The 228,438-nt window shown below is 41.7% G+C and overlaps 2 protein-coding genes and 1 long non-coding RNA gene across 3 annotated transcripts; 1 reads left to right on the forward strand and 2 right to left on the reverse strand.

The window, feature by feature from the left end:
• Positions 1–11,936: 11,936 nt before the first annotated feature.
• LOC110074959 (fatty acyl-CoA reductase 1) lies at positions 11,937–102,940 on the reverse strand. Its single transcript, XM_073000922.2, has 13 exons — positions 102,834–102,940; positions 102,252–102,476; positions 74,870–75,093; positions 39,655–39,830; positions 39,149–39,328; positions 30,414–30,591; positions 27,641–27,685; positions 25,780–25,898; positions 21,714–21,781; positions 19,845–20,016; positions 15,441–15,570; positions 14,721–14,848; positions 11,937–12,434 (listed from the first exon to the last, which is right to left on the reverse strand). The coding sequence occupies exons 3-13, from the start codon at positions 75,089–75,091 to the stop codon at positions 12,272–12,274; spliced, it is 1,581 nt and encodes a 526-aa protein (XP_072857023.2). The 5' UTR covers positions 75,092–75,093; positions 102,252–102,476; positions 102,834–102,940; the 3' UTR covers positions 11,937–12,271.
• A 3,710-nt stretch (positions 102,941–106,650) lies between these two features.
• LOC144589469 (uncharacterized) lies at positions 106,651–118,787 on the forward strand. Its single transcript, XR_013545591.1, has 3 exons — positions 106,651–106,747; positions 116,258–116,324; positions 118,711–118,787. It is a non-coding gene; the product is annotated as an uncharacterized LOC144589469 (long non-coding RNA).
• A 10,167-nt stretch (positions 118,788–128,954) lies between these two features.
• Positions 128,955–170,154, reverse strand: LOC110075000 (fatty acyl-CoA reductase 1-like). The gene is made up of 12 exons (XM_078394142.1): positions 168,451–170,154; positions 167,224–167,399; positions 165,416–165,595; positions 163,341–163,518; positions 161,258–161,302; positions 156,889–157,007; positions 154,018–154,026; positions 153,366–153,433; positions 149,395–149,566; positions 147,398–147,527; positions 142,663–142,790; positions 128,955–140,285 (listed from the first exon to the last, which is right to left on the reverse strand). Exons 1-12 carry the CDS (start codon positions 168,637–168,639, stop codon positions 140,123–140,125), a joined length of 1,557 nt encoding a protein of 518 aa, XP_078250268.1. The 5' UTR covers positions 168,640–170,154; the 3' UTR covers positions 128,955–140,122.
• Positions 170,155–228,438: the final 58,284 nt, after the last annotated feature.

Here is a 228,438-nt window from a genome sequence, read left to right on the forward strand (position 1 = left end):
AGAAGCCATGAAATCTCACAGACCTGGCTGGGAGGAGGCTCCTCCTGCTGCTTCTGTCCCAGCTGTGCCAACTGAAGAGAGCTAAACCCTGGCTGCTTGCTCAAAAAACCCCATCATATTAGGAGCAAAACTCTCAGAAGAGCCTGTTGGATAGGAATTCTAGGCTTTAGATAAAGTGGATATCAACATGTATAACAATATGAGTGACACACACAGTAAAATTACATAGAAATCATCATCACCATCTTAGAACTGCAGGGCTGGAAGAGATGCTATGCTGACCCCATTGGATCATCAAGGCCAGCCCTTGTCAAGGAGACAGAGTGGGGAATTGTACTCCCCCACTGCCAGCTCTAGAGCCAGATGCTTAAACCCAACAGCCCTATAATGATGCTTGCATGAAGAGAATTTATTTTTTTCTTTGTGGCCTGAAGTTACATATTGTTATCTCCTCTTTCCCCAGGCTCCACAGAGCATTATAAGGAACTGTTTCACAGCCAGGCTAATGAATTCAGGATATAACACCTTACCATTACTTCCACTGCTCCCAAGAGCCTATTATTTCATCTTAAGTGTTCCTTGGAAGTTACTATTACCCTAATGGTTGCTTTTGATATTCCTGTAACTTTGCTCTCTCACCTAACTTCAGCCTGGTTTTTGCATTCTTGTATTGCTTGGAGAAGTCAAAGGAATATTAGAGAAAATAACAAATGTTATTTAAGAAGTAATATTGGCAATAACAACTGACGGTCAAGTGATTTGCAAGCAGATGCGTTGCACTGAACTGTAGAACATGATGGAAATAAACTGGAACAAGGCCATGGTTTCCCAGGGCCTTTTGTTCTTGTAATGTTGCTAGTGCTCTTGGTGAACTCGAGCCTCAGTCCAGGTAAGTCTATTTGTGAATAAGTCCATTGAAAGCAGTGGAACAAGCTACTTGATTCACACAAGTACTGTTTTATTTATTGAAATACTCTTAAGCCACCCTGTATCAACCAGCTTCAGGGTGGAGTACAAACAGTAAAAACACTTTAAAGGACTTTGACACACAGTCTGATAGATTAGGAACAAAGCAACGGTCTCTTTAGATGCCAAATGCTCAACTGAACAGCCAGGTTTTAAGATGCTGTTGAAATACACATTAAGCGAGTGTTAGTCGAGCTTCCACATTCAGGGCACTGTAGTGGGGAAAGTCCTTTCTTGAGTCTCCACATGGTGTTCTGCTCTGAATGGTGGAACAGAGAAACTCCTTATCTGCCAGCAGATTTCAATGCTCAGCCAGGTATCGTGAAGGCACGTTAGTCAATAGTAGATGGTAGTTGTACATGTGGACATCATGAGATGGTCAATATTGAAACCAAATAGACTATGTAATTGTAAGCAGGAGATGGAGAAGCTGTAGTTTCAGCCAAAACAAGACCAGGAGTGGATTGTGGTATTGACCATGAAGTGTTAATATCTAACATTAAAGCTGAAGAAGAATACTAAAACAATTGTAGTGCAATATATAGCTCAAGCAACATTCCTTATGAATTTAAAGTCCATATAAGGAACAGATCTAAACTCAATTGACCACAAACTAGAACAACTGTAGACTGAAACTAAAGATATTATTAAGGAAGAATGGAAAAAAGCAATTCCTGTAGTAAAAAGGAAAACCTAGATGGATAATGGAAGAAACACTTAAGATGGTGAAGGACAGATGAGAAGCAAAACTGAAAGGAGAAGGTGGAACCAATATACCGAAGACCTCTGCAGAAGAGATTAAAAGATTACAGATGCCTTTGAAGAGGAGTCCTGTCACAAGTAATCTGCTGTTCAGGAAAGTGAAGTGAAAGAGATGCCAAGGAGTACAGTAACTGTAGGACCATTGCTTCAATTTTCCGTGCAAGCAAAGTGATGCTCAAGGTGTTCTAATGAAGGCTTTTATCTTATATGAAGTGAGAAATCCTGATGTTCAAGCTGGATTTCTAAAAGGAACAGTCACTTGAGATTGTATTGCAAATATTTGCTGGCTACTGGAGCACATCAAAGAGTTTCAGATCAGTTTCAAGCCTTTGACGGTATGGATCATGAGAAACTATGGATTACTCTGAAGGAAATGGGTGTGCCTTGGAACTTGATTGTCCTGATGCGTAACCTGTATTATTGTGTTTGTCAGGACAGAAACAGAATGTGTCAGACAAGTATGCATTTTATCCCCTTATCTGTTCATTTTGCATGCAGAACATATTATGCGGAAAGCCTGCTTCACTGCTGCTGGAATTGCTTTAAACACAACGGCTACAAACCCCTCCACATTGACTCAAGTGATTGCACTGCCTGAAACAACACAAAGGCACTTGTTCCCAAAAAAGTAGAAGTCCCCAGTGGCGGAGGAAAAAAATGAAGGAACGGAGAATTCTGGAGTGATTTGCATGGCCTTTTTTGTCATGTAGTCAATGGAAAATAATGCAAATCAGACCATTCCAGTCCTGGAGCAATTCCCACATTACTTGTCAATAGAACTGTATTATTTGCTAGTGCATTCTACCTAATGGTGAAATTGGCCTTGCAGGAAGAAATGAGGGTGAGGATATGGATTTTGTAGTACTTATTTCCCAGGACTTGCAGGTCTTCATCATGCCTAGAGGCTGTTCCTGTGAAGATGAGCCAAGGTCGTATCTCCGGACTGATAACCCAGACATTCATTACTAATGGCGTACTAGCCTGGGATGAGGAGGAGCTGTGGAAAGTTAGGAGTTGGGTGTGGAGTTGCGGACAAAGGACTGTATGCTGATTGAATAACATCATGGGACAGAGACTTTGATTTAAGTTATGGAAGAGGGGGATTAAGTAAGTTGTTGGTGTGTGCGTACATTGGAGAAGGAGAAGACGGAGGACAGGTTTACAGCCTTTGTTGATAGATTGGAGACTTAGTCATGGTAACTTAGAATAGCCTAGCAATGAAGTAGTAAAGCTATTTGTATTTTATTGTTTTATGGGAAAGGCTTGCAGAAGCCTTAAGACCTAGATGCTTTGCATTTAACCAGTAGAATTGTATCTTTTGTATTTTCTTTGTTTTACAACTTTTAACTCTTTTTGAATAAATATTCTACATTTTACCCCAGTGTAATTCTTGGGGGCAAGGATGAGAGTCCCTAAAGAAAGTGCCTTGTCCACAAGGGCTTTATTTGCTATTTTTGGTTATTTGGGTGTCCTACCTGATAAGGCTGGCATGCAAGGGCCAAAGGACACAGCTAAAGAGTCTTAAGCTCAAATAAGTAATTGGAAATCTAGGGACAGAAGCTTGCCCATAATTGCCCACCCATGTACCTACTAGATCTCACCCAGTCTAGACTGAAAAGGTGGTGGATGCTGGGACCTACAGCTGGCTCCTTCCCCTAGTGGAATGACCTCCCTAAGGAGACGTGTTCCTGACAGATGTGGGAGGAGTACCAAAGGAGATAATGGAAATTTCTAAGGGGACCAGATGGATGGGGAGAGATTATTTGTCACTTTCATCAGTTTCAATGAAGCTCAGTTTTTTCAGTAGTGATTCACAGTTCCCATAGTTTCCTATAAAGCTTCAAATAATTCTTATTTTTGCTATTGGCTGTTTCTGTCCATTTTAGCACATTCTTGAGCTATGAATGTCTAAGGTCCTATGGCAATCTTTCATTTTCTCTGTTTTTCTCTCCCTACTCTGGAAAAATGCAGCACCATATACATAGTAATATGATAATAAATACCACTTAGTTATACGGCAATGACTTCCAGGTAATATTCCTAAATGTGCATGTCGGGTTCAAACTAATCAGAAGGGTGCTTTCAGCACTTAGAAGCCAAGTTCCCTCAACAGTTAAAAGAGACCCGCTTGTCCTACCAAGAGCTTTTCTCTGCATTTTACCAGTCCACCTATTTTCTGACCCATCAGTAGGAGACAAGCACAGCTTTTGTTTGCAAATGTGATTACTCAGGCACAAAACTCTGAAGAATCTTCTTGCCAGCTGATGTGTTGCTTCTGTTACAACCAGACCACCTCACTTAGATCTTTTGCCACTGAAGTCCAGGAGTGGTTGCTTCTGCTGCATCAGCAGCAGAGAACCTCAACCTGAATTTGAGCAATTCCGAGTCCAAATCATTAAGGACAAGGATCCTGGGACTTAAACCAATTATTTAGAGAGAACAAATACCAAAGCCCTGGGGCTCTGGACCCTGCCTGATTTAAGCACTCTGTACATTTCTTTTGAGAATGAGAAACCGGACACTTCAGAGAGAAACTAGGAACCTTGATCCTATATCTCATGCCCGTATCCCAGTTAGATGCGAAGATTTGACCTGCAAAAAGCCCATACTGTACTGTCTTATAAGAATGTATTTGATTTTCATTATATAGTATTTCTATCGTGCCATTCCATGAGAGGAAGAGCTTCTTCTGCAGCTGTATCCTGCAAAATACTTCACTTCATATCCAAAGGTGACTCTGAAAGTTGGCAGGAGTCGGGGAAATCACTCAACGCAGCTGTGATTAAAAGGGATAATTAAGAACCAGTGAAGGTCCTTCATGCACTGTATTGTAAATCCAGGCTTGCTTGGCTTCACTGAACTCAGTGGGTGCAGCAGTTCTACCACATTGGCAAGCTGTGCTCCTTCAGTGGTTCTTACTCTATTCGTATCAGAGCATCACACGATTTAAAGACATGAGCATTTTAAAGTCGTACGCAATTTAAAGTCATGAGCATATATGAAATATAGGCACACATGGTGGGGCATAGATTATATTCAAAGAAGTGCTGCACTGACTGAATTTCTCCACAGTCACAGAAAATTTGTCCTATTACAAGTGGCTCTATTTTACTAAGTTATTCTTTGATTTTCCTACTTCACTTCAAAGTCTATTGACTTTCAGATGATCCAGCTAGAGTCCTGTCCTGGTGGGAGGCACTCTTCAGCGTTCATCCATTTGGCAAGGTGTGGTGGTTTGTTGTTGTTTTTCTTTCTATAGATTTAGCCTAAGCTCTTCTGGTTTAATATTTAGAGTTTGAGATGTGTGCAGAAAACTTTACCTCAATTTTAGCTGTCTTAGGGGTGTTAGTTTCCATGATGTAGGTACGTAGACTTGGTGCTGTATTACCTTATTCCGTTCATTATTTGCTAGCACATCTCAATGTCCTTCTGGAAGGGCAATGCCAGCCAAATAATAGACTTTATGTGCAGGTAGGTTTCAGGCAAACAGCAATAATCCTGCACGATTCATTAAAAGCTCCGTCCACCTGCTTGGCGTGTGCTGATTTATACCATACGGCACTGTCATATTCTGCTGTTGAATAGTATAAGGACAGTGCTGTTGTTGCTATTGTTTGTGAGTGCACGCCCCACTCTGACCCAAGCAGTTTCCTCAGTGGTGCATCTACAAATAACATTATTTCCCATACTTCCCTCTTCCTCACTACTGAGAGGCACATAGTTTTATTTAAAATTAACATGTTTGAAAAATATGGTCTAAGGTTATCCAGCCTCTCTAAAGTGCTATCGCTACTGGAGACTGGAACAGCTTTTGTAGCTCTCCCTACCCTTGTACTTTGTGACAAATGGAATCCATCAGCTTGCATGCCCAACAACAAATAACAAAGTAAAGCTCATTATTGGCTACTAAAAATACTTGCGTTTAAAACCCAATTCTCTTTAACCTGAAAATGACGTTGTGACCTTATTCTGCAGATTTTTACATTTTGTTCCTTTTCCTCTTTTTTTGCATTAAATAAAACATGTTAAATCCAAGTGATGATTTTGTGGTTGCACAATAGAAGCCTCATCTAGAAGCACCACAGTCTTACAGAAAAGCTGTGGAATTTGTTTCTAAGAACACATGGTTAGAATTATGCTGCAAGGCTGAAGATTCCATACACACTTACTTTCATATAAATCCAGCTGAACTCAACAGAACTTACCTCTAAGTCTTAGTCCAAGAACTCCTGGGAACCACTGCTCTAGCTTGTTGTATCCAAACATGGCCAATGTCTCCAAATGAAGTGTGGAAACAACAGCAGATAGAAACCATTCATTGTTCATGGTTAGGTCCATTGATGGTGCCCTTATCCATCAGTGACCTCTGAAAGCTCTTTTCATTAAGGGCCCTGCTCAGATCTTGCAGACTCAAGGCTATGGCTTTTTTTTTTTTTTGAGTTGATCCTGTCTCCTAGTCTGTTTTGCTCCTTTTCAGATGATGCCAATGTTTCCCAGTTTCTGAAAAGTCTTGTCTTTTCATAATGTGCCCAAAGTACAGTAGCCTCAATGTAGTCATTTTGCTTCTGGAGAGAGCTCAGGCTCGATTTGATCTAGAACACCCTAGTTTATCTTTCTGGCACTCCAGGATATCCACAAAGCTCTCCTCCAGCACTATATTTCAAATGAATTTTTTTTCCCCTGTCAATTTTCTTTGCTGTCCACTTTTCACATCCATACACAGCAATAGCACAGATGATCTTGACCTTAGGTCTTCAGCAGCACATCCTTACACTTGAGTAGTCTTTATTATAAAGAAGATTATAAAAATGGTGTACCACTGTAGTTAGAGATAATCCTGTTCCTGGTAACTCCAGCCATCAAAATTACCGTACTTTTCCCATGTATAAGATGCCCCCATGTATAAGATGCCCCCCACTTTTCTAACCCAAAATTAAGAAATCTAAGTAGGGCTTAGCAAATGAAGGGGGAAAGAGATCAAAGCACTGCAGGATCGCTTTGCTCCCTTTCCCCTCCACTTGTTTTTTCTCTCCTCAGCTTACTTCCATGTATAAGAGGACCCTTAATTTTTAATCTAAAGATTTTAGACAAAAATATAGTCTTATACATGGAAAAATATGGTAGTTGTTGCTCCTATTTGCAAAACATTAGGCTAGCTTCTGTCTCTTGATTATACTAACATTTTCCAAGACTATGCTGTGTACTAGCTTTGATAACTGTGTTGAAAGGAAAATCTTTGTGGACTGAATGACTTGCTCATTACTGCTTGGTAAATGTAAAGCTGAGCTACTGTTTGAACGCATGCTTCTTGTACCATCATCTGAATAGTTTGAAGCTGAGTCTAGATTCCCTCTATCTGTAATTTTTCTTCCCACCATGGGTCCTGAGTGGACCACAGCAAACACATTGAGTGAGGTGTGTCCCTCAGTAAAAATAGCACAGTAACATTTTGGAGCAATGTTTTAAAAATATTGTTTATTAAATGTTAAAAATAACATTAATTCCAGGTTAATAGGTTTGCTGAGCTCCTCTCACACATCCTTTTGTGTTTTTTAACGAATAATTTAAAGATTATGAGGGCTCACAGACAGAACACTAAAATCACAAACCTGATTTGTAGATTTAATAGCAGTGAATTACCCTATACACAACAAATTTATTACATGTATAGAAAGACAGACCTTACAAATGTCAGGCAGTGGGAAAACAATTATTCTGCTATGAAGTGGATTAATTTTACGAAGCGGACTCATTTTACCATGATTACGCATCCGTGATGAAACTGATTCTAAACATTGTTTTTCACACTGAATTTAGACAAATGTGAACACAACATTTGTCAATAGGAAATGGCATAGGATATCATGATTTGGTTAAATTTCATCAGCTAGTATAAAGGTATATATATTGTCCTAAGTAAGGATCTGGATTATTCCTACCAATATTTAGCACCACATGGAAGGATGGCTACTCATGTTTTCTCTGCCAGGAACTTCTTTCTCATGCGATCAAGCTTTGACTCATCTTTTTCTCCAAGTTTTAGGCCAACATCACATTGAATGAGCATTTCTAACTACTCCATATCTGGCAGGCTGCCAGCTGTACCAGTTGCATGACTGCTTGCATAACTTGTGGGAAAACAGCCCCTTGAACAGGAAGCCTGCTAATGGGGTGTGTGTGTGTGTGTGTTTGTGTGTGTGTGTGTGTTTTAAGCAACTGCCCTTCCACTTTAGGCCTTAGTGTAGAAGGGCAAGCAAAAGCATACTTTTATTTGGTGATTTCCAAACTGTGCTAAAGCTCCTTGGCATTTGCTGAATGAGGCAATCAACACAGAAAAGCCTTCTTCAGAGGTTGAGTGCCTGCTGTAGCCAACATTCCCTTCCAAGATTTAGTTATAGTGGAGTGTTGGATGTGCACTGTTGGATCACACAAAGTGACAGGGAGGCCCAAGGGGCCTCGTCAACATCCTGCATGAACTGAATGTGAACTGTAGGACATACTCTGAAACTCACTGGAGTGGAAAGCTTTCTTTAGAATTAGCAAATGTGAAAGGTACTGCTATAAATAAATGAAAATGTTGCTTAAAATTCCTTGCTCCAGCATCTTTGAAATGCATATGCAATTTGGGACTGCTTGGTGCCAATACCTGGCACTGGGTACTTTAGCTGAGCAGGTGCAGTTTTGGTCTCACCACTGATACTAGACATCTGAAAAAATTAGATGGGCTCAGTAGGAATTAGTGAACTCACTGTTTTTTTCTGTGAACACCACTCCCCAAGCAGCTAACCCTGATTCACCCAAATTTGTTAGGGATCCCCACTCACACACAACCTGCCATGTAGGTATTTTTAACCCACAAGTTGGCAACCTCAACAGATGAGATCTGAAAGACAAGCTCCGCAACCAGGAAGGCAGACCACAAATGGATGGAGGGGTGGAGAGTCAGGAAAGTAAGTGCCACCTGGAAGCCTGACCAAACAGCAAAGACTTTGATTTGGTGGTTTGGTCTCAGCCTGCACCTGATTCCAACATGTGCTAACACTCTAAGGTTCTGCTGCCAAGGAGAAGGGGGGGGGGGAGAGAGAGAGACAAGGAAGGACAGCTTGAAGTCTCAGGTTTTGCTGCCACCAACAGCCTCAAATTCTGTGCTGCATTAACACCGCATAGTGAGCTGCATGCAAGATGGCCGGCCATTGAAACTTTCAGCAGCACTTGGATCTAGCCCATGTTTCATTTGGTCATGCATTTACCAAGGAATGAGCCTTATTAAACTCAATGGTCCTAACGTCCATACGAAATACATACAGCTTTCAGCTGTATCCCTCTCTTGATGAATTCAGTAAGTCTAGAACACTGTTGAGTTTTGGCTGTGAGTTCTCCCAATCATTTAGTGGTTTAGGGTTTTTGTTGTTGTTGTTGTTGTTTTAATGAAAGGGATCCCTCCACCCTCCACTTCATCTGACAGTGTATGCATAAATACTCATGCATTGAAATAGTATCCTGTGATGTGGTACTTTTGTGATGTGGTACTTTTGCCAGCAGCTCTAAATACTGAAACAAGTAATACGTGCACTAGTAGCTAAAATAATAATAAGACATTGTGATTATCAGAATGACTGTTATGGTGCTGCATTTTCTATACTGAATGCAAATGTTGACACACAATTATCCTATTCTAGTAGTTTGGGAGAAAAAGTAAAAACCCCTTGTTTCAGCCCTATTTTACTATGCTGAAATCTTCTGTGCTTCATAAATATGACAATGACACAAAATGTCAGGCCAGGCCACTTAGTTTATCCTTGGGACGCAATAATGCTTAATATTTAAATATAAAATATGTTCTTTAAAAAGTGCACAAAGTGCTGCTTATACAAATATGGAAATCAACAATCTATTATCCTTATAATAACCCTCAAAAGTAAGTAGCCAGAGACAAAAATGCAAAGGTAGCATTTAGAGGACTGAGATCTTCATATCTCAAGTCATTTCCTTCCCAATTCCCATCACCATCTGCAAGACTGCAGGGGTCCCCAGAGACTCTAGAATTCCAACACCAAACTTGAGTTATCTTCCATGATTGCAGCACTACTGCTTAAGAAAGATTCTGGCAGCCAGAAAAATGAGGCCAGTATAGAGGTGCAGCTTTGGTATACGCTAGGCAACTGTACACCACTCAGATTTATTAGTGCTTATTGGCCTTTGAAACAGAGTAGTTGTTTCTAACTGATCAATTTAGGAGGGGGCATTCCCCAGGGACTAGAGCCTTGGTTGTACTTGGGTAACCTTTTCATCCCACCCCTTCAGATGGAGAAGAAATACCATAGATACCACATATAGAAAAGTAGTGTTAAGCTTTAACGTCACATTGTTCTTGGCAAATTGGCATTTCTGAGTAGAAATTAGCTTCTGATTTGAACTTGTAGAGTGAATAATTTATCTTGTCAAAGAAAATGAGGTTGATTTATTTAAGAAAATGAGGTTGATTTATTTAAGAATGAAAAGTACGCATTCCCTGACAACTGCCCCCTTCTTCCTCTCATATACAATGCTGAATAGGAAGTGTGTTTACAATATATCATAGGAATTCTGTCTGTAAAACGTGTGTGTGCTCTTTACAAAGGGCTGCCCATAGGCTGCAATAGAAACTTCAACAGGTCTAGAATAGGATGGCCAGATTACTGTGTGGAATAAACAGATACCACTAAACCTCCCCCATTCTGGACACCTTACATTGGATAGCTTTTTGTTTTTGTGCCAGTTTCAAGGTGTTGACACTGACATACAATGTCCTAAATGCTTTGGGACCTTGATATTTGGAAGAATGCTTTCTTCCAAAGAGATCTGCTTAACGGCCTTAAACTATTTGATCATCCCTGACTGGACAGTTGAGGGAGGTCTGGAGGGAGAGGATCAGGAACTGGGCCTTCTTCACAGTTGCTCCATATCTTTGGAACAAACTCCTGCCCATAATTTGCCTGGCATCTTCACTAGGGATCTTCAAGAGAGCTCTTAAAACATGGCTGTTTAGATAGCCATTTCAAGACATTACATCAACAAAGCACAAAGGTTCCTTCCATATTTAAGTTATCAATTCTGCCATCTTATTTTTATTGACTGTCTTTATTGTTTTTAAACTATCATTCTTTTTCATTTAATTGACTGGTATATCTATTTGATTTTTTGTATTGTTAGTATGGCTCTCTGGTTATTATTCAATTTGTCTATAACAACAATAGCTAGCCAGGCAAACAGATATTGTAATGAAGTGCTTAAAATGGGAGGAAGAAGGGGCAGTTGCCAGGGAATGAATACTTGCCATTCTTAAATAAATCAACCTCTTTTTCTTTGGGAAGATAATTTATTCACTTTACAAGTTCAAATCAGCAGCTAATTTCTACTCAGAAATGCCAATTTGCCAAGGACAATGTGATGCTATATACACCCTAAAGCTTAACTCTACTAGTAGCAAGCAGATTCACAGCATTTTCAGAGCTGTTTTTATGCCATCAGAGATATCCATCAAGAAAATATTGTTGATCACCAGAGCCAATCTTGGAGCATGGAAGGGAAGGGACCGATGAGGCATAAGATAGCAAGAGCAGATCAGATCACATGAAACAGTTGGAAAGCAACAGCATCCGTGGAATAAAAGGTGCAAAGCAGCACTGAAACAAGGTGCATGCTCAGTAAGTTCAACAGTGTTGTCTATGGCTTTGCCAAATGTATAAATTTTGAAGTGAATATTCAAATGGAAGAACACATAGTGCAGCTGTACTGAAATCTAATGTAACTCAGAACAACTTCTGAAAAATCTTTCTTTTTTTCCCCCGTCGCAAAAAACTCTGATCTAATGGAATATAAGCATTCCAGGAATGGGAACTTGCACTTTTGTCTCTCAACAAAATTCAATTTTCAGGGTTCACTGGAAGAGGAAATAACCAGAACTTCAGTTTAAGCCCTTATCCCATCGGTCTTCTGTGAATTTCATTTTGTTTGTTTCAGCTTCATTCTTGGTGAGGCAGACCCCTAAACAAACCATAAGGACAACAAAATATTCTACCCCCCACTTAGTCACAATTCAGCAGTAGAATGTCTTTAAAAATACACCTCCAGTTAAGTCTGTCTGTCATTTCTTCTTGCATTGTGTCCCATGACAATTGTAATGCTTCATTTGTGGCATACAAAGAAAAAAGACTGGCAGTGAGGAGAATGTTAGGTTACTCTTTATACAGAAATATGGCAGCTTTGGTAATACACAGCCCTTCACTGGAGAAGTGGGCACAGGGACAATGTTCCAAAATCACTTGTGTCCTAATTTTAACTTATGGCTTTGATATTCATACTGGTGGATACAGAGAGGGAAGACAGTGATTTGTCAAAGCATTACTAAAAATATGCAATTATTGTGATGTGCCTCAAATACTCATTGAATTCTGTAGCAACTGAAAGATACCCTGCAACTGTCAACCCAAACATCCACAGTTGTTGCTTGAGGAGACGAAGGTCCTTCCATGAATAGGTAGTCAATAGCTTGGTAGAGATTTCAATGCCTGAGTGAGCTGGAAGCTCTGAAGTAGTTAAGGAACTTATAGCAGAGGTTCACCACAAAGTACCACACGTTTTGAGCCATTTGTGACCTTGCAATGAACACACGCCAGATGATCACAAGAAAAATCGTATTGAGTGCATATTGAATATTCCTTAGCCTAGTAAGAAAGAGAGAAAAAAAGTCTAGATAAGCCATCCATTTGGTGACAGATCTCACAAAAAATGCACAAAACAGATCAACAACACTCTCCAGTGGCAAACAGCTTATAGCTCCACTTTATATTTTGTACTTGATTCTTATATTATGGTCCTGGTGTGGTGATTGCTACCTACAGGAGTCCCATAATGTGATGGAATGCTGAGAATGACCTGGGAAGAGTTATACCAGAATCATACAGCAGATTCCATTGATTGCTGAACTCAAAAGCAGGGTGAGAGGGAATCAGAAGAAAAAGTGACCACACCTCTCCTATTATAAAAGATCCTTACTGCTTTAGCTGGCCTCATTCGGAGTGGCTCACATACAGCCCTCAGTCTAGCTTTGATGACACCAAGGGCCCTATGCTACCACTAAAATTTGCATTACAGCAGCGAGTAAATGATGTTTTCACTGTGAAGGAGCAATTTTTGTTGAAAACAAGGTGGTCCTTATACATCCTGTTTACAAGAGACCCATGTTCCCAAAGGTGTTCCAACAGTGTTAATCCATGTGTAAACAAAGTGTGTGGGGAGAGAGTGCCTTGTTTTAAGGGGGGGAACCTAACTTACAATGGAAACACTAGTAACGCCCCCCTTAGAATTAATGCTATCTGTTCTGATGCTGTAAATTTTAAAAATCGGTATTTCTTATTGTGATTTGACTAGCTGATAGAGTTTTCTGTAAGCAATATTTGAAAGATCTGCATCCAGAAAGACAGGAAGCAAATAACTGTAGTAGATAAATAATGGCAGAGAAGTTTTTGCCTGAAAGAGGATGTGTTTACCATTGCTGATCTCAACTGAAAAAAACAACAGACATATATGTAGGTATTATTTGGTAAACAAGCTGATAAATAAAGGCTTTACTGAAGGTAAAGGTAAAGGTTCCCCTTGACAATTTTTGTCCAGTCGTGTTCAACTCTAGGGAGCAGTGCTCATCCCCGTTTCCAAGTTTCCGAAGACAATCTTCTGTGGTCACATGGCCAGTGCGACTTAGACACAGAACGCTGCTACCTTCCCACCGAGGTGGTCCCTATTTATCTACTTGTATTTGCATGCTTTAGAACTGCTAGGTTGGCGGGAGCTGGGACATGTGACGGGCGCTCACTCCGTCACGTGGATTCGATCTTACGACTGCTTGGTCTTCTGACCCTGCAGCAGAGGCTTCTGCGGTTTAGCCTGCAGCGCCTCCACGTCCCATCTGAAGAGAGAGGTCTAATTTTTTTTTTAAACTAATCTCAATGCTGGGTCCTCGGATTTTGCTGAACTACAGCCTACAGAATCCCTGACTTCTGACCATGCTAGCTGAAGCTTCCAGGAAATGAAGTTCAATGAAGTTCAACTGAATTAGACTGTTGTTTGCAACTCATGTTTTTTTTCACTCATTTGCTGAAATCCTGTTGAGTGAACTTTGTCTGGGCAATGGGAATGACGGTGTTGTCAGATTGCTTCTGATTAAAGATTTCCTTTTTCAGTTTCAGGGTACATCTGACTTAATCTTATCACTGTTTGCACTATGTACATACAGTGGTGCCTCGCTTAGCGAGTGCACCGTATAGCGATGTTTCCATATAGTGATCCCTTTTTCGGGATCGCTATACGGAAACATACCCGATCTTCGCAATGGGGAAAACCCTCATTGCGAAGATCAGGTATTGCGGCGGCCATTTTGGAGCCACCGAACAGCTGTTCGGCGGCTCCAAAATGGCCGCCGGAAGCCCGGAAATGGCTGCCGGCAGCCGTTTTCACGCCCTGCCCTCGCTTAGTGAGGGCGCGAAAATGGCTGCCGGCAAGGGGAATCCTCACTGAACGGGTAAGTAAGCAAGGTATTGGAACACATTAAACTAAGTTTAATGCGTTTCAATACGTTTTCCCTACCCGTTTAGCGACGATTCCGCATAGCGAGGGTTAATCCGGAACGGATTAACCTCGCTATGCGGGGCACCACTGTATTTTATATATTGCACCAGTCATAGACTAGGCAAGATAAAACAGTTACAATCAATCAGGTTATTATAAAATAACAGTAAAAACAGTTAAGACTAGGGAGAGAGACATAATAAATCATACTCTGATTTCTCGTCAGATCATGTGCACTACAAGACTGGAAAAGGAACACTTTAATCAATAGCAATCTGCTACTGATTATGACGTCACTCCTGTTGGACAAGCCGAGGTGTGCAACGTGATTCTTCTTCTGGTCACTGAGAATGTTCTCTTCACAGACAAGTTTATGTATGCCTTACTTTCTTAAGTGCTGCTTTGCGGCAGGAATTCCAGCCATATCTTCATTCAGCAGGTATTTCTTAGTTCCAACGCAGTAATTTTCGATGTATTCTGACCAATGCAGTTGACGGACATCAAAGCAGAATAACTGAAATGGGGGGGGAGGGAGAAGAAAAAACAGGAGGAATGATGGAACTACCCATTCCTGAAATTAAATGCACCTTCGTATCAAACAAGGCCACAAAATACAGGAAAATGGTCTGATGTTGCTGCACAATATTGTGCCCACATTGCCAGCAGGAAATCAGATTTCCATATATCATTATCTAGAAATGCCATACCTCCAACATGACAGATTGTGCCAACTAGCTGAATCTGTGGGAAAGAAATTGTGATGAAGCGTCTCCACTTTAGCAGCAGACACTCTCATCGTGCAACACACATCCATGATATAGATAATATATAGTGCAGAGGCATGCTTTCATGCAGAAACTATACACCAGTCCCCATCAAACGGTCCACACAAAACCACAGAACTCACCTGCTCTCAAACATGCTGCAAATGCCACATTTATTATTATTTACATTTCTAGTCTGTCCATCCTCCAACCCATGCAACGATTCTAGTAAATTCCTGAAGCCTCTGAACTCAGCCTGGCCTGACAATTCTGGCACTTCACAGGATATGGCAAGCTACCCATATTATTCAGTGATAATAGACTCTATCAGAAAATACTTACTTTCTTGTCTTTGGGACTGAGCTGGCTCATTAACATACTCATATTGTCTGAATTCCATTCCCAGGTACGGCTGGTGAAGTATTCAAAGAATGCCATGGTCTTGTGCAGGCGATGGAAGAGCTTCATCATCCTGAAAGTCAGAACAGAAAGATCTGAAACAGGTACAACTCCTGTGCTGCAGGGATGTTTCTAACAAAGAGGTAAGCATAAGATGGGCGTTGTGGGCTTTTCCGTCTCTTTGGCCGTGTTCTGAAGGTTGTTCTTCCTAACGTTTCGCCAGTCTCTGTGGCCGGCATCTTCAGAGGACAGCACTCTGTGCTCACGAGCCTTCGCAAATACATAAGATGGGCCTTTAGACAAACCAACCATCCAACCAAACAGGCAGTTTACAATGTTTGATCAATGCAAAAATTCAAATTAGAAAAAAAAACCTGTATTATATTAGTTGATATAAAAATGTGTGGATAACCATATGAAAAGAAGCCTGTCCAGTTCACCTTCCCAGCAATACTTACCACTGATTCTACAGTCATTTCATATAAAACATTTCCACATATTTCTAGTTTGAACACAAAAATCCTTTTCCTGACAAGTCATGTGAAAGTGTCGACGTCATGGCAGGGCCAGCAATGCTAAAGATATCCAGTGTGGCATTCTTAATGGGGACCTTACTGAGATAAAGTAAAGTATCATCACAACTCCAAATGATTACATTTGAGCTTTGAAAAGAGAGGAGTTATCTTCACCACTCTAAAGAGAACTGGCCATATACTGACCTCCAAAAAGTACTTAAGAATGATGAGTTCTCAACTCCTCCAAGAACCCTCTTTAGTTCAGATGGAAACAAATCCTTTACACTATTCAAAGGAAATCTGTGTCCTAAAGATTTTCCCCGCACCCCCTGATCACGTAGGTAGCTCTCATGCTTAGGGATATTCAGGCAAAACATACGAAGCCATGGTGTATGAGTCAGCTTGCTGGTTTTCTACAGACACTGGTAGCAAGCCCTTCAAGTTTCCAGTCTAGAGCTTCTTTCAGCAGTACTTGGCCCGGAGGTTTTTCTGCATGCAAAGTATGTGCCCTGCAACTGAGCTATGCCCTTTCCTCTATAGTATATGCACAAACTAGACATTTCTTCCTAACGAAACTAAGGGAAAATTGATTCACTGCCAGAATCTCTCTCTCTCTCTCACATACATACACAAACAGCAGCAGCAGCAGAGAGAAAAATAGTGTGAGTCCAGGAAAGAACACAGACAAAACTGGCTACCTCAGGATGAGTGCTGTTTTTTTTTCACTGCATTAAAATCCCTGCTGATGTATTTGAGAAAGAGTGAGGGAGGAAGAAAGGATTTCGAAAAGAACTTGGAATCACATCATCATCCCACAAAGAATGAATATCTGAAACACTTCTAGCTGCTACATAACAGGCTGCTTGCCTGTAACTGTGGTTCTTTGAATAGTCATCTGTGAATTCACACATCAGTCTCGTGCTCACATAGAGCCAGCTTTGAAATCTTTTAGCACTGAGTAGATTTTAGCGAGAACCCCATCACCCCAATGAACTGCACATATGCAATCTTCACTCTACCCTCCGCCTGCAGTTTCCATTCTGCTAAGAAAGTGAAGGGGTATGTTGAGGGGAGATAGGTAGGATATGGGAGTTTACAGATGATCAATGGGATTTTGGCAGCCCATGAAAGGATATAGCTGGATGATTAGAGGAGTGAATATATCTGCGAGGTATATTCAAAGGGCAGTAAGCCCTGATTTTTAAGGTGGAGTGGGAAACGTAGGACTTGTGAGTAAGACGTTGGGGGATGCAGCAATTCTGGACCCTGTAGGAGCTGTTTGTGAAAGCCTCGCTGTCAGTCCCCAAACTGGTATTGAAACAGGAGTTGTAGTTAGTTTCAAAGGCAATCTGGAAGCTGGCAAGCCAGTACAACAAATATGAGAACAGTCCTAAGGTAGAAACCAGGGGCTGATTCTGATCAAGTCGGTGAACAATTCTGGATAAATGGTGTTGATCAAGAGCTCTTGCTTGTTTGGGAACAGCAGGTGGTGGTTGAAAGTCCTGTCTCTGGTGATGATATGCAGAGTTGTGATCCTGTCAGTAACCATGGTAGTTTGGGAGCTCCTAAGGAATTTGTTGCTGACAAGTGTGAGTGTGGTTGTTTCTCTGAGTACCCAAATTATGTCCATAGGACATGAAGGACCAATATGTGGGAATGGGGCTAGACTGATGGTAATGGCGTTGATAGTGAAGCATTCTATTATCTCTTTAGGAAGGGAACAGAGACTGACAAGAAGGGGTATGAGATTGGGACTGTCAGTGAGTACTGTGAGGTGACTGGGACAGAGGCTAGAGAGATTGTCTGTAAGTACTCTGAAGAGACTGTGAGTGAGAGTGATGGTCAGAGTAGGGAGATCCTGAGAGAGCAGAGGAACCTGGTGAAAGCAAATATTCAAAAAGCAAAATATCTCATCAAATGTGTGTTGGAGAGGTTCAGTATCACAGGCAAGCAAAATTTCCAGCAGGCATGATGATGTTAATGGGAAGAGAATGCTAACACCTGCTCTGTAACACAGGGCAAGACCCAAGCCAGTGCTCCGGTTGCAGCTGGTAATGACTAGTATTGCCATCACAGTCAGTAAGAGAACTGAAGCTGGCAAAAGGGGCAAAGTTGGTAAAAGTACAAAAATTTCTGGATCAAGTAAGAGCTTAAGTGTCTTGTATTTTTTTCTTGGGAAGATCTATGGTGTTGAAGGCCACACTTCCTTGCTACCGATGGATATTCTTGTCCTTTTGCTTATGAAGACCAGTCAGAAGGGATGTAGATGACACTGTAGCTGTAAGTGGCATTTTGACACTCGATATGGAAGAGCTCAGTACCAACACAATCAAGCCCTAGGCTGGAACTGAAGTGAGCTGAATATAAGACACCAACAGAGTTGACCCTACTTGATTAGTAATGGAGACTAAAGAGGTCAGAGGCACTGAAGATACAACTGGCCTCTTATAAATCAGCAGAAAAGTGGTGGGCATTACTTTGTTCTTGGCCATTAGCACTGCTACCAGGATGAAAGGCGGATTTTAGACAGCTAAGTTTTCAAGCCTTGATTAGCAAAGCCTCTGCAGAATTTACAGAAATGGATAAGATGGGTCTCTCCTAGGCAGAAAAGACTTTTGAATTTTTGGTCATCTGGAACAAGCTTGACTCCATATGGCATGTTCTTCCTTGAAGGGGACTTAGAAGACATAAACTGGAATGCAACAAAACAGCACAGTAGGATGAAGACTAGGAACAGATGATGAAGAATGAGGCAGGTAACAAGATGACAACAAAGGGAAAGATTATTTCTCTTTTTTAAATGTAGGACAAAAGAAAAAAAACTACTCAGTCTTTGAACTATTAGGAGCAACTCCTTTTGTGGTGGAAAAGAAGGAACCGAAGGAGGTCATTAGAGTGAGGCTACATACGTGCAGTAGGTACAGGAAGCAGAGCTGCTACCAAAAACTACTCACTGGAAGAAGTTGGCTCTGTTTGGGCATGAAACCCAAACGTGTGAGTCAAAGAAACCATAAAGAAGAGCAGTACAATAACAAAAGGATCAAAAAGAACCCATATGAAACTCACATCCTCTCCCAAAACACAGCAAATGGAGAAGTCCTTGGAAAATGTACCACAGGATAAGAAGTGGACTAATCAGTTACTCAGCTCTACTCCTTTCATCACTCTGCATACTTCCACAGAAACAAAACCCAAAAAGACCCACCCTTTTGTCCTGTCTTTCCATCTAAACCCTGAATAAGGCTTTATTTGGGATCCAGTTTTGGTTCAGGTTGTTTGGTTCACCTGAAGGAAAACCCAGTCCATGGAAGCCCAATTTGATTTGAGGCTTAGGCTTCACATCCCTCTGAGCCATTATCTGAAACCTTGAGCATATTTATGTTTAAGTCCTGCTAAAATCCAATGGGACTTCAGCACATGTTACTGTGAACCACAATGGAGTCAAAGAAGTTAATTGTGTTCAAATACAGGGCACCTTAAGGTTTCTTCTGTGTTTTAAAAACAGTCTTCACTCTAATCAATATTACCCATTTGTTTTAAATATTTGTGATTAATAAAATGTTACTCTTCCAAGAGCACATCTAGTCATAAATTTGTATAACCTGGTAGAATCTTTTGTTGTTACAAAGCCTGTAGTGCCCATATACTCTAATAACACTGTATTCATCAAAGCAATTATCTCCCTCTCTCTTCCTCAGTAAGATGCTTCGGTGTTAAATTTGGTAATGGCAGTAAAGAAGGAAGGTCACAACAAGCCTGATTTGCTTATGTACATAGCAGGTTGTTCCCAGTGCTTCCATCACAGGAACATAGCAGTGATGCCTTCTCTCACCTTGGCTTTCTTCCGGTTAACCGCAGATACAAATCATAGAGAAAGGCTGGGAACTTGTGACTGACAGCTGTCCAATACTGATGCATCAAATAGTTTGAGGTCATGTTGGCATTAGGTATTCTGAAGGCTTTCTCCAAGGGATTCCTCTTGTATGTAGATATGACATGATACTCTGCATGCGAAAGGAGAACAGATATTTTCATCAGAAGACTAAGTGTGCTAATCCCATGCTTTCAGAAGCATATAATTATGGCAGAATTCAGCATTGCCAGTTGTGAAAAGAATGAAGATTTATTTTATTTATTGTACTCTATCAGAAATCCAACTGGATTTAAAAACATTTAGAAGCATTGCTTTTTAGATAAGCATTTCAGGATATCCTCCATCTATAATTGCTGTAAGGTATATGTTGGGTTTTTCTGCATTGTTGTTTTGGGTTTGGTAGAGGTTGTTTTTTGTATTTCCATGGTTTGGATGGGGTGGGTGGGTTGTTATTTTTTATGTCCTACTATGCTGGAAACCGCGCATAGTGATGGCATGCCACTAGACAGCATGGTATACAAATGTAAGAAAGAAAGAAAGAAAGAAAGAAAGAAAGAAAGAAAGAAAGAAAGAAAGAAAGAAAGAAAGAAAGAAAGAAAGAAAGAAAGAAAGAAAGAAAGAAAGTATAACGCTAAAAACTGAGATGCATTTATTCAAAAGAATTTAAAGAGATCTGATATTAACAAAATTAAATACTGCTTCATCGAATCTCTAATTGTCTCACTATCTTCTCGTACCCACTGTCATGCAATCAGATAGAAAAGAGAACCTCAGGGGTTGGCAAGGATAAATCGTCCCAAACCAATCGCTGTGCCTCCTGTGAAGCATACATCATGAGAAGGCAGAAAACATGCCCATAGGCCCCACAGCCCATGGTTTCACTCCCTCCAGAATATGTGCAGATTTGACAGCTCCAAGACACTGCTTGTCGCTTCTATGTATCACATTGTAAGTCTATGTCTAAGCCCAAAAAGGGCAAATGCTATTTAAGGTTGCATTAACAGAAGTATTGTCTTCAAACTCTGTGAGGTTCCCCTCTATTTGGCACTGGTTCGGCTTCATCTTGAGTACTGTTCTGGACACAACACATTGAGGAGGATTCAGACAAACTGCAACAGGTTCAGAGGAGGGCAACAAGGATGATCAGGGGACTGGAAATCAAGCCCAATGAAAAAAGACTGAAAGAACTGGGCATGTTTGGACTTGAGAAAAGAAGACTGAGGGGTGATATGATAGCATTCTTTAAATACAGTACTGTACTTGAAAAACTGCTATACAGAGAAGGGGCAGGATCTGTTCTTGATCATCCCAGAGTGCAGGACATGTAATAATGGGCTCAAGTTACAGGAAGCCAGATTTTGGTTGAATATCAGGAAAAATGTTGTAATTGTTAGAGCAGCAAGACAATGGAACCAATTATCTTGGGAGGCTGTGAGTGCTTCAATGCTAGATGCATTCAAGAGAAAATTAGATAACCATCCGTCAGATATATTTTAGATTCCTACATTGAGCAGCAATTTGGACTTAATTGCCTTATAGGACCCTTCCAACCCCATTATTTTATTTTGAGACATGCAAATCTGAGCACTTTTGCTAGCACACTAATAAAGTTAACATAATGCCAAGTGAGCCTGCACAAACATTATATTATCATATATTCATTTCATGCTGCCTCATCCCTGCATGAAAATAGAAGATACTGAAATGGAATAGAAGTCTGATGCTCTGAATGGACCAGGTGAGTTTTCACAGACCTGGAACTCACCAGGTCTCTCCCCTATCTGAAACTATATTCTCCCTCAGGTCAGCAGAACAGTAAGAACTTACCCATCTCTCCCCAACAAAATGGGTTCAAGCCACCCGTCGTACAATTATATATCAACATTGATTTTGGTCTGAAAAATAAGCAAGGACAGGAAGAAACCATTTAAAGTTTCCTTCAATGTTCAGAAATGCTCACTGCATCCATCATCATAGGAATGTAATCTTACACAGTATTCTTTTAAAGAAATGCAATATTTTCATGAAGTATTTCCATAAATATAATTACAAAGCGTGCCCAGATAAAAGGGAAAAATTGTTTATTTTCCAAGTGTGTTGGTATTATGGCACATTAAATATAATTGGCAGCCAAAGGTTTTCATCAGCTTTACTTACTTGATAAACTACATTCTAGGCTATTCGGTCAGTGATATTGCAAAACTATCAGCTAAGGCCATAATCAGCTTACTTGTTCCAACCAGAGTAGTGGTTCCCAGAAATCCTGGCCAGCATGGCTAGCAGTGAAGGTTTCTGGGAGCTGTAGTCTAAGAACATCTGGGGACCCAAGATTGGGAACCACTGAACTAGAGTAAACCTACCGAACCTACAAAAGCTTTATCAGCCAATTTACCATTCAAGAGCTGGTTTAATCAATCTACTTTAGTTCAGCAACATGTTCTTTAATACGAAGCTTCAACAAAAAGTTTCCTGGAGACACCCAAGATTGAAGCATTGGCATCAGCTTGATTTGATCCTCACTAGACGTTCTAGCCTTCCTAGTATTACGATCCAACGTAGTTACCAGAGTGCTGATTGCGATACTGACCACTCCCTGGTGTGTAGTAGAGTAAAACTGCAAGCAAAGAGATTGTATCACACGAAAAAAGAAGACCACGTATTGACATCAGCAAGACTCGCGATCAAAGAAAAGTGGAGGAATTTGCCCAAGCACTGTACTAGTGAGTACAACTTGCAGGCTCTTTGACTTGCTCATAGCAAAGTCCAACAGGCTGCCAGATGTTCCAATGATTATTGGCTTCAGCTCGGCTCTCAGATACAGATAGCAGTGGACACAGGTAACGTCAAGGGAATGTATGACGGTATCAAGCAGGCTTTAGGTCCAATACAGAAGAAATATGCTCCCTTGAAGTATGCTTGATCATCCAGGACCGGGCACAGCAGATGGAACGCTGGGTGCGACACTACTCTTGAGCTATATTCTAGAGGGAACACAGTAACCAAAGAGGCATTAAATAACACTGAGTGCCTTCCTATCTTGGAAGAGTTGGATAGTGAACCAACTTTAGCAGAAATAAAACTGGCCTTGGATTCCCAAGGCACCTGGGAAGGATAACATCCCTGCTGAAGTGCTGTAAAGAGATCATCACCACCGAGCTGTATTAAATCTTTTGTCATTGCTAGAAGGAAAGTGGAATACCACAAGACATGAAGGATGCAAACATAGTCACAATGTATAAGAACAAAGGAGACGGGGGGGGGGGACTGCAATAACTACCGTGGCATCTCTCTTCTCAGCGTTGTAGGGAAGCTGCTTGCCTGTGTTGTGCTGAAGAGACTCCAGGTGCTTGCAGACAGAGTCTATCCAGAATCACAGTGTGGATTTTAAGCTAATAGATCCACCACTGACATGGTATTCTCCCTCCAACAATTGCAGGAGAAATGTAGGGAACAACAACAGCCACTCTTTGTGGCCTTCATAGATCTCACAAAGGCCTTTGATTTGGTTAGTAGGTATGGCCTTTTTAAAATCCTTCCCAAGACTGGATATCTACCTTGACTCCTTAACATAATCAGGTCTTTTCATGAGGAAATGAAGGGCACTGTAGGTTTTGATGGCTCAACATCAGATCCCTTTGACATCTGAAGCGGAGTGAAACAGGGCTGTGTCCTTGCGCCGACCCTGTTTGGGATCTTCTTTGCTGTCATGCTGAAGCAGGCCTTTGGAACTGCAACAGAAGGTGTCTATCTCCGGACTAGATCAGTTGGAAAGCTCTTTAATCTCTCTAGACTGAGAGCGAAGACCACAGTCCAGCTGAAATGCATGCAGGACTTCCTCTTCGCCGATGATGCAGCTGTTGTTGCCCACTCTGCTGAAGACCTCCAACAGCTTGTGAATCGTTTTTGTAAGGCCTGCCAAGACTTTGTATTAACAATCAGCCTGAAGAAAACACAAGTCATGGGCCAGGGCGTGGACTCACCTCCCTCTATTACCATCTCCATACAAGAATTGGAAGTTGTTCATGACTTTGTGTACCTCGGCTCAATGATCTCTGACATTCTCTCCCTAGATGTCTAGCTGGATAAATGCACTGGCAAAGCAGCTACCATGTTCTCTAGACTCACAAAGAGAGCATGGCTTAATAAGAAGTTGAAGGCATATACCACACTCCTGTACTACAGTGAATCCTGAACCCTTCATGCACAGCAGGAGAGGAGCTGAACATGTTCCATATACATTGCCTCTGACGCATTTTTGGTATCACCTGGCAGGACAAAGTTCCAAACAGAGTAGTCCTAGAACGAGCTGGAATTTTTAGCAAGTATACATTACTGAAACAGTGATGTCTACATTGGCTTGGGCATGTCATGAGAATGGCTGATGGTCAGATTCCAAAAGATCTCCTGTATGGAGAATTAATGCAGGGAAATCGCTACAGAGCGAGACCACAGCTGCAATACAAGTATATCTGCAAGCGGGATCTGAAGGCCTTAGGAATAGACCTCAAGCGATGGAAAACCTTGACATCTGAGCGTTCAGCATGGAGGCAGGCATCATGGTCTCTGTCATTTTGGAGAGACCCTTGTCCAGCAGGTGGAGGCAAAGAGGCACCCCTGAAACCAGCAAAATCAGGGAGAAGGACAGGGGACAGATTGGATTTGTCCTCAGTGTGGAAGGGATTATCACTCTCAAAGTGGCCTTCTCAGCCACACTAGATGCTGTTCCAAGTCTTCCATACAGAGCACATTACCATAGTCTCTCAAGACTGAAGGATGCCTAATCAGCCATGACTAGCAAGTGGGTTTAGACACGTGTTCAGATACATCTCTTACGCTGTAATGTCTAGGATAATAACTCTAACTCTAACATTCTCTGTATTCCAGTCAATCTTTCCCCACATGTCTCTCAGCAAACTATGGAATAATGTGATGCTAAAATAGTGGTAAGCCCCTTCAGTATGTTTTCTGAAAGGAAGGGGAAGCTAAGTACCAATCTACCATTTTGGGGAGCAGCCACGAATGTAATCTATCACCTAGTTCATTTTACAGCCCTCTTAGCAGTCAAAGGATGTAATAATTAACTGGTTGATCCACTCTCCGTATACTTGAGTTTCGAAGGAATAGTTGGGCAATATCATGCAAATGAAAGGTCTTTCTGCCCCCTCTCTGATTACAGATCTAAGTCACATCCAGTAGAAGTTCCACTCTGGATTTTTTTTCCTCTTCAATTTTGAGTCACCTAAATCTAAATTATATTCAGGAAGTCATTTAATTGCCTTTTCAGGTCAGAAGATCTAAAATAGAGGCTACTCAATGACATAACATCTTGTAAACAATCTCTGCCAATTTTATTTACAAGGCCTGAAAGATACCTGAGGGGTGGCAAGGCATTCTTGTTTGAGCCACAGTGAACAGCACAGCTAACATAACGGAACAGAGTACAAGACATCCACGGAAGGGAATATCTGCTGTATGTGATTCACTGCTCTGATCTGGCCACTTTTCAGTCTGTCTCCACTGGGCATAGCTAATGCATCCATGACTGTCCACTGTCTCTCTTCATGTGTCATGGCTCTAGGCTTCCTTCCTTCCTTCCAAGGAAACAGCACATCCCAACCCATGCAGAGAACATAAAAGATCAACTCCAATGAGGGCAGGCAATTCTGAGTCTCAGGAAACCCCGTGTAGGAGGGAAGTATGCCTCTAACTGTATTTTAGAAAGGGGAGTGATCAAAATTTGGGAAACCCTTCCCCACATCCTGGAACATGTTGCAACATTTTTAGCTTTTGTCTATCTGGGTTTGAAAATGAGGTCTCCTGAAGTACAAAAAACTGTCCCAGTTTAACAAAGTATTCTTGATAAGAAAGTACAGAAAACAACGTGCAGTCGTACCTGTGAACTGCAGTGTACCATCCAGCAGCAAGGCTTAAATTGATAGCCACATCTACAGGAACAATATCTGCTACTGCCTCTGTGTTGCATTTTACTGTTCGTATAATCCCTTTTCCAGCCTGCCGGAGACAGGGGGTGGGGGAAAACTAGTCAGTCTATTCAATGGCAAAATTTCATTCTCTAACAAAAATACAACCTAAGTATGATTTATTTTATTTGATTTATTTTTATTTTTCCCATCTTATAGAATCATTTAATTAATTAATTGTTATAAAATTTTTAAGAACTTGTTATCCTTATGTTGTAAGCCGCCTAAAGCGGTCGAAATGACTAGATAGGCGGGGTATAAATACAATAAATAAATAGATAAAAATGATCTTCAGAGTCCCCTGCACTGCAAGGAGAACAAACCTATCAATTCTAAAGGAAATCAACCCTGAGTGCTCACTGGAAGGACAGATCCTGAAGCTGAGGCTCCTATACTTTGGCCATCTCATGAGAAGAGAAGACTCCCTGGCAAAGACCTTGATGTTAGGAAAGTGTGAAGGCAAGAGGAGAAGGGGACGACAGAGGATGAGATGGTTGGACAGTGTCATCAAAGCGACCAACATGAATTTGACCCAACCTCGGGAAGCAGTGGAAGACAGGAGGGCCTGGCGTGCTCTGGTCCAAGGGGTCACGAAGAGTCGGACATGACTGAACGACTAAATGATGATGATGATATATTAATTTATTAAATTTATAACCTGCCCATCTAGACCAAAATCTACTCTGGGCGGCTAACAATAAAAGATAAAATAAAACCAATACAATAAAAACATTTTAAAAAAAAACAGTAATAGTATAGTTCAAGGTGGGAAAAATAATCAGGTGATGACTGGAGGGAAAGCCTGCCTAAAGAGCCAGGTCTTAAGTTTGCTCTTAAAAACACCCAGCAAGGGAGCCAGACATATCTCTGGGGGCAGACTGTTCCAAAGGCAAGAGGCCACTGCTGAGAAGGCCTGGTTTCTTGTTCTTTCTCTCCGGGCCTCCCTCGGCATTAGGCCCTTCAGACACCCTTCCTGCTAGAACGAGTGATTCAGGTAGATCTAGGTGGGAGGAGGCGTTCCACTAGATACTGAGGTCGTAACATATACCAATACAGTAAGCAATTACAGTAGCTAAAATCAGTAAGAAATGTCATCTCCTGGTGAAAATGGATTACAGTGGCACCTCGCTAGACAACTGCCTTGCAGGATGAAAAACCTGCAAGACGATTATTTTTTGCGATCACTATGGTGCCTTGCAAGATGTTTTTTTTTTCTATGACCGTGCTTTGCAGGACATTTTTTTAGACCGATGCTTCACAAGACTTTTTTTTTAAGACCGATGCTTCACAAGACTTTTTTTTTTAGACTGATGCATAGGGAACCTCACAAGATGATTTTTTTTCACAAGACGATGATTTTCGTGAAACAAATTAAAATCATCTTGTGAGGCACCAATGTACTTTACAAACTAACGTATTAGTTTGAAAGCGGGAGCCTTTGCCATCAATAAAGGCTCCCTAAAATCTGGAAGCCTGAAAAACCGAAGTTTCTGGTTGCATGGACAGTATAGACCTCTGGACGATGCTCTCCTCTTCAGTCTACTGCTCTGCCAACAAAGAAAGTGATAATAGGGAGGCAGGGCTATCCTGTAACCTTTTTATTCAGGAGCTCACATTGTCCCTACCCTCAAGCATGAATAGGGCTTAGATTCTATTTTTATCCCAGCAGATTCGACCCCTTCAGCTGCCCAGTGTAGCAGTTTTGCTCCTAGGTTCTGGCCCTGCTTTTTGAGTCTGAGAAAACCAAGTAATTTTACCAGTAACCATACGTACAGCAGTAAGGAGACCACTTGTTCCATTAAAGTTGTCAATCCAACCCTGAAAAGAATACACAATAAAGGAAAATAAATGTGTGAGAGGCAGTTGGATTAGACATTGGTCATTCCAGTCAGTACACTATGCAAGCCACCTGCCAGTCTGTAAATCTGGGTTTTAGTATTGGCTTTTGCTGACCAAGAATCCCAAGTATACTAAGACAAGCTTGAAAAATATTATACTAAAGCATGCCTAAAAGCAAACAAAATAGAAAGGTTATGTTGAAGTGGCATCCAGGACTGGGTCAAGATATTGTGCTGCTTGAAGTGAGTAACGAATGCTACCCCTTTCCCCTCCATGCAAGTCAAGCTGTGTCTTATGCAAGCTCAATCAAGTTATTTTGGCACCTCAAGCAGAAAACCCTACAAGCTCCCCTTCCTCACCTGTGTGAAAAAAAAAATACAGTAATAGGAAACTCAATAACTCATGTTGTGACACACACAAACAAAATTTGCTACCTGAGGCAACTTCCCCAGGAAGGGCTAGCCCAGTTTATGTAACACAAAATTTGCCTCTGGAAGTAGTGTACAAATATACACGGGAAGTATGATTACATCCAATTAGTGCAAAGCACACAATACCAACATGGTTGTTCTAATAAAAGTACTGTTTTATATTTGTAAACAATCTTTCTTTTGATACCTATTTTGAAAACTTCAATCTAGAAGTATAGCTAACACTGAATAATGGTTTTTTGTATTGTATGATTTCCTTCTTTTACTTGCACAACACAGGAATTCATTTTTAAAAACAGTTTTTTCTAAAAACTTAAAAACTTCAGTCACATTTCTATAGAAGGCAAACATTGAACTAAAGCCCAGAAAAAGAAAATTGATTTTAAAAGGGGTAAAGTGGTTTGTTAGAAGCTTTGAACACCTTCATGTACACATGACATCTACCTTGTGGCGCAGTGGTTAAACTGCTGTACTGCAGCCAAAACTGTGCTCACGACCTGGGGTTCAATCCCAGGTAGCCAGCTCAAGGTTGACTCAGCCTTCTATCCTTCCAAGGCCGGTAAAATGAGTACCCAGCTCGCTTGGGGGAGGGGCAATGTGTAGCCTGCATAATTAATGTGTAAACCGCCCAGAGAGTGCTTGAAGCACGCTTTGCTATATTTGTCATCCGGTGACCCTACCCTGACCAAAAAGGTTTTCAGAACAATACAAAAACATGACAAATCTATTTACTGGGGTGAAAATAGAATGAGTGGACACATTATGATCTGAGATAACAAAAAACTAGTAAATTTATAAATAACACATTTTATTTGGTATAAGTTTCCCTTGACTAAAGTTCATTTCATCAGATCCCTGCAAAGTCTATGAAACTCACTCCACATAAAACATGTTAGTCTCTAACCATCACAGATGGACACTTGTTTTGACACTTCAGAGTTCCATTTTGTTTCAGAGTTCATAGAAAATTAGGCCTGTAATGTAGACATTCTACAGTACTGTCACCTCAGCAATTCTAAAGAAAGCCTTCAATTTCAACTCTCTATCACAAGTTGGGTTCCCCCCTCCCCAAGAAAATATTGCAGTAAATATCCCGCTGGGGTACTTTGTAGAGATACACTTGGTGAGGATGCAAGAGAGGACCTTTTCAGGACCTACCCTCAAATTTTAGAATTCCATACCTGGGAAGATTAGGTTAGCCACATCCAAGATGCCCTTCTGACACTACATGAAATTTTTCCTATCTAATCAGCATTTTGACAGCAAACAAATTGCTAAGGGCAGGATTTTCTGAGGAGGTGCTGCACTTTTCTGTTGTTAAATCATATTTACTTTAACTAAGTAGCTGAGTTTTTAACTTTTTTCTCTTTTTAATATTAAAAACTGAATTAATTATATTTTAATATTTAGAACTTTTTTTAAACTTGGACTTAAAAAAACACTATACTTGGGTTTCAACTTCGGAGAGAAAGAAAGGGCAGAACTCAAATAAATAAATGAGAAACAAATAAGGTATTAAGACAAAAGTAGTGTTGCATGCCATTTGGCGTCAAACCAAACAGAGTAGTAGGAGTGATATAGTCTTGTTGTCAATAGTTGGGTCCCATTTGGGATTAGGCCACTGGAATTCTTAGTGAGGTCAAGAAAAATGAGAAATGCACATAAAACTTTATTTCTAGATATTCTAATAGTTCACCTTCTGTACGAACCCTCAAGGTGAACTTCTCAAAATGGTTAGAATATACTCCACATTGCTGTCACTACCTTTTTAAAAATCCAGGTGCCTGAGAGCTAAGGTGCCTCTCTTAGTTGGTTTTGCTTGCAATAGACTAACAAGGAAATGAGCAGAGCTCCCTGTTTACTGTATATCTATTATCTGCATTTAGTCTCAAATAATCTTTTAAGATATACAATATGCAAAAAACTATACACTGTTTAAATGTTTTCCAGCATGTTTGCAGAGGTAGTGTATATAAATGAGTAATACAAAATGACTGTCAACATCACAGATCTTAAAAGATGCTATCAAGGCATATTCAACATCAGAGGCATTAATTCTCATAAAAGACAGAGAACGAAATTCCGTAACATGAAAATGGGAAACGTGATCTTTGGATCGTGTTGTTTGGCCTCCTTTCTCTCACTGTTCTCAAGAGCACAAATGTTCCAAGGATTCCACTCCATTAATATTTTCAGATAAGCTTTGAGCAAAGTAACTGCTGCTGTCAGCATTTATTCAGGGAACTGAGCAAGAATGGAGGAGCAATCATGCTTACGGGAAAAGGCTCACGCCAGCTGGCACCCACAATAGATGGTCTAATGATAGCGACGTTTAAGTTCCCTTTCTCTTGCTGAATAAGGTACTCTGTCAAGGCTTTGGTGAACGTATAGGTGTTGGGCCAATCCCCGATGAGTTTGGGGGTGATGTCTTCGAGAAGGGACTCATCCATCCACCTAAGAGGATACATTGGAACATATTTATAAAAACAGAAGAGAGAAAATGTATACATTTGTGTCTGTGTTGGGGGAGAATCAAACCAGCAACACGGTCGTCAAAATTAAATAAACTGCCAGAGTCTTACTAGTTAGCTATGCTAGTGTTAAGTGTAGGGGTGTAAACTGCAATGATGATTGTCACTGTTTAAAGAGTTGCCACTTCATTCCTCATGGCACTCATGCAACTGGTGCACCAAGAGTGATGTACAAGCAGCAACTTAGCAGTACTTTGCCACGCAGTTTACTCCACTGCACTTACAGCAGCATACCGACCTTATAGTATTCTGGCCATAACATTTCAGCATGCTCCCCTGAAAATGAAGATAACACCTTTTAAAATTTTCAGCATGATAATTTTTTAAACAAACTGTCTGGTAATACAGAGAAAGAAATGTTCAAATGCAAAGAAGGGCAGCAAACCTACTTTACCTCCAATAATGAATGCAGAACAGCATGTTTTAATAGATGTACCTTCTCTCACCCTTTTCATACAAAGGCCAAATACTAAAATATTCTTCCATATAATATTAAAATATTTAAGTTTTGTTCCTTAATGTGTCTAGTCAACAATAACAGTTATTTTAACATTGTATTTCATAATGGATCATTATTTTTAAGGGCTTCAGGTGTTACTCTGGAATACTAAATCTGGGAATACTCATTTGTTACTTTGTTGATTTCTAAAACAAGCTATTTAGTATGACACATTATTGAAAGTGTTAAGCCATGAACAGCTCCTCTATGGATTTCATAGCCCTATGTTCAGTCTTTTTTTTCCAGTGGCACATCTGTCCCAGTTCCTGAGCACCCCATGGAGCTGTGGTGCACCGTTTGGGAACCCCTGATCTACGGACTAATATCCTGAAAAAAAATATTATAAGCTCGCACTGGCAACAGCACAAACATGTAGCACATTTAAAAAAAAAACATGAGAGGCATCACATGATACTTATATTTTGTGCATCACTATGCAAGTTTTCCTCTGGATTATCTGCAAAGACCCCTTGTCCATTTGATTAAAATAAGGAATCTGTGGTGCATAGTACTGGCTCTGAGTGCTGACTGAAGCTCGGGAATTATGTACTTCTGTCAACGATGTCTTACTCCTGGTGGTTCAGAGTTATAAACAAGGACAATTTCTCAGGATACTGGAGCGTGTGTATATACTGTATGTAACAGTGTATATGCCTGGGCTTTTCCCACTCACACTGTTCTCAACACAGCAGTATAACAATCGATCCAGTTACCTCAGGAAGTGGTGAGCACTCCAGCACTGGAGGCATTGAAGAGAAATTTACAAAACCACCTGACAGATCTGCTTTCATTTGTATTGAGCAGGGGGTTGGACTTGATGGCCTTGTAGAGCCCTTGCAACTCAGTTGTTCTATGATTCTATGAGATTTAGTGACTCGGAGAAATGCATACATATACCATGTAATGAACTGAAGGATCCTGGGAATTGTAGTCATATGAAGACGGAGTCTGTTAAGTTCTGTGTCAGATGAGTAAAAAGCAATGGAATGTGTGAGACTGTTTTTGCAGAGTTACTTGCCTGGTGCAGAGATATGAAGGCAAGGCCGAAGGGGACTGGAAGAAAAGAAGACCAAACAAGAATACCGCTTAATTGGAAGCGAGATAAGACACCTGTGGATCTCATGTGGAATATGGGTGGAGAGTTGTGTTAAGCTTTCTTGCAATTAATTGGTTGATAGATAGACAAGGTCAGGAAGAAGGAGGTCCTAGACATGTAGAAAAATGATTGTGTATGTGAAATGTTGGTTCGTGGCATGTTGAGGAATGTTTGCAGAATGTAAGAGAAAAAAGGTTTGCCTTTTGAAAAGAGGAGAAGGGGGAGTGAATAGCCCAGCTTAGAAGTCAGAATGATTACTTGGCTTAGATTTTAGTTGTATATATCAAGTGCATTTTTTTCACTATGTGAAAGTGCAGTGAGGGACATCTTGACATACCATTAGCTAAACAATAGTTATTTCCCGGAGGCAAATTGTATACCAGCTGGAACACTTTTCTGATGAGAAAGCAGGACAATTAATTGCTCTATGGCGCTTATTTTTTTGGGGAGGGTTCCTCTTGTGGTGTTCTCATAAGCCAGCACATAGTGATGTAATTTCTATTGCTGATTTGTCATGTTGTGTTTTCTATCATATAAAAGCAGAGCATGCATCTGTTCCTACATATCTTTGTGGGTGACCTTCAATTTCTTTAAACCTTTCATTCATTATATACCGTGGAGGAAAAGGCAGGAACAAGCTTGATCTCTCTTAAGCTTTGCCTACCTGGATTTTCTGTGCAGCAGCAGGCAAGATCTAGGGAACAACAGAGAGGCCTTCTATTCCCTAAACAAGGTAGCTCATTATGCAGTCTAGTTTTAAGTATGTGTAGAAGATTTGAGATAGAGATACTGATGCTATATTCTGAACTGTTAAATCTTCCTTCTTGGGCAAGCTGAGGCAGTCTCGGACGTTGACCTGGACCCTCCAAGGCTTTTGGGTGGGATTCAATATACATGTTACAGTCACCTTGTCTGGAATACCTTGGGTTGTCATGGCTTCCACAGCACATTAGATTTTACTGAGTAGGACACTCAGGATTTTGGGGGTTTTTTGTTTGTTTGTTTGTGTGTCAGATGGAATGACAGTGGTCTGGAGATGAAGGAACATTGTCACGAACAGATTACTACCTGGTAGGTTTCAAACTTACTGGGACTTGAAGACCCTGTAATGATAAGGAATGAGTAGGATGATCTAACCAGAAGACTGATTAATGCAAGTAGTTTCTTGACAGAACCTGGGAATATTCCTCCTGCCTTGTTAGAGATCCCTGTTGAAGCCACAGTGGCCCTCTGGAACAGGGAGTGATCCCAATGGCTGATACAATGGGCCCCATGTGTGCTCTTCCATTGAACAGTGTAAATTTTTTAAAAAATCCTTGGTCTTCAGAGCAACTGAATTTGATGAAATGCATACAAAGACTGCTAGACTCACTCTCTGATAGAAAACACAGAGCAAATCCAATTCAATATAGCCAGGAACGACATGTCTGCAGATACATTGCTTGTGAAGAGCCTCGTGGCGCAGTGGTTAAAACGCTGTACTGCAGCTAAAACTGTGCTCACGACTTGGGGTTCAAATCCCAGGTAGCCGGCTCAAGGTTGACTCAGCCTTCCATCCTTCCGAGGTCGGTAAAATGAGTACCCAGCTTGTTCGGGGGAGCAATGTGTAGCCTGCATAATTAAAAATTGTAAACTGCCCGGAGAGTGCTTGTAGCGCTATGGGGCGGTATATAAGTCCAATAAATAAATATAAATAAATAAATAAATTGACACATGGATCCCATTTTAAGGCAATTCATAGAATCACAAAATCATGGAATAGTGAAGTTGGAAGGGGCTGCAAGGCCATCAAATCCAACCCCCTGCTCGATGCAGGAATACAAATCAAAGGATCTCTGCTAGGTGGTTCTCTTGAATGCCTCCAGGGTTGGAGCACTCACTACCTTTTGAGGTACTTGTAATTGGTTCCACCATCTTACTGCTCTAACAGTTAGGACGTTTTTCCTCATTTCTCGTATTCAACTGAAATCTGGCTTCCTGTAAGTTGAGTCCATTGTTGCATGTCCTGTACTCTGGGATGATTAAGAACATATCCCACCCCTCCTCTGTATGACAGCTTTTCAAGTATTTGAAAAGTGTTATTATATCTCCCCTCTGTCTTCTTTATATAAGGCTAAATATGCCTGATTCTTTCAGTCTTTCCTCCTAGAGCTTGGTTTCCAGCCCCATGACCATCTTTGTTGCCCTCCTCTGAACTTGTTCCAATTTGTTAGCATCCTTCTTGAAGTGTGGTGTCCAGAACTGGACACAATCCTCAAGTTGAAGCCTAACCAGTGCTGAATAGAGGGGGGACTAACACCTCGCGGAATTTAGAAACTATACTTCTATTAATGCAGTCTAAAACAGCATTTGCCTTTTTGGTAGCCACATCACACTTTTGGCTCATATTCATCTCGTGATCTATGACAATTCCAAGATCCTTCTCACTTGTAGTTTAATTCCTTCCATTAAAGTAGGATATGTAGTTCTTATTGCTGGCTGGTCAGTGCTGAGAGTCTTCCAGGTTACTAACAGTACTGATGTTGAAGCAGCAGCTGGGAGTCTTCACTGGCATGACATGTGGCAAAAGCATAATTGCTCCCTTCCACTGGTCAGAACTAGACATGGGATACTCGTATTTGTATCCTTGACAAATATGAATATTGTCAGCACAGGTGCCTGGGATGTCCAGTTCCTCCTCTCTGAAACCAGCAGGTCCAATTACTGATCGCCACGTGGCGTGTGCAGCCAGTGTCATTATCGTCTTGCCAATCACAGAAGTAGTTCAGCCACCACTTCCCTACCTCCCTGAGCAGCCAACCACTAAACAGCTGAGCAAGGAGACTCATCATCCTGCTTCCTCACCAGAATGGTCAACTGCATGGGGAGGCAGGGAAGTGCTGGCCACGCTACTTCTGTGATTGGTGCGATGAAAACTACGCCAGTCGTGTGTTCTGCATGGCAACTCATAATTGGAGTTGCCAGTTGGGGGGGGGGGAATAGACCTCCCAGGAATACAAATACAATATTTGTATTTGTATTCCCAGGGATACGAATACAAATGCCCCATGTCTAGTAAGAACGATGGCCTATGCTGAGGTAGCTTGGAAGCCTCCCAGCACTAGCAGGCCAGAATGGAAGCACTAATATGGTTTTTAACTGTGCATTGGTGCCATTTTAAAACCGCAGTAGGGTTTGTGTCATGCCTAGGAACAGTAGTTGGGGCCAATTCCATTCATTCTGTGCCCCTCCCAGCCTGTGGTTATGGCCATAGTGGTTATGGCCATAGTGTAAACCAGTGGTTCCCAACACTGGGTATCTCAGGTGTTCTGGGATAGCAACTCTCAGAAATGCTTGCCAGTACAGCTGGTGGTAAAAGCTTCTGGGAGTTGCAGTCCAGGAACACCTGAGTTACCCAAGGTTAGGAACCACTGCTCTAGAACATAGGTGAACACCTACTCCAAGTTGGATATGATAGTAAGAAAATATTTTTTTCTTCACCATCACTTCATTTACATGATTGCTCAAATGAAATTTCTTGGGTAGTCAAAAGCCTATCACATTCTGACCTATAAACAAAAAATGGATATTACTGAATAGAATTATATGACACGTTGAAGATTATATTACTTGCCAACAAGGATTGGTCACAACTGGTTATCACCTCTGGTCCTGTCAGAAGCAATCTAAGGGTGAAGGATAAGCCAACAGGGAGGTGGCATTGCCCAGGGGATGCCCAAATGTGTTCACGGTCCTTATGTTTTTGGGGAGGCTACTTCCCTGTTCTTTGTCATAGTTGGTACAGGTCTGTTTGATTTAACTTTGCTCTTTCCTTGTCTAGCTGTAATGGCTGGTCAGCTGGACAGCTCAAGGATGTAGGTCAAGTGCTTTGGAAGATGATTCATACCACATATGTTTAGAATATGATTTAGACATATTTCAGTGTGACTTCAGGCCTGGTTATGAGACATCACCTGAAATCCTGTTGCTTTAGCATAGTAAGTCAAAGGTGCAGTGAAGATGACTCAGCAAATCCCCAGTGATTCAGTGGACCTACTCTAGTGGACCTTACTACACTAAAGAACAGGATTTTGGCCACTGACTAATTTGGCAGCAGCTGCAGATGATCTGCTCTGAACCAACCATGGGTAGTGTGTCCCTGTTGGTTCTCCTAGCCATTTTGGCACCTTTAATGACATGAACAAAAGGTTATTCTTCCAAACTGCCTGGCTGGGATAATATCTAACAGAACCATTCCATGATGGTTCATACTCTCCTTAGAAGGGTAATTTCATATGAAGATGCTCTGGCCTTTAACCTCTGATGTCTCTCAGGATTCCATCTTGAATTACACATACAACCCCAAGAATCAGCACTCCAAAGTTTTGTTATTTGCCACTAGTATGTGGATGACATCCAACTTTTAGTCTATATCCAAGGCAACTGTTTTCATTCTGATTAAGTATCTGGTGTCAATAATGAACTAGATGAGAGCAAATTAAAGACAGAGGTATCCCTGCTTCACCTAAAAGACAAATCAGGGAACCGTAATTCAACCTGTCTTGGACACATTCCCAATCCCATTGAAAACTCAAATATCCCTTCAGGTGCACTCCTAAATTCATACCAGAAATCTGGAATCTCCCATTCCAATGGTGGTCAGAAATATATTTGCAGAACTAAGGTGCCCATTGCTAGAGATGTCAAATCTGTTCACAATGAAATATGCCTTAGTTACAGCCTGTTGAACTACTGTACTATATACTCTAAGCACTGCTGCCTCCGAAAAGTATCTGGAACTGTCAGTTAATTTAGCATACTGCATCCAGGCTTATGCTGGGGAGCATTTCACTTCCTTTCCCCACAATTCAAAATGCTTGCATGACTTGGGACCAACTATGTGGAAGATCATTTGGAAAATTATGTTATTTCAGACAAGACTGCCCAGACTTTAAGCTCCTCCAGACAAACCCTTCCCTTTGTTCTACCGCTTGCATACACACATGTGTGACTGAAACACAAAGCAGAGAGCTCTCACATTCTGGAACTCCCTGCCAACAAAGGCTAGGAGAGCTCCATCTTCTTATACTTCTGTTGGCCGGCAAAAACGTTTATTTTAATTGAGACTTTTAATTTTTTTTTAGGTTCAGAGATGAAGCAAATTTTCATTTGGTGGTGCTAGTCATTTACTGCTCAATGCATTTGAACTGAACTGCTTTAAAAAGCAATTTTCTATTAATGTGTTTTTTGTTTCTATACATAGTTACATTTATACTCTATTGACAAGTGTCTTTAGCATTATTTTTAGTATAGAGGCAGAGCATTTATTATTATTATTATTATTATTATTATGATTATGATTATGATTATGATTATGATTATGATTATTGATGATGATGATGATGATGATGATGATGATGATGATGCCTAAATGTGAAGTAACATTTTGCCCATTTTATTCATTGTAGAAATCAGCACTGACTGATTCAGCGTGGATAATATGCCTAGAGTATTTTTTAAGCCATTCCCTCATTGCTGTTTCCCTTCTTTCTACTTATACATTATAATCTCTTCAAATCAGAAGCTACCCACCCAGGTGCCTACAGAACAGCCAATCTTCCATACCCAAAATGGTTTTCCTTAATCTAATGCTCAAGGCAATCAGCTTTGGAGGGCATGCTGAGGTAAGAAAGTGCAGTGCAGGGCACGAAGACAGCCTGTAGGAGCTTGAGAGTGTGTCACTGATTTAAAAATTGCAGACAGTATAAAAGGATGTTTTTTTTAATTATTTTCTCCTTACTACACTGCAGCAAACTAACACATATATAGCACCAGTTGTTCTTCATCATCAACATACCACCAATCTGAGACTTAGCCACATACATGCAACTTTCCCACAGTCTCCTCTCCACCACTAAATCCCATCCACTTTCCTCAGTGCTCAATCCCTTTTTCATCTTCCGTATCTCATTACAACTTGATTTTCTCAAGCTCACGTCTGTCACACTATCTCAAAAATCACCCCCCGCACCTTTTCCACTGACTTTCTACCCACACGTAAATACACTCTCTACCTCAGATTCCACACTTGTCAGATTCTCTGGACACATAACGATACATTACTATATTTAAACACATTACACAGTCATGGGGGATTGGGGCCACCAGAACTGATCATGCAATGTTTTCTTTAAAAACTTTTAAAGTTTCCCATCCCCTGTTCTGAAGCTCCTAACAGCTTCCCCAGGAAACAGAAACTCTAGGGAGCCTCAGAAGCTAAAACAGTGGGTCAGGAATCTTTAAATTAGTTTTAATTAATTATTTCTGGCACCCTAATCAGATTTATTATGACATGGTGGTGCTGCGGGCTAAATCGCAGAAGCCTGTGCTGCAGGGTCAGAAGACCAGCAGTCGTAAGATCGAATCCACGCAACGGGGTGAGCTCCCGTCACTTGTCCCAGCTCCCGCCAACCTAGCGGTTCGAAAACATGCAAATGCAAGTAGATCAATAGGGACCACCTCGGTGGGAAGGTAACAGCGTTCCGTGTCTAAGTCGCACTGGCCATGTGACCACGGAAGATTGTCTTCGGACAATACGCTGCCTCTACAGCTTGGAAATGGGGATGAGCACCGCCCCCTAGAGTCAAACACGTCTGGACAAAAATTGTCAAGGGGAACCTTTACCTAATCAGGTTTATACCATGCAAAGTTATGCAATAGAATTATGCCCATTAAAGATCATCATAAAAGGCCTGTATATTTTGTGTGACTGCATTCACAAGAACATTTCAGTCTGAGACTGAAGCAATGCAACATTCACGCAGCAGTAATCATATACAAGGGAGGGCGTAGTAGTCCTCTATCTAAAACCACACAACAGCAGAAAGGAAGACCGTTTCCACTTACTCCACAAGGTCAAAAAGTTTCTTGGGCTCCACAGGTGGTGGGTAGATGACTTCTTCTATGTACCTCCGATTACAGTTTGCATAGGCTGTTGAAAAGTGGATGAAGGCCTCAAGATGCTGCATCCGGTGGGCCAATACCAGGAGCTGCTGGGTGCCCCTGGCATTGAGCAAAAGAGCAAGCCTGGTCAAAAAACACACAGAAAGGTTGTGAAAATAGCCACTCCACACGGACATTTAGAGCCAAATGTCTTTGCTCTACTAAACATTAACACAGCAACTTCAGATGTTTAAGAGAAATTTACTGAAAGAAAATCCGGGTAACTTGCACTCTCCCCCCCCCCCCCCCACAATTCTGGATCTTGCCAAATGAAGGCACAAAATACCCCTAAAATGGAAGGACATGCACTTTCCTAGCCACACTTGCCGCACCAAATGTAATGATTTCCAGATAAACTTGATTAGAACTGTGGTATAATAAACACAAAGGAGAAAGCACATAGAACATACTTCAGTGGCTCATCAAAGCGAACGGTTGCAGCACAATGGAAGACAACGTTGACTTCTGATAGCAGCTCTGCAGCATCCTCGGGAGCAATCGCCAGATTTGGCTGGGTGAGTTCAGCATTGATCGGCTTGATCTTCTCATGGAAGTTGGGCCACTCTTCCCGGACTCTATCAAACAACTTGAAAACATAAACATAATTCCAGGGTAAACAAAGAGGAAACTGGACAAAAAAAGAAGCACCAAGTTCTTCCATTTATAGTTGTAGTGCAACATTTATATTACACTTAAGCAACAATAGGCCTGTAAACACTGGGGAAGCACCACCTAGGAGAAAACACGCTAAGCAAGGACAACCATACAAAGCTGAAGGTCAGTATGCCCACTTCTTCCAGTCAATGAATCAGAGATAAGTCCTTTTCAGCTTCAAGAAAGCCAGTGAAATGATTTGAGAGACAGTAAATGTTCCTTGTTTGGATTACAACTCTCACAATCCCACACAGTCATGGGGCATGCTGGTTATGAGATTATGGGAGTTATGATCCAGAAAAGTAACTTTTCCCTATACATCAGTAGCTTCGAATCACTTATGAACATTCTGGTTCAGAGGACAGGCGTCTGTTTTCCCAACATTATAGACTGTTGAATTCTGAATAATTGGTGCTAGCAATGGGTTAACAAACAAGGCTGTATATGGGGTTCTGGTATCATTCCTTATTCTGTGATGCACCACTCTTTGACTCAATGCAGTTACCATTCTTTGGAAATAGTGGTCAGTCCCTCCACTCCCACAGTTTGGGCAAGGGCTGAGAAGGAATGTGGGTGGTAAAATTACTGCAAATATCTTGTGCACATCCTCATGCTGCAGCCACCAGAACTGATTCTAAAGGACAGGACAGTGTATTGGATATACCACTAGGCCATGGTATTATTAGCAGAAGAAAAATCATTCTGAAAATGGGTCATTTTATCCTTCAAACACCTTGTAAACTATGATTTCATCCCATCAGAGAAAGCAAATTCCCTAAATTAATTATAAGCGGTGTAAAGAAGTACTATCTTTTGTCTGTACTATATTTAATGCCAATTAATTTCACTGAGTGACCCCAATTCCCAGTATTATTTTTAAAAAATTACTTCTGTTCTATGATATGCACCTCTTCCTGATTTGTCCTTTGATTTTTAAATAAAAAACTCCTGAAACTTTACTTTTTTCCTTGATCCAACTTTGTGCTTCTTTGGACTTCTTTCCCCGCATCTCTTCTAGATTTAATCAACATTTGATTAAGTCATTTGAGTTTTGAAAAATCCATCTAAACATCAAATATTCAGCTCTGCAGACAAACAATCCAAACGCTTCATGAAGGAAGCCTCTGTGAAGTTCGCAAATTTGGTATATTCACATAACAGATCATTCTGCATAATTTAGCTTTTTTTTTTGGACTAGTTTGCATAATTTATTTCGTTTTGCTGGTCACTGAGGGAGGGCAACTAGCTGAGCAAATAGATATGCATTGTCCTGAAGCTACGAGCCTTGGAAAGATTATTCAATCACTTCACTGCATTCTGACATTTCAGCAGGCATGACCCACACAGTTTTAAGCTGATTTTTTTACCACAGTAACAGCTAAAACCAGCTTTCTTTTAAAAATAAACACAGAGGAAGCAGAGTTTCATCTGATATTGCAGGCAGAAGCAACCTCAATTTAGGGTTGTGACTGTGAGGAAAATCAGCTTCACCACTCTTATTCAGGCAGCTATGCAAAGGTTTGTTTTATCTTCTGCTGCTTTTTGGTGCTGCTTTCTTCTCTTAGGATTTATTTCTAAGCCATCAGGCAGGCAGGCAGGCAGGCAGATACTCAATTGCCTTCTCTCATAAACCAACAAAGCGTACATTTATTATGGCTACTCAAAAAGAATTCGTTGAAGCTTTGCCAACACTGAGTAAGAAACGGCGTGTAATCAAACCTGGTCTTCATGTGTGCTGTCTTTAAAAAGCGGAGATCCTACTTCCGTGCATGACGGGCAGTAAACAAGAAGCTGATTATCCTATGGCAGAGAGAAGAGCAGCACAGAGGGCAAGGCGATGATACCGTTTTAGTGCTGCCTGGGGTCAACTACAGAGGTTATCCCACACAGACGGCCACTTAGGCTCTGCTTTTAAAAGGATACGATTGTAGTGGTGTCCCTTGTAAGCCAATTTCCTTGAACCTCAGCAGCTGCCAGTGTTCAGATGGCTAAGCTGCCGAGCTCTGATTTGGAAATGCACACCATTGCCCCTTTAACCACTGCTAAGGCCCTTCTAAATATCCGTCTGTCAAGCAGATATTAAAAGCTCTGATGCTAGTAAAACCTTTTGTGGTATTTTAAACTGTCTGAAATTTCCTCTGGGCTTAGATGAACTAATTCGGAGCTTGTTACAGGCTGAATATTCTTCAAGTACTTCCTAGATTCAGGGGATCCTGCTGTTTTTCCTGATGGAGAAAAGCACTGAGGTACAATCATGTAATCACATTCATGGTTGCAGCAATTCCTGCAAGTGTCAGATGCAGGGACAGGCTTGAAAGACTGTCAGCATTAGACTGTGGGTAACTAATGTGGGTAACATTAGACTGTGGGTAATTATTTACTGCCGGTAAATAGAGGAAAATAAGAGAAAAACCAGAGACCTGTTCAAAAAAATTGGAGATGAGGAACATTTTGTGCAAAGATGGACATGACAAAGGACAAAAATGGTAGGAACCTCACAGAAACAGAAGACATCAATAAGAAGTGGCAAGAATTATACCAGAAAGATCTGGACGTCCTGGACAACCCAAATAGTGTGGTTGCTGACCTTGAGCCAGACATTCTGGAGAGTGAAGTCAAGTGGGCCTTAGAAAGCATGGCTAACAACAAGGCCAGTGGAGGTGATGGCACTCCAGTTGAACTACAGTGGACCCTTGACTTACAGACGGCTTGACTTACAGACTTTTTGAGTTACAGACTTCTCTGGCCACAAAATTTAGGTTTGACTTGCAGCCTGAGATTTGACTTACAGACCAGAAAAAAAACCAAAATGGAACAAAAACGGCCTGTTACGGGATTAATCGGTTTTCAATGCACTGTAGGTAAATGGAGACTTGACCTACAGACTTTTTGACTTGAGAACCGCCTTCCAATACGGATTAAGTTCTCAAGTCATGACCCCACTGTATTTAAAATCTTAAAAGATGACGCTGTTAAGGTGCTACACTCAATATGCCAGCAAGTTTGGAAAACTCAACAGTGGCCAGAGGACTGGAAAAGATCAGTCTACATCCCAGTCCCAAAGAAGGGCAGTGCCAAAGAATGTTCCAACTCCCGTACAATTGCACTCATTTCCCACGCCAGCAAGGTTATGCTCAAAATCCTCCAAGGTAGGCTTCAGCAGTGTGTGGTTCAAGAACTCCCAGAAGTACAAACTGGATTTTGAAGGGGCAGAGGAATTCCAGAAAAAACATCTACTTCTGCTTCATTGACTATGCAAAAGCCTTTGACTGTGTGGACCACAGCAAACTATGGCAAGTTTTTAAAGAAATGGGAGTGCCTGACCACCTTATCTATCTCCCAAGAACTCTATACGTGGGACAGGAAGCAACAGTTAGAACTGGATATGGAACAACTGATTGGTTCAAAATTGGGAAAGAACAAGGCTGTATATTGTCCCCCTGCTTATTTAACTTATATGCAGAATACATCACGCGAAAGGCAGGACTGGAGGAATCCCAAACCAGAATTAAGATTGCCGGAAGAAATATCAACAACCTCTGATATGCAGATGATACCACTTCTGATGGCAGAAAGTGAAGAGGAATTAAAGAACCTTGTAATGAGGGTGAAAGAGGAGAGTGCAAAAAACGGCATGAAACTCAACATCAAAGAAACTAAGATCATGGCCACCGATCCCATCACCTCCTGGGAAATAGAAGGGAGAGATATGGAGCCAGTGACAGATGTTACTTTCTTGGGCTCCATGATCACTGCAGATGGGAACAGCAGCCACAAAATTAATAGACGCCTGCTTCTTGGGAGGAAAGCGATGGCAAACCTTGACAGCATCTTAAAAAGCAGAGACATCACCTTGCTGACAAAAGTCCGAATAGTCAAAGCTATGGTTTTTCCAGTAGCAATGTATGGAAGTGAGAGCTGGACCATAAAGAAGGCTGACCACCGAAGATTTGGGGCTTTTGAAGTATGGTGCTGGAGGAGACTCTTGAGAGTCCCCTGGACTGCAAGGAGAACAACCCTATCCATTCTAAAGAAATCACCCCTCAATGCTCACTGGACAGATCCTGAAGCTGAGGCTCCAGCACTTTTACCATCTGATGAGAAGAAAAGACTCTCTGGAAAGGACCCTGATGTTGGGAAAGTGTGAAGGCAAGAGGAGAAGGGGACGACAGAGGATGAGATGGTTGGACAATGTCACCAAAGCTACCAACATGAATTTGACCCAACTCTGTAAGGCAGTGGAAGACAGGATGGCCTGGCGTGCTCTGGTCCATGGGGTCACAAAGAGTTGGACATGACTTAATGACTAAACAACAACAACAACAACTAACACTCACGTTGCAAGGGAAGGAACTGAAGCCAACAAAAATGTTGTAGCAGATTAACAAGGCTAAAATGGGAGGCTTCCTAGTTGCAAGAGTGGGGGTCTCTAACAGTGTAAACTGTCATGGAAAATTATAGCAACTGGGACTTCTTGCCTATCAAATCCAATATTGTCTGTATTAACTGGCAATGCCATTCTAGGAAGGGTCTCAGAAAGGGTCTTTCCCTTTGATGCTACCTAAGATCTTTTAACTGCAGATGCCAGGGCCTGAATCTGGTGTTTTCTTCTTGGAAAACATATGTTCTCCTATTGAGTCACAGCTTTACTCAGTATAGGCAATGAATATACTGTAAGAGGAAAAAGAAGTCACACCATTAGGTGAGACTGCAGCAAGTCTGAACACGGAAGTACCAGGAAAAACTTGAGCAAGGACAGGAGCTGGGTCAACCATTCTGAATCAGGAGTGCCATACTCTCCATTTATCAACATTTCACACAGAAGCACATAGGAGAAAATCAAGTTCCTATGCAGATACTTATTTAGAATGCCTTTGCCTCCTGCCTGTAAAATCTCTGGCAGCAGCGGTTTCTCACTCTTGATCTTCATTCGCAGAGATTGTATTTTTCAAGCATTCTCCAGAAGATGGAAATGTCATCACAGCTCTTCAGTTTTCCAAATAAGGTAAATGAATAAATCTTTGTGAAGTCCGTGGAAGAAAATCTATATTGCCATGTGAGAAAGAGTAAAAAGAGTGGAAATGAAGTATGTGTAGTGGTGATGCCCCCATTCTTTTTGGGGTGTCTGTGCATGACTCTAGTTCCCAGAAATCTCTAAAGCTTCTACAAGCCGAATTTGGGGAGCTCCAGGTGACAGACCCACAGCTACAGACACCTACATTTTGCTCATCTGGAGGAGGACCTCCTCTGAGGCTGTATGGCCTCTTCCAGCCTGTACTTCCTGTTGTTAATGTATAAGATGAAAGGGAAGCTGCCATGGTGCAGATGAACTGACCAGGAAAAGGGAGCCATGGCCTTTTGTTTGCAAGGCTTCAGCTGAGCTATTAATAACCATTCACTTTCTGAGGTCATTAATCATAAGCATCACCATAACAGGAAAGCTATTTGATGGCACATAACCACAATGGAAACAAGCAATAGGCTCACTGAAATATTAAGTGTTGTGCTGCACAATAAAGGAAGTTGCAACTGTCTTCTTTCTTACCTAATGTGAGAGTGCATAACGTTGCACCAGGATGAAAAGGCTGAATTTACTATGTCCACCATCTGCATAAATTCTAATATTCAGTGAAATTTTCTACATAGATTCCTCTGGACAAAATTCAGCTCCACTTTGACATTCCTCCTGGGGGAAATACAGTAATTGGTGCTGATGCAAGAGGGATATGTATCTAATTGCAAGAGGGACAACTACCTAATGACTTTCTGGAGTAAATTTAAAAGTTGGTTAGAGACATATACAGTAGTTTGTGGAAGAGAGGTTTGCCTCCCATGTGCAAAACATTGATTCATCTTTAAACTTGCACATGCCCTCCCATATTTTGCTCTTGGGGGCACAGAATATTCTATCAGTCAAATCATTAATAGGCATACCCCAAACAAAACATTCCAGCTACAAAACTGGACCTTGGATCAGCACCAAATTCTGCTCTTGCTCAGTGCCAAATTTGGGACATTTGGGCAAATGACTTTTGAGTTCTGATTTTTGAATGGTAGTGGTGCTGGGGGACTCCTGTACCTTGGTCATTAGACTGTGGAGTGTCTCAGGATTCCATGATTCCCCATACTATTTCACATCTACATGAAAAACCTGAAAGAGGCTGTCCAGAATTTTGTGGTCTGGTACCACCATTGTGCCCAACTCCTTCTGCTTTTTAAGATCTTCAGGGAAGCCTTTCTCTCAGTCTTTCGGGGCCCATCCAGAAAGTGACACCATGAAAGGAAAATTCCAGAAGATTTTTTTTCATCAGTTAATCATTTCTCACACAAACACAAAGCAATTCTCAAGGCTTTTTTAAAATAAGTGTGAATGGTAGTGAGCAGAAAAGGGTATCCTGTAGACCATATTGACTGCTGCCATTGGTGTCATCAACATTCAGATAGCCCTTTGCTATGTAAAAGCTTGACATCCTCTTTTTCCTGCTGGCAATGTGGGCATGATATTTTGCAGCAATATTGGGCCATTTCCTGGCTTTTTGAATCTTGAGTACAGAAGCACAATATCACACATTCATAAACAAGGAATTTCTTAAGAATTGAATTATGTTATTCATAGTTACTTGGAACAATAAACTAAAACCTATTGAAGTCTGCCTGAATATGATAATGGTGAATCTTACTAAGTTTGGATAAAGAGTAGTTTAGGAAATCAGATGTGTCTGTCAGCCTTTCAAGGACCAAATCTTACCACAGCCTACTCTCCAAAGTGGAATATAACTAGCCAATAAGGAAGAGATGAAACAATAAGGTTTTGGTCTTAGTGCTCTTTGTGCACATGGTATATGCAATCCTTCTGAATGCAGTGCAAGGTGAGACAGTTTTATGATCTCTCTAAGATAGGAGAGAGTGCAGACTGAGAGCACCCTGAATCTCCCTGCCAGTAGTAGTCATAAAGAAAGCTGACCGCCAAAGAATTGATGCTTTTGAATTGTGGTACTGGAGAAGACTCTTGAGAGTCCTCTGGACTGCAAAGAGAACAAACCTATCAATTCTGAGGGAAATCAACCCTGAATGTTCACTGGAAGGACAGATCCTGAAGCTGAGGCTCCAATACTTTGGCCATCTCATGAGAAGAGAAATCTCCCTGGAAAAGACCCTGATGTTGGGAAAGTGTGGAGGCAGGAGGAGAATGGGATGTCAGAGGACGAGATGGTTGGGCAGTGTCACTGAAGCTACCAACATGAATTTGACCAAACTCCGGGAGGCAGTGGAAGACAGGAGGACCTAGTGTGCCCTGGTCCATGGGGTCACAAAGAGTCGGACACGACTAAACGACTAAACAACAACAACAACAATGTTTCTACATTGTATGTGTTGCACTTAATCACACATTTGCTTCACTCTTTCATTAAGCCTGAAGGCAGCTGTTCAAAATATTTTGGCACAGAGAGACTACAGCCACACCCCAGCTGTTCTTGCTTCTGTCCTCTCCCAACAACCATCATACAGATCAGGTACTCATGCTCTAGCACTGAGTAATCCTGTATGAGGGAAGTTTCTGTTGGAACTTGTATGTAATGTATGTATACTTAAACTTCCATTTTAAAAAGCTAGGAAAATCAATTCTTTAAAAAACCTTTCATTTCATGAATGTGAGATCTTGTGCTTTTGTATCCAGGAAATGGTCTGATATTGCTGCAGAATATCATGGCCCGGTTGCCAACACAAAAAAGGATACCATGTAGTCAACATGGTCTACAGTAAAGGATACCCTCTTGTACTCACTACCATTCACATGTGTTGAAAAACAGCCCTTTGGCTGTTTTGTGTTTGGGTGTGAAGTGGTTAACTAATGAAAAAAATGAATCAGCTTCTTGGATTTTCCCTTGCTTGGTGTCTCTTTGTGAATGGTAGTGAGCACACGAGGTTTGAAGGATACTGACTGTGAAAATCACACCTTTTTTTGTTAAGTAACTACGAACATGGTAAAAGTCTAAAGAATGATTAATTCCCTAAATTTTCCAGCACACATCTAGGGAAAGCTCTATCTTGTTCTCTGTACTCTTAAAGAGCCTGCCATAGGTGCAGATTGTGGAGGTATTAGCACTGTATGCTTCTTGAGACTTATTGTCAGCATTTTGGATGAAAAGTCCTTGATTTATCAAGAAATCTTTCTTGTATTTGTGTGTTAAGAGAATGCAGAAGGCTGCCAGGAGAGAAATGTTCCACATAAAATTTAATCTTGTAGTCCTCAAGGACATAATGAGGAGCTCTAGGGCCTTGAAAGTATTGTAATCATTATTTAAAAACATAATAAACATGTGGCTGTACTGAAAGCTTGTCAGTCTTTTGCCCCTTTACCTAATCTTTGATCCGAATTCAACAAGGAAAAAATAAATACAAAAAAACTTGAATGCTGTATCCCCTTGGTAGTTGTGCTAAATACGGAATTTAGAAATTCTGTGAATGGAACAGATTTTGGGGTTCTTGACTAGTAGGTGGTTCTTCATTTCTTCTTGGTACTTCAAGAACCTGATTAAAAAGAAGCCCCCTCAGAAGCTTAAGGTGCTATGTTGAAGTTTCCTCCCACTTTTTCCTGAAGAATTTGATCTAAAAGTATGACTTTCACAGACCCTTTTGAGTAAGGGGAAAGGAAGTGAGTCTAAATGACATCCTTGCTTGTTTATCTGGATCTGTGGCTTTTGTGTGCATGACCAGAAGCAGCAAGCACAGATAATTAAAGTCAGCTAATAATGTAATACTTTGTTTTCCATAAGAAATTCAAATAAGCTACTTTTTTCATGAATGTGCCCATTTATCAAGAGTCTCTGCTGATGATCTTGGAAACCAAAAGGCCTACTCTCCAATTTGGTGAAATGATTAAATGGGTCAGAGCATGAAAATTATTCTAAAAAAGTAAGGAGCCACTGTTGGAAAGCCACAGCTTCAACAAGAGTTAGTTATCATTATAGCTACAATTTTTAAAAGTTAAACTTCGCTTCCCGTTTCTCCAAGTGAATGTAAACTTTATGATGTTTTCTGCTATTTAACGATCTTGTTGCCACAGCTGCATGTTTGTAAATTATGCCATCATTAGCCAATGTTAATCTTGAACTTCAAGTTTTCTATCTCAAATCAAATCCCCACTCAGTCATGGAAACTCGCTGGAGGTATGGAACTGGTACAGACACTCCTTAAGTATATCACTTACCTTGAAAGTCCTATTAGGGTCACTATATGTTGGTTTTGGCACATAACAACAACCATTTTCTCCCAGATACCAAGGCTTCCTATCGCTGATCCAGGTGGCAAGACCTGAGGTGGCAATTTTCAGTTCTCTAGCCACTGATGCAGAAAAGCTACTAACAAGGGTTAATCCTCAGGGATGGGGACTCACTGTCAAACTGGACTTAAATCATGACTTGACTCAGTTCCCCACCCCTAATGACTCGAACTCCACTTGTGACTCAGAACCCACCCATCCTCTCCCTTTTTTCTGGGGAACAGAGCTTGTTTTTAATAGGGATTAAGACTTGGGACTTGGTACCAAAGTCTTGCCATCACCCCTACTATTTCTTCAACAAACTTTGTTGTGAGTAAATTAAGTAAATGGCATAGTTCCTGGTGGGAATGGGGAAAAGAAGGAATAAAGGAAGAAAAGAAACTGCTGGGACTTTGCTTGGATATAGTTTAACACACCACCATCCCACGTCACAACCTTTTGTTTTTCTCTATTTTCAAATACACACACATATATAGATACTTTCATATTTGGACACAAATAGAATTGGACAGGCTAAACAATTGGCTCAAATCAAATTGGTTGTGATTTGCAAGACAAATAATTCAGACTGAACTGAAGTTGATGATATTTGTATTATTCTAATCTGAGTTCAGAATACAAAAGACTGTCTCTTCCCATCCACATCATTATCATGCCATCATCTTGTCAGCTGTGAGAACAGAGGTCAGGATAGGAGTAGAAGGCACAGTACGAATTGGCAGCTTGATCATGGGATATCCTTGTTCATTATTTCATAAAACCATAAGTATAAATATAATTTAAAAGTTACAGTTACTCTACAAAAGAGGTGAGGATATTCCTCAATAGCTTATGTAATTATACCATCCTTATTAAGATATTAGGGAAGGTATTATTTCTAATCTCCAAAATGTCTACCAATGGCTCTTAAGGAAATGATTTCCTGAGGAAAAGGGTACAAACATATATATTACATCTAAGTCTGATTAAAATTTTGATTATAAGAGCTGCTTTGGCCAATGGCTATGAATTTGTAGCTTCCTTTTCTCATGATTATATTTGGAACTCTTAGGCAAGCTTCTGTTTTGTAGCTCAGTCCTCTTTCTCTTTTGCAGTATGAGCCATATCTTATAAGGTTCCTGCAAAGATTTCCAAGATGTTTATGTGAAGCACCTTCAGTACCAGTGGAAGTACTAGAACAATTCTGTACAATTTTACTTGGGAAACATTTAGGACTGCATACATTTCTCATTGTCTTACCCTACAATATTTATTTATTTATTTATTTTATTTTATTTATATCCCGCCTATCTGGTCGGTTAAGAACACTCTATATGTTTATAGCTAAGATAACACTGTCACTCAGGTAGCTAGCAAACCTGACTTAAGGCAAATCTTGCCAGGTTGTCAAAGGACACAAAAGTGGTATACCATTCCCTTCTTCTGGTGCCATTCTGAAACTGCTGCTAGCTCAAGACTACAAAGACTGGCAATTCTTGTGGGAGGTACAATGGGGAATTTAACTCCCAACCACTGGTTCTGTAGTTAAGTGGTCCAGTTTACTGAGCTATACAACCCAATATATTGACTGCAGACCAAAAATCAATAACTAAAATAGCTTACAAAAATGCAAGGTTCACAATGATTATCAACCATGGCTGTATAAATTTCTAAATGAAAGCAAGGGCATGATTCTATAGACTGCACACATATAGCAGACTGGAATACAAACCAAAGGACATTTGCTTTTAATTCCATACAACTGTAAAAAAAATAAAATTAAAAACAAAACAAAACCCCTGCCCTTAGGAGGCATATGATGAATCACACAGAGAAGAGGTCAAAAAAGTGAGTAACATGTATGTCAGTTATCACTTATTTGCTGATGAAAAGAAGGATAATAATCATTGTTACCATTATAGTTTTAAGCCAGCCCCTTTTGCTGACATTTTACTTAGCTGTAAAGAACCCTATGCAGAAAACAGATAACGGTGATTTAAGGAGTGTAATCCCTCAGAGTGTTTTTACTCAGCTGATATTTACTGATTTAGTATGTAGAGCTAAGGCAGGTTCATCATCATACCACTTTCACCAGAAACAGCCACTATCGGGGACACAATAATTCTAAGTTTCTAATCAAAGGTGAAAGAAAACTTTTTTAAAAATGTATTTTTGAGCCACTGTACCCCTTTGGTTCTTGACTTCAGTGCTAAACATGAGGGAGATAAGAGTGAAACACAGTGCTTCTGGGTCAACTGAGTAATTCCTGAAGAAAATGCATTATTATAATTTTAATGCAGCTAATTTACACTAGAAAGACAATGTCTCTCTCAAACTATGAATGAAAACCATTAACTTCATTTCATTACTCTAAGCTTTCCAGATTCCGCCAAGGCATATGGAAACCAATGCTGAGTTAAGATAAATCACCATTTTATTCCAAAATCATTTAATGGGAGAACTAGGTCAGTCACAAATTCTTTCCCCAGATTCATCATTCACATGTCATTTTTGGCTTCTGACTAGAAAGAAAGAGGGGCAGATTCTCTCTCTTTCTCTCGCTCTGCAGCAACTTTCCCAAGCTGTTTTCAATTACATTTTCTCAAATCTGAGCAAATGGACAATAAACTGTTCAGAAAACAATATAAATGTTACCAACTTATTTTAGAATTGTTTCTTCACCATGGCCACTACTCACACCCTTAAAGCCTTCCTTACTGCAATAATGTTCTGTTTTCATTTTGTGCTTGTGGTGCCCTGGGAGAGAAGTAGATTAAAGCAAGAGTCCTTCTAGCTCAATTTCTAACAACAAATTAGGATTTGCAACAAAAAAAGAGAAACAGATTACAGTATATGAACTTTCATTACAATGACACTGCTAGAGAACAACTGTTGCCTCGTTAAAATTATGACTAATCTTTGAATAGTTTAGCAGAGATCAGATAAAGATTTAAGTTTTATGTCTTATTCATAAAACATGCATGTGCAACTGGATTTTGATTGAAAAGTGTTTAAGCATAAGGTGACTAAAGCCAGTGGAAATATAACAGTCCTTTAAGAATGACGCCTCAAGATTTCTGCAGAGTTATGTTGACAAGTAGTAGCAGGAGTACCAGAAGGAGGAATTACGGATAACTTTTGATTGCCTTTTCTGTTCTACCTACTCTGATTGATTCCATCGTTACCTCACAGGGTGACACTTTGAGGCCTATGAAATCTTAATAACATAACCCTTATTCAGACATCATGTGGCGAAGGAGGAAAACTAAGACTTCTAATGGTACTTCTGTGATTGCATACCCCCCATTGGTTTTGGTCTCTTGACTTTTGCCCATTATACATATTGCCTGCAAAGAGAATTTGATGCTGTACAAGCATGTACATGCTTCCATACAATTTGGAATCATACTTGCATCATCTCTTTGAAACAGATCGCTCTTTCTGTCCATGAAAATGCAATAGGGCACCTGCAGCTGCATCTTCTCTCTGTTGAGCTTGCAGTAGTCTCAAGTGAGGATGGGAAAAGATGAAGAAGAACTGTTATGCAAGGAGAATTAATATCCTTCCTCAGCTCTGCTTCTCCTGTCCAATGAGCTGGTATTTGTGGTAAGGTGATAAGAGTGGTGATGGCATTCCAGGTGAACTGTTTAAAATTTATTTATTTATTTTATTTATTTATTTAATTTATATCCCGCCTATCTAGTCGCGGTGGACTACTCTAGGCGGCCAACAACAAAGATAAAATACAATAAGATAAAACAACAAATTACAAAACAATTAAAGTAAAGAAAGAATAAAGGAGAAAAGAAAATCAAAAGTAATCTGGTGAGAAGGCCTGCCGAAACATCCAGGTCTTTAATAAATTCTTAAAAGTGCCCAGCGAGGGAGCTCCGCGAATACCAGGAGGTAAATTATTCCACAGGCGAGGAGCCACCGCCGAGAAGGCCCTATTTCTTGTTTTCTCTTTTCGGGCCTCCCTCGGCGTTAAGCTCCTCAGCCTCACCTCCTGGCTCGCTCATGTGACCCGGGTAGAACTTGGTGGGAGTAGGCGTTCCGCCAGGTATCGAGGCCCTAAACCGTTTAGGGCTTTATACATAAGTGTTAACACTTTGAAGTCGATGCGGAACCTGATGGGTAGCCAATGCAATGCGGCCAGAGTGGGCGAAATATGTTGGAATTTTTTCACTCCACTGAGTAATCTGGCCGCCGCATTCTGCACCACCTGTAATTTCCGCAGCAACCTCAAAGGAAGCCCCACGTAGAGCGCATTACAGTGGTCTAATCTTGAGATAACGAGCGCGTGTACTAAGATGGTGAGCGCCCCCACTTCCAGGTAGGGCCGCAGCTGGGCTATCCACCTGAGGTGAAAAAAGGCGGTGCGGACCACCGATGCCACCTGTGATTCCATGGAAAGCACTGGGTCCAGATGAATCCCCAAGCTGCATACCCCATCCTTTGCAGGGAGAGTCACCCCCCCAAAAGAGAGGGAGTTTCCCAAATCCCCGACTGTGGGAGGGCCCGCCCACCCTCAGTACTTCCGTCTTGTCCAGGTTCAGCCTAAGCCCGTTCTCCTGCATCCATTCCAGTATAGTCCCCAGGCAGCGCTGGAGGCACAGGACGGCTTCTCCTGCGGTTGGCAAAAAGGAGATGTAGAGCTGCGTGTCGTCCGCATACTGGTGACACGAAGCACCACACCCCCTGATGACCCTACCCAACGGCCTCATATAGATGTTAAATAGCATTGGGGAGATAATCGACCCCTGTGGAACCCCACAATTGAGGCTCCACGGGGCCGAGAACCTCTCCCCAAGCTGAACTCTCTGGGGACGGTCCTCCAAGAAGGAACGGAGCCAGGACAATGCCAGGCCACCTATTCCCAACTCGGAGAGCCTCCCCAGGAGGATACCGTGGTCAATGGTATCAAAGGCCGCTGAGATGTCGAGGAGGACCAACAGGGACACTTTGCCCCTATCGGCCTCCCTCAATAGGTCATCACACAGGGCGACCAAAGCCGTTTCTGTGCTGTCAAGACTAAGCTGTCAAGGTGCTACACTCAATATAACAGCAAATTTGGAAAACTCAGCAGTGGCCAAAGGACTGGAAAAGTTCAGTCTACATCCCAATCCCACAGGGCAGTGCCAAAGAATGCTCCAACTACCATACAATTGCACTCATTTCACATGCTATCAAGGTTATGCTCAAAATCCTCCAAGTTAGGCTTCAGCAGTATGTGGACTGAGAACTCCCAGAAGTACAAGCTGGATTTCAAAGGGGCAGAGGAACTAGAGACCAAATGGCTAACATGCACTGGATTATGGAGAAAGCCAGAGAGTTCCAGAAAAACACCTACTGTACTTCTGCTTCATTGACTACGCAAAAAGGCTTTGACTGTGTGGACCAGAGCAAACTATGGCAAGATCTTAAAGAAATGGGAGTGCCTCACCACCTTATCTATCTCCCGAGAACTCTATACGTGGGACAGGAAGCAACAGTTAGAAGTGGATATGGAACAACTGATTGGTTCAAAATTGGGAAAGAACAGTCCCCCTGCTTATTTAACTTATATGCAGAATACATCATGTGAAAGGCAGGACTGGATGAATCCCAAACTGGAATTAAGATTGCTGGAAGAAATATCAACAACCTTCAATATGCAGATGATACCACTCTGTTGCCAGAAAGTGATGAGGAATTAAAGAACCTCTTAATGAGGGTGAAAGAGAAGAGTGCAAAAAATGATCTGAAGCTCTACATCAAATAAACTAAGATCATGGCCAGTGGCCCCATCACCTCCTGGCAAATAGAAGGGGAAGATAAGGCGGCGGTGACAGATTTTACTTTCTTGGGTTCCATGATCACTGCAAATGGCGGCAGCAGCCACGAAATTAAAAGATGCCTGCTTCTTGGGAGGAAAGCGATGACAAACCTAGACAGCATCTTAAAAATCAGAGACATCACTTGCCGACAAAGGTCTACATAGTTAAAGCTATGGTTTTTCCAGTAGCAATGTATGGAAGTGAGAGCTGGACCATAAAGAAGGCTGACATCAATTTAATTGATGCTTTTGAATTGCGGTTCTGGAGGAGACTCTTGAGAGTCCCCTGGACTGCAAAGAGAACAAAGCTATCCAGTTTGAAGGAAATCAACCCCGAATGCTCACTGGAAGGACAGATCCTGAAGCTGAGGCTCCAATATTTTGGCCATCTCATGAGAAGAGAAGACTCCCTGGAAAAGACCCTGATGTTGGGAAAGTGTGAGGGCAAGAGGAGAAGGGGTCGACAGAGGACGAGGTGGCTGGACAGTGTCATCGAAGCGACCAACATGAATTTGACCAAACTCCAGGAGGCAGGGAAGACAGGGGCCTGGCATGCTCTGGTCCATAGGGTCACAAAGAGTCGGACACAACTTAACAATTAAACAACAAATGGAGGGAGGCTGTTCTCACAGCACAGTGGTATCTGTGCATAGTAGTGGCTGCAGCAGTGCCCACCTCTAATACATGTCCCAACTGTGGAAGAAAAGTGGAGAAGGGGAGGGAAGGACCAACTCCTTGATGGCCACATTCTGGCCACTAACTACAAAGGAGATTCTCTGAGATCATGTATATAGGGATAAAAACTAATGATAAAAAGCTTTCCATGTATTCACTTTGAAGCTGTAGCAATTATAAAAAGCACACTCTCCAGAGAAAAGCAACATAACACACCCACCCTGGAGAAAGTTATCTAAACAAAGCTAGCAAAACTGTTGGGAGGTTATCCAGATTTCTGGAAGTGTATCCAAACTCACGTAACAAGCAAACAATGGCCCTCATCACTTTTAATGAACAGATAACCAAGAGAAAGGAATGTGTCATACTCTCTTTATAAGAATTGAGTAATTGTAATACTATCTGATTGTGGCTAAGTTAGAATAATACAGAAACTAACCCTTAGCATTGTGGGCACTGACAGTTTCACTTAGCAAACCATTTTACTGGCTGTTCAAGTCTATTCTACGATTCTTTATAACAGAGGTCTCAAAATATTTCAGTATGAGGGCCACATCATATATTTTACACATTTTTGAGGGCCGAAGGAGGGATGGGGGACCCAAATGATCCCTCACCCCTGCTCTCTTCGCAAAGACAGTGGGGGTGGGGAATTGCTTGGGTCCCCCTTCCCTCCTCCTCCTATGCCCCAGCCAGATAAAAAGGCAAGGTGAGCTGGTTGTGGCCCGTTGGCCATTGGCTGGAGACCCTTGCTATAGAACATATGTCCTGATTTCTAGAGGAAATGACTTAAGCAACAAAGAACATTTTTGCTATTAGAGTAAACTGACATGATCTCTGTGCCCCTATTATTTTGTGCTAAATATATTAGCTGCAGAAGACTTGATATCAGCTACTAAATTACATAAATCACAATGTTCCATATAAGTTTGTGATTGGAAAATGTATCTCATATGGCAATTTAGAAGGCAATGTATTATGTAACTATACTTAACTACTGTATACATAATCTAGCTGGGGAAAATATCATACTTAAACACCTTTGATTATATGTTGCACTCTCTGTTAAATTGAAACACTTACCCAAGATGGCAAAACAGAGATAGGAAACATTTATTGCAAGATTGTTGACTAGTAGTGCCTTCATTTCTTCATGCCTGCCTATTGTCCATGGTATTATTTAGGGTGGTTTCTATGTGTGGGTGGTAAAGCTTAAAGAATGATAGAACATACATGCATGACACAAACAGTCGGAAGGAAGGTGGGGCGTTGAAGAGATATTGAAAGTCCTAGACAATGCAACATGAATTTCACTATTAAAGGATGCAATCCAAGACTGCTTGAGGCTGGATATTTGTAAATAAATTAGCCAACCCTCTGAAGTGTATCAAAAAAGCAAGGAGAAAGTCTTCTACCACAGAAAATTTCCTACAGTTGCAAATGCCACAGAGCAGCCTTCCAGATGTGTTGGCGCACATCAGTCACTCTCAGCCAGCATATCCAACACAATGGGAGGAATGAAGCTGAGGAAGAATAGTCTAGAGCAGTCATAGATGGCCTTTCCTTTGACAGTTCAAAAACTGGAGGCTTTGCGCTGGAAGTACTTAGATACACAAGAGCCAGGCTCTGTTTGAGGTATTCAGCTTATATGACTAGGAGTACAATCTTGTATGTTTCTATGTAGAAGAAAGACTGTAAATACAAAAGGTCTTTGTGGCATCCACCCAAAGTTATGCATTGTAAGTTTTGCATTATTCATAAGTTGTATGTTAATATGGTTGTGAGGCAGAGCCAAAGGGGCTGCTGAGGAGGCGGAGCCTGGGAGAGAAGTTCAGTCGGAGTCAGAGAGAGCTAGAGAAAGAGGATAGTTTGGGGGGGGGGGGTTTGAGACAGAGAGTGTGTGTTGAAGGAGTGATTAGTCAGAGTGTGACCTGTATTAATTAATATAGAAGAGATTAAAGTAAAATATTGAAGCTTTGTGGAACTTTAAGAATTATTAAAGTTAAGAATTATTCCTGAAACCATGTGTAATAAATAAACCTGTTTCCATTAAAAAGTTCAGTACTGAATAGATCTTAGTCTTTCATAAAGAAATATAAGTTGATAAAGAGATCAACTGGTGGCAGTGTTGGGATACTTTCGTGAGCTCTGTGTTGGGTGAAACAAGCAGGGGCCACGGGGTAAACGTCACAGTCTTAGTCCCAGGTAAATGAGCATAGGATTGCAGCTTGACTGACCTAAACAACCTATTGGTTTCCTCCTATCATTCATATTTTTTATTTAGCATTCTTGTCTGTATTAATCCTACTAAGTTTGCCTTCTTTGGATATCTGACAATTATTTTTAATTTGCTGTCACCAGGTCCCTAATAATTGATCCTGTTATTCTTTGAACTCCCTGCAATGTCCCAATAGATTTATAGCAATTGGGTGTAGAACTGAAAGCGATGTTCATGGCTTGGTTGTGTCAAGGATGCACACAAAGCAATAATCCCTTTCTCTATGGTGGAAGAAACACTTTGGCTGTGAAAACATGCTCACTCACCTATGTATAGTTGATCTCAGACAAGGTTCTCTGCCCTCAAAACATACTTGAATCACCCAGCAGAGGCTGTGGAGACCTTGCCTGTTTAAGCCCCACAGTGCTTAAAGCTCTCTCTGGGCAGTTTACAATTTAATTATTCAGGCTACACATTGCACACACACTCCAGCAAGCTTGAGTATTCATTTTACTGACCTTGGGAGGATAGAAGGCTGAGTCAATCTCAAGCTAGCTACCTGAGCCTGGAATCAAACTCAGGTGATGTGCAGAGTCTTCACTTCACTGCTCCACAAGGCTCCTAAGTAATGAAGTATAAGTCTGGAACTACTTTTACAAGAGAGTTACATTTAGCAAGGGCTAGACAGTAAAAACCTGGTGCTCAATTGCTTTGGCATTGCTGGCAAATCATATGATAAAAGCCACTGATGCTTCTACTCTTGTTTCTTGGTTGGAATCAATATGCACTTGTTTGGAGGCCAGGTTTGGCTTAGGAGTTTCTGGATGGTTCTGTACTTAAAAAAAATATGTGTGTCATCTACTGCCCTTTACACCCTCAGTTTTGCCACAGGATTTTGCGCACTAGACAAAGGAAATACAAAGAGTCTGCTGTACCTGTAAGGAAACAAAAGGTCTTCCAAGTTGTCTGATTATATTTCTGGAATATAATCATTGGAAGGCAGTAGTCCTGTATGAACTCACAGGACAGAAAGCTCTGTTAAACTAAATGTGATCTTCTTTCGAGTGCAGTGCCAAGGACTGTGAAAAATCTAGGAGGGAAATGATAAGACCAGACCAGCAGGGACTGGGAATGGGCCAGTCATGTTACTGATTTTTTTTGGGGGGGAGGATGGAAAATATGTTAAGATCAAGGTTTAAAAATGAGGAAATGGAGTTTGTTGTCCTGGAAAAAGGCATGCTTGCCTTGTGCAACACTAAATGATTCCTGCACTGGAGACCTACTTGTGCAAAGAAAACCATGTGAGGGGAAGCAGAGAGGGGAAAAAAGGCTGAACCTTTGGCAGCCAAATGACAACAGGCAAGTCACTTTTAAAAAAACCCTAACTATAAATGTTTTATATCTTTATTAAAGGGCTGCAAGACAGACCCTTTAAAAAAATCTTATCCGTGTAATCTTCAAAATTCAATTACATGTCAAAATGATACCTTTTGAATGAATAGCCTGAAATGTAGTATTCATGATCTGATGAGATCTACAAACAAGGCAAATTTCAGACTGGTATGATAAAAGCTGTAAGTTAATTTTTGCTGAAATTAACATAATCCCTTTTCTTCATTTTTTTAAACAAATATGTCACATATTTCTGTCCCTTTTTGGTGAAATCTACTAATGTACATTATTTTAGCTTCTTGTGGAGGGGAAACCAAATGTTAATACGACAGGTTATGTGCTGGGAATTTGTGCTACATACCTTTAAATGACAAATTTTTCACACAGGCCACATAAAGACCAGAATTCCATTGGTCTTTTATGCTCATACAAGGGATGCATACAAGGGTTGAATAATTCTTGGGAGTAAATTGCTGCTTATGAACAAGCTGCTAATTGCATTTCTAGGCATGTATGTGGCTGAGACACAGAGATAAAAAAAAAACAGTAAATGCACCAAAACCAAATCAAACCAAAGCTGGGGGCTTCTTAAGGTATTTTAAAGATCACCAAATTCCATTGGGCATAAAGTTTTTTGTACTGCTGTCCAGTTCCTCAGTGCATGACATTTGCACTGGGTGCAGGCCTTTTGGCCAGCAAAACTTATGAAACTTTCTGAGATTCACTGGATGGCCTTGAATCATTCACACTCTCTCAGCCTCTCCTACACAGATTTAGAAAAGGTGAAAATGCAGAACAACAGATCCCTGCATTGCCCATTGAAGGAGGGTATAATCAACCCTAACCATTCACATGGAAATCGTTCTTGCCAATATTGTGAGGTGGCTTAATATGCGAATCACTTCAGGATACTGGCAAAATAATCACTTCTGTTCAGGAAATTTCTTTGACTGTATATAGACAGGTGGTTCTTAACCTTGGGTAACCCAGGTGTTCTTGAACTGCAACTCCCAGAAACATTTTATATATACAGTGGTGCCTCACTTAGCAATGTTAATCGGTGCAGCAAAAATCGCTGCTAAGCGATTTCATTGCTAAGCGATATTAAAAAGGCCATAGAAACACATTAAAACTCCATTAATGCGTTCCTATGGGCTTAAAAACTAACCTTAAGTGAAAATCCTCCATAGGGGCTGCCATTTTTGGTGCCTCTAAAGCGAGACAACACAGTGGGTGGCCATTTTGTTTTTGAACCGCCAATCAGCTGGCCGAAAATGGGGGCTTTGCGATGATTGCTTCCCTGCGATCATCGCAAAGCAAATTTTCCCCATAGGGACCATCGCTAAGCGATCGCAAAAACATTGTCGCAAAGCGATTTCTTCATTAAACGGAGCGATCGCTATGCGAGGCACCACTGTATATATAAAAGACTACCCTTTGGTTTGCAAAGCTTGGCCTTCTTTTTCCAGCTGGCAGGCACAACATGGTGCAGCAATATCAGCCCATTTCTTGCTTTCTGAATAGTGGATACAGAAGCACAATATCCCACAGTCATAAACAGGAGGTGTTTAGAAGAATACAAATAGCAGAATTACAGCCCACTACATAGTTTGGTCCTCAGGAGGAAATTTACTTTTTCCTGCAGAGGTACTACTCATTCTTTTATTCACATTCAACAGGTGTTCGATCTGTAAATGTGTCACTGACTAATGGGTAGAAACAGAATGCTAGCAGATTTCTCTCAGTGAAACAGTATTTCACAACTGAAAAGGACAGTAACTGTGTAAAAGATTGTCAAAGGTGTGGGGTATAGGTGAGCTAACTCCCAGTTTATTTAAATGCCTTTTAACCAAGTGAGTAAGAGTAGACACAATTGTTGTGTAATAAAAATATGTATGACTAAATGCTCTCTAAAATTAAGTGAGATTGCGTGAGTAGGTGATAGCGGTATAATACAAATATGTCAGGTGTGGAAGGTAGATAATGATCAGGAGGTTAGTGTCATCCGTAGAGACAAACTGTGAGAGATTCAGGACAGAGGAAAGGAAATGCTTTGCTCTATAGTACATTGGCTGGAATGTGGCATGTGCTGCCACAAGATCAGTAATGATTTTCAAAGGAGTTTAGATGAACTCATGGCGGCTGGGGCCATTAATGGCTACTTATCAGGATCATGAAGATATCCCCTCAAATGTCAAACGCAATACACCTCTTTATATCAGCAGCTAATAAGTTGCGTAAAATGATGAACCCAATTTGACTCCTATGCTGCAGGTAGGCTTCCTGAAGGCAACTGACAGATCAGTGTGTAAACAGGCTGTTGTACTAAATAAATCGCCAGTCTTGTCCAGTATGGCTTTTTTTCCTGTGTACTGTAGGTGAACCCCCTCTCACAGCCTGTTCACAATCCAGTTTGCTCCTGTTTAAGGAGGAGTTCTTCAGTCCATTGGATTAGTTTAATGTATCCACATGACTTTACTGCAAAACCAATCAGTCCCTCTTCCCTTCTGCTTCTTGATCATTTGGCCTCATTTAGGAAAAGTTTTTTGCGGGGACATTCCAGTTTGCTTCAGACGTGCCAGCTGGTTCGTGTCCTGGTTCCAACTGGGGTGCTGACAATTAGAACACCCCTGAGATACATGAACAAAGGAGAAAGGGGAGAAATGTCCCTGCCCGTACCTTCTTGCTCTGACCAGAAAAACTAGTCAATACTAACCTGCTTCTTGCCCTCTGTTTCAAGTACACCATTCACAGACCTTTCTTGGTTTTGTTTTCCTTTCTTTTCCTTCCCTTTGAGTTGTGAAGGGATTGTGTGTATCCCTTCCAAGAGATGGAGGCAGGGAGGAGAATAGGGAGAGAAAGAGAAAAAGAATTGGAGGTGGAAGGGAGAGGACAAGTTAGTGTGGAATCTCAACATGGATCCTAGGATTACATTCAAGGGTATATCAAAACAGGAATGGGTGCCAGGATTGAGTCCTGCTGGATCTGTGGGGAAAAGGGATTGCAGTTCCAACTAACATCTATCCGAGCAACAAATCTCATTTGGATGAGCTCTCAATCATGACGTGGAATTTCTGGTAGGATACTGTTTTTATACCAATAGGATATTTTTGTTGTGTCAGTTCTCTAGAATTAGAGAAATAAAAGCAGTCTCTGTCAAAAAAAAAAGGATGCAAAATCTAGTTGCTAGATGCTCCATTTTTGTTAATTTAGGTCACTGGTTCTTAACCTTGGGTTACTCAGGAGTTTTGGACTGCAACTCCCAGAAGCCTTCACCACCAGCTGTCCTGACTGGGGTTTCTGGGAGTTGCAGTTCAAAAGCATCCGAGCAACAAAGGTTAAGAACCACTGATTTAGGTCATGTCAATTTATCACCACGCCTCAACATAAAATTTTCCTGCAACATTCCTTGTCTCCAGGAGAGAGTAAAATAATTGCTATTTGAATTTCCATGGTTTCTTTAACTTGTGCTAACAGTCCCTGTAAAAATGTTAAGAAGCAATGCATATTCATAGCAAGCACAGAACAACTGATTGCATAAAATGATGCAAACAATGCTTTTTATGCTTCTGATCCTTAAAAATCCATGCAATAATGCATTACATTATTTTATTTTATTTTATTTTAATTTTTTTATTTATATCCCGCCTATCTGGTCAAGCGAGGACCACTCTTATTTGCATTAGAATATTGTGTGTAAGTTATGTGCCATCCAGTTGGAACCGACTTAACAGTTACTCTTCAGAAATTAAGTGAGATGTTTTAAAGGAGTGGTTTTCCCATATCCACCCGCACCCCATGAGTTTCCATGACTGTACAAAGAATTGTTACCAAGGTCTCCTTGTCTGCCACTTTATCCTCTATGCTACACTGGGTATCTATTAGGACAGTGGTTCCCAACCTTGGTTCCCCAAATGTTCTTGGATTAAAATTCTCAGAAGCCTTCATCACTAGCAGTGCTGGTCAAGATTTCTGGGAGTTGTAGTCCAACGTTGGGAACCAATGCAATTAAAACATTACTGCCATTATTTTAGAAATATTGCTTAATTTAGAAAACTACTGTTGTCTTTGTTTGTTGACAGTATCACAAAGATCTCATTCTCATGAAGCATGAGGAGAATAATTTTGCAATGGGATGGGTGGGGATTTACATTCCCATTTACAAAGGCCAATTCAAGCAAGGCATTTTTGACTGTCTCCCCTACTTTTCTGGTACCTTTATGCAAATGAAGACTCTTCTGTTAGAGTCTGTATTACAGTACAGAGTTAAGTCTATAATTATATATACTGTTCAGGCAAAACGATATTATTATTACATCTCTCAAAGTTTCCCAAATGTTTACATTAAAATTTCAAGGGGAACAAGTACATTTGGGGTGAAACATAGATTTGTTGCCCATTTTCTATCTCCCAAGCGCAGTGTTTTGTTTTTAGTTGTAACCCCCTTTTATAATAGCCAAGTAATTTATGACTTCCCACCACATTTCCACGACACACCCCCACACACCCCAGTCTTCTCATGGATTAAGTTTTACTGAACTCGGTAGAACTGATTTCCGAGTAATCCTGCACAGGATAGAGATACTAACTGGCAGAACAATGAGGCCACCCTTACTTGGGTGTCACCAGTCCTCCTCCAGTTCCTGCAAGAATTGTTTCTGAGGAAATCAGTTGAAGCAGGGTTTGCAATTCTGCTGAGCACTGGACAAGAGAGGAGGGATGTGTATGTGTGTCTTGTCCGTGTGTCAAGACATACACTCCACACTGGTGCAGAATTCAAGATTTACAGTTCTCTGTCCTCCCTCACTAACAAAGATTGAGAAGGAAAGTCTCACACATACTCACACGCACAAATTACTTTTCTTTGCACTCCAGATTTTAAGCAATTGCGGGTTGAAGCAGGTGGTAGGAAACCAAAAGCAAGCAAGGTTGGGTGTTGTGGGGAGGGGGGGAGCAAACTGCTCCAAAGGCAGCACCCACATAAAGTCAAGGCAAAAATTCCCCTGGCAGATGCTGGCCATCACTGCAACACTCCCTTCACCAATGCCAAAGCCATCCAGCAGCTCAGGAAGCATGGTGAAGGTTTCCACCTTCCACAATAAAATAAAATAAAAATCAAGAGAGGGGAAGGTTATGCTGGCAGCTTGCACACTGATGCCTTTGTCCCCTGGCTGGGAATAAACATTGAATTCAATGGGTAATTCTAACTGGACATGCGTGGGAATCAGTTTTAAATAATTGCAACTGAAAGTAACCACAGCAACCCCCCAGAAAACACTTTGTGACACACACCCTTTGGGGGTCCTGACCCCCAGTTGGGAATCAGTGCTCAAACAGATGAAATCTATCTCTGCACTTTCAGAAAAGTTCAAAAAACTACTTGAATTAACATGTGAAAGATGCAAATCTCTGCCAAAGACATGACTTGGACAAGTGCGTATTCCAACTTTTCTGTACATTTTGTAAGTACACGTAATGCATCTAGGAGGCTCAATCTGAATGTGCAAAAACTACAAAAACAGGCCACCTTTATTCACAAGCTCTCAAAACACTAGAAATATCCTAAGATATAATAGCAATATCACAAGCAAACAATTTCAATATCTTCCTCCAAATCTGTAATTAGGAACAAAAGATGCTTGGGTGTTTTTTTTCCCCAAGGCCTTCAGACGCAAACTGAGGATTATCACTAATACATTTCCCCTAAAATTCCAAACTCAGTCAGTGAAAAACAAAATCACTTCCAAAATGGCAACTTGAAAGGTTCATATAAACTGCCACAACTTGAATTATTTTTCATATTTTAAAAATAAAGATAATTATTGTAGCAAACCATATTCTAATTTTAGTTAGGCAGAAGAATTGTGTTGTATTCTACAGATACTTATACATGCTTGTAGGAAATGTGCACTACTAGGCAGAGTTGTCACACCAACACATACTAACATTACCCATCACCCAACACAACATTATAATATTATGATCTGCAAAGCAACGAGGGAGAGATGTGTATCCGAAATGCACAGCCCTAAACCCTATTGAACAATATTCGTTCAAATAGTTCTGCGAGCTGTTGCATTCTGACGTGCAGGACCCTTGCCTGTTAGTCTGCCCACCCACCTAACTTGATTTTCTTTTCCTCCGACTCTTTCCTTACAATCAACACTGCTCTAAGAGAACTGCCAATTTTGAGCGGGCTCTTCCTTTTCTAAACATAAGGCAGCACGGGGGGAGAAAGGGGCATGGAAAGTTGGAGAACACAATATAGAATTAGTAAGGGGGAGCATTTTCTTGCATCCTTCACCATCATAATGCTATCTTTCCCTCTCATTACATTGAGCCTGAATTACATGAGATGTAAGTAGCAGGTTGCTGCAAATTCAAGCGTTCTTGCTTCTGTCCTGTAGCTTGCACACCTAGCATGCAATGAGATTGCCCAAGAACCACGTCAGCCTTAGATAAAGGCAGGAACCCATTGTGCAACTCCTCCAATAGTGCTTTTGGAACCTGAGATGCTTAGCTGGAATTAGGTGAATATCAGAGAGGAATCTTCATCCACCACCCACTAGGACTTGGCACAGAATGCATGCTACAAAACCTATCTATAGTTGCTTTAGAACATATGGTGTTTGGAAGGGATAGAATAGATTAGATTTTATGAAACTGCAACAAAAAATGCCCTCTTCTGCAATACCACTTTCTCTCTCTTTTGCTTCAAAGTCAATTCTCTCATCATGAACTTACTATAGAAAAGATGTGTGGGCTAAAGTCTGTGTGCTCAATTGCCCATTGGAAATATCTGCGTTAACTCCCTGTGAGCAAACTATAGAGAGGAAGAACATTTAAATGGACCATAATATAAGTAATTGTGCAACCCAAACCTACCAAAATCAGTACTAATTCTCCACCCCTGCACTTAAAGAGGCATCTTTTCATGGTGCCTCTTGCAGGTGTATCATGAAGAGAGGTAACTGACTATTGCTTCATATTATCTTCCCAGGAAGGAAATACTAAAGCATGATGCTACCGACAACAAAGGAAGCAGATCTATATTATAGCACTGAGTGTGCACTACAGCAGTTGGGTGCCTTACATTTTGGTACATGCCGTCAACTTTTGAAGACCCTAATAAGGTATTTAAGGAATGGTTTTGCTAATGTCACCTCCTCCCCGTGCCTTAAATTTCCATGGTCAAGCAAGGACCTGAAATGAGATCTTCTGAGACATCATAGTCAGTCAGCCATCATCATCATCATAGAACTGCAGAGCTAGAAGGGACACTATAGATCATCAAGTCCAGTTCCCTGTCCTGGTCTGTCACTCTAGCCTCTGTACCATGCTAGTAAGTATACAGTAATAGTGTTATAAAAAGAGCACTAAGTGTCCTGTCCCTTCCACTGAAGTGCAGTAGTAAAGAAGAGCAATAAGACCCCTTTCCCTGGGATTGAAAAAATGGGACTTCCCTACTTGAATCATCCCCTGTTCTTAGGTTTCCTGATGCGAAACAACAAGGCCTATCTCTTTCCTTCAGAGGAGCTAATTCCTGTTTGTGGGAAATTCAACTTGGAAGCAGGGTGGAAAGATTGTATCTCTTGGTGATGAAACTTTTTCATCCTATTCTTTCCAAAACACAACAGGTTTTAAGTTGTGTGTTTCTAAAATCCCTGGGGAACAGACCTGGCATATTAAGGTTTGAAATACTATGTACCCTGGTTGCATTGTAGTGCTAATTTTTCTTTGTACCCCACCCTTTCTGAAATGGCCTCATGATAGCATATGTAGTTACTTCCTTTACCTTACAATAAAAATAAATGAAACGGTACTTTTTAATAGGTCTGGATCAGATATGGTGGCTGACACACAATTATTAATTTAACTTAGTGGCTGAGTGAAACCAGAGACCAATTACAGTCTTTCATTTACTCTCAGACTCCTTCCTTTCTTCACACACCATATTTTAAAGAACTTAGATGTGCTACATGAGAAACATAACAACAACAAAGATCCAATAAGTGTTATGTGATCCCTAATTTTCTTTTGCATACTGAGTTGCACAATAACTAACACCTACATAGACTTGGTAATTTGCTGTACTTTGCTGCCAAAAGTTTCACTATTCGAATTACACTAGCAGTAGGATTCTATCCATTATTGTGGAAACAATGCTTGTGTGGTATTTCTTGGATGAGAAGGATGGAGCTCCACATATGTGGACTAAATGTCTATTTATTTATTCACTATCCCGTCATTGTCCCAAAACATACTTTTCAGGATTGACAACATACTAAAATCAGGCACATCTATCCTGAAATCTTCTCCAGTACATTGGGCCTACAATTTTGGCCTTGCAGTTGGGTACTGGCCCTTTGTCCCCAATACCTATAGTCATGGCCAAAAATATTGGCGCCCTTGCAATTCTGTCAGAAAATGCAACCCTTTGTTGCAGTTGCAAATGTTTTTGTACTCACATGCTCCTTTCTTTGGTTTGTGTTGGAACAACACAAAAAAAAAAAAGAGAGAAGAAAAGTCAAATCTGATACAGTCCCACACAGAAACCCAAAAATGCACTGACCAAAATTACTGGCACCTTTAACTTAATATTTGGTACCACCCCCTTTGGAAAAAATATCTGAAATAAATCACTTCCTGTGACCATGAATGAGTTTCTTACACTTCTCTACTGGAATTTTGAACCACTCTTCTTTTGCAAACTGCTCCAGGGCCTTCAGATTTGAAGGATGCCTTTTCCAAACTGCTGTTCTGAGATCTCTCCACAGGTGTTTTATGGGATTCAGATCTGGACTCATTGCTGGCCATTTGAGAACTCTCCAGCGCTTTGGACAGTTCTTACACAAGGACATCACACACGTGTCCTCGTGTGGACAGACAGACACACCTCTTTCTGATGACTAAATCTATTAATATGTTTCTTTAAATAATACTCTCTTGAGATGGTATAAGTAAATCTATTTTGAAACTGTTTTAAATCTTTCCACTTCTCCCTCTAAATGAACCAAGTGCTCTGAATTCATCACTGGATGGGAAAGTATCTCAAATGGACTCTCTGCATTTCAGATGGGAAAAGACCTTTTTTTTAACAAGCAGGAATTTGTGCCTTCAAAATGTTATCTATCTTCCTTTTGATAACTCTCAGTGCACTTACACAAGGTTTTTTGACAAGATGTTACAGCTTAGCTAGAACAACAACAAGACCAACTAACTACACTCTTGGAGACAAAAGCACAAGACTTACAATGCACCACTAATACACTCAACACTCAAAATGGCAGGTGATTTTATAACTAGTTGAGAGACAGCTATAAAATATATGATTTCTTAAGTACCATGGATCCAGTTTCCACTTTATGACAATGTACATAGCACTAATTAGATTGTAATTGATTATTTAATTGTTACTCACTAAAAATATTAAGGCAGCCATTTGCCCTCACAGACACTAAAGTAGTACTCTAAAGCTACTCAGACCAAAAAAATAACACAAAGTAAAAAGCCAATAAAATAGAATAAAATAAACCTGGAGTGATTAAAGCAGGTTAGCCAACAGAATATGCTGGATAGCTCAATATCCAGCTGTGGAGGCTGGGACTTCAGTTCCCCACTGTGCTTTCTTGATGGGGGCTGGACTCAGTAATCCATAGGGTCCCTTCCAGCTCTGCAGTTCTCGGATTACCATCATCATCAAGAACAAAATTATCATCAAATGTAAATTGCTATGGCAAATAAAAATGTTTTGACCTGACATCAAAAGGATGACAACATTTTTGGTTATGGGTCTATCTCACAATGCCATACAGAACATCTCCAGCTGTGGAAGTACATTAAAAAGAGCCCCCACAGATGAATTTAAGTCACTGATAGATTGGCATAGAGAGAACTGTTCATTCAGGGTATTAGGTACCATATTCCAAGACATCTGGTGCTTTAAAGAGAAGTTCTGGAATATTTTTATCCTGCTTACCATTATCAATTCAAGCCAGAGGGCAATTACTTACAGGTGTCCAGAATTAGACAATATTACACTTTTCACAATTGTTGCTGTTATTGCCATGTGCCATCAAGTCACCTCCAACTCATGGCCACCCTATGAATGAGTGCTCTCCAAAATGTCCTGTCCTCAGCTGCCCTGCTCAGCTCTTGTAGACTTAAGCCTGTGGCTTCCTTTGTAGAAATATGGAAAATCTATATTCATTCGTTCGTTCGTTCGTTCGTTCATTCGATCAATCGATCGATCGATCGATCGCCAAGAAACTGTTTGACAGTGTGGGGAGAGGGGGGGATCCATTGTTTATATGATGAAATATGGATTTCACTGTAGTTTTGTTTCTCAGATGAGTATGTTATGCTGTATATAGTTCCTCATTCATATAATGACTAAGGGAATGTTTTCTCCCTTGAAGCATCGCAGTACACTCTTCAAGCGTGGCCACTGTCGCTTCTTCTTTTCAGTCTAGTGCTAGAGCCACTTGCCTTGTTTCATGTGAAATTCTGAAAATATCAAAGTGATTATATAAAGGGAGGCTGAATATAAAATTGTTCTGCATGCAGATGAGATTCACTGAATGCTGCCCGTTGTTTGATTTGTTGTTCTGCCTTTACATCCACTCATTTAGCCTCAGTTGAGAAAATGCTCTGTGGATAATTCTATTGTATCTCTGCAATGGGTGTACTAGGAACTCATTTCTTTCAAAAAGCAAAGATACAGCACAAATCTACCTCCAGTGGAGGTTTCCTGTTGCCTGTGTGCAGAAACCACAGCTCTGGGCTTGTTTAGTTTCTATCTGTAGAATCAAGCCCAAATCTATGACTTGGGGGGGGGGAAGGACGGAGAGACTCTTCTCAGAGTAGATATTTGTTGCTCTTGCACAAAGTGTTTCCAATTTTAGTTCAGTAAAAAAATATTTTCCTTGGAAAATCACGAGCTGGAGTAGAATTGTGTACTGTTAATGAAAAGGTTCTGGATAACATGTTATTTCACCATCCCTGCTGTGACAAGGTCCATCTTCGGCTGGGGGGAGGGTTGGGTGGTAAAGGCGGGAAAAAGGCACGGAGGAGATTCCATTTCTTCCAAAACAACAACTTTATTTGTGTGTACACTTAACTCTACGGGATCAAACGGATCCTTCAACACTTCATCAGATAACAAGGTGTACCGTTTTGCCTTTACAACAGGTGGGTTCAACTCTTCCCCTACCAGGGAGCCGGGCCGAATCGTTCGCGATCCGTTAACGGTCTTAGGGGGGCACGCCGCACGGCACACACGGTCCCACAACAGGGATAGCGGGCCCAATCCCCCTCTGGAGGCTTCTGCTGGAATTCTGGGCCCGGGCGGATAACTCTCCGGCCCCCACCAGGGTAGCTCACCGGGAAAACTGAGACCCTCCATTCCAGAGGCTCATATGCCCAACCGCGTCCGCTGGGTAAAGAAGGTTCCGGCAACAGTCCTCCCTCTTTATGTTTGGGAAGCCTTGGGCCAAGTCCGCTCGACTCCTAACGTCTGTTAGCCAGTCAGTCTGCACCCCCCCTATTCATGCATCTGCCCAGCTCGCCTTCCCCTAGCCAACTGAATTCCCGCGTGTTTGATCCTTCCCCTTTCACCTCCTCCCACATGATCAAGTCCAATTCGGCTCCTCCCTCATCAACCAGGCATACTTCCGTTGGTCTCCTTTGTAATTCTTCCTCGCGTTCTATCTCCACTAAAATCCCTTCTGCACAACCACTCTCTTCTTTTGGGTTTTCCTCTTCTGAGGACGGCACACTCTGACCTACACCTTCACACCTGCCTAGAAAAACAGTAGCCTAATGTATGCCATCTGTGAGAAAGGCCTTGTTAGCCATGCTATTGACAGCTACCGGGTCTTTGTGATTCAAAAAGGAAAGTAACAAGCTATTCAGAAGATAAAGGTGATAGATACATCACAATATCCAATACATAACACATCTAATCAATATCTAATGAAGGTATCACCCATCCTTGTCTTTGGATTGTGTAGACTGACCCTTCCTCTCTCTCTCTGGATGCTCATGGTGGCGTATTATTCATCTGACAAACTGCTACACATCTGAATTGTCATGCTCCAGTTCATAATTTCAATGTGTTGATCACAGTTAAACAGCAGGAATGCAGCCATCCTGAATCATGATTCAGATTTATAAAATGCATCATGTTTAAATAACATGTGCCTCCATGACATAATCCAGCACATTGCTAACCTGCACTGGATTATGGAGAAAGACAGAGAGTTCCAGAAAAACATCTGCTTCATTGACTATGCAATGAAGCCTTTGACTGTGTCAACAGTCAAAGCCTTTAATTGTGTCAATCACAATAAACTATGGCAAGTCCTTAGATGGGAGTGTCTGACCACCTTATCTATCTCCTGAGAAATCTACACTCATATGTGGGACAGGAAGCAATAGTTAGAACTGGATATGGAACAACTGATTGGTTCAAAATTGGGAAAGGAGTACGACAAGGCTGTATATTGTCCCCCTGCTTATTTAACTTAGATGCAGAATACATCATGCAAAAGGCAGGACTGGAGGAATCCCAAACCGGAATTAAGATTGCCGGAAGAAATATCAACAACTTCAGATATGCAGATGATACCACTCTGATGCCAGAAAGTGAGGAGGAATTAAAGAAACTCTTAATGAGGGTGAAAGAGGAGAATGCAAAAAATGGTCTGAAGCTCAAGATCAAAAAAACTAAGATCATGGCCACTGGCCCCATCACCTCCTGGCAAATAGAGGGGAAGATATGGAGGCAGTGATAGATTTTACTTTCTCGGGCTCCATGATAATTGCAGAGGGTGACAGTAGCCACAAAATTAAAAGACGCCTGCTTCTTAGGAGGAAAGCAATGACAAACCTAGACAGCATCTTAAAAATCAGAGACATCACCTTGCCGACAAAGGTCCATATAATCTAAACTATGGTTTTTCCAGTAGCAATGTATGGAAGTGAGAGCTGGACCATGAAGAAGGCTGACCGCTGAGGAGTTGATGCTTTTGAATTGTGGTGCTGGAGGCAACTCTTGAGAGTCCCCTGGACTGCAAAGAGAATAAATCTATCCATTCTGAAGGAAATCTACCCCAAGTGCTCATTGGAAGGACAGATCGTGAAGCTGAGGCTCCAATACTTTGATCATCTCATGAGAAGAGAAGACTCCCTGGAAAAGACTCTGATGATGGGAAAGTGTGAAGGCAAGAGGAGAAGGCAATAACAGAGGACGAGATGGTTGGACAGTGTCATCGAAGCTACCAACATGAATTTGACTAAACTCTGGGAGGCAGTGGAAGACAGGAGGGCCTGGCGTGCTCCGGTCCATGGGGTCATGAAGAGTCAGACACAACTTAACGACTAAACAACAACAACAACCATGACAAAATGACATAAAACTATGAACCTTTTAAAATAGGCAAAAACATTTAAAAAACGAATGACTAATTTTATTTATTTATTTATTAAATTTATACCCCGCCCATCTAGACCAAAATCTACTCTGGGCGGCCTTATCTGCTTTATAAATTACATAACTGATTTGTCAGAGACAAATAAGAGTTATCAACAAATGTACAATGAGGGTAATGGGTACACACACTCATGACACTGTATAGAATCAAAACAGGGTTGCCCAGGAGGATCACAGCCTCCCTCATCTAGCCCTCTTTCATACATCAATATGCAGTCTCTACCACTTCCCTGTTTTGAGAAGCAAAGAATACATGTTAATAGCTATTGCTCTACCACTCTGGATACTATCAGTCCTATATATGCTGGGCTCTTTATGAGTAGGCTTTCTCTTGGATGCATACCTTATCATGGTGAGGGGGTTTGAGTTTGTAAGGAAAGCCAAGACCAATGCCATTAGGAGGCCAGAACCCTTTATAAGTCTGGTCTCTTAGCAGGGTCATCCAAGGCAAAATGATCAAAGCTGAGACAGGAGACTAAGATGGATACACTCTCTTCATAATTAATGGTCACAAGAGAAGAAAATTGATAATTCCAGTGGTGATGAGGAGAGATAAATTCTTGCATGGCAGCTACTGGGCAGAAGCAATAATTCAAGGTGATACTGGCAGAAGATCTTTCACAGACAATGGCAGTGACAGACTAACTCTTGTTAGTATCATACATAAGAAGGCAATGTGGTAAACCATTTCTGAATGTTTTGAATCTTGATGAGACAATCCAAAATAAAACAAGGTGGTATTAGAAGATAAGACTCAGGTCAAAAGACACTCAAACAACTACTGAGAAAGAGCAAACCACAAGTATTAATAGTACTGTTGTTAGTAGCTGATGTGCACTGATGCAAAAGTACTCTGTGTCTGATGCCCATGACACATATAATAGGAAGAAGGAACATGAGGACTATGGCTCAAGGTAAATTGCAAGCTATAAATCACAAAATTGAATTTTAAACTAAAGGGTAGGAGAATCAGATATTTTCAGTCAGTTACACAGTGTTTTCTTCTGGAAAACTGAAATCAGACAAAATGACAAAACTGAGCCTGGTGTCCTTTGGGGACATCATAAGATAAGACTTGTGAGAAAAGACGATAAGGCGAGGAAAAGTTGAAGGCAGCAAGAAAAGGTGGGTTGACTCAATAAAGGAACCCACAGCCTTGAGTGTGCAGGAAGTGGACATGATAGGAATTTTCATGACAGGATATTTTGGAGGCTGCTCATTTATAGAATCACCCTATGTTGGAGGCAATTTGATGGTAAACTACAATTGCACGTAAGTAGGAAATAGTAAGACACTATATCCCATGTACCAAAATAAGGCAAAGTCTGCTGACTCGATCCAGCTTCCTTGTTACCCATTATCTTTACAGACTCACCCTGAATCTGTGGATAAGCCTTGTAAGATGCCATACAGTATATAATTATTAAATAAAAATTCAATGATCATCTGTGATTTCTGCAACTACAGTGGGGTCTCTACTTAAGAACGTCCCTACTTAAGAACAATCCAACTTAAGAACAGCTCCATTTGCTAAATTTTGCTTCTACTTGAGAACAGAAATCCAAGATAAGAACAGGAAAAAAACCTTTCCTGCTCTTTTTTTAACCTTAGGTCATCTTAGGTTAAAAAAAAATTCTCCCCCTAGTGGTAGAGTACGTATTAACCAGCTTTGCATTAGTTCCTATGGGAACTAATGCTTCAATTTACGAACGCACCTCTACATAACAAAAAAACATCCAGAACGGATTAATTGGTTTTCAGTCCATTCCTATGGGAAATTTTGCTTCAACTTAAGAACGTTTCAACTTAAGAACACCATTCCAAAAGCGATTAAGTTCTTAAGTAGAGGTTCCACTGTAGTTTCTATGGACGGAAAAGAGCAGATATGGATTAAATGGTTTTCAATGCATTCCTATGGGAAATGCAGATTCAACATAAGAACGTTTCAACTTGAGAACCACCTTCCAATACGGATTAAGTTCTTAAGTAGAGACCCCACTGTAATGCAAATTGTATCTACAGTGAAAAGCTTTTGAATACCCCGGAATTCTAAGCTGCTGTTATCGAGCATACATTACCAATTCCCATTTGTTTCTATTTGAAGTTAAAATCCTTACCTTGCATTTCACCATGTTCTCCACTCTGTTTTGCATCGACTGTCCAGCTTTGGGTCTCACAAGAATATAAATAGCCTTCACATTAGGGCTGGAGCGCAGAAGCTTTTCTATTAGTACTTTGCCCATAAATCCTGTGGCTCCTGTAACAAGGACGGACTTCCCATTGTAGTAAGCTGCAACTGATGATATGTTACCCTCAGCTTCCAGGTTCTTTGTGGACATACCTAAGAGAAAGAAAGAATTCAGGACATTAGTTTCACAAAGTTCTGAATCATTATCTGGAACAGTCCTACCGATTTTGTACAGTCCACATCTATACAATATAGATACAGTCATGCCCCGCTTAATGATTACCCCGCATTACGATGAATCCGCTTCACGACGATGTTTTGAATGGGGGAATTTCGCTGCACGATGATCTGTTCCCTGTTTCGGGAACCAATTCTTTGCATTACGATGATCAAAACAGCTGATCGTCAGGTGTTCAAAATGACCACCTGGTGCTCAAAATGGCTCCCCGCTCTGCTTAGGGATGGATTCCTCGCTATACAGGCACCGAAAATGGCTGCTGTATGAAGGATCTTTGCTGGACAGTGAGTTTTTAGCCCATTGGAACGCATTAACTGGGTTTTAATGTGTTTCAATTGGTTTTTTATTTTCGCTTTATGACATTTTCGCTCTACAGTGATTTCGCTGGAATGAATTAATGTCGTTAAGTAAGGCACCACTGTATGCTAAATAATGCTGTGGTTTTCCTCATCCCATCAACATATTCTGAGAGCTAGGCTTTTGGCCTGAACTTTCTGCTTCAGAGAAGGGGCAACTTGCATAAGATATGGTACTTTTCTGTATGTTTTTCAGGTTGCTTGTCATCTCTTGCAGAAAAATAGTCATTGTGGGTTTTTTTGCTGTTAAAGAACCTTAAACATAAAAATATTTATAATATGAGATCTCAGTCAAGCAGTTCAACTAATGTCCTTCCTCTACTTCTGCATCCCTTTTGTAAAGCCCAAATTCAACACCCAAATAAGAATGCTGTACGTTACTTGTGATAAAAGATCAATAATTTGGTACTGAATATTGAAGGGTTTTATAAAAAGGGAATTCAGAGAAAAAATACGTGGGGAGTAAATAAAAAGTGTTCTGATCATGTCCAGAATATTTTTTTAGTATACACCACCACCAATTCCTAGGAAATTAGTTACAACAATGGTGTGTAGCTTTAACAGATATAGATGCCTGATTTGACTAAAACGACTAAGAGAACTAGGTATGTTTAGCTTCATGAAGAGAAGACTGAGGGGAGACATGATAGCAGTCTTCCAATATCTGAAGGGTTGCCACAGGGAAGAGGGCATCGACTGATTCTCCATTAGGCCTAAGGGTAGGACAGGAACCAGTGGGTGAAAACTTGTCAGAGGGAGATCCAACCTGGAAATAAGGAGGAATTTCCTGACGGTGAGAACCATTCAGCAGTGGAACAGCTTGACCCCTGATGTTGTGGGTGCCCCATCGCTGAAGGTTTTCAAGAAAAGATTGGACAGCCACCTGTCCGGGATGGTATGAGGTCCGGGATGGTATGAGGTCCGGGATGGTATGAGGTCTCCTGCCTTGGGCAGGGGTTGGACTAGAAGACTTCCAAGGTCCCTTCCAACCCTATGATGATTCTATCATGCTATGATTCTCTGTAGAAGGGACTCCAATTTCAGTTGCATCATTGCTCTGCCCCTGGGCCAGCTTGCAAGCCTTCATTACCTCAACTATCTCTCTGTCCTCCTGGCTCATCTTATGAGGCTCACAGTCTGCTAACCTGATCAAATGGGTTACCTTTTGCAGGATCCCCATCAGGGAAGCTGTGCCTGGCCAGCATGAGTGGTGTGCAGGTCTGGAGCATGTCTGCTTGAGACTAGGAAAAGGACATTTTAAGTGCCTAAGCACTAATCACAAATTGATGGTACAGTTTCCTCTAGAATGAATCAGTAGATATGTGTCTTCCCTAACTACAAGCACTGAACAACTGCTGTCCATTTTGTAAGCATATGAGCATGGCCACTCTCCAGAATGATATATCTGAATTCAATAAACCGGAAAAGACAGAAAGCTAGCTCTGAAGTGCTGCCCCGCTTTTACCAGAAGATTGCCCCGATTAGGACATGAAGGGAGGGGAAAAAATATAAACGTATGAGCTACTAAAAACAGAATGTTCAACCAGACATAAATAGTTTGTGGACTAAAATGGGAGCAACTCAATGGTGTGTACTAACCAAGGCTTTAAGAAAAATATAAAAGAAATCAACTGTAGCCCAGGATAAACTTGGTAAACACTGTGTTTCAGAAGACAATGCACACACACACCCTTACAAGTTAAGATCCTGGGTGAAATTAATTTGTTGTCCATTGAGGCAAATCCGGACAACATAAAATTACTCTCCATTTCTTCCCAACAAGAACTAACAGAGGGTCTTAGGGAGAGGCACATAAGGGGGCACAAGACCATTAAAGGAAATGGAAAGGAAAAATGTTTAATTTTGATTAATATAATGATACAGTCCTCTTGAAGAAATCAGAAGAAGAACACAGAATGACTTGAGTTGTGCAATTTTGGACTCACTGTTTAAGTACTCTTAATTGGGATGATGATGATGATTAGGATAATGAGGATGAACACATTCAACTCCACCCAGAGATGTGCCTGGTCTTTAAAGGTGTGCAACCAATTAGCTCTTCGGTCTTTCTGGGGTGGATGCAACTGAACACAACAAAGCTGGCTGTAATTCAGCATGAGGTGGGGAAGTGTTGCTTCTTGTTATGGTTCTACAGAAAAGTTTCAGCCAGAAGGCCTGAATGTGAGGGCAGTATATATCATGGTTGTTGTGGGTTTTTCGGGCTTCTTGGCCGTGTTCTGAAGGTGGTTCTTCCTAACGTTTCGCCAGTCTCTGTGGCCGGCATCTTCAGAGGACAGCAAACTGTGCTCTGGGTAGGCAAACTGTGCCCTGGGTAGGTCAAGCCTACCCAGAGCACAGTTTGCTGTCCTCTGAAGATGCCGGCCACAGAGACTGGCAAAACGTTAGGAAGAACCACCTTCAGAACACGGCCAAGAAGCCCGAAAAACCCACAACAACCATTAGATCCAAGCCGTGAAAGCCTTCGTGAATACAGTATATACAGTATCATATTTCCTCCCTGACATCACTAATCCCTGGACACAGGAATTAAAAAAATGATTGCTGATATGAATCCAAATGAATTTTCAACCTATCGTTAATCCAACCTTTGTACCAAAGTACTTCCAGAGGCACTGCTTCTAGCCCAAAGTGATCACAGTTCTTGTGCTTTATATTAAATACTTCAAAAAAAAAACTTCAGTTTATGAATACGGGATATTGTTCTTCTGTACCCATGATTCAAAAATCCAGGAATCAGCCCAATATTGTTGCACAAATATTATGTTTGTGTTGCCATCAGGAAAAAGGATGTCAAACTTTGAACAGCAAAGGGCAGCATGAATGTTGCCAACATCAATGGCACCAGTCAAAATGGCCTATAGGAGTGGTTCTCAAACTGGATCCCCAGATGTTTTTGGACTTCAACTCCTAGAAATCCTGGCCAGCAAGGTAAGTGTTGAAAGCTTCTGGGAATTGCAGTCCAAGAAAATCTGGGGGCCCCAGTTTGAGAACCACTGGTCTATAGAACACCCTCTTCTATTCACACCATTAGTGAAGTGATACCACACAGAGAAAAATCCCAGAAACGGACTCCTTTAAAAAAAAATCAGTTAACCACTTCTCACCCATGACAATGGAACCACAGATAACAGAACTACTTCTATCCATGACAATGAAACTACAGAGAGTTCCTCCACGCTCAGATCACCAGTACACCACTTCTGCTCATTATCATTCACAGTTGTTGAAAAACAGCCCTGACAATTGCTTTGGTCACCTTGTTGGATGACCTATACCAGGAACTGAACAAGGGGAGTATATCCTCAGTGGATCTCTCAGCATCTTCCAGTCTCTACCATGACATGCTTTGGGGCTGACTCTCTGGGATGGAATTTGGGGGCACTGTGTTACAATGGCTCCAATCCTACCTGGAGGGGAGAACCTAGAAGGTAGTGCTGGGAACTCCTGTTTGATACCCTGGCCATTGGTCTGTGGTGTCCCTCACGGTACTGGTTTGTCCCCTGCACTATTTAACATCCACATGAACTTGCTGGAAGAGGTTATCTAGAGTTTGGTGTCACAGATAGTAGTTTGCAGATGACACACAACTCTGTCTTTTCTTTCCATCAAAATCTGTTGAAGCTGTCTCAGTTCTAAATCAATGTCTGGTATCAGTAATGGACTGGATCAGGGCGAATAAACTGAAACTTAATCCAGACAAGACAGAAGTGTTCCTCATCAGCCAAACTGAAAAGACAGGTACACAGCTTGGGGTTGCTCCTGGATTCATCTCTGAGGCTGAATGCCTAGGTTTCAATGGTGGCCTAGAGCGCCTTTGCAGTTAATACTAGTGCGCCAGCAGTGGCCATTCCTTGAGAGGTCTGATGTGGCTACGGTGACACATGCCTTCATTTCATCTTAGTTGGATTACATTAACATGTTCAATGTGGAGCTGCCTTCAGAAAGTATTCAGAAATTCCAGCAGGTCCAAAATGTCACAGCCAGACTGTTAACTGTGGCTGGCTACAGGAAACATATACCACATTTTACTGTGTATACAACCCACCCAATGTATAAAACGACCCCCTAATTTTGACCCTTGATGGAGGCGGAGGAGCAGTTAGTGGGCAACTGCTCCTCCACCTCCATCTTCTTCTGCTGCTGCTGCTGTCTTCGCTGCCTGCCCGATTACCTCCTCCAGTGCGACTGCCGGGGCTCACCTCCAGCTCACCTCGCTGCCTTGTCCCCTGCCCTAAGGAGATCGTGGGAGGAGGTGATCTGGCGGTGGCAGCAGGAAGAGGCGGCAAGCACGCAAGAGTGCTTGTTTGTCTCCGCCTCCTCCTGCCTCCACCACTAGAGGGGACAAGGCAGTGAGGTGAGGTGAGCCTGTCAGTCCCATGGGAGGTGGTGATTGGGCGGGTGGGGAATACAGCAGCAAGAGGTGCCCGAATGTGTGTGAATGCTCCTTCGCCTCTGCCTCGGGGCCACCAGAGGGGACAAGCCGTGAGCTGTGGAAGAGGCAATTGGGCAGCAGCAGTGGCAGGAAGAGGCACACACGCGTGACTGCTTCCTTCCGTGGATAAAACGACACTCAATTTTTTTCTCTAATTATTTTAAGGAAAAAGTGTTGTTAATCAACCCTGAGTGCTCACTGGAAGGACACATCCTGAAGCTGAGCCTCCAGTACTTTGGCCATCTCATGAGAAGAAAAGAGTCCTTGGAAAAAACCCTGATGTTAGGAAGGTGTGACGGCAAAAGGAGAAGGGGACGACCGAGGATGAGATGGCTGGACAGTGTCTGCGAAGCAACCAACATGAACCTGACTCAATTCCAGGAGGCAGTAGAAGACAGGAGGGCCTGGCGTGCTCTGGTCCATGGGGTCACGAAGAGTCGGACACGACTAAACGACTAAACACACACACACACAATGTTAAAACAGCTCCACTGACTGCCAATTGGTTTCCAGGCACAATTAACCTATAAAGCTCTAAATGTCTTGGGTCCAAGCTATCTAAAGGATTCTATCCTCCTGTATGAGCCTACCCAGGCATTTGGAGAGGCCATTCCCTCAGTTCCACCACCTTCACAGGTATATTTGGTGGAGACACAGGAGTTCCCAGACTCTGAAAATCTGGAACAAGCAAAGACCTTTCTCTTCAGGCAGGCTTTCCTTTAAATGACTGGTTGACTGACATTATTTTTAAAAGGGATTATTTTATTCTCTTGTTTTACTTGTATTTTTAATATTGCTCTTATTTGTCAGTTTTTAATATGATCTCTTTAATGCTTTTTATATAGCAATAATTTATCATTTAGCTTGTAATTTTGCTTTTTAATACTGTAAACTGCCTTGGATCTATTAGGAGAAAGGAGGCATATAAAACAATCAATCAATCAATCAATCAATCAATCAATCAATCAATCAATCAATCAATCAATCAAATGACTAAGAAAAGTAATGGTGATAAAATTGCACCAGCTGGAAAGACAAGAATGGCAGTGTAGTTTTAAAAACATTATTTTTTCTCTTTGTTTTAAAACACTTTCCCACTTATTTTGTGCAAGTATTTTAATCATTTTTAAATATAAAAATAAAAAGCACAAATTAAAAGGCTGATGTAAAAATGCGACTGCAATATGATTATTGCTATGCCAAGGTTCCGAAACCATAGCTTCTGGGGGAAAACAGTGGAGTATTGCTGAGGCAAAATATAGCTAATGACCTTTTGCTATTGTTTCCTTCATTTTTAAAATAAAATTTCTGTAGTCGGGGGGGGGGGAGAGAAAAACCCAGATTCAGCAATGGAGAAAAACTGAAGCTTCACAATCTGATGAGAACATGTAGAAGGGTGGTAGTACCTCCAGCCAAAGAAAGGAAGCACAAGTAGTTCGTGCGTAAACATTAGGCCCGTGTCTAGTTTTATCTATTTATTTTTTTTTGTATATATATTTTACTTTACTGTGAGTCCAACAGAAAAAAGAAACACTGGAAATAAAGTTTCAGAGACTGCAATTTTTGTTTTCCTATTTAGTTCTGTCTGAATGATGCTGTGTATTTTTCTGCACTGTCACTTCCTGAGTTGGTCCATCATGAACACACTAAACTGCCTTTCACTCTTTGTTGTAAGGAGGGCATGATACTATTTATGTTATATTAAAAATATTATCTGTTTCTCTGCCATAAAAATTTAACTTCAAGAATATTGGAACAGACCTTGACAAAGTTATTTTATGTGAGCTTCACCTAAAGCACATTTTGGTCTCTGCTGAGCTTATTTATATCAAACATAACTACATGTAATTGTTGTTGTTGTTAGCACTACTACTGTGTGTCTTGCAATTTCTGTATGCTTGGAACTAATACACAGAGTGTTGGGAGATAAAGACTTACTGTGCTCACAGTGATATTTTCACAAATTAAATTAGACTTTTTGCTCATGAAGAATGCATAAGGTATCTATGTAGTATTCATGTGCAAAGATGCATGAGTTTAAATGCTAGATACATGGGATTATATTGCTAAGCATCTTCATATGATCAGGCATACAGTCATGTGGTTGTGTATATTGCCATGTGCCCCCATTTTAGAATTGAGGTCCCCTTAAAAAATACAACTGAAAAAGCCCATGAGCCTATTATTACAATTTTCTTCCACCTCTGTATCTTGCTGTGTCTCAATAGTGCAAATTGGGTGAGATGTACTGCTTCTTCATGCATCTCACTGGTGGTATTAGGAGAAGTGAAGAGGGCTTGCTCTGTTTTAGAACAGATGTGGCAGTTTCAGAAGCTTTTAGGCCCCTCTCTCCTAGGCCATCCTTATTAGGGCACATCATGAGAAAACAGGATTCTCTGGAAAAGGCAATCATGATGGGAAAGGTGGAAGGCAGCAGGAAAACAAAAAGACCAAATATGAGATGGATTGACCCCTTCCCCCTTCAAAAAATGAAGCCACATGCTTGAGTGTAGACTTTGTCTAAAAGGGCAGGATAGAAATCTAATAAATAAATAAAAAATAAAAATAAAAATGAGTTAACAAGAGCTCAGCAGGGCAGTTAAGTCAACAATATACAATGAGATACAAAGAATGTAACAGTACGCTGAGGTTTCAGAAAAGGACATGGAGAAAACTGCTGCAATGCAGGCTTGTACCGGAGTATATCCTAAAAGCAAATGGTTAAGGATTTATGAGCATCTATGCCCACCTTTTAATTGGAAAGAGCCAATCTGAAAAAAATCCTTTTGGTGCCTGTTCCTACTTCTAAATTTCATTCTAGATTTCATCAGTGCAAACAGATGTCATTGCTCTCACCCCAGCCCCCCTCCCTTAGGAAAACCATGACAACCCCATTCTGGAGACACTTAGTTTTCTGCTTCCACTACCCTTGGTACTAGAGTATTTTGAAATTTCATTTCTCAAGAAATCGATGTCAGAGAAATAGGTTCCATTTCTTCCTCAAGCAAACAGAAACCTAGTCGTTTGCTTTCTAATCCATGAAAGCAAACAGGACTCGGAATATTAGGAATTGTTTGTTACAGATATTTGGAACGATCAAATTCAGATTTGGATGTATTCAGAACTATCCAAACATGGCATTACTCAGTAAATTCTGATTATTTCTGAATGCGAATGCACATCCCTTACACATAAGAAACTAAAGGTCAGGGATACCCTTCAAATCCTTATAAACCCATTGATTTTGATGGGTAAGATTAAAGCATGCACTTTGTGTGTTTTGTTTGGAAGTAGAGGTATTTTCTGTATACATTATTTGCCCATCTGATTTTATGTACAGTGGGGTCTCTACTTAAGAACGTCCCTACTTAAGAACAATCCAACTTAAGAACAGCTCCATTTGCTAAATTTTGCTTCTACTTGAGAACAGAAATCCAAGATAAGAACAGGAAAAAAACCTTTCCTGCTCTTTTTTTAACAGGTCATCTTAGGTTAAAAAAAATTCTCCCCCTAGTGGTAGAGTACGTATTAACCAGCTTTGCATTAGTTCCTATGGGAACTAATGCTTCAATGTACGAACGCACCTCTACATAACAAACAAACAAACAAACAAAAAAAACCAGCCAGAACGGATTAATTGGTTTTCAGTCCATTCCTATGGGAAATTTTGCTTCAACTTAAGAACGATTCAACTTAAGAACACCATTCCAAAACGGATTAAGTTCTTAAGTAGAGGTTCCACTGTAGTTTCTATGGACGGAAAAGAGCAGATACGGATTAAATGGTTTTCAATGCATTCCTATGGGAAATGCAGATTCAACATAAGAACTTTTCAACTTGAGAACCACCTTCCAATACGGATTAAGTTCTTAAGTAGAGACCCCACTGTATGTTTTCTGCAGGGTGTGGAGTGTTGGCCATAAACATAGGAACTTAGGAACCTGCCTTATTTTCAGAAGATTCATGGAGGGATAACTATCATACCATACAAGATCTCCATGAGTGTCATGGCTCCTCTGAGTGATACAGCTTGGACAGGCTACTGGTCTTTTAATCTCAACAACAGTTGCAACTATTTGTGAAGGACAGCCAACACACCAATCAATTACTTCCTTAATGGATCAGTGTTCAGGCTGCCTTGCTTCAGAGAATCCTCTCCACATCAGCTCTTCTGCTGAGAATGATCTACCCATCTTCCACAAATCTATTAAGACCTTCAGAGAGTGCCAAGGCATTCTAAGGCACACAGATCCATAATCCCTTGCCAAAGATGCCAGTGTTATGCATCTCCTTCCCTTCAAGGCTACTGCTCAGGACAGAGGAAAGTCTCCTGACTGCCCCATATAAATTGACAAGAGTCCCCTCGGACATATAAATGTTTTTCTCGTGTGAGAAAAGACCAGAAATTATGGACATCTGGCAGCAATATGGTACCATCCCATAAGGAAGCTTACCTGAAATTACTGACTGCATCACTGAAAAGCTTAGTAAGCTTATGCAACCGTTCAATAACCATTAGCCCAGCTCCTCCTTTCCTTTACTGCCTACATTTCCAGTGAAGTATAATTATGAGTGAAGTACTGCAGTTCCAGCACAAAATATCCTTAGGCATTTGGAACTGTCAAGCACAAAGGTGAACCACAACCAGAGTTCAAGCATCATCACCATATAACAAACAGGGTTCTGGATCATAAATAGACTAGTCTACCTCCCTGGAGGCACTGAAGGAGGGGTCGAGCTCTTCTTCCACTTCCCCCCAGTCTTGTCCCTCAGAACCTGTTGAGGGCATCAAGCTCAAGCTTAGCCCATCTTCCTCTTCTCCCTCTTTTATATCTGGTCCCAGTTTGCTGGACCTGCTCCCCAACCTCCTGACCCAGGTAGGATCTATCAACCCCCGTCCTCTCATCCACCTGAGGTCTCTGACTTCCTGTCTGTGCCCTTCTAGGGCACAGGCACTGAATGATCTGATGATCTGCTAGAAGGTGCAGGGCATGATCAGACAGCCCACTAGGGGTGCCAAGACTGACCCGCTCACAGTATTCCTCTGAATTTCTTGGAAGGAGGGAAGGATTTGGCTGACCAATTTGCAGCCTTTTTAAAATCTAAAGTGGAGGCCATCTGCCAGGATCTTGCTCCCTATTTGAAAACAGTGGATCGAGCTGAGACATCCAGCGCTCCGTCTTGCCCGATGAGACTTAACCACTTTCAGCCTGTGACGTCAGACATGGTGGACAGAGTGCTTGACTGCTATCATGCCACCACCTCCTCCCTTGACCCTTGCCCAGCCTGGCTAATCAAAGCAGCCAGGCCTATAACATCTGAATGGGCTACGACAATAATTAATGGGTCTCTCCAGGAGGGCAAGGTTCCCCTTGCCCTCAAGGAGACACTCATTAGGCCCATTAGGAAGAAACTGAGCTTGGCGATGGTTGATATTGGTAATTATAGGCCTGTCGCCAATGTTTCTTTCCTCAGCAAGGTAGTCGAGAGGGTGGTGGCCCATCAGTTGCAGGCTCTTCTGGATGAAACCAATGCCCTGGATCCATTCTAGTCGGGCTTCAGGCCACGCCACAGCATGGAAACAGCATTGGTCGCCCTGTTTGATGACCTACTGAGGGAGGCCAACAGGGGCAAAATGTCTCTGCTGGTCCCCCTCAATATCTCAGCCGCCTTTGATACCGTCGACCATGGTATCCTCCTGGGGAGGCTCTCTGAGTTGGGAATTGGTGGCCTGGCTCTTGCCTGGCTCTGTTCCTTCTTGGAAGACAGTCCCCAGAGAGTGCAGATTGGAGAGAGTTTCACGTTGATTTCAAAGTTCTTACGATCACATATAAAGCCCTAAATGGTTTAGGACCTCAATATCTGGCAGAGCACCTTCTCCCATCCAGTTCTGCTAGAGTCACTCATTCCAGCCAGGCCGGGCGGCTGAGGGCCCTAATGCCGAGGAAGGTCTGGAAGGAAAGAACAAGGAGCAGGGCCTTCTCAGCAGTGTCCCCTCACCTCTGGAACAACTTGCCCATGGAAATCCACCTGGCTCCCTCTCTGGGTGTCTTCAGAAACAAACTCAAGACCTGGCTATTTGGGCAGGCTTTCCCTCCTGCTGTATCTTAAATTAACACCTTACCAACTTGGATTTATAGTGCATATTTATTGGTTTAACTGTTTTTAAATTTGTGATGCTGTCCAGAGTAGACTTTTGGTCTAGATGGGCAGGGTAGAAATCCAATAATTAATTAATTAATTAATTAATTAATTAATTAATTAATTAATTAATTAATTATGATGATGATGATGATGATGATGATGATGATGATGATGATGATGATGATGATGATGATGATAATAATAATAATAATAATAATAATAATAATAATAATAATAATAATAATAATAATAATAATAATAATAATAATAATAATAATAATAATGGTGTAGACATTTCTTTCTGGGGGATGGAGTGCCCATTAAAAACAAACCAGACTGGATTTCTTAATAAAGGAATTGATACTGGAGCAGTATCAATCTCAATAAGCAGAAAGTCTGTGAAGGAGGCATTCCTCAGGACATACTGTACCCAGGACATGTATGACTATTAAAAAGCAGCAGCAGAGGTCATTGTGGCTCATAGAAGAAATACTAGAAATGAACCACAAAACCCTGCACTCAAACTGTATATACATGAAGGGTATTAACGAGTCCTGGTGAATCCCTCTCTCAGACTGAGTTATTTCACACGGCTGGTAGCAGGATAATAAGAGATCACCTCACTTCACCCTCTGTGAGCTAGGCAGCTGTGCTTCACACAGCTACAGCTCAAAACCATTTTTGAAGGGGAAGCAAGGCGCTGAGTGCTCTGCTGAGAGCTTATCATGGCACCATTGGCTTGAAGAGTACAGTTCCCTATCTGGACATTTTTTTATGTGTGTGAAATTTCTGTGCCTTTTCAGACATGTATCTCACACCTTTTTTGTGTGATGCCTGAGATCTAAATATTCACTAGAATGGGACACTGAGTCACATTTTGTTGCAACATCCACAAGTGGAAACATTCTACAACTCTGTCATATGCACAGTTCTAAACAAAGTGTGAAGGCAAGAGGAGAAGGGGACGACAGAGGATGAGATGGTTGGACAGTGTCATCAAAGCAACCAACATGAATTTGACCCAACTCCGGGAGGCAGGGGAAGACAGGAGGGCCTGGCGTGCTCCGGTCCATGGAGTCACGAAGAGTTGGACATGACTAAATGACGAAACAATGCCCCTAAATTTAAAACACCTGTTTTATATAGTTTTTCTCTTAGGAAAAACAGCGACAGTTTGGACAAACAGTGGTCCAATAACTCTACTGATCTTTTGCCACTAATGCATTTTTGTTTGTTTGTTTTTGTTTAGGAAATGTAAATTATTGGGGGAGAGAGAGAGAGAGAGAGAGAGAGATTTCAGCACAGTATGATGTGGCAAAGCAGAAGTAGTCTGTTCTGCTTTCTCATTAGGTTAGCCCCATCTGGGAAAGGTTTTTATGCTTCCAGTCTGGGAGAGGGACACTGGAATCCAGAATACACCAGGTAAGTAATTTTACAATTGTAACCACAGAGCATACCAAATTCAAACTGAAACATATCATTTGTACAAATTATACAAATGAAATTGCTAACCAAGAGACTGCTGTTTTGTTTATTATGTGCCATCAAGTCAGGACCAACTTATAGCAATCCCAGTAGGGCTTTGAAGTGAACGATTTCAGGAGAGGTCCTACCAGTTCGATCCTGAGTTTCCAGATCCAAGCAGGGATTTCAAGTCCAGTCTTCTGAATCTCAGTCTATCACTCTGTTCACTCCACCACAACAGGTACCCTATCCAACTTTTCATGTGCCATCAAGTTGCTTCTGACTTATGGCAACCCTATGAATGAGTAATCTCCAAAATGTCCTGTCCTCAACTGTCTAACTCAGCTCTTGTAAACTCCAGCCTGTGTCTCCTTTAGGGAGTCGATCTATCCTGTACTTGTTCTTCCTCTTTTCCTGCTTCCTCCCATCTTTCCCAGCACTATTGTATTTTTCAGAGAATCCTACCTCATGATGTCCCCGAAGTAAATGTTACACTTTAATGGAAGTGACCAAATACCACAGGTAAGTCTTGAAATTACAATTTGGGAAAATGGCCAGGAAATTTAATAGATATGACACCTTTCCTAATTTTCAAAGGTACGATAGTTTCCATGGATTTCGGGCAACATTCCCTCTACTTTTCGGCCCTGCTGTGCAGGACCCTTGCTCCATGCAAGTGCAAGTAGGGCTCCAGCCGAAACCAGAAGGAAACGGGCAGCCCTGATGGAGCTCTGCGCACACACACACACACACAGAGAGAGAGAGAGAGAGAGAGAGAGAGAGAGAGAGAGAGAGATTGAAGGCCATCTAGCTTCCGCCTCCAATTCTGGCATCAAATTAGCTCTCTAAAGGGTTGAAGCCTCCTGGATCCCTGAGATCCTTGGATTTATAGGAACAGTGGGAATTTTGCCCCTCCCCTAGGGGCTTCAATCCCTCATCCATGCAGGAGTTCTCAGGTGCAAGAATGACACAGAGAGCACAGTGTCAACAGGTAATCTCAAGGGGTGGGCATCACATATTGGCACTCACGAGTACTTGCTGAGGCCCAGATTTCACTGGACTTCGCAACTGCCAACCCTCAGGATTACTGAGTCCTACAGGTTTCCCTGTTTCTCATCAGGGTGGAAGACAAAGGAAGCACTGCTTACTCTTTTACAGTATCTTCCAGTAGTGCTATTCAAGTCATTCTGATAGAGAAAGATATCAAGATGTGATACTTTGTCTGTTTAAAAGTATTTGAGAGATTATTTTGGGGGGGGGTGTTTGCAGAAAATTAACCCCAAAACTGTGTCAAAGTTACAATAACTGTTTACTGTAAGTGTCCCAAAACAATGAACTAGCTCCAGCAGACCAAAGTCACTGAAATCATGACATTTCTTGGCAACTGCCTATTTGTTTTGTTTTTCAGTTTGCAAACAGAGATATGAATATTGTAAATATATAATATTGTATTGTAAAAACATACTGAATTTATATGTTATCCTGTAGCACTATCTAACAATCTTAAAATAAACTTCAGGTATCTAGTGACGCCTGCCATGCATCCCAGCTGGTGGCAGGGGCAGTTATCAACTCCTATAGTGGTCTGCTCCCATACTGATTCACTTCCATAACCAGAAAAGAGATGAAATTGTTTGGGTTTCAGTGAGAACACAGATTATAAATATGTTGATAGAACATACACAATCATGAATGAACTGGCATTCATCATAACTCCACACTGCCATGCACAGCACTCATCACAGATGAATTTCCTCCTTAAATTCTTTGGTTGGATCAGCTCTTTTTAGAAACGTCTTTCAGCATGTCTAGATATGCTGAGAGACTGAATAATGCAATTTGCTTTTATGGATTATGAACAATTTTCTTATTTGGAGATGTATTCACTATCTTTTTCTCTTCAGATATGCCTGTATAGGATATATAGTCGTGCCCCGCTTTACGATTACCCCGTTTAATGATGAATCTGCTTGACAGTGAGGTTTTTGCAATCACAAAGTGATGTTTTGAATGGGGTTTTTCTGCTGTGCGATTATCAGGAACCGTTTTTTGCTTTACGACAATAAAAACAGCTGATTGTCGGGTTTCAAAATGGCCACAAGATGTACAAAATGCCCCCACGCTGTGCTTAGGGATGGATTCCTCACTGCAGAGGCACCGAAAATGGCCGCCCCTATGGAGGATTTTCGCTGGATGGTGAGTTTTCAGCCCATTGGAACGCACTCAATGGTTTTCAATGCATTTCAATGGGCTTTTTTATTTCGCTTTACGACATTTTCGCTCTACAGCTATTTCGCTGGAACGAATTAACGTCATCAAGCGAGGCACCACTGTATACTCCTGTATTTTAAAACACCTAGATTTTTACTTTAAAATGTGATTACAGCTTAAGTTCAATTGTCCTGTAATTTTTAGTTAATGTGCCATGTTAGGCTATAAGCTCATATTGCTCACTTTTTTACTCACAACAGTCTTTGCTAGAGATGGGATATTCATATTTGCCTCTTGGAGGAGATGAATACAAATATCGCCACCACAAGCGGCTAGGCCCTTTGGATCCTCCCCCCAGAACCAGTTTGGCCCACTCACCAGGCCTTTCATGATGCACACATTTATCTTCAGTAACCTCGTGCCAATCATGGAAGCAGTCCGGCTGGGGCTTCCCTGCCTCCCTATAGTGCTAACCACTCAACAGCTGAGCGGGGAGACTCCTCATTCCACCTCCACGCCAGTGTGGTCAGCAGTGCAGGGAAGTGAGGAAGTGTCAGGTGGACTATTTCTGCGGTTGGCGCAATGTTAGAGACCATGAACACGTGCAACCTGTGAAGACCAGTGAGTGGACCAGGCTGGTTCTGAGGGGAGGGAATGGAATCTGCCACATCTGTGGAGCGGAAGCTGCCATGTTTAGTCTTTAATCTGAATAGAGATGCTGCTATATTTTAGAATGTGACTTCACATTCTTTCTGACACAGTATTTGATTGTATTTTGTGTCTGTATTTTATATTCAAATATGGCTTGCGTTTTGCCTATAGGTTTCAAGACCTGCATCTTTTTACATGATGCAAGGATGTATTTTGAAGTTTTCTGTTTTTCTTACAACTGCAGGATGCTTGGATGTTACAACAATTCTGAAGTAATTTTATGTCATGTAACTTAGAAGCTATGTGGAAATAAAAGCTTTTACAATTTAATAAACTCTGAAGTTGCCTGGAAATACCGCAACAAAGAAAAGACTTGTAATTAGATGGCCAAATGAATTTGGAAATGCTTGTCTATGATTGTATGGTTTCACCCTGGGATTAACCATAGACTTTTGATCTTTGCCTATGAGGTCTATAAATCTCAGTGGTACTACTGGGTGAGTTAAGTATCCTCTGTAGCATACCAGCAAAATGCAAATAATCTGCTGAATTTCTACCTCACACAAAGCTTTCAAAGGTGCAGGAGCCTTGGTACAAACAAACTAATTAACAATTATTTCATTCGTTAATGAGATGCTGTTGTGATCCATTAGTTTTACTTGACTACAGTAAAAAAAAAAGCCCACACAATGTAAGACAATTGGGTTGGAATAGTGAGCAGATAACTGTTGGATATGCAGCTAACTGACTGCAGTTTGCAACATTATGGAAAAGTGAACTGCTTCAGCTGGTTAAGAAAATCCTTCCAGATTCATCCTGAGTGATCTCAGCAGTGCCAACAACCACTTTTCAGATGTGCTGACAATCTCATTCCCGGGGTGTGTGTGCTAAAAGGGGATGGTCTACATGATACAAAATGATGCAAAAATGGCCTCAGGGGAACCACATGTTGCCCTCCCCTGCTCTCAGATCTTGGTTTTATTAGTAGCTCCCACAAAGTATTCCCTGTTTGATTTAAATTAATTTCATTCTGCTTACCTCTAATAAACATTCCCTTTCCCTTTGACACCATGTGAATTTAACTGGGTAGCCTAACAATGAACAGCATAAACCTCTAGGACAGAGGGCTCCAACCTTGACTAATGCAGGTGTTCTTGCACTGCAATTCCCAGACGCCTTCAGCATAAGCTGTCCTGCCCAGGCTTTCTGGAAGTTACAGCCTGAGAACACTTGGGTTGCCCAGGGCTGGGAACCACTGCTCTAGGAGAACCAGGACCAATACGTCAGTTCTAGAACATTCTTTTCAGGAATAAACTTCTACATTATGCAATGCAGCCTTCTGAACCCCCACAAATAGCTCCACCCCACACAAATTCTACCATGGAATAGTAGCAATTAATCACATTTTAAGAAAAACATGCTCCAACTACCTGTTAACAACAAAGATTATGTGTCTTAACTGGACATAATAAAATATGTATTGTGTCCAGGTGCCACTGAAGTGATTTGTGTTGTGCCACTTCAGAATGCAAGCAGGGTCCCTGTGCCTGACTGCTCCCCCTTACAAAAAAAGCCCCCCCAGAAAGAATCCCAGCATGCAGGGGAAAGTGTTCTAGCCAGCAATGGAGGAGAATCCGGACGTTCCTGCCTCCTAGAAAAAGTAACTTTTTCAATAGATGAAGGAGAAACAGGAATGCAAAGTGCTTTCAGATGTGCCTCTCATCTCTTCCAATCACTCATGTACACGAATGCCTCTCTGCAAACTGGTGCAACCATTACCAGATGTAATGAACCATACAATGTAAAAGTCTCTCTCTCTCTCTCTCTCTCTCTCTCTCTCTCTCTCTGTGTGTGTGTGTGTGTGTGTGAGAGAGAGAGAGAGAGAGAGAGAGGGAGAGAGAGAGAGAGAGAGAGACTAGGGAAAACCTGAAGGACAGAATATTCATCTGGATGGAAGGGAAAGGAAAAATTCGTTTACGCAATTCACAGAAAATTGATCATGGGCTCACATTGTACTATGTTTTCTGGCAAGCTCAGATGCTTCTTCTCCCCACTGCCTGTCAGCTATAACATACAGTGTGTCATGGAACCCTGGTGTATATAATCAACACTGTATAGCCATCCCATGAAAATGAAGGAATTCCCCATAAGGGTGCTCTTGTATCCATTATTTTCAGCACAGGACAATTGCACCATTACAAAGCTCAACTTGCAGCCTCTTCAGATAGCTTCTTTAAAATTTATTTGCAATTCAGTGGCATTTACAGAGACAACTATGCCAAAGGCACCTTTCCATTTTCAGTTGCTTATATATAGCCTGAATGCACAAAAGAACCAGCACACTGGAAGTTTTCGTTAATCTGTTTGAACAACTCAGCAGCTTGTTCCTGAAAGAACACGTGATACTCAAGTCACCTTTTTCCTGTCTGAAGAACCGAATTAGCATTTTTGCTGCCTCCTGGATATGTGTCCCTCAAGCCAAACACAGCCTGCCAAGCACGTCCACTTGAAGCATTCTACTTTGCTGCCTGCCGCACTTGCAGATATTGCCATGTAATTACTACACCAGTGGTCCCCAACCTTGGACCTCCAGATGTTCTTGGACTTCAGCTCCCAGAAATCCTGGCCAGCAGAGGTGGTGGTAAAGCCTTCTGGGAGTTGTAGTCCAAGAACATCAGGAGGCCCAAGGTTGGGGACCACGGTACTACACCACAGCAGGTGGGATATTATTTGGCTTGGTGGATTCCATATTATATAGAACATTTCTGTAGGCAGTCACCAGAGCAGTCTTCTTGGCCCGTACATCTAGCCAGCACTAGTCAGGAACTCAAGACCATGAAACAAATCAGGCCTCAGAATTATCTGGGTGCATCACAAGAACTCCTTCTGATCAAACAGGGAACAAACCAGGATGACACTACAGAACAAGCAACTGAAGCATCACAATAAATTCAGCTCATGAGTGCCAACTTTCTCCTCCTTCCCAATAAAAGATCACACAGTGGGCTTTAAGTCAAAAGGGAGGTTACTCTCCTTCTCCCCCGCTCAGCCAACATCCTCCCAAACACGTCATTAGCATTAAAAGAACTGTGGGATCTTGTCCACAAACTTCTTCGCCTTCTACATTTCTGGGAAACTCTCTTGTATGTTTCCAGATGAGATTTTTATTGTGAGAACGCTGCACATTTTTGTATGGCAGTGCAAGTTCTTTTTTGTTCTCTTTGCAATGCACTCAAACGGCTTACGCCATCTCTCAAAAAAGTAATACACTGTACAGCGAAGAATAAATGAGAAACTATCGCTCTCTGAGGTTTCATAGTGCTTATACATAAAGTCAGTGACACCGATTTTATCTTTAAAAACCAGGTGTTTTGCTTATTGAGAAGAAATGAAGAAACATTACTATGTGACAGTGAAAGAGCTGATTTACCAGTTTAGGCAGGATTAACATCCATGTAATTCTGATGGCTTCCCTCAAAGAATCATAGGAATTGTAATCTGCTAAACATCTTAGACTGCTTGCTATCTGAGACAGCTATGATTCCTAGCTTTATCAGATAAGACGTTTAATTCTATTGTATAAATATATGGTTTATGCAAGGTTTGGTCTGGGCACTTCTACAAGCAGTAGACCAAAAAAAAAGAGGACAACCTGTTACCCTGGCAGACCAGGTTCAGCAGCTATTGCTATTCCCATATAAGATGAAATCCAATATCAATTATGTATCTGGATAAGAACTAGCGGGCAGCATGTCTCATTCATACAAGGCAAGGCACAGTATTTCCCCAAATTCAATCGGAAACTTTCCACCCCTCTTCAGAGGGTCTAATTTATTCCTACTCTCAACTCTTAGGAGGAGGAGATTGAGTGATTAAAACTGATAAACAATATTTTGGGAACTGCATAAATAACACCTCAAGTAATAATTATGAAGAGAGAACATCAAAACAAGCCCACATCCAACCATCAACAAGTCATATATTTTGCCACACCAGTGATGAACAGGGTACAGACACCAGAAGTTTCAAATAATTTTTTGGATTGTGTTCTCAGTTTTCCATCTGAGTAGAGAAAGCTTGTCTTTCCTCCCACTGTCCTTAAAAAACAAAATGAAATGAAATGCAAGAGCTTCAACTTATGTGAGATCTCTGTAATCGGCCCCAGAAAGGACCCCTGCTCCGTAAGTCTGAGTGTCAGGAAGAGGAATATACTCTCCGCTGAAGAAAAAGTACTCTGTACTTACTCGGAGGAATGGTGCCTGCAAATACGTATAACAAATATAGCAGCAAAATTACTATGGTCCTTTGACGACAAACAGATTTATTCCAATGTATTCGCGAAGGCTTTCACAGCCAGGATCCAATGGTTGTGGGTTTTTCGGGCTCTTTGGCCGTGTTCTGAAGGTTGTTCCTTCCGGGCCGAGGGAGGCCCGGAAGGAGAAAAGAACAACCTTCAGAACACAGCCAAAGAGCCCGAAAAACCCACAACAACCATCAGATCTATTTCAGTTTGAGTTTTGTAAATTACAAAAGACTGCACATCTCTAAAAGTGCATGTTGTACTAATCTGTTAGGCTTTAAGGTGTCACAATACTTTTGTCTGTTAGGCATGTTGACACAAGGAAATAAGAGTCTCTGAAAGTAACTCCTTTTTAGTTACTCCACTAATCCTATGAGACAAGAATTAACTTTGTTTCCAAATGGCACTGACAGTTTCAACATTTCCGCTAAATCAACCTTCCTGTGTAGCAAAGAAATCATCCTGTTTTCATATGGGAGTAAAAAAGGACATTCAATACAATAATTCTGAATTGCTGTTCATCGTATTTATGGGCTTAAAGTGGATTGTAGAGTCACAAGCAAAATAGTAAAAATAGTTAACAGTGAATGCACCTTTTGCTCTATGCAGAAAGTATGCCAAAATTACAACCATTCTCAACAAAAACAGCTCTTTGTGTTCCTTAAAAGTTACAGTGTAAGCCAGCTATAGCAAAGCAATCTCATCATACGTTGTGCACATTACAATGTATCCCCCTTTAGTTCTGCTGGCTAAATCCAATCTGTTTTGCAGGCACTGCATGACAAACATGGAAGTGTGAACCAGATCATCTTTCTCCCATTCCGATTTGAACTGTTTTGAACTTCTAGCAGGACCTTCCACTTTTCTGGAATGAATAGGAGCACAGTATTTCATTTCAATTTCTGGCCAGTGTGATCACAAGCACCACATCAAAACAGCAGTAAAGAGTGTGCCCTAATGTGACCTTTAAGGGAATGTCTTCAGAGTGCAAGTGGCATGGTGATGTAAAGCAGAAACACTTCCTTCTCTTCAGTTGTCCCCGCTCCAGAGGTTTTGTTTTGTTTTAAACTTTATGTTGTTCACTTCGACACTCTCTTACATAAACCAAAGGAATAAGAAGCGGGGGGGGCAGGCAGTCCTCCCTCTTTCCACTCATTTCATCTCCTGCTGCCTCTCTTCTTTGCCCACCCATCCATCCCGCTAGCCCCTTTCCCCATCCAGTGCTTGTGCATGCGATGTGCAGCCAATGCCCTGGCTCAGTTGCCGTTCTCCTGGAGCTTGATGTCTGCAGTCAGCGGCAGCTCAACAATTTCCTCCCCATGCTCTGGTTGTCGCTTGAGAAAATAAAATGACATCCTCCACCCCAATCACTGTTTAAACAGATTCACTCTGCAGTCCAGTTCCCTGACAAAGAAGGGGCAGAGGATCTCTTGTGACCCCACTCCTCCCAAGGAAAGGGGGTGTGAATAGTGCATATCTCTGTGTTGAAGGGCAATGGCATCTCTCTTCCAAACTGTGAAGATGGCGTTTTGAGGGGAGGCAGAATGGGGAAAGGATTGCTTGAGGTGGAACATAAGAACATCCCTGCTGGATCAGGCCAAAGGCCCATTTAGTCCAGCTTCCTGTATCTTACAGTGGCCCCACCAGATGCCTCTGGGAGCACACGAGACAACTAGAAGCATGTCCCCTGATACCCCTCCCCTGCATCTGGCATTTTGAGGTACTTTCCTTTTAAGCCTGGAGATTATACATCCCCATCGTGGCTTGTAGCCTGCGATGGACTTTTCCTCCAGAAAACTGTCCAATCCCCTTTTAAAGGCATCTAGGCCAGATGCCATCACCACATCCTGTGGGAAGCAGTTCCACAGACTAACAACACACCCGGTAAAGAAAAATTTTCTTTTGTCTGTTCTCACACTCCCAACACTCAATTTGAGTGGGTGTCCCCTGTGGTATTGCTTGAGAGGGAAAAGAGCTTCCCTCTATTCACTTGATCCATCCCCTGCATCATTTGAGATGTCTCAACCATGTTCCCCCTCAGGTGCTTTTTCTCTAGACTAAAGAGCCCCAAATGCTGTAGCTTTTCTTCATAAGGGAGGTGTCCCTGCCCAGTCATCATTTTGATAGCTGCTTTCCTTGCCTTTTGCCATGGGGCTTAGCAAAAAGGGAGCCCTTTGATCCCTGCCTTTTAAAATCTGGGGTCAGAAAAAGGGGGGGTTCATCTTATACTTTGGGTCATCTTATACACAGAAAAATATGGTACATAATTTCTGGTTCTAGTACATTTCTAAGGGCTTAAATAGAGAGCAAGGCTTCTTAGTGTGTTGCATACAGTATACAGTATTAATAATCCAGCTTTCTGATACTCCTTATGGGCATAAAATAGTTTACTCTCTTGACAGACTCTGAGCTATGAACCTGAAACAACTCTTAGTATTTCAGCAACAGCCAAAAATATATATATTCTCTTAACAAGGAAGGAAAGAGGACATTGTAAGTAAGGCTGGCATCACCATACATGTTGTAAGTGAGAGAAGGGCAGTCTCAGTAAGGCCTCACAAGCCGCTGACTCCTGGGACCCTATTGACTGACGTCCCAACACGTACATCAATCCTGTCTCACCTCCCTGTGGTCTGGACAGGATCCCACTGCTGAGACCATGGGCTGAGGTCACCATCTCCACCACGGATGGTCCAGCACACTCTATTATAACCGTGGAGGAGCGAATGGAGAAAGAAGGTGAGATTGTGGAGGCCGCTGTGGGAAGGTGTTTGACGGTGGCCATCTACTACCCTTGTTGTCATGCCCCTTGTCTTGTTTCATCTATGAGGGTCTCCTGGAGGACAAAGGCTTTATTCTCCCTCCTCAGGAGACAGATAAGGCCAAGTAAGCTACCCAGCCTGAAGAGCTAGGACTTGTTAATTAGAGTTAAATATTCTACCAGTTGTGAAAGTTAATCCCTTTGTTTGACCACATCCTACCTCAGTATCGTGGAGGGTACCTCAGGAGCTGCTTACAAGCACATTTGCACGGCCAAAGTCTGTGCTCCAGCTGGACATGCCTGATCTGGATGCAACAAGGCAGACTTTACTTATATCCTATCCTTTCACAATGGTTCTAGAAGGGCCTGCCTTTGAATAGCATATGGAAATTTCAGCTGGTTCAAAACAAGGTGGCCAGACTGTTGACCAGGGCCGGTTACAGAGAACATGTGATTGATTCCTTTGTTATGAACAGCTTCACTAGCCATCAGCCTGCTTACCGGCACAAATTGAAGCCCTATTCTGGGTACAAGCAATCTAAATGACACAATTTTGCTTACATATAAGCCATCTAAATGACTAGATTTTCACTGCCTGGGCCCTGAGATTTTTGAGCGAGGCCACACACACACTCTAATCCACCATCCTCAGAGGCATATTTGGTAGGGACAGGAGAGAGAGCGCTTTCCACAGGCTGTCAACTTCTCTTCCAGCTGAGAAGATCTCTGCACCCATGCTATCACTCTACCAGCCATTCAGTCAGAGGTTTGGCAGCTCACCTTGGTTGTTATACTTTTTTTAAAAGGGGTTTAGAGAACCTTTTAAAAATGCATTTGTTTTCTGTGGGCTAAACCGCAGAAGCCTGTGCTGCAGGGTCAGAAGATCCGGCAGTCGTAAGATCGAATCCACGCAACGGAATGAGCACCCGTCGCTTGTCCCAGCTCCCGCCAACCTAGCGGTTCGAAAGCATGCAAATGCGAGTAGATAAATAGGGGCCACCTTGGTGGGAAGGTAACAGCGTTCCGTGTCTAAATCACACTGGCCATGTGACCACAGAAGATTGTCTTCGGACAAAACGCTGGCTCTATGGCTTGGAAACGGGGATGAGCACCGCTCCCTAGAGTCGAACACGACTGGACAAAAAATTGTCAAGGGGAACCTTTACCTTTACCTTTAAAGATGTTTGAAGTTTTAACTAATTTATTTTATTTCTTCAAGCTGTATTTATTTCATTTATTTCCTAATAACTGTCTTCTTTTCTTTAACTCTAAGAAGAAAAAAATAGCAATCAAATAACAGCTGAATAAATTATTAATTCAGCAACATGTAGTGTATTTCTATTAGAGAAATCTGTAGGAAGCAACTTTATCTCGGTTCAGTCATTTACATTTCATTCTCTCTGACTGAGCCGTTTCACCTACTGGCAATAAGTATTCTATCAACAGGATGCCCCAGTCACTTCTGTTTGTGCTTATGGGTGTATCCCATACCATACACAGTTTGCAAATATACACTGGACACACTCATAAAATGTGCACACAAATTATCTCTGGCAATCTGATCAACTGTAAAAACTTTCTATGCCCTCCTTTTATCCTAATGATTTCAAGGTAGCTTACAACAGTAAAGAAGAAACAGAATTAAAAAAAAACATTAAACAAGTCACCTCTAAAAGCATGATTCATAGTGAAAGTGTTAAAATATTTAAATGGATGAGTAAATAGAAATCTTGAAGGCAAAAGATCCTGACCGCTGAGCATGCTTCTGTACCCAGTGAAGCCTAAACTGACCTCTCCACAGAACCACACCTCCTTGGGGAAAGTATTCTGCAGCGGACACCACTTCTGCAAATGGTTCTACTTCATTGACATAAGTCTCGCCTCTGATAAAGGTAGTGCTTGGAGAGAGGCATCATCTAATGACCTGAAGAGCTATCCAGGCTGATATAAGAGGCTACTTCAAATATCTTGCTCTGAGAAGCTGTTTGTCTATATAAACCGGAGTATCTACACTCTGAACTGTGCCAGAAAGCAAACTAGCAGACAATGAAATTATCTGAAAACCACTAAGCTTCCTGTTGTTTAGTTGTTAAGTTGTGTCCGACTCTTCATGACTCCATGGACCACAGCACACCAGGCCCTCCTATCTTCCACTGCCTCCCGGAGTTAGGTCAAATTGTCTAAGCTAACTGTCAGTAAAACTCTAACCACTACGTTTTGCACTAACTGAGACTTTGACCATGTTCAAGGGCAAAGTCGCATACAATGCATTGTGATGCCCCAGACTAAATACAGTGATGCCTTGCAAGACGAATGCCTCATGCAACAAAAAAATTGCAAGACAAAAGTGTTTCACGATTTTTTGGGTGATTCGCAGGACAAATTTTTCTATGGCCGTGCTTCACGAGATGATTTTTTCTTTTTTCTTTTGTTTGTTTTAAATTGCACAACCATTAGTACCACACTTTGCAAGATGAAATTTTCGCAATACGACACGACTTGTGGAACATCTTGCGAGGCAACACTGTATATTATTCAAGATCTGAATAACTGTAGCTAAACAGGACATCTTTCCATTTAAGGTTACAGCTGGCACACCAGTTGCAGCTGCTGATAAAAGGTACCATATAGAAGTCATTTAGATTTCAGAAGATATAGGAAATATGCAGCCCTCTCCAGAACTAGTTGGACCCCATCTTCCTGAACAAGGAAACTACTGAGCCACATCACTTCTGTTCTGTCAGGATTAAACTTTAATTTATTGGTCCTTATTCAATCTATTACTGAATTTGAGCACACTTCCATGGTGTATGTATCTGTGAGACTGTGAGGTTTCATGTTCTGAATTGCAAATACTGGCAAATGAGAAGTGGAAAGACATGAAGATTTCTCAGAAATTTGTTAGGGGTCATTCCTTTTCTAGTTTCACTGATGGAAGCCATTTTGCAAGCAGAATGGCCCTATCAACACCTACCCAACATTTGAAGTAACTTTCAGATGAACCATGCAGAATAGTTCTTACTACTTGGACACAATGATCAAAGTGATGAAATCAAAACTAACTCCCATCAGTTTCTGGCTTGGGTCATTACCTGAGACACAGCTTAAAATATTCCTGTTTCGGGAAGTACAGAAATATCACATATGCCCTGAAATCAGCTTACCTACCCCCCTAAACCCTAAATTCCCTTCCCCATAATCTTACCCCCACTGAAAAGAATAAAACATTAGAAATAGAAAAATCAGCCTGAAACGTAATTGAGAGGGAATAGAAAGAACAAAACATCTGCAAGCTGTCAGGCCCAAAATCTGGACACATCTACCGTAAGGGCTGGATTCCTTATTACCACTCCAAACTTCCCATTCTTTCCAGAAAAACCAAGCAAGCCAGAAAACTCCTAAAGGCTACATACCAATCCTAATCTGAGAATTCACAAACTCTTTCTCTCTTCCACAAGGAGTGCTACTAATTATAAAGAACTACCAATGTGCTTTGTTCTTGACAATGTACACACATAAAAAGGAAAGGACTTATAAAGGCGAGGAACAAGACAAAGCAGGATGGAACAGATGTCACAGGTTACCAGTATTTAAAACTTCACTAGACTCCAGGGCAGAGAGAGGTGAATCAGCAGCTTTACTCCCTTCCCATAGTTTGTAATTTTATACTTTCCACTATGACATTATACAGTCCTAACAAAACTGGCAAGGGGTGGACCACACTCCCTCCTCTTGCCTACTGTGCAAAGTGGAACATGAATGAATCAGGATTGCGTCCATGCTTTGCTCAGCATTCATTTTTCCCCCTCGCCACCCTAGCCCTGACCTTTTTTTTTCAGACAGGCATAAAACACAGCTATGATTGTCACTTATGAACTTGTTCACCCAACTCTGCTGTGATAAACACTTCCCTGTGAGTCAGTGTGAAAGTCTGACAAACTCATCCACATCTTGCCAAAATCCGGTGGGCATCTATTGGATAGCCACATAGCGATGATCCTCAGCCCTCACTTGTGCTACATCTGAAAACTGGGGGGCAGGTGGTATGTTTCTTGGGGGGTGGGAAAAACAATGCTGCTGGTTGCACATTTCAACTAGCCACAGAAAACACGCTACCATTTTCCGGATTAACTTTCTACTTCCACAACACACTTGTACTATCTTTCAAATGTCACATGATTCTGCTTTTTTCCGACACCGCGAGCAAGCCGCACTTTTCTTGAATTGGCCCCGCACGAATCCACTTCCTCCGTTCGGCAACATCTGAATGGGATGTCAGACAGGAAAGCATCCCTTCCCTTTTCGCCAAACCCAGACGTTCTCTATGGAAGGGAAGCCAACGGAGCAGCGCGCCTGGACGGCATCCACGCTGCCCTCCCCCGGAGGCACGATCGAGGACTTCTCCCGGCTTATGCTTTCCGTGCGAGTCCGCACCGAGCCTGCCCTCACGCAAGCCGCGATGCCAGGGCGGGCCGGCCCGATCGCCGGGGTAGGGGGGGGGAGGACGCGGTGCAGCCGAGCGAAAGGGGACCCTCCAGTCTCCTCCTCACGCCCGTCCCGGCCGCTCTTGCCCCCCCCCCACGACCCGCTTCTTCCAGGCAGGGTCCGAGGGGACCCCAGGGCTGGGAGAACCGCCACGTGGCTGCGACACCCCCCCTCACTTCCCGCCGGCCACCCCCCCCCGCCGGCCCTCTCGCAGGCTTTCTTCTCCTGCCGCTGCTGGGTGGCATTACCTTACGGGAGGAGGCGCTCCGATTAATTCCTAGGGTTCAGACGGGGTCTCCTGCACCAACACGGGGCGATGCTAGGCTGAAGTCACTGTATTAAAACGGAATCTCCCAATCGCTCCCTTTCTCTTGTTCCCGGCATCCGGCTGAGGGGGAGGGACGGCGGGTGAACCAGCAGGGGCAAGCCTCGACTTGGATGGTCTTCCTCCGCGCGTTGGCAGACTCCCGGCTCTGCAAGAGGGAAAAGAGGAAGAAGAAGAAGAAGGGGTTTGGAGAAAGGCGGGAATCTGAGGCCAGCCCGTCCCGCGTCGTCTCGCTGCTTGCCGCCTCCATGCGTCCGTCTGCTTTTCACCTCACGCTAGAGGCTTGCCTTGCCTGCCACCTGACCCCGCGCGGGAACCGATCTCCCGCACCAGGCAACTCCCGGGCACCCCAGACCCGCGCCTTCCCGCCATAAGAGGCTTCAGGAAGCCACGCGTGCGGCTCCGCGGTCTCGTCCTCTCTGCCCAGGAAGCCCGCCAGCAACGCGGGCTCGCAGCCTCTGGGCGAGAGAAGCCGAGCAAAAAGATCTGGGGAGAAACCGCTTACCGGGACGAAGGATCCCTGCGTTGGATCTGGGTTGGGAACCTTGCCTTCACACGATTTCCCTGCGCACGTAAGGAGCCAAAGAACGACAGGGCTGAGAGAGAGAAAGAATATAGCGGCTGCGCGCCGCCGTTTGCCTGCCTTGCTGAGCAGCGCCTCCCTGCTTTGCGAAGGGAGGGGAAAATACAGGCTGTTTCTAACGGCTAAAAGCCCTGAAAGGGGTCGCCGTAAATCAGTATTGAGTTAACGCCACGTAATTATTACTATTTAAGTGCTGTTTCCCCTTTAAAATGATGGCCCTGTCATCTTGGTCGCAAGAGACAAAGAAAGGGGTACTTCTTCCGACACTAGCATAAAATCACGAACGCAATCCAATACAGAATAAAACATCCAGTTCAAAACACTGCAACTAGTGCAGGCACAGAATGTGAATGGTTAACCTCTTGATTTTCAAACTGGAGCCCTCATTTTAAATTACCCGACTTATGGTGCGTTTTGTACTTGGGAAAGAAGCTGTTGACAGAAATGCGCTGCCCCTCTCCTCAGAAGATAAGGGGTTTTTATTTATGTCCAAGATGCAAGGAGGAACTCACCTGCCAAAAGGTAGCAATGAAAGGCCTTCTTCCTTCAGCCTACCTAAAGGAAAGCCAGAAACGAAAATCTGCCAGCTGGAGCAAGTGAGTGGTTGCAACACAAGAGTAACAGCTAGCTAGCACTTGGGGAGAACTATTTTGCCTGCTGGCTTTTGAAGCCACTTTCCTGAGTGCTCCTATTAGCCTGGTGATATTGCTACATTCTCCCGAAGCTGAGGCTCCAATACTTTGGCCATCTCATGAGAAGAGAAGACTGCCTGGAAAAGACCCTGACGTTGGTAAAGTGTGAAGGCAAGTGAAGAAGGAGACGACAGAGGATGAGATGGTTGGACAGTGTCATCGAAGCTACCAGCATGAATTTGACCCAACTTCTGGAAGCAGTGGAAGACAGGAGGGCCTGGCGTGCTCTGGTCCATGGGGTCACAACGAGTCAGACACGACTGAACGACTAAACAACAACAACAGTTGCTACATTCAGTTGAGGGTGGAATGAATGGGAAAAGAGAGATCAGGTGTGCTGCTCTGCAGTGACACAGGATGACTCCTCTGTCAGGCAAATATATTTCTTAGATTGGTCAACATTGTTATTTGGTTGGTGCTTCTTCAATTATGGTCTGCAAACTGGTTTACTCAACAAACTGCCTGTTGATGGTCAGCAGCAAGCTTCCAGGAAGAAATAGGTATTTTTAGAACCCTAACATGGCTATGTGACAGCGCCACAGCTGGTACATTCTGATAGACCAGGTGACCTCCTGCCATATGAAGTGGAGGAAGTATTGTGTGCACATCCATACCTTATTTCTTGAGACAACACAGGGCCTCAAGAGCTTCAGGAACATGCACAGCCAGAGGACCTCAGAAGCATGGTTTCCTTGAAGCAGGTATAAATGAACATGCTACCCCAGTTGAGGCTGGTGTTAACGCACAGTATGTGAGCCATCCCTTATTTCCTCCTAGTTCTAAAACTGGCCTTGGGGCCAATGTGGAGGCTGTATGTTCTTTCCCATTTGCCTTGGCATAACTCCCTGAAACTGCTTTCTCAACCACGAATGCCATTAAGACAAAACACAAGAATCATGTAGATAGTTATTCATTTTCTATTGGGCGTGGCACTTTCCTCACAGGAGCCGTGGCTTGATAAGCTGGCAGGTACGAAGCAGCTTTCACACTGGTTTAGGTGTTCTAACATGAATGTAGTTAGTGAATGCTTCTATAAGTATCATTTTTTGTTTATTTTTCTTAATTGAATGTGATAATTGGTTTTAATGTTTTCCATAAAAATATATAATTGTCCAATTCATCCCCCCCCCCCAAACCCTACATCAGTTGCTGACACACTGGAGGGGAATTGCTGACCAACTCACCAGAGAATATGAGAATCAGTGCAGTGAATTAAGAGTGGGAAACATGGAAGCTACATAGGCATTCCAAGTGTAATTTTGGGACCGTTGGTTGCCTCCCTTAACACCCCCCAATGACTTCTTTTTGTTGGTGTGGTTGCTTTGGAACCTCAGACACAGGTGTGAGGAGAAAACCTCTGTGTTGCCAGACTGAGCTTCCCATTAGGAGGGATGCTCCTAAACACATTTGTGCTTGCTTTGGATCTTGAATGCCTGGTGGGATGGTGTTGCATTTGAAAATGAATTGTAAGTGGAAGAGGTCAATATTCCTTCTGTCTTCCTTTTTGGTGGTTCAGGTTGAATCCTCCCAAGTTCACTTTACAACAAATAAGGTATGTAGGTTAAGATTTATGAGCTCCTATATCTAGTCGTTAAGTCTCCTGTTTTCCACTGCCTCCCAGAGTTTGGTCAAATTAATGTTGGTAGCTTCGATGACACTGTCCAACCATCTCGTCCTCTGTCGTCCCCTTCTCTTGCCTTCACACTTTCCCAACATCAGGGTCTTTTCCAGGGAGTCTTCTCTTCTCATGAGATGGCCAAAATACTGGAGCCTGAGCTTCAGCATCTGTCCTTCCAGTGAACACTTAGGGTTAATTTCCTTCAAAATAGACAGGTTTGTTCTTGCAGTCGATGGGACTCTCAAGAGCCTCCTCCAGCACCACATTTCAAAAGCATCAATTATTCGGTGGTTAGCCTTCTTTATTGTTCAGCTCTCACTTCCATACATCGCTACTGGAAAAACCATAGCTTTGACTATTTGTTGGCAAGGTGATGTCTCTGCTTTTTCAGATGCTGTCTAGGTTTGTCATCGCTTAACTCCCAAGAAGAAGGCGTCTTTTAATTTTGTGGCTGCTGTCACCATCTGCAGTGATCATGGAGCCCAAGAAGGTAAAATCTTTCACTGCCTCCATATCTTCCCCTTCTATTTGTCAGGAGGTGATGGGGCCAGTGGCCATGATCTTAGGGTTTGTTTTTTTTATGTTGAGCTTCAGACCATTTTTTGTGCTCTCCTATTTCACCTTCATTAAGAGGTTCTTTAATTCCTCCTCACTTTCTGCCATCAGAGTGGTATCATCTGCATATCAGAGGTTGTTGATATTTCTTCTGGCAATCGTAATTCTGGCTTGGGATTCCTCCAATCCAGCCTTTTGCATGATGTATTCTGCATAAAAGTTAAATAAGCAGGGAGACAATATACAGCCTTGTTGTACTCCTTTCCCAATTTTGAACCAATCAGTTGCTCCATATCCAGTTCTAACTGTTGCTTCCTGTTGCACATATAGATTTCTCAGGAGATAGATAAGGTGGTCAGGCACTCCCATTTCTTTAAGGACTTGCCATAGTTTGTTGTGGTCCACACAGTCAAATGCTTTTCCATAGTCAATGAAGCAGAATTAGATGTTTTTCTGAAACACTCTGGCTTTCTGCATAATCTAGCGCATGTTAGCATTTTGGTCTCTACTTCCTCTGCCGCTTCGACATCCAGCTTGTACTTCCGGGGGTTCTCGGTGCACATACTGCTGAAGCACTAACAGATACATTGCTGCATATTCTAGACAATGTCAGTAAAGTCAAGTGACCAACCCCTGCTCTGCATTGGGTATATGGGTGTTGTTCCTGTTTGCCAAAGTTTTGCCAGCCTAAAAATCACTACAAGGCATAGCATTGTGGCATAATTTTCTTTTCCTAGTATTCTTGTTCTGTCTGCCAGTCTCTGACACTTTGAAATGATCAGGAAGCAAACACATGAGGCGGGCGGGCGGGCATGACTCAGAAGTGCTGAGCAGGGTGGGGCAAGGCAAGGCAGGCTGTCCTTCTCTTGTAGATATGGCCCTGATCCAGGTCACCAAGCCAAAGAAGGCTGGTATGTCTGCATATTTATATGAATAAATTGCTGGCTGTGCTGCTCCTCAGAGCTCCTAAGGTATGTATATTTAAAGTCTGCTTCGGCATCTGCATAGAGCATCCTGCCAGCAAGACTGATTTTTGCCACTGTGTTTCTCCATTCAACTTTTGTATCCCAATCCTCTCCTTCACCAGTTCCCTTCATGCCTATCTTTAGATAGATGAGGAAAAGCTGGGCAGTTTTACTGGCTGCTAGTGTGTTGCCTGCTAGTGAAGGAAACCTTTTTGGCAACCTTTTTTACAAGCAATTCTGAGATATGGAAAGGGAAAACTTCTCTGCAGATTTCTTCCTGCTACTTTCCCTGCAGAAGCAGAGCAAAAGCATCTTGGGGGAGGATGGCGTTTCTCACTCAGTGGGAATTTCAAATGGTTCTCAATTCTGTGACAGACTGATTTATTTACTCTGTGGATGGAATGATTGAGTGTGATTTGATGGGCTTTCTGCCTGGAGGAAATGCGGTATGAGTGGATTTCTCCCTTGGTAAATGATTTTCTAACGGGAGTTAAGTGTGCTGTAAGTGGTTTTCAGCTTCGGGGGACACCACCCTCTGGTGCATTTGTCCCAGGAGACATTAACTTCCAGTACAGCCGGCTTTCCTGGCTTGTGATTCAGGATGAAATAATAATTTAACACACACATGAAATATTCTACTATGAGTGAGTAATAAGGCCACACAACTTCAGCTTGTATCTGATTCTGGTCAATTAGAACATAATCAGCACAATATGTTATTTATGTAAATTAATCCAATATGCAGTGGAAGAAAAGAGGAGAGATCAGATTATTTTAAAACAGCCTGTTTTTCAGGCAATAATTATTTTATGAAGTTTGGTCATATTACGCTCCTCACCAAATACAATTTAAATATAAACTTTTTTTTTAAAGGGGGAGGTAGAAGATGCTGAGGTAAAATACACAACTATTTTTTTTTAAAAAAAGTAAAAATCTGTTGTACTGTACTATAGCACTCTGGAGTTCCTGGCGTGCTGATGAGTTCAAGGACCGTGCTTATAAGGTCTGCTTTCCTTTGGATGCGAGAAAGAACACAAGACTGTTATGGTGCCTTAGCAATGTATATTTATTTACAAACATATGAAACAAGCTCTTTGGAAGTCTTGGAGTTCTTCAAAACTCCAAGATGTGGGAGCCAGGTTGTAACACATTACAGCTCCATTTAACAAATGTAACTGATTGTCGAGTGCTATCCTCTAAAACAATTTGGAATCAAGATTTCTAAAGGATTACCTACTTCCCCCTTTTGTTTGTTTGTTTTTATAGCCAATTCTTCATAAAAAAAATCCCAGTTTAGAATATAACAGTGTTAAAATAACACTGGTAAAATAACCAGAGGTGAACTTGACTGTAACTACAACTAACAGCTCAGAGATTTCTGGAGAAACGGATGGGCCTTTCATCAAAAGATCAATAAGGTACCAACTATAGACCAAGGCCACTCTTGGGAAAGAGGATTCCAGAGTCAAGGCAAGAAGGACCTATTTGGATCATCAACCAGTGGAGTTCCCTTAGTGGTTAGATGAGATGCCCTCCCAATACTGTTCTAAGAACACAGGCAGGCTGATCTGGGAAGAGGTGTCTCTCCAGATACCTGGGTCTCAACTCATCAAGGCCCTTTGTAGGTCAAGGACACTTTCTTGAATTCCATTCAAAAACTGAAATTGGCAACCAGTGCGGGTCTTCCAGATTTAGTGTTATACAAACCTTCCTGTGCCTTGCATTTTCCCCCCAATGGTTTGTATTTCTGTGTATTCTCGAAGGCTTTCACTACTGGGATCCACAAAACGCAGCATTCACACCAGAATCAAAGAACATGAGAGACACTGCAGACTAAAACAACCGGAAAAATCAGCAGCAGCTGAACATGCCCTAAAACAAGCTGGACATGAAATTCTATTTCAAAATACTGAAGTGCTGGACAACACCAGCAATTATTATGTTAGACTGCACAGGGAAGCCATTGAAATCCATAAAAATCAACAGGAATTTCAACAAAAAGGAAGAAGGCTTAAAACTAAACATGGCCTGGCTCCCAATATTGAAAAATACAGCCTGTAAAAGGTCAACAAACTCTACCCAGCCACAAGGACCAGGGATCATTGCACATAAAAAGACCAGCTAACGGCACCTATCAATCACAGTAACAGATAATCTCTCTCCCCTTATCACAACAACAACAAAACAGGCTGATCACCCTATCTCCTGAAAAAAGAGAAAAGCTGTTCCCACAGCTATAAACTATCCAACAAACAGCAACAGAGCATGGTCAGAGTTCCTACTCCTGTCCTATGAAGATGCCGGCCACAGAGACTGGCGACACATCAGGAAGAACAACCTTCAGAACACAGCCAAAGTACCCGAAAAAACCACAACAACCATTGTATTTCTGTTTGGTGTCTGTAGTCGTGTGTGATTTCATAATTTAGAAGGATTCATTTTCTTACCTACCATGGGTGATTTTGGGTAGAAAGGCAGGGTTATATCCAAATATAAATATTTTAATTAATCGGAAGACCCATTCACAACCAGTAAGTGCTCTAGGATATCTAGTAAAACAACAACAACAACAACAACATCAGACTTCCATAATTGTAGAACCTTCTTCCAAATGTTTAAAATAACTGAGTTAGGTAAAACAAGTGAACAGACTCACTGCCTAAGACAATAGCAAGCCACTATGATTTCTGAGCTCAAAAATATAAAATATTAATGAATGCATCACTTATGATCAGTTATGGCTCAGAGACTATGCAGTGCTTAGTATCAGCTCAGTAGCACAGCTAATGAAGCTAATGTGGCAATCCATGAGTGCGTAGCAATCTTTTTGAGAAGCTGGCAGAAGATGCCCAACAGGTTTAGCAGTTACTGTCATTCCCACTGGAACTTGTAACCTGTGTCCCCTATCTACAGTATATGTGATAACCGAAGAGATTCCCAGGCCCTTTCAGATTAGATTAGACATCCTTCAGTCTTGAGAGACTATGGTAACATGCTCTGTATGGAGGACTTGGAAGAGCGTCTAGTGTGGCTGAGAACGCCAATTTGAGAGCGACAACCCCTTCCACATTGAAGACAAATACAATCTGTCCCTTGTCCAGCTCCCTGATTTTGCTGCTTTTGGGACTTCCTCTTTGCCTCGGCCTGCTGGACAAGGGTCTCTTCAAAACAGGAGAGGCCATGATGCACCGCCTGCCTCCAGGCTGAATGCTCAGATGTCAAGGTTTCCCATCTGTTGAGGTCCATTCCTAAGGCCTTCAGATCCCACTTGCAGATATCCTTGTATCGCAGCTGTGGTCTCCCTCTGGAGCAATTTCCCTGCACTAATTCTCCATACAGGAGATCTTTTGGAATCCGACCATCAGCCATTCTCATGACATGTGCAGGCCAACGTAGGCATCACTGTTTCAGTAATCTGTACTTGCTAAAAATTCCAGCTCATTCTAAGACCACTCTGTTTGGAACTTTGTCCTGCCAGGTGATACCAAAAATGCATTGGAGACAATGCCTGTGGAACATGTTCAGCTTCCTCTCCTGCCGTGCACAAAGGGTCTAGGACTCACTGCAGTACAGGAGTGTGCTCAGGACACAGGCTCTATAGACCTGGATCTTGATATATGCCATCAGCTTCTTATTAAGCCATACTCTCTTTGTGAGTCTAGAGAACATGGTAGCTGCTTGCCAATGCATTTATCCAGCTCGACATCTAGGGAGAGAGTGTGTCAGAGATCGTTGAGCCAAGGTACACAAAGTAATGAATAACCTCTAATTCTTGTGTGAAGATGGTAATAGAGGGAGATGAGTCCACATCCTGGCCCATGACTTGTGTTTTCTTCAGGCTGATTGTTAATCCAAAGTCTTGGCAGGTCTTGCTAAAATGATTCACAAGTTGTTGGAGGTCTTCAGCAGAGCGGGCAACAACTGCTGCATCATAAGCGAAGAGGAAGTCCTGCATGCATTTCAGCTGGACTTTGGACTTCGCTCTCAATTTAGAGAAATTAAAGAGCTTTCCATCTGATCTAATCCAGAGATAGATGCCTTCGGTTGCAGTTCCAAAGGCATGCTTCAGCATAACAGCAAAAAAGATCCCAAACAAAGTCAGCGTGAGAACACAGCCCTGTTTCACTCTGCTTCGGATGTCAAAGGAATCTGATGTTGAACCATCAAAATCTACAGTGCCCTTCATTTCCTCATGAAAGGACCTGCTGATGTTAAGGAGTCGAGTGTCACCTTCCCAGGGATTTTAACAGGCAAAAGTCCAATAAACCAGTCCAATGTCAGAAGTCCACTAGATGCAAAACAGATATTAAAATGCCAGAGCCAAAACAAAAAACATAGTCAGAAGTCAGAGTTCAAAGCCAAGGGTCCAGAATGAGCAGGAGCATGGATGCAAGCCAGGGAAATTGACTTGTTGCTTCCATGAGCTTCCCAGCCGTCTGGGAGCTGCTTATATAGTAAAACAATCATTGAACTGCTGGAAGCCTTTCATTCTGTCAATACTCAGGGCTAGCTGATCTGATGTTTCTGCGGGCAGCATTCAGGCGATCTTCTGACCTTTGCTTCATAAGTCTTTGATGAAGTCTAGCCCTTACCCTGGCTACTGGGGGAGGAGAATCTGGTGGCAATTCAGCTGTTTGTGCTTCTAATAGCTCACCATTCACCTCAGCTGCACTGCAGCTAACCCCTCAGTTTCCAGATCTTCAGCTGAACTCATTGAGGTGGACATCCAGTCTTGGGAAGGATTTTAAAAAGGCCATCTCTGCTAACCAAATCAAAGGCCTTTGTGAGATCTATGAAGGCCACAAAGAGTGGCTGTTGTTGTTCCCTACATTTCTCTTGTAACTGTTGGAGGGAGAATACCACATCAGTGGTGGATCTATTAGCTCAAAATCCACACTGTGATTCTGGATAGACTCTGTCTGCAAGCACCTGGAGTCTCTTCAGCACAACACGGGCAAGCAGCTTCCCTATAACGCTGAGAAGAGAGATACCATGGTAGTTATTGCAGTCGCCCCTGTCTCATTTGTTCTGATACAATGTGATGATGTTTGCATCCTTCATGTCCTGTGGTACTCCACCTTCCCTCCAGCAATGCCAAAAGATTTCATACAGCTCGGTGGTGATGATCTCTTTACAGCACTTCAGCAGGGATATTATCCTTCCCATTGCCTTGCTGGAGGCGGGGGAATCCAAGACCACTTTTATTTCTGCTAAAGTTGGTTCACTGTCCAACTCTTCCAAGACAGGCAAGCACTTGATGTTATTTAGTGCCTCTTTGGTTAGTACATTCTGTCTGGATTATAACTCAGAGTAGTGCTGCACCCAGCATTCCATGTGCTGTGCTCAGTCCTGAATGATCACGCCTGTAGCAGACTTCAAGGGAGCAGATTTCTTCTGCATTGGACCTAAAGCCTGCTTGATACCATCATACATTCTGTTGATGTTACCTGTGTCCACTGCTATCTGTACCTGAGAGCAGAGCTGAAGCCAATAATTGTTTGAACATCTCCTGGCACCCTGTTGGACTTTGCTACGAGCAAGTTGAAGAGCCTGCAAGTTGTATTCACTAGGACAGGCTTTGGCTTGCATCAACTCCTCCGAATGGGCTTCACGCCAGTGCCAGTCTGCCATATTTTTGGTCTTATTGCCAAATGTGGACAAAGTGGACAAATGTGGACAAAGTTCTAAACAGCATTCTTGAAATGTTCCCATCATTCAGGTGCATTTGCATCAGACGGGCCTGGAAGGGTTTTCTCAAGCACTTGGGCAAATTCCTCCACTTTCTTTGATCGCAAGTCTTGCTGATGTCAATATGTGGTCTTCCTTCCTTTTTCGTGTGATACAATCTCTTTGTTCGCATTTTTACTCTACTAAACACCAGGGAGTGGTCAGTATCGCAATCAGCGCTCTGGTAACTGTGTGTGGTCATAATGCTAGGAAGGCTAGAACGTCTAGTGAGGATCAAATCGAGCTGATGGCAATGCTTGGATCTTGGATGTCCCCAGGAAAGATTGTGTTGAAGCTTCGTATTAAAGAACGTATTGCTGACACAAAGACCATAATAACAGCAAAACTCCAGCAAATGTTGGCCATTTTTGTTCATCTTCCCAATGCCAAAACGGCCTAGACTAGTGGGCCAAGAATTGTGATCTGCACCAACTCTAGTGTTAAAGTCTCCAAGAATGAACAGCGGCGCTCTCTCTCTGGGATTTTTTTGATAGTAGCTGCCAGATTGTCATAGAATTTGTCTTTGACTTTTGTTATAGATGACAGTGTTGGTGCATATGCACTAATGAGGGTGACCGGTCCCGCTGATGAGTGGAGCTGCAGAGAAAGGATTCTTTCACTCCCCACAGTAGGTGGAATGATAGATCTCAGCAGAGTATTTCTGACTACAAAGCCAACACCATGTTCCCTGGTCTCATTCAATGGTTTTCCCTTCTAGAAGAATGAGAAGTTTTTTTCTTTGACAGATCCCTTGTCTGGCAGTCTCATCTCTTGCAGGGCAATGATGTCCATCTGCAGTCTACTCAGTTCCATGTCGATGACAGCTGTCTTGCGCACGTCGTCTATTTCCTGCAGGTTGTCAGAAAAGCAAGGGTCATTGTCTGAGCGTTCCTGGTGCCCAATTTTAGGGAAGAAGTTTTCTAATGATTATTGCATGGTGCAGGGTAATCAATCTGTTTGTCGGCTTTCACTGTAAACCCCACACGCCCCGTGAGGTTTAGAGATCGTGGCGAGGTAGCACCTTACTGGCTGGGGGCTGCCCAACTTAAGGTGGACGGTAGCTACTTAGTGAGGTGCAATGACCTCTCCCACTGTCGGAAGTAGCTCCTGGCTCTATGCCAATCAAGCAAAGACGTATAACCGGCATCTGCTACTTCCCGTGTTGTTTCGACGCTGTATGCAAAGCTGGAGTGTCCTCTCCAGAGCAAAAAGCCTGGGTTAAATAATATGGAGGATAGGCTGTGTCCAATGGAAAGGCAAGAGCCAATACAATTGGTTCCAGCGACGTCGCAAGAATTGCCAGAACGACACGAACTGCCTCCAGGACTCCGGCTCTGGATTTTGACTCAAGGTTAACTCCTTAAGCCTTTTCCATCAGTGGATATAGCCACAAGGCAGTGGACGTTTGAAATTGGAGTTGTCCTTCTCCTAGAGGAGCTGCTTTCCAAGGCTGATGAGCCCCACTTACCCGGCTCCAGGCCCTATAATCCTACTAAAGTTCATAGAAGGCTGAACACCAGCCTACAGGTGGGACAGGGAGAAGTTTTTCCCCAACCTGCTGCTGCTGCTTCCGACTTATGGCCACCCTATAAGTTAGGTAAAGGTAAAGGTTCCCCTTGACAATTTTTGTCCAGTTATGTTCGACTCTAGGGGGCGGTGCTCATCCCCGTTTCCAAGCCATAGAGCCAGCGTTTTGTTCAAAGACAATCTTCCGTGGTCGCAAGGCCAGTGCAACTAGACACGGAATGCTGTTACCTTCCCACCGGGGTGGTCCCTATTGATCTACTTGCATTTGCATGCTTTCGAACTTCTAGGTTGGTGGGAGCTGGGACAAGCGACAGGAGCTCACTCCATCATGTGGATTCGATTTTACGACTGCTGGTCTTCTGACCCTGCAGCACAGGCTTCTGCACTTTAGCCCACAGCGCTACCACGTCCCTTCAAAAACTCCTATTGTTAACAACCCTGTTCAGCTCCTGCAATCTCAAGGGTGTGACTTTTAAAAAATTGAATAAATACATCTCTCATTTGATCCTTCTCTTTCCCTGTTGCCTTCAACTTTCTCCAGCATTATCTACTTTTCCATTGAGACTCATATTCTTCTGATGTGCCTAAAGTATGAAAGGCTCAGTTTAGTCATTTTTATTTCTAGGAAGAGCTCTAGCTTAATTTACTCTAGAAATCACTTACATGCTATCTTCTAACTGCACATTTCAAAGGAATCTTTTCCCCCACCTTTCAGCTTCCTTTATTGTCCTGATTTTACATCTACCAGGAATACCATAGCATAGATGAACTTCACCTTGGTCTCCAGTGGCACATTCTTGCACTTGAGGTTCTGTCAATGTTAAAATTATGTAATTCTTCTGTAGACATGATTTTTGTCTTTTTAATATTCAGTTGTGTTACACATTAATAATCCTAGAACTGTAGATCTGGAAGGGACCCTATGGATCATCAAGGCCTGGAAGACCTAGCTGAGCTTAAATACTTAGACAGTCAGTCCCACTGTGAAGCAGTTTTTTTTTTTTTTAAAAAAAAAAATCCCACTAAGGTTAAATACCATGTGGAATTTCCTGCTGGTGTAAAATGGATGAATTTGCCTTTTAAACTTTTTTTTAACTGATCACATGACACGAAGGTAAACTCAAATCAGTCTGGCCGTTTTTGCTTCCAACATGGAGCTTTTTCTCTGCTGCTGGGGGCTTCTACTTTTTTCAAGATAAAACAATTTAAATGGACTTTCCCCTGTGTGATTGATTGTTTCATTCTCCAAAAGGACTGGCTGTGACTGTGCATGGCTGTTCTGGTGAAATACTAAACTGGGCATGATGTTTGTAACAGTGGGAACAATTTTTCTCCCTAGTCCCTCCAAAATATTTATTTTTATTTTTAAAAAATGAGCTGTCAAGTTTAGTGCTAGATCATTCTATAATCACATTGATATACTAGTTTAGTGCTAGATCACCTCTGCATGGACAAAAAGAAAAAAGAAGAAGAAGATAAAAGTTGATATGGAATAGAAACAACTCCTATGAACTACAGCAAACCACTTTGGTTCTGTGGTATGTCTTTGTAGAAAAGACATAGAAAACTTTGGAAAACTGTCCCTTTTCCATAGTGTTGTGCAACACTTTAAACAGCCTGCTGGATTTATAATGAACCATAAAGGGAGAGCCATGGATCAGCAGAAGTCATAATAAAAGGAAGGGGGGCTGTGGGCTGTGTCATGACTTAAGCTGCACCCAAGCTACCCACAGTCTCTATGTGATCACCAAATCTAAACAGAAGAGTAAAATAGGTTGTGAATAAAGCTACAGCAAAGCCAAATCACTCCTGATTTGATTTGTAGTCGCAGCACTTTATTTCAAAAGTTACACTTCAGATAGAAAAGTCTAAATCTTATTTTTAATTTAACTGAGTCTTGGTGGGGTGGGCACATGGTTGAAGGAGGGACAGAAGGTCAGCTCCCTACATAAACAAGAAAGGAAAGCGACAGGCCATGGTCCCACCAGCAAAATAGTGCCGGTGGTTACACAACTTTTAATCACGTTCCTGTTGTGCTTTGTGGTCATGTCATATTTATTTCAAGATGTGCACCCCAACGTGATTTTGGGTTACAAAATCATTTCCTTCAGTTATTTCACCAGCTACACTGTGATGCCGGATTATTATTCATCTTGGGCACTGCAACCCTAGGTTATGTTTTTTTTTGGGGGGGGGGTTTAGCAGTACATCAATATGTTGGGAACTGTTCCATGATGGTTTCATTTTTTTCTGTGTCTTCAGCACCCCAGGAAACAATGCACTGCAGTCAATGAACCAATACCACCACCACTGCTGAAGATCCAATTCAGTAAGTGCCTAGAGCTTCATGTTGTGACCATTTGGCATAAACACCACGGAATTTTTTTTAAAAAAAGTACTGACATTTTAAGGGACATGCCCAGTGACAGTAATTTAAAAATATTGTGATAAGATCATTTTCACACAAACAGCAACACAACATTGTTTCAAAAAGATCTACAACAAAAAAAAGTTGAAGCCTCTGGCCAAGCAAGAAATGATCCGCAGTTTGCATGCTTGCCGGGTAAATGATTTGCTAATGACTGTGCGGCAAGTTCTTAAAGAAATGGGAGTGCCTGACCACCTTATCTATCTCCTGCGAAATCTATATGTGGGACAGGAAGCAACAGTTAGAACTGGATATGGAACAACTGATTGGTTCAAAATTGGAAAAGGAGTACGACAAGGCTGTATTGTCTTCCTGCTTATTTAACTTATATGCAGAATACATCATGAGAAAGGCTGGACTGGAGGAATCCCAAATTGGAATTAAGATAGCCAGAAGAAATATCGACAACCTCAGATATGCAGATGATACCACTCTGATGGCAGAAAGTGAGGTTAAAGAACCTCTTAATGAGGGTGAAATAAGAGAGCACAAAAATGGTCTGAAGCTCAACATAAAAAACAACAACACACACACCAAGATCATGGCCACTGGCCCCATCACCTCCTGGCAAATAGAAGGGGAAGATATGGAGGCAGTGACAGATTTTACCTTCTTGGGCTCCATGACTGCTGCAGACGGTGACAGCAACCATGAAATTAGAAGATGCCTGCTTCTTGGGAGGAAAGCTATGACAAACCTAGTCAACATCTTGAAAAGCAGAGACATCAACTTGCCGACAAAGGTCCGCATAGTCAAAGCTATGGTTTTTCCAGTAGCGATGTATGGAGGTGAGAGCTGGACCATAAAGAAGGCTGACATCAATTTAATTGATGGTTTTGAACTGTGGTGTTGGAGGAGACTCTTGAGAGTCCCCTCAACTGCAAAAAGAACAAACCTATCCCTTTTGAAGGAAATCAACCCTGAGTGCTCACTGGAAGGACAGATCGTGAAGCTGACTCTCCAATACTTAAGCCATTTCATGAGAAGAGAAGACTCCCTGGAAAAGATTCTGATGTTGGGAAATTGTGAAAGCAAGAGGAGAAGCAGACGACAGAGGATGAGATGGTTGGACAGTGTCATCGAAGCTACCAACATGAATTTGACCAGACTCTAGGAGGCAGTGGAAGACAGGAGAGCCTGGCATGCTCTGGTCCATGGGGTCACAAAGAGTCGGACACAGCTTAACGACTAAACAACAACAATGCATTCTGTGACTGCTAATTTATGATAAGAACTCAATGGGGAATAGGGAGGCAACATTTGCCTTGTGTGACCACAGCCTGAGAAGGTGATAGTAACTCCTAGGAATATCAGTCTGGGATAGAGAGGAATATAGCAGAGCTCTGAGACAGAAAAGGACAGAGTAGGATTTACTGCCATCAACTCCCAAATTGCTTGGAGGACTCTAGGGCAACAGATTGCAGTCCTGCTTTTGCACTTTTTTCTCTCACCTTCATCTTGCGTCATTTCAAGTCATTGCTGCCTTCTGCCAGTAATATGGTGCCATTTGCATGTCTTAATTACTCATATATCTTCCAACAATTTTCATTCCAGTCCAGCTTTCTGTATGAGATGTTCTGCACAGAGATTGAACAGACAGGAAAATAAAATATACCCTTGGCTTGATACCTTTGTCTGACTACCAGGTCATATATATATGTCCTGGTAGTCAGACAAAGGTGCTAGTCAAGGGTATGTTTTATCTTCCTGTCTGTTCAATCTCTCTCTCTATATATAAAAGGCTCATGAGCTGCCCTGCTCCAAATAGTACAACACTCCTCAATTTTAAAACCACTTCAGTCACAAAAATAAGATGTCCACTTCCTCCAGCACCATTCAAGCTGAGATTTTCCTCTCTGCCTGAAAATCTAGAAGAGCACAACAATTCTCAATACCTTTAATGGGTGCTCTTGGCAACCCTAGACAAGCAAAATAGAACACTCTGATTTACCAAGGTAGATTCAGTACTTTTCTCCGACAAGGTACAGATTTCTGAATGTCACTCTGGCTTCATGTCATGTGAACTTAAGTCATATCAGGGAGATTCTAATGATGAAAGCAGAACTTGGAAAAGTTGTATTTTTACTACAGCTCCCAGCTGGCATGGCAAAAGAGCACAAACAGCCTGCATTTGGGGGGCGGGGGCTGGGGGGCAAGAAGAGCTATAAGTGACCTTAATCCTCTAATTTTTATAGATTGGTTGAGTGCTGCCTGCAGAAAGGAACTTCAACCAGGTAGCTTTAAAGTATGTTTCTTTTTGAAATTTTAAATAAGTTTATTTTTTCAGTGTCCTGTCTGACATCATTCAATGAAACAAGCCTAAGATTGCAGCCTTCCTGGTTCAAACTGGGACTAAAAAATAAACCATGCTTTTAAGAGGAACCAGGAAGAGAGGAACGCCATAGAAGAAAATGCTTGATGAATTGAGAGGAGGAGAATGTCATATGGATGGTGAAAAAATACTGGTTGGGAATCACTGATATAGATCTGAGTACTTTGAGGAGAATATGTGCCCCATCTGGAACAATTCTGTTAGTGTCTCAACTAATAACAAATACACTTGTCCCAAAGCAACATTTGTTTGTTTGTTTGTTTGTTTGTTTGTTTGTTTGTTTATTTATTTATTTATTTATTTATTTATTTATATCCCGCCTATCTGGTCAATTACGACCACTCTAGGTGGCTTACAACGTAAAATACACAGATAAATACAAAAATAATTATTATGTAATAAACAAATTCGACAAGATGGAAGGTGAACAATAAGAGAAGAGAGAGAAGGAAAACATCAGGGATTAACTGGAGGGAAGGCCTGCCGAAACAGCCGCATTTTTAGTTGATTTTTAAAGATACCTAGCGAGGGGGCTGCGCAAATCTCCAGAGGTAGGTTGTTCCAGAGGCGTGGAGCCACCGCCAAGAAGGCCCGGTTTCTTGTTTTTTCCTTCCGGGCCTCTCTCGGCGTTAGGCTCCTCAGCCTCACCTCCTGACTCACATGAGTGACACGGGTAGAACTTGGTGGGAGTAGGCGTTATAATAAACAAATTAACATTAATCCACCAAGGACTTAACTTATTAAGGGAGTTGCACATGTGCAACCTCTTTAGTACTTAGAAACAAATGATTGCTCTTCAGTGACAGCATGATTGAAAATCTGTGACCTAGAACTACATGTGATAATCAAGACATAATTGGTAGCTGAGAAAGGATTGTAAGATTCAGAGAAATCTCTTAAGACATCTTAATAAGCGGGAAATCATAATGTAACAATGGAAGGTTATTGCAACCCAGCAATCCTTAGCAATGTTTTCTTTCATAAGATATTTAACTACTCGCATGTTCTAACAGAAAGTGGCAGATTAATCATAAGCACTCAATTTTCACTGAATCTCAAAACTGTTGAATGAATTACCTCTTGTGGTGTGTCAGTTTCTTCTTCAAGTTCTTCTAATAAAACCATTTGACTATTGTTGGATAAAATGACTTTTTGAAATTGCAGTGAATTTCATAACAATACATTGTGACTGAGCCTCAGAATGGATCTCTGGATGACTTTGAAACGTAAAAGAACTGATGATGTTGATGAGGGTGCATCTGTTCAAAGCAAAATGAAGCTACTTCCAGTCCTCTTAAAAAGTGTCATCATTATAGCAAGGAATTATCTGTCAATGAGACCTTTCATGAGAAGCATTAAATACTTGATGCTCTTTAGGGCTTTAAACCTTGAGAAGTATTGCTAGGTAGTCCCCAACAACAAAAGCTATTTATATTTAAAAGGGATCTGTGGTAAAGAAAACGTTAAGAACTACTGATCTACAAGGTTTGGGCTGGCAAAAAATTTAGACAATTTAGAAGGGTCTGGCCTTCTTTAATGATTCTCTCTCTCTCTCTCTCAGCTCTACATCTCCTTTTCACTATCGTCTTCCAACAGAGATCTGCCTGGCTCCCTGGCTGGGTGTTTTTAAGAGCCATTTAAAGACTTGGCTCTTTAGGCAGGCCTTCCCTTCTGTCAATCCTTGAATTCTATCTTTTTGTTCTATCATTCCCCATCTTGAACACACTATATTATTGATTTAATTGTTTAATGATTATGTTGTTTTATTGTATTTTGTATTGTATTGTATTGTATTGTATTGTATTGTATTTTATAATATTCTATGACATTTGTAAGCTGCACCGAGTAGACACTGTCGAGCGGGGTGGGGTAAAAAAAGACCAAATAAATAAATAAATAAATAAACAAACAAACAAACAAACAAACAAATAAAAAAGTGCAATTTTTAAAAGAATTGTTGTTTAATGTTTAAATCTGTTTTTCACTTTAAATATTGTCTTTTAATGATGCAGGTGACCTTAGGAGAAAGATGGGGTGAAAATATTTAAAATAAAGAAAAGGAAATAATAAAAGTGAATTTCCCTATGTCCAAACTGTGGAACTCCTTGCCAGAGGATGTGGAGATGGCATCTGGCCTAAATACCTTTAAAAGTGTATTGGACAGATTTCTGGAGGAAAAGTCAATCTAACCTAATATATTAATACCGCATTTGCCGGCATACAAGATGACTTTTTTGGCCCCCAAAACATGCCTCCAAGTCTTGTACGCCGGGTGCATTTCATTTGGGCCAGGAAGGAGGTGCTGCCACTGCCGCCGCCACTGAGTAAGTGACGCGGGGCCGCGCCAGCCGGAGAAGAAGGCAGGCGGGCAGGCAGGCAGTCGGTCCGGAGGGAGGAAGGGAAGCAACGCATGGCCAGAGCCCGCTGCCCCGCGCCGCTGAGCCCGCTTGACTGCACACCGCCGGAGAGCTGCTTCTTCGCCTCCTCCTCCTCCTCCGCCGCCCGCTTCCCTTCCCTTCTCACCCTTGCACCTGAGCCAGCTCGCCCACTCGCCCACGCGCTGCTGGAGAGCTGCTTTTCCTCCCCCTCTGCCACCGCCGCTGCCGCTACCCACTTCCCTTCCCTTCTCGCCCCAAAAACATGCCTCCAAGTGTGTGTGGGGGGGCATCTAATACACCCAGTCGCCTTGTACGGTGGCAAATACAGTATTAATGTAATAATATATAATTATAGGGGAGATGTAAACAAAGAGAAGAAGAAAAATTGTCAATACACTTTGATTTTGATTTACCTTTTTAGGTATGGAAATGACCCTCTCTTCATGTCTCCCTCCCTGAAAAAAACCTCCCGCAGTGCAGAGCCCTTTACCTGCTCAAGCCCAAATAAATACCTCCCCCGTGAGTCCCACCCTGTGCCGCAACCCCTTCCCTGGTTCTCCTCCCTCACCTTTTCTCCTTTCCTGCCTTCCTCCTCTATGATCAGGTGGGGGCTGAAGAGATTTCCCTGCCCAGGTCTCCTCTCCATTCATTGTACCACCATCACTACGCTTGGAAGACTGGGAGACTCAGGCAGAGCAAAAGGCACTGCTGCAGTGGCGGCAACAACTTTATATCCTACCACCAATTATTTCCATAAGAAATTTCACCACAAAGTTTTTCGATTCAGGCTGCCCTTTGCTATACAAAGCTTGGCAACCTTATTCCTGCTGGCAGCGAGGGCAAGATACTGTGCAGCAATATCAGGTCACTTCCCGGCCTTTTGAATCATGGATACAGAAGTACAATATCCCACATTCATAACCAGAGGTCTTTTGAAAGATTGAATCAGTTGCATTCCTGTGCATTAGCAGAAAGCACAACAGCTGATGGTGGATGGAACACACACACACACACACACACACACACACACACACACACACACACACGACTCCTTGCACATGCATACGTGCACATGCACACACACACAAGACAAGCAAGCAAGCATTTCATTTATATGTGTGTGTACACATGCACACATGTGCATGCACACGAGGGTGTGCACACACACAAAACAGGCGGAAAAGCATTCGCTTGGACTCTGCCTCACTGTACCCATTCATTTCCTTCATAACTGAGCTGATGCGCAGAGAATCACAGCTTCAGGCCAAATCAGAAACGTCACTGTCTGCTCCTGTTTCCTTCTGTGCCTGGTTTCAAAGCTGGATAGTTGGATGAAGTCCATTTTAAAACAAATGTTCATGCCCCCTCCAACCCATATTCATACAGAGCTTTATGAGGCTGGCCATTCAGCAGGAGGGGAATGCAGGGTGAGGTAGCAGGAAGGAAGGGGCAGGCTGGTGGCAACCCAAGTCCACAGTGGGTTCTTATCTTAATGCTCTAGCCTCTGTGGCCAACAAACACCTGTGTTAAAAATCCTTCACCTACGTTTCAACAGTGAGGCATAATATATTTCAGAATGCATAATGAGGGTATAGGATTGCCAAAGTTTCTGTTGCAATGAGCTTTGATTGCAAAGTTTCCTATTGTCACAAGATAAAGGGAATAAAGATCTTGGTGGTCACAGATGAGTCAGTTAAGTGGCAGGGCCAAGGATTGGCAACCTTTCAGAAGAGCCACTGACTATCAAAAAAGAATCAAAAAGGGTACGGATTTGCATAATATTCTGGCAGCCCCTCATATAGAGAACTACCTCCCCCAAAGAGGACTCTCAGCCCCTACTCATTAAACAAACAACACCAAAAAACTCCACATTTCATTTCTCAGTGGGGAACTTAATAAGTTGTTTTTAGGCTATTTTTTTCCTGTGACAAGTGCCTCTAATTTTATTGTTCTTAAGAAGAATAATTGGAAGATAAGAAGTATTTTCTAATGTTTATATTATTGCAAACTATCCTGAGCACTGCTAGGGGAAGGGTGGACTTCAGTGGTTCCTAAACGTCTGCAGTCTACAATCTGCTGATAGTTCCCATCCCTGTGCACTAATGTGTCACTAAAGTGTGGAGCAGACCTCACGCAAAGAGAGTCTCATCATGTTCATGATCCAGATGTTCACCTAAATGATCCACCACTGCATTAATTTGTGAAAATGCACAGAGTTAAGGATCAGCAGTGGCAAGGTGCTGAGAAATAAATACATCTTAAATGCACTTCTGCAGAAGATCTTAAACCACAGGCAATTTCCTGAAAAACAAGCAGGTGTACTTTGAAGAAGGGAAACATCTGGGTGTTCCCAACATAGGCATTTAAATATTCTCCCTTTCCTCTCCACACTTTAAACAAAGAACTAGATTTGACTTCCCCATCTTTTGTTTAACTGAATGCAACATAGCAAGATAACAGAAAGGTGACTAAAATGGACAGATAGAAAATTTTATATCTAGATTAATAATAAGCTTTGTCCTGGCCAAAGGCCAAAGTATCTCAAATAATGCCCCAGATCTTGTTGTATAGCATAGTAAATCACACTAGAATAGGCTTTTAGTTGTGACTTTAGCATAGTAAGCTGCAACCAGAGTAGGCCCATCTGAATCAATGGAACTTATGGGGGAGTTTGCTCACCATAACTGCTGGTTAGCTCAGGAGCTTAGGTCTCTGGTTGCTGAGCCAGAAGTTAGGAGTTCAATCCCTCACTGTGCCTCTTTGACAGAGGGTGGACTAGATGATCCATACGGTTCCTTCCAGTTCTAAGATGATGATAATGATGATATCCCCACTGATCCAATGAACCTACTCTTGTTGTGACTTACCTTGCTAAACAGCAGTTCTTATTCTGATGCTGATTCCTAACAGAGCACAGCAGAGGTATAAAAATGAGATGGATTCCAGAGAGTGAGCAAGTAGCAGTGGTGTCGAACTGTGGCCCTCCAGATGTTCTTGGCCTTCAACTCCCAGAAATCCTGGCCAGCAGAGGTGGTGGTGAAGGCTTCTGGGAGTTGAAGTCCAAGAACATCTGGAGGGCCACAGTTCGACACCACTGAAGAGAACAGGGACAGCTAACAAAAGTTTGGCAGTAGACACCAAAGGGGGAGGCTCGCAACCAAATTTCTGATTTCTGTATATATATTTCTACATTACTTTCTTAATATCCTTCAAGGCAGATAAGCTTAGTCTTCTCCCAAAAAAACAGTCTATGACCCTCCTGGTGAATGTGAAGTAGAAGTGGAAGGAACAGGACGGCAGCTTGAGATTGATAAACAAATAGTTAAGGAATACCTCATTACTTTGAATGCGTTCAGATCTGGAGGGCCCAATAAGTTGCATTCAAGACTACTGAAATAGCTGGCTGAGGAACTCTCAGAGCCACATTCTATTATTTTCTTGAAATCATGAGGATGGGTGAAGTGCCTGGTGGTGCAGTGGTTAAACTGCTGTACTGCAGCCAAAACTGTGCTCACTGTTTTAAATCTGGGGATGTTTAAAGCCACTTGATTCTGCACAGTTTTAAAAACCATAACTTGGAAACTTTTTACCCAAACATCTTCAAATTTGGTACGAAACAAGCACAGACTATCTGTTACATCTGTGACAAATTTGATGCAGAATATGTAAAGAAGAGGTACTGCATGAACATAAAGTTAAACATAAAGTTAAAGATGCAGAACACAAATAGATCTACATCTTTAACTAGATTTTTTTGTGCTGATATTTTGGTTGCTGCAGGTGATTTTAACGTGAATACTTACACCAGCTTTTCCCTAACTAGTGCCAGATGTTGCAGACAACTCCCATATTGTTTGACTACTGACAACTCTGGATAGGATTTACAGGCGTCATGTTACACAATATTTGGAGAACGCTATTCTGGGAAAGGCTGACTTGGGGCGTGACTACACGGTGCAAAAATGCTCATGAATCTGAAGTCACACTCAGGAAATCAGGTGAACTCACTTTAGCCAACCACAGAGGAGTCAACAGAAGAGGAGGAAATTGGCAATCTGCCTTGTTTGCTGCTTGTTAAGATAACTCCCTTAACAGACAGTTGGGGCCATCTAGATTTTCACTGATAGCAAGAAGGACTGGATTATTTAGGACCACACAAATCTTTCTTTCCCACACCTACACACAACAGCTTTAGAAAAAAGGCAGACCCAGCACTATACAATTTTCAAGTGAAGAAAGATAGGATATAGGCACTGATTGGCTCCTGGATGTGGTCCTCATTCCAGTTCCGTGAAGCTGTTTATCTGTCAGGAAGCTGCTAAAATAGTACACAAGGGAGCAAGAACAATCTTTCTTGCATCCTTTCTTACTGCCTTTTGCAGTTTTCTCTTTCTGATTTAAAGCCCCTGGAAAGCTGAACCTGGCTCATTGGCAGACCATCCCCCACAGGTTTTACCACAGCTGCTTATGTCATGTTGCCACTCTCCTAACATGTTGACAGAGGGAGGTATCCTCTTTCTCTCCTTCTAAATCCAGCACCACCATGGCCATGGCCAGATCAGGCACTGTCAGGACTGAATGTAGTTGGCATGTTAGTCATAAACTGTGCAGAAACATTTTTGACTACCATTGAAACATGGACATCCAGGCTAACTGGTATACTATAAGAGTACACTGAAGCTAGAATGCTGAGGCTGAAATCCTGTAACTCGGCATAGTAAATTGCATTAGATTAGGCCCATTGAATCAGTGAGGATTTGGTGAGTCAACTCTTCCATTAGTTTAATTGATTCAATTTGATTCTAGTTGTGACAAACTTCTATTTGAATCAATGTAATTTATGAAGGAATTGACTCACTAAATCCCCACTGATTCAATGGGCTACTTTAGTGTGATTAACTATGCTAAGCAACAGGATTTCAGCCAGAGTCTAGGGGGCAGGGCAGGACTGGAATCTAACTCTAATTGAATCTCTATCCGTTTATCTGCTATTAAACTGATCTCTTGCCTGGATTAAGCTTTGATTTGTTTTCTCTCACCCAGTGAAAGGGAATCCCAGCTTCCTTTCCACAGGTCAGCAGTCTATAACACCTTGACATGTTCAATTCTCACTGTACTATGTTTATTTGTGTGTCCCACTATTTCCCCCACCAGAGTTCTTTTATTTTCCCACAAATCACAGAGTTCATCTGAGGGTGAAACATGGATTCATGGAAGTCTGTTTTTTCTGGTCTTACATTGTTTTTCTCCTCAGCTACATGTTCTGCATGACTCTGAGTTAGACATAAGAAGGAAGCCATTGTTTACATTCCAGAGATACTTCTGGTAGCACATGTACACTTCACAGTTTTCACAGTTACACTATTTACACCACTTAAGGGAGCACTCTTTCTAGGAAGGGGATTGTGTGCCTTGGCCGTTAGTCTGTATAGTTCTTCTTATTTATGGACAACTTTCTTTAAATTAAGTAAATGTAAACATTACTGTCTGAAAAACAGTATAGACAGTGATAATAGAAATAAATGTACAGTATTTTTCCTTATTTGTTTGATAATGGATTCTATCAATGATATCTCTAAGGCTGGGGGTTATTTTTTCTCCATCAGAAAAAAGGCATCTTGTTGCCCCACAACAGTCTTTTAAACGAATACTGTACATAGCTTTTGTATTTCCATCTGTTACATTGTGGTAGGCCCAGTCTGCGTCACACTGCCTAGAAGCTAAACGGAGGGTGACTCATTGCTACATCCATTCCAAGCCAAGTTTTGGAGAGGAAAGAAATGTAAATGGTACAAAGCATTTTTCCTGCCTTGTTTAAATGTCAGCTTGGTATCCAGTGAAGCTGAACACACCAAAGGTTGAACACACCCTTTTGGGTTCATATTTGGGCTATGAAAGATTCCACTAAGGGACCTTAAAACTACATAAGTTCCCACTAAGGGAAGGCTGCAAATCTGAAATAAGCTGCACATCTTGCCAAGGCCTTTTGCTGATGGCATGGAATGCTGTGAGTGAATGCTCGGTTTTTACACATCCCTAAGACACATACTCCAGGTATTGTCTATTACATCACACCAGGCAAAGTTGTACATGAAAATCCCACTGCATCTATACAGCATTTTACAAGCTAAGCACCACAAATAAAACTGCCCTGCAGAGAAAGGTGTTCAGGCATTGTATAGGACCCTTGCAGATGGTCAATTTATCACATGTGTGGTCAGTTTGAGCAAAAGTAATAGAGTAAAACAAACAAAAAACAATTACTGTATTTGTTTCCTGATATCCTACTTTCTAGTTATTCACTTCCCCTCTATATTTGGCTGCAGTGCTTCCTTAGTAGCTCCTGGTTATTTGATAAGCAATATAAATAACCATAGCTCATTGAGCTGGAACACCCGGCTATGGAGCCAGGATTTGGGAGTTTGATTCCCCACGGTGCCTCCTGGGAGAAGAACCAACTTGTGTGACCTTGGGCAAGCCACATGATGCCAGAGTGTGTCTCGCCCCCCCCCCCCAAGGGAGTGATGAACTGCTGTTGGGTGCTCTATACCTGGGAAGGATCGCTGTATGTTGGAATTGATTTGACAGCACATACATTTTCTCATGTGGTTTAAAAAGTATCTACAGTACTTTTCTAAAGAAGTCAATTAAATAAGCTCTCTACACTTCCTGGTATGGAATCCATTAGCAATTTTGTTTAGCCTTTTCATAAGAAAACTGTGTTGCCCTGTGTCATTTCACACTGAAATCAAGATTAATCCCCGGAGGTAAGCAATAAGCGAAATGATAGTGACTATTTTAAGCAAGTATGCCCCTTGGCCATGGGAAAGCACCATGGTAAGTGGAGCAAGAGCCAAAAAAGAATAGGTGGAACAAGAATCAGTATTTCTGGTGTCATCCTCATCTTCCTCCCTTGTTACAGTAAGAATTCTTTAACCTCTGACTGAACCTAAGAATAGCCTTACCTTGGTTCAGAACATACTCAGTCACAGCATCCTCTGTCTCTGTTCTGGAAGGGCAATTACCTTACACCGTTCAATGGACACCATTTTTAATATTCATGACTTCACCCCCCTGTAATCTTGGTGTGTGTGTGTGTGTGTGTAGTCTTAAAATTCACAATTAGAGAGATCTAGTGCATCTCCCCCCCCTTTGAATTACAACAGAGGAGTCTTAAGTACCATACGACAGATGTTAGGATTCCCAGAGATGGAACGATGACAGCTTAAAGTGATACCACACTGTGTAGTATGGATTGTTTTGTAAACTCTGAAGCTTTGAATTCTGCTCCTGTATATGGACAGACAGACCCCTAAGTAGTGCAAACTGATTGCATGCATGTTTTCTCAGAAGTAAGCTCAGTTGAGTTCAGCAGTGCTTACTCCAAGGAAAATGTGCCTAGGAGGAGGGCTGTTGAATCCAAAGTTGAACAAGCAGATTTTGAAGAGTGGTGGTAAGCAATGGCAGACAGAGCAGGGATGGGGAAAACAATGAAAACACAACATGGAAGGCAAAATAAAAGCTTACAGCTGTGCCTAAACTGGCCCCACTAAGAGGGCAGATGTTGGTGGCTGGACGATCAACACAGTAGAGAGGCAGGAAGAGGAAGGCATCAGCTAGAAGCAACACTTGGGAGCAGTCTCAAAGCATATTTGCTCTAATCGGAGGATACTACTCTGTGCCAAATACCGCTGCAAAGTGACTGGTACAGAGGAGGGTAGGCTCTTGCTCCACCTAAGAAAAGCAAAGGTAGAATCATGAGGCACGGGATGGTGAGATGATGGTTTCTGAATCCACCACAGTTCACAGATCCAGAAAGGAAAAAAGAAATACAGAAGACTGCAGCACTACAGATTTCAGCTCCTCCACAGTTCATTAACCGCACCAGGCAGAATGTTGGCATCTGATGATGAATCACCTGGTGGAAACTGCTGAACTCAACCAGTACGAGGGTAACCTCCTGTCGGATCCACAGAGCTTCTTCCCTTCAAGGATGTGCTCAAACAGATCTGACTGTCGAAATACATTAAAGTGAGATTGTAAAGGAAAGAATTTCAAGAAAAAAACTGACAAGTAATATAGCTGAGAGGTTTAGGTCTCTGGTTGTGGATCCAGAGGTTGGGAGTTCAATTCCCCACTATGCCTCCTTGACAGGGGCTGGACTCAGTGATCCATACAGTCCCTTCCAGCTCTGCAGTTCAAAGATGATGATGATGATTTAATGAAGGAGAAAGGGGATAGGGAAGAAGAAAGAGGAAAAGAATGTGAATATTAAGGAAGAAAATAGTATAGTATACTACTACTCTCTTAAAAATAATTAATATCTGAAACATAATTTCATAATGGAATTGGTATCTGTCTCAGAGAGAGTAATGAGTCAGAATAGTGAATCAGATTGAAGTTGGATGTAAGTCTACTGTAAGGAGGGAGCAAATGCCAAAGAAGAAGTGCTTTGTAAGGAAGGCTCAACGTTCCTTAGAGATAAGCTGCTCTGTGCATAGGTAACTGCTTTGCTAAGATGCAAGAAACTGTAACCAATGCACATATTCCTCAAGGACCATTGCACTGCTGCATAGTTTTGTTCTTTTTAAGAACTGTATAAAAACTTGGACCCTGTTGATCTCAGGGTCCCCACCCTGCTGGGCACTCAAGTGCACACTTGTTTTAGCTGAATAAACCTGTTCCCTTTCCTCCAAGAAACTATCCACTTATTGCTCGAGACACGGCTTCATAGAATTAGCTAAGACACCGAGCTCTGGGAGTAACAATATAAAATGCAAAGAAAGATAATTTATGAAGCTTATCACAGGCTTTGATACACTGAAATTCATCAAAGGAAAGAAAATATGGAAAACAATGCTCTTTCTGCTGATAAATAATAATGATTTAATTAAGTAATAGGATATTATATTATATTATATGTAATGAGAACTGACTGACTGAATCAAAGAAAAGAAAGAGAACTGAACAAAATGGATTGGGATTTAAATCAAAGCAAATTTTTAATAAATATTTTAAACCATAATGACAGGAAAGTGCACATTGCTTGGATTGAATAAAGTGCCCCAGATACTTAAAACAGGAAAGAATATATTGCAGTATATTAAGATGCAATTGTAAAGGAAAGAATTTCAGTAAAATACGTTGTTAATAATGAAATAATATTGACTAAAAAAGAATACAATGAGACTGGAACAGAAATCAAATGGACTGAGAATTGGGGGGCAGGCGGAAAATCTTTGTCTAAATTCATCAGGGGGAAAATATGCAAGATGTGGCATTGAACTGTTTCCCTCACAACATTGCATGTAAGCAAGAGCAATGTATGACACACAAACTGTCAAATATAAACTATGTAACATAATGATGACTAGCAATAAAATATTGTGCAATATCGCAAAAAAGTCAACTAGCCAGGAAAAATCAAACATTACAAGGAACCAAATTAATGGGTCTGCAATCCTGATGTAGATTTATACACATTTCCAAAAGAGCCTCTCTCATTGTTCTGACAGATGTCAGAGTAAAAAAGAGGCTTAGATGAATTGACAACTGACATCAAGATTGCTCTTCACTGGTTATGGTTTCTTATAGCAATGTCAACACCAGCCACAAATTGAGCAAATAACATTACCCTGTGCATCAACAACAACATAGGTGTTTTTTTATATTGAAAAAGTATTGGCGGTAGACCTGCGAGCCAGATGATTACCCCATACAGCAAAAGGGATTTAATGGAAAAGCTGTAGTACTGCCAAAGGAAGTCTTAATAATGAACAAATGTTAGTAACATCTTTGCTAAATGAGTACTCTCTACTTATTTTTGGGATTGATGGGGGGTGTGGAAATCTAAAACTTAAACGAATGCTGGGTCAGTTCATGTTGGAGGCATTTATTTCATTTAGGTATAATTAAGTATATTTGATTTCTGCCCTAAAGCTGGGCACCTGGAATGTATGGACAATGACCCCTGGCTTTCCTGACTACGGCTTTCCTAACGACCTGCAAGAAATAGACGATGTGCGCAAGACAGCTGTCATCGACATGGAACTGAGTAGACTGCAGATGGACATTGTTGCCTTACAAGAGACAAGACTGCCAGACACAGGATCTGTCAAAGAAAAAAACTTCTCATTCTTCTGGCAGGGAAAACCATCGAATGAGACCAGGGAATGTGGTGTTGGCTTTGCAGTCAGAAATACTCTTCTGAGATGCATTGTTCCACCTACTGTGGGGAGTGAAAGAATCCTGTCTCTGCAGCTCCACTCATCAGCAGGACCAGTAACCCTCATTAGCGCATATGCACCAACACTGTCATCCACTCCAGAAGTGAAAGACAAATTCTATGACGATCTGGCAGCTACTATCCAAAAAGTCCCTGAAAGAGAGGCACTGTTCATTCTTGGAGACTTTAACGCTAGAGTTGGTGCTGATCATAATTCTTGGCCCACTTGTCTAGGCCGTTTTGGCATTGGGAAGATGAACAAAAATGGCCAACGCTTGCTGGAGTTTTGCTGCTATTATGGTCTTTGTGTCAGCAACACATTCTTTAACACGAAGCTGCAACACAGAGTTTCCTGGAGGCATCCAAGATCCAAGCATTGGCATCAGCTCGATCTAATCCTCACTAGACGTTCCAGCCTTCTTAGTATTACGATCACACGCAGTTACCAGAGTGCTGATTGTGATACTGATCACTCCCTGGTGTGTAGTAGAGTAAAACTACAAACAAAGAGAGTATATCACATGAAAAAGGAAGGAAGACCACGTATTGACATCAGCAAGACTTGCGATCAAAGAAAAGTGAAGGAATTTGCCAAAGCACTTGAGGAAGTCCTTCCAGGTCCAGCTAATGCAAATGCACCTGAACGATGGGAACACTTCAAGAACGCTGTCTATAACACCGCCTTGTCCACCTTTGGCAAGAAGACCAAAAAGATGGCTGACTGGTTCGAAGCCCATTCAGAGGAGTTAATGCCAGCCATCGAGGATAAGAGAAGAGCTCTGGCAGCATACAAAGCCTGTCCTAGCGAGTACAACTTGCAAGCTCTTCGAGCTGCTCGCAGTCAAGTCCAACAGGCTGCCAGGAGATGCTCCAACGATTATTGGCTCCAGCTCTGCTCTCAGATACAGTTAGCAGCAGACACAGGTAACATCAAAGGAATGTATGACGGTATCAAGCAGGCCTTAGGTCCAATACAGAAGAAATCTGCTCCCCTGAAGTCTGCTACAGGTGTGCTCATCCAGGACCGAGCACAGCAGATGGAACGCTGGGTACAGCACTACTCTGAGCTATATTCCAGAGAGAATGTAATAACCGAAGAAGCATTAAATAACATTGAGCACCTGGCTGTCTTGAAAGAGCTGGACAGCAAACCAACCATAGCAGAAATAAAAGCGGCCTTGGACTCACTCACCTCCGGCAAGGCACCTGGAAAGGATAACATCCCTGCTGAAGTGCTGAAATGTTGTAAGGAGATCATCACCACCGAACTGTATGAAGTCTTTTGTCTCTGCAGGAGGGAAGGTGGAGTACCACAGGACATGAAGGATGCAACCATCGTCACATTGTACAAGAACAAAGGAGACAGGGGTGACTGCAATAACTACCGTGGCATCTCCCTTCTTAGTGTGGTAGGGAAGCTGCTTGCCCGTGTTGTGCTAAAGAGGCTCCAGGTGCTTGCAGATAGAGTCTATCCAGAATCACAGTGCGGATTTTGAGCTAATAGATCCACCACTGACATGGTATTCTCCCTCCGACAGCTGCAGGAGAAATGTAGGGAACAACAACAGCCACTCTTAGTGGCCTTCATAGACCTTACAAAAGCATTTGATCTGGTTAGCAGGGATGGCCTTTTTAAAATACTTCCCAAGATTGGATGTCCACCTCGTCTCCTTAACATCATCAGATCTTTCCATGAGGGAATGAAAGTCACTGTAGTTTTTGACGGCTCAACATCAGACCCCTTTGACATCCAAAGCGGAGTGAAACAGGGCTGTGTCCTCGCACCAACACTTTCTGGGATCTTTTTTGCTGTCATGCTGAAGCATGCCTTTGGAACTGCAACAGAAGGTGTCTACCTCTGGATTAGATCAGACGGAAAGCTCTTTAATCTCTCTAGATTGAGAGCGAAGACCAAAGTCCAACTGAAATGCATGTGGGACTTCCTCTTCGCAGATGATGCAGCCATTGTTGCCCACTCTGCTGAAGACCTCCAACAACTCATGAATCATTTCAGCAAGGCCTGCCAAGACTTTGGACTAACAATCAGCCTGAAGAAAACACAAGTCATGGGCCAGGGCATGGACTCACCTCCTTCTATTACCATCTCCACACAAGAATTGGAGGTTGTTCATGACTTTGTGTACCTCGGCTCAACCATCTCTGACACCCTCTCTCTAGATGTCGAGCTGGATAAACGCATTGGCAAAGCAGCCACCATGTTCTCTAGACTCATGGCTCAATAAGAAGCTGATGACACATACGAAGATCCAGGTTTATAGAGCCTGTGTTCTAAGCACACTCCTGTACTGCAGTGAGTCCTGGACCCTTTGTGCACAGCAGGAGAGGAAGCTAAACACTTTCCATATGCGTTGCCTCCGACGGATTTTTGGCATCACCTGGCAGGACAAAGTTCCAAACACAGCAGTCCTAGAACGAGCTGGAATTTTCAGCATGCATACATTACTGAAACAGCGACGTCTAAGTTGGCTCGGGCACGTCGTGAGAATGGCTGATGGTCGGATTCCAAAGGATCTCCTCTATGGAGAATTAGTGCAGGGAAAGCGCCCCAGAGGGAGACCACAACTGCGATACAAGGACATCTGCAAGCGAGATCTGAAGGCCTTAGGAATAGACCTCAACAGATGGGTAACCCTGACATCTGAGCGTTCAGCCTGGAGGCAGGCGGTGCATCATGGCCTCTCCCAATTTGAAGAGACCCTCGCCCAGCAGACCGAGGCAAAGAGGAAGTCACAAAAGCAGCAAAACCAGAGAGCCGCACAGGGGACAGACTGGATTTGCCTTCAGTGTGGAACGGACTGTCACTCTCAAATTGGCCTTCTCAGCCACACTAGGCGCTGTTCCAAGCCCTCCATACAGAGCACGCTACTATAGTCTTTCGAGACTGAAGGATGCCTAACAACAACAATAACGATGAAGATGGGAGGGGCCATTTCTTTTTCCTCTTCTGCTCCTTCAAGCCACTAGGTCTGGAGCCACCCAGACTTGTATTTTTAAACTGTTAATTGGGAACCTTGGGCTCAACAGCGGGGATCTAGCAGAAAAGTCAGACAAAAAGGCAAGCCAACTGCACTGGAGAGAACCAGAGGAACAAAAGCAGGCTCGAAATCTGATTAAAACTGCACAGACTGCTGAAGAAATCTAGGGAGGTTAATAATACAATCTCAGCACCCATCATGCTGCACCTGATCCCAACAGTGGGTGAATGTGAGCCCCACCGGTTCCATTTCACAGACAATAATTTCATGTGTTCCATTGTTTTATCACTCAAGGCAGCTTTTATTAAAGGCACACTGTCAACCCAACTGCTCCTTCCCCTGCATATCTAGGTGGTTGGGTTTTCAGCACAAGCCCTCTCCCCGAGGCACAGTCTGTCCAGTTGGGGCCCCAGTTGACTTCACTGGGGTCCTCAAAAGTCCAGGTATGGAAAGGAGGAATGGAGGCAATCCTTTTAGGAAATGCTGGTAAAGGCAAGTGATGGGGACTGGGCTCCACAGCACTGCTCCTCCTGGAGCCTCCTTTGTCATATTTATTTATTTATTTATTTATTTATTTATTTATTTATTTATTTATTTATTTATTTATTTATTTATTTATTTATTTATACCCCACCCATCTGGCCTAAAACATACCTGTTTTCACTTGTGTCTCCAGTGTTTAAGTTGGGTTGGGATAGGCACTGCAGCTCCTGACAGATGGTGGAAATGCCAAGGCTGGGGTGGCACTGGATGACCTGAGGCTGCATCTCTGATCCCTGAGCTAGTGGCTCCATTTGTCTTTTATCCCTATATGCACCTCTCTGGAGGCACAGATGCTCAACTGCCTCTCTCTACATCTCCCCTTCATCTAAACTGATTGCCAATGGCCCTGAGCCCTGCAACTCAAGCCCTCTGCCATCACAACCTCTCCCAACTGTTCTGCATCAGATGTCGGCTCTTCCTTGTGGTGCTGCTTTGTCACCAGCTAGGGGCCCAGGAGACTTGACCTCTCCCGGGCTCCCCTGGGCTTGTGGGGAGGTGCCAGATGGAGGTACTCAAGACAACCCTCTCATTGAGACACTGAAAAGTCCTGATGCTAAAAATAAAACAAAAGGCCAAGAAAATGGCAACCTGAAGTCTTAGGCTTGACAGTCCCTCTCCTTTGTATCTGCAGTGCAAAGAAGTGGTCTGCGTGCACGATACAGCCATGGAAATGATCAGGGACACTCTGGTCCCACCCAAAATTCATGGAGGAAGCTTTATTAAACTCAGTGGCACTTATTTCCAAGCAAACATGGACACTGTCATCCCCTTTATCTCTTCAGTTTAAATCAGTTTAAAATGGCAAGGCTTTTAGTACATTTTTAAAGGAGTTGCAAATATGTACTAGCTATAAAGATCCATCTGTTGTTTCCAGACCAGTGGGTTCCATAACAGAATATATAAGAGTGAATCAGAAAGCTTTTGTGCCAACTTTTTTATTCCACAAAATACAAATAGGATCAATTGGGCTGAATAAGTGCAATGCCGGTATGGGAAAGTAACATATAATTATATATAATAACTATGTGCTTCCATTTATATTTTGGATGTTGTTGTTGTTGTTATTGTTATTATTATCATTGTCATTATTGTTACTGTATTGAGGTAGATAGTATTGTACTATACAGTATTGCAGAGGTATTGTAGAGGTAAATGTAGTAATACTTATTTATGCAGCTATTTAATATCCTTTCAACATGAGCTCCTTTCCACAGAATAAAAGCTAGAGTACACAAAACCTTTAAAAAATTTGTAAAGGGCATCCATAAGTCAGAATTGACTTGGCACCATACAGTCATTATTAGATTTGTGCCCCCAAAGTCAAGATGACACATAATTTGCTGAATATATATAACCAATGGAAGCCAAATATCTGCAACAAGATGTATTTACAAAAATTGGTCAGAGTATAGAGGGTCTATGATTCCAGCAAGGGTGACACCACACTCCCAATAACAAATAATTTGCTGAATATATGCTACAAAAAGGTCAACATTAGGAGCAGCATATGTACCGGGTTGATATTTAACAGATACTTAGGTTTTTGGCTAAAACTTGTATCTGTTATATATCAGTCAATGTTTTATTATTTTGATTGATTCTGCCTGGTGATTTTGAATACTACTACTACTACTACTACTACTACTACTACTACTACTACTACTACTACTGTAACTGGAGGCTGAACAGCCACTTGACTCGTGTGCAGAGTATATGTGAGGGCTGGACAATCTCCAGAGGTCTGTGGGCAGGACATGCCCCCTTCTGAACCTTAGAGGGTTACACCCACTCCAGCATATGCCCCACCTTTACCCTCTAGTGGCCATAAAGAGCCATTTTGCCATTTTTGGTTGCCCCTGAGGTGTCCTGAGTTTGGCTGGAATGCAGCTGAAACAGTTGAAGGAGGCCCCAAATGCTGTGATATTTCACTTGTGGCCATTACAATGGGCAAGGGACCTTTCTGGACACATTGTTATTTTCGTGGTAGTGGTTATGTTTGTGCTTAATAATAATGCAACATTAAATGGTCTTTTCAACCTGGATTAAGCAGTATCTTTCAGCCAAAACATTATCCCTTTTGAACCAGACACGTGCTGATACAGTTCCAAGGTTTTTCAATCTGCTGCTCATCTTTAATTTTCTCACCACTAATAGGAATGCAATCAGTTCCTTGTGATGGATAACCTTCAAATAACTGCTGAAGATGTGAAGAACATAACAGATCAAGACTCATGATAAATAACAGGTTCATAATTTTCTTAATTTCAGTTTTGGAATCTGTTCTTCTTGATGTATTTGAAATAATATTATTTGCATTCCTTGTAATGTATCACTTATTTACTGTTTAGGCATATATTTATTTATTTAATTAATCTTATTTATATACTGCTCCAATAGTGCAGGCACCATCAGGCTGGTTTACAAGTTAAAAGTTAAGCCCCCACAAATCCCACATAAGATATTCAACAATATGGCAATCTAACAATGTAGGTCTGAAATTCATACAAAAAAGAAGAAATAACATCAACATTAACAAAATTAATTAGCAGAAGGCAGTTTTTAAATAATTCTGTTTTCATAAATTTCCTGAACCTAAGGAGGGAAGGAGCCTGGTGCATCTCAGATTGTAATTTATTTCAAAGACTGGGGGCCACCACCAGAAAGGCCTTATTCCGTGTCGTTGCCTTTTTGGCCTTCATTAGTGTGGCCACTTTTAGCAACGTGGACTGAGTGGAGCGGTTGAAATGGGTACTAACCTGACTCCATTGGTCTTTCATCATATTGGTTTTAACATGCTGAAATTTCTTGTATCCTATAAATGTGGTACGGATGGAAAATGCCATACCAGACTAGCTAGCTTATCAACTGGGATTTAATAACAATAATAACAATACTCTTAGAACTGCAGAGCTGGAAGGGACCCTATGGATGATTGAGGCACAGTGGGGGAATTGAACTCCCAGCCTCTGGCTCTGCAATCAGATGTCAAAACCATTGAGTTCAGAATTTAAATATAGCACCTTTCTTCCAAGTAATCATCAACAAATGCTCAAGGTACTTCACATACCTCATCTCTATAACCTTTGGAATAGCCCTCAATGGTAGGCCGTTGGAGACAAAAATGTCAGGTGGCATTTAACAACCTGGGGCTTTTTTACGCCAAGATGCTGCATTCACTTTCCCCCTACTATCTTGTAAGACGCAACACTGCTGGGGCACACAGAAAGGCTGTGCTTACCCCCAAATGCAAGGAAGGAGAGAAAGAGAAGTACATACCATACACGTAATAAATCAGCCTAATATTTACTGAGAAGACAAATCAGCCATGTATACAACTTCAGAGATCTGTTCAGAACACCAAAGTATCAAGGAATAATGCAGGGTTACACCCTTAAGGTACAAACCTACTTCCAATTTCATAAGTACTGTAATGCCTCCTCCCCACAAACACTATAGGCTACTGAACTTCTATCCTTTTTGCCACTGTAAAACTCCCTGAAGCTCAGAGTAGACAAAGCTACTTACTTCATTTTGTTTACATGTTTGTGTTGAAAATTGCTCCCACCTTTTGTAGAACTTGACACCTGTTGCAAACATGTTCAAACTGTGTAAGATTTGTGCCTATCACAAAATCATAAGGACCATCAGAGCCAATTATAGTGTGAAAAATCATAGAATCATAGAATCGTGAAGTTGGAAGGGGCCTATAAGGCCATCAAGTTCAACCCCTTGCTCAATGCAGGAATACAAATCAAAGCAGATCTGCCAGGTGGTTTTGTAAATTTCTCTTGAATACCTTCAGTGTTGGAACACTCACCAGCTCCAGAGGTAACTGGTTCCACTGTCGTACTGCTCTAACAGTTAGGAAGTCTTTCCTGATATTCAACCGAAATCTGGTTTCCCTTAACTTGAGTCCATAGTTGCATGTCCTGCACTCTGCGATGACTGGGAACAGATCTCGCCCCTCCTCTGTATGACAATATTTCAAATATTTGAAAAGTGTCATAGTATCTCCATTCAGTCTTCTTTTCTCAAGGCTAAGCATGCCCGATTCTTTCAATCTTTCCTCATAGGGCTTGATTTCCAGTCCCCTGGCCATCCTTGTTACCTTCCTCTGAATTTGTTACAGTTTGTCAGCACCTTTCTTGAACTGTTGTGTCCAGGACTGGTCACAGTACTCTCCGTGAGGCCTAACCAGTGCTGAATAGAGGGGAACTAGTACCTTGTGAGATCTGGAGACTACACTTCGGTTAATGTAGCCTAAAATAGCATTTTTTTTTTTTTTGGTAGCCACATCACACTGTTGGCTCATGTCCAGCTCATGATCTACAACAATTCCAAGATCCTTTTCTCTTGTAGTATTGCTGAGTTAAGTATCCCCCATCTTGTAAGAAGAGGAACAATGGGGGGGGGCAGAAAACTTAAAGGATAAAAAAGTCCAAATGGCATGGAAATAACGGAAGTGCTGAAGAAGGAGAGGGCTTCCCTGTACTGATTTGTTTGGCTCTGCTTAAATGCAAGAACATGCAGCAGAGCTCTATTGAAAACCACTGCAATTTAGAATGATTAGTCATCAAGGCATTTTTTGTCTGTGCGAGACATGGTGGTCTGATGGGATATGAGGATTCAGAGAATCTTGGGAACCTGTCACTTCTTGATGGAAAAGTTGCCAGGAGCCGCTAAGAAGTGGGAATAACAATAACATCAGTTTAAAGCCTTTTGCAGGAACATGTGCACACTTTAAAAATAATTGCAACCTGCATGTACTTGTAGAGAGGGTGATGTGCACTCTTGGGACAATGGAAGAAAGAAAGAGAGATCACACAGACACGGAGCTTGCATTTTGAACTGTTTGTCTGTTTCCTTGTGATCATACAATTATGCAGGGAACAGCACTCCAACCTGTCCCTCATTCATGGCCCAGCTGGACCTTTTTTGTCCAGCAGCAGGACCACTACATTTTGGGGCCAGGGTGGAGTGATTCCTCAATGGGCAGAAGGGTTACTGTAAAGGGTATTGCTCCCAGTAAAGCAATCTGCTCTAGTGGGATTAGATGTACTCACGATCTGATTGCACCCAGAGAGAGAGGAAAACTCAGCTTATCCATCTGTCTTACATGAATTTTAGCTTCCCTGTTTCACTCTCATTCTAAGACAGGCCCTTGAACTACTTTTACTAAAACAAGTTTGTCCATGAGAAAGGTAGTCAATAACCAGACAGATATTTCAATATCGGAGCAAACTCGAAGCTCTGAAGTAGTTAAGGATCTTATAGCTGTGGTCCATCAGAAAACACCCTATGTTCTGAGCCATTGTTGACCTTGCAATGAATGCACGCCAAATGACCACAAGAAGGAAAGCATTGACTGCATACTGAATGTTCCTCAGCCTGTTGGAAAAAAGAGAATGACACAATTCAGGTGGGTGGCAAATGATGTGCAAAATAGATCAACAACATTCTTTAGCGGCAGGAAGGAAGCAGTTCCACTTCTTGTTACATGCTTGATTCTTGTGTGTGGTTGGTGTGGTTGTCACTTCCTGGTGGCTACTGCCTGTGCTAGTCATATAAAAGAGTGGGATGGCTAGACTGACATGGGAAATGCCATACCAAAATTATGGTGCTCTTTCCATTGGTTTCTGAACCTTAAGGTGGGGAAGAAGGAATCACAAGGGAGAGGTAACCACACACTTTCCATTATTTAAGACTCTTATTGTTGCAGCTGAACTTGCTCAGAGATGGGACAGCCCATGGATCAATGCAGCCTCTTGGCCAGTTTTTTCTTCCAATAAGCATCCCAAACACTGCTGTGCTGCCACTGAATAGGGTGGTAAACAGGGCTGACATGCATGATGTTTTCACTTCAAAAGCACAACTGTTCCTTCAAAACCAGGTGCTGTTCCCAGCACCCTTTAGTTACAAGCCTCCCTGAAGTGTATTAACAAATTTACTAGTAAACAAGTTACAATGTTGCAGTACACCTTTAAGGGCAGAGGGAATTCTAAGTTTAAATGAACAATTTCTTCTTGTGTGCATATATCGTGGCAGTAAAATGCAGCTCCTGTGAGACTGGGAAGAAAACTAGAAGTTGCCCATCCCTGCATTATTAGGACTATTCACACCAAATGTGAGGATAGATGAAAAAAGAATAGATTTGTAGATCTTAACATTCTTGCTTTATATATCACTGTTCTGGTGTGCTGGCTCTTCTTTGGTGAGTTCAATGCAATGGAGTTATAAGTAGCTATTTAGAAAATGAGTAAAATCTACTGAGTTTCTACTGATAACACATTTTTAAACATATCAGTTACTATATTGGTACACTGCAACTGTTGCCTTTATTCACTACATTTCACAGGCTATCACATTGCCCATGAGCATGAAGGGTTTCCAAATGAAGACCCAAATATTTTTTTTTTTGTTCTTTGTGGTTGCAATTCAGTAAAGCTATACAGGCATACAAGAGCCAGAGATTTCTTTCATGCTTCCCTTGCAGTTGAGGAGGACTACTGAGGAGGCAAGTTACTTTTTCAAATATAACCTCTTCACTGTGGGGTAGGAAATTCTACCATTTTAGAAATTTTGTTGCGGTTTTTGGGAGCCCACACAATCAGACTGGTACTGCCCTGGTACAACCATGGATGCCAATTTGACAACCACTGGACTAGACCATAGTTGTAGTTTTCAGAGTGGTAGCTGCATTAGTCTGTGGAAGCACATCAACATGAAACACAAAACAAAAACAAAAATAAAGAAGGCAAAGACACCTTAAAGACAAACTGCCATATGTTAGTGTGAGTTTTTGTGGAAAATTCCTCTTCTTCAGAAATAAGAGTGGGAATGAAAGACAAAACATTTGGACAGGGCTCTAAGATAAAGAGACAGTGGTTGCTGGTGGATGCAAGTTTTATTTCACATCTAATAATGATTTAAGACTCTTGTTTGGTACTTAGCTCTTTTCTTTCAAAACTTTGTAGAGCCCTGTATGAATGTAGTCTCTTGTATTCTTGTTCTTATGTCAGAAGAAGTCAACTTCTTTCACAAAAGTGGACTTGCTTCATATGAAAATATAGCTGTCAGTTTTTAATGTGCCACAATGTTGTTGTTGTTCTTTCTTTCTTTCTTTCTTTCTTTCTTTCTTTCTTTCTTTCTTTCTTTCTTTCTCTCTCTCTCTCTCTCTCTCTCTCTCTCTCTCTCTCTCTCTCTCTCTTTCTTTCTTTCTTTCTTTGTGTTTCTTGTTGATGTGCTAAATCACTGATTTCCACATTTTGTTCTGAGGAACCATCAGAAGCTTATAATGGGTTTGGGATTAGATGTTAAAAAAAGAGACAGAGACAGGCAGGTGAATATCACCTCACAGGTCTTGTTCCAGCCACACTGTCCCACTGCATTGCCCCAGGATCATTGATAATCTGCCACAGGGTAAGGATCTCTCAAAAGCAAAAGGGATATGGCCAGTTGAGTGCTGTATCTGAGCCTGTTCCATTCAGAAATCTCCCAGCCTCAACAGGAACTTCCATCACCCTCTATTCTTCCTTGAATTCTTTTGTTCTCTGTAAGCCTACTAACATCCAATGTTGGATGTAGGCCTTGCCTTTTTGCTTCCACAAATTTCTGTTTTCTATTCTAATTCATGCCTGTCCTACTGAGCTTTTAATATTCATCCATGTAGTTTGCCCTGCAGTTAATCATCATAAAATTTTCACTTAGTAAAGAGACTCTATTAAAATGATGCTGAAATGAATTTAGAAATGTATGCATGCCTTACTTTCTTATGTGCTGTTTTGCTGCAGGGACTCCAGCCATGTCCTCATTCAGTAGATACTTCTTAGCTCCTAAATAATAATTTTCAATATATTCTGACCAATGCAGTGGCCGGACATCAAAGCAGAATAACTGGAATCATAAAAAAAGGAAAAAGGAACAATTTCACAAATAGACCACAGATGAAATGGAGGAAGGGTTTAGAATGGAGAAGAGAAAAAATGAGTAACCCAAATCCAGTGGGTAAATTTGAATTGATCTTCATTCTGCTCCAGGGTTTTATCCAATGAGAAAAAACTTTACTGTTTCATTCTTGACTTATGCTACTGAAAAGGACTGCTTCCTTGAATTTAATACTCATATTTTTGTTTGTGCACTACAGGCTTACAAAGACACATATTGCAAGAATATAATTAACTTCCCCTGAAAGTAGGTTTGGGCAGTGCCGAGGGTTTAATTTCCCCCCACCTCCCAGACCTTTGAGGGCCTCACCTGCTCCCTTTATTCAAAATCTGTTTTGAACAAACGTCTATTTGGGGCTTTTAAAATATGAGGGCTGGAATAATAGCCTTAAATGGTCAGCTGTGTCTCTTGTTGGTTTCAAGAGACATGGCTATCCATTTTAGGTTATAATTTCGCTTCAGCAATGATTGGGAGGATTTGGATCAGACGGAATATAGGAGGTCTTGGCAGACCCCATCAGGCCCTTTGCCCATACAATTCTCCATCCTGCCTTAAAGACTGTTCTAAGCCAGGTATGGAAGTATTGCAGGGCTGTTAAGCTTTTAAAACAGGCTGATCCAACTGATGACCTACTAGACCAAAGGCAGAGACCAATCAATTATTGTTGTTCACTAAATGCTCAAATGAATAGGAAGACTTGGCTTGGGAAGGTCAGTCGGTCCTCTGTGGGATGTACTACATACTTTTATATATCCCAAAGCTGAGGTGGCCTTGGTTCCTTCATGACTGGATATTAATTCAGGTCTTTTGTTCCCTCATTAAAGCTTTGTTTTAAACTATTTCAGCTTAACTGAATGACCTGCTGAGTAAGTACCCTCAAAAGTCTGCTAAGATTAATGAGACACGATATGGAAGATTTAAGCCTTTTCAAAAGTTAAAAACTGTATAGCAGAAGTGATCAAAGAATTGTTTGAAAGCTTTTGGTCTATTTCCTCCTACTGATTGAAAACTGTTTGGAATTTTGGAGTGAAGTTTGGTGATCTTAAAGACTTTTTAAGTAAGTAGGCATCCTTCAGTCTCGAGAGACTATGGTATCGTGCCCTGTATGGAGGACTTGGAACAGCGTCTAGTGTGGCTGAGAAGGCCAATTCGAGAGTGACAATCTCTTCCACACTGATTTTAAAGACTAAAAGAGGAAATACAAAGAACTAAATGAGGAATTGAAGTACTTACAGAAATGCGACCTTGAGACTGGGAAAGTTCTGGTTTTTTGGAGGTGGGAATTACTTGTGGGGAATTGCTGTTAATAGCAGAGCTGGCTTCTCCCTCTGTCCGAGGTCTGATATATGTTGGCCAAACTTGAACTGAGCCAGGTCTTATGATCAGAGAGCTCCCTCTGCTGGGGTCTTTTATATGTGATAGGTTATAGATTTTACAATCTCCACTAAAGAACCAAGTGTGTTTGAACTTGATAATATTGGAGCTGTATGTATGCCTTGAAGAGAAGCAAAGTTCAGTAATTGTGCAGATATACAATAGGCTAGAGGTAAATCCAGCAGTAGAAACCTGTCCAGAGACTAGAGCTTGGACAACAAGGATCTCAAGAAGTGCACAGAACGCAAGGGAGAGAGACAGTGAAAGAGTTGTCAAAAGACGATAAATTATCAGAACAGATAAAGGACTTCAAAGACCTTATGGTGTCCAGTGTAAACAACCTAAGACAGAGAATGGAAAATTTAAAGGGGGAAATGGCAGAGCTAAAGAAAAGGACTCCCCTTTCCTCAATATTATTTGAACTGGTGATAGAATTGCTGGTGAATATTATTAAGGGAGATAATACATGGTATTGGTAAAAAAGATAAATTTAAGATTAATATACATAACAATGATACATTGTTAACAATAGAGGACCCATTGAAGGCTAGATATTGTGTAAAATTACATTTGGAAGAATTTGGGCAAATAATTGGACTACATATACACATATACACTGGAATATATCAGAAATTATGTTGCTTGATTGTAATAAGGAGTAGAAAGCAATAAGGAAAAATCTGATATTAAATTAACACAAAGTATTTAAATACTTAGGAATAAATCTTACTAAAATTTACAAGTTCTATTTTTTTATAAATTGACACTATAAATTGAAAATAATCTAAATTAATATACAAAGATCAGATTATCCTGGTTTGGTAGAATTATGCTCTGCAAAATGAAAATTCTAGCAAAGATTGACTTTTTATTTGAATGTTCACAATATTGATAAGGGATGTAGAAATAAAGGAATTGCAAAATTTGATTGGTAAATTTTGTAATGGTGATAAAAGAGTCAGGATAAATAAAAAGTTATGGTATCAAACTGAAAGGAAGGAAGGACAGGTCTTCCGAATATACAATTTTATTAATTAGCTAAACAAATGAGATTTATTCCAAATATTCTATTTTTCCTAGATAATGTATTATGATTTAATTTGCAAATTCAAGAATTAGAGGGAAATATAGATAATATTATTTTTTTAGGAAAAATAACAAGAGTAGGCTGAAAGAGATAGAAAATCCCTTTTTGAAAAATATGTTGCAAAAATGTTGTCACATATCCTTGTCCCTTAATATATGGGTTCCTGTTTTGGGCCTTAGTCAGCTTGGGAACAGGGACTGATTGCATCCTGAAGGATTTTCAGATTGACAAAAAACAGTTTTGCCAAAAGAACTGGAAATAAAAAAAACCCACACATTTATCTGATTTCTTCAGCTCAAAACTCCCTAGAGTCCAGCCCCCCCCCCCCCCCATGTATAGAGGGCCATGATGAGTAGCTCCTTTATTGGTATATGATTTAGATGCATGGTATAAGGTGGTTCTCCACCCAGATTATGGAACCAACTATCTCTGGGCATCCCCTGTTAACATTTTAAAAACTTTTAAAAACCTAGTTGTTTAGACAAGCATTTCTATCAAAGGAAACCTATTGAAATTATCAGACTTAAAGCAACTGTACCTTCATTTAAAATATCTAATGTTTTAATGTGTTTCTGTTTTAAGTGTAGTTATATTTTATGATGTTTTCTATGTGTTTTGTGCGCATATATTATGCTTATACTAATGTTTTCTGCTGGATTGTGTTGTGAAGTGTCCAGAGTAGCTTGACTAGATGGGTGCTATACAAAACAAGCAAGCAAGCAAGCAAAAAATCATGGATTTGTTTTATAAGGGCAGTGTTCCTCATTAGCTGAAGGTCTATCCTTCAGACTCATGGCTGTCTCTGTGTAGGAGGAGGATGGATTGCATCAATGCGTGCAAGTAATGTCCCAGTAGGTTTTCAACCTCAATTATCAGATTCCAAAGTCAGGCTGAAATTCCACTTTATCCCTGAGGAATCAGCTCTTGCTCAATTTTGAAAATAATAATAATGATCTAGATTTCTATGTGTAATCATAGCCTCGAAATGCTATCCCTCCTACATAAATGGCTGGGTCAGCTATCTGAATCATTGTCAATAGAATCATCTTCATTCCATGATGCACTATACAGCATTAGTACAAGAAGTAGTGCCAAGCATGGAAGCATAAGACATCACTTCAGGCCAGACAGTCAACACAAAGTCACAGCTGTGATGGGCACAAAAGCTATTGCAATCATTGGACATCAAACGTTTGATCTGCTGGTGCTAATGCCAATTTGTTTCTTATTATTTATAATGCTAGCCTGTCCTGCCATTAACCGATGGGCAACAGAGCATTCCTATAGCATTTGAGCATAAAATCCAAGTCAAAATGGCCTAAAATGTTCCCCACCTCCACCAGGCTTCGTATCTTATTTCTTCTGCAACCATGAATATTACCAGAAGATTTAACTCCTAAGCAATGGAAACACGGCTCTGCCCTTGTAATTCTGGGGCCCTTGAGGCCCTGGCACATATGCTTCTTTATTGCGTAGCATACAATGATATCCGTGCATCTAATTTGGAGCGAATTCTTTCTAGTTTACCTGGTCGATCAGAGGAGGCAATTCTGTACACTCTCCTGCTAGGAGAGAACAAAATCTAGACGAGTACCAGGCAGATGGCCAATTATATCAATCTATTAACACAGCGACACAGGTCACAATTTCCAACAAACTTCTTGTTCTGCCCTAATGGGATGTAATCAACGGCTTCCAGGTTTGCCAAAGCCTCGCAGCTGATGTCTAGATGTTCTTTCAAATGAATTATGTTTGTTTTGATATGTTTCATTAGTATTTATGCCACTCATCCTCTTTGTTTCGTTTCTAACTGGGCATGCGCCTAGAGTGGTCATATCGACTGGATAGGTGGGATATGAATGAATGAATGAATGAATGAATGAACGAACGAACGAACGAACGAACGAACGAACAAACGAACAAACAAACAAACAAACAAACAAACAAACAAATAAATAAATAAATAAATAAATAAATAAATAAATAAATAAAACTTCTCATCTGGGTGAGGACTGTTGCCTGTTGTGTTATACTGTATGTTTCTTTTCAGATGCCAATAAAGGTTACTGACTGAATGCTACCAGAAAATACTTACTTTCTTATCTTTTGGACTGAGCTGATTCAATAACATGTTGATATTATCTGAACTCCATTCCCAGGTACAGCTGGAAAAATATTCAAAGGTTGTCATAGACTTATGCAAGCGGTTCAAGAGCTTCATCATCCTAAAAGACAGAATGGAAAAAATCTGTAATGGACGGGAGTATCAAAAGTGATCCATAATCATGTATTTGCTTTAGACACATGTACATTTTTCAGATCTCTGAAGGGAATACTGTCTCCAGATCCAAGTCCAGTCTGATGGCATTTTAAGGTTGTGTTTGGATTAAAAAAAAAAAGCACTGCTATGAGAAGTAAAGAACATATGAAAAGTTTGCTGGTTCAGGCATAGCAAATCCAGCATTCTGTTCACATAGTGGTCAGCCAGGAAGATCACATGACTGGCATTCTTCTGGTCATGCACCTTAATATATTCACTCTGGGACTGGAGAAAATAAATAGCCATAATGACAAGTGACCATTATCCTCTATAAACTTTTCTAATCCCCCTTTAAATTGGTGGGCATTGCTACATCTTCCTGCAGCAAATGGCACACTTCAACTAGGTACTTTATTGAGAAGCTTTTTTGGAATTTACCATGTCATTTCTTTTTGGTTGAATTGCCTTTAGTTTCATAGATCCCAGGAAGAAAGGAATGGCATCACCTGCAGTTTCTGGGGTTAGTTTGGTCTGGTGTGTGATTTTTCATCAAATGCAAATTATTTATACACTCTTGCTAAATTAGTTGAACTAACGGCTATCAACTTTCTTCACTGTCCAGCTGTCATACCCATACACAGGAACTGGGAACACAACAGTGTGTATGATCTTGGTCTTGATATCCAGTGAAACCCTTACACTTGATCATGTGTTCTGATCCCTTCATTGCTGACCTTCTGATTCTCAGTCTTCTGATTTCCTCACTGAAGTCTTCATTTGGATTGATGATTGAACCAAAGTATACAAAATCTTTTAACAATTACAATTTCTTCATTGTCAATGTTAAAATTACGTAGTTCTCCTGTAGCCATAATTCTGGCCTTCTTAATGTTCAACTGCAGTGTGATTCTAGCACTTCCTTCTTTTACTTCACTAAAAGTTCTTTCAAGTTTTTGTTCAAGTAAGTTGTCTACTCTGATATCTGACAAAGATCTCACCTTCCCTCTTTTCCAAAGCAACTAGAGATTCAAAACTCCCACAATCTTCTTCAAGAAAGCCAAGTAAGACCCCCGAAGAAAGCAACCTCTGCAGCTATCTTTGGAAGATCACACTAAGTGGCTTCAAACCCTCTGCTTTTTTCTATGTAAAATACAGTGGTGCCTCGCTTAACGGCGATAATCCGTTCCAGGAAAATTGCCATTAAGTGAAAACATCATAAAGCGAAAATAAAAAGCCCATTGAAATGCACTGAAAACCTTTCAATGCGTTCCAATGGGCTTAAAACTCACCGTCCAGCAAAGATCCTCCATGCGGCAGCCATTTTCGCTGCCTGTATAGCGAAGAATCTGTCCCTAAACACAGCGGGGAGCCATTGTATTTACCAGGTGGCCATTTTGAAACCGCCAATCAGCTGTTTAAAAAACATCATTTTGCGAAGAATCAGTTCCCGAAGCAGGGAACCGATCATTGCAAAGCGAAATTCCCCTATTTAGATCATCGTTTTGCGATCGCAATTGCAATCGCAAAAAGATTGTCGTAATGCGGATTCGTCATAATGCGGGGCAATCGTAAAGTGAGGCACCACTGTATTAGTTCTATTCTGCAACAAGCTCCTTTTTTTAAAAAAAATATTGGAGCTCTGAACTCTTCCTACTTATATTCATATCTATTGAGAACATCTTTAGGTTCATGTATCTGGAAAGGACACATGGTAATAAATAACAAATAATCAGAACAGCCCTTAGAACAAGACTGATTGCCCCACATATGTATAAAGCTGTTCTCTATAGTAGTTGTCAGTATAATAATATAGCAGTGACGTCTTCCCTCACCTTGGTTTCCTTCCGGTTAACCGCAAATACAAATCATAGAGAAAGGCTGGGATGTTATGACTGACAACTGTCCTAAACTGGTGTTTCAAGTAGCTTGAGGTCAAGTGACCACCAGGTATTCTGAAGGCTTTCTCCAGAGGATTCCTCTTGAATGCAGCTAAGATATGATATTCTGCATGATAACAGCAAACAAATGTTTATATCAAAAGTTGAACTGAAAATGTACTTGCAGAAGCATATAAATATTTCAATTTGTTTATCATTAGCAGCTTATGTTAGACTTGAAAGTTGACTATGGCTCAAAAGAAATAAGTTCCCCATTCTCTTAGTGTGTTTAAAAAACTTACATGACGACACTGGACAGATCAATGCCGCATCCTATTATCCAGTACATAGAAGCCATTACAGCTTGTTCAACATTTCAATGCATGGCATACAGACAACAACTTCGTATGGATTTTAAAGACATTTAGAACCTTTTATAGAATTCATAAGCTCTTCCTCATTACAATAATATCTTGCATGGCACTGCCTGTTTAGCATTGATTTGCTATACATGTGCTTGGATGGTCATTTGTGGTGGTCAACAAGGTGTCAGTCCACTTGCTTCACGGTGGTGTTCCCTGGTTCTGTTCCTTATTCTCATCCCTGCCCCACCCTCCACTAGACCAGGCCTCTGGAACTCCTGGTGCCATTACAGTACATCAGGGGTCTCCAAACTTTTCAGCATGAGGGCCACATCACATGTTTTACAGATTTTTGAGGGCCGAAGATACACAGTGCACGTACGGACAGGCTGAAGGGAAACGACCTGATAAAAAAACAAGGCGGGCAACAGACCCCTGCATTACATCATCATTGTTCCTTGATGCACTCTCCATCGCTTTCTATTTCACAACTTTGTTCCCAAATCACCAACAAAAACACACTTGGTTTAATGTTCAGCTGTTCTTCTCCCTCTCCTGCACACTTAATGCTCATCTGTGTTGATTTTTTCATCTCTGCCATAATGCAGGCACCCATTCAGAGGCAGTGCCTAGAGGAGGTGGGGCAGGGAAGCCAGGACCCTGCCTCTACATTGGTGCCCACTGGAAGGGGTGGGACACCAAACCACCAAACACCTCTTGAGGTGGTAAAGAAACCAGGACAAACCGCTGAATCAGCAATTCCTGCCCATCTCTAATCTTGAGCACTAAGCAGGGTATTAATGTATTGTATTTTTATTGTGCTATGTTCTTTTTCAGTTGCCTTAGTTTTTTTTATTTATGCTAAACATTCATGTAAATACATAACTAAATAAAAGAAAGAAAAGAGGGTGGGAAAAAGTACATCTGGAAAATACATGCATCAATCTTTAGCATTTTCAGGTTTTGGTGTACAATTGCTGGAACGTAACGAATTAAGACATTATACTGGAGAAGTGAATTTTGAGAAGAGGATAATGAAAGAAAAAGCCAAAAATAAAAATGAGGCTGCCCTGAGAAAATGAAACATCCTTCTCAGTACTGTATACATACAGAGGACTCCAGCTTAAAGTACTGTAAACACTCCTGGAGACCTCCTATGAATGGCAGAATGGAAGAAAAGTGGACAACCAGTTAAAATAAGACAAATACGTTATACTAGCATGGTTTTAAATCTGTCAGTCTCAGCTTGTGCACTGGCCATAATCTTATTACTTGCATCTTATTACTTGATATGAGTCAAATTATGTAAATTGCAGTGGCAAACTGCTACTAGTTAAGAATTCAATGCTTGTATTCCTTGTCACACAGTAGTCATGTGATATTATATGCAACAAGGAATATATCTTGACTTCTTAACTAGCAGCAAGTTGCTGCTACTGTTTACATTGTCTTATACCAGTGCTCATAAGCAGTATAGGATTCTGGCACTGAATCATTGGATTAAATGGTGAGGTTGGATTAAATGGCGAAGTGGCTCTTATGAAAATCCCATTGATTCAGTAGGCCTATTTTAGTTGAAACTAAAAGCAAGATCATTAATCCATTTTTTTACTATGAAAAATAAGACTGAAGATTATAGTCTTCAGAGTTCTGAGTATGTGTCATGTTGTGATTGTACAGTTATTTCATTGTGATTATTTATTTATTTATTTATTTGATAAATAAAATAAATAAATACAATCATTTCATTGTGATTAAATATTACTATACATTTTAAAAAAATAAGATCAAAGCAATCAAATCTTGACAAGAGCTCTAGAATTAGGTAAAGATAAAGTTTCCCCTTGACATTTAGTCCAGTCTTGTCTGGCTCTAGGGCACAGTGCTCATCCCGATCTCCAACCTGCAGAGCCAACGTTTGTCCATAGACAGTTTCCGTGGTCATGTGGCCAGCGCGACTAGACACGGAATGTCATTACCTTCCCACTGAGGTGGTACCTATTTATCTACTTGCATTTTTACATGCTTTTGAACTGCTAGGTTGTCAGGAGCTGGGACAAGCGACAGGAGCTCACTCCATCATGTGGATTCGATCTTATGACTGCTGTTCTTCTGATCTTGCAGCACAGAGGCTTCTGTGGTTTAACCCGCAGCAGCACTATGTCCCTTAGAATTCTAGACTCTAGAATTACTGGATATCAAAGGGAATCAGATATATCAGCAGGGCCAAAAAATTTTCATTAGGATAAACTTGTAAGTAAATTCAGTATAATTACTAGTTTATACATTTTTAGTACCTTGCCCCACCTACATTTGCCTGTTTTAAACATTTTGGGCTAAAAGAGAGAAAAAGTACTGTTGCATTTTGAAATGCTTATTCTCTTAGTTGTCTGGGGCAAGTGACTCGCTATTTTTTAGTATCTCCATGACTGACTATTTACTGTGGATATTTGGACTCCACCGGCTCCCCTACAATCAATTTTCTTTTTAATGCTCCAGTAAAGTTCTTTAAAACTCCCACACACATCTCAAAGAGCTTTTGTTTTTGTTTTGTTTTGTTTTTGGTTTGTTTTTGTTAAGTCCTTGGCCTGAATACTTGAAAAGCTGATGCCATGAGCAATCCGAGAACGTAATAAACTGCCTTAAGAGGTGGCGGCTTCTTCTTCTCTGGAGGTTTTTATATAGTGGCTAGATGATCCCCTAATTTGCAGCAGGCTTGTTCTTCTGCTGCCTTTCTGCACCAGCAATTTAAGCCTTAACTATTATACGCTTCTTAGCATATTTGTACACATATCTAGCATCCATAAAGGTGAAGAGAAATGTAAAAAACTTGTTATTCTGAACTGTCAAATTGCATCTGACTTATGATGACGTGGTGGCGCTGTGGGCTAAACCGCAGAAGCCTGTGCTGCAGGGTCAGAAGACCAAGCAGTCGTAAGATCGAATCCACGCGACGGAGTGAGCACCTGTTGCTTGTCCCAGCTCCCACCAACCTAGCGGTTCGAAAGCATGCAAATGCGAGTAGATAAATAGGGACCACCTCGGTGGGAAGGTAAACAGCGTTCTGTGTCTAAATCACACTGGCCATGTGACCACAGAAAGATTGTCTTCGGACAAACACTGGCTCTATGGCTTGAAGAGCGGGATGAGCACCACCCCCTAGAGTCGAACATGACTGGACAAAAATTGTCAAGGGGAACCTTTACCTTTACCTTTATGATGACCAGAACAGGGTTTTTCAGCTATATGAGATATTTAAGGAGTGGTTTTACCACCGCCATTCCCGGTAAATTTCCACAGCCAAATGGGCATTTGAACCCAGCACTCCTAAGTCCTACTCTGTCACTTTATCTGCTACATCATACTGACTCCAAGTTTTAAAATACTACATTAAAAATATGGCTGTACAGCAGATTTAGATGCACTATTGTTGAATTCTATCAGTATGGAATCTTATCTCATGCCATATGATCCCTATAGAAAAATGCAAGACATCAAGAGACATTGGAAATCTTGAACTGTGGACCAGGCAGTCTTGGTGTTCGTATTGTGGTAAAAACTTACCCATCTCTCCCCAGCGATATGGATTCATACTGCCTGTTGTACAGTTGTACACCAACATTGACTTTGGTCTGGGAAATTAGGAAGAAAAGCAAAATGCCATATGAAAGGAATAGAAAATATTAAATATAGCATTTTTTGTTTACATTGGCAATTTCAGCACTTCCTGAACTTCTACTGAGACATACTTCTTTTAAAATTGAAACTGGAAGAACATTTCATTTTAAAACCCCGAACATTACTTTTAGGGAACCCATGTGTTTCTCTATGCGTCATTTATTTGAAACAGGGCTGTGTCCTCGCACCAACACTTTTTGGGATCTTTTTTGCTGTCATGCTGAAGCATGCCTTTGGAACTGCAACCGAGGGTGTCTATCTCCGGACTAGATCAGACGGAAAGCTCTTTAATCTCTCCAGATTGAGAGCGAAGACCAAAGTCCAACTGAAATGCATGCGGGACTTCCTCTTCGCAGATGATGCAGCCATCGTTGCCCACTCTGCTGAAGACCTCCAACAACTCATGAATCGTTTCAGCAAGGCCTGCCAAGACTTTGGACTAACAATCAGCCTGAAGAAAACACAAGTCATGGGCCAGGGCGTGGACTCACCTCCTTCCATTACCATCTCTACACAAGAATTGGAGGTTGTTCATGACTTTGTGTACCTTGGCTCAACCATCTCTGACACCCTCTCTCTGGATGTCGAGCTGGATAAACGCATTGGCAAAGCAGCCACCATGTTCTCTAGACTCACAAAGAGAGTATGGCTCAATAAGAAGCTGACGACACATACAAAGATCCAAGTCTATAGAGCCTGTGTCCTAAGCACACTCCTGTACTGCAGCGAGTCCTGGACCCTTTGTGCACGGCAGGAGAGGAAGCTGAACACGTTCCATATGCGTTGCCTCCGACGGATTTTTGGCATCACCTGGCAGGACAAAGTCCCAAACAGAGTAGTCCTAGAACGAGCTGGAATTTTCAGCATGAATACATTGCTGAAACAGCGACGTCTACGTTGGCTTGGGCACGTCGTGAGAATGGCTGATGGTCGGATTCCAAAGGACCTCCTGTATGGAGAATTAGTGCAGGGAAATCGCCCCAGAGGGAGACCACAGCTGCGATACAAGGACGTCTGCAAGCGAGATCTGAAGGCCTTAGGAATAGACCTCAACAGATGGGAAACCCTGACATCTGAGCGTTCAGCCTGGAGGCAGGCACTGCATCGTGGCCTCTCCCAATTTGAAGCGACCCTTGCCCAGCAGGCCGAGGCAAAGAGGAAATCACAAAAGCAGCAAAACCAGGGAGCTGGACAGGGGACAGATTGGATTTGTCTTCAGTGTGGAAGGGATTGTCACTCTCGAATTGGCCTCCTCAGCCACACTAGACGCTGTTCCAAGTCCTCCACACAGAGCACGCTACCATAGTCTTTCGAGACTGAAGGATGCCTAACTAACTAACTAACTAACTAAGAAAATCAGAAGTTGTTGGGTTTTTTTTAAAAAAAAGAAAACTATTCTGCTCCTTTGAGAAATGCAAATAAATTTTGTAAGTCTCTGTTTGAATAATTAACAGCTTTCATTGGCAATTTTATGATATGACAAGCCCTTGGCCACTTCTGAGAAACAGTATCACACAGGACCCATCCAGACATGTTTTGTGGCTTGGAACGTTGGTCCTTTTCACCCACAGATGTGGATTTGCTCACTCTAAGCTTCCATACCGGTAGTCTGTTTTCCTTCAGTGTAATCCAGGTACTTCCAAATTGACTTTCCACACCATAACACTTCTTCTCCTCCTCCTCCCTTCCTGCTCATGTCCTCCCCATTCTCCACCCTGTTTCCAGTGATGTTGCCTGTTTTGCAATAAGATCCATTTTGGAGAGACTTAGCATGCTGCCTAAACAAAAACAAACAAACAAACAAAATCCTTCCCCCATATCGTTGTGGCTGAAGTTGAAAAGCAAGCTGTGGATACAGTGGTGCCTCAACTTACGAATGTCCCTACTTACAACCATTTTGAGTTATGACTCGCTCCAGCTCCAAAATTTTGCTTCGACTTGCAGCCAGAGCTTCCAGTTACGAACAGAAAAAGGCACGGGAAAAAGGTGGGAAATTCAAATTGCTAACTGTAGGTGGCAAAGAGGCTGCTTCTTTGTAGCTCTTTCGCCCCCGCAGTTAGAGAGTGTGCGATCGGAAGAGGCTTCGGACTGCCTGGTAAGGTAAAGTGCTGCTTTCTGCTTTTTAAAAACTGTTTTGGGTGAGATTTGCAGTGTGGTTTTGGGCTGGGGGGTATGTTTCTGTGCTTTGTTGTTGTTTTGTTTTTTGGTGATTTTTTTTTTTGCAGCCCCAGCACTTTGCAATGGGGCTTGCTCCTTTGTTTATTTATGGTTGGTTTGTTTGTTTAAAGCCCCAGCGCCTTTGGGGCTTGCTTTGTTGTTTATTTTTGGTTTTGGGTTTTTTGCAGCCCCAGCGCCTTGCAACGGGGCTTGCTCGTTTGTTTATTTTTGGGCTTTTTTTTGCACCCCCAGCACATAGGCCATAGGGTAAGGATGTTCCGTTTGTCCTGACCTTTTCCTACACTGTCTCATGACATTTATCTGAACTGGAGGGACTCCTGTGTTTACCTCTATGGAAGTGAACTGAGGGAGAGTTGATGAGAGAACTTGTCCATTACTTCTGTTGATTCAATAAGCCTACTGTATTTCTGATTTACTGTGCTAATCAACAGGGTTTGTTTGAGGGTTTTTTTTTTAAAAAAAATATTAACTAAAAATGCCCCTTGATACCATCTAGTGGCTAAAGCAAGCAATTTCATTATTTTGGGGACTGTTGGTAACTGGTTCTTAAACAGCTTCAAGCTTTGAAAAATATCTCCTTCCAGGCTAAAAGAGCTGACAATAGCCCAAAACATAGTAAAATGGCCTCCTGTGCTCCCAGAGGAGGCAAGGGGATTTCAGAGCAAACCCCCTTTTTTCCTTAAATAATAATAATTAAGGAATTAGGGTGCAAATAGACTGCAGGAGGCCTGAAAGATATCTGAGGAGTTGGCAAGGATTTCTGGTGACTAGCTTTACTTGTTTGAGTGACAGTGAACATCACAGTTATCAGAGCCGATTAGAGAATGTCTGCTGTATATGATTCCTTGCTCCCATCAGGCCAATTTTCAGTCTGTTTCCACTGGGCATAGCTAATGCATCCATGACTGCCCGCTGTCTCTCTTCATGGCTCTGGGCTTCCTTCCTTCCAGGCAAAGAGAACATCCAGACCCATGGAGAAACACAGCAGGTGGCCTCCACTGAGAGCAGGCTCAATGAGCCACAAGGAACCACCTTTGGTGTAGCAGGGAAGCATGCTTCCAACTATATTTTAGAAAGGGGAGTGATCAAAATTCAGCAAACACTTCCTTCCATCCTGGGATATGTTGCAACCTATTCAGCTTCTGCTATGTGAGTAGAAGTACAAAAAATTATCCCAGTTTAGCAAAGTATATCTTGATAAGAAAGTACAGAAAACAATGTGCAGTCATACCTGTGAACTGCAGTGTACCATCCAGCAGCAAGGCTTAAATTGATAGCCACATCTACAGGAACAATATCAGCTACTGCCTCTGTGTTGCATTTTATTGTCCTTAAAATCCCTTTTCCAGCCTGTGGGAAGGAAGGGGAAAAAACTAGTCAGTATATTCAGTGACAGAGTATTACTGCTCACCAAAAATGCAACTGAAGTTGCATATGCAGTACTATATACAGTACAAAATAATAGTAAAGAAAATCCAGAACATGCTTCACCTCCCAATGAAGACTTGATTATCACATTGTGCTGACAGCTGAACTACTCTCTGCTTTCTTTGACATTCATTTGATTTCTTTACAAGCTTTCTGAGAGAACACTAGAAATATAGTCTCCCAGGTATACCAGGAGAACAGAGCCAGAAAACCCAGCCGTGGTCTACACTGGTTTACCCAATGGTGGCATGGATTTATTCTTGGCCACATATTCTCTCCTCCAACATCCCATGCCACAAAAATCCTCAACTGGGAAGAGGCAACTGGCCACTTCTAAGTTGTACAGACAGCAGGAGAATTTTCTGGCCTCTCTTTATTTGGATGCAGAGATGGCAAAAGAATCTCTACCAGCTACTCTTTCTAAGCACTAAGGAAAATGTTCTACTCAGGAAAGTATTAGTAGTTTCAGGGGAGGACACATCCCCATTTTGAGCTGCCTGATGAAGTGGACCCATCCACAAAAGCTCCCATTAAAAACTATAAAAGTTAGTCTTTTACGATGCCACCAGGTTTTTGTCTTTTTTAACTTTATATTTCTATTTTGCTTTTACCTCTAATGCGTGCACAGACTAACACAGCTGCCCCATCTACAACTGTTTTGAGCTGGATCTTAATTTGAGAGAGTTTGACCTCAAAGTAAAATGATGGAACAGCACTGGGGATAGACTGGTTGTCTTCATTTTTTTCCAGTTGTCTTAACTTACCTCCATCATGACCGCTGTGCTTCTTGTTTTAAAGTATACAAAACACTTCTACAAAGCATTACTTTCTGGAAAGAGCCAAGTTGAACTGGCCACTAAATAAACGCTGCTGTCCACAGTTAGCAATTAAGTATAACCCTGGAATTTATGGGGTTGATTAAACTCTTGAAACAGGTAGTTGCAAGGGCAAACCATCCCCACCCCAATTTCTAGTCTCTTTATTTATTTCTATTCAATAATTTTTTAAAATTGGAGGGTGGGGGGAAGAAAAAGGCAACCATAGCCAGGCTTCCCTTCCCTCTCTTCCAAACTTTTCTCTTCTCCCCAAATGCACTTCCACCAAGGTGGCAAATCTCAAAATTGCCCTAAAGGAGGCCAGGACAAGATATGCCATCCATTGAAGGAATATTGGTTTGGTCAATAGGAATCACAAGTGTTTTGTGAGCAGCTGCCACATGAGGCTATTCTTCACTTTTTGAATAGGATCCAATCAGGCTTGCTGCTGTTTTAGAGTAGTGGTTCTTCTCAAGCAACGGTATGTGCGCCACTGGTGAGATGTAGCCACATTCTAGATAGGACACAGAACTCTCAGGACAATGAGTAAAATTTTATTCTTCTTCTGTGCCCATGGTTTCCCGTCAAACAGAGGTGGTTTGTCATTATGCTGGGTGAGGTAAAAATAGACTCCCCCCGACCCCTTTGCCATCTTTGTTCACCTTCTACAGACAACACTCAGTCACTCTAAGCTCAGGAGAACAATTCGAGGCAGCAGAGCCACCATGAGGACTGAGACATAATTCTTGTTTTTAAAACTCTCTAGGGAGAAGAGAAGTAAAAGCTCTTCCTGCATTTACTTTGTATGCATAATAGGAGGGAAAATGCCAATTATAAACACTCTCTCATTATCCCTTTCTCAGTTATATTAAGCCTTGCCATTCCAATCACAGAGATAGGACAGGAAGTTACTACTGTGTGGCTTTGCAAAGTATTTCACTTCCCTTTCTGGCAAGCACATGGCGGATACCTGTGTTTCACAATGAACAACTGTGAATTAGGTTTTTCCCCCACACTGCTTTTAAACCAACAAAACGTGACATGAGGAACTACTTCAGCTAGCACAGCTTCTGTTCTTGGATGTTTGGTTTGGTCCATGACTAAGCGTGGAAGGGGCATGTGATATAGTGCAACAGGAACAGCAACTAGAGATGGACCACTGGCTCAGGGGTTTATGCCAGTTTATCTGTTTTATCCGCCCAACAGGTGTTTGGCACCTCCCAGCCCCACCTCCTCCAGCTGATGCCCAATCAGAGGAGGCGGCACCCAGAGGAAGTGAGGCAGGGAAGCTGGGGCTGGGAAGTGCTGAGGACCTGTTCAGCGGATAAACAAACTGGCACGAACCACTGAACAAGCGGTTCCTGCCCATCTCTCATAGCAACAGAGATAAAATAGCATGCAGCAGGAAGCTGCATGATAGGTGTCAGCAACTATTCAGCTCACAGTCTTTTTTGTCCCTCTTTGCCGCCTTTTCAAATGGCGTGCATGGCATTCAGGGCTCCAGCTGATCCAGCTGCCCACAGCCTTCTTCAGTGTGTATTGTGATATTAGGCTACCTGTGAGATTAGTTGCCTTGTATTGGACTGATGAAGGACCCAGAAAAAGCACAAGATCAAGTGACCCAGAGCAGCAGCACCACCACCACCACCAGAAGGTGAAGCTCATGAGCCAGGCTAATGGCAACAGCTTTGCTCGTTTCTTTCTTATTAATTTAATTCTTGTTATCCAAACATGTGACTGACAGAGGATTGGTTGCCATCAGCAGAGGACTCATGAAGGGACAAGGCAACAACTTGAAGATACAGCCCCAAAGCCATCATGAATCTTTATTTATTTATTTTTTATTTTTTTAAAAAGTCACCCTAAGCTTTCACTGCCTCCCAACTCAGGAGCAACCACACTTTTTGTCTCCTGATTCAGGAGTTGCTCCTGAGTTGGGAAAATATATATTTATAACTGGAGACCTTGAGGGGATTATTTATGTTGGAGAATTCCAGACACATTATTTTCCCCTTTATTATTTTCTATTTCCCCTGCTCTCCATAAATAATACCTATAAAGAGGCCCATAAATGTAATTGGCAAAAGTGGGATGAAGATTCTTTAATGCCCTGACTGAGATATAACAGTGTGAAAGCTGAGGACTGCTGTTTCAGAGAACTACTATTTAGGACTGATATAAGGATGATGGTAAAATTAGCCTGAGCCAGGTCTAGATATGGATCTAAGGGACTTGAAAAGACCATCTCAAATTGCATCACAAGCTTTAAAATTATTAGCTGCCTCCAATAACAATGCGAGCTGAAAAAAGAATTACTACTTTTTTTCCTGACCTGCTAAAGCCATTGTCTCTAGCCCTAAAACACAATCTCCCTTTCCTCCTCTTGAAATTATAGCAGGTAGAGAAGAGCAGAGGGATTTGGGGATCAGGCAGGGAATATTGCAGCAATAGCTAGCAGTTCATTTATTTATTTATGCAATTTATATAATGCTCCATTAGTGTGAGCATGACACTGGGCGGTTTATACAATATTAAAACTCACTAACTCTCAATATCCCAGGAAAAGAAAAATCCCATTCCAAAACAACATGGCAATACAACAGACAATAATTCTAACTATAAATGTGAAAAACCCTGTAAAAATCTAGAATTGTTAAACAAGAAAAGAAAAAGAAACCTCACACCCCACTAAGCTCACATTCCGGTATATTTTTCCAGAATGTCCCTCCCCTATGTCTCCTCTCCAAACATCTCTGCTTCTGCTCCTGACACGATGGGCTAAATCAGTGGTTCTTAACCTTTGTTACTCGGATGCTTTTGAACTGCAACTCCCAGAAACCCCAGTCAGGACAGCTGGTGGTGAAGGCTTCTGGGAGTTGCAGTCCAAAACTCCTGAGTAACCCAAGGTTAAGAACCAGTGGGCTAAATGAAAGGAGAGGGAAGATGGGTGTCTGTTCTGGAGCACATGGATCAGTCGGAAGACAGAACCTCAAAGCTCCATATAACTATTTTCAAACCTTTGACTTTCCCAGAACCCTTCCATAATCCCTCAGCCAACAAACCATTGGATCTAAGATTATAAAGCAAACACCCCCATCACATTTAGCCTTCTTTCCTGATCAGCCTGTGTCCTCATCAGACACCCCTAGGCTCTGCCCTTATCCCACCATTTTGCTTTCACAAGCCATGAGCATTATGGCTGGTGCAGTTTTGGACCTCTTAGCCTGATGAAGAATCCTGGAGAATTCACACTGCCTGATTCTTGTCACCCATTAGTCTGCCAGGAGCAATAGTTAGGCTTTGTTGACCTCCATTGCTTGCTCTAAATCTCAAGAACCTATTTGTAACTATACATACCGCTATTAGGAAACCATTGAAGTGGTTGATGTTGTCAATCCAACCCTGAAAGGAAAAACAAGCAAAAGCAAGCTGTTAAGATGATGCACAGCTCAGTTTAACATCTGAAATATGCAACTCACTTTCAGGTCTGTGAAACTGGGAACTACTGCAAATTTGCACTGCCTGAGAGTCTCAAGATTACAGGAAAAACGTCTCAGATAAAAATCCATTTTGACTAGTCAAAAATGTTCAGTTTTGGAATCCCTCTTAATATTTGTTGATGTCATTATTGGAGGGGATTATATTTAAAAACACAATTCTAAATAGTGGATGGGATTTTACATGGAGAGTTGCCAAGAAAATTAGTTATGTTCATCTATATAACCCAACTGTATTGTACTCAAGGAAAGTTAGCAATATGTGCAATTGGGCCAAAAGCAAATGTTGGAGGTGTGATGATAAGCTTCGTCTCATGTTCTGGGCTTTTCCAATTTTATCTTCAGGTGTTTCCCTCTCTGCTAGACTTCAAAATTATGCTAATCACTTATTTAAGACTCAAAAAATACCCAACTTTGCATTATAAGGGATAAACTGCTAACTGCAAAATTGTACAAACAAACTAATGCATTCAATCTTCCGTGGATAATGTGAGTTTAAAACTTGCAAACATAATAAAATGAAAATTTAATGGAATTTTAAGAAGGATTTACACTATCAAACATCCAGAGCAAATCTGTTAAATCACCTGGGCATGGTAACTAAAACATATTTATAATGTATTGCAAAATACAGTGATGCAGTTTCTGTTTTAGAATTTGCTGGCTCACTCTATGGTGCAACATGAGATTAAAAAAATGAAGACGATCAATTCTGTACTTGTCTAAACGGTATCTGTGCAGCAGCAAATCTGGTCAGGCTCTGCATCTGTTTATAGATTCCTGATTACTGTACCTGTAAGATCCATGCGTGTTATATAGCTATCACATTTACATGTTAGGTGTACATAAATCTGAAGTCTGATGAAGGAGAATTTTTAAAGCAAATGCTTTAAAAACACAGCATCACTGCCTGATCATGGCTGCAGACCACACCCAGCCAGAACTGGTACTGCCACCATTTTTAAAGGTTTACAAATGGTTTGGAAGACCTCCCATCCCCAGTGTGCACATATATTTCCCTTCCATTGACAATGCTGGTCGAATAGGTTGATAGGATTTTGTAATAATACAAAACCTGTCAAATCTATTTACCTGAGGTGAAACTGAAAGTGGAACCAGTGCGTATCATGCCCAGAAGCAAAAGGAGTCTTATGGCACCATAAAAACAATATAATGGCCACTTCATCACATATATGCATCTGAGGAACTGGGTTACAGTCCGCAGAACTTAAGCCAAGTCAAACTTGTGGAAAGTGTGGCAGGATTCTTGTTGACCTTCAGTGGACCAATGTAGTAACTCCTCTGGAAATCATGACTAGAAATTCCTTTTATTTTATCTCCATTTCTCTTATCTCTAGTTCTCTTTCTTTCTGAAATTTCCCTGTCCAATTAAAATTGTACCTTTGATTTCAAGAAAAGAGAAGTACTGTTCATAAATCCATTTATTTATTTATTATTTATAAATAAATAAATATAAATAGGTAATAAAACTTGGTTGTCAAAACATCACAAATGCTGGGAGATGTCTATTTGCCCTAGAAGGCATTAATTTTCATGAAAGTTTGTGAAATTCCCAAACATGACAAAGGGAGCATATGTTGTCTTGGACAAGCTGCTGGGTAGCTCAGTGGTTTAGGCATCTAGCTACTGAGCCAGAGGTTGGGAGTTCAATTCCCTACTGTGCCTCCTTGACAGAGGCTGGACTCAATTATCTGTAAAGTCCCTTCCAGCTCTGCAGTTCTAAAGTGATGATGATTTGTTTTGCCTCTTTTCTCTCATAATTCTCAAAAACCCCAAATGTCCCAAGGATTCCACTGCATTACTATTTCTAGTAAATATGTTTGCAACAATATCCTGACAGACAGATATGCTCTGTGTAAAGCAAATGCTTCTAACAGCATTTTCAGGGAACTGAGCAAGGATGGAGAAGCAATCATACTTACGGGAAATGGTTCATGCCAGCTGGCACCCACAATAGATGGTCTGATGATAGCAATGTTTAAGTCCCCTTTCTCTTGCTGAACCAAATATTCCGTCAAGGCTTTGGTGAATGTGTAGGTGTTGGGCCAATCCCCGATAAGCTTGGGTGTGATCTCTTCAAGAAGAGACTCATCCATCCACCTAAGAGGATACATTGAAAGTGTTCATGAATACCGAAGAGAGAAATGGTGGGGAGGAGAGTGAAAGAATAATACTAACAAAACTTTCAAAATTAATGTGTAACATTTCACCATGTTCGTTTGCAAATTAAGAAACACTTTTATTATGACTAGAGAGGGGCATAAATCAGAAAACCAGTTATTCATTTTGATTCATGATTGGTGGAGCTTGAAAAATAGCTAGAGGCACACAAATGACATGGAAAATTCCACTGACTCTCCTCTACAATCCCTCCAAGTTTTGTGAAGTTTAGGTTTCTGACATCCAAGTTATATACCCACAAAGTGGATCCCTCAGGAAAGTGCCCTTTAGCAGCTGGCTTGGGGAAAGCCAATCTTCATCTTGGAGAGATTGTAGAGGAAAGTCATGGGAAGCTTCTCTGTGATTTTGATGTCTGTAAGTGCTGGGGGGGCTTTTGTGTGTGTGGGGGTCATCTTTGAGGATGTATAACTTGGACATCTGAAACCCAATCTACATCAAACTTGGAAGGATTGTAGAGAAGATTCAGAGAAAGCTTCCCTGAAATGTTGGTATCTTTAGATGCCGGGGGGCATTTTATAGGCAAACAAATCAATAACTCAAAAATCATTAAAACATCTGTTGATTTGTATTTGTCAGGGCATTAATTTCTACAAGTACACATCGACAAATTAACAATTTTTGAACAAATTTGTTGATTTTTTAAAAATTTGTGCCTATCTCTAATTATGACTGTGTCGATGTTTATGTCTCTGGGGTATAGTAAGAATGTTGTATATCTGTATATGGTCAGAGGGTCTGCAGACATATAAAAGAGATAATCAAATGTATGGCTTCTGTAGCTTCAGCAATTAATTATATTATCACATTCAAAACAACAGGATAAGTTCAGTACCACACCCACAGCACAACGGATCTTCCAGGCCTGGGCAGCACAATATAAAAGCACCATCCCTATACACTTTTAACAGAATAAATGCACAGCAAACTAACCAAGTAACATTTTTAAAAAAATATCAGAGAAAACACCCGCTGCCCTCCCCACAGGAAAAAATAGAAGGGAAAAAAAAACCTCATTCATTAATATGGAAATCCTTCCAAAAATCAAGAAAAATTGGGAGAAAGGAAATGATCCAAGATCTCCATCATAGCTGGCAGGCAGGAAGCAATACAAGATGGAGAGCACGAGGAGTAATACTGCAAGGAATGATTTAAGCCAAGAACATTCTTCACCGGGTTTGAGGTTGTTTTACAGATTCAAAATTCCTGCTTCCCCCAGATTTTCTGATTGGCTGGCTGCTGACCCCCTCACAGTGCTAAATAAACAAAAATTAAATTAAATTAAAATTTTCTGTGGCCAATTGACAGAAAACGGCAAAAAAGACACCAAGAGGTTCCACAAAAGAGGAAACATGAGAGAAACATGAAGTTTTCATGCATCCTTCTCCCATAAGCATGGATCATTTGCATTTAAGAGGCGCTTTTTTGGCAATTGCTGAAAGAACACGAATTACACTAAAGCCTCTTTCATGTTTTGTGTCTGTTGTTAAAACCAAAGGCCCATTCTTAAGGGCTTTAAGGAAGAATTATTCAAAATCATTCAGACAGTTAAGACAATTTCTTTTTTCAAACAGCTTGGCAGCTCTGTGTTTTGTTCTTCTGGTACTCCTTTCCCAACAAGCCAGCAAATTGAGTACCCAGCGTACCAGGAGAGGGCAATGTGTACCCTGCATAATTAAATTATGAACCACCCAGAGTGCTTTAAGCTCCATGGGGTGGTATATAAGCAACACACTTTTTAAAGAAGCACTTCGTATTGATCAGAAAAAATATTTAAATCCGCACCAAAAGCGAAGGGCTTCCCCCCACCATTACTTACTCCACAAGGTCAAAAAGTCTCTTGGGCTCCAAGGGAGGAGGGTAGACGACTTCCTCTATATGACTCCGATTACAGTTGGCATAGGCTGTTGAAAAGTGGATGAAGGCCTCAAGATGCTGCATCCGGTGGGCCAGCATCAGGAGCTGCTGGGTGCCCCTGGCATTGAGCAACAGGGCAAGCCTGGCCAAATAAAACACAGAAAGGTTGTGATGAGGTAACAAGCATCTCTAGTTAGTCCCCTTTTGTCTTTTATGGATTAAGAGAGGTACTGCAGATGTTCAAGGGAAGTAAAAAGAAAAGAAATCGAGGCAGTTTACATATCCTTCCTCCTGCCTGCTCCATGTTTCTGGACCTTGCCAAACATGCCCTTCAGAAGGCGAGAACATACACTTCCCTGTATTAGGTAAAGTCTGAACTAGTCACTGGTACTTTTTCAGTAGTTGAGATAGATGCATAATGACAGGGCATAATCTTGTTTGGTGAAAACCCAGGTATAGTACCCGTGGCCTCATTAAAGGATCTCTGAGCCAGAAACCTTGACTTGACCTGTCATACGAAGCACCTCATATGAATAACAAATAATAAATAACCAAAATAAGCAACGGAACAAGCAAAAGCAGTGAGATAGAGCAGTCCTAAACATCTTGGACAGCCATTTGGGAAAGGGCAGAATGGGGCGAGGTATTGCCCCGCTGGCAGAGAACAGCTCTACAAACCCAGGGGACATGCCCTCCCTGTGGGCCCTGGTTATGCATGCAGAAAGCTCTATAGGCATATCTGTCTTCACTGGTGTTCTCAGCAGTGGTAGACCCCTTTCCTGAATACGCTATTTTGGGGGTCAGTGACAGCAATAGATCAGACAGACCCCCAAGCCTCTTCACCGCTCCAGAAGGCTCCAGAAACAGGATATTTGTCAATACCAGCCTCAGGCTGGGTGTTCCCCTTCCCATCAAAACAAATGGAAATAATTTTTTTTAAGTCAACCCCCACCAGAGAAAGCTTTGGAAATGCCAAAGGATCCACCACTTCATTTTGCCCCCAAAATCAAGGCTGCAACAAATACAAAATATCCTTATAGAAAGCAAAAGGATGGATGATCTAATGGTCTAATTACATATTTGGATGCATTTATGGACTGAGCGGGGAGACTTGGACTGTTCTGGTCGTGAGCTGCCACATTAAGTATAACTCATGCATTCAGAGTGTCAGAATGTCTGGGTTTACAATTTCATGGTTACTTGAATAGCTAAAATATCTGCAATGTACTGAAATTTTTTTTGGCCTTTGGTAAGCGTTCTCGGAGAGAAAAAAAGATGATACAAAGATTTAAGAGCTTGACGTTGTGGTTTCTCTAGCATTGGAGTTACTTGCTGTTGAAACCAACTGTTCAGATAATGTTGTGCTTTCTGCAGCAATTCGGTTTCTTTCTTGCTGAGGATGCTCTTGAAAGGCTTTGGTGTTAATCTCCTGGAATGCAAGTAAACACACACTCCTGTCTTTCCAGATGGAAAACTGCTCCAGCCTCAATGAAGGATAGCTAGATTTGTGAGCTGCTCAGTATACATTTAGGTTCACAGCGAAGCAGATGTCGAGAAGATGTCAAAGGGGTCAATGCTAACATCACACATTTTCTCCTTACAGTTCACCTTGAATGTAAGGAGGTGATAACGCTGAATGCTCTGCTCAGCTGTTCCTTTTCAAAGTGAAATTCCACCTAGCATTCTACTCTCACTTATTATGAACTCAGTTATCTTAGGTACACATAAATCTGATGAGGTCTGGAGGTGGAATAAACAAAAATGACTTACTTTAGTGGCTGATCAAAGCGAACGGTTGCAGCACAATGGAAGACAATGTTGACTTCTGATAGCAGCTCTGCAGCATCCTCGGGAGCAATTGCCAGATTTGGCTGGGTGAGTTCAGCATTGATCGGCTTGATCTTCTCATGGAAGTTGGGCCACTCTTCTCGGACTCTATCAAACAACTTGAAAGCACAAATGTACTGTAGCTCCAGGACAAATAGAAAGAACTATAAGGTTCCTGAATATTAGCCCCAACTTGAAATAATCTCATAATAGCTGCAGTGTTTACAACACATGCTAAAACACAGTTCTTGGTGACTGGAAGAGCCATCTTTAGATAAAAGACTTTTCTCTCTCATAAAAGATTTACACTCTGGCACTACCTGTCAAGTTAGATCTTCTTAGAAGGGCAAATTAACTAACAATTTTCCAACCAACAAAGGGGTGAAGCAAGGATGCATCCTTGCTCCCTCCTTGTTCAACCTTTTTATGAATGATCTAGTTCCTTATTTAGCAAATGTGGATGGCCACCCTCCCAAGTTAGTGGTATTTTCTGTTTTGCTACTGCTTTATGCGGATGATGCCATTATTATTTCACACGCTCGTCCTGGTCTGAAACATTTGATTAATAGATGTGTGGAGTATTTGGATAAAAACAAAATGCAATGGAATTACAACAAGTCTAAAATATTAGTTTTTGCTAAATCCTGGAATCAATTACAGTGGAAAATAAATGGTAACAGTATCGAACAGGTCAAATAGATAAATATTTCGGTATTATCCTTTGTTTTTATCAAGGTGCAAACAAAGGCATACATTTTGTAGTAGAGGTTGAAACATAGCCTTTTGCTAACAGTTTGTTTTCCCCTCCTGTCAGGAATGCAGGTGGTGTTTTATGTTCCTTTGATGATACTATCAATTCTCCAAAACTTGACTTTGTTCAAGCAGGAACCTGCTGAACTTTATATTCCATGTGACAAAACAATGTGAGCTGTGCTGGATCTGTCCCACTGCCCTGCTACTTGTTGCCTTTACAGCCTTCCTCTAAGCTTGTGAAAGAGCTTAGCAAGAAGTCAAGTAAGAATCATTATTCAATTAGGATTCTCGTTGGGGATCGCTGTGTCTAATGTCCCATCAATGTTTAGTAAAGTGGCACTGGATACACAGTAACTCTGACTTGCTAAGTGTTATTGAATGTATGACATTGTTTCTAAAGAAAATTAGACTTCCTACCTTGCATTTCACCATGTTCTCCACTCTGTTTTGCATTGACTGTCCAGCTTTGGGTCTCACAAGAATATAAATAGCCTTCACGTTAGGGCTGGAGCGCAGAAGCTTTTCTATTAGTACTTTGCCCATAAAACCTGTGGCTCCTGTAACAAGGACGGACTTCCCATTGTAGTAAGCTGCAACTGACGACATGGTACCTTCAGCTTCCAGGTTATTTATGGAGGTACCTAATTGAAAGGGAGAAAGAATTCAGGACATCGGGTTTTACAAAGTTTTGCCTCATTATCTGGAATGGTCTCACTGGCTGTCTACAGTGCACATCTATTTTGTAATGTATTAAGTAATTTTGCGCTTTTCCTCATCATACCAAAATACTAACTTTTGATTCACCCTTCCTTCTCAACAGGAAAGGGTAGTGTGCATAAGACATGGTGTCCCTCTGCTATATGCTTTCCAGGGAGGCAGCCATCTTAATCTTTTAATCCAAATAACAAAGAATTGTAGCACTCAAAAAATTATTAATGATTTGGTTTTGAAATGCAGGCCAAAATATGAATTAACTAGGAACTCAGGACCTTTCCTTCCCCAACAGAATTACCCATGCTTAACAACAGTGCATCCACTCATTGCTGAGTCTAATTAAGGACTGTGTTGGATAAAAATAATGAACAGAACTTTATCTACTTGTGACTATCAAATGTATGCCTCAATGACACACGGAAGTGTCCACATGTGATAAGTTTCAAGACACTCAGGTCTTGATTTACAGATTTCCATTAGCAGAGTGTTGCTGCATATAAAATAAATACAAAAATAACCCAGTACAAAACACATGGAATTAGGAAATGAAAACATAAGGGCCCTAAATGGAACTGCGTTATGCTCATGTGTTGATCCTGGAAATTCACTTTTATGAAAAGCTCATTTGTAGTGGCAAGAGGCACAATCGTGAAGCTCTTTTCCCCTGGTCCTGCCACAGGTCCTGCTGCCCAAGGAACTCCTGAATGTTTTCAGGAGCCATTGGACAGGAGTCTGGTGCAGCAGGAGTGCCTACTGTCAGAAATTAATTCCGGGGAAAGCCCATATGAATGTAGAAGAACTATGGCTACAATGGGGGGGGGGAGGTTTGACGATGTTGGCCAACACATAGGAGGACGTAGTACAAGGAGTGGTAACTTTTTGCACTTACTCTCTTCCCTCTTACTGTTCCAGAAGCCAACCACATCTTTTTCTCTCTGTTTGTGGCTTTTTTTAAAATCAGCCTAAGGATTTTCTTTTCCCCTTCTTCAGCTCTTTGTTCTTGTGTCTGCAGCCCCATTTCCTACCCCCACAAACCAAGCTATTTTTTGCTCTGGAGATCCCTGTCCAAGTGTCTGTATTTGCTTTCTTCCAAGATTCCTTTAGCTGCTTTATTCATTCTTCCCAATACCCTCATAATTCCTTGCTCTTTCAAGTCACCCAAGATTTTGAATCCACTCACTCATTTCCTTTAACTAAGGAAAATAATGAGTTTGGGGACATTCAAGACTCAAACATTGACCTCTGGGTTTCATTCTGAAAAGCACACATTAAGGCATACTCTTGTATCAGTAACGATTTGTCCTTTAGGGCAGATGTCGCCACCTTCCCCCCCCCCCCCCGGCTGTGGCCCGGTGCCGGTCTGTGGCCTGAGCCAGACCGGACCATGGAGAGAGACCTCCCCCCGGCACACTCTCCCCCCTGCACAGCTGTGCAAGAGCACACACGTGCACAAGCACTGCGCCATCCTTTGTGCATGCATGTGCACAAACACTGCATCCCCCTTTTGCACATGCATGCATGCTCCTTCACACATGCGCACAAGCACATGGGGTGCCCCGCCTCCACCAGCCAGTCCATGGGGTTAAAAAGGTTGGGGACTGCTGCTTTAGATCACAGAGGACAGTGGACTTGCCTCCCATCTGCTGCCTAACCCACATTATGTCTTCCATCATCCAGTTCAATCCAATGTATTATGCAGAAGTATTATTTCATTGTTATGTCATGACTGCAAAGTCTCTGTGACTGCATTTTGCATCTCCTACCTGTTCCAGTGCATTATTGCTGCACAAACATATAGCAATATATATTGTGTGACAGCACAGTTCAGCATTCCATAAGGCAACTCAAAAATGGGGGAACCCCAAACAAAAAACTATACCTTTGAAACTGGCCCTTGAATTAGCACCAAATTTGGCATAGATGTAGCCAACTGTGCCAACTGTGGGGGTGTTTGGGCAAACTTTTTTGAGTTATGCTTTTTAAAAAGTAAAATTATTTGCACCTCCCATGCAGAAACTGCCAACCTTTTGTCTGCAGATTTTAAACTGCAGATTATATTGAAATATCCAGACTTGCTTATCTTGAGTCCCATCCCCTTTAATATCAGCCTTTTTTTATTTGAAAATAATCCAGGTATCCATGGCTCTTATATAGATTATGAAAACAGCCATTTCAAAGGGATAAAAACTTAGGCTGTTCTCACTTTCCAGTGCTAGCAATATAGTATTTTCCAGTACGTTCTGCTCAGATCTTGCAAATTAAGAGCTGTGGCATCATCAGTTGCATCAAGCCATCTCATGTTAGGTCCTCCTCTTTTTATAATGTTCCATCCCACTTTTCACAGCAATATTTTCTTTTCTGGTCAGTTCTGTATTCTCATTATACATGCATGGCGATATAGGCCCAGTTTACTCATTTTTGTTCTAATGAGAGTTCAGGCTTGATTTGGTTAAGCACTCTTTTGCTTTCTTATCTGCTGTCTTTCTTATCTGTATAGTTCTTTTCCAACATCACATTTCAAATGAGTTGATTTTTGACCTTGTCTTTCTTTAATGTCTTTCTGTCACTTAGTATGTACATACGATTTTGGCTTTGCTTTATGGTAGCATTCTTTGCTAACTCGGACATCTTTTTTATTATTATTATTTCAAAGAGCAAAGCGACATCTTTTGAAAAACATGGACACAACAGGTGTCTTTCAGTTCGATACCACTTTTCTTCCTCAGATTGCCGAACTGAAGGGAAGGGTTTAGAAATGGGAACATTGGTTTCTAGTCTGCATTCTGCACAGCAGGCATGGCAACATTAACTTACCCGAAAAGTTAAAGAGTGTGTGCATTTCTCCATTGTACTTGTACCTACTCACACCTTTGCTACACCATTTCATTAAGTCCAAAGAACACTTCAAAATATTTTGGCACAGAGGGGCTGCAGCCACATGCAATCTGTTCTTGCTTCTGTCCTCTCCCAGCAACCCTAGTACAGATGACATGCTCCTCTTCTGGAATCTTCTAGCACTGGGTAATTCTAGGTGAGGGAAGTTTCTGTTGCAATTTGTGTGTACTGTATGTATATTTAAACTTCCCCTTAATAAACATAGCAAATCCAATTCTTAAAAAGCCATTTTATAAATGTGGGATATTGTGTTTCTGTACCCATGATTCAAAAAGCCAAGAAATGGCCCAATAGTGCAGCACCATATTATGCCCATACTGCTATCAAGAAAAAGGGTGCCGAGCTTTACATAGCAAGCAACACTAATGACAGCAATTAAGATGGTCTACAGCACTGGTCCCCAACCTTGGGCCTCCAGATGGTCTTGGACTACAACTCCCAGAAGCCTTCACCACCACCTCTGCTGGCCAGGATTTCTGGAGAGGCCTGAGGACATCTGGAGGCCCAAGGTTGAGGACAACTTGTCTACATATCCTCTCCTGCTCGCTACCACTCACACTGGGTTCACTACTCTGTAGGCAGTGTAGAGAGAAAAGAGGGTCAAGAGGCAAAAAGAAGTAGTAGCCCTTTGTGAGCTTAAGAACAAATTTCCTTTTTTTAATGTATTGCTTGGCAGAAAAATTGGAAAACCATATCTGTCCTTTCTATCTTAGAACAGAGTGTGCTCCATCCTTTGGGTGATAAACCACCCATTTTTCCATGTGTCCCCTTCATATAACTTACTGCATTGGAAAAAAAACAACAACAATCCTTCAAATATTTGTTCCCATCCCTGACCTTTCAAGACTAGCTGTAAAGAATGAGTGATTTTTAAAAATGATTTCTTAAGATGTTGATACCCATTGTCTCCCACATCCAGATGTCATTAGGTGTTTATGGTTTATTTTCATTGTTTATTCATATCAGAGCATTGAACAATTCAAGATTTTGACATATATGGAATACAGGTTAAAAATTAAAATACATTAAAATGTTAGACTATTTATTTTACTGGAAGCGAGCCACTTCAATTATGTTGTCTTGGCCCTTTACTAGATCTTCTTTTGTACATGTGGAGGAGCATAAATTGCATGCACCTAAAGGGTGCATTGATTGAATTTCCCCACATTCACAGAAATTTTGTCCTGTATATTGAAAGCAAATTTTGAGAGAGAAACAACAGGGCGAAGGACACTGTGCGCCCATTTAAGTAGCAAGCTTTGAGGAACAGGTTTTGTTTCTTCATTACCCACCATTGCTTGGTTTTTTTTTTTAAAAAAAGATGAAAACAAAAGCCTTTTTTTAAAAAAAATGTTGTTTATCTTGTTCAGACAATCTGTTCCAGCCTTATGAGCTAAGGATATATTATTCCTTTTCCCAGTCTGTGGCCATACTTATTTATGCAGCTATTTAATATTCTTTCAACATGAGCTCCTTTCCACAGAATAAAGGCTAGAGTACACAAAACCTTTAAAAAAATTGTAAAGGGTAGCCATAAGTCAGAACTGACTTGGCACCATACAGTCATTATTATATTTGTGCCCCCAAAGTCAAGATGACAAATAATTTGCTGAATATATATAACCAATGGAAGCCAAATATCTGCAACAAGATGTATTTACAAAAATTGGTCAGAGTATAGAGGGTCTATGATTCCAGCAAGAGCCTAATTTTTTTTTGCCTCCTCCTGCTCAGACCACAAGCCACCTCTGAAGTGTCAGACTTCAACGGAAACATGTTCTGCCCATTCGTGTTGGACAATCTCATGCTGTTAAATATTGCTCATGGTTCTCATGGTTCCAAATCATGGTGGCAATCTATTTTGTTAAATTCTCCTCATTCCTTTCTAATAGTCAGAGCTTCAACTAGTATGTTATATAAAATAATGTTATATAAAGCATAACTTTATATAAACGTTATATTAAAATAATGCAAATCATCATCATCATCATCATGGGCACAGGGCTTGTTGAGGCGGAGGGGCTTGCGTACTTCAGTGAGGTTGAAAGCTATGCTGAAGGGTCTCCCAAGCAAGACAGATCTCAGCTAAGAAGCCAGAACCAACTGTGTCCACCAACTATCAATTATGATGAGAACAAATAAACAGAAACCCATACTGATTGGTCATTGCCCGGGTCAACATGGACCAGATCAGATGCTATAGCTCCTGGACACCTGGTGACAAATGGGCTACAGGGCTCAACAGACCCTGTTGAGGAATCAGGACAGGCTGCTGCAAAGCTACTTGAACAACAGAAAACTTGGGCTCCCTCTGGAAATTGAGATATCATGTAATGTTATTAAGAGGCAAATACAATAGCCCATGGTTTTCAAAAAGGAATGATGGAAATTTGGAAGAGAAAACACTCAAGTAGTGACATAACTGAACAACTATTAATGGACCAGAGAAGGTTTATCATCCAGAGTAAAGTTTTTACAGAACTGTAATTGCAAGAACTAGAAAAGATGGTAAAAGAAAAATCAACACAGAACAATTGCCATAGATTAGAAGACTGATGGAGGGTAGAGGTAGTGGAAGAAAATGTATCAGTAGAGGAACCTCTTGTGGAACAACCCAGAAATTATGAGTTGACAAAATGGCAGATTTCACTGAGGGAAAAATATTAACCAATTTTAGCCAGAACACAGAAAGACAAAGACAAATTTTGTAATTGGCCATTTTGTGCCAAATACAAAATAAACTAGTTAAAGATCTATTGAATGATGCATCCGAACACTCCCAACCAACACACTAAAGGAAACAAACCAGCTCATGTATAGCACAGCTACCATAATAAGAATGGAAACTGATTACAAATTGCAAAAATATCCAGAAAACTCCAGGCATTCCTAATGGAAAATTCAGCTGGAAAGAAAAATAAACAAATTACATGCAAACATTAGCAATTTAAAACATCCAAAAGATTCAAAACTTAAAAATGAAAAAGTAGAAGGCAGACTATGGAAAATATATTACCTAGAAAGGAAAGGGATAGCCCGCGCGAAGGGGCGCCTTTTCGCGCCGATTGAGCCCCGCGCGGTGTTTTGCTCCCTTGGCCCCGTGAGGAGGCAGGACAGCCTGAGTCTCGCGTAGTTTGAGCGAGATCTCAGAGGATTTAAGGGAGCTGCGCAGCTCAGTCTGGGCCCCTTTCGCTTTCGGCAGCAGGAGCGAGAGAGTTTGCAGCCGGTCGAGCAGCAACGTGGAGTCTGGTTTGGAGGGGTGGTAGCTTCGTGCTCCATCCTTTGGTGGGATTGACTGGGAGTGTGAGGGGAGCGTGTTGGTGTGTTGTGTGCCGGGAAGTCCGAGCAGAGGAGAGGAGGGAGAGCGGGGCGGCGCGCGGCGGGCGTAGCGCCCTGCCGCGCGTACGTAGTCATCGGCTCAAGCCTTCCCTCCTCTTCTGTACGGTGATTCAGCCCCTTTTTTGGAGTGGGAGGGGGAGAATTGTACCCCAGTATACTGCTCCGGTCAGTGATTTTAGAGATCGGAGGGGGCGTTTCGGGCGAGGCTCCCGCTCGGCGCGCCGGGGCTGGCTCAGCTGACGATCGGTGGTTGAGGAAGGAGAGCGATTGGGGCAGTTGATTACTTGTATTGGTCTACCCCTTCAGCAGCGTGCCTGGAGTGTTTGGGCACTGCTTTCTTTGGGGATCGCTCTAATTTAGTAGGCGACCTGCGGTTGTGCGTTATTGGTGGACGCCATTTTGTTTTGGCGGGAAAGCTGGGTTTAGCCCCGTCCGCCATTTTGAGGGGTAGTTCAATTATTAAAGGAGAGGAATAAGGGTAATAAATACGGACATATAGGCATATAAAGCGTAATAATAATAAATAAGTATTAAATAAATAAATACCTATATATAATATAAAGATAAATTCAGTATCTGGGATTGGGAGGCGATTGGTAGGAAAAGGGGGAGAATAGGGTGGGGGAGGGTTGGTGGGGCTTGAGGGTTAGAGGGTAAGGAGAAGATATATATAATATATATATTATATATATAGATAGATATATAATTAATATAAGATAATAGTAAGTAAATATTAGTAGTAATAAATAGCATATATATCCAAATAAATAAATTATCAGGGTAAGGTTGCCAATTCTATGGTGAAGAAGTGTGATGAGCATTGGAGTGGATTTATTAAACAAGAAATAAATAAATAAACAAACAAACAAATAAATAAATAAATAAATAAATAAATAAATAAATAAATAATTTTAAAAAATTGAGATTTGAATAGGATTTTGAAGTCAATTTGAATAATTTGTTGCTAAAAACAAGCGGGCTCGTAATTTAATTGATCTGGATAAGGGGTCACGAGGCCCTGGTTTGGGGGATTTACTTGTGGCACAAGAACTACTTTTGTGGTAGGGTGAGTCCCTGGGCTGGTCCGTTGCTGGACATTTGTCTGGTGGTGGACGCTTGAAGCTTGGATAAAGGTGGTAAACACAACAACATTACTAATATTACTACCGCTACTACTACGACTACTACTACTACTACTAATAAGAATAAGAATAGGAACAATAAGAATAATAAGAATATAAGTTGTTATTCATAACGAAAACAGCAAACGAATAATTAAGGATGCCACCCAAAAAAGGAGGGGGAAATAAGAAGGGCAAGGCTCCTGCGAAACGGCGACCTGCTCCACAGGTGTCCCCTCCTCGGTCATCATCTGATGAGGAGTCGTGGGCCGCGATTAAGGATTTGCAAGCCAAAGTGGCTATATTAGAGGCTAAAAAAAGGGAAAGGCAAGCCCCCGGAGGCAGTGAGGTTACACCACGCCGCTCAGCTAGAGATACTAAGGGGCGGCGTAGGGCCGAATTGAGGGCTATGACCCAGGAACTAACAAGACGTCTCAATGCTGTTGATTCTGAGCAGGAGCAAGATGGTGATGGATGGAATGTGGATAAAGGAACAACAACTGGCGGGGCGTCTGGAGGTCGGAAACGGAAGAGGAATGAGGCGTCAGACTGTGCAGGGGTTGCTGAAGGAACATCTGCTGGGTTTGACCCTTATGACGAACCCTCTACAAGTTCACAGGGGGCTTTTGAAGCTTCAAGTGCAACTGGGGTGACGGGTGAGTACGAGTCTTTACCCAATGCACTGAGTCAGCACACATATTGGCCATGGGCCGGGGGTCCACAGCAGGCATTGGCTTCACCCAGCACTGGTGTGTCGTCACCTATGATGTGGCCTGGCGGTTTTTGGCCACCAGTTAGCCCGCAATGGTTTGGTTGGGGCATTCCTTTTGCCAATTCTGGTCAGCCAACAGTGGCGACTGATGGTAAGAGTGTAGGAGCGCAGCAGCATCCCTCTGTACCGAACACAGGTTACAATACGGTTCCGATAACGGCTATTCCGTACACGGACTATAATTCTCCACTAGGAGATCATTTGACCCCGGCGGTTAAGGAGAAGATATGGAAAGGCGAATTCATTGATTTTTATGAGCTCCTTAACCGGGAATTTGAGGTCAAGGAGATTGACAAAGAGGATGATAAGATGAAGGAGAAGTACAGACGTAAGAGGCCCGAGAGGAATTGGACCAATTGGGTTACGGGTTTCACAATATATGCAGGAGTATTGGTAAAAATGCAACCGTGGAAGGCATCGGCCCTATTCCAGTATTTCGATATCATGCGCAGAGCGAAGGCGGAGTTTGAGGGACAGGCTTGGCTTAGGTATGATGAGGCATTTAGAATGAGGAGTGCCATCAGGCCAGAGTTGCGTTGGGACGAAACGCACCCGGGGTTGTGGTTGCAGCACATGTCGCCCGCTAAGACGAACCTAGGAGATAGATTTGATTGTGGGCACTTGAATATAAAGTACTCAGGCAGCAATGGAGCCCGCCAGGGGGCGGGGCAGGCGGTTCAACCCCGGCTGCCTTGTTTTGAATTCAATAATAAAGGGTCCTGTGCTAAATCCCCGTGTAGATTCCGACATGAATGTATCGGATGTGGGGGAAAACACGCTAGGAGCAACTGCTTTAAAGCAGCGCGTCAGAACAAGACAGGGGGAGCAAACAGGAAACCTGAGGGCGGGGGTGGGGCTCCTGCAAAGGGGGCCCACCCCAATTAAAATTACAGCTTTGGAACAGGGCTTAGCGCTTTACCCAGAAAGGGTAGACGCTGAATTTTTGCACTCAGGTTTTAAGTTTGGGTTCAGGATTCCAGCTGTGAGGGTTAGGAGAGCATTTATGGCTCGGAATCTTAAATCAATAAAAGGTTTGGAGGGCATAGTATTGGAAAAAATCAGTAAGGAGGTAAGGAAGGTAGGATCCTGGGACCTTTCCAGGAGTTACCCATGGGTGATTTGAGGGTGTCGCCTTTAGGAATAGTCCCTAAAAAAGCCCCGGGCGAATTTAGGTTGATACATCATTTATCTTTTCCTGAAGGCGAGTCAGTAAATGATGCTATCCCGGATGAGCTATGTTCAGTACGATATACCTCATTTGACGAGGCAGTGAAGATGATTAGGGCTTGTGGGGTAGGTGCTGAGCTGGCTAAGGCTGATGTGAAATCAGCTTTTCGGATACTGCCTGTTCATCCGGCGGATTTTAATTTGTTAGGCTTTCAATTTCAAGGGCAGTATTATGTTGATAGGGCCCTCCCAATGGGGTGTTCAATTTCATGTTCAACCTTTGAAAGGTTTAGCACGTTTATTGAATGGTGGATCAGGCAGAGGATGGGTTGTAATAATACAGCCCATTATTTGGATGATTTTCTATTTTGTGGCAAGGCAAATACGGGGAGGTGTCAAAGGTTGTTGGACATGTTTAGGGAGTTGGCAGTCGAGTTAGGTTTACCGTTAGCAGAGGAAAAGACGGAGGGGCCAGCTACGAAATTGACATTTTTGGGGATAGAGGTTGACACGGTGCAGCAGACGTCTAGGTTGCCCCAGGATAAATTGTTAAACGTCAGGAAGGTGGTTCGTAGTTTGAGAGAAAAAAGGAAGGTGACATTGAAAGAGTTGCAAGAAGCAGTGGGGCATCTGAATTTTGCGTGTAAAGTAATAGCCCCTGGGAGGGCGTTTGTAAGGCGACTTTGCAGCGCCATGTCAGGTTTAAGGAGGCCGTTTCACAAGGCTAGGGTCACAAAGGGGATGAGAGAGGATCTTCTGGTTTGGGAGCAGTTTTTTGATCACTTTAATGGAGTATCATTTTGGAGGTCCGAAATCAGATTAAAGGCAGAGGTACAGGTTAACTCGGACGCTGCTGGGGCCCAGGGGTTCGGTATTTATTACCGAGGTAGGTGGTGTGCAGGTACATGGCCTGACGAATGGCACAGGAGAGGCATCACTAGGGATTTGACGTTTTTGGAATTTTTTCCAATCATTGGAGCCCTTTGGCTCTGGGCTGAGGAATGGGCGAATGCAGTAGTGCATTTCTGGTGCGATAACCAAGCAGTAGTATATATTGTTAACAACTTGACATCGCGATCAGAAAGGGTCATGAATTTGGTTAGGGCGTTCACGTTAAGGGCATTACGATTCAATATTGTGGTGCATGCCCGTCATGTTCCGGGCGTCGATAACAGGATTGCTGATGCTCTGTCACGCCAACAGATCCAGCGTTTCCGGGAATTGGCACCGGAAGCCAAGGATCTGCCAGAGGCGCTGCCATTAGAAGTATGGCGGATTGGAGGGCTGAAGCGGCAAGAGCAATAGGTATGGCACTGGCCCCGAGAACTAATAAAAAATATAGGGCGGCAGAGGTAGAATTTTCAGAATTTAGGAGGGCCAACCGTTTAGAGCAATTATGGCCTGCGCCGGTGGCGCACATCCAGCAGTTCATTGTGGATTTGCATTGGAAAGGTTTGACGCCAGGTACTATAAGAGGTAAGCTGGCGGCCTTGAGTTTTTATGCAAAGGCTAAGGGGATTAGGGATTCAGCAGGTGATTTTCGAATTAGAAAAATGCTCGAAGGTTGGGCACGGGAAGGGGGTCAGAGTCAGGATGATAGGGCGCCTATATCGCCAGCGATTCTCGGTCGGATATGCGACCTGTGGGAAGTGCTCTGTAAAGACAGATATGAGGAATCGCTGTTTCGAGCAGCTGCCTTGATGGCCTTTTTTGGAGCTTTGCGAATCAGCGAGCTGGTAGCATTGGGCAAGCGGGATGTTTCTCGGAGGGCGGTACAGCTAGAGGATGTGACTGTGTGGGATGGTCAGGTGAGAATCAGATTGAGGAGCTCCAAAACGGATCAGTATGGGAATGGTCGTATGGTTATTTTGGGTCAATGTAGTATAGTCAAGATTTGTCCTGTGCGAGCAGTAGGGGATTTTGGGGTCCTTCGGGGGGCTGATAAGGGCTATTTCTTTCAGCACAGGGACGGCACACCGCTCACTAAGTACCAATTTTGGTCTTTAACTGACATGGCACTGGAAAGATTGGGGATTAGTAACTTGAGGTTTGGTACACACTCATTTAGAATAGGTGCGGCGTCAACGGCAGCTGCAATGGGGTATGATGTGGGAAGGATTAAAAGATTAGGTCGATGGTCATCTAGGAGTTATCGTAAGTATATCAGGCATCTACCTAACGTGTAGGCAGGTTCTGTTCCTGTTTTTCAGATGGAGTGATGCTGGATGTCCGGAGGAACGTCGTGATTGTCGGCCATAGCTATGTCTTTTGGGCAGCGCGTTATGCTGCATCTTCTCGATGGGGAAGGGATTTAGGGCTTGGCGCCCGGGCATCCATTTGTTGGAAGGGCATGCGTGGCATGCAATGGGTGCAATTTGGAAGAATGGCCGCGTTTGGTAATACACCCCCAGACATTTTGGTGGTGCATTTGGGGGGCAATGATTTGCCCCGACTGCCTGGAAAGGCTCTGATTTTGGATATTTTAAGGGACCTGGGCAGACTACACGCTTTATACCCTGCCATGCGGATGTTTTGGTCCTCAATCATACCGCGTTTAACTTGGCGTGGGGCGCGTGATATGGTTAAGGTTTATAAGGCTTGTCGCCGGGTCAATAAGGAAATTTGTAGGGGCGTCAGCAAATGCGGCCTCGGATCTGTGATTCACCACCACAGACTTCAAATATCCAATGCAGAGTATTTTCGTGATGATGGCGTCCACCTGTCGGAGGCAGGTTTGGACATTTTTTTGGAGGATCTTAGAGGGGGCCTGCTGGCGGAGCTTGGTGTTCCTGGTGGGTACATGGGACATAGCCGATGCTAGTCCTCATGTTTTGGCGGGTAGTGCGGGAATAACTGTTTGTCACGGTGTCTCCCTTTGGTAATTTGCATAAAATAAACAGCGCTCCAGTCCTGACGGCTCTGAGGATCGTGCGGTCACAGGGCCGAAGGTGACGGAGTCGCTTGACCACTTTCGGACCAAAAGGTCATCAAATGCGATGGCTGGAGGTCCGGGGTGTTAGTGAAGGCCTTATAGGTTCCTACTGTCGTTAGATAGCTGGAACCTGGGGCCTGGGACTCGCCCATTGACTGATAAGGAATTATGTGGTGTTATTTCCCCGCACTACCGCAGGCCCCCTCAAATGTTGGTATTGGTTACTTGGTTGAATTAAGTTGATTAATAAAGTGTGGCCCATATTTAAAATCCAATATTGGTTGTCCTGCGTCTTCATTTCGGGGATCGGGGAGCAAGGGATAGCGCGCGCGAAGGGGCGCCTTTTCGCGCCGATTGAGCCCCGCGCGGTGTTTTGCTCCCTTGGCCCCGTGAGGAGGCAGGACAGCCTGAGTCTCGCGTAGTTTGAGCGAGATCTCAGAGGATTTAAGGGAGCTGCGCAGCTCAGTCTGGGCCCCTTTCGCTTTCGGCACCCACCCGCCCGCCCGATTTCTAGTGTGCTTTTGGGTCGCCTATTTTGGGGCCGGATAGGAATTTTTGACCCTCATCCTGATTGGCTTTTGGATGGGGGGATTTTTCGCCTATCCCACACTGGAATAGGGTTTTTTAGGGTGGCAATTGCAGGAGGTCTCTTGTTATCGGTCACACGGGCGGGTAGTGCGGGAATAACTGTTTGTCACGGTGTCTCCCTTTGGTAATTTGCATAAAATAAACAGCGCTCTGAGGATCGTGCGGTCACAGGGCCGAAGGTGACGGAGTCGCTTGACCACTTTCGGACCAAAAGGTCATCAAATGCGATGGCTGGAGGTCCGGGGTGTTAGTGAAGGCCTTATAGGTTCCTACTGTCGTTAGATAGCTGGAACCTGGGGCCTGGGACTCGCCCATTGACTGATAAGGAATTATGTGGTGTTATTTCCCCGCACTACCGCAGGCCCCCTCAAAAGTTGGTATTGGTTACTTGGTTGAATTAAGTTGATTAATAAAGTGTGGCCCATATTTAAAATCCAATATTGGTTGTCCTGCGTCTTCATTTCGGGGATTGGGGAGCAAACAATTGTTGAAACTATGGAAGAATTTAAATAGTGGGTAATACATGCAGCAAAGAAAATTGAAAGATATAATGGACACTTGAAACAACATAGAGAAAACACACAATTTTGAAATAACAAAGGATTCTTCTATACACCACTAGGACAAAATGCAGAGCAAAAGAAATTAGGCCCATGTAAAGATGATACTGTAAAATTTTGGGAAGAAAAGTGGGAAAGCCCAATCAGACATAACAAAGATGCCTCGTGGATTAAAGACATGTGTAAAGAAACTCAAGGAAAACAAATGGATGATATTGTAATAACAAGTGCAATTACTAAGAGACAAGTAAAGGATGTGAAAAAATAAGAGTGCACCTGGTCCAGATGAACTGCATGGATTTTGGTTAAGGCATTTTACAAGTTTCCATCATTGTATAATAGTGCAATTTAATCATTTATTTCAAAATACTACAACTGAAAATTGGATGACAACAGGCCTCAATGAGCTCAGTAATTATGAACCAATTGCATGCTTTCCAACAATGTTCAAGTTCCTCACAGGAGTACTTACAAGATTAATATATAATTATTTAATCAAAAACTCCCTATAGCCAACTGAACAGAAAAGGAATTTAAAAAATCAAGAGGCATGAACAATCAGCTGCTTATTGATAAAATGATACTGAAGAATGCAAAAAGAAGAAAAACAAAGCTTATCATGGCCTGGATAGATTATCAAAAGGCATTTGACTCATTGCCACACAGCTGGATTAACACCAGCCTTAAAATGTTTGGGATTAGTAAAAATATTCAGAAGTTCCTCAAGAAAAACATGGAAAAATGGAAAACTTTTGTAATGACCTATGTGAAGAAACTGGGGACGTTAGCATTAAAGGAGAAATATTTCAAAGGGATTCTTTGTCACCACTGCCATTTAACAGCTCACTAATCCCCATGTCAACAATTTTAAATAAAACTGGATTGGACTACCATATTTCAGAACAAGCAGGAAAAATCAATCATCTGTTACACACGGATGACCTAAAACTATATGTAAAAAGCTCCAGAGAGATAGAATCACTGCTAAACATGGTGCAAATATATAGTGAAGATATCCAAATGACATTTGGAATTGACAAATGTGCAGCTCTGTCTATACATCGTGGCAAGATCCAAAAACTAGATGGAATAGAGTTTTAAAAAATGGCAATATTATAAAATCATCAAGTGATGAAAAATATAAATACTTTTGAATACTAGAAGCAGATAACATCGTGCACACGAATACTGGAGTGCACCTGGTCCAGATGATCTGCACAGATTTTGGTTAAAGCATTTAGGAAGTCTCCATCAACATATAGCAGTGCAATTTAATCACTTCAAATTTCTACAGCTGAAGAACTATTTCTGATAGTAAAAGATCATCAAAAGGGCAATGAACCCAATAATTATCAACCAATTGCATGCCTTCCAACAATGTTTAAGCTCCTCAAAGGAGTACTTGCAAGATTAATACTGTACATAATTATTTAATTGAAAACTCTCTATTCCCAACTAAACAGAAAGAAAGGGAACTTTAAACAGTCAAGACACATGAAGGATCAGCTGCTTATTGCTAAAGTGATACTAAATAACGCAAAAAGATGAAAAACAAATTTTAACATGGCCTGGAATGACTTACTGCCACACAGCTGGATTAACATCTGCCTAAAAATGATTGGGATTAGTAAAAATGTTCAGAAGTTCCTCAAGAAAAACATGGAAAAATGGAAAACTGTCTTTATGGGCCATGGTGAAGAAGTTGGCGAAGTTAAGCCTCAAAGAACCCGTGGAAACTTCAGGTAGGGAAGGTGTCATAAAATGAGGAAGTCAAGATATTGTGGGACTTTTTCAACATAACACACCAGACATAGCAGTGATAGAATGAAGAAATGTCTAGATCATTGACTGTGCTTTTGTACACCTTTTTATTTGGCCTGATATAGGTATCTCTTTAGTATCTTTTGTAAAGTATAGTTTTGGGAACAGGATATGCTATGGTAAAGTTTTAAGTTTAAAAAAAGATGCTTGCACACTAGTGGTACTGCAGTAGCTAACGGAACATTCTGATGTCTTTTTCCTTGGTCTTCAGAATAAAAATTGTTTAGTTTAGTCTGCCTCCTGTAAAACACAAACCCTGTCTTCATGTTTAATACCATGTTTCCCCGAAAATAAGACAGGGTCTTATATTAATTTTTGCTCCAAAAAAACACACTAGGGCTTATTTTCAGGGGATGCATTTTTTTTCATGTACAACAATCTACATTTATTCAAATACAGTCATGTCATCTTCTTGTTGCTGCACAGTGGTGGAGGGCGGGGTTTCACCTAACCGGTGCTTATTTTGGGGGTAGGGCTTATATTAGGAGCATCCTGAATAATCATACTAGGGCTTATTTTCAGGTTAGGTCTTATTTCCTGGGAAAACAGGGTATCTAGCTGTGAGAATTTTGAATGCTAGTAGAATAATTTTTTTGTTTGCATCATTGCATCACTAATTCCTCCATGTGTTTCAGAACAGGCAGAAGGACTATTTCTTTCACACAGTTTACAGGGAAATTTTCAGTTCATTGTCAACAACAAAGCACAAATTTAGTAGCATTTGGAATTTTTAATACACAGACACGATCAAGCAAGATGAGAGATTTCTGTGTAGTATGTTGTATGGACTTGTATTATTCTGCTGAGCAACAGAGATTCTTTTATCCATTAGCAGAAAATAATTTTTGAAGTGATACAATGGTTTACTATCAAAAGAAAACCAAGAGAAATCTTCCCCCCCCCCCGCCACCCCAAAATTCAGGTAATATATGTATGTTTTGGGACATTAGATATGTCCCTGTATGTTTACAAAAGAAATGCAGACCTATAATACACTGAAATTTGTACTATAGCTATGCGCCTCTTTTGAAGAGAAACACCGATGTTTCTAAACCAATGCATTATGTTCAATGCATCTTAATTTACTTACAAAAATGTCATTTGAAAATATCCCACACTTTTGTGATTCCATCATTCATCTTCTCGGGGGGGGGGGCAGATGACAAAGATCTGGTACTGCATAAGATGGCTTTTAATAACTATTTGCATGGATCTTCATCAAAATTATAAACATTCAAGAAATGATACCTATTAGATAATATACAACCAGAAACTGTAACAGCTAATACTTCGTGGCTCTACGTAATATGGCACCACAACCCTTAAAAAGAGAACGCAAGTGAAAATATCCACCAAAAAGCTCATAGTGAGCAAGTAACAGTGATTTTAAAAATCTAAAAATTGAATAGAGCAAATCATGTGGAAGACTCTCTGCAAAACCCTTTCATGCCCTTTGTCTCTCTTAGCATCTCCCTCTCTCTCATACGCATGCACAAAACGGAAAGGGACCCTGATCTATAATTATAAGCGATTCCAAACAGAATAAAGATGAAAGAGTAATTCTGTATAGCTATCTACACATGTAACTCTCTTGGCCAAGTTCATAGGTCTACAAGGCTTACTGAAAGGACATTGAGGTTTCTAATGAATTACACTTAGTTACATGTCTCTCTGAAATCTCCTTAAAGCTGCAGACAATACTAATAGAAGTTGGCGACAGAAGGTGTGAAAAACAGCAACTGCAAACCTGAAATCTAATGCATTATTAAAGGACTCCTGGCCATACAACAAATCATCTCTAAGACATCATTCACTGTGTACTGTTCCCATCTACAGACAACAAATATGCTGCATCACAGAAAAAAAAGACAAAAGTAATTCTCAGAACGGCAGAGATATCTACATTCACAGTTAAACTAAAATACCGAAAACATTTCTTTACTGCTTAAAAGTCTTCTCATTTGTAAGACACAAAAGGGAATTCTGTTACATTTATCTTGTTTGGCACCTCACTGGCACTGATTTCCTTGTTGTTCTAAATTACACAAGTACTCCTCTTTCTTTAAAAGATCTAGCCATTTTGCCTCTACATTTGATGTGTCATGGGCAATAAATATGTTCAATAGATGGCACGTGCTCTGTGCCAAGTCAAAACATCTTTGATCTGTACATACTGGCCATTAATGGGAGGGGTGAAAATATGTTGGTGGAAATGTAATGGTGGCTGGTCAAGATGATTTTGTCACTATCACCACACTACAGAAAATGTGTTAGATGTGGTTATCAATTGCATCTCATTTCCAAACCTATACGTATTCTGTAGTAAAAGAAAGTTGTTATTTCACACTGTGCCAAGTCAGATCTCCCACCCCTGCCCCTAACGAGACTGTGACCTGGTACTGGCATGTACTGTGGTCAGTCAGAGAAGAAAGGTCCAGCAGGACCACCTCCCCATGGAGAGACAATCTGGGCCAATGGTCAGATGGCCCTGAGGTGCTTCAGCCCAGAAGAGTTGCCTGCTTTTCATGAAGGACACATGGGAGAGATGGGTGTGATGAATGACCTGCACATTGGGGTGTTTGGTAAGAGGCTTATAATAGAGGAGGATGCCCTTGGCCAGGAGGAGGACAATGAGGATGGAAGCAGCTGGCAGAGGTTAGGAGAAGCCCAAAGTTCTCTTAAAAACAGACTGTGCACCACTGTGTACAAATTCCCCTGGTACCAGCCCTCAAAAGCAGCTCCAGAAGAGGTGGTGTCACTGCATGTGGCAGGCCTGGGATCTTCCCTATCAAATGGACTAAGGCTGGATACCTGAGCAGTCTGGGCACAAGTGCATGGACTCAGCAGGAGGCAGCCAGGCATGGGTCAGGCACTGCCCAGACAGGGGGGAATGGAACCACTCCTGCACCAGCCCCCAGGGATATAGAGGGTTTCAGGGCCTGAATCTCAGCCAGAAGGGGCAATGAATAGTTCTGTGCAATAAAGCAGCTGTTCTCAACAGGAGTGATCTGGTTGTGGCACATCTGAAGCAGGGCACAGATTTTAAAATGTGAGAGGTTTCTGAAATATATCTCTTTGTGCCATACCCTTGTTTGGCAGGGAGCCTGGAACTTGAGAAGAACTGCTTAAAAAGTGGCCAATTTTTTTTTTCTTATTTTGCTTAATTTTTCTTGCATTTTCTCTATATTTTCTAACATGCCCTATTTTAGTTCTGGTAGATAACAAAAGAGGCTGTGTGGCTATGAATTTGCTAAACATTTTTTTAAAAATCAACCATCAATTATTCAAACTGTTTCTGAGATTTCAACAAGTGCACACTGCCCTACATACTACATGTATTACCTACCACGTAACTTAGAGCCCTATCTGTGCAGCATCATAGCTCAATAAAAGGTTTCTGGACTAGGAATGTACAATGGTGAATCCTACATCCACTGTCACATCCTATGCTCTTGGGGGACTCCGGCATTCATACTGCTTGTTTCTTTCCTCTAACTGACTGTAGAAAGCAGAACAATGAACTTACAAGAATGCAACACCAGTATTACTGCCATGGAGACATTAAAGCTGTTAAAGAAATTGTCCTCCTGCCCAAATTTCATGCACATTCCATTCTCTTGCCCCCAAATCAAACACACACACATCCCCCCCCCCCGTGATTACCTCTATGTTCAGTTCTTTGGCTCCTTTTGCTGTTGTCCAGAGAATGCAGCAACCCAGGCAGGATAATAATAACATTCCTGCTCTAAGACCCTTGCTTGTTACTCTAGGCTGCAGTCCCCGCCTTCCAAATCCACACTCATATGAGATCAGCAGCTATTTCTTGTTCAAAAGAAGCAAGGTGTTTTCCTGACTCATGGACTACACGGCAAATAATAATGTATGCACTGAATTTTTCCATTTCGGAAAAACGTACCTCTTATAAGGAAGAATAATGGTTTACTATTCCTACTACTACTACCAATTGCTAAGGAAATGCTTGTTAGACACTTGCTACATTATGCATAGTGTGGAAGACATAATGACATTTTATTTCTTCCTTTCTGCTAAGAACAGAAGCCACTTTGTAAAACTTACCAGCAAAACAATGTAATTAGATTTGTTGTACTGTAAACCTTCTTCATATAATTTTAGAATTCATTGTTATGATGTCTTTTATGATTGTTACTCATTGCCTAATCGTAGGAGTTTGGATTTTTATAAATATTCTTGCTTGGCCCTTTTTAAAAACATATTTGGTATACTTCGGCAGTTCAATCTTATTTTATTTTTTTTTATTTATTTTATTTATATCCTGCCTATCTGGTCGGTTAAGACCCCTCTAGGCGGCTTACAAGAAACTGCAGACAACTTCTGAAAGAAAGCCACCCTGCATCATTTATCACAGTTACCAACATTAAAACAAGTTATCAGAGTTACCATGTCTATTTATGTCCAAAGATGAAGTAATCAAACTACCTGTATTTGGACACTACATTGTTTTATTAGTACTCAGCTGTGTGTGTTGACAGTAATGAGCAATGGGTGATGACCACAAGTACAATCCTGCTGGACCATTTTATCCTCTACTCTGTTTCCACCATTAGCCAGAGAAATGAAGTCAGACATAATGCATGAAGTCAATAATGGTACACATCCCATGTTACACCTAGATGTGAAAGCTTGGATCTAGTGTAGACATGACAGGGAGAAACAAATCCATCCAATTCCACTTTTAGGAACTAACTTTGAAGGTAGAAGCAGAATTACTTCATCAGTGTTCCTTCTATGCGCAAACTTTAGAGCCAGTCCAGCAATCCAGTATTTTAAAAGAGCAGATAGGAGATCCAGGACAATCAACAGAGTAATACTGCTGCTGTTTTTCTCATGATAAATGCCATCCATCAGAGTCATCAAGACTGTTTTTGTTTTGGAGGTAACTGGGCCGATTCAGCTTATAGTGAAGATGCTTGTCTTTCCCTGGGAGAACTTGAGTGTGTATATGTGGGGGGTGGGGACCTCCTCTAGTTTCCTAGATTGTCCATTTTCTCCTCCTCCCTCCTCCCTGCATCTCCACCTTAGTTAGCCAGAATTCCTATCTCAATGTCTTTTTCTAATAAATACCAGCCTCCCCATATTTCTAAACTAAGAAAGTTGGGTGTGATTTCTTTCCAGAGAGGGAAGCATGCTCTCCTAACTATTCGGATATTCAAGGGGGAATGTTCAAATTAACTTAGCTGCTGCTTCCTCTGCTAAGAGTATAAGTGCCCAAACCAGGCCTAAAGCCAAACTGAAATGGGTCAAGGTAAATTGTTTTATTGAAAGTCCCTAAAAATAATTTTCCAGTACCTTCTTTATCCCCCAAAGAGGATATTGGCAAATGGGCAATAGTTACCATGATCTATGAATCTGAAACATTTCTTTATGAAAAGTCAAATAACTGCTTTTTTGAAGGCAGGTGGGACCTGTGATAAGTAGGCATTTAATTGCCTTTTGGACCCACGCAGTCAGCCCCAGCCCACAAGGTCTTGATAGTCACAATGGGCAAAGATCAAGCATACAGGCAGGCAGCAGCATACTTTTATTAGTTAGCTCATATCTTTCGGTGGTATCAGCTGAAACTTGGTTTTATAGATGGAGCTCTGGCTAATGACTTCTTCTCCATGAATCTGTTTAATGGCCTTCTAAAGCTATCTAAGTCAGTGGCCATAAAAACTTTAAAAGGAATGCTAACAAAACCGGGAGCTTTTTCCTCTCCCTCTGCTTTCTCTCCCCCACACCCCACACCTTTCTTTTGTAAGCGTCCTCCTTCACCTTATTTGAGAAGGTGGCAAATGATGGCGGGTGAGAGCAAGGCTCAGTATTCTGTATGCCAGCCAACTAGCTGCCATTCATGTGAACTGCACAAATGGAAATGATCCTGCAGCCAGGCCTGTAGACTACAGTGGACCCTCGACTTACAGATGGCTCGACTTACAGACTTTTCGAGTTAGAGACTTCTCTGGCTGCAAAATTTAGATTCGACTTGCAGCCAGAGAATCGACTTACAGACCAGAAAAAAACCAAAATGGAATAAAAACAGAATAAAAACCACTGGTTATGGGATTAATCGGTTTTCAGTGCATTGTAGGTCAATGGAGATTCGACTTACAGACTTTTCGACTTGCAGCCACCATTCCAATATGGATTAATTCCTTAAGTAGAGGGTCCACTGTACTCAGCTGGACCTTCTCTAAGCATAGTCACCTGTCCACATACAAAAGCCTTGAGGCCAATGTTTGTGTTTATTTTGTTCTTTCATCCTGATGAAGAATCCTGCAGCACTCACAAGCTTGCCTATACATGAGATTTTAGCAGACTAATAAAGGTCTCGCTTACTTTAAAAAAATTATTAGGGTTCCTATAAGTCTGTTCCAACTTGAAGGCACTTAACTAATAGAAGTACTGCTCACTCTTGTTTTTCAATTGTGTACTTTTTTGCCTATTTATTGTTGTTTGTTGTTATAAAACCAATAAGAATATATTTTAACAAATGTTTCAAGGAGGGGCTTGTAAATGCCAGTGTGAATGCCAGGGCAAGGTAAAGGAAGTGAGCAAAATGTTCTTGGTTTTGTGAGAATTCCTGAGGCATTTATAGGCAACACTTCAATGTTTAGGGAGGATTTCCAAGAAATGTTCATAAAGTTCACTGCTTTTCAGGTGTGCAGGATTTTGTTTCAGTATACTGGAGCTGAATTATTTAATTATATCAGGAATTAACAGAACATCAGTTCTTCAGTTTAGTTTTCTATTCTTACAATATCTTATCTCCCTTAAAATTATTTAACAACACAGCATATCACTCTATCATTTGAGGTTAGTGCACAACAGACAGTTTGAAGGGAGTTCCTCAGCAAACCCAAAGATACAGGCAGATTGGTTGAGGGAGAGGCATTTCTTTATGGGCCACAGAGTACCAAATGTAACTGAACGGGGCCCAAAAGCAAGTTTAACTGTAGCTCCCTCAGGATTGACACGATGTAGTGACCTGGAAACACTTTTTGACAATGTGGGATTAGACTCTCCACAATTTGAATTTACAGCTGGTTTCCACCCATAATTCAAGACATTAATACAGTAAGAAGTCCATCAGAGCATGGACTATCGTTGCTAGATTATACCAAGTTGCAGCTTGTAAACCAGCCAAATTTCGTAAGAAGCATTATGCCAGTGGGGCAGCTAGTTCTTGATGTACTGTGGAATATCTCCAAGATATGCATCTGTTCCTTCAGCAGTACAGTCCCATCCAGAAAAGCACATCCTATTCTGAAACCTGGGAGCTACATACCTACAACGCTTCTGTCTTAATCAGGATCCAACTTGTTTGTAGTGCATTTCATTCAGCCCACTACTGGTTCAAATCCTGATTAATCACCTGCAGAACCGTACCTGATTGTGATGTAGAAGATGAAACAGCTGAAAACTAGGAACATACTGACGAGCCTTACTTTGTCAGCTAATGACCTCACCCAGCAGTTTCCTATACTGTAGGTGTGAAGCAGCAAGAAAGATAAGAAGGAATTTTGTGTGACACCACAAAACAGGTTGAGAAATATTCTCCAAGCCACTTGCTACAACTGAACCTGCAGGTAGAAGCAGCAGCAGCAGCAAATCAGCTGCCTTCACTACCCAACCCTCCGTGCCAGTCTAGCAAGCTGTTGTTGTCCATGGCATCAAAAGCAGATGAGACTTTGAGACAATAAGTAAAGAAAGACACATTCTTGCTAATTTCAGCGCCTAGAAGGGGTCCAAATGCAGACTGAAAGGCGTATACCTAAACCTTTTTATTTTTTAAAAAAAGTGTCTGGGATTGAGTTACCATAACCTTCGCTGAGATTTTCCCCCAAAGGGGAGAATAGCAACTGGCCAATAGTGACCAAAATCTCTGAATACAAATATGATTTCTTTATGGGCATCTACTTCTCTAAAGGCAGTGTTGACCATTCCCCTGTGAAAAAAAATTACTTTTTTGACCCAGTCCATCTCTTCCCCTGAGTCATTCTTAACAAGTCAAGATGAGCATAGAATGAAGATGTACTTAGTAATTAGCATTAACTGAAAATGGTTTCGTAGAACCAGATTACATGGAGCTCTAGCTAACAATTTCTCCTCAGTGGATTTGTTTAATTACTTTCTAAGTCAGAAAGTATAGAAACTTAACAGGAATGCTCACAAAATGCCCCCCCCCCCCAGTTCCTATGCTTTCTGTCCTTCTGCCCCCTTCTTCTCAAGCATCTTCTTTGACCTTTGAAAGGAGGAGGCAACTGATGGTAAATGAGAACCAGAGTCAATATTGAACAAGCTGGACAATCTGCTTGCTCCATTAACTGTAATGGCTCAAATGGTTCTTCGGTCAAACCTACTTTGTGAGTTACATCTCCATAAGTATTGGTTATTCCTACCCAAAAATATCCAGGGGAAAATGCTTGCAAAGTCATCAGGTACTTCCAGGACAGAGGAGAGGAAGTGAGCAAGAACATCTGGGTTTACGGACATTCATACTAAGGAAACTAAGGATTCAGACCTTTTTCAGTATTTGCAAAGGAATGCTCACAACATCCAGACTGCTCTTCAGGTAAGTAGGGTTGCATTTGTGTATCTGAAAATGCAACCTAGAGAAGGCAACCTTACCTCTCACTTCGGTAGCTGCCATTTTATATTTTTATGTGGAGCCATTTCACCCATTGCCACCAAGTATATAATCAATAGGAAAACACATCTAATTTTACATCAGTTTATACGTGTGCCATGCAAGATACACATTTATAAACATGTGCTAGTCACAGTGACAGTCACACCAGATGCATACAAATCATTAACACATATTTAAAGAAATGTCAGTCTCAGTTATTTTAGATAAGTTTATATATTTCCTTTTATCACAATGAATTCAAGATCGTTTAAAGAAATAAAAATAGTACTAATAAAATAACAGTGGACAACAAAACATACAAGAGGCAGAAGTACAGTTAAGAATACACTGTCAGTTGCCAACTCAGGCACTCTTTCCACCCCTTTGTAATTTATTTACACCCTGCCCCCAAAAGAGGACAGCATGCTTTTCCAGTTTGGGAACCACTGCTGTGCAGGATCCAAGAATTAGGAAGACAGTGATACTTGTAAATTATTTAGGTAAGCCCACATCATGCACTCTATGCCACTTTCCCTGCACTCTAGTGTCGACTATTATTAATTACTACTCAGTGGGCCTGGCTTTACCCAGGTGAAACCCCACAAGTCCCACCCTCACCCCAATGCCTTCTCCCTTCTCTGTGCATCCCTCATATTTTTGCACATCTTCATCCTGCTACTCATTAATCATTATGAGAAGCACAACTCCCCGAGTTCCCCATTGAATTATACTGTAATCCATACAGCTGTGTTCGTCAATCTCCAGATTACTGCATAGTTCAAAACATGCATTTTGGAACTCAGCTTGTCTAAATCTTTAAAATGATGCACGACCTGGAGGCAACACAATTGGTGTGTCCCTGAAGCCTTCCCCGCCCCCCATGGTGCTTATCCTGTACACCAAGTAACCTTTATTTTTGGTCAGGCCACCCAAAAGATGTTAGAAATTGGCAAAGATCAAATGAAGTGAAGATCCACTAAGACACTAGAACTGGTGTATGCCTAAGGGCCCCCAATGTGATTTTTGTGCAGCCTATAATTCAAGTCAGACCATGTCAAACATATCCTCCAAATATAGTGAAATCCATCCTCCCATTTATGAGAAACCTATCAATGCTGGGGACTCCCACAGTGATCTTCACATATATCATGTAGAATATTTTAAAAGTCAGACGATCCCAACCCTGCCTGCCCAATTTAGGAACAGAGAGATTTCTATATATTTATATAGATACAACAATAATGTACTTTGCACTTGATAACTTACACAGAAACAATCCTTGCTCCAAGGTGCATACAAGATAAAGAGGAAGAAAATGTAGGGCAAGATAGAGGCCTGTCACAAGGCCTGACTAAATTAATACAGCTGGAGGTATTTAGATTCCACTGGGTTTCCGGTCTCTGGTGGAAATGAAACAGGAATAACTCAGAATTAATTCCATTAATCCCCTCCTCCACATTCATTTGCAGCCTCCATTGGCTACTTTTTCTTCACAAGAATTCAAAAAGCAAAGATATCAGACTCCTTCTGTGCTACATGGTCCTTCCATATCCATGCTGGCATTTCCCCTTATTGCAACCCCATATGTGGATGTAATCTATCAAAGGAAAACAACATTCGATACATCTGAGAAACTAGGCTCCTAAACACTGAAAGGTTTTGTCACAATACATCTGCAAACCAGCATGCCATTGTCTGTCCTGTGTCTACCTTTGCCCCATATCCATCTGCTTTGGCTCTCTCTCTCTCTCTCTCTCTCTCTCTCTCTCTCTCTCTCTCTCACACACACACACACACACACACACACACACACACACACACACACACACACACACACATGGAGCGTAAGGAACAGGATGGAGTGTTCCTGGCAGTGGCAGAACAACTTAGTGCAGTGGACACACATGAACGCTGCTCTAGACAGATACAGCCAAAGAGAAGCCTTCACTCAAAGTGTCTCCTGATGGGACTTTGCCACATCTGCACCGCTGCTTTTCTTGGTGAGGTTGATGGGGGTCCCCGGGGAATCTGTCCGCTAATGTGCCCCCCTCCTCCAATTCTCCCCAATGGCTTTTCGCATGCTACAGCAAATTGCATCTGTTTCAGTTTATTGCTGGCATTACCTTCTGGTTGTTATTTGTTATGTGCCGTCAAGTCGAAACCAATTTACAGCAACCCTAACAGGGCTTTTAAGGTAAGTGAGATATTTAAGAACTGGTTTTACCATTTCCACCACTCCCTCAACAAGTTTCTATGGCTGAATTCTATTCAAATCCAAATCGTACTCCAACACACTCTCCACTACACTGCACTTTAGGCCAGAGGCCCATATACTTCCTGGCAGCCTGACTTTCCCCCTTTAGGAACAGAGGGTAGTCCTGGGCAGAAGTAACTGTGCTAAAAAGTGTTTTCTCTCTCATTCAGCTGGAAGAAATGGGTTTGAGAAGAGGGAAGAGTCTCCCTATTTTTTCTACCAGTGCCTTAACTACTGAACTACTGAATGTTCCATGTAGAATGGATGGAAAAAGGTTTAGGAAGGTCGTTATTCTATCTGTCTGTCAGCATCCCAGCTCACTGACCGCATGCTGTAGCCCTGCTGTCTTAGGGAACCAGTCTGCAGAACCAGACCACTATTAGGCACCCTAGACTGGTACCTTTCTTGCTGTATGGGCGATGTGAAGCCATACATTTGATTCAGTGTTGTCATTTGTAGCTTATGGGAAGCATCCACCCAAGCAGGTACAACTCATTTTTGCAGCCAGAGATACAAAGATATCACTGCTCAATCAATCTAGGACATCAAGCTTATTTGAATAAAGATCAGTTCCATTGTGGCCAACAAAGATGCCCAGTGAAGATTTTAAAGCCTGAGGAGGCTGGCATGAAGAGATTGTTGTTGTTTAGTTGTTCAGTCGTGTCCGACTCTTCATGACCCCATGGACCAGAGCACGACAGGCCCTCCTGTCTTCCACTGCCTCCCGGAGTTGGGTCAAATTCATGTTGGTCACTTCGATGACACTGTCCATCCATCTCGTCCTCTGTCGTCCCCTTCTCCTTATTGTCCTCATACTTTCCCAACATCAGGGTCTTTTCCAAGGAGTCTTCTCTTCTCATGAGATGGACAAAGTATTGGAGCCTCAGGTTCAGGATCTGTCCTTCCAGTGCGCACTCAGGGTTGGTTTCCTTCAGAACGGATAGCTTTGTTCTCCTTGCAGTCCAGGGGACTCTCAAGAGTCTCCTCCAGCACCACAACTCAAAAGCGTCATTTCTTCGGCGGTCAGCTTTCTTTATGGTCCAGCTCTCACTTCCATACATCACTACTGGAAAAAACATAGCTTTGACTAAATAGCCTGGATTCCAGTTGATTAAAGCATTATTGCTTAAAACCAGCACTGTGAATTGTGCTCAGAAACAGACTGGTAGTTAGTGAAGCTTTTGTAACAAGGACTTTCTGTTCTGGTCAGGAGTCTAGTTATACCATCCTTGTAGTTGTAGTTGAACAATCTCCAAATAGAGCCTCACAGAAAGCATGTTACAGTAATACAAACAGGGTGTCACTAAGGCATATGTAACAGTGGTCGGATCAGACTACACAAGAAAAGAGTGTAGCTAACACCCTAGTTTTCACTGTGCAAACAGATCTCTTGACATTGCTGAGTCCTGGGCATCCAGGCTCAGGGATAAATCCAGGAGCATGGCCAAGACAGGAACCTGAGTTTCGGGGAGGGGGGAGTGCAACCCCATCCAGCATAGGTCAAATCCTTATTCCCTGACCTGCCTTTGGACTGAAAGGAATTAAGGTTCATTTTGTTTGCCTTCATCCATTCCATTACTGATCATGGCTGAAACCTGCAACTGAATGGAAAGGAAAAATAGATCTGGATATCATCAACATACTGGTAGCACTGAACTCCCAAACTCCAGACCACCCTCTGAGCAGTTTCATGCACATGTTAAATAGTGGGGGGGGGGGTTTGGACTGGAACCCCGAGGAATTCCACACCACCCTCTGAACTTGCCCCCTCCAGGAAGAATCAGAGCCTTTGCCAGACAATGCCTCCAAGTCCCATCTCAGAGAGATGGCCCAGAAAGATGCCATGATCAATGGTATTGAATGGCACTGTAAGCTCCAGCAGAAGCAAGAGGGATACACTTCCCCTCTCAAGTTCCTGGCATAGGTTGTCCCATAGCCAGGCCATAAGCCTACAGTAGATAGCCCATATCATCTGGAAACCCCTGGAACTGTGAAGCCTCCATGCACTCCAGAATCTTATCCAAAAATGGAATATTTCAGACCACCTGATAATTAAGTAGGTGCAGTGGGATTCAGGGAAGGATGTTCTTTTCAATGAAGGTCATAGAACTGCCTCTTCTAGATTGACTGCCTTGTTCACTGCTGGGGGAAAACAGCACTGTTGGGGAAAAATGCCTTACTCTTTCCTATTCAGCCAGTCCTCCCTAGCTACTTTTATGAGCTAGGAAGTTCATATGATCCCGTATCCAAGTGGCAGCTTTCATTCTCTGAGGATTCAGTCCACATCCTCAGGCTGAACAAGCTGGAACTTATGCATTATCACAGAACAGGCAAAGGCCAAATTTATATCCATGGGACTTGTGTCTACTACAGCAGGGGTCCCCAACCCTTTCCCAACCATGGACCGAGGGCGTGGCATGCTGTGAGGTGTGCGGCATGCTTGCAGGGGTGTGGCATGCCCATGGGGGGTGGAGCATGCTTGTGCACATACGCCTGGTGGCATTTGTGGGGGCACTCTCATGCATATGCACAGCATGCTCACAGAGCACACTCGTGGGGCACCGCTCACACGCATGCATGCATGTGGTGCACTTGCAGGGGGCAGAGCACATTTGCACACATGGGTGTGGCAGCACTCACAGGGGCGTTTGTGGGGGGCAGGAGATCTGTCCCCGCAGCCTGGTCCTGCCTAGATCGTGGACTGCTGCCAGGTCGTGGACCAGGGGTTGGGGACCCCTGTACTACAGCATCCAGGTCAGAGCAGATCTGAGCAATTTTAACTCTGAAGTGTGAAGCAGCTTCTTCCCGGCAGCAGAAGACAAGTGGTCTGTGTTCTCTCCTTGCGTGCCACATTACAGGGCCTTGAGCTATGCTGGATAGCTCTGTCCACATGCAACGGTGGCAGGAAAGAAATACTTTTTTTGCTGCTACCACTCCATGGAGCGGCCTTCCTCCAAGCTCTTGCCCATCTTTGGTTGGCTCTGCTCTGAATGTTCTGTTATCTTTTTTCTTGTCTCTTTCCCCCTCCTTTAATAACTGCTGTCTCCCTAGTAAGCTGGAAGAGGGGCAGTTTGCCTGCACTCTGCGAAGGAACATCCAGGACCAATTGTGTCTACTAGCTGTTTTTCCATTCCATAGATCAGAATTGTCTGCCAAGGCAATAGGAAATTCCCAAACAGCCACCAGGAAACCATTTGGATCCACCAGCTGCCCAGGTTGGACCATTTTAATGAGTCCTTCTGCATACAAAAATAGATTTGCGGTCTTTCAAGTCATCTGCCCAATCTGTGTGCCTGTCACCAACTAGTTCCAGGTTACTGATGGCTGGCAACATTAGCTTGAAGTCCAAAGTACCCTTCAAGTACCTAGCTACCCTTTTCTAGTGGGATTGCTATTTCTTCTGCTTCAAAATCCCTACATCTGTCACAATGTCTAGTTGACCTGTATTGCTTGAATGTAGCAGTTCTGTGTGAGTTGTTTGCTTGTATAAACTGGATTTCCTTGTTGTGATTGAGAAAATCCACTTCCTTAGGTGTGGCCACAGCGTTGGCATCACTGAGGTCCAACATTTCTAGCAGGTCAAGAATTTTGTGTCTCTAATTGAGAAGATATGAGATATCTGCCTCCCTTTCAGTTTCCACACCTAAGTAGTAGGTGGCAGGTCCTAATTGGTCTATATTTCCTTTTTTACATGCCTATTTCATCATAGTCCTGTTTTCTCCAGTGTCCAGAGTTGGATCACCAATATAAGCCAAAACCATTGTAAAATGTCCATTATTGTTTCTGGTGTATAGGCAGCAATCTTTCTCACTTGAAGCCTTGTGACGTCAGCATGGGGTCCAGTTTGTTATACCGTGGCTTTGCTGCTTGTCTCAGCAACGCAATAACCATCTCTTCTGAAGCTTGCACAGCAGTCCTGATTGTCTGCAGTCTATGAAGCCTAGGTAGGGGCTGTTCTTCCTTCATTTCCCAATGTAGAAAAGCAGTCTTGATATGTAGATGACCTACTTCCATTCCTCTCGAAGCAACTGTGCTTAGGAGTAGCCTTATGGTGGTGTTCTTTACAAGAGGTTCAAAGGTTTCATTGTAATCTTCCCCATATCTTTGCTGCAACCCTTTTGTAACCAGTCTCACCTTCTAGCGTTCTACACTGCCGTCTGCATTTTATTTTATTTTCAACACCCATGTGCCACTGACTATCTTTTTTGCTACCTGGCAGTTCAGTTAAAGTCAAAGTTTTGATTGTCTTTACAACTTTGATTTCTTCCTGCTCTGCTTGCCCCCATTTATTGCTCTCTGAAGCATTGCTTCAGTTTGCTTCCAGGCTGAAGGTTCTGTTGGTAACACTGACCTGGCAAAGTGGGACAAGCACAATGCAGGAATTCCTTTGTTTGATCTTGTGGGATATCTGAGAACTTGTCCTGCGCCTTTGGTTGCATCCATCATGTCTGTTTAGACATCTCTCACAATCTCCTCTCTTACTGGGATGCTCTCAGCCTTTGATGTCTGGTTCAGCCTCTGGCTGGTTTGGATTCTCACAGTACTGTAGATGGATTTGTGGAAATCCTGCAAATGTGAAGAGTTGTCCTGCATTATCCAGCCTTGAGAAACTTAAAAGATTGTGACTTGTTTCTTGCATATACAAGACATTGTTTTGATTTTAGAACTTTCATTTCCCAACTTTCAATTTAGGGAACAATTTCCACAAATGGTGACAAAATCTCCCTTTGCAATTAATGAATCTTCCCATCTTGAACTTTATCCAGATTCTCAAAAAAATTAATATTATTACTGAAATGCACAGAGGCTCCCAAAATCTATAAGCCATGTTATTGAATGTGCTTTGCCTTTGTTAATAGTGCCTCACAGTTATTTAACAATAATTAAAAATCCCTTTAAAATCTCCTTCCGAAAAAGGAGCTCCTTGTGAGATGTATTGTTCTGGTTAGATGAGATGCCGTTGGCTGGAGGAGGTAGACATTCACTGACTTTGTGGCCCTGTGCCTTACTCTGGAAGCCAATTATGGGCTTGTTTCTGGCCTGGCCTTTGTCTGGGAAAGCCATGCTGAAAAGAATGGCATGATTCCCTCTGTGTCTGGAAGCTGGAAGAGACAAAGCTACAATGGTTTCTTCATAGGACATCATTTCTTTGGCTTGGCATAGTCACACACACACACACACACACACACACACACACACACACACACACGCGCACACGCACACGCACACGCACATGCACACGCACAGAGAGAGAGACAGAATCATTGCCCAAACTGCACAAAAAAACTGCACTCTTGTTATCAAATAGCTGAAAACCAGTTTCTGCCAGCTGCTGAAACTGTTTAGTCATCACATTGATAATGATTTCCAGCTTCTGAATGCAAATTTATCATTTCCTGAATTAAGAAGAATTGTGCTCTTTTGGTTTTGAAGGAGTAGGTCACCTTAATTTGTTTAAAACTCTCCCTCACCTTAGTTGAGTCTACAAAGCATTCAAAATTGTTCTCAGATGACTCAAAATAATAATTTTAGCTACTCCATTCTTTTTTTATCCTACATTTCCTTTTGCTCTGCATTTTTTGGGGGATTTCTCTCAAGAAATCCAGATAAATCATTTGCCTCCAGGACTGAATCCAACAAGCTTTTCTAAATTCTTTCCAAAGTCAGTGTTTATCAATGTCAGAACTTCATTGAGATTTGAAGTGGTAGTCATTTTTTCTCCCTTCTTCCTAGAATTCAGTGTAGAAGATGCTCCATTGGGGATTGGTCATTTTGATTATAAGGCCTTCTCTTAGAAAGAAGAAAAATGCCCAAAGATTTTGCTTCTCCTTCTTACTTTAAAACCAATTTAAAAACCTTAGAAAAATACAGCCTTTCTGGTACAAACAAAATCAACAGATTTCTGAACATTTAAAAACAACAAAATCAAAATGACAAAGTCACACCAAAAATCAACTCTCTTATATTGATTCCTATAAACAATGCCTGTCTCTCAATGTAAAACAACTGCTAGCAATTTCAGAATCAAACATGAGCCCTGGCCCCGTGGCATGTTGGAAATAAAACAACAAATTTAGGGCTTGTCTACACCATCTATTTTGGAAAGAGCCAGTCCAAGCTAAATAGGATCACTTGGGGTTGGGTGGGGGTGCAGTATGGCATTTGGTGAAATTCGCACAAGCAAATGGCATATCAGAGTTCAAGTAACCTTATTTGTTCCGACTCCTTCTGACATTGTGGCTTAATAAGTGAGCGACTTCAGGACACTGTAAATTGAACACTTTCTTTGCTCCTCAGTGAAGGGGCAAGGGAAATGAAATTTCTTTTTAGACTTTGATAGACTTTTCTTTGGTTTATTTGAAGAACCAGATTTTGGACAGTTTCTCAACTGGTCCTTTAAGAGAAACCAAAGAAAATTTGATTTTCTTATTTTTTAAAGTGAAACAGCACCTCAGCAATAGTTTACCACTTGCATAGAGAAGTAATGGGTAACCACTCTCTTGTATCAGGAGTAGGTAATTCAGTCCTTTATGGAAGAATATGAAACCTTCTCATGACTTATGTGAGCCCAGCCGCTATGCAACAAGGTTACTCTTATCTCCTTGATTGTGCATCTTCATACCAAATAATTCAACTAGACATCATATTCCTGTTTATAAGTTTAAACTCTTGTTTGACCAGGAGCATATTGCAACTAAAATGACAATGATTCCCACTGAGCTGAAAAGAAGAGGGAAAGATACAGACACACCATCAAAACTAATTACATCACCAAACCAAATGATTCAGCCTCTTTTTACAGGAGGACTATCCCTCTATTACCATCTCCATGCAAGAATTAGAGGTTGTTCATGACTTTGTGTACCTTGGCTCAACAATCTCTGACACTCTGTTCCTAGATGTCGAGCTGGATAAACGCTTTGGCAAAGCAGCTACCATGTTCTCTAGACTCACAAAGAGAGTATGGCTCAATAAGAAGTTGACGACATATACCAAGATCCAGGTCTATAGAGCTTGTATCCTGAGCACACTCCTGTACTGCAGTGAGTCCTGGACCCTTTGTGCATGGCAGGAGAGGAAGCTGAACACGTTCTATATGCATTGTCTCCGATGCATTTTTTGTATCACCTGGCAGGACAAGGTTCCAAATAGAGTAGTCCTAGAATGAGCTCGAATTTATAGCATGTATACATTACTGAAACAGCGACATCTACATTGGTTTGGGCATGTCGTGAGAATGGCTGATGGTCAGATTCCAAAAGATCTCCTGTATGGAGAATTAGTGCAGGGAAATCGCCCCAGAGGGAGACCACAACTGTGATACAAGGACATCTACAAGCGGGATCTGAAGGTCTTAGGAATGGTCCTCAACAGATGGGAAACCGTGACATCTGAATGTTCAGCCTGGAGGAAGGCGTTGCATCATGGCCTCTCCCAATTTGAAGAGACCCTTGTCCAGCAGGCCAAGGCAAAGAGGCAGTCATGAAAGCAACAAAATCAGGGAGCTGGACAGGGGACAGATTGCATTTGTCTTCAGTGCAGAAGGGATTGTCACTCTCGAATTGGCCTTCTCAGCCACATTAGATGCTGTTCCAAGTCCTCCATACAGAGCATGTTACCATAGTCTTTCGAGACTGAAGGATGCCTAACTGTAATGCAACCACTCTGCCAAACTCTACCCTTGTATTCCTGCAAAATCATGGGAATCACACATTCAGAGCGTCCTGCAATTGGTCAGGCTTTGCAGATTAGCTTGGGCAGTTTGACAGAATGGCCACCGACATCCATCTCAGAAACTACCAAGTTCATTTAATAGTAAAAATCAGACAGGTGCTAAGAACATCCCTGTTTCCATGTTGCTAACAGTCAATCAGGAATGGGGGTGGGCAGTCCTAGCAGCTCTGTTCACACAAACTGATTGTACCATGTGCATCCCGGAGGATGGACTTAGCCATCGCTATACCAGTACGCAAGAAAGAAAGCAGAACTGATCCTGCTGAGTATTATCAACAAATTTTAGGCAAGCCATCTGCTTGAAAAATTACCACTCTGGTTACATCCAGAAAATCTCCTTGAGAAAGAACAGGTGGGGTTCAGAATAGGACAGACAACTGGGTGTGATCAGACATAGAAACTGGATTGCATTAGATCATGCTAGAAAGGGTTGCTTGCCTTGGGTGCAATGCCCTTTATATCAACTCCCTCTATGCACATGCAATCTGATCCCCACTGTTTCAGCCCAGCTCTTCAAAAGGATAGCTCTGTCCATCAGACCGAAGAAAAGGTTTGGAACAGGCATGGAGGAGGCTTCAGATGGTTTGCACTTCAAATAGTTTGAACCAGACAGTTCCACAATCTGTGCAAAATACGAACTTTGTCGTGTCTGATCCTTTAACATCTAGCAGAAAAAATGTGCCTCACCAAAAACTGGTGCTCTTTATACAGATTTTATTGATTTCAAGCCAGCATTTGATTTCATTCAGAAAGATTGTGCTGCAAACAATAAAGTGACTGTTATTACTTATTTGATGCCTGTATGAATATAAGTGGCTGCAGATGAAGTTTTGTCAAGTCCCACCCCCATTCCTTACCAGAGCTTTCCCCACCACTTCTATGAGTTTTGTTAAATGGTAATGTAATTGTTATAAAACATGGAATTATAAATGACAGATCTTAAATAATGGTTTCCAGTTGCTACTCCCTGTCACACAAACTTTGATGAAATGCCTTAAAAACAAGTCTACCTTCTTATTAGATTACAGAGACCCTTATGTCACTTCAACAGTGTCCCCAATGATCAGTAAGTAGCTGCTAATACAGATGGGAGTGAAATAGACCTGTATTTCAGCGGCTAGAGCTCTTGCTTCCTATTGCAGTAATGAACTTTTAACTATTATTTATTTCAAGACCAAAGCATTGGTTTGGACTAGCAGGATGATTAAACACAGACGGATAATTAATAAGAAACCTAGTTTGGTGGCGGACGAAATTGGCAATTATAGGCCCATCGCCAATGTTTCTTTCATGAGCAAAGTGGTGGAGAGGGTAGTGGCCAACCAGCTTCAAGCTCTTTTGGAAGAAACGGATGCCCTGGATCCATTTCAGTCGGGCTTCAGGCCGTGTCACGGAACACAGACAGTATTGGTCGCCCTGTACAATGACCTCTTGAGGGAGGCTGACAGGGGAAAAACTTCCCTGTTAGTCCTTCTCGACATCTCGGCAGCCTTTGATACCGTCGACCATGGTATCCTCCTGGGGAGGCTCTCTGAGCTGGGAATTGGTGGCCTGGCACTTGCCTGGCTCCGCTCCTTTTTGGAGGACCGTCCCCAGAGAGTTCAGCTTGGGGAGAGTATCTTGGCCCCGTGGAGTCTCAATTGTGGGGTTCCACAAGGGTTGATTATCTCCCCAATGCTGTTTAATATCTTCATGAGGCCGCTAGGTGGGGTCATCACGGGATGTGGGGCATCGTGTCATCAGTACGCTGATGACACCCAGCTCTACATCTCCTTTTCATCTACTGCAGGTGATGCTGTCCTGTCCCTTCAGCGCTGCCTGGGGGCTGTGCTTCAATGGATGCAGGAGAATGGGCTGAGGCTGAACCCGGAGAAGATGGAGGTCTTGAGGGTGGGTGCCCCCACTGTTGGTGGTTTGGGTGACTCCCTCTCGTTTGGGGGGTGACCCTTGCCACAAAGAGTGGGGTTCGCAGTCTGGGGATCCATCTGGACCCGGCGCTCTCCATGGAGACCCAGGTAGTGTCAGTGGTCTGCACCGCCTTTTTACACCTCTGGCGGATAGCCCGGCTGTGACCCTATCTCGATGTGGGGACGCTCACCATCTTGGTCCATGCACTCGTAATCTCAAGATTAGACCACTGTAATGCGCTCTATGTGGGGCTACCTTTGAGGCTGACGCGGAAACTCCAAGTGGTGCAGAATGCGGTGGCCAGACTCCTTAGCGGAGTGAGAAAATGCGATCATATTTCTCCTATTTTGGCCGCACTGCATTGGCTGCCCATTCAGTTCCGCATCGACTTCAAAGTTTTGATGCTTACGTTTAAAGCCCTAAATGGTTTAGGACCTCGATACTTGTCGGAATGCTTACTCCCACCCAGTTCTACCCGTGTCACTCACACGAGTCAGGAGGTGAGGTTGAGGAGCCTGACGCCGAGGGAGGCCTGGAAGGAAAAAACAAGAAACCGGGCCTTCTCGGCGGTGGCTCCTCACCTCTGGAACAGCTTACCTCCTGAGATTCGTGCAGCTCCCTCGCTGGGTATTTTCAAGAAACAACTGAAAACACGGATGTTTAGGCAGGCCTTCCCCCTTTCCAGTTAATTCCTAATTATTCTCTTTTCTTTTTCTACCACAGTATACCTTGTTTCTTGCTATCTTGGGAAAAAATTTTATTTCTTTTTATTAATGCTAATTATGTTATGTGGTATGTTATATGTTTAATTGTTTTATAGAGTGTGTTGTAAGTCGCCTAGAGTGGTCACATTTGACCAGATAGGCGAGGTATAAATTAAACAAACGAATGAATGAATGAATGAATGAATGAATGAATGAATGAATGAATGAATGAATGAATGAATGAATGAATAAATAAATAAATAAATAAATAAATAAATAAATAAATAAATAAATTCTGTTGCACAGCTAAATATATAAATATTTGGAGTATATTTCCACATGTTAGGCTCCAGGCATATCCAAGTTAAGAATGTTTTACAGACTGTTCAGAGGAATGTTGGTAAGATTTTTTCTACACCAGTGAGTCTCAACTTTGAGTAACCAAGGCGTTCTTCGACTGCAGCTCCCACAAACCCCAGCCAGTACATCTGGTGGGGAAAGCTTCTGGGAATTGCAGTCCAATGAAACCTGGGTTACCCAAGGTTAGGAATCATTGGTGTATACAAAAGGTGTACAATACATTCCCTCAGTTATCCAAGTATTTATAGATAAGACTGTTGCAGAAATGCTGTCTGGATCCCTGACAGCATCACTTATGACAACTTTAGACTTTTAGAAATTATCTGGACTAAATTTCTGAGATCTAGCATCTCAGTTCCACATTTTGTCCCTTATATGGCCCTGTATCTTATGGCAGGCCTAATTTTTACTAAAGCTTGTTCCAGAATATATGTGACAGACTTTTTTTCCCAGTAAAACTTTTTCCCCCCAGTAAAACTTGCTGATGCTAAGAGATACTTTCCAGTCAAACTGAAGAAGCCATTTATCTGAGAAATTAAAGAAAAAAAAAGCCCTTCCCTCATGAGCTGCGTACTCATTTTATTGACCTCGGAAGGATAGAAAGCTGTGTCAACCTTGAGGCAGCTACCTGGGATTGAACTCCAGGTGATGAGCACAGTTTTGGCTGCAATACAGGAGTTTAACCACTGCACCACAAGGCCGACTCTGAGGTACTCATCCAGCAATCAAGTAGCTCTCAGCTTCTCAAGAGCCAAATCACTTATCATTATGAAATAAAGAATCTGGAACATAGAATTGTAAGAGCAGTTAAAGTCAGGTACAAAATGCTGGGCTCTGGGCAATAAGACACTTGTGCTTTCAAGCTACTTGGCTCATTTATCACTTTCCATATTCAGAAAAACCTTTACTTTAGCCTGATCTAATGTAGTTTAGCCTGTGCTCCTGGACAGGATATATTGTGGGATACTCCATCAGAAATGGACATGTCCCTGTGATACTGGGCTTGTGGAAACTCTTGGGCACATCCTATTACAGTGGGGTCTCTACTTAAGAACTTAATCCGTATTGGAAGGTGGTTCTCAAGTTGAAAAGTTCTTATGTTGAATATGCATTTCCCATAGGAATGCATTGAAAACCATTTAATCCGTATCTGCTCTTTTCCGTCCATAGAAACTACAGTGGAACCTCTACTTAAGAACTTAATCCGTTTTGGAATGGTGTTCTTAAGTTGAAACGTTCTTAAGTTGAAGCAAAATTTCCCATAGGAATGGACTGAAAACCAATTAATCCGTTCTGGCTGTTTTTTTGTTATGTAGAGGTGCATTCGTACATTGAAGCATTAGTTCCCATAGGAACTAATGCAAAGCTGGTTAATACGTACTCTACCACTAGGGAGAGAACTTTTTTTTTTAACCTAAGATGACCTAAGGTTAAAAAAAGAGCAGGAAAGGTTTTTTTTTCCTGTTCTTATCTTGGATTTCTGTTCTCAAGTAGAAGCAAAATTTAGCAAATGGAGCTGTTCTTAAGTTGGATTGTTCTTAAGTAGAGACGTTCTTAAGTAGAGACCCCACTGTATACTATTCCTTCTAACAAGGCCTTTGTCAAAAATTCCATTTATCCATTCCTCAAAAACTCCCAGGTAGACAAGAAAAAAACTATTTCATTTCTCCTTTCTGTTTACCACCAAAGTGGCCAGATTTTGGGCAGTTCCTTCAGCTTGCTGTGGTTCTCTCAACACTGGGGTTTCCTTCCCTTCTTTTTTTGGATGCATGCAATGTGAGCTATTGTGTGTACTATGTTCAGTATATTGTGTATTGTATGTTGCTGTTGTCTTTTGTATCAGTATTTATTTAGTGCTGGCCTCTATAATAAGATATGTGGTGCTATGGAGGGGAACTACCCATATGTTATAGGTGGCAAAATAAGGTGGCCAAATCATGAACGTAACATGCCATGGCTTATGATGTCTGCACCCTTGCCCAGTGAGGCTTAAGGCTCTAAATCCAAACTGGCTGATAAGGAGCCAAGGCTGAAAGACAATCTTGTCCAAAGCCATCAGATGAACCTCTTGACTTAATTCAGGCTAAACTACATGCTAGATTTCATATACTGTACACCACACTGGGTATGATAGGACAAAAACAGAGCCTCCCCCCCCCCCGCCATTTTCAGCCTCTTCGTGGAGGAGACTGTAGTAGTGGTTGGGGGAAGGTTAAAGCCTAAAATACCTGCACACTGTAGTCCTGATTCTGACACATATTTGTACATAGACACAAAAAGAAGAGGCTCAGGTGCATGGGCTGCATTTACCTCCATTTGTAGTTTAGTCCTGAGAATTCCCATCATGCAGTATCTAAAAACTTAAGTGCATCAATGGAGAGAACTATTTTAATTTTTTTTATTTCCTTATTTTTTCCCCAGTGACGTTCAACATAGGTATAGATAGCTCTATTCAAGGACACTGTAATCTGCCCTATTCATGTTGACTACTGGAGGATTTCAGGGTAGAATTCTCTGAGATTTTTTTGTTGTTGTTGTTGGGCACTATACAGGTTTAATAGATTTTGGCTTTCCTCTGTTTATAGAAATCTGTTTACACGTCGGCTGGAATGTCATGGCTTTGTGGCCAGACATCCGCAAACCTGACTACTTCTGAAAAGTACAGGGTGTACAACAAGGATCGAAATGTATTAACCTAAGGTTATTAACATGAGATAATTAGCGCATGGGCTCCATAAAACAACACACAGGCAAGGAGGAAGCTTTGAAGACGCTTTGAGCCAGAGTGGTTCAGCATAAATTGAGAAGATACATTAGGAATGGTGAAACTTTTTTGAGAGCTGCACTGAAAGAAAGAAAACAAAAATCAAGGCCACAGATGAACTGTGTACTGGATTAATGCCTTGCCAGTTCTCTAGTGTTTGTTGTATATACATTCTGAAACACCAGTCAGTATTCAGTTCAGGGAGAAGAATTCAGAAAGCCCAACTTTACACTTCAGGCTTGCTCAAATATAACACCATTGGGGTAAAGGTGCCTGAAACCCTTTTCTCCTTAAAATAACCCCTTTCTTATCCCAAAACCTAGCTATTTCTAGGAAATAAAAAGAATCATTTTTGCATGGTTGGTCATCCTGAGCTTGAAACATTAGGCCTGAAAATCCATTCAAGTTAAATGTCAGAAACTGGAAATTAAGTTGTTGCTCTTAAGGTTTAAAACTGACCCGTTCAACTCATTAAATTAATGCTGTTAATGTATTAATTAAGACCTTGGTTGGTTGTGCACTCTGTAGAGGGCAAATGTCACTCCACACCCATCTTCCCTAAAGGGAAAAGCAGATGTGATTCTGCAACTCTGCACATTCTTTTGGCAGCCACATTTTATTCCTCTGGGGTCTTATGGCTCCACTTTTCTTCTCTTTTCAGAACCATCCTGTACTCCTTAATGGAATAAAGGAACCCCACCAAAGGATATGATTGTGTGTATTCTTGGCTTTATAGGTTTAGGGCTAGTTTCCATAAGCTTCTATCCAAATACTTCAGGCACTGGTTAAACAGGGAACAGAAGTTTTTATTTACAAAGTTGGAATGCAGTAATGAAAGATTTTAAGCTAGTTGACAGGCAAGCCCTTAGTTCTTCTGTTGCACTTATATCTTCTTTTCATCGTTGTTTAGTCATTTAGTCGTGTCCAACTCTTCGTGACCCCATGGACCAAAGCACGCCAGGCCCTCCTATCTTCCACTGCCTCCCGGAGTTGTGTCAAATTTATGTTGGTTGCTTCGATGACACTGTCCAACCATCTCATCCTCTGTCGTCCCCTTCTCCTCTTGCCCTTACACTTTCCGAACCTCAAGGTCTTTTCCAAGGATTCTTCTCTCCTCATGAAATAACCAAAGTATTGGAGCCTCAGCTTCAGGATTTGTCTTTTACCTTTCCCTAAACTTTACGGATTGCTGCCTTGTTGTGGTGAAGGGGCTTGAGTAATTCAGAGAAGCTATGGGCTATGTCGTGCAGGGACACCCAAGATGGACAGGTCATAGTGAAGAGTTCTGACTAAACGCGATCCACCTGGAGCAGGAACTGGCAAGACACTCCAGTATCTTTACTAAGAAAACCCCATGGACAGAAACAAAAGGCTAAAAGATATGACGCTGGAAGATGAACCCCTCAGGTCGGAAGGCATCCAACACGCAACTGAGGAAGAGTGGAGGACATGGACAAGTAGCTCCAGAGCTAATGAAGTGGTTGGGCCAAAGCTGAAAGGACGCTCAGCTGCAGACACACCTGGAAGTGAAAGGAAAGTCCAACGCTGCCAAGAAAAATGCTGCATGAGAACCTGGAATGGAAGATCTATGAACCTTGGGAAGCTGGAGGTGGTCAAACAGGAGATGGCAAGACTAAACATTGGCATCCTGGGCGTCAGTGAACTAAAATGGATGGGAATGGGCAAATTCAATTCAGACGATTATCGTATCTACTATTGTGGGCAAGAATCCCATAGAAGAAATGGAGTAGCCCTGATAGTCAAAAAAAGAGAGGGAAAAGCTGTACTGGGATACAATCTCAAAAATGATCGAATGATTTCAACACAAATCCAAGGCAGACCTTTCAACATCACAATAATCCACGTTTATGCACTAACCACCCATACTGAAGAGGCTGAAATTGACCAATTCTATGAAGACTTACAACACCTTCTAGAACTGACACCAAAGAATGATGTTCTTTTCATTATAGGGGACTAGACTGCTAAAGTAGGGAGTCAAGAGATAAAAGGAACAACAGGGAAGTTTGGCCTTGGAGTTCAAAATGAAGCAGGGCAAAGGCTAATAGAATTCTGTCAAGAGAACAAGCTGGTCATCGCAAACAATCTCTTCCAACAACACAAGAGGCGACTCTAACATGGACCTCACCAGATGGGCAATACCGAAATCAGATTGATTATATTCTCTGCAGGCAAAGATGGAGAAGCTCTATACAGTCAGGAAAAAAAAAACCCACCACCTGGAGCTGATTGTGGCTCTGATCATCAGCTTCTCATAGCAAAACTCAAGCTTAAACTGAAGAAAGTAGGAAAAGTGAGGTATAATCTAAACCAAATCCTTTATGAATACACAGTGGAAGTGAAGAACAGATTTAAGGAACTAGATTTGGTGGACAGAGTGCCTGAAGAACTATGGATGGAGGCTCGTAACATTGTACAGGAGGCACCAACAAAAATCATCCCAAAGAAAAAGAAACGCAAAAAAGCAAAGTGACTGTCCTACGAGGCCTTACAAATAGAGAAGGGAAGGGAAACAAAATGCAAGGGAGATAGGGAAAGTTACAGAAAATGGAATGAAGACTTCCAAAGAATAGTAAGGAGAGACAAGAGAGCCTTCTTAACTGAACAGTGCAAAGAAATAGAGGAAAAGAATAGAAAGGGGAAAACCAGAGATCTGTTCAAGAAAATGGGAGATATTAAAGGAACCTTTTGTGCAAAGATGGACATGATAAAGGACAAAAAGTGGTAGGGATCTAACAGAAGCAGAAGACATTAAGAAGAGGCGGCAAGAATACACAGAGGAATTATACCAGAAAGATCTGGATTTCCCGGACAACCCAGACAGTTTGGTTGCTGACCTTGAGCCAGACATCCTGGAGAGCGAAGTCAAGTGGGCCTTAGAAAGCATGGCTAAAAACAAGGCCAGTGGAGGTGATGGCATTCCAGTTGAACTATTTAAAATCTTAAAAGATGATGCTATTAAGGCGCTACACTCAATATTCCAGCAAGTTTGGAAAATTCATCAGTGGCCAAAGGGTTGAAAAAAAAATCAGTCTACATCCCAATCCCAAAGAAGGACAGTGCCAAAGAATTCTCCAGTTACCGTACAACTGCACTCATTTCACACACTAGGAAGGTTATGCTCAAAATCCTACAAGGTAGGCTTCAGCAGTATGTGGACTGAGAACTCCCAGAAGTACAAGCTGGATTTCGAAGGGACAGAGGAACCTGAAACCAAATTGCTAACATGCACTGGATTATGGAGAAAGCCAGAGAGTTCAGAAAAACATCTTCTGCTTAATTGACTATGCAAAAGCCTTTGACTGTGTGGACCACAGCAAATTATGGCAAGTTCTTAAAAAAATGGGAGTGCCTCACTACCTTATCTATCTCTTGAGAAACCTATATGTGGGACAGGAAGCAACAGTTAGAACTGGATATGGAACAACTGATTGGTTCAAATTTGGGAAAGGAGTACGACAAGGCTATATATTGTCCCCCTGCTTATTTAACTTAGATGCAGAATACATCATGTGAAAGGAGGAATCCCAAACTGGAATTAAGATTGCCGGAAGAAATATCAACAACCTCTGATATGCACATGATACCACTCTGATGGCAGAAAATGAGGAGGAATTAAGGAACCTTGTAATGAGGGTGAAAGAGGAAGCGTGCAAAAAATGGTCTGAAGCTCAACATCAAGAAAGCTAAGATCATGGTCACTGGTCCCATCACCTCCTGGCAAATAGAAGGGGAAGATATGGAGGCAGTGACAGATTGAACATTCTTGGGCTCCATGATCATTGCAGATGGTGACAGCAGCCATGAAATTAAAAGACGCCTGCTTCTTGGGAGGAAAGCGATGACAAACCTAGACAGCATCTTAAAAAGCAGAGATATCACCTTGCCAACAAATAGTCGAAGCTATGGTTTTTCCAGTAGTGATGTATGAAAGTGAGAGCTGGACCATAAAGAAAGCTAACTGCCAAAGAATTGATGCTTTTGAATTATGGTGCTGGAGGGGACTCTTGAGTGTCCTCTGGACTGCAAGGAGAACAAAGCTATCCATTTTGAAGGTAATCAACCCTGAGTGCTCAATGGAAGGACAGATCCTGAAGCTGAGGCTCCAATACTTTGGCCATCTAATGAGAAGAGAAGACTGCCTGGAAAAGACCCTGATGTTGGGAAAGTGTGAAGGCAAGAGGAGAAGGGGACGACAGAGGACGAGATGTCTGGACAGTGTCATCGAAGCTACCAACATGAATTTGACCAAACTCTGGAAGGCAGTGGAAGACAGGAGAGCCTGGTGTGCTCTGGTCCACGGAGTCACAAAGAGTTGGACACGATTTAATGACTAAACAACAACAAAATCTACCACTTTGGACCCTCTACATTACACCACACTACATCACACTCTTCTAAGAAACTAAACCTATCTTCATCCTAAAACCAGTTTCTTCAGACTCTCCAAACACTTCTCTCAAAACTCCAACTTTTAGTTGCTTCTTTGCTCCTTAGCCCCGTTTCATAGCATTTAATAGGCTGTGACAGTTTGAGCTAAAGAGAGGACAGATACCAATGTTGTTCAACATAATTCCTTTTTCAAAACTTGATTAATATTTATTTGCTTATGTTATATCTATCCCAGCTTCCTTTCAATGAAGGAACCCAAGAGGGCTTACTATTACGTTGCCTATTCTAGGCCCCATAAACGTATTTGGGTTATAACACCCTAAAGCCATAGTGAAAACAGACAAGAATCTACCATATTTCCCAAGGTTTCTGGGGATTACTGTCCAAGACCACTAGGAGCTCCACAGTTAAGAACCATACCCTGTGAAAAACCAATTGATCACTCCTAGATAAAGGATTTTAGCGACCACTAGCAAAACAGTACAAAAAGCTTTGACTGAAAGTTTAAGCCAGGTTAGAAGCTCCTTTAGAGTTTGCCTACCTCATCCATGGCAGCTCCATAAATAGTTGTGACCAATTCCTTTTGCACCCACATCATTTCAACACCAATCCATATCATAAGGATTTGCTCTAACTGTCCAACAACTGAAAAATGAAATACTTCCATCTCCCATTGGTAACTGGCCAGGCTGGTTCCTTCTGTGTTTTGACCAGTGTGATTTCTCTATTTCAGAAATAACTTTATTGGAACAAAGCTTCACACTAACAGCTTCTCTGCAACATGAAGCTGGGGTGGTTTACCTTCACCACAAAGGCCTTTTCAAATGTTATTTTTAAAAAACTGCATAGCCTAAGGTGCAGCTGCAGCTGCAGGAGGCCCATTGAAACGGTGGTGATTTGGTGAGCCAGCTCCTCCATAAGTTTCCTCGATTCAGTGGGCCTGCTCTAGTTGGAATTAACTATGGAAAGCAACAGAATTTTAGCCATTAGATTTTGAATGCTGTACTGGCAGTCCCAAACAGTAAATAATTGAATATTACTGCATTGATTCTAACATATTATTTCCAAGCTCTGGGGAAACCATTTGGTTAAAAACAAATTGCTTAACAAAAAGCAATTTTTTGCTAAATAATACAGTTTAAAAAGAAGTCATTATATTGTAGCTTCATTACACAAGGAATGGATAAAGTATTGCTTTAAAATCCCCTCTCCTTCACATTGACATGCTTTCCAAGGAAACCCTGGGTATCATAGAGGATCCTGGTATAAAATATGGTAGGGCATGCCTTTCTTTTGAATGTAATGGTGAGACCATTTTCTCTGGTTTTGTGCCCAGTGTGAGCAAAGAATATATTCTAGAATAAAACCAATATTTACCCATGTCTATGCAATGCAGAGGGAAATCTCTTGCTATAGACTGGCTATCTTTCTAAGAACTGGACTATTTTACTTAGTACCTCGTTAGGGAAGGTCAAATAACCAAGGAAGCCCTTAGAGACCCCATAACAGTTCAAAAATCAATGTTCTAGTTCAGTAGGAATACAACATTCTAATTTACCCCAACAGGAGCAAATGTACTCTTTTTCCCCATTAGAGGGCAGTCTTGTCCCAAAAATATTTTATTCTGACATACCCAGCAATTCCTCTTAAAGCAGGTCTTCAAGTTAGGTGGTCTAGTTCAGAAGCAACTGTCTGAGTAGGATAAGCATAGTTAAACAAGGTAACATTTCTCATTTTTCTTGCTCTGCCAGGTATAGGAATTGTAGACACTCACGCTCAAGAGAGAACAACTGTGCAAGAGAAAAAAGTTTCCCTTCATTCTCTCTCCTTTCATAAATCCTATACTAAGCTGTACTAATTCATTAATGCTATTTTTTATCATTAATTGTTAAAAGAAGTGGCAGGGCATTCTGTTTGCATATCCAAATATGTCTATTTTAATGCCAAGATTAAAAAGCAACAAAACTTTTTAGAAAGGCAATATAAACAGAAACATTTGATATTAGCAAAGGAAATATATAAAGAAAAACAATGAGTATTAGTGTATAATGAGGATTTAACGTGGGCTGCAGCATCATGGTTTTTTGTTTGTGTCTTGTTTTGTTTCCAAACTTTTAAGACATTACCTCTTTATACAAAAAAAAACACTTTTCCCCTACTTCATAGGGCTAATTGCGATACTGAGTTGATTCATGCTCTACAAATACAGTGGTGCCTCGACAGACGATGTTAATTCGTGCCGTGAAAAATGCTGTCTTGCGAAAACATTGTCTTGCGAAACGTGGTTCCCCACTGGAATGCATTTAAATCAAATTAATGTGTTCTAATAGAAAAATTGTCGTCTTGCGAAAATCGTCCATAGAAAACATCATCTTGCGAATCGCAACAGCGATCGCAAAAACCAATCGTCTTGCAGATTAGTCATCCCGTGAGGCAATCGTCTTGCAAGGCACCACTGTATTCCAAAAGAATTACATGCTTTAACCCCAGTGTAGAACATTCACTTTTAAAATATTACTCCTCTGTATTTTTTAATGGGGATGTGCTCTAGCACCAAAATTCAGATTTAGAATTTGAACTTGGAATTTAGAATTATAACCTTTCAGGTATAGAATTCAAAATGTTTAAAAATTTGGAATTTCCAATTATCCAGAACTCCATTACAGTCAATACAAATACTGTACTATATAATCATTATTTCCCCCTTTGAAAAACAGAATCAGGCAAAACATTTTGAAGGATTTCCTGGTGTCCTCTGAAATCTTCTTAATGATTGTGCCAAACAAAAAGAATGTACACCAACAGCCAGCAGTGCCCAGGTAATAGGAAATGAATGCAATGGGCATATGGATTGAACCCTGAACAGTGAGAATGCCAGCAGCAATGCAGAACCAGAGGACAAGTCAGGACAGTGTCCCAGAAAACTTGCGTTGTTGTTGTTGCTGCAGGGGTGGGGAATAAGGACTTTATAATACAACTTCTGGTACTGCTGTCTGGGTTGCTATGAACATTGCTAGTTTCTTTCTGCTCTGTGTGACCCCCAGTGCTAGCCAGACCTTCCTCACTACCTGCTGCTGTGTGTGGTGGAAAGCTGGCCAGCATTGCCCCCCCCTCACCTGCTGCTGTTTAATATCCATTCTCCACTGTTAAACTTGGGGGCTCAAAAGGGTTGCTGGAATGTACTCCTCTTTTTTCCACATGGAGGAAAACTTCTAATGGAGCACATGCTTTAAGCTTGCTGCCCAGGGGCACCACTTCCAGCTGGGAGGGGAAAAATGCTGCTCTCCATCTTTGGAATCCCAGGCCATCTGCCTAGACTATCTCCTCATTTCCCAGGTACTGCCAGTAAAAGGGAATAGTAAGCAACTTCTGTGTATTTTCTATCAAGGAAATCTTGGAAAGGGTCATAAAGCATAAGTCATAACTGACTTGAGGGCACACGCACACACAAACACGAGATCAATGGGGAATATAGCCGCCATTTGATATGAATTTCCACTACTTTCTCACATGTGCCATTTCCTATAAGATCAATTACTAGGTGGGATGGAAACCATTCAGAGAAGTAATAGAGAGAGAGAGAGAGAAAATTCAGCCGGGTTCTGCTTACTGTTTTCTCTTCTCCTCTGACCTGGTGGAATATCTGCCAGTGGTGGGATGAAAATCATAGCTGTAGCTTAGCCTTACTCTTCTTTGTTGCCACTGATGAAGCTTGATGGAGTGACTGCTGGCACTTAATAGTTGTGGGAGAGGAGAATTCAAAACTTGCTATCAGTGACACAATTACCAAAGCACAATGAAAGCGGTAGGGTCTGCCACTAAAGCGATGTGATACTGGAATGGTAGCCAAGAAACCAAGGATTGGGCGTGGTATGAGACATATCTTCCTTGTGACTGTTGGACGGAGAACTTTAATTTTTAGAATGTCTAAACAAATGATTTATTTAAAATATGACCTGATCCATAGAGATAAAGTAATACAATAATCCAAACATTGCTGCCACCATTGAAACCAATAACAAAACCTGGCTTCTAGCTAAAAAGAACCAAAGCCTATTAAACCAATCCCTGTGCTAATTAATCTGTTGGTAGCATTATTATGGGTGAGTGTGGCAATGGCCATATTGGTCCCACAAAAACAGAAAACCAAGCTCACTAGCACTAAGCCATTTTAGACCAACTACTGTTTCTCAGTGCTGGGTAGGCTCTGCTTTTGTCATGTGACTCCATTCTAAGTATATCTCAACAACCTGCAACTATTAGGACTATTCATCTTGTTCCTGCTCCTTTTGCCTTCTGTGTTAAATATGGAGATCTCAAAGAGAATTCTACTTATGTTCACTTGAATGCTTATAGAATCCCTCCCACACACCCCAGGTTGGAGCCCACATAAAGCAGGATCCATACTACTCAGAGCACTCTGCTCATGTTCAGATGGATGTCAGCAAAGCCCTCCTTCAGACTTTGCCATTCAACTTGGCAAAGTCTGGAACAGGAATGTTTGTGGGTGGTAGTCTTGTGCCCATTGCATATGTTTGCATATCTTATTTGGGAATAATACCTGAACAAGGCTAATGGGTGCAGTAAATAGTCCTCCCACGTTTCTGTTGTGAGGCACAACAGAATGCAAATATTCCATTAAAATTAATTGATTGAAGTTGCCTGCTGTCCTGCCCACAGAGGACAGTACTTCACTGATCTCACCCTGTGTCCTTTAATTAACATCTGTTGGAGAATTGGATAATTCTCTTGTGCCAGTACACTGGGTGTGGTTGGATGATTCCATTACTCTCAAAACAGAGTCAAGTTTCATGCATCTGAGGAAGTAGTCACTAGTTCAAGAAAGATGCTACAAGCTTCTTTCTTTCTTTCTTTCTTTCTTTCTTTCTTTCTTTCTTTCTTTCTTTCTTTCTTTCTTTCTTTCTTTCTTTCTTTCTTTCTTTCTTTCTTTCTTTCTTTCTTTCTTTCTTTCTTTCTTTCTTTCTTTCTTTCTTTCTTTCTTTCTTTCTTTCTTTCTTTCTTTTTCTGTCAACAGCCTAGCATGGCTGGAAGTTTCTAAAATAGTGCCACACCAGAATTGCTGTCCTCCAAAGATAGTAGACCTAGGGCTCTGCAAATATTACTGAACTTAAGTATTTGTGGGGGCATGAGGATTACATACGTTGCCTCTATTCCTCTCTTCTCATGTTCACCATCTTATACTTGTCCAAAACTCTTGCTTACCATAGGAAATCGCTCCAAAGTAGGGCCACTGATTCAATGGGGACTTGGTGAGTCAACTCCTCCATAGGTTCCAATGATTCAAATGGGCCTATTCTAACTGCGACACATCACGGTTAGAGTAGGTCTGTTTGAATCAGTGGAACTTGCAGGCCAGTTGACTTTCCAAATCCTGACGGATTCAGTGGGCCTATTCTAGTGTTACTGAGTATGCTAAGCAACAGGATTTTGGCCACTGAACCAACCGATTCGTTCATGTCTCCCCAAATATTTTCCTAGATTGGCATCAGTGTCTCTTCAGTATTTCCAGTAAGATTCTGTACTACCCCTTCCTGTAGTGGCTGCCTAAATCTGAGATCTTCAACATGAGAAGTATAGGTTCTACTACAGTCCCATAATCAGTGGAGTGGCTCCTGATACTTGTTTGGTCACCAGTTGCACACTACATGGCCTAAACAATATACTCTCTACCTATGTCGGCTCCACAGAGAAATGGGAGAGCCAGCACCTGTAAGTAACTATAGCCTCCCACCTACCTGATATGCATTCGGCCAATGCTGAACGTAATATCTACATATCTGAGTCACTAGTCTAGCTTTACTTTACTTCCTTGTGATGCACAGGACCATTTGGAACACTGACTGATGCAGAAATGTGTGTGAACGTGTGTACGCTTCTAAGGGTGAGCTTTAAAAAAAACTTGCCCACTGAAGATAACCCCTTTAAAAAGAGAACAGTGCCTATATTTTTAAGTCAGAAAAATGGTGTTCCTCTGCTAGAAATGTTTGGCCTTGTAGAGTGCATCTCTACTAGATTGCTGGTCAAGACATCCAGCTTTGATCAGCATCTGCAGACTCTACGGAGAATAGAGTTGCAGCTGCCTTGAAATGTTGCTGAGTAGATTTGCATTATTAAAACTGCATGGTGATTTAAAGTCCCATATGTTCCTGATTTCACAGATTTTAAAAATAGAAAGTGAAAGCTCCCAGCTGGAGCATACAGCTGTTGCTTAAGCACTTGTGAAAACTGGGTCCAAAAGTTTCAGTTCATAAATGCAGCAGGTTTTCAACTACAGCCAGAAGAGGAGCTCCACTCCTTCCTGTTTGGAGGAAAATCAAGGCAGGGTGAGCGTAATGCACACAGCCCCTCTCCTCTCCCATCTGTCTGAGCAGGCTTTTTTTCAACTGTGTACCTTCTGTTAAACAGGAACAGGCTGAACTTTAATGCCTTTACCCTGCTGAAAACCACTGCCCAGTAATATTAAAGCTTCTAGGAGGTCATTAAATGAATTCTGTTTTTGTCTTATCACCAGATGGTATCAAATTCAAGAATGTTGTTGTTAGGCAGCGGCACCATCAAGTCACCTCTGCCTACAGCAGCTCTATGAATGAGTGATCTCCAAGTGTCCTATCCTCATTAGCCCTTCTTACCTCCTGTAAGCTCAAGGTTGTGGCTTCCTTTATGGAGTCAGTCCATCTCATATTTGGTTTTATGGTTTTCCTGCTAACTTCAGAGAAGTACGGACTGTTTTGAAATCCATCCGTCTTCCCTTACAATATTGTATTTCCACTGAGGTTATAGGGAATGAAAATCGGTATTTTAACATTAAATCCTTTCCATCTCTCAAAAAGCTAATTTGTAAGAACTATTAAGATCTCAGTGTGGTGCTGTGGCCAAAATGACTAGGAGGACCTGGGTTCAGATCCCCACTTGGTCACATTATAAAGTGTTGAAGACAGGCAAGAAGCTAAAGTAAAAGGTGAAACAGGTTCAGAATCCTGAATGCAACTTCTCAGTGACTATCATGTAGAGATGAAGGAACCTATTACAATAATCCATGCAAATAAATAGAAGATACCAAAAAAAAAAGAAAAATAAAATAAAATAAGGGATCTCTTCCATCAGATCCAAGAAATCAAAAAGAAATGTAAACTTAGATTAGGGTGTTAAAGGGTCTTTTTATGTTTGAAAGATGAAAAGTGGAACATATTGTATGAATAGGATGAAATAAAGAGAAGGTGGAAACAATATACTGGAAAGCTGCACAGAAGAGATACAAGGGTAACAGATTGCTTCAAAGAAGAATCCTGAGATCAAGACCACGTCATTTTAGAAAGTGAAGTGAAATCTGCTCTGAAAGCATTCGGAAGCTATTTATTGTTTTAAAAGAAATGTTTTTGCCTCAACACTTTATTGTTTGATATATAACCTATACTGTGGACAAGAATGTACAATTAAGACATACTATAAAGAAACTAATTCATTGCCTGCAGATAGGGGTATCAAACGGGTTAGTTATGTTCTGTCTGTTTAATCTGTATGTAAAACATATTGTATGGAAAGCTTATTAGAGTCATATGAAGGAATAGTGAAAACTGGTAGAAGAAAAATCAATAATATAATATGCAGTCATCATATTACTGGTGGAAAGCAGCTGTGAATTGAGATGACTTCTGATAAATGTGAAAGAAGAAAGTGCAAAAGCAGGACTGAAGTAGAACCTTAAGAAGACAAAAATCATGACTACAGAGGAGCTCTACAACTTTAATGTTGACAATGAAGAACTTGTTAAAGATTTTGTATACCTTGGTTAAATTATCTAAGGAGATGGAGGCTACTGTATTTCTCTGTGTATAAAATGCCCCCATGTATAAGATGCAACACCCATTTTTTTTAACCCAAAATTTATTTCATTGCAAGAAAGTGGAGGGGAAAGTCAGGTATCAAAGTGAAAAAAGCTGCTTTCCACCTGCACTTTTTGCAACAAAAGTATAGGGGGAAACGAGCAAGGGGGCGCAGAGAATCACTTCCCGGCAAGAGCATGCCACGCGAACTTTGCAGCCTTTTTTGGCTTGACGGCCATAGGCGAGCAATGTAAAAATGTGCGGGTTTGGTGGTCTGGAGAAAATAGATGACTAGACCAGCTGCGCACAGCCTGTTGCTGGAAGGCAAGGGTGTGCTCTGTCTTGCAGGCTGTGCGCAGTTGGCCGAGGAGAGTGGGAAGGAGAGACTCGGAGGGATTGCCATGCCGCTGATGACATCCAGTCATTCTCTCGCTAGCCGACGAAATGGAGACGGGTTAGTCTTCCCTTCGGGCTTTTCCCTCTCTGGCCATGAGAAGCCCTGCCAGGCGCTCATCCACAGGGGAGGGACCATCGCGCATCTTGGCTGCCTTTCTGCCTTACATGATCACTTGTCCCAGCCAACCCACTTGCCTACAGCCATCAAGCCAAAAAAGGCTGCAGAATTCGTGTGGCGTGCTCTTGCCGGGAAGTGATGCTCTGCTTTCCCCCTACACTTTCTTCGCAAAATGTGGAAGGGGAAAGCAGGGAGCTTTGATCCCTCCCCCTTACTTCCGTGTATAAAATGACCCTCAATTTTCCCTCTAATTATTTTAGGAAAAGGTGTCATTTTATACACGGAAAAATACGGTATATCCAAGAAATCAGAAGACTGGTACTAGGAAGAGCAGTAATACAGAAACTAGACAAGATCAACAAATGTAAGGACATATCACTAGATACCAAGGTCAATATACTCTATTATTGTATTTCTGATTACTAAGTATGGACATGAAATTTGGACAGTGAAAAAAGCCATCATGGGGGGAAAATCAATTAGTTTGTAATACAGTCTAGAGGAGATATTTGGTGATACCATGGACTGCCAGATACACAAATAATAAAATCAATCCTAAACTCTCCAGAAATAAAAATGATGAAACTGAAGTTCCTGTACTTTGGACGCATCATGAGAAGAAAAGACTCACTGGAAAAGATAATAATGTTAGAAAAAGATGAAGACAGCAGGAAAAGAGGAAGGTCAGCTATGGGATGGGTGGTCTCCATAAAAGAAGCTATTGCCTTGAGTTTGGAATAGCTGAGCAGGGCTGTTGATCACAGGAATTTGGAGATCACTGATTTATAAGGTCACCATAAGTTGGAGAGTAACTAGACAGCATATAACAAAAATGTTCCCTAAAATGTTGCATCAACTACACTGGCTGCCAATCCATTTCTGGGCACAATTCAAAATGCTGGTTCTAACCTATAAATGTTAAATGGCTTGAATCCAAGCTACCTCAGGGACCATTTCTCCCTTTGCAACTTATAAAAGTCTGCTTGGACTTTTGAGATCCATGGCCCTTCCACCTTCAGAGGCATATTGGGTAAAGATGCAAGAGAGGGGATTCCAAACTATTGACTATTGGGGTGGAGCGAGGGATGGCTTTCTTCCCAATGTCCTTCTGCCACTACACAAGGACCTTCCAGTTCATGGAGACTTTCTAGCATCCTTTAAAGGATGTAGAATCATAGAATCATAGAAAAGTGAAGTTGGAAGGGAATTACAAGGCCATCAAGTCCAACCCCCTGCTCAGTGCAGAAATACGATCAAAGTACAATGTTGTACTCTCATTGTAACTACTTTCTTATTCAAATGTTTCCAAATGTGGTTTACTTGCATTCTGTTTTAGTATTATATTTAATTATGACCCAATATTTATAACCCACTATTTTTAAACTTCTGTTTATTTTTTAATTATACTGTAGCCTGTCTGGGGTCGTAGTACTGGGAGAAAAGTGGAATATGAATTAAAGGTAGCCAAATTGGTTAGTAAACAGGCAAAAAATACCTAACGTGGATTGATCAAATAGAACATTTGATGGTACCAGGATGACATATTATCTTTTTCATTCATATGTACAGTTGATAGGGTAAGAAATAGTTGGTATAGAGATGGGCATGAATTATCAGTTTGGTGGTTTGTGCCAGTCTGGCACATTGGGTGCACAGCTGTTCCGTGGGCACCCTGGCTTTCCAGCCCCACCTCTTCTGGCAGGCACCCACTCAGAGGCAGCGGAATGGCTTCACAGCCCTGCCCCCTCTGGTGGGTGCCCACTCAAATGCTGCACTCAGAGGAGGTGGGGCTGGGAAGGATAATCTATAAGGCAGTACACAGAGATTGGCTGGCATGTTAATGGGTCTCATTTGCCCTTTGTGGCTTCATTAAATAGTTCAGTCTGTCTGGCCGCTTAGCACTTGGGCTCATCAGTGTCATCATGTCCAAGATGTGATGGAAGGGTGGAAATTAGAATATTGGAGAGGGAACTGGGACATCCAAGTTTGAGTCCCTGCTTAGCCAAGGAACTCATTGTGTGTTTTTGGGCTAGCCACTGTTGCTCGGCCTGACCTACTTCATAGTGGTTGTGAAGTAACCAACTTTGAAGCTGAATTAAATGAATGGATGTCATATTTCAAAGAAGACTGCTGAATTCAAATGCTAATGCAAAGAGATCTGTGCGATCGAATAGTTCTTCGAACTGCACCTATATCATATTCCTTAGTGCGGGAAAGTTCATCCTCCTTTCCCCCCACTGTTCTGCTGTTTTCAATATCAAATCATTCCAGGAGCTCAAAGTTGCTATTTGTCTTACAGGGAGAAATACTGTAAATACATGCTTAATCGTGTTTTGTCCATAACACACATGAATAGATTGGTCTACATTGTATATCTTTCTGCTGTTTCTTCTTTCAAAAAGTAAGTAAATAAACAAACAAAACCCTAACCTTTTGTGCCTTATTGGAAGGCAGAAAGCAAATACATTTTAAAAGATTGCTTTGCCTCATACCTTGCAGATGTGCTACACAGAACTTTGAGGAATTCCTGTAATAGCTTGGATACCTTCTCTGTTCTGTTGCTATTGAAGCATGTTGATTTACGAATTATGCAGTGCTGTTTGCCCTAGTTCCATTGCCCTTTATGCATGTTGGGTGATAGGTCTGAAGGGGAAAGTTCCATGTATCTGTTAAGGTTCTCCATATTATTTAGAACTTTTGAAATTCAGGGTGAGTGGAATGACACTGGACATGAGAAGGGAAAGACTAATATCCTCTCTCTGTGTTCATTATGTTAAAATAATAATTAAAAACTGAGTATGGCTCATGAAAAGGACAGGTAACCTATTGCAGTTTTGCTAACTTTTTTTTAATAAACAGCATCAGGCCAATAAAAAGTTGATTTAGTTACCATCCATGATTTCTACATGGCTATTGGCAGAAATCTTGTTTGCTACATATATAATTGTATTTTGTAACAGCAATACTCTGAAAATAAAATTACAGGTATATGATATAATTAGATATCTGCATGCATTTGGCTGTAACAATTGCAGCCATTATCTCTGTTCATTCACGCAGCATTTGTACATTCAGTCTAACAAAAAATTCTCAAGGCGATTCTCTTCCTTTCTCTGCACTCTTTCCTCATCAAAAACACATTAGACTTTTTAGTTCCTTAACATTACTCCATAAGTAGCCAGAATTTTCAAAAAAAGGTCTGTAACATCTCAACAATGGAACAGTATCATTTACTGGTTGTTGTGGGGTTTTCCGTCTCTTTGGCCGTGTTCTGAAGGTTATTCTTCCTAACGTTTTGCCAGTCTCTGTGGCCAGCATCTTCAGAGGACAGGAGTAGCACTCAGTATCATTTGAATCTGCCATATTTCAAGTTTTAAAGCAGTGGTGGGAGCTTGTGGCCTGCAGGCCTAAAATGGCTCAGAACAGGGCAGAATCTGGCCCAATGGAACTCCATAGTAACCCTTCTCTGAGGCTTCACTCCCTGCCTAACCCTCTCTGATTAGGGACCGGATATAACAGAGAGGATCTGTTTTCTCTCGCATCAGCTGTCACCTCCAAACTCTGACTGGAAAGAACAACCATCAGCCAGGACTTCAAGGAGCACCAGCTGGGAGCGGATACTTCCTCTTCTCCTTCCCCATCTGGCAAGAGAGGAAGTGATTCTGTTTTTTTCCCAGCCAGGGCTCCTTGAAAGCTCCTAGGAGTGCTGGCTGAGAGTATGTTCCTCAACTCTTTCCTTTCTCCATGCAGAGAAAGGGGAAGACAGGTCTTGCTGGCTGAGGCAGGATTGATTCCTTCCCTCTTTCTCTGTGTAGGGAAAGAAGAATGTGAGCAGCCCTGCCGCCTCTCAGCCAGAGTTCACAGGAAACTTCTAGGAATGCTGGCTGAAAGGCTTCCATGCTCCTGCCCTTCTCTCAGCTACAAGGTTGAAGGACAGAAAGTATAGTATGGTTCTTGGGTGAAATTGCAGGTGGAAAAACCCCATGCTTCACTTGCAGACCCAGGACACCAGAATATAAACATAATTGAGATGTCAGCAGCATGGCTACACCTCTGACTTCATATAACCTATTGCAAGCATGAGGGGGATTCAACACTCCACTCTGTTTTACCCTCCTGAACTAGACTGTGGCTCATGTATCTGTTTTTTCTATTGCAATATTTACCTGATTTGTGTGGCAAATCAGCACAGAATGAAAACAGATCTTCATCTGCAGGTAATTTAATCAATATATCCTTTTCTGTAAGGGAGGTGAGAACACATCTGAGCTCTGGAGAAATCAGGACGTTCTGTTTGTGTCTTATTTTCCCTTAGTCTTAGCCATGACTTTTGACTTTACTGTTTAGAGTCCTGGCTTTTGTTTTTGTTTTTTGCTAATTGGTGGCTCTGCTTTTCATGCTTAGCCAGATGTCTTCAAATCTCACACTGGTAATTATTACTGACTAGGTCAACACCCTCTGACAGGCCGAGCTCATCAGCCTCAGCAACCACTACTTCTGCAGAATGAGCCAAAAGCCTTCTGGTTACCTCATAAACATGTCAGCTTTGACTTTCCAATCATTACCTAACTCCATCAAAAAGAGTTCAGCACCATCTACATGCTATCATGTTGTTGAAGAAAATGCTGTGCTTGAACCTATTTTTGGCAGGAAGGTATGAGCTAACAAGGGCTTTCTATCTCTAGCCTATATGAAATGTTGCTGAAGCAAAACACCAAGCCTATGAGTTAGTGCTTGCCTTTTCTCTTGGCTCCATTGTTATACTGATTCTGTTGATAATAACAGCAATCTTCATAATCCAAAAAGCTAGGTCAAAACACCAGAAGGTTTCGTAAAAGCCTTCTATAATACACTCAGCTATCTACTGAGCAGGCGATTTGATTGTGTTTGGTTCTCCAAAGTAGGTTGATTCTATGCAGCCTGAGCCACCTGCCGCTGCAAATGGCTTGTCTTTTTCTTGCCATTGTCTCTGTCATCTGTTTTGGAAGTGTTCTTTGCTACATAAAAATAAGGGTACTTCTGTAGCCTTAATGCTCCTTAGCTAGCTTTAGAATGCCTTAGCCCCAGGGCCTTTGGGGTGAGGCCTTATAAAGAGGAGTTGGGTGGCTAAAATGACCAGCATGGATGCTGGGGGCTGAATTGTAGAGGAAGCTAGGGTAGAGAAGAAGCTGCTGCTACACCCCCGCCCATCCAGGGAGTGTTGTAGGACAAGGACCACTGACTGAAGTGTTGAGTAGCACTACTTCCCCCCCCCCCAAAGCAACAGGAGGGCTTGTGTCCTCTGTCAGACAGAAAAATGTATAACTATGTAATCTTACAGAGATCATCAAAATATACTTTGGAAAATTACATGCTTATAAAAGGAGGGAATTTGGTACAGACCTTATCCATCTATTTTTCAGGGTTGTACTATACATGGAAATTCGGCTTTTTGGAATCTACTGTATTGACACCAAAGGGTGGCCTTATTATATGCCTGTTTTCACTTATCATTTATGTGCATGCACGTGTTCCTCTGTGTGTATACACACACACATACCACTGATGAAGGCTTTACTCAAATGCTTTTGATAGTGTTTTGTTCATCTTTGGCAGTGTGGTATTTGTAGTCTGTTAGGCCGTGACTACACAGTCAGATACTGTGGGATTTGCTGCAGATGTAAAACAAGTGGATCTGTATTTTTCAAAAACTGATCACATGATACAAAGGACACTGTGAATCAGTCTTTACCTTTTTGCTTCTGACACAGAGTTGCTTCTTTTTCCTTTGCTGGCCGGAGGGTCTACTTTTTTCAAGCTGAAACAATTCAGACAGACTTCCCCCCCCCCCATGTGGTCATTTGTTTTGTTTTCCAAAAGGAAGGGCGGCATGACTGCGCATAGTAATTCTGCTGAAGTACTAAGCTGGAAATGATATTTTGGAGAACAGGAACACCTGCCCCTGCTATTTTCCTCCCTAGACATGCAAATGTGTTTACAAAAACACACACAAACACACACAAAACTACTGAGTTTATCAATAGATCACCTCATCACTAAACTGATGTATTAGTTTAGTGCACAGACAAAAAGAAGACAAACATTGATATGAAATAAAAACAACTCCAATAAACTACAGGAGACTGCTGTGTTTCCATTTCATGTGTGTATATGTTGTGGAGAACTTTAGAAAACTGTCCCTTTTTTCCTAGTATTATGCAATGCTTTAAACGGCCCACCAGCTTTTCAATGAACCATAAAAGAACCAGGGATCAACAGAGGGGAAGTATCAAAGGAAGGGGGCCTGTGCTCTGTGCCCTGTGGTATGGAACAAGCTGCATCAGAGAGAGGGGTCTGTGTGGACACTTCATAGTCCATGTGTTCAAATCTGAACAGAAGCATAACAGAACCAAAACCAAGCTGTTGCGAAGCTGAATCACTCAAATTTGGCTTGCCCTTGTAGCCACAGCCTCAGTGTCTTTTAAGATAAAATCACTACAGTATGTGATTATGTACGAAGACATATATTTTTATGTGGCTTGGATCCCAGTTCTTGGTATCTGGGATCCAAACCACATTGATATTGAGTGGGATATAAGTTCTTGTTTGTTAGGTAAGAAAGGAATCATCACTTATAATTAAAGCTATGGCTAAGCAGATATTTACTATTTGAAGGCAAGGGCGGCTGACACCATTATTGCAGCATTAAAAATATAACAAACATAAGCTATAACCCCGATACTTGGCAGAACACCTGCTCCCACCTAGATCTACTCGGATCACCCACACGAGCCAGGAGGTGAGGCTGAGGAGCCTAACGCCGAGGGAGGCCCGGAAGGAAAAGACACGAAACCAGGCCTTCTCGGCAGTGGCTCCTTGCCTCTGGAATAACCTTCCTCTGGTTATTCATGCGGCCCCTATGCTGGGCACTTTTAAGAATCAACTAAAAACATGGTTGTATGTTCAGGCCTTCCCTCCTGTCAATATTTAATTCTTTCTTTATTTTTTCTTTCATTTATTATTTGTTTTATTATTGTATGTGTTATGGACTGTTTGTAAAATTCTTATATTTTCGTGTACACCTTATTGGAAGCCACCCAGAGTGGTCGACCAGACCAGATGGGTGGGATATAAATCAAATAAATAAATAAATAAGCTAGCTTTTGACTCCACATGGGTCCATCAGGCTGGGCATCACAAACATTTTGGCCAGATGTGTGGGCCAGAATGTAATGCCTAACTAAGCCATGATTTTTGGAGCTGTTATGCTTCTTCTCCAGTGCCACCAGCCTGCTGAAGCCTTGTGCAGGGTTCAAAACTGGCTTATGTATGGTGTTTTTTGTGAGTTTGTAGTGGCCTAACTATTAGCCAC

The sequence above is a fragment of the Pogona vitticeps genome, chromosome 5, assembly GCF_051106095.1.
Source record: "Pogona vitticeps strain Pit_001003342236 chromosome 5, PviZW2.1, whole genome shotgun sequence".
Taxonomy (NCBI): Eukaryota; Metazoa; Chordata; class Lepidosauria; order Squamata; family Agamidae; genus Pogona; species Pogona vitticeps.

What these genes read in the sequence shown, in the direction of transcription:
- LOC110074959 (XM_073000922.2), bottom strand. Translation starts at nt 75,091, where the DNA reads ATGTCCACAAAGAACCTGGAAGCTGAGGGTAACATATCATCAGTTGCA. An exon ending in AGAACATGGTGAAATGCAAG is followed by an intron (nt 39,831 to 74,869) that starts GTAAGGATTTTA and finishes TATGTTTTCAAG; the next exon opens with TTGTTTGATAGAGTCCGGGA. An exon ending in GCTGGCGTGAGCCTTTTCCC is followed by an intron (nt 27,686 to 30,413) that starts GTAAGCATGATT and finishes TATTCTTTTCAG; the next exon opens with GGTTGGATTGACAACTTTAA.
- LOC110075000 (XM_078394142.1), bottom strand. Translation starts at nt 168,639, where the DNA reads ATGTCGTCAGTTGCAGCTTACTACAATGGGAAGTCCGTCCTTGTTACA. An exon ending in AGACTTTTTGACCTTGTGGA is followed by an intron (nt 163,519 to 165,415) that starts GTAAGTAATGGT and finishes GTATCCTCTTAG; the next exon opens with GTGGATGGATGAGTCTCTTC. An exon ending in TCAATGGTTTCCTAATAGCG is followed by an intron (nt 157,008 to 161,257) that starts GTATGTATAGTT and finishes TCCTTCCCACAG; the next exon opens with GCTGGAAAAGGGATTTTAAG.